The sequence below is a fragment of the Furipterus horrens genome, unplaced genomic scaffold (assembly GCF_987537825.1).
Source record: "Furipterus horrens unplaced genomic scaffold, mFurHor1.1.pri manual_scaffold_2, whole genome shotgun sequence".
Taxonomy (NCBI): domain Eukaryota; kingdom Metazoa; phylum Chordata; class Mammalia; order Chiroptera; family Furipteridae; genus Furipterus; species Furipterus horrens.
This window is the reverse complement of record NW_028327172.1, coordinates 31435649-31720249: the sequence shown is the minus strand read 5'-3', so window position 1 is coordinate 31720249 and position 284601 is coordinate 31435649. Positions and strand designations below refer to the sequence as shown.

At 44.7% G+C, this 284601-nt stretch overlaps 1 protein-coding gene and 1 long non-coding RNA gene across 2 annotated transcripts; one reads left to right on the top strand and one right to left on the bottom strand.

The window, feature by feature from the left end:
* Positions 1–15844: 15844 nt before the first annotated feature.
* E2F8 (E2F transcription factor 8) lies at positions 15845–30700 on the bottom strand. Its single transcript, XM_090263215.1, has 12 exons — positions 30683–30700; positions 28677–28955; positions 28201–28357; positions 26198–26512; positions 25837–25998; positions 23735–23872; positions 22095–22298; positions 21693–21780; positions 20893–21424; positions 17424–17556; positions 16924–17318; positions 15845–16533 (listed from the first exon to the last, which is right to left on the bottom strand). The coding sequence occupies exons 1-12, from the start codon at positions 30695–30697 to the stop codon at positions 16351–16353; spliced, it is 2601 nt and encodes an 866-aa protein (XP_090119341.1). The 5' UTR covers positions 30698–30700; the 3' UTR covers positions 15845–16350.
* Positions 30701–151400: 120700 nt separating this feature from the next.
* On the top strand, positions 151401–279143 carry LOC150018080 (uncharacterized). The gene is made up of 3 exons (XR_016509190.1): positions 151401–151590; positions 275868–276003; positions 278899–279143. It is a non-coding gene; the product is annotated as an uncharacterized LOC150018080 (long non-coding RNA).
* The last annotated feature ends 5458 nt before the right edge of the window (positions 279144–284601 follow it).

Genomic DNA, 284601 nt, shown 5'->3' with positions numbered 1-284601 from the left:
CTCCATGTGTTAACAGAAGATCTCTCCCTGTGTGCGTCTGTGTCCTAATCACCTCTTCTTATAAAGACGCCAGTCATGTTGGATTAGGGCCCACTCCCATGACCTTATCCTACTTTTAAAGGACTATCTTCAAATCCGGTCCCATTCTGAGGTACTAGGGGTTGGGATTTCAACCTATGAATTTAGGGGAGACACAATTCAGCCCACAACAGCCTTAATTTTGCCTACACCTGAATGCTAGTTCTATAGTCTCTAGAGTTGTTTTGTCCAATACGGCAGTCAGTAGTCACATGTAACTATTTACATTGGAATTATTTAAAATGAAATAAAATTTAAAATTCAGTTCCTCAGTCACAGTAGCCATATTCCAAGTTCTTAATATGCACCCTTGGCTGGTGCCTACACCTTGAACAGCAAATATATAACATGTTTCCATTATTGTAGAAGTTCTCCTGAACAGTACTGCTCTATATCCTTATCTGAAAAATGAAGCCAATCCCCTTGGATTCTATGAAGAATAGATAATATTGAACATGTGTTAGATACATGGCAGGGTAATCAATCAATACTCCCTGAATGTTGACTCAGCAGTGAGTGAATGGTAATATTAGAACTAGAACCCTCTCTTCCTGTCCCATTGTCTCCCCAGAATAACCATAAATGAGTAAGCCATGGAGAAACAGAGGGCGCCAAGAAAGTGAGGTGCGGCATTGATGGCAATCTTAACCACATGCCTCAAAACATTACTTTTACTCTCCAGATCAGAATACACATTATTCTATTTAATCTTCGTAAAAACTTTGTAAAGAAAGTATCATTAGAGCCATTGTCTGAATGAGAAATGAAATAAGTCCAGCTCAGGAAGGCTGAGTAACTTCTCCAAGGCCACACAGTGAGTCAACAGTGAGTTAATGACAATGTGACAATGTCAGGCCTCCAATGCACTGCTTTCTCTTCATTCCCCTAAAATAACTAAAAACTGGTAAGTCATTTGGAAACACAGATCACTAAAGTGACAAAAAAATTTAAACACAGATCAAACTCCAAACCCCTTCTACAACAGTGGTTCCCAAAATTGTTTGATCATGGTTCCCTGAGTAAACATTTTTGACCAATACACACACATACACACACACATGTAACATGTGTGTGCACATGATGTATTTATAAATCATAAAATTACTGTAATATTATATACATTATGAAACATACTCAAAACTATATACCAAAAATATAAAAATCAATGTAATAAAAGCTCTAATTCATTTTCTCCCCAGTACTATTCACATGCTCCCTCAGTTGCTAGTCCCCATGAACTCTGGAAACCACTACTGTACACCATACCAGACAAAGAAGGAATAGGCTGTTAAACACAGAGGCCTGGAAATCTCAGCTTCCATCTGCTCATCCAAGCCACTCTGAAAAGAAACATGATTGGATCTTGATGTATTCAGTATCAGTTGCATTCTTAGAGATACCAGGGCTTTTCAGTACTTCTCTGCACCAGTAGTGTGACTTTTGTCATTGGTTCCATTTCAAAGAGAGAATTAACTTAAAACTATTATTCAAAGGTTGCTCCTGGCCATGCGTCCCATCCATGAAAAGCAGAGACATGGGCAAAGCAACACTTAAGTGTAACAACATGGTTCTTTCTCCCGAGAGATAAAAATAAATATTGTCATCTTCACTGAAATGAAGTGAGACTTGAAGAACAAATAGTTGATTTACTCTCATCATCCAGATTTCTTATCGTTCTTGTTTTTATGACTATTCATCACTTGCTGATTATAGTGATAACAGCATTCTTTACATAATGCTTTCAGCTTAAAATTACTAACTACCATGTGGAAAAAAAAAAGTACTACCATGTGTTTCTCTCTCAGGTGCAATCTCTTTCTTCTCTTTCTCTGTCCCTCTATATATGTTTCTTTCTTTCTGTCAGTGGGAGGATATAGGTGTAATCATCTCCTTTTCAAATGAAGAACCTGACTTGAGAGGTTAGGTCATACAGCTAGTAAATGGTGAAGTTAAGCGTTGAACCAGGTCTCTGCTCCATAGCCAATGCTCTATGGGAAATTCTAAGGATCTGGTCAGCATTATGCAGTTGGGAGAGAGGACACTGTAGATCCCACACTGCAGGTCTGAACGCCTCCCCTGCCAAAGTACCAACTCAACTTCATCTTGCACTGAGAGATTAGCAGAGCTCTACACCAGCGGCCCCATGGGTTCAGTAGAGGCTGTTCCTATATTTGTTATTCAGCCAATACGAAGCCTCTAGGAGAAGCCTGAAGCAGTAAAAGCCCCTGATGTGTGCCAGGCCAGCAAATTGACAAATGGAAATCAACTCACAGAGGTTCAGAAGTGGATCAGTGAGATTGTGTTCTTAAAAGGTATTTTCATGGGTTGAAAGAGTCCATGACTGTTCACCTGTGTCAGCAACAGATACTTAAATAATTCTTGAAGTTTGGCCCTTCTCTTTAGCCCTGCTCCTCTTATTGCTCTGGTTCAAATGCGTGCCTAGACGTTTCCTGAAGCCTCCCATGAAGTTCTCCCTACCTCTCCCTATGTCTCACACTGCTACCAGAGTCCTCTTTTGAAACACAGATCTGATAATGGCACCCCTCAGCTTGAAGAGCACCGTTGACACTCCATTACTTTGAGATCATGTTAAAAATCTTTGGCATGACATTCAAGTTTCTTCATCTTGCCCCAAATTAACTTTCCAACTTTTCCTCCCACCGCCCTACCTTCCCTTATCCTATCTTTCAGCCTCTCCAGTTTAATCACTGTTCTCTAAAAATAGCAAGCAACTTCATGCCTCTCCACTTTGCTCATGATCCATCCTCTGCCTGGAATGTCCTTCGCCTCCTTCACCTGCCCCCTCTGGTGGAATCTTCTTCATCTTTCCATGAGCAGCTCAGGTGCTCCCTCTTCAGCACACACTCCACCCCCACTAGGATGTGCCACTCTGCGCCAGGTCCCCAAACGCTCCCCTCAGTCCTGTCATCACAAAGAACTTTGGCTGGTTGTTTACATGTTATGTACATGTCATGTACATGTCGTATTTTATCATGAGATGGTGGACTCCTAGGGAATATTGAGGACCTTGTTTACATTGTGTCCTTGGAGTTGGCACCTCGCAGGCATTTGAAAATTTGAGATTCAGTTTATTGCTATAACTGAGTGGTTTTGAGAGGTCTTGAAAGGACTCAATCCCTACCAGATCTGAAGTAAGCAGCAAGAAAGCACAAATTTAGCAAGAAGAAATTACTTATTTAAGCATATAGTCACTCCATATAAACTGTTAAAGTAAGAATCAGATGCATTTTTAGACTAGTTAGGAGACTTTTATTGGCTTTCCCAAAACCTCTGTGCTGTGTCTGAAGTGGAAAGATCACCGGTTGGAAGGGGCAGATAGAGGTTTTGAGTCTTAGCTCTGTTATTAACTTAGCTGCCTGCCCTTTGACAAGTCAGGTTCCCTTTCTAATTCTTTATTTATAAATGTTCATTCTGGGTAAAATAACTTTTAAGGTGTCTTCTAATTCTAAAATTTGATGATTCTTCTTTTCTAGTTAGAAAAACTAAGTCTTTAATTCCTTTTAGTGTGATGATGCCTTAGTAACAAGAGCAGACATTCTGTCTTGTCATAAAAACACTTTTGTCTTACTGTGGCCCCATTACATAAAATTCGGGTATTAGAAAGAGTACAAAACATTTTATGAAGTGAAAGATCTTGGTACAGGGAAAACAACAAACAAACAAACAAATAAAAAGAACTAACAAACAAAATAAAAACAACTAACAAAAAGCTCCTTACTACCAAAAAATCAGGGCTCTGTCCCTTTAAAGTTGAAAGGCTACATATTAAGCTAAGAAAAAGATCTCAGAAATAATAGTTGATCTGTAGGGTTCATAACAATGAAAGAGAGAATAAAGTGGTCAGGTCATTCATGAAGACAGTTTGGAGAGGAAGGAGAGATGCTCGGATGTTGAGCTTTAAACTCAGATCTTTAGGGGAGGCATTTCTTCAATATGTCACCGATACAAAGATTACTGGCAATCCTCAAGATGGTGAATGGACCTGTGTCACTGGCTCCTCCTGGGTACTGTGACAATTTCCTTCTGTATAGCAAGAAACCTGAAAGCATCCTCCCAATTTTTAAAAATTGGCTTTATTTTTTAGAGCAATTTTAGGTTCACAGCAAAATTGAGTGGAAGGTACAAAGAGGTTTCATAGACCTTCTGTCTCCACACACAAGGCTCCCCAGATATCAGTATCCTATCCCAGTGTGGTATATTCAATCAACGAGCCTACAGTGATAAATCATTATCATCCAAATTCCGTAGTTCACTCTCGGTGTTTTACAGTCTATGAGTTTTGATAAATGTATAATGATATGTCTCCATAATCATAGTATAATACAGAATAGTTTCAATGCCCTAAACATCTGTGCTCTATCTATTCAGCCCTCCTTCCCCCAACCTCTGGAAAACTGATCTTTTTTATTGTAGCCATAGTTTTGCCTTTTCCAGAATGTCATATAGTTGCAATCATACACTATATAGCCTTTTCTGACTGGCTTTTTTCACTTAGTAATATGCATCTGAGGTTCCTCATTTCTTTTCATAACTTGATAGTTTATTTCTTTTTAGTGCTGAATAATATTCCATTGTCTGGTTGTATCACAGTTTAGTTAGCCATCTAACTTAGCCATGAAGGACATCTTGGTTGCCTCTGCACTTAGGCAATTATGAGTTAAACTCTGATAAACAACTGTGTACAAGTTTTTGTGTGAATGTAAGTTTTCAACTTACATTGGGTAAATACCAAGGAGTGTGATTGCTGGGTTGAATGGTAATGGTATGTTTAGTTTTGTAAGAAACCACCAAATTGTCTTTCAAAGTGGCTGTACCATTTTGTATTCCCACCAGCAATGAATGAGAATTCCTGTTGTTCCACATTCTTGACAGCAAAATGTGTGGAATGGTATCTTGTTGTTTTAACTTTCAGTTCTTTAAGGATATATATATTGAATGTATTTTCATATGTTATTTGCTGCCTGTATATCTTCTTAGGTGAGCTGTCTATTCAGGTCCTATGCCCATTTTTAACTGAACTATTTATTTTTTTATTGTTGAGTTTTAAGAGTTCTTTGTGTATTATGGCAACAGTCCTTTATCAGATGTGCCGTTTACAAATAATTTCTCCCAGTCTGTGGTTTGCCTTCTCATTCTTTTGTCAGCATCTTTTGCAGAGCTGTTCTTCTCATTTTTAATAGACCCATTCAAGCAAAATTCTATTTTGGAATTGCTATGGCAGAATTTCACTTATCCAGAAATGTCTTTCTAGCATTTAGAAATAGGCTTTGTTTTGTTTGTATTTCCCTTGACCTAGGAATTAATAGAAATAGAAGTTAGAAAAATCATCTGTGGTCAAATCTGAGTTATAACTTGTAATGTGTGTTTCAAATACCTGTTGAGGTGATGTCTAGGGTTGGCAGACTTCAACCCAATTTCTTAAACCAATTTTTGCTACATCTGAAGTCATAGACCAAGGGATTCCAACTAATGTTCTATAAGCCCACAGGAGAACAAGTCTGTTACTTACTGAGAATACATACTGTGTTGTCAATGTCTGTCCACTGGAATGTGAACTAAGTAGATGGTAAGATGCTTGGTGAATGCAGAACAATTTCCTGAGAGGATTAGCTGGAATCTAAGAAAGGCCTCCTGTTTACTGGAAGATGGGAAGAACTTGCCTCATGAGTGTTTGAGAGAAAGTGGTCACATAATAAGTAGCTCTATTAACAGAATGCCATCATGCTGGAGGATGGCCAAGTGTATGGTATGACAACTATGGGTATTTTTATAAATGTGGATCCTTTTACAGATGCTAAAGATGGTACTGGTGGTTGTGCTATAGTTATTGTTGACTTGTTTGGTGATGTTCTAAGCATCTGAATTTCTTCTCGTGAGTTCTCCCAAAATGCTAGGATTTGAACATGTTGCAAAAACTCTCAGAAGCTGTAGAGCCAGTACAGTAAGACCACAAAACTTGATAATCATGAGAACCTGTAATATGTTTAGTTTACAAAGGAAGATTGTATTATGTATCCTCTCCTATATGTGTGAAGACGGATATCATAGGACTGATTTCAATAAACAAAATATTTTTATAGATTCTATGCTAATTAAAAATTAAATATTATGTTTTATTCTAGAAATTGGGAAGAAATATTGATAATGAAGATCATGTTCTAGGAAATGATGAATCTAAAAGCATGCATGTGAGGAATAGCCTGAGGAATCAGACCCACTTACTCAGAAAAATTGGTGATGGTGGGAATATGAAAGTGTCCAGCAAATCTCCAAATATATGAATTGTCATATATATAAGGAGGAAGAAAATTGGTTCCAAGAAAGGGAAAACCTAGGGCCAATGAGGGTAGGTGCTGTAGATAGGCTGATATTGTTTCAATGTACAAGAAACTCTGAGCTATCTAATAACATAGTGAATTTCTTTTCACTTTGTGGCAATAATATAAAATCACAGAATTTTTAGAACTCACTGTGGAAAAGAGTAGCCCAATGACTTATGGCTGCCTGAGGGCTGAGATGTTTAATATCTTGATAATCTGCAACCCATTCACAGCATTGGGAAGCTCTGTATTAATTAATAGGACCCGTGGTCTCTGAAAAGATTAATTCCTCTTCATAGGAAACCTTTGAGCAGAATTTGTAAACAACCCAGATAGGTTGTTATAATGGTAATAATTTTTTTAATTGATGTACTTTTTGTGTACAGTTTTATGAATGCTGAGAAATGCACGGACTCACATAACTACCACCACAATCAAGATACAGAACAATTCCATCATTTCCTCCAAGTTATTTTGTACTTATCCTTTGTAGTCAAATCCACCCCAAGCCCTAACCACTGTTTGTCACGGATCTGTACTCTAAATCTGTAATTTTGCCTTTTCTAGAATGTTATACAAATGGAATCACACAGTATCCAGGCTTCTGTATGAAGTTTCTTTCATTTAGCACAGTGCATTGAGATTCATCCACATTGCTGACGCATGGTTTGTTCCTAAGTTATGTCCCATTGCATAGATCTACCACAGTGTCCATCCATTCACCACTTGAAGAATATTGGAGGGACTTCTGGTTTCAATTCTGGCATGTGAGGAGCTTGGAGGTCATCACTCCATTTTAACAAGTAAAAAGCTAAACAAACTGAAAACCAAAAACCTTTCTAAGATCCAACAGAAAATTGAGATCACAGGTCAAATTGCTACTCCCCAAATTGGAGAGACAAACAAGTAGATATAGAGAATCAGGATTTAGGAGCAGAAACTGACAAGTATAAAACTCTGTGGGAACTAGTACTGGGCTTCTTTACACTGTACATGTTTAGCTACAGCCAGATGAGATATAACAAGGACATTAGAATAATCAGTCTAGGAGTTTAAAACAACTATGCTCAATATGCTAAAAACTTTAATGGAAAAAGTAGACAATATGCAATCATAGGTAATGTAAGCAGAGAAATGGAAATTCTAAAAGAGAATCAAGAAGAGGTGCTAGAAATAAAAGATACTGTAATAGAAACAAAGACTGACTTTGAGTGGTCCCTTAGTAGACTGGACACAACTGAGGAAAGAATTAGTGAGTATGAGGATGTGTCAATAGAAATTTCGAAAACTGAAAAGCAAAGAGAAATGAGGCTGAAAAAAGTAGAACAATACCAAGAACTGTGGGGCAACTACAAAACGTGACACGTATACATAATGAGAATACTAGAAGGAGAAGATAAAAGGAGGAGAAGAAATATTTGAAGCAATATTGACTGAGAATTTCCCAAAATTCATGTCAGACACCAAACCACAGACTAGGAAGCACTGAGAACACCAAGCAGGTATGTCTGCCCAACACATGTACCACTCAGGTGTTAATTGGTTACTTGGCAGTGATTTACAGTGTAGTTCAGTTCTCTAAGGCTTTGGGTCTGTTTTGTGCATGTGAGACTGTGTTCATACAGAATTAAGGGGTTTCCTTCTGTAGCTTTCTCATCCTTGGAATTACATGGACACTTTCTGGCTCCCAGGGTTTTTTTTTTCCAGCCCAGTGTTTGTTTCAGAATTTTAGCCCATGCGCTTTCCCATAACTCTGAGCACCTGGGGCACAGGGCAACTCAAAAGAAAAAAAGAGAGGGAGAGAGAAAAAAGGAATCCTTCCCACTCATCAAACCATTGAGATCCTGCCACCAAGTCCTGCAAACTGATGGCTTGCCTCAGGGTTTTAGGTGCCCGCTGCTGCTGTCTCTGTGAGACTGAAGCTTCAGGAGTAGGGCTGGCATTAAAGAGAAAAAAAAAAAAAAGAATAAAAACAGAAAACTTCAAGGTATTTCCCTAGGCTCTTCAGCTTCAGGGGTGTATTTTCCTGATCCTCTAGCTAGAGAAGGGGGTTTCTTTTACATACTTTGCTGTCTAAACCTGTAGCACAGTTCCAGGACTTGGCCTACTCTCAGATTAGAGTCAACATCTGAAAAAAAAAAAAAAAAGAAAGAAAGAAAGAAAAGAAAAAAAACAAACAAACAAAAATCAAGTGAGCTCACTGTCATAACAGTTGCTCAGGTTTTGACTTCTCAATCTGTTCGCTCCTGTTTACTTTTCAGTCCTCACCTAGTTGCTTTTGTGTTCTGTGCAGAGATTTGTTATAACTGATGGGAGAGATGGGCTGTGATGGGCTGTCTCTGTCTTGATCAGCACCAGAAGCTTTGTGGTGAGAGTTTAAATACTGGGTGATGTTTCTTTCAGATCATTATTCTCAAACTTAGCAACAAAATTGAATTAATGAGAAACTTAAAAAATACAGATTCCAGGGCCCCACCCTGGGCTCATCTTTGAGAACGGGAACCCAAGAATCTGTAGAAGATCCTTCTGGGTTTCACATATAGCCAACCTGGCCCTGGCTTGGGGGCCCAAAGTTAGGGTCCAAGCTGGAAGTTTGGGAATCCCTGTTTGAGATTATCTCCAAGGTCGTTTCTGACCTTGAGTTCTCCAGGTTCTATATTATTCAGAATATCCCATTCACAAAACTGCTTGTTAAGTGAGGTGCAGTCTATTCACTTCCTTTAAGTTTTTACCTGAAGCTCTAGATTGCATAGGTCTAGAGCAGACCAAAAAAAAATTATATATATATATACACACATATATATTTATATATGTGTGTATATATAGAACTGGTAGGAAAAATAATGTAACAGAGCAGAGCAATATATATGTTTACATATCAATATACATAATAAATTTATGTATTTATATTTAATATATTTATATGTAAAACATAGTTTATTGAATACATTAATATTTAATATAGTAAATTATTGATATATTTATATTAACAACTAATGTTTGTGTTTAACATATAAATTTATTAAATATAAATATATAACCATATAAATATAGTATTTATATATGTGTATATATAAATATATAATATGTATTAAATATATGTGTATATATATATATAACTGGTAGGAAAAGTCAAGATATTAAAACCAACAGGAGAATGAGTGGACTAACAACCTGTAAGATGAATTTTGTGGAAATTACAACTTCTTGCAATAATAACAGCAGTAGACTCTAAATCTGCTTTATGTGATGTTAGCCAGGAGGAATGCCATGTATGCTCAAGTCTGAGGATTAGTGGTTTCATTAAGAGCCTCCTTTCCTCCCCAGGATTAGCCCTTTCCATATATTTGACAAAATTCTTTTGGTTAAGTGCAATTTCTGCTTATGTACTAGGAATGACTAGTGAGTTTAAATTTATTTCCCCCCAAAATTTATTTCTAAGGGAACTCAGAAATTATTTGAGCTCACTTCTATAATGATGGAGGAAGAAGCCAGCCCTGAGAGGTTAAGTGCCTTATTTAGGGGGTTCAGAGGCAGGATGAGCAGCCAGACTTTGACCCACAGGCCATGCATTTTCTATCTGAACTGAGCCAGGGGGGATCTTGGATGCAGGGTCTCCTGGCCTGGTAACTGATCTGGATCAGGTACCTGTATTGGGTAGTGGCTGAGTTCCATACAATGCATTTATAAAGAGCACTTTGACCTAAAGATGTTTTAGCTCCTGGATTTGCAGCTCTAAAAATATTGCCAGCCAAAATGCCCCACAGCTTATAAAGTGCCATCTTGGTGGCACATCCTATTCTCTCGGCACTGGGAAGCAGATAGCTCTTGGTCCCCTCTGGAACTCCTCCCTCCCCAGTTCTTCTCTAAAGTGCCACATGGTATTGTATCGTCGTCGGCAGCCGTCCGTCTCGAGAGACGATGGTGTAGCTTCTTAAGAGTCTATCTGCACCGCCGAGAATGGCTGTGCAGTCCGACTCGGGAGTGACACGGTATCTGTCTCCTCCCATGTTGAATCGACATCTTGCGATGACGCTGAAGCTACAGAGCCTGGGCAGGGTGATATGGAGGGTCTGCTGTTGCCCATGCAGCAGACCCCCCCTCTCTTCGCAGCTGAAGGGTCCAAGGGAAAGATGGAGTCAATACAGCTTGGCTTCAGGTGCGCCGCAGGAGTTGCCGGTGTTGACTACAACGTCAAACCGCCTTAGGGACTCCGGCTCTGGATTTTCTGTCAGGGTTTACTCCCTTAGCCTTTCCCCTGAAGAGGTATGCCGCAAGGCAGCGGAGGTTTTTTGGAGTCAGAGTTTTCCTTCTTTGATGTACCCTGACTGGAAGATCGAACCAGTGACACTTAGCTCGCAGGCCGACGCTCAATCCACTGAGCTAAACCAGCCAGGGCCAATGGTATTGTATAGTCATGGTTTAATCAAGGAATCAGAACCCTGATGCGTTATGAAAGTTTGAAAGGCTGAGTTGGAGAATCAGAGCTGTCACCAACCAGTCTAAAAAGATAAGCCCTCTTCTTTTGGCTAACTCAAAAGCACAACCATACATAGTTTTTTTCTGGTGAAAGGTTGTTCTGGCTTAAACAACTTAACAGTATAAATCACTATAAGTAGCAAGCCTGAAACAGAAATAGCTGCCACACCTTGGGAGCAATGCTCCTGAAGCTCTGTTCTCATTAGTCTTGAACAATCTGGAATTAGCCCATTTCACCCCAGTCTGAAAACATGTGAGAGCTTTAGAGTGATGAAATTCTGGAGTGCGGTGTTCTGGAATCAGCAAAGGCTGGCCTTGCACACATACTGTGTGATAAGGCCATGCTCCTTATGCTTTTGGAAATTAGCATCCTCATTTGTAAAGTGGGGCCAATGGTAACCACCTCATAATATTATTTTGAAGTAGGTATAATGGCAGATATTCAATAAATATTATTCATATATCAAGTCTCACCCTTTACCCTAACATATCTAGGACATGTCATGTTTCTCAGAATGTCTCCATGTAGAAATGCTCTTATTGTCTTAAGTGTTGGATTTTGATAATGAACACAGGTATATAATTTATATTCAGTATTTCTGGCATGTCATGAGGTCCCAGTTCCCAGTATCAACAAGTTTGATTTGGGCAGACAGTGAGAAAGACCACTGACTGGCAAGGGAAACACCTAAGAGGAAGCTCATTGCTTTTACTCCACTGGAGAGAAGCAGAGCACTCCTTCAGTAGTTACACATTTATTGACTTGAAATGGTGTGCAAAAGCAAGGGTGGTGGCATCGGTTCCCGTGGAATCCTGCAGTTTTCCTGGGTCAGAAGACAGATTAACCATGAATGTAGAAGGCAGAGGGAAGTTGAAGCTGATCAAAAGTTGTAGCCAGAGAACCATAAAATCAGAACTTGAAAAGTATAGTATTCTGGAGCCATTCATTTTAGGAGGATATAGACCTACACATGTAATAGTCCCTAAGAGCATTATTGTATCACAGATGGCCTGAATTGTTTATTGAATTTGAATTTAACAAAACAATAGTAGTCATGCGTTTCTTAAGCATGAAGAAAAAGTTAAGTTATATTCAAAGTACTCTGTTTAAGAACCAGGGAGCTATGTTTATCATTTTAGAAAGATTTTAATCAATAGTAACTAAAATAAAAATGTTTTCATTCAGGATAAACTTCCAGAAGATTCATACACAGAGGATCTTTTATTATCCAAAGTAGGATAGATAATAGACATTCTTTCTCATAACACAGTGCTGAGCACATGATAATAATTGAATAAATATCTTAAAAATAGAACCCAGTATATACAGGGAAAATCAGACTCTGAGCCTAACTCATGGAACATAGAAGATTCTCTCGTAGCCTTTCAAAAATGCAATTAATTACGTGACTGTTGGAAGCCACTAATATATTCCCTACCAATATTTTTCTACAAAATGTTGACAATCATGACAAGTCTGCATTTAATTACTTATCTCATTGAGCTAGTACTTGATGTGAATGCACTCAAATAGGAAATGGAGATGTAAAACATCTTTCAAAGTTAAATAAAAGGTTGATACTTTTTTAAATGTACAATAATGACACTTTTCCTTCCAGCTTATCTCTTATTTTAGGACCTCAAGATTTGAAAACTACCAGGTGGTGATAAATACTGTAAAGAATCTCCAGTCAACCCATAGTCTTCCATAGTATTAAAAGGATTGCTCAGACAGATTATCTGCTTAAGTTTTGAAAATCTCTTTATCCTTTATCTGCAGGAATACTAATCACTTGAAAAGGACAAGGCTCAGGAAACTTGTTTTAAAGCTGTTTAATTTTTTTTTTTTTTTTTTTTTTTTGGCATCAAATTCTATTGCTCTAATTTCCTGGGTTCCTTGGGTCTCTTATTTCAACTATTTCCCTTTCACCTATTTTAAATGACTTTGCATTCATTTGAACATGGGTGACTTGCTTGCATTTTCTGGTGTGATAAGCATTTCTTGAGGCTTTTTCTATTCACTCTGGCTGGATTTCACCAAAACCAGGGGACAGAGAACTGACTGGTGTGGGAATTGGGACGCCTTGGCTCTGGGTTTCCCTCTGATTTGTAAGAGTCCTTTGGTTACTAGGCTCAGAAATGATTGTCGACTCCAAGCAAAGGAAACTTATTGGAAGGATAGCAAAGGCCTGCAGAATCGCTGAAGGGCTGAAAATCAGGTTTGAACATGGGCAGGTACAAAGGCCTTTCCAGAGTCTGGGAAGCAGGAACCCAAGCAACAAACTTGCAGCGGGACCAAAATGGTGAGGCCATTGCTAGGATGAAATGAAACATCAGATTCCAGGGAGGCTGGCCTAGCCTTGGTGACAAGGCCACCCTTGCTGTAACCTCCAGTTACAGCCCACTGGGCTCCATCCAGTAATTCCATAAGAGGGAATCAGAAGGCAATTCAAAAACAGAAATTGCATGCTGGGAAGATAACTGTGTCCGTTACTGTGCTATTTGGCATCTTTAAAGTTGCTTCCAGCTCTAAAAATGGGCAGTGCTTATCCCATGAAAGCCTTTGGGGTTACCACATCCCCATGATGTTTGCATCTATGAATGCCTATAAAACCAATGAACATTAATAAGACAGACTGGAAGAAGACAGGTATAAGCACTAGCATATTATTAGTTGTCCCGCTGGTGATAACTGTATCTCTATATAATAGTAGTTGCATCAGTTCTCTATTGCTGCATAACAGTATCACCACAAAATTAGCATCTTAAAACAACACAAATGTATTGTCTCACAGTTCCTAAAGGTCAGGTGTCCGGGGCCAGCTTAGCTGGGTTCTCTGCTTAAGATCTCATCAGGCTGCAATGAAGGTGTCAGGGTCGTGGTCTCATCTGAGGCTGGACTGGAGAAAGGACCACTTGCAGGCTCACTCAGGCTGTTGGCAGAATTCAGTTCCCTGTGGCTCTAGGTAGGACTGAGGATTTTAGTTTCTTGCTGCTTGTTGGCTGCAGGCCACCCTCAGTTCAGAGGCTGCATACAGTTCCTTCCTGTGTTGGGCTCCCCAACATGGCCACTTGGATTCCTCAAAGCTAGCTTCTAGCAAGGAAGAGACTCCAGCAAGACAGGCACTACAATCTTATGTAAGCACATAATTGTGTACATATAATCACACACATCCGATCACCGTTACTGTATCCTGTTGGTTAGAAGGAATTCATAGGCCCCACATATACTCAAGGGGAAGGGTCACACAGGGGCATAAATACCAGGAGGTGGGGGTTAGGAGCAAACCCATGAATCTGTCATGAGCTACAGAACTAAGGGGGACAATCCCCCAAGCTGCCTTGAAGTCTAACATTACCTCTTTCTGTGCATCTGATTTCGCTAAACCTTAGACCTGGGGAGGTATTTGAGGTGGAGACCTGATGAGGGGTCAGAACAAACCCCCACCTCCAATCTCTCTAGCTCAGCTACAGGGAGAGGGAGATGTAGGAGCTTAACCCCCTCTGAGCTACTGTGATTATCTTTCTAGTTGGTGTTTCCCTCGAAGTTGTCTGTGTACAATTGAATCTAGTGGCCTCCACTGAACTCTATCTTTTGTCCTTATTTACCATTTGGTATATTTTTGTCTTTATTGTATGGAAATTCTTTCATTTACTCACATGTCCATGTCTTCCTCAACTATACACAGGTAGAAAAAAGTAGGTTTACATTTGTGAGTACATGAAACAGAGTTTATTCTTGTATTATTATTTATTATTGTATTATTTATTTGTATTACAAGTGTAAACTTACTTTTGCCCAACCCTTGTATTAAAATAAGCACCTAAAGGCAGGACCCATTCACATGTCCTTCAAGTAGTGTAAAAGGCAGAGGTACTTTGGAATAGCTCATTTTGGTTCTCTAGTGCTGTGAAGGAAGAGGGGGGTAGGTCTCTAGGTTAATGTGAAACTCTCCTCTCTTAGTTGTACTTGGTTATGCAAACACAACATGTATATTTATGTATATTTGAAAGGGGTGACCTTACAAATGCCCAGATTACCCTGAAACAATGTGCTTGGTTCTATGAGAGCTGCTAGGCTTGCATCTGGAGGCAGGTGGGTAGTGGATAAAGAAGGCCCATAGACGTGGTTGAGTCCCTGCATATACTAGCAGTGTGACTCTGAACTTATTACTTTAACTTCTGAGAGCTTCAGTGACCTCATAGTCCTAGCTCATAGAGGTAATGCCTTTAAAATGAATATAACAGTGCCTAGCAAACAGTAAACATACAGGAAATAGATATGACGATGATCCTTTAAGACCCTGACCAGGGAGGGCACATGTCAATTCTCAAGGTGCAATTCATCCCGTAACAAAGAGGGGTCAAGGAAATGCACATTTAATACATTGTAGCTCGTGTCTTCTCTTGGAGCTCATGGGGTTTAGTGTAGTTTCTTGGGTGTAGGGGAAATCAGAAATCTTACTGCTCCTTTCCCATTCCTGGAGCTGAGCCATTCACAAAGTGTGGTGAGAGGCCTGTATCTATGGCCCCTCTTCTGTAGACAGCAAGAGGCCTGGGGTAGATGCTGGTGGTGCCAGGGCAGCCACCTAGCTCCTTTCATTTCTAATCTCCCAGAGCATGAAGGAAAGCACATGGAATTTAGCTGAGTGACCTTGGTCAAGCAACAGGGACTTGAAGCCATTTTCACTTCTGTAAAAATGGGCCATATGGAAGATCAAAAGGGAGGCAGAATTTAGGAACATTTTGTAAACTCTGCATATCTAAGGGAACCCAGGGTGTATTCTCCATACCAAGAATTTGCACTGGAGGTTAGTTAGATAAATTTTCATTCGCTCCCAATGATGCCCTAAGAGACCAAATGAAAACGTTAAATACATTTTAGAAATGTTTTAATTTTAACAATTTATGATTAAAAATACATTTTATAAATAATTTTTCCATAGACTTGATTGAGGATTGTTGCAAACTTTACAAAAAGACATTCTGCAACAAAAACAGATTAAAATTACAAAAAATATAGCTATAGCCCTCCTATTTAAAAATACATTATACATCACAGCTTTTTCTTTGTGCAAAGTTTAAGAGAAGGCTGTGTTAGGCACGTCACATATTCGAAGAGAAGTAAACTTTAATACAGTTACTTTGCATAATGGTATAGTATAGGCACAGTGAAATAAGTCATTTTTCCCCCCTAGAAGTTAATATACCTTAGTTCAACATTTTACTTTTATTTTTTAGGACTGACGGATGAATTTAGTTTAAAAAATATATATATGTGTGTGAGTGTGTGTGTATGTGTATATGTATGAAAACAATTGTTTGTTTTGAAATTAAGTAAACCCCCAACATATTTACAGTATTTTCAGAGAATGTATTCTCCAAACCAGCCTGAGTATATCTTCTATAGTAAGCAACTCTTTAGAAAACTAAATGAAGCCAAATTTGTCCATTAATGGACATCCTCTGTTGAGACTTCCAGTTTTCGCTGTGGGACAAAGAGAGCTCCTATTGAAGTTTTATTAGCACCATCAAAATCCACGCAGGATGAGCCCATCGATTTCATTGGTCCACCTGGGGTACGGAAGAAACTTTCGGCCACTAATTGCGACCCTTTGGGTGTTACTGGAACAGGCTGATGGGAAAGAGAGGAATGGAAAAAAAGAAGTCAAACCCACAAACAGGTATGCTCTAGCAGCCTTAGAAGACTGGACTGGAAGAACATGTCACATGGGGGAGCCCAGCACACTTAGAAATCGGCTAGGTAAGCCTGGATGAGTTTTACATTCTCAGCCATTGTTGAGGCAAGAAAAAAAAAGAACAACAAAAAACGCATGGGATCTCAATAATATGGACTCCTTGCACACTCTTCCCAGGTTTGGAAAGCGGGTAGGCCTTCAATCTCCTCACTCTCCCATCCTTTCCCTCTCCAAAGAGGAAAAGCAAAAGCAAGTCTCCCATGACACTGACATTTGGGACTTAATAACCCAAGGGAAAAAAATAAGTTAAATGAAAATACTCTCACCTGTGGAGCCCCCGTCACAGCAAGGGATTGTCCATTCAGTAGGTTCTGGCCCAGGACTGGAGAGTCATACCTGGTGGCCCGTCCTTGCTGACAGCCTGCATTTTCTGGTATGACACTAACAGCCTCTATTCTTGGAGACATGGGAACAGTTCCGGGTCCAGGGCTGGCAGCCACCTGCACACTGGGGGAGAGGAGTCCCAAGTGCTGCAGGGTGAAGTTTACAATGGCTGAGCTTGGGTTCTGGACGGGAATGGGGTGGCCCGAAGTGAGAGCCGGGCTGTTCCCCACAGGTACGGCTGCCACGGAAGTTGGTGAGACCATTAGCTTCAGAGGCGTTACATGAAAAGAGGGAAAATTAACAGCAGTGAGTTCAGATGATGTCACTGGAATAACACCTGGAATGAAAGGGAGGAAAATATCTTAAAAACATAGGCATTTGACTGAGAAGCTTAACTGAACTTCAGATAGACCCATGTTTGGTGTCTTACATCCACACTCACCTGCAATTGGGGAGCTGTAGATCCTGTGGTTTGGGGAATTCGTACCTGAGTTTTCTTTATTATGCAAAATGGACTCTGCCCCCAGGGATGAGCACTGGGTGAGAGGGATTAGGTATCCTGATGGGAACAAGGTCTAGAAAACAAGGAGGAAGGACTAATTTTACAAACAAATACTGGAAAATGGCATGTGCCTTCCAGGACTAATATATCGGTCTCATTAGACTAATGCCTCCAAACTATACAGGCTATAGGCAGGTACCTTCCCTCCCATTCCAACACTTGTCCTGAATAGTACAAACCATGTGTTTCTTAATGCCCTTTGTGGCCTTAAAAAATGTCCAAAACTACTATTGAGTCTGCTTAGAGTAGGAGTCACCCAGCAGACCCCCTTCACACTGACATCCTAAGTCCTGCTATCAGACTGCTTGGTATGAAGTGGTGTTGTCAGAACCAAGTTAATGCAGTTGCATGTCATAATGGCACTGCTGTGTGACTATTGATGGTTCTGGAATTATATAGAATGGTAGTTCCCAAAGAGTATTCGGAGGGACCCTAGTTTCATGGGATGCTAGCAGGCGCTGCTTGAATCATGCTCAAATATGCTTGGGAATTCAACAAAGGAAAATGGTGTTTTAATCAGAGAATTTCTGAGGGTCTTTAATAATGGCATACATTGTAAATCTTCAAGGGGGATATCCAGCATGTAGCACTTCCCAGGCTACCTCGCATCTAGATTTCTGGTAGTATCAGAATTCAAGGAAAACATTTTAAGAAATGTTGATTTAGAGAAGGGGGTTGCCAAACCATGGGCCAAAATGTAGCCTTCTGTCTGTTTTTGTAAATAAAACTGACCTGGAACACAGCCATGCCCATTCATTTATGTATTGTCTATAGCTGCTTTCCCATTTGTTTTTTCAATGGCAGAATTGAATAGGTACAACAAAGACCATATGGTCCACAAAGCCCACAAATTTTACTATCTGATCCTTTACAGAAAGATGTTTACTGACCCGATTTAGAACAAAGAAGTTATACAACCATAGATTTGTTTCTAATACTTCAGGTTCTAATGATACCAAGCAAACATAGTAATACAAACTAAAGGGCATGGCACCAGAATTCAAAAACTACAGATAAAAAAAGAGAACTGATTAATTCATATTAGTAGACCCAACTATCATAGAGCAAAAACTTCAGGCAATAAAGTTATACACCAAATGGAAATGGCCAGGATGTTAGGTCGTGTGTATCTTTCCTCCGCCTGCTAGATCATTGTATTTTACCAAATAGAGAAAGCCATGTGTGGCTGAACTGTCTGAACCGTCTGCTTCATGCCAGCAGGACTGGCAAAGGCTAAAAGCAGCTCTTGTAATCCGGGAGTCCTCCTTTTATCTTCCTCCAGATCTTTCTTGTGGACATTGTTAAAACAACAGTCTACACTTTGATCTAGTTGTTAATAAGGTCCTGTCTGTTCCTTGGTAACCATTAAATTCAGAAATTCAGAATCCACAATGCTGAAAGTGTACCACAAACTTTAAATTTTGTGTCTCAGATGCTTTGCACTGTTCATAATCTTTACTGGTGGGTTCCTTGAAAGCTGCAGGAATAGAAATTTATAACGGGTGAATTTAGGGATTTTGCAAATCCTCCTTGCTATTGTTAATCCTATTTCCTCATGGTACAAGTTACTCTGGTTACTGGTTTAATTCAATTCTTCAGCAAAACCTGTAGTACTCTAATAATAATTATTTTAAAATTTTCTACAAATTACATTCATCACAACATCTTCTAACCTATAATGCCAATTCCCCGCCCCCCTTTTTTTAAAATTGAGAACTGTTAAATTAGCAGGATGAATGAATTTAACGTATTTCAACTTGCATGTTATCTAATCTAGGCTACATTAGCCCTCTTACCCTCTCTTCCACATCTTATTTTGTCTTCACTATAGCTCTTATTATTCACTACCTGATCTGTTTGTCTGATTTGTACACTGTCTTCTCTCCACCCTCATACCTGTGGCTTCGCAGTAAATGTTTGTTGAATGAATTGACATACAAATTTACATATTTCCTTTGTTCTGTTCAGTTCATGCTAAAAAGAAGTGGGCAGACTGAAGTCACAGAGATGAAAAAAGGAGGGGGACATGGAAAATATATTCACTGAAAACCCTAATCCTCAATATGAGCAATAGCAGACCGTTATTAAATTACCTCATTGGCCCAAAGACATTATGAACCTCTCAGAAAATCCAATAATCCAATCAGACTAAAGCCTCATAATTTCCCCCCTAGCATGGGTATTAAATGCAAAATGATACTATACTTAGATATTTTGAATGGTTACCAGGAGGCCATCCTAAGGGAAGACTTGACAAACTCTAAAGCCTCCTTAATAACAACAGTTACAGACAATACCCTTCCTCTTATATGCTACCTTAAAAGAATCACAACCCCTTTGCGTACATCATCATGTAGTAAGTTCACCTAGCCTCATAAAAAACGATGATATGGCCCTGGGGCAAGTACTCAAAGGCAGCCATCACCAAAGGCAGGTGCTGGGTTTGACTTGGTCCAGAGCACAGTGCTTTACACCCAGCAGATGATCAGGAAAAACTGGTGGAACAAATTCTTCACAGAGGTGGGAAAACAAGATGTAGAGAAATAAAATAACTGAGTTAACAGCACGGACAAAATAAGAGATGAACTTCTGCTTCCACATTCAGTGGTGGTCATTTGGTGATCATGTCTTTCATGTATAATTGTCCTAAGCGAGGAAAAGGAGATAATGTAGGTAAAAGTGCCTAATCCTTCTGACATCTGGTGTGTGGGTAGGCAGCCAATAAATGTTAATTCCTTCTTGATAAACGCCACTTAGGAAAAAAAAAAAAAGAGATCTGGAACATCACACTCCCTAGAAACCAAATGTGTCATGTCAAATACACCTACAATTTGCCAGGATAAGGTTTTGCTATTTCACAAAATAGAAATTTTGGGTTACATTTTGGAAAGTAAAAAGAGGAGAAACAAGTTATCTTCTAGGCAACAGATGCCAGTTACATGACATCAAACGAGTATTAGGTAATGACTCAGAAAGCCAGGGTCACCGGAACCCTACGTATCCATGCATTCATTTGGGGTTACATCTACTTGTAAATTATTTAAGACTGTCATGACAGGTGTGTGCATTCCAGTATGTGGTGGAGAAATGGACTTAAGGACAACCACCTGTGGTGCTTTAAAAAGAGAGCAAATAATCCCTTCCTCCAAAGGTTAAATTTGTCCCTGCCGTCATCCCAGGCAGGGGAATTAGCTGTCTGGGGGCCTTGTTTGAATTAAGGATGCTAAAAAACAGTTCCTTGTCTCTGGAGGGACTGCTCTTTGCTGTGGTGAATTTCATAAGCCACCAAATCCTCCTCTAATCAATTGCGGAGTCCCTAAAGTTTTGTCCAGTACAAGGGTATACTTACTGTGGAGACATTTTCATGTCCTTTTAAGTCCTCTTTAAATTTCTTTTTGGAACCACTGTCCTCGGCCACGCTTGCCCTCTTTGAGCCTCTTTCTCCAGCAGGCTCCCTGTCTCGGTGCTGTGCACCCTGTCTCTCCGGCACTGGCAACAGGCTTCCAGGCCCGGCGGAGGCGCTGGGTTTGGCGGCATCGTTGGCTACTTTCTCGGTGCTGGCATCTGGGCAGTCATCTGATCTTGTAGCTTTAGAAGAGGGGGTAGGGCAGACTGTTGGGCTCAGGCCTTGGGGTGGCGCCATGGTTTGGGCTTGGGCAGGCTGCAGGTAGATGGCATAGGATGGGCCTGAAGGAGCTTGAGGTAGGATCACAGGCACTGCCGATGGCAACGGGCTGGGGATCAGAGGGACCACCCCGAGGGGCTGGATGAGGGCTGGTGTGGTCAGCTCCAGCTCAGCAGTCACTGGGGAGTCCAGGGGGGCCACTGGTCTGCAGTGCCCAGATCTTGCCAGCTGTAATTTTGTTTTCTTTCTGGGTTCACTAAAAGATAAGATTTAAAACATCATATTTTCTAAAATGTTCTAAAAGAAACATTTTCTCTAAAATGTTCTACCACTTTATATAATCCAGACTGAAGCTCTGCTTTTATGAAACTAGCAGATAGCCTCTATAATAATTGCATATGAGTTAAAGAAAAGATTGTCTCACCAGTATCCAAGGATAGTGTCTGTTCTTACATAAAATAAGTAATCGTAATGATGCAACTAGAAGTAATTCATCCTGTTACTAAAGAGCATTGCCAACCTACCTTGATTGCTCTTCTAACTGCATTTTGCAAATAGCGGCGAGCTGAGCCATTTTATTTGGGACGGGTGCAGAATTCTGAGAGCTCTCAGCTGGAAAAATAGAAAGAAAGGAGAGGCTGGTCAAAGCAAAAAGAATAAATGCTCATGAAGATGACACATCGCAGAAGCCCAAGGAACAGAAAACAAGCCTCTCCCCCGAAATCACACAGCAATTAAACGAAAAACCACACAAACTACTTTTTATCCTTTAATTCATACCCAACTTAGGCTTAAACTGGGGTTAGGCATATGGATATGGAAACGATTCTCTAACAAGTCCCATGGGAAGCAAGCAAGCTTAAAAAACAAACAAACAAACAAACACAAATAAAAAGGAATTCTTCCGAGCAGAGCCCCGAACACACCTTTGTTGGTCTTGATAGGGCTACTGGGAGCCGAATTTATCTTTCTCCGATCACTTTCTATGCTCTTGACCAGTTTGATAAGAGATGGGTGTCGAGTAAAGTTTGGCTTCCCATGTGTGGAAAAGAGGTTTTTGGCACAGTTCTCTTTTGAAGACTGCCTTATTTCCAGGTCTGAGGGGGAGGAAGGAATGGTGGGGCTGAGCCCTGAATGACAAAAGGGCAGGGTGTTAAAACATGGGAGATTCGTCTTCCTTTTGGGATGGCAAGTCAAAGCATAGTTCTAAAATGATTTTAGGATCTAAGTGGCCACCGTTGCAGAGCACCAATTATGTGCCAGGTACTGTTTTAAGGCTTGTATCTATGCAAAACCTTGTTTATCCTATTAAATGAATTCTGAGACAAAATGTCACATTTAGCATTTCTAAAACCCATTGTAACTTATAACCAGTGGTGTGATACAGTGTAATTGTTAGTGTTTTTTTTTTTTCTTATTGATATATAAAAAAATTGTGCATCTTATGATCAGTGGAGTCTTAATCTGATGAAATATGGTGATCCTCACTGATATGAACTGAATATTGTTTTCTTCTCCAAAATTAATATGTTGAAACCTAATGCCTCAATATAATACCAGGAAGTGGGCCTTTGGGAGGTGACAGATTAGACCCCACAGAGTTCCTCTTCTACCACGTGAGGCTACCACAAAACAAGACTGTCTAGAATGCAGGTGCTCACCAGACACTGAACATACAGGTGCCTTGCTCTTGGAAGTCCCAGACTCCAAAACTGAGAAACAAGTTTCTGTTGTTTATAAGCCGGTCTATGGCATTCTGTTACAGCAGCCTGAACACACTAAGAAACTCTTAACACCTCCACTAGGGAGGTATTTCTCAGGAAATGCATCCCCATTTCAAAGACATTATTAACCAACGGAATGACAGGCTCTCAGCGAGCAGAATGTGAGCCTAGGATAGGAACTCCATCAGTGTGGCCCCAGCGCCTGCACTCCAAATCCCTGCGCCAAAGAACCTCTCTCTGAGATTACATCCCAAACCACAATAACCCCACAAAGGCTGCATGGTTCTTGCTATTTCGCAGGTGAGGAAACCCAGCCTCAGAGAAGTCATGTGCCCAAGGCCACACAGCTCATAAGCGGCAGAGCTAAGACTGGAAGCCAAGTCTCCCTCTCCCTCCATGGCCCATGTTTTTGCCACTTGCCAACAGTTCCGTGTGGGAGCTTTGGTGGAATGCAAAATGTCAGAATCCCAAAGTTGAGACGGGGACTAGAATATTGATACTGGAATGAATTCACTTCATATTCTCAATGTGCATAGGCTCTGTTATGGTCACGAAGAAGCATAATAATGACAGCAATAGTATCTTAATGTTTTGTGATGCTTTCAACTTTTTCAAATCCTTTCACATACAGATTCTACCTCCTGGACACTGTGGGAGGTGGTTATGGACCTTGGTTTGTTGATGGAGCCAGCAGCCAAACTTTCCGTATCGGCACTCATCTTTGTCTTTTCAATCACTGATGTATGTTCACGTGGGAGTGTGGGTAGGAAGGGGGAGGGAGACAATCTCTAAATACACGTTAATTCAAAACAATGAAGCAAAGAACTTAAGAAACCACATACCGCTGGGATTAGGACTGATTTCTGGGCCTGTCCATTTAAAAGCTGGTTTTCGACCTCTTTCTTCAGTCACATGAACTTTCTTGATAAGATCCAGGCTACTCAGGACATTAGCGATATCATATAACCTCCTAATTTTTGCTGGGGGAAGAAAAGCTTAATACCAGTTAATGGAATAATGAAACATCAAAGGGCTCTGTTTCATAAGGATTTCATATATTCAAAGAGCCATCCTAACCATCAATGTCAGAAAGAAAAAATGTGACTCTCAAGAGTTATACTAGTGATACTCCTTTAATTAAAACAAACAAACATAGTTTTAAATGTTGAAAAGACTCAGTTACTGCTGGTGCTACATTGTGAAACAACTAAAGCACACGTTGAAAAAGGAAAAATGACTTAATGAGATAACCCTGTCAGGAACTACATTATAGATTTTTTGACAAGAAGTCACCATTGCTAGGCATCTTCTAATGAGGATTCAGGAGAATTTTATTAACAAAAGAAAGAAAGCATCAATGATAAATGTATTGCTTTCCTGTTTGTGATATTTTATAACAATGAGGTTGATTTACTATCATAAGCATGGGAAGTTCCATAGACCATTGAAATTTGTGAATTATTATATTGTCCTTATGTAATATGCAAAGCACAGATTTATTAATCCTACGGAACTTAGCTATCTTAAGTAGTTTAGTTAGAAAGTCTGCTTTTACTTCCAGCTTGACAGTACGAAATTATAAATTGAGCCCCTTCTTCACAGCCATGCCTGACAGTTCTAAATTCCCTAGGGATTCAGCAAATTACACAAGGGCAATTCCTGGACAGGTTTCCACGGCTGTGTCTAACCAGGGAAATGGAGAGCTGAAAACTGTCTAGTGACTCAGAAAAGCAGGCAGCCCATCAGTGTTATCAGGACGTGTTTTCTGAAATTGTAGATCTCCCAAGCCAATAGCCAGCATTATTGTTTTTCTCTCTACTTAGTTTTGTCTTGATTGAGACACTATCAACTTGGGGATGTCTGAATATATTGTCATAGGACTGGTAAAACTCTTAAGGATGGGAAGAGGTCTGTGTGACAGCACCCAGGTATTCCCACAGCCTCTACTGTTGCTTGGGGTGGCTCTTCCTCACCATACAGCTAGGTCCCCAAAGCATCCCACGTCCAGGCTAGCCTCATTTCCTATTTGGAGGTTTGCTGATGCCTCCAGGAGAGATGCTGTGAGCAGACCCTTCCCCATATACTGAGCACTTCTTCCCACACCCTCTCTCTACCTATGTCTCTCCGTGGAGGCTCCTATAAAATCTGTTTTAGAAGAGAGGGCAGAATTCTGCACCAGGAATCCAATCTATAATCCCATTCCAACTTCGAGCAAATACTCTGGCTAAAACCATTCTTTCAAACTGGCAAACCAACTGTGCTGCAGGTACTTCTGGGGACAATTTTAGAAAAGTTATTTGTACTCTCTCATGTGAGAGAGAGTGGAAAGAGCGGAGACCAGGGTACCAGTCCTATTTTACAATTTACTGCTCATTTAGACTTCAGGCAACTACAGATTGTGTATTAGTGAAATAAGAACAATGTTACGGTATCAAATGAGGTAACTTTTAAGGAACTGTTTGTAGGTCAATGTGTCAGACAAATAAGAGTAGTTACATACATATGTTTGAATCCTACCCATTTGTTAAAGCAGTATGATCATGGCTTCTGGGGAGAAGTGAAGATACAAAAGCATAATTAGAGAAGATTTGTTTATATAGCAAATGTATTTAGAAATCAGTTTGTAATTGAGATTCTGTTGTTTAAGAATAGATCCAGCCCTGGCTGGTGTGGCTTAGTGGATTGAGCTCCAGCCTGTGAACCAAAGGGTCACTGGTTTGATTCCCAGTCAGAGCACATGCCTGGGTTGTGGGCCAGGTCCCTAGTTGGGGGCGTGTAAGAAGCAACTGATCATTGTATCTCGTGCACATTGATGTTTCTTTCCCTCTCTTTCTTTCTCACTCCCCACCCCCTAAAAAAAAAAAATAAAGAAAATAAATAAATAAAAATCTTTAAAAAAAATAAAAAGAATAGGCCCAAAAGTCCATGGAGTCATGACACTTACTTTTAAACTTGCTCTTATCCAAATCTTCCACATGGTCCTCCCCAATTAAAATCTTGGCAGCAATTTCTAGGCTTACTATTTGAGGCGTTGACACCAAAAACAACATCACGAATTTCTGGCTCATCACTCTTAAAGACTTGTCTTTGCGGCTGTTTACAGAAGCTTTGAAGAAGGATGAGGATTAAAGAATTAAAATTCATGAAGGGACAGGTGACTTCTAAAGTAACAAGGCTAAAAATACTACCACCTGATCATACAGTTGACAACTGCAGCATTTGAACGTTAAAGGCAGCAGTAGCTTTAGAGCAGTGTTTCCTAAGGAACCTTTTCTTTAGACCTCAGCTTTCAATACATCTCTCACCTGCCCGAAATTCTACTCCAGGGAGTTCAACAAAACACATGTCTGGGTGTCCATTTTGGTCAGCATTTGCTTTGACGATATGATCATCTATACTGTAGCTCTTACTGAAGTCAAACTCTTGTTCATATTCTCTCTTCTTGATCATCATAATCTGCTCCGCGTATTTGTTTTCCTCCCCGATGCTTTTCAAAGTCCCGAGGGTTTTGTTGAGATTATGTCGCCCGTGCCAAGTATACCTGTTTTTGGCGAGGCGGCTCACCATGTGTAAACTCTCTAGGACGTTCACGATGTCATAAATGCGTCGACGCTCAACATCTACAAAGAATGAGCAACTGTATGTTACTAGATCAGATTTTGTAATGTGTATAGAATTGAATAACTTTTTCCCCTATGGCTTATTTGTCAGTAGGTTCTGGATGATACAACTTTGCTTACATTCAACAAAGGTAAAGGTGAAAAAGACATGCTCCTGTGCTCAAAGGATACAAATTAATTAATATGAATTAGAGGTGCCATTTATTGAGGGCCTACTATGTGCCATACAGCTTTTAAAAATGTCTAGCCTAAACTTGTGAGGTAGGTATTTTCTGCAGACTTTAATGATGAGGACATAGAGGCTCAGGCTGGCTAACTGGCTTGCCCCAGGGCACAGAGCCAGTAAGTGGCAAAATCAAGTCTTTAATACTCTAAATGCCACACTTTACAACCTGTTTCTTATGTTACTCCCCAACACACACACACACACACACACACACACACACACACACACACACACACACACAGCTGTCATATGATGGGTACCGGGTGCTGAGATTTCTTGCTGTTCCTGGAACCTACCAGACATGCCTTTGCCCAAAGGCTTTGTGCTCTGTTAATCCTTCTGCTTGGAATCTCTCTCCCAGATGTCCTCATGGCTCTCCACCTCGATTCTTTCAAGTCCTTGTTCAGATGTCATCTTCTGAAACTGAGGCTTGACCTGACCACTTCATTTAAAATCGCATAGCACACCTCCAGCAGTCCTGATTCATTCTCCTTTACCCTGGTCTACATTTTCTCTTTTTCCATAGTATGTATTATCTTCTCACATACATTATAATTACTTATTACTTATTATGTTCTTTGAATATTATCTAATGTCCCCCTAGAATGTAGATTCTACAGGACAGGCATTTTTCCTTTTTGTTCACTTATGTTATCACAAACTGCTACAACACTGCCTGGCACATAGTAGGTGATCAATAGATACCTGCTGAATTACAAAGTACATCCTGCAATGAAGTGTATGTGAATAGATGAATCTCAATTGCATATTTTTTAAATATGAAGTTAAGCTGACATTTATAAACATGTATTAGAAGGGCAAAACTTTATGGCATAATAGCTATCTATTAAAATATCCTGCATTTCTCTTCAGTTTCAGATGGTGATATTTTCATGACTGCAAAGGTACCCCAAATTTGCCAGAGACCTCTTTTTATTTATAACCAGATTTGACTCTATAAAGAGAGGACTAAAAGGGGGCAGGGGAACACAGTCATTTTGCCAAACACTCAGAAAACGCATTGGTCCTCAGAATAGTGCTGGGTGGCTAGGGAGTGCTCACGCCTTGCTCCCACACAGAAGCTGATGGTCATCATAAACTATGAAGATACCATTCCATACACTGGGTCTTCAACCCCAGAGCCAAGAGCGAAGTTCTAAGCTGTAGCTGTTATGAAACAAGTCATAAAACAACGTTGCCTTCCTTTAAAGCTGCAGAGCTTTGGAAATGCGGTCAGAAGCAATCCCCATTGTGATTTTTTTTTTTTGCTTGTTTAAGAGTCACTGAAATTGGAAACTATACACCTTTATTCTTAAATTAATAGGGCTTCCAAGATTTATAATTCTCTGTGGCCTTCTTTGTGTCATTACGAACACTGGCTAGATGAGTGTGGGTCTGAAGGAGTAGGTCCAGGAAGTCACTTTAACTATAAACCATTTCAGTAAGCTGTTTGCATACTTACTAAGTTCCTCAGCTACTTCATCCAGACAGATGTCATTATTCACGGCAGGGTTGGGATAGTTAGGATAGCGTGCTAAGAATTTATGACACAACAATCCTAAACTTTTCTCTTTCCGACTTGGTTGGGATTTCTCGTATTCGTCTCCTGATAAGTGTTCCTACAAAGGAAGAAGTAAATAATGTCTTATTCTGACATAGTCTGACAGACTTATTAGGGGGCCTCTCCACTATGGCTAACACTGGTATGAGAGCTTCACTTCAACAGCTGCTAAACAGGGGTGGGGGGAAAGCTGGGGAGCCAGTATACACTGCTTGGCAGATCTAAAAGGGAAGCTTGAACTGAAAGGAAGTCAAAGGTTCAGAATTCCATGCTATATTGGATGGGGTCCAAACCTTTCTGTTGCTTTATATTGCTGGCATTTCTGCAATAGCTACTCTTTTCCTGCCCCCAAACCCTCCAGTCCTTTGCAAACCTACGTGTAAACAATCTTTGGGCTCTGGTAATCCATTTCTGTCGTCAAACAGCCCCCTTTTCTGATCTCTGTTGCGGATCTCAGGGCTCACAGCACTGATGAGCATTTTCAGGTTGGCTGTTGGTGTCCAGGGTTCTCCCTGGGAGGTTTCCTTGGGCTTGGTGGGTGTGGTTAAAGGGCCAAAGTCAGGCTGGATCTCTGTCAACACTAGATTTGCTGCAGTGGGTTCATTCAGAGGTGTTTTCATCTGTCCCCTTTTATGTGGCTCAGAAAAGAGATTTTCCTAGTTTAAAATAATAATTAAATTTACTGTAAAACAGGATTTAACAGACAGCTTTGACTCTAGAAATTATACAATAAATTCAATATTGCTAAGGAAAAGAATGCCTAATGAGATTGTAGAGTTGATTATTTTAGTCATTATATCAATACTTGTCCATTCTAAAAATTAAATTTCCCATTTAATTTCTGTAGCAAAGCACGGACTTAATTTTTTCATCTTCTGTTCCAAGGATTAAAAAAAAATTCAAAACATGTATTTTTATGTTGAAATAATTTTAGGTTTAGAGAAAAGTTGCAAAGATAGCATAGAGAGTTTCCATATACCTTTCACTTAGCTTCCCCTAACAGAAGTGATACTTTTAAATGATCCCAAACTTTTAGGAATTACCTTCACTCATGAAACTAGCAAGTAAAGGACTCCATAGCAGAAACCATGTCCCATTCATCTGTGTATACATCTAGCACAATGGCTTGCATGCAGTAGGTGCTCAATAAAACATCATTGATATAGAAGTCAGAGAGCCCTGGAGGTGAGGTTGAGGGCTAGAATGTGGTCAAATTTGTTGGCAAAATCCAGAGTGCCAAAGAGTAGGATTTCTGACCAGAAAGCGCTGCCCTTTGAATACCTACCCCTTCACTTTATAGATGGAGAAGTAAAATTAGTTATTCAAAGTCATAAAGCTACTTCCTGGCAGCAGGACGGATTGCCACTGAGACGTAAGAGGGTAAATTGACAGTAGTTCCTAAATAAGATAATGAAGACCAGTTTTTTTCTACTTTTGGCCACTGGGGACTTCACACATCTTTCCAGTCTATTTTAAAGAAAATGCTTGGAATGACAAGTGAAAGAATACAGAGACATACTAATTCCTCAATGACTTTAGAAACAAAGATGAATGGGACTATTTTGTATGCCTGACTCCTTAGGATTTATCAAGTGCTTTTCCATTTGAATTTTCACCAAATTCTACAGTCCTATTCTGCAGAAGAGGACAGCCAGGCTGAGAGGTGGCACAGGACTTCAACCCTCAATCCAACTACGGTGCTCTTACATGGAAGTCAGTGTGAGTTATCCAGTGGGAAACTCTCCTGAGCATGTGCACCTGAGAGGTGCTGACCCAAGAATGGGGTCTTTCTCAAGGCTGCTGTCCTTTACCTCAGGCTAGCAAAGTAACAGCAATTCTCTTATTTCACTAATATATAAAACTTTTAGGAAATCTGCATATTTTTTGTTAACCTAGCAGTAATTGGAACACCAGTCAAGACGCCCCCCACTGACAATTTTTTTGTGATTTTACAAAAATGTTTTTCTCTCAGTGTTCACAGCCCCCACTGTTAAAGAAGCTGGTGATTTGGTAGAAAATTATCTTAAAAAGAAATCCAATCTCAAATCATGTCGAATGCACTTTCTGAATTCCTTTTGTTCAAGAATTCTCAGAAATACCATAATGATATTAACAAATTTTATTATCCTTAAAAAATAACTTTTCTTTCTGCTTACTTCTTTGAGACTTCCACCAAATCTCTTATTAAAAACTAGAAAGATTAACTCTGGGCAACTCTCTCCCTCTTGAAAAGTTAAATTTCCCTTCCTTCTGGGTGTTTACAGAGGCTAACTAGAAGGGGATGTGGCATTAATAACATATGACATATTGAAAAATTATGAGTTAAATCAGGATGATACTGCATTTAAAACTGCGAGGATGAATACTGAAGTTAAAAAGTTACCTTTTCGTTCTCCATCCTGTGAATTTCTCATACATTTAGAGTTCCTTAAAAAAAAATCTAAAGTTCCTCCCAAGATCCTGATGGTTCAAGTAGTCCAATCAATTCTATTAAAAAGTTTAATATCCTTAAGAAAAAAAGGAAACAGAAAAATTAAAGAAAAATAAAAGCAGGAGATCCGTTGAAAATTCGTTCATGGACACCACAGGCTACGGAAACAAAGACTAACGAAATCGGACAAACTGCATTTACATTTTATTCCGGACCAGAGATATCCCCGATGGGCAGGAAACACATCAAACGCCAGTAAATTCCTTCAGCAAACCGATCCGCTGCTATGAGACGTCAAGCAACCCACAAATTTCCAGTGACAGCCCTTTCTCACCTTGAGAGACGTCAGGCCATTCTCGGGACCCCACCGAACGGACTGCAGTAAGCACAAGCAACCACCTAAGTCACAGATCAGGGCTTGACACTGAGCCCGCGAGCCCAGCTTCCGGCTAAACTGACCCGACCCTAAGTATCTGGATAAAAGTCTGCATTTTGATGCCTGAATTTCTTCCGACACACACCTGCATGGGGCTCAGCAGTAAAGTCTTGGGAAATAGTTTGATAGGAAACTTCCATATTAAGTTCTTAAACTCCAAACGTACTCTGGGAATTTAAAGAACGCGTTATGATTCAGACTTTTAATAAAGACTTCCTAAAGTTGCAAAGCGCTATGTATTCGCTATTCGGTTAGCCAATTCATGCCACAATGTTGGACCCCACCCTGGAAGAATGACTGCCTTTGCCCAGTAAAGCAACCAGGTAAAGTCCGGCAGGCGCCATACGCTCCGCGCGCAGCACATTTTCCCCTCCGCCTGGTCAATTGCCCCTCCCCCCAGGCCCAGTCAGCGCGCCGCGCTCCAGGATGTTTCCGGACAGCGTCCTCGCGGTTTCCAGGGCAACGAATCCCGACCAATCAGAGAGCGTCTTCAGGCCTGCGATTGGTTGGCGGTGCCAGGGCGGGCACGGGCCTTCCGCCTTCGATTTAAAAATTTGGCGCGGAAAGCCTGACCATGGCCGGCACCGCCCCTTAGCTGCGCGGGGCTAGAGCGCGGGCAAACCCGTGCCCGGAACTACTGCATCCTCGCTCCTCCCCCTCGCTTGCCCCCTCCCTTCTGCGCGGGAGCTCAGCTCCTCCCTCCACGGCCCCCGGCGGAGCGAGAGGCGGGAAACGGCCGCGGCTGCCGCAGCCCTCCCGAGCTCTCTCCCAGTGGTGGGTCAGTTGGGCGCCGCTTCCCTCTGCGTCCCGCTGACCTGTCAGTTCACCTCACGGCTGGAGCGGGCGGAATCTGAGCGGGAACTTCTTGGCACCTCTTCCCCGCTCAGGTTCCGGAGCCCGCGAGTCGAGCCTTCAGTCGGTCCTTACGCCGCGCCGAGGTGGGTGCTAGAGGGAAACGCCGGGTCCCGGACTGGCGGGCCGGCGGGAGGGCAAACGGAGCGTGACCGTCCAGGAGCAGTCAAGGCCCCGATTTGAAATTAACCCGCTCCCCGCGCGAGCCGATCCCGCGGCCAGGGCGGGCCGCTCCCCTCCCCCACGCCCACTCTTCCCGGCCCCGGGCATCGCGCGCCAATCCGAGCCTCCAGACCTGAACCCGCCGCGAATCACGGAGTAGGCACCGCCCTCAGGTCCCGCCTCTACGATGGTGTTGGGGGGAAAAGTTCAGCAACTACCCCCCTTTTTAAATTTGCAAGCACCCCCTCCTCTTGCTCAAATTTGGGGAATGAAGTCTGGCCCTCCCGGGGCGCGCGAGCTGGCACGCGGGCGCTCTGCGATCCCCTGCCCAGCCCCAAATCCACTCACCTGCTCTACAGATCCCATGCCAGAATTATTCCCTCTTCTATCTCTGGCATGAATTACTGTGCTGTCCACTATCTACCCCATGGCTTCTAGAAGAAATTGGTGTTTGGAGGGAGAGGCTTGGCCAGCTGGTGTCCAAATTCGATGGGCGCGGGGTCTTGTCCGAGATATGAGAACTCAGGTGTGTGGACAGGATTAAGGTTGAACACCCTCCAAGCTGGGTGTCCACCGTTCTCCTGGTCTCCCACTTGCTCCTCCCGTTTCCCTCCCTGTCGTCTTCCCTCGCTTTCCCTCTTTTTCCTGTTTCCGAGTCTCGGGCAGCTTCAGCATCAAACATAGTTCTAGACTAATACTACGATTGGGAGACGTTGTAGCCCAACGCGCTTCGTTTTTACAGACGGGGAAACCGCTGCCTGGCTGGCAGCGCTACCTTACCTGTACCTGGATGGTTTTCGTCCTCGTTGGCTTGCTCCTCTGTTATCTGCCTTAAAGCGTTTGCTCTTTTCTGAGGATCTGTGTCGGAGTTGCCGGACCGCATATATTGCCCAACTGCACCTAGAACAGGGCGTCCATCTATCGACTGTTTGGTTTGAGCGCTTCCTCCTCTTTTGTAATCTCGCGTCTCTAAACTACACTAAACCCAGGGCTACGGATACCCTAATCCCGTCTCATACTTATGTGTCAATGAATCACCCCGGGCTGACTTGCTGCGCGGGACTTTATATTCCCGGATGCGATATAAGGGCTGGGATGGTGTGATACTGAGGCTGCGGTCGCTGTGCTGCAGCGACCGGCCGTAGGCTCAGGGACCCGGGTGACAAGCAGTGACTCCCGCCGGCGAAACTTAATTTCAGGGAGCGCAGGGTGACCGCAGCTAACGGTGGTGGCTCTGTTCTCCTCGCTGCCAGCCGGTGCGCGCTGTCCCGCCTTCAAGGCAAGTGTTGCTCAAGGAAGTGCTTGGACCTGAAAGCTGGCCCTTGGTGTGATGTCTATAACTCAGATTTAAAATAAAGTGAGCGTCACAGGGCAGGGCCCCACCACCGACAGCACTGAACAGCAGTTCTTACTGAGCCCCCCATACACTTTTTCTGCAGCAAGGTTCAGTTATGACTACATCAACACAAGGTGGGTAGTTGGTGCTTCTGCTTTAGCCACTATATGTTTCACAGATTGTGGTGTCGCCCCTCCTCCCTCCTGCACCTATAGGAGTGCTCCTGTTCAGCTCTGCCCCACCTACTTTAAGTTTTTACAGCCCAGGGGTCCTCTTTAAAGGGACTCTTTTTAGAAGCAGCTGAGCTGTTCAGAGGTGGTGACTAATGGGCTCACATCTGTGATCTATGGGGCCATTCATACCCCAGGTGTCTGAGTGCCAAATGCTTGTAGGGCAGATAATACAAGGAGCAGCCATCTCTGGTGACAGTGCTCAGATGGCATCAGCACAGGTGTTAACCATGGGTTATGATCCAGAAAGAGAAGCAGAGCATTTTAAAGTAACAAACCCAAGGTCTCAGGCAGCACTGGGATTTGAAGATAAGTGTTATTCCTAAGTGGTTTTATTGAAAGCCATGTTTTTCATTGTGCTGATCCTTACTTCCTTTGCAGGATAGTTGTGCCCATTTTATGGAGAAGAAAAAACTGAGGCACAAAAGATTTCAGTGATGGCCAAGTTGGCTATAGAGTATCATAATCCAGGTCTACCTGTCCCCAGTTCATATCCCCTTCCACTGCCTCTGAAAGTTCCTAGAAAAGCAGTGTTGGTGACATCTTAGACCAGCTCTTAATCATCTAAACCCTCTCCCAACATAACAAAATATAGAAAAATTGTGATATGTAATTCTCATTTTAATAACAATTGTCATGTTTTGTTGAAGCATGTGAAATTATAATCCGACTCCCTATTACGAAAAGTGGCTCTACTAAATGAAGTGACATAGTTTTGAAATCTTAACTCTTTCAGGTAAAGAAAATGAAAACAACGAACAAGCTGAACAGTTCCACTCAACGCTTATTTAGTGTGTTGATTTGAAATTCAGCATGAGTATAAGAGAAAGATAGAAATCTATTGAAAACTTTTATGTTTCCTATCCAGCCAAGAAAGAAGCATGAAGGGACGGGTTGAAAATCTTTTTTTCTTACTGTCTCATCAAACATGTTTTTCAGTTATTAGTTATATAATCCAAGGGAATATTCGTGTGTTAGTTTCTGGTCTTTTGTTATCATGCTGTGTAATGTGTGTGTCATCGAAGCTAGATCAGTTTTATAACTCTTTGCTGCCACCCTTATGGCTTGTACACATTGGAGGGCTGAGATGTTACATAACACATTCAGCACTAAACAGTGAAAAAGATATCAGAGGTAAAGGAGAAAATGGGCATCATCTGACGTGTCTAGACTTGAAGGTAACTTTCAGGATTTTAAAATCGGGTCCATTTTCATCATCTCCAGAGCCTCACACGGGGTGTGTGAAAAGACCAGGCCCTTCTCCCAGTGACTGACAGGGTAGCCGAAGGGCTAGGGAAGGAGTTGCTCTAGCTAGTGAGCTCCTAGACCTTTTCTTCTTGCTCTCTTGCCTCCTCCTTTCACCTAAGTGCTTATGTCTATTTCCTGACTCAGTGGGGCAATGTGGGATTGTACTGTTTCTGCAGCACATGTAGGCACAGTCACCACAAAACAGCTGTCTACAGCTTTAAATTGCACAAATCCCCATGTGCTAGGTTAGATCATGGCTGCTCACAACTGTATCTAGGCCCTCCCCAGTCCTTTTACCTAGTCAATTAGTCTGCTCACAAATGAATTGTGCTGGGTCCAATTCAGGTGGTTTAAAGAGGGTGAATGTGACAAGGGATGCAGTAGATGGGAGTGCCTGGGAGCTGGCTCATGTGGACCTTGGAGCTGGGTTGATCAGAGCCTGCTGATGGCTGCAGCTGGACTGTGTGTCAAGTCCCTCCAACTCTCCTGTGACTTCCTGTGGGGACTCCACTCAACTGATGAGCCCTGGATGGGTATTTGCAACCCTGGACTCAGCTGCAGCAGTTACAGTTGCTGCCATTTATTGAATAGTTACTGTATCTAATACCCCTGGCTGGTTTGGCTCAGTGGATTGAGCGTCGGCCTGCGAGCTAAGTGTCGCTGGTTCGATCTTCCAGTCAGGGCACATCAGAGAAGGAAAACTCTGACTCCAAAAAACCTCCGCTGCCTTGCGGCATACCTCTTCAGGGGAAAGGGTAAGGGAGTAAACCCCGACAGAAAATCCGGAGCCGGAGTCCCTAAGGCGGTTTGACGTTGTAGTCAACACCGGCAACTCCTGCGGCGCACCTGAAGCCAAGCTGTATTGACTCCGTCTTTCCCTTGGACCCTTCAGCTGCGAAGAGAGGGGGGGTCTGCTGCATGGGCAACAGCAGACCCTCCATATCACCCTGCCTAGGCTCTGTAGCTTCAGCTTCACTGGAGAGGACACTCCAGCGTCATCGCAAGATGTCGATTCAACACGGGAGGAGACAGATACCGTGTCACTCCCGAGTCGGACTGCACAACCATTTTCGGCGGTGCAGATAGACTCTTAAGAAGCTACACCATCGTCTCTCGAGACGGACGGCTGCCAACGACGATGATGCTCCAACCAATTGAGCCACCTGGTCAGGGCTCTACATGTACTTTTTAAATAGTGCTAAGGTTTGTTACAAATTCAATATTTAAAGTAAAAATCTATAATTGCTTTCAAGTTAGTTTGAATAATATGAAACGACATTACTTTTTTATTAGAAAGGGAAAAATATTTGTTAATCAGATTTTTTAGATGCTGGTTATCTTGGCACCATTGTGAGAATAATGTCATATCTGTGTCACATCAAAGATGGTTGCTTCTTAGAAAAACTTAGGGTCTAGAAACAGAAAGGCATCTTCTCGTCAATTATCTTTCTTCACAGAAGATAAGATGTGGATAAAAGTTAGGATTTTGGAGTGAAATAGACCTTGGGCCAAAGCACACATCATTACAGCTGTGTGACCTTAGGCAAATTATGTAACCTCTCTGAGCTTTACTTTTTCCTCCTCACTAAAATGAGGATCAAAATACCCACCTTGAAAGGTTGTTTTGAGAATTAGGTGAGATAAATGGATGTATAGTACTTAGCATAATGTTAGCATATTATTGTAAGTGCTCAGTAATAGTTATCATTATATATTATTATAATCCAGATGAATCAATATTCATTTTTAAATTTTTTTCTGGTTTTAATCACTGTGGAGAAGGAAATTCTGAGTAGCCAGATTGTTTGGCCAGGACATTGTTCCTCCTGACCCACTGAGTCTTAATCCTCCACCTCTTTCTCCTGCCTCCTGCCACCCCTGCTGCAGGTGTGGCTGTGCTCAATACTCAGCTGTGGGAGAAGATGTCTAGTGTCTTTGGAAGCCTTACAACCAGAGGAAAAATAGTCTAAGATAGCTTACTCTTATCTCTCAGTAGAATTAGTAAGCACATCATAATTTAAGGTTTCTCTGTCTTGTTTATTGGCTCTAGTTTGGCCGACAGTAATTTTTCTGGCAATAAGACCTTAGCAATACACATTGCCTCCCCTGCTCTTTGTTCTTTAGTCTCTGCTCCTAGCACACACGCATCTTAATTGCTTTAAGCACAGGCCTGGACAAAGAATTGGATTCTGTTAATACTTGCCAACTGGCTTAGAATTCAAGGACACCGGCTTTAGCCTTGGCTGTGGCACCTGTTAGATCTGCGATCTAGGGTAAACCACTTACCTCTCTGAGCCTCAGTTTAACCTTCTGTGAAAAGCTGCTAAGGTCTGTGACATAAAGACTTCACTGATGGTGTGGACCAACTGAGGCAACGGATGCCACACCAAAAAAAAAAAAAAAAAAAGTTTGAAAACATTGTTATTCAATTATAAGGAAATATTCTTAATTAATATGATCAAATCTATTCCCAGCTTATTGGTTTCCACAGTAGAAACTGTCATGTGCTGTGTGATCTTAGACAAGTTGTTCAACTCATCTGAGCTGCAGTTGTCTGCCCTGTGATATGGGGGAGCCAATTTGATTACTTGAACTTTCCAACGTTGTTTAATTTTATGCAACACTGAGCTTCCCTTGGAAAATGGGAAATAGCACAAGTTTTGAAGTTTGACAGACTGGAGTCAATCCCCCACTTCCCAGTGTGCTATCTTGTCTTTCTGGACCCATAAAGGTTTGTCTTAGAGGATTTTCGTATTGAAAATTAAAAGCAGTTTGGCGGAAGGGTAACTGTTCCTGCAATAAGACATTAGCTGTGAGCAGAACTCTGCAGTGATGGCAAATGGATCAGGCCAATATTCAGGTCTATAATTTCCAAACTCCAGTGGCCCATTTGATTTGCTTTTACAGGTTGCATTTTTGTAGCCTAAATAACAGTGCTGCAAAAAGCTGGGATGGTTTATCGGTCTCCCTGCCGCTGGTTCTGCTGCTCTCAAGGTGTGGTTTAGGCATTTCAGACAGGCCTGCCCCGCCCCGCCCCCGCCCCCGTCCCCGTCCCGACCCCCGCCCCTGGCTGTGTCAACAAGCCTGTGAAGTTCACACACACTAGCTGACTGGTCAGCAGGCCCTCAGATGATCTCCACCACCTTAGTCGCAGGAAATCCTGAAAGGCCCGTTTAAAGTTGGCAATGCGTAACACGTGAGAAGGAAAATGATGAGGTCCTTGATGAAAATACGGGAGAAATGTACCCAAATCCATGGTCCAGTTCCATCAGTAGGATCTGGGATTGTTTCTCGTGGCTTTCTCCTGGCTCAGATCAATACAGTGAGCTGTTCGGTCTTTAATTGTACTCAACCAGTGCCACCCAGTGCTTTGGTGGGGCTTAACATAGTGGCTATATGTTAGAGATGCTGGTGCTTCTGGAAGATTGGGAAAGAATTTATGAATCATCAAAACATGAATAAACCGTGTTCCGGAGAATGTGAGTGCAGATATTTATTTATTTTTTCAGTACTTTCTATTTGGGGGCATTGGTGTTTTTGTTTTTGTTTTTTCCCCCCAGCATTTACTGAGAGCTTCCTATGAAGCAGGCATTTTGCAAGTGCTTTACATTATTTCCACTGTTCTCGCACTTAATCTCCACCACTTCCCTGAGAAGTATGTTGTTTTTATTCCTGTTATGCAAATGAGGAAAGCTCTGGGAGCTTAAAACTGGCTGAGGGTAACACAGCTGTCAAATCGCATAGCAGGGGCCTCTCGCTGTCAGGTGCTCAAGCTCCTGTTCAGAATTTCTACTCTGTGCTGTGTTCTGGTAGGGCTTTGTTTGGATAATGTGTTGGGTACTGAGGAATCAGAGTCTTCGGTTGACTAGCAAGCCACTGCACATCCTCTTTGTCACTGAGTCCTGTCAGTTTGTCCTTCCAAAGTCCCTTGCATTTCTTTTCATTCCTACCCTTGTACTGCACACTTGGACCATTGCGGTAGCCTCCCTGCTCACAGTCTTTTCCTCTTCCCCCCTTTCCGCTTACCTTGCCAGATTCATCTTCCTTTAAAACTGCTTTGCCCTAAAACGTTTCATTCAGAATGGACTCTCTCTGACTCACAGGATAAAGTCAGTGCTCAGGGCTTGATGTCAAGACCCCCTCCACTCCCCGCCCGTCCCCACACCAACCATGATTGACCTCAGCGCTGCTTTCTGTCCTTACTCGTCACTTCCCACAATCATTTAATGTTGCCTTGGATTTTCTTACTTCAGCATCTTTGCCCATGAGGCATCTCTGCCTAGAATGTTACACATCTTTGCACCCAGCCTCCCCCTCATTAAAATTACATCCTGAAGCGGCCTGTCTTCAATGGAGCCTTCTCTAGTTGCTTTGCACGAATGATGCCCCTTGAGCATTTCGTAACACTTAAACAGTACGTCTCACATGTTGCTTTACTGCAGTTATTTGTGTCAGCATTTCCTCCCTAAAACTAGTGTGAGGATGGAACCTGTGTGTTGTGTGTGTGTGCGCGCAGCCCCCACCATGGTCATTCTCATTAGCTTAGTACTGTGCACATAGTGGACCCTTGCTTGAGCAATGAATAGACTAATAAACATGGAAAACCAAATAGCAATAAATAAGTCTCATTGAGTGTTTTATCATGTGCCAGGGCAGTTCTCTACAATGGCTTTTGTAAGTAATAATTTCTTTAATCCTTGCATCCACTCCAAGAGGTGATATTATTGTCCCCATGACAGAGGTGAGGAAATCAGGGCACAGCGAGCTGAACTAACTTGTCAAAGAATTAGCGATGGACCCAGGATCCAAGCAGCCTGCCTCCAGAACTGAGGTTCTCACTGTGGCTACCTCTCCAGGACTCTTTACCTTTCCATGGAAGGCTAATAGGTGACCTCAAATAAGAGCTATTTCATGGGCTTATAGATTTATCATTTGCAGCGGGTTCAGGAGAGCTCAATATTTCTTCTCTAAGCCAGAACACAAAACCTTGCCCACTTTAGCATGTGCTCTGGGCAAATTGGTGAGCCAATATAACCAGCCCCAGCTGCTAGGGTTTCCCAGGTGATATGTACTGTAAAAATAAAGCATGTTTTCCATGTCCTATGAAATTAATTTCATTACACAGTAGTCAAGACTATGGGCCTGGGATGCCTATAACAGTCCATTTTATACATGAGATGATTACTTAGTTAATAATCTTAATTGGCCTAGTGTATAAACCCTATGTTTATCACTCCCATCTCATAATTAACTTTCATATATTCCTTAACTTTACAACTCAATCTATGTACCAGAGTAACTGAAAACCCATATTTAGCAAACATTCGCATGTGTAGCAATTAGACTCTCATGTTGTGTGATCAACATCCTTTGCTAATTGCATAATTCCTTTTTATTTTTATTTTTTGTCTACATGGTTTGCTGCTGGTTATGAGCAATATCAGGCTGAGGCACCTGAAGTCACAGAACCAAAGACATTCTAGAGCTGGAGGAATTGCCTTCCTTATTTACAGGTCAAGAAATGAAGGCCCAAGAAAGTAAAGGGACTCACCTATCCAAATGGTTCATTATTAAGAGTTTCCTGAAGACATGAAAGGATGAATACATCTGCAAAGAACATCTCCCAAACCATTCCATTGTAAAAATTTCATGAGTAATTCAAACCAATCTTGACAATTAGTATGGAGCTTGAGTCTAGACTCAAGATTAGGCTAGGCCTAAAAGAAATCAGGTTATGGGCAAGGAAGAACCTTAGGGTGTTCCAAAGTTGTAACCCTTAGCAGCTGTTCTCCAGCTTTGGGCTGCTTATTGCCAGCAGATGTTTCATTATAAGGAAGGCTGCCAAAACTTCCCTTCCTTCTGCCTCTTTTTGTAAAATTCTTTATTCTATAAAGCTAGTTAGAAAAGAGTGGAAGCTTCATCCAGGAATTAGGGATTAGCAAAGAGAGAATCAGGATATTAAGAACTGAATAGGAACTCGAAGATCTGTTCTACTCAGCTTGTTTTATAATGAAGCCCAGAGGACACATCTAAAGCCACAAAGTTGGTTGGTCCTGGGACTTGAATCTGTCTTTACTCGCAGTCCTGGTTTTACTCATTATAGCACTCTGCCACTGAAGAGGCCAAGAAGACAAGGTGTATTTTGACTCCTTGCACTTCCTCCCTCGGCACCGTTACATAATGCCTGAAAGTACTAAACCAGGGGTGTAGGGGTACAGAGGCTCAGACCTTGACCTTGGCCGGGATGAAAGAGCTAGGGAAGGGCTAGAGAAGGTACCTGCTCCCCTTTGTGGAGATTTTGAACTCAGAGAGGTCTTAAGAACCTGTCACAGTACTGGGCCATGGTAGGAACACTGCTGATACTTGCCGAATAAATGTGTGCACTGGCTAGGGGATGAGGGTAGACTGGTTAGGTTAGACAGGTAAGAGCAGGCCAGCTGTTGAGAGAGCTGTCACAATGGACTTCATCTGCCCAGGAAAAAAAGACCTGGTCATTCATGTGGAAGCATTAAGAATCATCAGGGCTGGGAGATACAGTCCAGTGGTATGCTCAGAAAGAAGAGGACAATGGCTGTTGGCCTCTGCCACAACTCCTGAACTGGGAAACTTCCCTACAGCTGCTGACAGTGTTAGGAATGCCCTGCTCTCTGAGCCCATAGAAGCCAGGCAGACCTCTACAATGGCACTGGCCACCCTCTGTCAGATATGCCCTCTATCTCCTGGCTCCTGACACAGTGTCTAGGGAACAGGAGATGCTCAGTAAATGTATATCAAATGAATGAACGGGGGGGGGGGGGGGGGGGGGTTGTACGCTGTTGAAATGTGTGGCTGTCATCAAGGCAGTGGGGAGAGAATACATGGAATGGCCAAAGTAGTATTAAAATATTTTAATTGCTTGTATAGATGCATCGGAACAATAAGATTAAATTTATCTAGTGCAAATGTAAACACAAAGCCTACATTTAGTTTCAAAAAATTGATTGCCCAAAGAGTGATCAAGGGTTATACAGTAGTCCCTCTCTAGATCGCGGTTCACTTACCATGGCTTCACTGTATCGCGGGATTTTAAAAACATATTTAATTATTTATTGTGGATTTTTCGCTATATCGTAGGATTTTGCGGTACTGAACACATATGTTGTTAAAGGTTTAAGAGTGTAGAATAAACATAAGTTTCCTTCTTTGCGGGGGGGGGGGGATCTAGAATGGAATACCCATAATAAGTGAGAGAATACTGTAGTCCATATTTTTAAAAAAGCCAGGAGGGGTAGGTGTCTGGGCTCAATGTGAAGTAAGATTGTGATGTAGCTGCTATAACGCATTGGATTCCATAAGTAGAAGCCAGGTCCAGATCAATGCAGGTGACACTCCCTGTCATTTTTGAGCTTACTCAGGTCACAACTGGGACATGATGTTCATTTGGCGTTCTATTAATAGGCACACCTTAACTTGGGCCCAATGCTTTAGTTTACAAAGTGTTTTCCCAGGCATTATCTTGTTACAGTGCCCTGATAAGATGGTTCATATACTGGCAAGGACAAGCTGCCTCACTTAAGGTCACTTAAGCTGGCAAGTGGCAGAGTCCAGCCTTCTGACCCCTAGTCCGTATTCTTTCTGCTGCATCATGTCTTCTTTATGTGGACCAGACCCTCTGCTGTGCAGCAACGGGAAAAAAAAATAGCAAGGCCAGCACGACTCTTGTCAAGTGCTGCCAACAGCAGACACGCTCAGATGGGCACCTCACCATCAGGCAGCCTGACAGTGATGCCTCGGAAACCACTTTTCCTAGCTTGGGGGGGTGGGGCAAAGGGAGGGCTTTGACAGGCCAGCTCACACCTGTAAGCACAGTGACCCTGGTCTGCTTCAAAACTGACAACAGAAAAACATCAAACATCACCTCACCTCCGGTGAGCCCAGGAAAGGACAAATCTCCAAGGTCAGCTCCTCAGATCCCATGGAAAGGACCTGGAAGCTGGGCTGTAAAGGAAGAAGAGGAAAGGGGAAAAGCTAACATCTCTCATCTGGCTCAAGACATTTCACATTTGTTGGAGTTTCCTGTTCTTAACACAGTACTTGTTCCTGCAGCCTCACTGCTCAACCTGGTCACCGCTGGACTCCTCTACTGCCTGGTGTTTGGTTGTCATAATAATCCCTCACATGCATCTGGTCTCCCTCAGTGGTTATTTTATCCACTTTCCTAAAAAAAAGTCTGTGAAGAAAAGAAAAAAAAAACTGTATGTTCACTTACAGATGGAATCTGAAAAAGTCAAATACATAGAAGCAGAGAGTAAAATGGTGGTTACCAGGGGCAGGGAGGTGGGGGAAATGGGGGGATGTCGGTCAAAGGGTACAAAATTGCAATTATGTTAGGATGGATAAGTCTAGAGATCTAATGTACGGCATGGTGGCTATCCTGGATAACGCTTTATTGAATACTGGAAATATGCTAAGAGTAGAATGCAGGTGTTTTTTATCATAGAGGAGAAAATATATAAATTAGCTTGACCAGTAATATCACATACACACAAGTGCAAAGGACTGTCCAGAAAGTATCCAGCCACGTGATATGAAAACTAGAGACATTTATTGAAGAAGATACAGGATACAAGAAACATTGTACATAGGACAATGACACCTCAGTCTCCCTCAATGTAGGCACCTCGGGACTTCACACAGTTCTCCCAATTGCCATCAGCTGTCCTATTGTATTTTTCTGAATCTCATCGATGGTCTGAAATCTCTTCCCTTTCAAAGGTGATTTTAGTTTTGGGAAAAGCCAGAAGTTGCAGGGCACCAAATCGGGGCTGAATCATCTGGGTGATTTGATGTTTCAACGAAAAACTCTGCACTAGACATGATGCATGAGCGGGCACATTGTTGTGATCAAGTTGCCAGTCACCAGTTGCCCATAGCTGTGGCCTTCTCAATCATCCGAATAGTTTCCATGGAGGAATGTTCAAGCTTAAGGCAAAATTTGATGCAGATTCATTGCTGTACTCACCCAGTCATTTTGAATGTGACAGCCACACAGTACACATGCTCACTCAGTGGTGTCTACCATCTGCACTGATGACTACAGTGAAGTTGTCATTGCTCATGCATGTGCATTCCAGTCCACTCTCCTTGGCTACCAGGCTACATCAAAGTCACACAAACTGTTCTTGTTATATTAACAATGGCTGGATTTTCTTCCAGACAGACTATATATATTAAAAACAACAAAGACAAAATAGAGATGGGTAGGGCAGATTATTTCCTCATTTCACAACGACACAAGAATGTCCTTCCATCCTTTTGTCTACTTATCTGTCTATCCTTTATTCATTTAATGACTTTTTATTAACCTACCTATTTTCTAGGATCTGTGTAATTCACTAGGGAAGCAGAAATGTCTGGGAAACTCTTGAAAGAGACACAAACTTGTAAAGGAGGTATCGTATTTGAACCTTACGTAGGAATGCCATGCCCCTATATAGGGTGGTGGGATGTCATTGCAGACCATGACCAGTAGGTGGCGATCTAGACACCCTTCCCCATCCCAGGAGGCTCAGCCCTTTTCAGCCTTCCATGCCAGGCTTTAATTTTATATTCATTACCGTACTTCAAATCAAATTTTAAGTCATATCATTGAAAGGCTGTATTTAATTTGATTTTAATTCCATTTATTTGCCTTTAATTGTACCATGCTCTTCTAAAAGTGGTCAAATTAAATCTAGTTGTATCAGGGCTTTCGGGGTAAGTGAAAGACATGTCTAGGAAATTCAGACTCCTAAATAAATTAGCTTCTCCAGTGGTTGGTACTAGGTCCTGGATTCTTTTCTTAGGAAATTCTCATGAAAAGTTAATGCTATTGGGAAAAGATCTGGAAGGTTACACTTCAAGATGTTAGTAATGATATCTCCCAGGGGTGGGAATACAGATTTTTTTTAAAATCCTTATTTGTACTTTGTTCATTTTTTACAATGAACATGTGTTAATTTTATTGTTTGGTTTTTAGTTTTTCACTCAGGTATAACCTACAAGTGGAAAGTATACAAATCTTAAGTAAACAGCTTGGGTTTATATATATAATTATACACATGTGTTACCCAGATTAAGATATATATTACCAAAACCCAAAACAGTTTCCTCATGTCCCTTTCTAGTAACCCCCCCCCCACTGTCCCCTAGGAACCACTATTCTATCACCATAGATTACTTTTGCCTAGTTTTGAACTTCATATAAATGGAATGAAACAGGAATTGTTTGTACCTGGACTCTTGTTCAATATTATTTTTTAAGTTGATGTGTATAAATACAGAAAAATGACCAATCTGTTCTATTGTTCTGCGTAGCGGAAGTCTGTTCTTTTTCACTGGTGTACAGCATTTCGTTATGAATATATTGCAGGTATATATATTTATAATTGATAAAATTACTAAAAATGATTAAATAGAGACATGGAAACTGCCTCCTTGCCGGAGGCCCAGTAGACGGTTCAACTGCAAGATAAGCCTCAGAGTACATGGCTCTAGACAGCCATGCAGGCACTGGTCGGGGCACAGAAGCACAGGGTCTTGGAGAGAGCACAAGGGGTTAACTACTTGTTGGACATTGGATGAGGCAAGTTCTGGCTCTCCCACTGGTGAGTGCCCTCAGGGTAAGTCCTTAAGTCACTCATCCTCAGTTTCCTTGTCTGTAAAATGTGTAGTGCTACCAGATTGAAAGGGAAAACCCCCAGAACATCCAGTGGAATTTGAATTTCAGGTAACAATGTGACAGAAACAAGTCAGAGATGGGGTGAGGGGCAGGAGACAAGTCTGCGTGCGAGAAGGGGCTTTGACTTCCTGGCCGTCCCCAGAACTATGGGTTCAGCACAAACTAGAGAAGAGCTTAGTCCTTGGTGGGAACTTTCTCCCTGGGGACAGAGTCTTGTAACTGTGAGGGAAGGGAAGCCTATGCCTGGCTTTGTGATCCTGCCTGTCCCCAAATCCAAGTGGAGGAGATGATCTCTCCTTGCTGCTGTTCTCAGCCTGAAACACACAATGGTTCTTACCAGTTAAGCCCCTACTGTGGGGCTCAGATGGATCTTCTTCACCTGAAATAGGACCAATTCAAAAGGCCCCTGTGAAATCAAGGCTAGATTTGTATCACCTGTCCCTTTCAATGTGCGTGAGCATTTTAGCTTCTTAATAGATACAGCTTATCTTCACTGTTTGCGGTTTCTGTATTTGCAGGTTCACCTTCTTGCTAAAATGTATTTGTAGCCCCCAAATCAATACTCACTGGGCTCTCAGGTCATCACTGACATGTGCAGAGTGGAAACTTTGAGTCACCTGTCATGTTGCCTCTACGTGCCTCTCTTCCCTTGTAGAATTAAGTCCTCTCCTTCACCCCCCCCCCTCTGATCCTGTGTCAATCAAGCTGACAGTGGCGAACGCATTCTCATGACATAATCCGTACCCTTTGGCAAGGTCAGACATCACTTTGCTGTTTGACACTTGCAGACTGAATGCCCTGATTACATTTCTGGCTCAGTAATAAGTGATAAGCGTGGTATTAAGGTTTAGACTTCTTGCTTTCCCTCCAAGTCATGGCTGTTCTGTGGTCACAAGACTCCCCGTCGAATATAAAATGAACTTTATTTGCTCATGTCGCTGCCTTCCAAACAGCAGTTCTGGGAGAATGGCCTCCTTAGCTCCATAGCTGTCACCTAGCTTGTCCCAGGGCCTTGGCTTGTCAGAGAAAGCAGGATTTTGTGCAGTATCAACAGTCCTCTTTTGCTCTGTCTTTCTTATTGTCCGGTTAATGCATTTGCCGTGTGGCTGGTGTCAGCTTTCTCTGCCTACCAATTTCTGGGCAAATTTAGTGCAAAAATTGAGTCTTTGTGGGGATGGGTGGAGTGGGTGACCTGAACCATTCTAAAAAACAAGGCCACGTTCAAGCCTCAGCTACATCCATGTGCTCCTTGTCAGGTAACTTTCTCCTTTGCAAACACTCTACCTGCTGGGACCATCTGAGCAGCTGCCCAAGCCAGCCCACAGGATTGATTCCTCTTCCTCCATCAGTGGAAACTGTCTTCTCTCCTTTTTAACATGGTTCTTCTTAATGACCATGTTGAGTATACTTTGGTCTTTGACCGAAATACTTCCTTACTATCATTCATTTAATAGGCAAGTGCCATGTGTTGTTCTCGATGCTGTGGAGGTAGCAGTGAACAAGATCAAGTTCCCACCCTCATGGTGCTGATGTTCTGGGGGATGCGGGGTGCACAAGTGTGCATGCTTGGGTAGTAAGCACGTTTGCTCACTAGTAGACAAATAAGAATCAGAATGTGGTGTCTGTCATGTAGCTGGTGACCTTCTCATCTTTCAAGGTCTAGGCTAGGAGCCAATCCTTGAAGACTTCCCTGGCCTGCACTGCTGCTTCAATCCTTTGTCCTTGTCCTGTATATAGGTCTGACCATAGCTCTTGACATGCTTCATCATAGTGTATTTCTCTACAGGCTTGCTTCTTGCTTCTTATGTGATTGTGAGCTTCTTGAGATCAGAGACCAAGTCATATCTTTATTTTCCCAGCATTAGGAAGAGGGTATGGCACAGTAGGAGTTTAATAAATGTTTGTTGAATGAATGAATGAGTGAATGAGTGAATGAATGGAGCACTGTGTGGATGCTCCCTCTGTGTGTCTGGGTAAACTGTTTGCCAGCTTATTCTCTTAGCACTTTTAGCCCAATCTGAATGTTATCTGTCAAATTAATTCTGACTTGCAAACATACTAGAAAAGCACAGTATGATGAATGTCACTTACTCAGCCAAACCCCATTACAGAAGGTCAGGGAACCCCCAAATGTAGCAAACTCCAAACCCAAATGAGGGCAAGCAAGCCTCCTGCTTGCAACCTAAACAGAACCCGAGTATCTGTCATCTATTGGAATTTCCAATTGAAATAACGTTGTCTCCTCCCTGCCCTCCATGCTAAATTTCACTTGGTAAGCTACTTACAGCAGGAATCAAACCTATATTTAATTCTAGAACAAAATAAGGACATTGAAAATACTTTCCACCCTGCTTAAGCCAAGACTTCATTTCGTTGGCGTCCTGCTCTCCTGAGAGTCTGGTTATCTTGCCAGCTCAATGATGCCTCTTTTGACGAATTACTGTCCCTGCAGAGCTGGGTAAGACTCTCCCTCATTTTCAGAGGGCAAACCTAAAACCAACCGCCCTTGCCCCTGGCACTAGTTTTGGTGTCACCAGGTGAGAGTGGCTAACGCCTCATGTCTCAAACTTGCACAACCATAGGGAGTTGCGTTGCCTCCAAGGCACATTCAGCGCCACCGTCTCAGTCTGTCCCAACAGGGACCCTTTGAGCTGGGGGCCAGGATGTTATCTCCATTTGAAAGATGCAGAAATGGAGGCCGACAGAGAATAAATGACTCCCCCGTTCACACACACACCCTTGCCCGAGAGGTACAGACAGGATTCACACTTTATTTTTTGGAGTGCTCCAAATAAATCTCTCATATATCTGTGACTCCGCTTCACCCCCTGCATGATGGCCACTTGAAACCTCGAGCAGCCAGCCTGCTGCTCACTGGCATTCACAGAATTTGGTTCCCCAAACAATTACATCTTCCCCAAGTGAATTTGTACTTCAAATGAAAGAAAACTTCAGTGGGGGGCTATTTTGTCCATCAATTCCCCACTTTCCCTCCTTTCCACTGGTGCGGGCGCAGGAGCAAGAGCTATGGGAAAGAGGCTGGTCTGCAAAGTGCTGCAGCGGCAGAACTGCGATTCATGCCTGTTACCCTGGGAACCCCTCTCTGGCAGAGGTCCAGCCAGTGAGGCCAGGTCCCACCCTCACCCACCCCTGCACTTGCACTTGCTGCTGGCTTTCCCTGCAGGTGTCCTGTGGACCAGGGACAATGGAGAATTGTCTATTACTCTGGCAGAAGGTTGGACTCACCTTCAGTGGGTTGCTTTTTTGAGAAAGCGGACTGCAAATGAAGCCTTATGCTTGGGTGTCACAAGCCCCTGAGTGGGTGCTTTACCCCCAGGGGAGGAGGCAGATGAGTCACGGAAGCCCCAGGCTGGTGGCAGCTGCATTCACTGGAAGCCCTCACAGTGTGTATGGCTGAGAGGCATTCCTGTGAGCTGAGAGGAGGGCCAGAGACGTGGAAGGCTGTCTACACCCAAGCTCCTCCCTGGAAAACCTGCAGGTACCTGGAAGTGACAGAAAGTCACAGTATGATGGAGCTGGAAAGGCCATTAGCCCATTTCCTCCTGATGTCCCTGAGTATCCACTGGTGGTCTGAGAGATGATATTGGGAGTAACGTGGGAAAATACTGAGTTTTAAATTTAATAGTCATGCTTTGTAACGTATTCTGTTTATGGCAAGTCAATAGGTTTTCAGATGATGGCCATGATACAAAGTTTAAAAAAAATAAATTGACATAAAAAAGTGAATTGGTTTAAGCCTGGCTGCTGTGACTCAGTGGATTGAGTGTCAGCCTGCGAACCAAGTGTTGCTGGTTCGATTCCCAGTCAGGGCACATGACTAGGTTGCACGACAGTCCCCAGTTGGGGGTGCGAGTGAGAAGCAACCACAAAGTGAGGTTTCTCTCCCTCTCTTTCTCCTTTCCCCTCTCTCTAAAAATAAATAAATAAACAAACAAATATATATATATTTTTAAAAAGTGAATTGGTTTAAAGACAGATATTAACACAAGTAGCAAACTCTAATAGTTAAGGGGGTGGCCTCTGAAGCCAGCTTGTCCGAGTGGCATTTCCAGCTGTGGCACGTGGGCAAATACTTCACTGTGCTGCAGGTTCCTCACCTGTAAAATAGGGGCTGCTTTGTAGGGCTGTTAAGAAGGTTAAATGAGTTAATACCTAAAGCACTTGGAATATTTCCCAGCTCATACTAAGCCCAATATAGGAAACTTAAATAAAATTAAGGGAATTGAAGGTGGAAGGGGTGTTTAGGGCCAAAGTCACGGGGATGGTTCCCGTTCAACTAAAGGTTGTAAGAAGTCTTGATTTCTGCAGCCCTTCTGGAGGGAACCAGCGGCCCAGAGTGCAGAAGGGATGTGTCCAAAGTTCTAAGCTGACCTGGCATGGTCGCCTGGCTTGCTGTCTACTGTCAGGCTGCAGGAGTGGCCACTCCCTGGGAGAAAGGCGGTTTGTCCCATGGGCCACTCCGCAAAATGGCAAACAGTCTTCAAGAGAGGCATGGACATGTCCCCAGAGGAGGCCTAGTCAACCTGACCCCTTGGATGGCTGCAGTCCCCCATAGCTCTCTGAGCACTGACCACAGCTTTAAAGCAATTCTATGTGAGTAAGTGCCTATAAGCCAGAGTCAGGTCTGTCTACTTCACTGATGGAGCTTCAGGGCCTGGCCCAGAGCCTGGCCCAGAGAGGCTTCTAAACAAATGTTTGATGACTGACTGAATGAATGTATAAACAGGTAAATTTCCATCATTGCTGTTGCACAGATCAGCTGATCAACTGACCAGAGGATGAAAGTGTGCTCAAGGCCCTCTTGACCATATATGTATGTGTATGTATTTGTGTATCTGTCTGTCCGTGAGGCTGTTGAGGCAGGTGTCTGGAGGTGGTCCCCCAGCACACTTGATCTTAGCCAAAAGGCCAAGAAGTGATGGGAGGTCCCTCTGTACCGTGCTGGGTGTGCCAGACAGTAAGCAATGCCCTACACACGTCATACGTGTTCCCTGTGACCTTTGGGATATCGAAGGTCAGAATTTCCTAGAGTGCTGAGAAACATGTCAGGGAAGTTTGAAGGCAGGAATGAAGGTGAGGGAGCTCTGGAGCTCTGGTTGGCTAGGCCAGGCTTCAGCTAGAGCCTCCCCTTGCTTTTAATTAATTAGAAAATTTCATATTAGAGTCCTTAGTACTCAGAATATATCCAGAGCTCTCACAACTGTCTTCTAGAAGCCACAGGAACTGGCTGCCCCTTATCTTTTCTCTGACACTCTGCATCCCCTCCAGGGCCTACAACATTGGCATTTGTTCCATTTGTTTGGTTTTTTGGCCGTTTTATGACATTCCAGCATGCTTGGGCCTCAGGGCATTTGCACGTACTGTTATCTCTGCCTGGAGGGCCTTTCCCCCAGGCATTGTGCAGTTCATCTCAAAGGTCATCACCTAAGCTGAGGCTCTCTGTGACCTTGCCCCCTTGTCCTGCATTATTTGTCTTCATATCATGTATTTCTATCTGTCTACAGGGCGTTTTGTTCATTGCTGTCTGCTCAGTGCCTTGCACAATGATTGTTGTATATTCGGTACAAACTGAATATTTGTTGAATTAATTAATGCATCTTGAAGATTTTACCTTTCTGTGCCACATTCACAGGAGCAGTGATCCTGGCTTATGCCACTAGTGCCTGCAAGGCCTCAGAACTGGCACCTTTTTATGTTCACTGGGACCTTAGGAGAGAGGAGGCCTGTTTGGCAAGAGGCAGCCTCATCTCCAAAAGCCTCCACCCAAACCAATCTGGGAAGCAGATTCCAGCTGGGCAGGGGCAATGTGGGGAGTACCCTGAGGCTGGACTGTGGACCCCTGGCCCAGGGCAGGTGAGGGTGGGCAGGGCTGTGAAAGGTTGAGACTGAGAAAGGCTGGCATCAGGATCAGAGCTGCAGGGTCAGAGAGAGGGTCTGGGGCTTGTGTGTGGCCAAGAGGGGAAGCAGCTGTGAGGATCCAAATGGAAGGGAATCTGGGTAGTTGGCATGTTTGGAATGATAATGGGGTGATAGTCATATGGCTCCTTATAGGCATTGGTACCTGAGGGCTTTCCAGCTAGCCCTGGCTGGGCCTGAAGGCAGAAACAATGGTAACAACAACATTGAAATATGTCAAGGACCTTCATTTCTATTATTACAACCATGTGCAGTACATTCACTTATTCAGTTAACAAAGACTAAATTAAGAACCGAGAATTGTTGTTGTTGCCTTAATAACATACAGCAAATCTGTACTTTTACAAGGGTAACACGCCTTCAACTAAATAAATTACTTATTTGCTAAAATACATCATTTGCTTTATCATCAGTGCCAAGACTAGTGCTTGTCACATAGTCGACAGATGCTTAATATTTTTGAATTGCTGGAAGAGGTAAATCAGTTTCACCATTTAACAAACAAGGAAGTGGTCTAGAAAAATCAGATTTGGAAGTCTGGCCCCAGGATGCTTCCATTCTTGAGACTCTGGTCTAAAGCAGAGGTTCTGAGACTATGGGGTATCACAGACTGGGAAATTTCTGAACTAAAAATTCCAAAAAATATTAGAGGGAAGTGGTCAAAAGTTGCCAGCTTTTCATTTTTCCAAGTAAGGAGAGGGAGAGTGATGTTGCCAATGACCGTTACGGCGCAAAGGGACATTTAACACTCCAACTGGGGGAAGGATGATCCGAGAATTTTAAACACTTAGGGTACACTTTTGGCTGTGGAAAGCCACTATGTTTTTCTTAGATTTCTCATTTCTGAGGGTTGCTGAAAACGTCATCCATCAACAGTGAAGGTACAAATCGGGGCTCAGGTGGCCATTGGGAGCCTCTGGCCTGAAGGAACCAGTCATTTAAGTTCCTGCCTCTCTCTTTGTCTCGCTCTCTGGTTCTTCTCTAGACGTCACCCTTTCTCATCTGCTTTGTACAGATACACAGAGGTGCATTTCAAAGCTCCAAAGAGAAGCGTGCCATGTATCAGAATTGGATTTCAGATGAAGAAGAAAGGCAACTTCTCCTATTCCAAATACCAAATCCGTAATTCTGAAAAGAAAAGGAAGAGGGGCTTGGGGGGAATGAAGAATCTCTCCCACCTCCCCACCGACCCTCTTTATTATATTCTCAGTATTTGGTTATGATTCCTATTAATCACGTGTAATAAACCTTCCAGTTATTAAATTATACAGACATGCATTCTCTCAGCCAAACAATAATTATTTACTAAAATAAATTAACATATAGAAAAGCCTCAGTTTTATGAAGGCTGAAACTTAGCATAATGAGTTTATCAGGTTTATAAGAAGCCCAGACAGGCTTTTTTGGGGTGAAATAAATACACTAATTACAGCGAAGCTCATCCATGTTGGCATCATGCCATTTACTATTTTTTAATAAACATAGCTCAAGTTATTTATGTTTTTGATATATTTCAGTGAGGCGCCCCTTCACAATTAACAGCTGTGGTAGGGGTGGGGGTGGAATGGGGAGAACATGTTCTTACCAGCCTCCTCTTCCAGGTTCCTAAAGTTGCTCATTTGGGGCCTTCTTTGTGATTTAATAGGCCTGCCAATCAGCAGGCCCAGTGTTGACAATATACTTGTCATTGGATCTCCAGGACACCAGCCTTAGCAGGGAGGGGAGCCAGTCAAGGGGAAACAATTATACAAATATAAACTCTCAGGAGCCCCTGCCAAAACCTGGCGAGAGGATAAAGGTCTGTCTTCCATCCCTTTCTCCACCGGGCAACAGGCCCTCTTGCAACATGTCTTCCAGAGGAATCCCCAGGTTATTAAGCATTTTTCAAGATGGCCCCATGGACACATTTGGGAAATAGGATTTATCGGTCATTATGCCTGAAAACTCATTTTTCATGGTACCCACTGAGCCACTCAGTCTCCTAAATTATTTTAGCTAATGATGTAGGTCCTGTATCATGTTTACCAAGAGATCATTCATACATTCATTCAACAAGCAGATGTTGTATAATCCAGTACTGGGACCTACAGTGTACCTTGTTCATTCATTTAAAAATATATATGAGGCATTGACTGTGTGTCAGGCACCAGGGGAGCGCAGTGAACAAGGAAGAGGTTCCTGCTGTCCTGGCACTTGCCTTCAGAGTGGGTGGGTGGAGGAGTGTGGCAGCCAGGACCCCTGGTAGTCACAACCTTGTATAATTCCCAACTCTGGAGTGTGGGCTGGACCTAGTCACTCACTTCTAAGAAAGCGAATACAGCCAAAGTGATGGGACGTCTCTTCTGATTAGGTTGCAAAAGAGAGCGACTCGAACTTGCTCACCCTCTCTTGCCCTCTTGCTCACTCCAATGAAGCCAGCCGCCCCCTTGTGAGAGGCTCTGTGGAGAGACCTGCGTGGCAAGGAACTGAGGGCGGCCTCTGACTAACAGCTCCTGAGAAACCGAGGCCTCAAGCCAACATGCCAGCAACCACATGAGTGAGCCAGGAAGCTGATTCTCCCTGTCGGGCCGCGAGGTCATGGCAGTCCCCGCCAACACACTGATCGCAGCCCGTGAGACTCCGAGCGGGAGAATCAGCTGGGTGCTCCTGAGTTCCTGACCCACTGAAATCATGAGATAGTCACTGTTTTTAAGCCACTAAGTTTTGTGACAATTTATTAAGGATAATAATATGGGGAGGAGATTGTAACCTAATAAGTGCAGGAGGGAAACAGCTGGGGATGAAGCCGTGCAGAACACTGATGAAGAGTGGCAGGTGACTGAGGAGAATTGGTACCTCAGGGCACAACAGATTCTAAAGGCCCTCTGGTCCGGTTCCCTAGGTGAAGCTTCAGCGTACGCTGCATGTTCCTTCCAAGGGGCATCCAGCTTGGGTCAAATATCTCCACTGATAGGAAAGTCACATCTTTGGGTGTGAGAAATATTCGCTGCTGGGTCAAAATCTGCATCCTTTTGGTTTATCTCCCTGGTCCCGGTTCTTCCCTGTTGGGCTACACATCTGCTCTGGCTATTTGAGCCCCTGTCTCCTAGACAATTGTCCAGACCTTCCCTGTTTGCCTTCTGATTCCTTGATCTGGCTTTTCTTTCCTTCCCGGACTCCTGGCTTCATCTCTTTTCATACTGCTTTTGGCCTTTATGATTTTGACTTCCTTTCAAACTCCCCTTCTTATAGCACTTGTGTCTCTCTCCGCAGTCTGTGCTTGCTCCTGTGGTCTTGCTGTCACTGTTGCTTTAGTTAGAATTGCTGCAACCCTGGAGTTGGTTGACTGACCCCAAGTATGTCACGTAGCAAGTCCTTCTGTTAGCTGAAAGTGGCTTATCTCCTGGCTCAACAAGCCCAGCTCCTTAGCTCTCCAGCTGCTCCCCAGTGACTCCCTCCTCTTCTCCTCCTCCACCAGCCTCAATTATCACCTCTGCAGACAACTCTCTAGAGGATGACTCCTGTCTTGCCAGCTACCTGCTGGACATTTTCCTCTGAGGATTCTTGCAGTCTCTCAAGCTCAGCATGCCTTTCTTTCTTCCTGTCCTACAACAACTATTCCCTGAGCACTCACATTGGGCCTGTGGCCCTTCCAGTCAGCATCTCCTCTCCTCTACTAGCTGCTGGGCCAAAGCCCCCTTTGCCTCTGTTGTCCCCAGCTATAAACGCAGGGACATCCTGGACTCTCTCTTTCATACCACCTTCCATACCAAATCTATCATCTAGTCTGCCAATTTTTAATTCCCAGGCCCCATCTTTTGTGTGACTAGAAAAGCATAGATGTGATTATAAGTGGTTTTTCTTTTTTCCTGGCAGAATTTCTTTTTATGTTTTTTAATAACTTTCAATTACAGTTTATATTCGATATTATTCTGTATTTGTTTCAAATGTACAGCATAGTGATTAGACAATTGTGTACTTTACAGAGTGGTCCTCCGATATTTCAAGCACCCATCACAGGGCCTCTTTCCTGTGCTCCTTCCTTTTGCCACCCTTGAGGCCCAGGTTCTCATCAACTCACCCCTGGCCTCCAGAGATCTTATTACATGGGGCAGTGCTGGGCACTGGGATTGCATTGATAGGCAAAGCAGACCTGGCATCTCCTCATGGAACTTACAGTTTAGTGGACTCATCCATTTACTCAAATATTTATTGAGCACCTACCATGCTGACTCTGTCTAGTTGACCAAGTTCTTCCAGCTTAGTTGTACTGAGGGAGCCAGTTTCCAATCAATGGCTTGACAGTTGCTTTGAGAATTGGTAGCAGTAAGTGAGGAGGATTGTCTAGAAAGTGAGGCACACTTTCATCCTCCACCTCGAGGAACTTGATGCTGAGTGTTTCTGGACTGATCCCTTATCTGGACATCTGATGGACTATCAGAAGCCCTGTAGTGATACCTCAGGAAAGGCCAGGACTGGGAAAGCTGTCCCCAGGGGCTGCCTCTACATTCTTCAGATACTGTGGGTTCCCTTATCCCAGCCCCTCTTCTTCCCATGAACCTGCAGCTAATCCACTTCAAACACCCATGTAGCCTGGTCATTGGGGATGGGCGTGTTCTGGCTGCTGAGTAGGGAGCTGAGATAAGCAGGCAGGTTTGGAGTGGTCTGTGTCCAGACAGCTACCTCCGGGACCCCAGGCAAGGACCCCAGGCAGAAGGAAAAAGGGGGGCAGTGGAGAATGACCTGGTGCTACTGCAGGTTGTGGGATGGGAGTGTACATGCCACATAGGCCAAGTAAGGTAACACAGTATCAGGATTTATTTAGAATAGGCAGATTTTAGGGATCCCAGAGCCTTTACCACTAGCTTGTTGGTGTAATTGGGCTAGTGATTTAATTGTTCCAAGTGGCATGTATTTCCCCATCTTAACTGGCTGGCACTCAGGGGATTATTGGACATTTTTAGGAGTTAATGTGAGGGCATGCCTGGTCATGGGAGGTCAATAAATGGGAGCTTTTTAAAAATTGTTATGCTTAGGCTGGTGTTGAAGTTAGGGTTAGACAGAAAGAAGCAGAACATGGGAAGGAGCCAGCGGGGGTGTCACGCAATGGAAGGAAGGCTTTTCGCTCCTCAGTCTGCTGACTGAGGCTCGAGGCTGGGGCCTCAGTTCCTCTCCATGTGGATCTCACCATGAACTCTCTCTGCATGGACTAGCTTGGGCTTCCCCATAACATGGTGGCACCCCAACTCACAGAGCGAGAGGGTCTAGAAAAGAGAGAGAGAATCAGAAGTCACATTGGCTTTTATGACTTAGCTCAGAAGATGGGCGGGGTCAGTTCTGCTGTGTCACAGAGGCCCATCTGGACCCTAAGGGAGGGGGAACAGACTTGACTTTTTGTGGAGGAGCCACAAGGTTTCGAAAGGAGATGTATGGTCAGGAATATTACTGGGGCTGGCTGATTTTGGAAGATACAGTCTGTCAGATGAAGAAACCTGAAGAAACACATCCTGAAATGGTGAGTCCATGAGGGCTGACCTTGTCCTAGTCGCCGTAGTGCTCCCGACGCACATAGTGTTTGTTGAATCAAATGAATAAATACAGAATGTCCAAGTCAAGCTGTTTGGAGGGTTTTATTATTATTCTTTCACTTTGCTATTTACTACTTTCTCCTTTACCTCTGCAACTGAAATGTTCCATTTCAGGGTTTTTCTGCTTCAAGGTTTATTTCTTCCATTAGCGATTCAACAGGATGATATTTTATTATGGCACTTGCTTCATACCTCGCACAGGTCTCTGGCAGAAAATCCTTGAAAGCTCCGAAAGCATGTCTGCAAACTTCCATCAGAGCCTTCAGCTCTTAGGACAACATCACCCTGTGCTTTGCTCAACCATGCTAAGAGCCTGGGGACTTCCCCCCATTGGGATTTCTATGGACTGCATGGAGGTGACAGGGGATCCTGAAACCATAGTCTTGGGACTTTTCTTGGAAGTAGGGCTTGAATTATATAAGGGTAGTATGCTCAGACTGGGTGGTGAGCTTTTGCCCATATATCTGCTTTTTGCTTGCCCTTCTCTCTCTGTCCTCCCTCCCTCCCTCTCTCTCACTCTCTTCCTCCTTTTTTCCTCCCTCCTTTCCTCCTTCTTCCTTCCTTCCTTCCTTGTTTCCTTGCTTCCTTCCTTCCTTCCTTCCTCCTCCCTCTCTCTCTCTTTTTTTTTTTTTCCCTCTCTTGTTCCCTCCTTTCTTTCTTTGCAGTTCTGGTTTTATTTATAGCTCAGTACTCCCCCAGCTGATCTCGAATTCTGTGAAAAGTCACAAGTCCGTTTCTATCTTGTGGTACAGTGAGCTGCTAATGAGGGTTGCTGCAAAGAACTCTGACCTGGTACCCTAGCCTGATGGTAGAAACCTGCCATGGAGCATGAAGAGGACTGGATTAAGACCTGCGCTTCACCTCTCAGCCTCGCTTCATTCTCCTCATCTGTAAAATGGGGAGAGAGCACCACCTCCTTCCCCAACAAGGCCTGTTGTGAGGGCTGCGGGAGACCCTGGAGAGGAGAGAGTTTTGCAAACTATAAAGGACTGTGTAAAACTCTGAGGTTATTCCTTTGAGTCAGTGCTTCTATCTGCACACTGATGTGGAGGGTGGAGATAATTCATGCAATAGTGGCTGTAAGTGATTGACATCAGGTCTGCCTGTCTGTCCTCCCAGGAGGGAAAGGGTGGGTTTTGGTTGGGGGGTGGGAGGAGAAGAGGGGCAGGAAGAGGGTTGGTTGATTCCAGAGCAGAGCACAAGGCACTGCCTGAGGAGGACTGGAGGCGAGAAGGGAGTGCGGCCCAGCAGCAGCACTGGGTTTTTGTGGGAAGGTGGCAGCTGAGTGCCGGGGCAAAAGGGAGTGGGCGGGCTGTCATCCCAGTCCTGCCTGAGAGCTCTCAGGGAGCTGCCCACCTCCCCAGAGGAGAAAGGGAAGGTAAAGGGCAAGCAAACAGTGTCCCCTGCTCCTCCTCCCCAAAGAAGACAAAAGCAAGCAGATATGGCTCAGCAAACAAACCCTGTGCACAACGCTGGTGACCCCAGTTAACATTTCGGTGGAATTATTTATTTCACTGGAGCGTTTCCCTATTAACCTGGGAGGCACAGCGCTGGTGCCATTTGTAGAATCATCAGGGGACCAAGCTGACAACTGGGGCCCAGATAACTGCATCTTGCGTGTTTACAGAACCCCTGGCTGGCTTTAAATCATCCAAGGGTCACGTCCAGAGAGCAATGCGGTGGAGCTGAGTTAGGAAATCTATGCTTTTCTTTATGAAAAGTGAAGTAAAATTTCAAAAGTTTTAAGTCATACAGTATGTTCAATATAAAGAAATTTTGGAATTCAGATGGTCAGAAAAAATAAAAACACTCAAGAGAATTGAAAAAGCACCTTGATCATACAGAAAATTTTATCTGTACATATATATCCACAAAGGTAGAAAATATTTTGAACCTAGTAAGTATGGCTCATGCTTTATAAAGTGTAACTGGCTTCCAACACCCCCACCCCCATACTCCCATCAATAAACTCTCTTTGACATACACTTTGAAGAGTAATGATTCATTTTTATAGGTGTACCATGATTCATTTTTACCAATTCCTATTTTAGGACATTTAGATCATTTTCCTCTTTCTATTAGAATCAACAACATGATGACCATGCCTATGTCTTCATACATTCCCTATTATTTCTTTAGTATGTATTTCTGAAAATATAACACACTTACTAAAGCTATTTAAAACAGCTTTGAAAAGTCTGCAAAAACTGTCTTATAAAAAGTTTATACTTCATGCAATAGCAGCAGTGTCTGGGGATGTGAATTCATCATCAATGCTTCATGTTTTTAATGTGACAAACACTGTAAAGGTTTTAGAGCTATTATTTCAATTGCTCCTCTTATCTTAAGAGAGAGCATTATTATCCCCATTTTACAGATGGCAAAACTGAAGACCATAGGGACAGAGTGACCTGCTCATGATTGCACCACAGGAAGTGACCGAGCTGGGATTCAAACCCAGCTCAGAATGGCTCCAAAGCCCCTGCTCAGATTCTTATAGTATGACCTTGACTCCCACTGGCACATTCATGGGAACTGCTGTCTAAAGAAGCACTTGATTTTTATTTTATTTTATTTTATTTTTTTGAGTAGCAAGCTAACTGTTCCTGTTCCCTTTGGCTGCTGTTTTCATGGGCTGAAGAGGTTCTGAATGACTAAGAACAGTTTTTGATTAATGAGATTTTTGTTGCCAAGAAATTAATTTTGTCCTCCCGCCCCTCCCTTCTTGCTCAAAAAGCACACAAGAAAATGATTTTAGCAGTGGGGATAATTACAGAAAATGTGGTGTTAGCTCAAACAGAATGCAAATATTTTAGATTTTGTATTGTTCTCCAGGACTGCCAGAGTGGAAAGTCAAGAGGGAAGGAAGCCTCAGCCCACCTTCGGAGACAGCCGGCATCGACGTGGGAACCTCATAGTCGCTTGCTGCACTTGCCCCGGTCAATCTCAAAGAGAAGCAATCTCAAGATTTGAGCCTGGATTTTAGGGGGAGTGTGGGAGCCCATTGGAATCACTGGGAAGACTCACGCAGATAAGAAAGGCCCAGCAAAGGCACAGGTGAAATCAAGGCCCTCCTTTTTCCGGCACTTTCCTTGCCTGGTAGTCATAGATTCTCTCTGACACAGGCACATATACAGCCCGTCACAGATTCAACCTGAATGACTGCAGGGGTTGCTTGCTACAAGGCAGGGAAGAGAGCATCTCTGCAGGGGGGCACCCTCAGACCAGCCGTTCAGACTGGAATGGAGAGACTGGAGGACTCCACTGTTAATTCCCCTCAGTTGGACTTGTCATATGTTTTCTAGATTTATTCCTTCATTTTGCTTTAACACCTCCTAATAGCTTTCTAAGAAAGGATTCATGGAAATTCATGGTCTCCATTTTTGCAAGTCTCAGTATTCCATTATTCTGCTGTCATCACGATGGATAATTTGGTTATAGAATTCTGGGCTGAGAACTAGAATCTCAATGGCATTTCTGCTACCACATTGCTACTCAAAGTGTGGTCCAGGGACCACTGCCATCCATATGTGAGGAGGTTAAGTACAGAAATTGAAAGTAAGTGTATCCAAACTTTTATACTAATTTCATTGTGTCACTTTTATGTCTGTTGAAGCAGATAATAAAATTTGGGCTTTTATATGTCTTTTTTGAACTTTATTTTTCCTAGTAATTCTTTGTACTCTATTTTATGAAAGTTGCAGTCAGTGATAGGCTGAAAACGAAGTACAGCCCTTCACATACTTTGAGAAGCACTGTTCTGGAATACTCTGTTCTTGAGAAGTCCTTTGTCAGTCTGATCTCAGTATTTTGTAAGCAGCCTGTTTTTTCTCTGAAGATTTTAGGGTTTTGTCTTTATTCCTAGGGTTCAGAATTTCACTATGAGAAGTCTGAGTGACAGCACTCACTGTGCTTGGCCCACAAGGGGTCCTTCAACCTGGAGACTCATTCATTCAAGTAACTTTCTTCCTCTTTTGCTCTGTTCTATTTTTCTGGGATTCTTGTTAGATGGATATTGGGCCTCCTACTTCATATATAGAATCTTTTATTTTGTCCCCATATTGTCAGTCTCTTTTTGTTTTACTTTTTCTAAGATTCTTTAACTTTATCTTCTAAGTATTTTATCTGCTTATGTAGGCTATCATTTATCATTCATATATAATCATAATTTTAATTTCAAAAGTCCTTTCTTATTATTCGATGACCTCTTTTTCATAATATTCTTTTTCTTTTTTTTGTAGGTAAGTGTCAGAGTTTTTTTTAAAAAGATTTTATTCATTTTACCTTTTTTTTTAGAGAGAGGGGAAGGGAAGGAGAAAGAGAAGGAGAGAGACATCAATGTATGGTTGCCTCTTGCGCAACTGGGCACCCGGCCCACAACCCACGCATGTGCCCTGAATGGGAATTGAACTGGTGACGCTTTGGTTCACAGGCCAGTGCTCAATCCACTGAGCCACACCAGCCAGGGCAACCTTTTTTTTTTTTTTTTTTTAGGAAACTGATTAGATGTACTTTTCTTTGCTAAGTCCTCTTCCAGCATTACACCGTTATCAAACAGAGTTCCTCCACCTGGCTCTACCAGAGCCAAAGAGTAACCACCAAGAAATACAGGGAGAAATATTGGCTATTTTATTATGAATGGCTCCAGCTAGGAAAACAGAAAGCTAATGCTCAAAAGCCCAAACTCCCTTACGGCATATAGGTTACAGATTATCTAGGGCAAAATCACAAGACACTATGGGTTATGGGCTTGAATTTATGATGGGAGCTGATTGGTTGGAGGTGAGGTAAGGGTATTAAATCATTTCTTTTCTGGCGTCCCTCTGTCTGGTTTCATGGGAAAGTAACCAGGGAGTCGTTCCACCTTAGGGCTCAGGAGCTGAAACATAACTTAGGTCAAGATGTAATCTTCAACCTGCCTGAGGCCTAGACCTTGTGATCATTAGTCAGGTGCAAGCTACTGTCTTTTGCTGCCTCAGGGGCTGCTGATTATCTAGGGGAAGGTTAGGTCTCTGGGGTGAGTGGAGGTGGGGGGCAAGAAAGAAAGAGAGACAGAGAGATGATTTCTAGACCCAGGATTTAAAGCTGAATTTAATTAAAGTCATAAGGACCCTCTGATTCAATGTTTTCTTTATTCTACAGATTGAGTTTAGCCTGTCTTTATATTGACGACTCTTGTCAAAGATCTTGGTTGTCCATTCCTATCCAATAATAAGGCAAAATTAAAGGGCTGATGGGCAGTTCTGTGTATGAATACGGGTATGGGGCCTGTCAATTGGAAGACTTCATTCTTGAGTGCTCGGTTGGGAGGCTAGCACTGGGAGAAACCCAAGTACCAGCACACAACAGTCTTTTCCTTGAGACTGTTCTGATTCTCCAGAGAAGACTTTCCTGACCTCCTCCCTGGGAAGGGTGGTTCAGGGTATGGGGGATGAGTGGGTCCAGCGGCTGGTGCTCTGCATATCTGGTGAAAGGACTAGGGGTCCCAGTGTTCAGATACAGACAGGCTGCAGCTCTGCACTGCCGCTGCCCTTCTCCATGGCAGTTTTGACCAAGTCTTGAGCTCCTCCAAGGTTCCATAGGGCAAACTGGTGATTTTTTTTGCCTTATTCTCTTCTGTAAACATTTAATTTGTGCCTTTCTGTGCCTGCTACATCATCCATCACTCTTCCACTAATTTTTCCTCTTCCAAAATTTGTTAAAATCTCTAGTCCATTCATGTCTCCTTTTCCATTCTCTTTGCCTCTGTTCAGTGGACTATTTTACACTAGAAGACTACATCCTGTAATTTTAAGAATTAACTTGTGCAATCTATTTTGGACTCCATTTTGTGATGCATAGGTTGATAGTCATGCCTTCCATGTCTTCATACAGACTTACCGGTGAGAGTTTTAAACAAGATAAGATCAAGGAGAGAGCCCAGTAGCATATCCCTAAGGCCTCTACTGATGTAGATAGACACTGTGTCTGTCTTGTTCATATGTTGAATCTATCTCTAGCACAAGAGTTGTTTTATGATATAAACATTTGTTGAATGTAACCCATTGTCTAAAAGAAAGAAATGAGGCTGATTCTGTGAAATTTCTTCCTAGCAACCCATGCTGGTCATACAGCTTATCACTTCCCTCTGGCTCATGACATGTTATTATTTAATGGTCTCTTACAAGACTTTTTAGGGAATGATATTCAATTCATGGGTTGTGGCTTTTGAAATATGCCTGGTTACCTTTTCTGGAAAGAACGTTGCCTTGTCTGGCTCCTCTCCTGATCTCACAGACCCAAGTTCATTATAACACTGGTACTGAAGATGCTTCCTACCCTGGATTTATTGGTGAGCGTGGCCCATCTCATTTAAAATAGCTTACTTAATACCTTCACCTTGTTTGCCTGTCTTCTCAACCTCCCTCCCTCCTGGCAACCATCCAAATGTTTTCTGTATCTATGATTCTGTTTCTTTAGTAGCCAAAGAATATGACCCACGGTTATGGACAACAGTGTGAGGATTGACTGAGGTAGTAGGGGGTGCTGGGTGGAGGGGTCAGAGGGGGAAAAATTGGAACAACTGTAATAGAATAACAATAAAATGTAATTTAAATTAAAAAATAAAACAGCTTAAGACTGTCTTACTAGTTCTCCACCTTTTGCTTCAATGTCTTCCTAAACATGTATATGCTATGCTTTCTAGCTTAACTATTATTGTCATTGACAGAGCTAAAGGAGTTAAGTACTCTTTCTTTCTTCCTTTCCTTTCCTTCATTCCTTATTTCCTTTTTCCTTCCTTTCTCTTTTTTCCTTCCTTCCTTCCTTTCTTTCTCTCTTTCTTTCTTTCTCTCTCTCTCTTTCTCTCTCTCTTTCTTTCTCTCTCTCTCTTTCTCTCTCTCTCTCTTTCTCTCTCTCTCTTTCTCTTTCTCTCTCTCTCTTCCTTCCTTCCTTCCTTCCTCCCTTCCTTCCTTCCTCTCTCTCTCTCTTTCTCTCTCTCTCTCTCTTCTCTCTCTCTCTCTCTCTCTCTCTCTCTCTCTCTCTCTCTCTCTCTCTCTCTCTTTCTTTCTTTCTTTCTCTCTTTCTTCATTTGTGAACATGGCCCTGAAGTGCTCAGCTTGTTGCTTGCTTAATCATCTTAGTCTACTCATGGACTTTCAGAAAGGGAGATAGAAAATATTTGACCAGGCACCTAAAATCTTATGACTGCATTAATTTATTTTACTTTCAGCTGCCTTCCAATGTCTCCAATGAAAAAAAAAAAGTATATTTTCCTTGGTAGGGGAAACTGTTTCATCTCAGTGTTTCTAGAACACCTCCAGGATTAGCCACAGTTGATGGAAGCAGGGGAACTGAGGAAGGTCTAGAACCTGAGAATGTCCATGGAGGTTACAGTGGGAGCCAGGACAGCTGAACCATAGCAAAGTAAGGTTAAGCGGAGGCCCTGTGTCCTGGAAGGCCCTGCCTGCTGCAACACTGAATCATCTCTTTATCTGATCTCAAACCATACTCTCCTTGTTTATTATATTCCTCAAACCTGCTAAATCTGACCTGCCACCAGGCTCTCCATGTTTGTGTTTTCTCTACCTCTGCCTGCTCTTTGCTCAGAACTTTGCATTTGAGCTCTTTCTCTTCATTCTGATGTGAGCTCAAAATTATCTCCCCCAGGAGGTCTCCTCTGACCTCCTCATCCAAATTGGGCTTTCCCCTCTCCCACCAAGTAACTCGTTACCTTTATTTGTTATCTTTGTATCACTCATCATTACCAGAATGTTTCTTGTTTGTTTATTTGTTTACTTGCTTAGTATGCCCTCCTCTATCTCCTCCTCTGTCAAATGTAGACTCTGGGGGCTCCATTTGCTTCCCTATTTCTGATTCGCAATGCTTCAGCCAGAGCCTGGCCCACTAAAGGAATGTAACACACATTTATTGAATAAATGAATGAGAACAGCTCTGCCAACTTTATGGTTCTCCGAGGGTAATTCTTGACTATCGTAGACACACCCTGAGGATCCTCAGTATGTATTCTAGAGCAAGGGTTTGAAAACTGTGGTCCATGGATCTAATCCACCCCTCCACTTGTTTTTATAGATAGTATTTTATTGAAACAAGGCCATACTTATTCCTTTCTATTTTATCTATGGCTGCTTTCACCTACAACAGCAGAATTGAGTAGTTGAGACAGAGACTACATGGTCTGCAAAGCTGAACATTTTTACTACCTGGCCCTTTAGAGAAAAGTTTGCTGACTGCTCTTCTACAGGGAAAACTCCCCGCCTTACGTCAGATCTTTTTTCATGTGAGTTGATGTTATGATGGCAAAAGGCTTTGTTTCTTCCCAGATCAGGGGCCTCTTTCATCAGTGTTTTTAGATATAGGACTAAATCTTCCTGTTCATGAAATTGTTGGCCTTGGCAACCCTCTTAATTCAGGTGGAAAACTACTTTGACCTGAATTATCCAGAGAACAGAGATCAGTGTGTTTTCTCTAATTGTTAATTATCCGGATGACACATGGTATGAGCCACTCTGCCTGCCTGTCTTTTCATCTAGACGAAGGGTTTAGCAACCCCTTGATGGCATGAAAGATAGACTTCAGCTGTAAGATTTTATTATTTTTATTATTTCCCTTTGCTTAGATCTCTATAAGAATCATGATGTTTCCAAGGCAACATATGGCTTGGGGAAATTGGAGAGAATAGTCTTGATGCAAAGGGATAACATCACAGCAACCACAACAATGCTATTCAGCACGCAAACGTCGGGTGTTCAGAGGGACCAAGTCATCCTGATTAGAACTGAGGCAGCATGAGTTTCAAAGTGGAATCATCATGCTCACGTTCAATAATTTGCAAACCTTTTTTAGAGTGCAGTGGAAAGGGGAATATGCTTAAAACAATGCTGGAATTTGGCTCCCAGGCTTGTTTGGGTGTGGGGATGATTGTTAGGGAGCGTTTTCTGACCTTGCCAGGATGAAGTAGATGCTTTTGAATCCTTTTCCTATTGTACATGTGTATTGGCAACACGAGGGTCCTTTTCTTATCCATCCAAATACTAGGAACTGTTCAAATTGACAGATCATTTTCCCTGAGATGACACTCATTTCTTTAGAAATAAATCTTAAAAATTTGTATTATTAAAAATTATTTTATTGTAGAAAAACCAGAACATACAAAAAATCAAACCACCCACTCTGAGATACCAATTGTTAATATTTTATTATAAATCCCTCCAGCTCCCTGTCTCTAATAATAATATCTAATATGTTCTAAGAAGTTGCCAAGTAAGTGGCAAGTACCAAACTCTTCACACAGAGAAGGAAAACTCTGACTCCAAAAAACCTCCGCTGCCTTGCGGCATACCTCTTCAGAGGAAAGGCTAAGGGAGTAAACCCCGACAGAAAATCCGGAGCCGGAGTCCCTAAGGCGGTTTGACGTTGTAGTCAACACCGGCAACTCCTGCGGCGCACCTGAAGCCAAGCTGTATTGACTCCGTCTTTCCCTTGGATCCTTCAGCTGCGAAGAGAGGGGGGGTCTGCTGCATGGGCAACAGCAGACCCTCCATATCACCCTGCCCAGGCTCTGTAGCTTCAGCTCCACTGGAGAGGACACTCCAGCATCATCGCAAGATGTCGATTCAACACGGGAGGAGACAGATACCGTGTCACTCCCGAGTTGGACTGCACAGCCATTTTCGGCGGTGCAGATAAGACTCTTAAGAAGCTACACCATCGTCTCTCGAGACGGACGGCTGCCGACGACGACGACGACCAAACTCTTCACAGCAATGATCTAATTCAGCACTCACAGAACCCAAGGAGGAAAATACTAAAATAATTTTAATTTTATAGATGCAAAAATCAAAATGTAGGGAAGTTAAGTAGCTTGCTTCTCTTTATGGACTAAAAAATTATATATATTTATCTCAAACATGGAAAAATACTACACACACTATTCTGTAAACTGATTTCTTTTTAACTGAATAGTATGTCACAAAAATGTTAACACTCTGATGGAGTCAGAATAGTGTGGTGTCAACATCATGTGACCTGAACTCCGACTGTCTCGTTTCAAATACTGATGCTATCAATTACTGCTATATGATCTTGGACAAATTATATAACTTCTCTGGCTCCTCAATTTCTTCCTCTGTATAATGGGCATATTATGATGGAATCTATGACATTGGGTTGAGGATTAAATATGTTAATATAAAAAGCCCATAATACAGCACATGGGAACCTCCCTTCAAATGTTAGTTATTATCTTTCCATGCCAGTACATGTATAATACTTCTACATCATAACTTTATTGCCTGCATATTATACTATTTTACTGGTATGCGACATTCCTGCTTTTCCTTTGGTTTTGTGGTTGTGTCTATGTGCTTCCATGCTGTGTAAGCTCTAATGCGGTGATTTTACATACCCTGGAGTTGGAGCTGGATGCTGCACCAGAGCAGAGAACACTGAGGAATATGTTAGTCATCTTTCTGGAGGAGGTCCTGACAATGTTAGTGGGAAGGGAGCAGGCCAGTGGACATCTTTGTAGCTGTGGTGCCCAGGAGGTAAAGGGTGAGGCAGGGACTATGCGTGAACTTCATGGTGCCAGGTCTTGGGTCTACTGCTTTCTGAGCATGAGAAGCAAGCTACTTAACTTCTCTACATTTTGATTTTTGCATCTATAAAATTAAAATTATTTTAGTATTTACTTCCTTGGGTTCTGTGAGTGCTGAATTAGATCATTGCTGTGAAGAGATTGGTACTTGCCACTTACTTGGCAACCTCTTAGAACATATTAGATACTATTATTAGAAATAGGGAGCTACCATGAAACATGATGCATTACTATTCAGAGGCATGCATTACACAGTCACACATATGTATACTTTCACACACAGTTTGTCTGTGCAATAGTCATTTGATAAACTTAAGTTTATACCTCTTCTTCATTATGTTTCTATTGGCTTCTTGCTGGTTATTACATTGTTGTGTCTCAAATCCAAACCTACTTTTTAACACTCTGCTCTGTGATTCTGGGGCTGAAACTCTGCAAACCCGCTATCTCCTTTGCCAGCTGGATCAAAATTAGGCTCTGCCCAGTTGAGGGTGCTAGATGGAGACTGGAAGGCCGGAGGAAGGAAGAGGTGCCTTCCTCAGAGGTCCCGCTCCACCTCTGTGAGGACCGCTCTCGTGCTTCTAGGTCCTACAGCCTCACACTCTTTCCCTTGTTCCTCCAGCTGTGGCGGCCAGAGCTGCTTCCTGCAGTCAGCTCAGGGAAGCTTCAGTGTTCCCTCGTTGCCTTTTCAAGTCTCTAATCCCTGGTGAACAATCCCCCCGCCCCCAGTTTTATGGAAATATTGACATATACCACTATATGTCAACATTATTGACATAGAACACTTTATTGACATATATATATAATATATATATATTATATATATATAATATATACATTAGTGGTTACCACAATAAATTGTGACCATTTTTTTACACTAGATTATCTCTGTTAAAATAGCTGATTTTTTTTTTTTCTGACTGGACCCTGTCTGACAACACATGCAGAGTTCGCTTTCCCTAAGAAGTTAGTTGAAAGGGACACATTTTATAAGTGAAGGTGTCAACATTGCTCTGAACAAAGGATGCGTGGCTTTGATCCTGATGCCCTGTGCAGACTCTGCAGAAGCACCTGGGCAAGCAGACCCCCTGGCCCCCAGATGCTCAGGGCCATTCAGGTGTGACTGTGTTCTGTGGGCAGGGCTGCTGGGAGGTGACAGGGTGGGGGCCTTGGGGGAGGCAGGGCTAAGGCTTCAATGTGAGTGGCTACATTTGACAAGCAGAATAATCCTTTCAGACAGGTGGAGAGGAGCAGGAAGAGGAAAGGAGGAAAGTCTAGACAAGAAAGCAGGAGAGCTGTGGTGACTACTCACGTCAAAAAAAAAGTGTCTGTGAAGGAGGTACTGATAGTAGAATGCTGGGCCAGCGGGAAACTGGTCACCAAGGCTGAGAGAGGGTGGGGGTGGGGAGAGGCAGGGGACAGTGTCAGTACCTCATTTATTTACACATAGTAAAAGCCTGCATAATAGGTTGGTCAACATCACTTTTCTGCTTCATTGGTTTCCAAAAGGACTCACTGCTCCCTTCCTGAGAGATTATTTCCAGGGGCCTCAGTTTCTTCTCTCTCCCTCCCTCCCTCCCTCCCTCCCTCCCTCCCTCCCTCCCTCTCTCTCTCTCTCTCTCTCTCTCTCTCTCTCTCTCACACACACACACACACACACACACACACACACACACACGTGTGTGCATGCATACACCTTTATTCACAGGGAGCACTGACAATCCCCTGAATCCCCTGGCCTCAGATGGGACACCTCTCCCCTTCCCCCAGCCCCAGCAGTGGTCCTGCCCAGACCAGATCTGACCAGTGGGGCTTCAAGAGAGCAGCACATGAGGCTGCCATTGCCCTCTGACCCTTGGCTCTCCGGGTGACTAGAATGCCTTTATTGAGTTCAAAGAGCCAGGCGGTTCTGCTGATGGGGAAAAGGCAGAGGGGCTTTGGTGGGGGGTGGAGGGGAGTTGGATGAATCCCACCACAAGGCTGCCCTGGTAGGTTTATGTGTCAAAGCAGAGAAGCTGTCCTTGGCTTGCAAATTAACCGTTGGCTAAAAAAATCAAATGTACTCTTTACATCTTGGGAAAAGATTCCATAGGAAGAACAAAAGCATCTAGTGCCTCCGGTGTTTTTTTTTTTGTTGTTTTTTTAATTAAAGTTTTAATTTTGGAAAATTTCAGCTTTACAGAAAAGTTGCAAATATAGTACAAAGAATTTTCATATACTGTCTTAGTTTTCCCAGTTGTTAATATCTTACACCACCATGGTACATTCATCAAAATGAAGGCACCAGCATTAGCACATTACCACTGTTAGCTGAACTCCAATCTGTATTTCAGATTTCATTAGTTTTTCCACTAATGTCCTTTTTCTGTTCCAGAATTCCATCCAGGATACCGTATTAAATTTAATTTCTTACAGTCTATGACAATTTCTCAATCTGTCCCTGTTTTTGATGACCTTGATAGTTCTGAAGAGTACTGATCAGGTATATAATAGAATGTGCCTCAATGATGTCTTTCTCATGCTAAGACTGGAGTTATGAGTTTTTTGGGAGGAAGAACACTGAGTTAATGTGTTCTAGTCACATCTGTTAACGATTTTTTAAAAACTGAGGCATAATTAACATATAACATTATATTCATTTTGGGTGTACAACATAATAATTTGGTGTTTGTAAATATTGTGACATGATCACACAATAAGTCTAGTTAGTATCTGAAACCATACATAGTTACAGAATTTTTTTCTTATGATGAGAACTTTTAAGATCTACTCTCTTAATACAGTATTATTAACTAGTCACCATGATGTACATTAAATCCCTATGACTTAGTTATTTTACAACTGGAATTTTGTACCTTTCGAGCCCCTTCACCCATTTTGCCCACCCCTCCCCCACCCCTGGCAGCTCATCATGCCTTATGTGATGGGCCCCCATGCTATCAGCAGGACAAAGCACTGGTTCTGCCATAGCATCTGGATTTGAATTCCTTCCCTCTGGACACACAAAACCATAGACTGCTGATCAGGAAGGACCCAGCAAAGCTGGGGGCCGGGCAGGTATGGGAAGAGCTCTAGACTAGATGTCATTTCTGAATTGTGTAATGTTGAGTGAGAGTCTTTAAACATCTCTGTCCTCAGTTTCCTCATTCACCAGTCAGTGTGTGATTCCCTCCCTCCCCCTTCCTCCTAGGGTTGGCAACTAGATCAAATGACATATTGGATATGAAAAAAAAGGAAAAAATCCTATAAGGGCAGACATAGGTGGGGAGGCAGCCTGCACTGGATTTTTCAGCATTTCAGGTAAGAGAAGGAAGATTTACCTATTGACCTCTGCTAACAAACAAACAAATGTAGGGGTGTGTGTGTGTGTATGTAATTCTCTTTTTAAGAAGTAAAATCTATTGACATATATTTACATGCTGTAAAATTCACCCTTTTTAGGCATACCATGTCTATGAGTTTTGACAATAGGATATAATCATGTAATGACCACCACAATCAAGATAGAGAACATAAAATATAGAACATTTCCACTACTCTCCCTCTCCCCAATTCCCTCATGCTCCTTGGTCATCAGCCCTTTCTCCCACTCCCAGCCCTTGGCAATTATTGGTATTTTGTTGCCTCTATTTTGCCATTTCCAGACTGTCATATGATTTGAATCATGCAGCATGTACCTTATTTTTTTTTCAGTTTAAAAACAGCACTAGTGAGGTATAATTGACATACAATATACTGTACATACTTAAAGTGTACATATGAATGTCTTAATATATTGTACAATTGCAATATCATCACCACAATCAAGATAGGGCACATTGCCATCACCCTAAAAATGTCCTCACACTCCCTGTGATCCTTCCCTCTGTCATCTGGCCTCCACCTCCTGCCCAAACTCCTCTCCCACTACCCTGGGCACACCCCAGCTTCCTCATTTGCCCTGGTACATGGTGCTCATTTATAGTCTTGACTTCTTTCCCCTCAAAGTGGACTGCCTCATCTTTTTGGTCTGTCCAAATCCTACCCATCGTTCAAGTCTGTCCTTTAACCTGTCAAATGGCTAACAGGGTCTTTAAAGTTATCCTTTAAGAATGACGCAGCCCACACTTGCTACTTCCTTCTCTGATACTAATGTATGAATACCCAGTCTCTCCATGTCTTTATTTACCAGTACAACATTCGTATCTTACTGCCCTAAGGTGAGGTTGCCTGGTGGTTAGCAGCACGGTCTCTGAGTTTGGATACTTGGATTTCTGTATTTAACCTTACCTTCCCACGTAAGCTCTCAATGACTCAGCTTCCTTATCTATAAGATTGGGAAGATAGTATAGTACCAGAACAGGTTGTTGTGAGGATTAATTGGGATTATGCACATAAAGTACCTGGAAAAGAACCTTGTATAGAGTCAGTGCTTAATAAACATCTGCTGTCATCATCAGCACCATTATTATCGAAAGCCCTTTAAAGGCAAAGCCTACAGCCCTTGCTGCACTATGTGACCATGCTTCCCAGCACAGTGGTAGGCACGGGGAAGGGGCTCGGGTATTTGCTGGATTTTTGACCAGGGACCGCTTTGGTGAGTCAAAGGTTCCTGTGACCACTTAACATACATGCTTCTGTTCTGCTGTTAGAAAAAACAAAACCAAGCCAACCAAACTCCCAAATCAAAAAGCTGCGAGTTTTTGTCTGGGTAAATACAGTCATGACATGTCTATTTCCATGGTTTAGAATATCGCCGGTGGGAATCCACAGTGGAAAATCTAGTACAACACTTTGATCACATGCTTTGTTTTGCCCCTGGCTTTGGAGCCGGGCAGCTGAAACCTGCACAGTGAGGAGTGTGCAGTTTGCACAGAAGGCAGGAAGGGATTCAAACATTTTATGACCATCTACTTCAGTGATGTTAAATTTTCAGGAAGTTTGCAAGCTAGTCATTCAATATAACCATTAAAAAAATTAATTTATGTAGACTCACAACTAAATAAATTATATTAAAAACAAAGTTAATAAATATTCAATTATACTCACATTGGGTATTAACACTCAACTAATTATTTCTCTACTATCAATACTTTTCAGGTTATTCACATGCATTGCAGCTGTGTGGTAAAAATACTGTATAAGAGTGTGCTGTTTCCATCTCTTCCCGCCTGTGTTCAGTGATGTCACATTGGCAGCTTGGAATTGACCAGGTAGGAGTATTTACAACACAGATACCAGCAAGCACTTCAAATCAGGGCTTTTCATTCCCAGAGAGTTGGTTGCTAAGCATTTACCAGCACACCCATTGATACTGCATATCAGGCATGATAACTGAAAGTTTTTGATTGCAAAAAGCAGAAGATCACTCAGGTTAGTTCAACTAAAATGAAGAGGGGTTTATGCTAAGGGTATTTATTGCAAGAAAAGGGAGAGAGACTATTATGAGATTCAAGAACAGGTCCTACTCCAGGGCCTAATGGAGCTGGACACTGGAGGGTGATTCTAGAGCCAAGGTCATTTAATTGACCTCAGAACATGGCCTTGGGCTCTAGGCTCTGGTTCACTTCTATTCTCATGGTACCTGCTTCTTTCTTTTCTGGTCTCAGCTGGCTTTCTCTCCCTTTATCCTATGTTGTCTCTTGTTATAGCTTCTGTTTTCTAAATTTCTCATATCTTTGGCTTGTATTGATTAATCATAGCCATTCCAGCTTTTCATTATTTGCTCCTGTTGAAGACTGCGCTGTTCTCTTTGTTTTGTTGCTTTAATTTCTGAGAGAGGGGATCTAATTGGTCCAGCTTATTTTTGTGTGTGTGTGCAAGGTGGTCTTAGTTGGTAGCTGGCCTATGGTTTACCTGGCTTTTGACCAAATGCTTGTGTCTAGCCACTGTTGACCAGGAAGGAAGATAGGCTCACATAGTACAAATTTTGACCTAGTACATCAACAAAATTTAATTCTCTAACAATTTTGGAGGCCAGACATCTGAAATCTGTCAGGTTCTTGAGAAGAACCTATTCCTTGTTTCTTCCACCTTCTGGTGGCTGCCCTGGCATCCCTGGGCTTATGGTTGCATCATTTTAATCTCTGTGTTGTCACATTGCCTTTTCCTCTTTGTAAGGGTAGTTGTGATGGCATTTAGGATCCACTCGGATAACCCAGGGCTATCTCATTTCAAGATCCTTAAGTCAATCACATCTGCAAGGACCTTTTTCCAAATAAGGTCACCTTCAGAGTTTCCAGGGATTTGATGTAGACATTGGCCTACCACAAATGGTTTAGTTGAATTAATAATATATACCAGTTTATTAAAAAAAAATAAATGGGGGGAGGGAAGGCTGGGTATGTAGAATTTCTGGAATATGCTCCATGAGGATTAAACTACATTCACTCTATACTTGCCCTTGACCCCAACCTCTTCGCTGGAGGAGCACATGCATTCATGTACGATGTGTGTGCATGAGTACACATATAGCTTTTGTTTCAGGTGTACTTGGGCCTGAGCTGGGATCTTCTGGAGATCTAGAACTACTTTGCACACCACCATTCACAGACTTCTCCGAAGGGTCTCCAAAGGGAAAACCTTTTCAAACTATCATGTGTATCCTGAACCTTCCTTTAAGTACAATCCCTTTTTTCCACCAAAAGCATGTTGTGTATAATTGATAAAGAGCTAAAGCCTGGAGCTCCATTTCTTTCTTGATGTTCTTGGTCCTTTCTCCAAACAGCCCATTTGAAAATTATTACTGTCTCAGGTCCAGAGTTGGCAAACTTTCCCAGTCACAATCGAGATAGTAAATATTTAAGGATTCTAGTTCTTATGGTCTCTGTTGCAACCACTTAGATATGCAGTTGTCCAGACGTGGTTATAAACAATATGAAAATGACTGGCATAGCTGAGTTCCAATCAAACTTTCTTTATGGACACTGAACTTGGAATTTCTTAGAATTTTTACATTTTGACATATTACTCTTGTTTTGTTTTTTTTTTTCAACTATTTAAGGATGTGAAAACTGTTCTTAGCTTAACTGGTTGTGCAAAAACAGGCAGTGGGCTGGATTTATCCTGCAGAGTGGAGTTTGCCAACCCCTGTGGAAGTTTTCTTAAGATTTAAAGTCCCAGGACCCCAGCATTGGAAAGGGCCACAGAGTCTACTAGTCCTTAATTCCCAACATAATATCCAGTTGTCATCCAGTGCCTTCTTGAACTCCTGTAGCTGTGGGAACCCCACCTCCTGGGCCAGCTCATTCCGCCCCACAGATAGCACTGATTGCTAGAGTTCTTCCCCATGCAGAGCGGCACCTGTCTCCAGTGAGAGCATCTACAGGATACAATTGGAACTATGCAGCACAATATTAACACATCAGGTTAATTTCATGCTCTACTTGTCTTGGGCTGATATTAAAGAAAATTAAATTTTGTGCTAATCAGCCTTAGCATTCAGCACGCACGACGCAAATTTGTGATTTCTGGCAAGGGTGGTTAAATCATATTTATGCTATTTGCGTGGTGTCTGAATAACAGGAAAATACTATTACCAACAATTAAACTCCCAACTTGACAGATGTCACCATGAGCAGACATAGCACAGTGCAATCGGAGATTCTTCTTAGCAAGTTGCAGGCGTCAGGGACGGAAACCAGGGAGCCGTTGTTAATTTTCAATTTTCTCCTTTCCTTTGGGTGGCTATTTTTGAACATTTGACCAAGGCAAATGATTTTATTCTGTACCCTGCTTTCTTTCTCTTTCCTGCCTTTTTGGCTTTGGAAAGTACCTTTTTGGGGGAGGGGGGACAAGCAAGAAAGAGTGTTTTTTCCTGGTTGCCACGGAAAGGGCTCTTTTGAGCACCTGCAAAGAATTTTTGTTAATTGCCGCCAGATTACTGGGTAAGAGCACGTGGATTTTAAGGGGGTGGGGAGTCTCATATTGATCTACAGAGCTGAAGGAAGAAGGAGTGGGTGAGTGAAGCCAGTCTGACTCCAAGAGTGTCTTCCCCCCCCAGGGGAGAGATGCTTGCTCAGACCCACGGCCAGGGCATCTGGAGTCTTATCTGCTTTCTCTGCGATGAGTCCATCTCCAGCACGTGCACTGAGTGGATGCCATCTCATAGGTTTTATGTCCTGCAGAAGGTAAGGGCCACTACGCACACTGGCTTCAGATGGCTGTCTCTGCACAGTTCCCTGTACTTCATCTTCACCCACAAGGAGAGCATCAGGGGAATGCCTGAAGGTCCATGGGGTCTTGGGTAAACATTTTATGTAAGGCCACTGGGTGTGCCCTGAGACAGGCTCTTCAGGGGCATCTGGCACATCTCTCCTAAAAAGGGATGTTCTCTCCTGGGTTCTAGGCTGCAGGATCAGCTCTGGGCTCCTGGTGGGGGGGGAGGCGGGTTGGAGGTAAGTCTTCTATATCTCCCATTGGTAGGGTGACCTGGGACTGAGGAGTTTCCTGGGTGGCGGGATTTTCAGTGCTCAAACCAGAACAGTTCCAGGTCAGCTGGGACGGTTGGTCACCCTACATTTAAGGACTGATGGGGCTAGACAGGCAGTCCTAAACTGTGCCTAGTAAATTGTTAATAATCTCCAAGGAGGCTCCGATGATTGCTTCCAGCTTTTGGTGAATCCACCTCTGCCACAACATGGGCCCCTCAGAGCTTAATTCTGTCCCTTCCTTTTAAATTATCCATGTGTCCAATTCTCTCACAGGGGCTGAAGAACCCTCATTTGGAAAGATGGATCTCAGGCAGAGAGGACCAACATACCACACACACTTACTTCTTCCTCTGTGCCCTGATCGTGGGACAGACAGCACTAAATGATCCTCCCTCCACTCCCTAGTTGGCCACCTTCCAAACACTGAATTCCAGGTAAGCACTGTCAGTCAGTGTAAGTTGACACAAAAGGTAAGACCTATTCACTATTTTGGACTGGGATATTTGTCCAGAAGCCTATATGACTCAAGGGGCAATTGCAAATGGAAACCAAAGTATAGAAGGTAAGGCTCAGTCAGTGAAGCACCCAGGGCATTAGGCCAAGGGAGGGTTTGAGGACTGCAGAATCCAGGAGCCCCAGAAGTGGGCTATGGTCAATTGATTCAAGGTGGGCCTAGGACAAAGCCCCGTTTCCAGGAGCTTATTCAGATTGGGTGCTGGCCCTGCACTAAGGGGATAGGTAAGCTGATTTCAAGGTACTTGGTCAGGCTGATATCTGTACCACCTGGATTCGAACCTGTGCTCTCCGTTTACTTGGTACCCTGGCTGAGCACTTAGCCAAGGGACAGCCCAACAAGCCCCTACACCTGCTACTCTAACCCTGTGGGTCCAGACTCATGACAGTGGTGCTCACCTGCCACCGGACACTCCTGTGGATGTGGCCAGGTTGGGGAACCAGCCAGCTCACACTGGTAAGGCCACACTGGCTCTGAAAAAGAGTAAAAGAATTTTAACATTGGTTGCTTAAAGAGATAGTGTCCTGAGGCCCTGGAGGTCCCCACTTCTCCTCCCCCGCCCAAGGCTTTATCCGCTTGCCCTTTCACCCCTGGACCCCCAGGTCTTCTTCACCATCCAGCAACTGAAGGAGTCATGCCTGGCCTGAGGCAGCCTCCAGCACTGCTCTGTTGGGTCTGATTTTGAATGTCACTGCTTTCTAGTGTTATGTGATGTGCTGCTCCTAAAGCCCTGGGTGTAACCCCACCCTTTCTTTCCCACCCAGGAAGACACACCAGAAAACCTATAGTAAATGTTAAATATTTGGTATTTGTAAACAGAGCCTTTCTGACATTCACCCCTTTATTAGTAGTATGAAATAACACTAATGTACACATTGTTGTGTTCTAGACGTTTAACGTGTGTTAACTCATTGAATTCCTTACAGCAACCCTATGAGGTATATACTATTGTTAGCTCCATTTTATAGATGAGAACACTGAGGCATGGAGAGATTATATAAGTCACATAATTTGCCTAAGGTCACACTGAATGTGAGTAAGCATTAAGTAGTTAGAGGGCCTCCCAGGGTCTTCATATGCCACACCAAATGTCGAAAGCAGTAGACAGTGGTCCTTTACACCAGGACATGGAGTGCCTGCAGGCCTTGGGCCAAGGCCTCTGGAGCAGCCATTTGTGTTCACTGACACCCAGAGACCAGATGGGCCCAGGGACATCTCAGCGGATGAGGGGCACAGGTGATGACCCCGCTTTCTGCCATGCCTGGGTGCCCCCAACAAAATAACGCAGAACAAACAACACAAAGGAGAACAGCTAACAAAACCCCAGACTGAATAAAAGTTCATGGAATTGGCTAAGATTAGATTTCTGCCATTCTGGTGAAAAAACAAAACAAAAATAAAACCAGAGGCGGTTATATTTCTTGTAACCATTTCATTAACCTCCTCTTCTCTGCTAGGTTCTGGGAGGGGGAAACTCAGTCAGACTTGTTACCTGCCCATGCTTCACCCAGAAGTGAACCTTGGGGTGTCTGCTCTCAGATGCTGACCTATCCTACCCTGAGGCCTGGCCTGGTCATGGGTCAAGGGTGGACAGGGCACAGTCCACCTTCTTGGGGTCTCCCTGCATCTGGGCTTTCTGCTCTCTCTCTCCTTCTTCTGTTTACAACAGTATGTAGAATTATTTAGTCTGGGGCGTGTTAAGGAGTGGCTCAGATTGGTCACATTTTCTTCCAGATCTGTCATTTACAGCATAAATTTTGCATCCTGACTCTTGTAGGACTTGGGCACCTGATGCTCAAAAGCCCAGGTCTTGTAATTCAAGAGCCTCAAAGGCTTTCTTGAAACATTGCTTACCAAGGATCTGATTCTATAGTTCTTTGTTCTGCTGTAATCACCCAACCAGGGGGCAACAGGTGTCTTGTGGTCCAGTTTAGCTGCTCCAAGGGAGTAACCAGAAATACTGGGCAACATATGGCAGTTGGTATTATCCATGTGCTCACTAATTTGCCATTCCCAAGCTCAGTAATACTTTTAAGTCAACTTACTGGTATTTTAGTAAATTTCCTCAATAAAATAGCTAATATATTTCAAGAGCAGAAGCCCAGTGCTGCCCTGAGCAATTATGAAGTAGCCAGACTACTTGGAGAAAGGTGACATAGGAACAGGAAGAGAGCAGGAATTTTTTTAAAAAGTATTTATTTTATCCTCACCCGAGGACATGCTTATTGATCTTAGAGAGAAGGGAGGGGAGGGAGAGAAACACTGGCATGATAGAGAAACATTGATTGATTGCTCTTTATATGCCATCCCTGCCCCCCGGATTGAACCCACAACCTAGGTATGTGCCCTGACTGGGAACTGAACACACAGCCTTTCAGTTTGCAGGATGATGCCCAATTAACTGAGCTACACTGGCCAGGGACAGAGCAGGAAGTTTTGATGCACCACTTCTCCCTGGCTGCAGGGCTCAGCTCTTGAGCTCTAATCCCCCAGGTGTAAAACAGGTTTCATCTTGTGCATCACCTCTGATCAATGACGAGAAGTGCAGCTGTGTTAAGAAGGATCCTGAGGCTGGGTCTGTGCTCAGCAGGAAAGAAACAAACTGATTGGTTGGTAACGCCTGACATAGACATGAGAATGGAGGAAAGGGCAACACTCCTGCCAGGTTCTTCCAGAACTTGTTCAAACTCATTCTCTCTGGAAAATGTAGTGAGGATCCCCTGAGTGGTAAAGGAAAAGCCTGGTTTCCCGTTTAGGTCAAAGCCTCAGATCACAGGGCACCTGAGCCGTTAGCACCCCAAAGCCGCCAAGCATGGCAGGGGAAGGGCTGGCTCTGGGATGTGTGTCTACAAACCCCTAGAGTTCTTTTGTTTTGTTAACTTCATTTTGTTTTTTAACTGCTTGGATTTGCCTTTCTATCATCACCATCATCACCATCATCATCATCACCACCATCATCATCATTTTCATAGGTGTAACCTTTAAGTGGGCAACTGGCTCTTCAGGCTATGAACCAACAGGGGGCAGCAGAGAGCAGAGAAGAGCCCATTTGTCTTGGGCAACCCTAGACCCAGGAAAACTCTTCCAATGTTCTTATTCCCCTGGAAAGTGAATCCGTGTAGACTCACGCTGTTGGGACTATTGTCCAGACAAGCACAGCAAGAAAGGCCAGAAGGAGGGAGACTTTCTTTGGGGCTCAAGTAGAGAAAAGCCTTTGTTGGAAATAAGAAAGAAGAGAAAGAATAGGAAGGAATAAGAGTGACAGTTAACACTTAATCCAAACCCTCTAAGGTGCCAGGCCTCTGCAAATGCTCCTTTTTTCCATCCTCTCAAAGACTACTGAAGGGAAGTGAATCCCTACGTTACAGATGAGAAAACAGGGACCCAGAGTGGTTAAGTGACTGGGGGCAGGGAGGCTGAGCTAAAATTTGAACTCTTTTTCTGTCCAGTTCTCCATGTATTGGTGCCCTTCCAGGAAGGAGGCAGGGAGGGGGACAGACTCCCTGGTTAGGATCATGGCCCTTGGTGTCAGACACATATGGGATCAAAATCCAGTTCTTTTACTCACTGGTCAAGTGACCTTGGGCAGGAACTTCCTGTTTTCCAATCCCAGTTTTATCTGAAATGGGTTGATAGATGTTTCATGGGCTTGTAGAGTGGATTAGGAGATGCAAATGTAAACAAAGTCTCAGGGCCCTACCCATTGTAAATGAAAGCCATTGTAATGCCAAGTCTTGTCTTCAGCTCATTGGTACCTCTAAGTGTCCATGTGCCCAGGTCCCCATCTGTGTGTCAGGACTCCCAAGATGCAGGATGTCATTGGCACCCTGGCTTTCCTGGCACCACCTCGTGGAATGCATGTGGGGGTTGTGGTGTGATATCCAGGCGGGAGGCTGCCCTCTGCACCTCCACTTCAGGGAGGCAGGAAGGGAGGCAACGTGGCCTTAGAAGTTGGGCAAACCTAGCTTCCCACCCTGAGCCAGCGTCTAAGCTCTGTCGCCTGTATATGTTGGTTGGACGTTGTGTGAGCCTCAGGCCCCTGATCTCTACAATGGGGGAGTAGAGTGGTACCTGTTAGTGCTTGTGTGTACACTAAATAAATGAACTGATACATACAGTAGTGATCAGGAGCCCAGCTCGATTCTAAATCCAGACTGCCTGTGGCTCAAATCCCTGTTCTGCCACTTTCTAGCCCAGTGGTTTTAAACAAATTACATCACCTCTTGGTTTGATTTACTCTAATGAAAAGTGAGGATAATAATATGCATCTCATCATGCTGTCAAATATGTTTCATATGCAAAATACTCAGAACATTGTTTGACAATAGGTAAACAATACTAGCTCCTCTTTTTTAAACAAATTTAATCTTTATTGTACTTTTTTCCATTACCATTTAGTCCCTGTATTCCCCCTACCCCCCCAGCAATCACCACACTGCTGTCCGTGTCCACGAGTCCTTTTTCCTGTTTGCTCAGTCCCTACACCACTTAACCTCACCCACTGCCACACCAGCTGTCATCCTGCTCTCCGTCTATGAGTCTGTCCCCGTTTTCCTTGCTAGAGCCTCTTTGAGATGATGAGAGCACCAGCTCCAGTGCCTGGCATATACAAATGAATTTCCTTTCATTCTCCTTCCTGACTCCTAGGGAACTTATGGTGCCGAGATTCCACCATTAGGGATTTTTTATCTGGAGTCTGACAGTGATATGGAAATACCCTAATTGGGGATAATAGTACCCTGTATGTTATGCAATTCAGTTACACACTATTTGGCTGTTCTGTACCAGGGGCCACTCCTGCCAGAGAGGTAAACTTGAATGAGATGTGATCCCTGCCTTGGGATCACGGTTTAGTGTGGATTCATTTATTTGTAAACTTGTCCATTTACACCTTAGTTTAGAGCCAATCACAAGCCTGAGATAATTAAGCCATGGAGGTACAAAGGAAGGAACAGAGAAGTTCTCTGAGGTGATATTTGAGCTGAACCTTGAAGTCTGGACCAAAGATGGTTGAGCCTGGACATGAAAATGACGAACAGTGGAGGTGGAAATGATATGTCAAACAACATCAAAATTAGAAAGTACGCTACCCATGTAACCTTAAAAAATAGCTTCTTAAGGAAGGTCTTTGGCCAACTGGAAAAATAATTAGCACAAGACACTCAACGAAGAGGACAAGTGTACATGGAAGAGTGGTGAGCAATGAAACCCACAAAGCATGGCTATGGTCTAATGCAGCGATTAAGAGAGCAGGCTCAGGGTGGAGACAGGCCTGGGTTCAAATCCTGCCTCTTGTCCTGTTGTGGTTAGGGATGTTTGGTCCTTGTGACTGTTGGAGTTTCAGACAGTGGCTGGCTCCTGGTCTCTTCTTTTGCAACTGAGAACATGTGTGCCACCCAGAAACAGAGGAATGAGAAGCAAAGCATAACCTTATTAACATCTGTGCAAGGGCTTGGCACAGACAGGGCCTTCTGGCAAAAGCTGAACTGTAGTCTGGCTTAGATTTGGAAGTGGGATTTTTCCACTTAACTCTCCAGTTCAGATGTAAATCTTGAGAAAAGTAACCTCAAAAGCTCAGTTATGCTGGAGGGTGGAGATCTGTCTGTTCTTCTGTCCATCCATCCATCCATTTATCCACCTGTCCATCCATTGAGATAACTGCAGAATGGACTATATTCTAATTGTTTTTCAAGGGCAGAGAAGACAGAGAATAAAAAAGCTATGGTCAGATTTTCCTGAGGACAGGAAGCCCCAGTTGACGGTGAGAACCAGAAGCGAGCACTCTGTAAATAGCTATTAACCTTTAAAGAAAAGTGACTTTATCAAGCAATTTCCCAGTGAATACTCTGGTCTCTGCCCCATTGAGTCACCAATTCACAGTCCCTGTGGGAGTGGTGATGCTGATGCGGGAGTGCGCAGAGCTTGGATTCATGGACACGGAGGACCAAGGGTCCCCTTGCTTTGTGTAGCCGAGCCCAGGGGCAGCCAAAGCTGTCCTTGTCAGGAGGGCCCTGTCGCACCTTTGCAAGGCTGCTCGCCTGAGATCGACTCCTGCACCTTTGTGTTCTTCTAGCGCCAGGGGGGCAGTACAGTTCTGCTTTGAGCATTTCTTAACTCCAGGTCACTCTTTCTTAGGAAAACTTCATGTATATTACCTGAAAATGTTCACTTATATTCTATCTTTATTTCAAATCGTGCCCAGTGATTTTGTCTACTCCAGTGCAAAAAAATACAGTGACCCAAATTAATATAATGTGAGCATTTCAAATTTGAACATGAACTGTCTTCTGCTATTAAGATCCTACTGAGAAGTTAAATTTCAAGATGCAGTTCTCTTTGCATGTAGAATCCTAAAGGAAAAATGTCCACAATTTCCACTTCTATGATTTCTTTTTCTGCCCATTCTCAGATACTTGGATACCATTTAGGTTTTTCTTTCTTCCTTCCTTCCTTCCTTCCTTCCTTCCTTCCTTCCTTCCTTCCTTCCTTCCTTCCTTCCTTCCTTCCTTCCATCCTTCCTTCCTTCCTTCCTTCCTTCCTTCCTTCCTTCCTTCCTTCCTTTTTTTTTATTGGCCACTTTAGAAATGAATGAACACTACTTCAGCACCTCCAAAGTTAAATTCACCAAATTTCAAATCTCTTGCATGTTCCAGTTTTCTTTTTCCAATCCCAGGACAGGGTAATACCTCTGAAGTGGAGAGTAGACTGTCTTGGCAGGAAGCTTAACCACCGGTCTCAGGTATGCCTGCTAATTATGTTACCTTCTGCCATGTATCCTTTTAATAAACCTCCAAATTCATGAAGATGCACAATTTTCTGTATCATGTCTTTCTAACATTTCAGAGAACTGGACCCAGATGGCTACATATAATTAAGAATGCAGATGCAAATAATCCTATATAAAACGCTAGCAAATCAAATCCAGAAAAGTAGTAAAAGTGCAACATTCCACGACAGAGGAAAGGCAATATGGCTCAACATTAGGAAATCTGTTAATGAATTCATTTTACTAATAGATTAAAGGAGAAAAACCATATGATTTTCTTCATAAGTACTAAAATACATTTCAGAAAATTCAACATCTTTTCCTCATTAAAACTTTTGGTAAGTTCTGAAGAGGAGGAAAGTTTTAAAGCAGAAAGAATGTAAAAAGTGAACAGCAGCATTGGCTGGTGTGGCTCAGATGGTTAGAGTGTCATCCCTTAGACTGAAAGGTTGTAGGTTTGATCCCTGGTCCAGTACATACCTAGGTTGTGGGTTCGATTCCTGGCTGGGGCGTGTATGGGAGGCAACCAATCAATGTTTCTCTCTCGCATCGATGTTTTTCTCTTTCTTCCTCTCCCTTCCTCTCTCTCTAAAATTCGTAAACATATTAAAAATTTTTTTCTTCCTTGTATACCAAATTGTTGATTTGATTCTCTAGTTCATTCCCTCCACTGTTGGTTCCCTGTAGATTTTTCTTTATTTCACTGAATGCAACCTTCATTTCTGCCTGAGTCTTTTTTATGGCATTGAAGTACCCAATGAGTTCCTGCAGCATCCCGATAACCGGTGTTCTGAACTGTGCATCTGATAAGTTGCTTATCTCTATTTCATTCAGTTCTTTTTCTGGAGTTTTGTTCTGTTCTGTCATTTGGGCCATATATCTTTGCCTCCTCATTTTAGCAGCCTCCCTGGGTTTGTTTCTGTGTATTAGGTAGAGCTGCTTTGACTCCCTGTCTTAGCACACCTGTTAAGTTGTATGGGGAGGAGCCTGATGTAATCACCAGGTTGGGGCAACCTGTGTCACCACTCTGTTGCTCTGTGCAGGGGAGGGCTCACAGAGGCGACAATGCTGCTGCCTGGCCTCTGGAGTTTTGCCCAGGAGGAAGCTGTCTCCCCACTTGCACTTCACTTTCTCCACACATGCTGCTGGTGTCCTTCCAGCTGTTGCCCTGGTGCTGAATCCTAGGATCTGTGTGAATCCTAAGTCTCAAAGGGCCCTTTAAGATGGTGCAGTTTCTTCTGCCACCCCAACCCCCACTGGTTTTTACAGCCAGAAATTATGGGGACTTATTTTTCTGGTGCTGGAACCCTGGGCTGGGTGGTCTGAACTGGGATTGGGATCTGTCACTCCTGAGGTATCACTCCCATTTTTTATCCACTACACGTGGATATGGGGCCACCCATTTCTGTCTCCATGCCTCTCTGCATCACTATGGATCTCTTTGAGCCTCTCCCCATCTCTGGCCCTCCTACCTGTCTGGATGAATGTGGATTCTTTAAAACCTTGGTTGTTGGACTTTCACACTGCTCGATTTTCTGATAATTCTGGGTGATATTTGGTTTGTAGTGTAGCTGTATTTTTGGCTATAGTTGTGCACAGAGGCAAGGCATGTTATACCTATACCTCTATCCTGACTGGACAAGAAACTTTTTGTAGTAAATAACGAAGTCTTTAATATGATACAAAAGACTGAGAGATTTGACTAGATAAAATTTTTGAGTGTCTGTACAACAAAAGATACCATAAACAAAGATAAAAGACAAGTGACAGACCATAAGAAAAATATTTGCAACTTGAGAGAGAGAGAGAGAGAGAGAGAGAGAGAGAGAGAGAGAGAAAGGATTTCTAGCCAGGATATAAAAATACCCTCACTATATTGGATTAGTTAAGGAAATGCTTGCTGATCTAGTAGGAAAATTCCTAAATCTCATGTGAAATCCAATGTGATTATTCATGATTATCTGGCAGTTCTCCAGGCAGTGATGTGGGGACCCAGACAGGTTCACACATCACTTCCAAGGGCAGTATGCTCTCCTGGTGGTGAGACATGCTCCTTGCTTTTATTTCAGCAGGGGGAGATAGACTAAAGTAAAAACAAGTAAATACATTTTAAAAGCAAGATAATTTTAAAGAGTGGTAAGTAATCAGTGAAGATCTCTCTGAGGAAGTGGCATTGAGGTGTGATATAAGTGAAGACTAGGAGCCAGCCATGTCAGACCCTGAGGGAAGAGCTCTTCAGGCAGAGGAAAAGCAAGAGAAAGACTCTGAGGTGGGAATAAACTTGGCTTTCTTGAGTTGCACAAAGAAGGGTGGTTTGGAGAAGTGAGTGAGGAGGAAGCAGTAGTATCTCAAATGGGGGATGTCTGAGTGATGTAGGCAGACAAAGTAGAGGGGTTTAGTTTTTAACCCATGTGCAATGAGAGACCAAGATGTCACAGTGCTCGTGGTGTCTGCACAGTGACCCCATTTGTTACACTTTGTAGAAAAAAAGAAAAAACAAGAGGCAATGAAGACAGATACTGAAAATGCTCTCTGAAGCCCCTTTTGAACCAATCTGTTTGTTCTACACCTTTTCTTCAGGCTGAGCTTTGCCGACTAAAGTCATTTAACAAGATTTCAGTGGAGTGGAGGATTTAAATGTTATGCAGAATGAATTACAGGTCTGTAGACATTCATTTCATTGCCCTAGATCCTATTAGCAAAGTTCACTTTATGGAGCCTCCAAAAATGATTTATCCTATGCTAGCTCTTTAAGAAATGTTTCAAATCCTGTGAACTATAAGTGGCTGTTGAAATTGTTAAGAGACATTTATTTTGGTGACTAGGAAGTATAGTTGTGATTTCAGAAGACTTTGATTTGTCAATTAAAATGCAAACCAGACCTTTCAATGTAGCACCTAACACAGTTCCTGGCCTGCAGCCCATGCTTGATGCCAATGAAGAAAAGAAAATGTCAGTGATTGGGGAGTTTTCCCACCTAGGCATCATTGGGATGTGCTCCAGGAGGGTGGGGCTATATCCCCAACACACACAACAATGCCTGGCACGCGTCTTTGAGTGACTGAGTGAATTATCTGGACTTTAATCGCATTTTCACACAATGCACACTCCCCATTCACAAGGGACCCTTGGTTTGACAACCTTTCTTTGAAGAAATGGAAGCACCTGGGATGGAGCAAAGATAAGTCTGTTGACATGGCACACAGGTGCCTGACTGATATGGTGCTGCTCACACATCCAGCCTCATCTGTGGCCTCTAGCTGCACCCTCCCCACTCCCAGGGCTGTGGCCACTGGTGGCTTCTCTTAGGCCTTCTACTCAAGGCTTTCGCAAGTGCTGCTTCTGCTCATGGAAAGGCCTCACCGTACCCCACCCTGGCCTCGTGGGTGGGCCTCTTTAACTCCTACTTACTCTTCAGGCCCCAACTCAGATGTAACTGCTTCTAGAAAGTTCCTCTGACTTTTTCTTCTGTTCCCATAGACCACATCAGTTTCCTTTGCATGCACTCTTGTGTACTATTTTTCACAGTGGTAATCAAAGTTCATAATACTCTTTTGTAATTATTTTAAGATAGTATGGTGTTGTAATTAAGAGCAAGGACAAATTCCTGTTGGGCTCAAGTATCACCTTGGCCATCTACGAGCTGTATGAACCTGGGCAAAGCATTTTGTCTTTCTTTGTCTGCTTCCTTATCTGTCAGAAAGAGGGTTATAACAGTACCCACTTCTATGGTAGTCGTGAGAATTAAACAAACCTCTGTGTGCAAATGCCACTTAAATTTAGACATTATCATTGTCTGATGAATGTGCGTCTTCTTCACTAGACTGTAAACTCCGTAGGATAGGGACAGAGTCTACATTTCACTTGCCACTGTGTCCCCTTGCTTCACGTTGTCTGGTCTCTGGTAGACTTTCAATAAATTTTTGTGGCATGAATGAAAGAAAAAGTGTAGAGCTTCTCTCCAACAAGCAAGTGCAATAACTGGAGGAGAAGGCCTGCTGGGAAGGACACAGGAGGGCCTGCTTGACTAAAATGCCTCCACCCTCCATCTGCAGAAATGCTCGTCATTGCTAATGTCACTAAGCCAAGAGGCTGTTGGGAAAATGAATCACCTCCCATGTTGACAGAGCACCTACTGTGGGGCACTCTGAACACCATCCAGTCCTCGCCTGGCAGGTCCTCACAGCCCAGTAATTTCCTTAAACATATACAAATGGTGCTAATAAAGTATGTTAAAGTGGAGCACTGGTTTTCTAACGTTAGTATATACCAGATTGAGCTGCAGGATTTGTTGAAACGTTGCTTGCTGGCCCCGCCCCCAGAGTTTCTGTTTCAGTAGCTGGCATTTCTAACAAGTCCTAGGTACCCCTGCCCCTGCTGGTCTCAGGGGTACATTTTGAGAACCACTGAAATAGATGCTTGTTGTATGCATGGTGGGCAAGGTAGGGTGATTGAATTTGACTGGGGAAGTGGTCACCGAGGTGGTGACATTGAACTGGGCCTTGGAGGACAGCAGGGTTTTACAGGATGAGGAAGAGGATTCTATGCACGAGCAAAGGTGTGGAGAGTGAGAGTACACTGTTGGCAAACGATCCTGTGTGGACAGGGCTGGAGGCTCCTGCTCATTCATCCCTTACTCTTGACCAGCATGGGGAGAGGCAGCCTGGGGAGAAGATGGACCCAGGAGAGGACAGGATGGGCAGAAAGAACTTAAACTCCCCGGCTTTGGAGTTAGATAGACCTGGACTTAAACCTTGGCCTCCCCACTCACAACCTGCAGGAATTTCAGCAAGTAATTGCCTTTTCTCAGCCTTGGTTTCCTCCTGGGACTGCTGGTAGTAGTAACTGCTTCGTAGAGTTATTGTGGATGAAGTGAGCTGATGGGTGTGGAGCGTGTGGCTTCATGTTTGGCCCGCGGTGGCTCCTGGTCATGGAGCTATTGGTAGGTCAGTCTATTGCAAAAGAGGCGCATCTGGAGCCCACACTACAGTTGCTTATCCAGCTGCCTCCCCCACCAGGCTTGTCCCTCTGGATATAGTCTGTAACACTTCATCTGAGTCCCCCCACCCCCAGCAAAGCCTGAGCCTACATAGAGCCCAGGTGCTCAGGAAATGTGACTTGAGCAGAGGTCTTGGCTTCCATACAGGGCTCTGGTAGTCCAGTGAGAGAGGGCTCCATGTGGCTGAACTTGTACCTCCAGCCCTTGGCTGGACCATCTACCTGAGGACAAGCTGGGGCACAGGCAGAGGCCACCTCCAGCTTATCTGTCTATCCCATCCTGTTCCTTCTCCAAGTGTCTGCTGGCCCTTAGACTTGTCAGACTGATGGCCATGCCCTGCCTGCTTATGACCTAGGATTCTATGAGATCAGGTGTCACAATAAGCCCTCTCCGTGGTGTCAGAGATTTAGGTCCTAGGCTCTTCCACCTTCACTCCCTGTGAACTTGGTGTGTGTCTGGTCTCATATGCTAGGTGAAGATGATAATGTCCTTTCTTTGAATGCAGAGGGCTAGGTCGCCTGTTCACTGCAGGTGAGAGGATCAGCCCTGGGGAAGGGGCCTTAGAAAGAAGAGAAGATCCATTTTTCCATTTTTCCTTCCTTCTTCCCTCCTTCTCTCTTGCTGCCACTATTTCTGTATGAGATACTGTGCTTAGTGCAGAGCACACAGTGGTGAGCAGGACAGACAGGGTTCTGTATTCATGGAGCTTAAACTGGGTGGGATTAGAGGTCAGTAAAGCTGAAGTGGGTGAGAAATCAGATCGATATTCAAGGAGATCATTACATTTGGCTTTAACCAAAGAAGAGCTCTGGCCTCTTCAGCAGCAGCTCTAAGAAAATAGTCCGTGAGTGTATGGGATTCAAGGCAACCCTGGCCCAGACACATTGCAGCCCAAGAATGTAGTGTTTCTTCCTAAGTGCAAGTGAAGACCCCCTTGCTTGTTCCTTTATTCTATGACTATTCACTGAATGCCTGCTGAGTCCCAGGCATAGTCCTGGGTCCTGGGGATTCAGGATGCAGCAGTAAACAAAGCAAGGCAATGCCCCCCCAGAGTTGATATTTAGTGTCAGAAAACAGCAAATCAGCAAACACTGATGTAATTCATCCCATGGGAATAAGAGCTGTGAAGAAAACTAAAGCAGGTGCAGGGATAAGAGCCAAATCTTCTGTTCCTCCTGTTCCTCCCATGTGGGGGGTGGGGGGGAGCACCTGCCCTTGTGAAACACTCCTCTGGGAAGGAGGGGACAGTTCACTGTTGGTGACTTGGGGATGAGGAACAGTGGAACGTTCTGCAGCCCACTCTGCTCCTCCGGCCTTACCCTGTAGGTGCCCCTGCTTCCTGGTCCGAGAGATCCTGGCCCCGTGGGTCCATTTGCTTGGTCTGCAGGTTGATACCCAGAAGCCCACTTTCCCACAGGTATGAACCTCATTTTCTAATGTCTGTACTCTTTAAAATAAAGCGGTCATTTTGTTCTGTCTGCCTTGCCTTTTTTTCTTATTTCACTATTGGATCAGAATTTACATGGGCTAGAAGGGTGCTATTTAGTAGCCTCTTAAACTTCTCAGCAAGGAGGGTTAAAGAGTGATAGGAGGTGCCATTTTATTTAAAAGGGACAAAGGAGACCTCTCTGATGAAGTGACATTTTAGTAGAAAGATCTGAATGAAGTGAGAAAGCCATGAGGGAGAAAGGCATTCCAGGGAGAGGGAACCGCTTGTGCAAAGGCCCTGGGACAGGAATTTGGCATGTAGAAGAGACCTTTTTAAGGATTCCTGGCTTTCTGCCTTGGACAGGTATTTATCTGGATTGGATAAAACCACCAGCTAAAGGGCCTAGTGTAACTCAAATAATGAATAAGCACTTCAGTCTAGAAGCCCACCAGCTATTGTTCTGAGCAATCTTCATGTTTTTCAATCCCTTCTTGGAGCTAGGACTCCTCTTGAGAGCCAAGAGCTGAAAAGATGTGCCAGAGACCCACCTGGAAAATGCGTGAAGTCTCTAGGTAGATTCATAAGACAGAGAAAAGAGGTGACCCTCAAGTTGAAAGCCTTGAACTTAGCTAGGTGATTGATTACTAGGAGACCGCCCTGATTTTGTTCTTTAATTACAGCATTTATTTGATGCATCATATTGAGCCTGGAACCCTTAATACTAGCCTGTGCTGTTCATTGTTACAATGTCCTAATTAAGTTTTGATTTATATGCTAATTTTATTCCAAGTGTGTTCAAAAGGGGGAAAGTTATTAGACTTTATTTTGAGATTACATTTTAATAGTGGGGTCTGCCAGGCCAGCACCATGTTTATTTTGTCAGCTTTTGTTTCCAGGATGTTGGTGGCAATTGTGATTATTTCCTTGGAGGGAAAAGATGATGAAGTGGTGAGGAGCTGTTTAGAGTCGGCGGGGCTCCTGCTAATTAGGATTATGTAACCTCTTGCCTTTGCCCTGACAGCTTTGCAGTGAGGCTTGCTTTGACTGCCCAGCTGGTTAGGAGGGACAACTGGGGTGTGCCTTGGGGATGTCATGGGATGGTAAACATTTGGAAGGAAGGCCTTGGAATGTGAGTGAAAACTGGGCCTTACTATATGAGTGCCTGAAATTTGTAAGGGTCAGGCAGAAACACTGGTAAGGGGAGCAGCTGGTCTTTGCTACAGAAAGAATGTGTGTGTGTGTGTGTGTGTGTGTACGTGCGCACGCACGCGTGTGTTTCAGTGTATATATGTTTACATTATCATTTATCGTAAGGAGATCTCATTTGAATTTTTTGTTCAATGATTAAAGTCTTGCTGTGAACCAATTTATTTCTCAACCTTAGAATGTTCATGCAGCTTCATAAATACTCTGAAATAATGGGTTTAATAATGGATGTATCTGCACGTGTGCATTTTTCTGAGGAAGGGTTCACTGTTTTCATTGGATTTTCAGGAGAAGTGGCACCTCAAATTCTTAAGAATTATGAGAGTGAGAAACCCTAGGCTTAGATCTGGAATTTAATTTCTTGAGCTCGGTTATGTGGCCTGAAGAAACCATTTGCCAGTAGTCTCTTCTTCCCCCAAATCCAAGTCCTAGGTGCACTTGGTCCAGGACAGTGCCCGTGAGAGAGCCACAGCGGCATGTTGAATTGGGAGGGGCATTTACCTGAGGTTGTCCCGCACACAGTGACATGGTCGAAGGACCTAAACTCTTTGCTCTGAGTGACCTGAAAGTCCTTTTTGTCTCAATAATGGAAGAACGGGTTGCTTATGAAATAGATGAAGATCTCTTAGTAAACATACACTCAGAGATACCTGTTATTTAAAACCTTCTGTGGCCTGGAGCCTGTGTGTTTCCTATGCCATTTCAGTAAATGGTCCTCCATGGGGTCTTCCCTTTTTCTGATTGGGTTCTATGGGTTTGTATCCCCCTTCTGCACCCCCCCACCTCGATCCGCCAGTCAACAGTGAATGTAAGAAATGTTTAACAGCAGAATATTCATTTTTCCCTGGGTCTGGGACTCATTAGACACTTTTAGTTTATTTTAAATAATTAAACTTAGGGATTCTGATTCCAAGAATAATTATAGCCCCTAACATTGATCAAGCATTTATGTACTAAGCATTTTATCAGCCTTATCTCATCTACTCCCCCAAGTCCTCTAAGGTAGATCCTATTATTATCCTCATATACAGATGAAGAGACTAGGGCTCAGAGAGGTTAAGGGCTGTTTTAGGGTTGCATACCCAGTACATGGTTAGCTGGGACCCAATCTGGGTCTGCTGGGCTTTAAGATCACTGTTTACTGCCTCCTATTGGGCCATATTCTTAAGTGTCTCCTTTTCACAATATTCTGCAGAGATCATTCATCCATCTGGGTATGAGTGTATGGAGTACAGGATTTTATCTATCAAGGGAGTTCCAAGGACTGGTTATGGGAGAACAGGCTTGTCTCTAACCTCAGCAGGGAGGTGTCCCCCAATTGGACAAAAGGCCCTCATTTTCTCTGGATGCCTTGGATCTGCATCCTTACTCAGACTGTGTAATCAAAGCCTTCCAGCTTCCCTAGTTTAATTACAATGCGGCTTCAGGAAGCTTTTAATACTGGCTTCTGGTGCTTGTACCTTAGCGCCTCTGCTATTCCTTGCTGCTTGCCTGTATTTTTATCTTTACACCTCAGATTCTGTCAGCTTTCCATACAGCGAAAATGTCCTCATTCACTTGGTGCTACTTCAGAGGAAGAATATTAACCATTTTCCTCAGACACTGACCTTGGGGTGGAGGAGATGTCTGCTTTGTTAAGGCTCCCAGGTGACCCTTAAGAGTTTTCTTTGGAAAACGTATTCGTTTAAAATGTATAACGTAGATTTTTGAGGAAATAACTTTCGTCTTCCCATGCTATCATAAAGAATTTATTTTTCCTATTCCTTTCCTTGTCTTTGTCCACATGTACATAAATTTTACTTAGTCGTGGTCATGGTATGTATCCCTTTTATGTTTATACTTTATGTAGTGAGTAGGAATTTCACAGGCTGTTCAAGTGTGCAAAGATGATCATTTTCTTCTTCTGTAACGTAAACTCTATTTTGAGCTCCCTTTTCACCGGATGGCTAAAACAAAACAAAAAATCTCATGTAATTTAATCACTTTCATAGAAACTTAATCACTCAAAGGTTTCTCGGGCCTCTTTTGGGTAAATTCAGTTAATTTAGAATGTTTTACCTCCCTCTATCCCTTCCCTGGGATTGTGTTCAATTCCCAGAGGTTTTACATAGTGTCAAGGCCTTATCTGGGAGTGAGGGAAGCTTCCAATCCTGTCTAGTCAAAGTCCGTTTAGGAAAACAGACACCCAGCATCATGTAATTCAGGCAACTGGACACATCTATTATGGAAGGCCTAAGAAGCCAAACAGGGGACAGATATTAGCTACATGGAAGCTATTATCACCATCAGGGTTGGAGATGGTGGTGTTACAGAGCCCAGAAGCCGAGACCCTCTGGCTAGAACCCTCTGATTAGACCCATGGCAGAGGCTGCCTGGCTGCAGCTATAGGGCTGTAAAAGAGGAGTCATTTGGCATGAGCTAGAGGAACTAGAACTTCACCAGAGGTAGGCAGGCAGAGAGAGGGAGAAATGCCTTGGCTTTTCTCCGGCTCCTGCATGGCAGCCTCCCCCTAGTGACTTTCAGGGACTATACCAGTTGGTAAAGGAGGCTGGGAAATGTAGTTCCCTATGATAAAGAACAGAGATGGGTTACTCTTAGGGTGGGGATTTGATCTGAGAGTAAACAAATGACCAAGCTTGACATCTCCTGGCATGTGTTGGCATCTCCTAGGGAAGAACCAGGCCTTCACTGATCTTTGGTGGCAGGCCCATTCATGCTGGCCTTGACCAAGATGTCCATGGGCCAGCTGGGGCCTCTGGTCATTGCTCTATAGATTCTTCCTGTTCCCTTCCTGAGACTCCTTCAGATCCATTGGGCCTCCTCTCAAGCCTTGTGTAGCCCTCTTAGAGATTGTGGCAAATTTGGGGTAATTGATCATGCTTGGGGGTGGGAGGAGACTCAAGGGGTCACCCCAGGCTTACTCTGTCTAGTGCTGGCCTCCCACCATTCTTATTCCACTGTGTGAAACCATGCTGGGATGAGGGTGGTGGGGACAATCTCCCGGAATGTCCCTAAGAAAGTAAGGTGTGGGTACTCTTTCCTCTCAAATTCCCCCAATATTGTTTTTAAAAATTAATTCTGTTCCTTTCAGTGCTTGGCCTTAGGGGTAGAAGGAGGAGAGGGATGGTATGGGGCACAAGACTTCTTTTTTAGAGTACCCATCACTACCTAATACTTCACTTCATTTCCAAGCCTCTAAAGAATTATAAGGGGGGAGGGACTTTAGTTAATACTTTAAAATTTTACTTGGCCTCATTGATATGGATACATAGTATAAGAACTTTAACTTATTTAACCATTCCCTTATTGAGCATTTGGAGAACTTTTAGTGTTTTACTACCAATCAGATGGTTGGTGAATTTAAGAAGTAGCAGAAGATACCCACCTAACCCTGTGTCTTTATCCCCTGCTGACTCGGTATGCCCCTTAGGGACAACACAAATGGGCTCGGGGTACCTGGGCCCTGGACATGGCAAAAGGTGAGACTTCTGCTCCTTGGCTCCCATTTTGTGCTTACTCTCCCTACCTCCCTTTCTTGGCCTTGTGTCTGCTTCACCCTAGATTTTGGCTAGAGCTATGGCATCTTCTTTTCAACACCAGTTCTTCTCTCACACCATCTCTTTGGTTCTGTCTTCTGGTTGTACCACTCTTGCCCATTCTGGGTTACTTCAGAAGAGGAAGGATTTAAGAGGTGGGCTTTGATTCTGCAGGCCCATGTTCTAACCCCAGGCTATAAGTGATATCTCCAAAGTTTATGTTTTTAAAATTAAGTTTAACTTTAAAGTAATTTGAAAAAGAATATTTAACTAGTTTAGAAAACATGGAACAACAGACAAAACAAATGGAAAAAATTAAAGTTACCCCAGATTCAACCACTCAAAAGATAACCACTTCAAATTTCATAAGGGGAAGGACTTGCCTGATCTTGTTCATCTCTGTAACCCCAGGGCCTAGGCACATAGTAAGTGCTCATTAAATATTGCTATATTAAGTAATAACCTTTTACTTTATTTTTTTTCATCCATTTCATACAAATGGAATCATACACTACCTCCTGTTTGTAACCTGCTTTTTTTGTGTGCAGCAACATGTCATTAACATTTTTCCAAATCCATAAGTGTTCTACATTATTTTAATAGTATAGTACAGTATTCACTTGTGAAAATGGACCATAATTAATTTAAACACGCCATTAATGTCATATATTTAGGTATTTTTCTCAATTTTTTACTCTTCCAAACAACTTTATAGTGTTTTACATATATTGGTGCATGATTGTCCAACCAGAGGGCATTTACACCTATTTTTAAGGCTTTTGATACAGTTTCCCTTCTAGGGGTGCCCATTTCCAGCACAGTAAATGACACTGGAATGTGCATATCACAAAGCGAGGATTCTGTCCATTTATTTACTATTCCACAGTGACTCTTACCTGGAGGAAAGTGGAGCACAGAGTAGGTTCTTAATAAATATTTGTTGCATTTGTTTCTCTATGTCCTCACCAACAGTGTTTACTATTACTTTAAAAAGTTTTTTTTTTTTTTTCAGTCTGTGGACAAACACAACAGTTCTCATATTTAAAAAAAAATATAAACTCATCGTACCTTCTATCTCCCAATGCTTAGTAAGCCTGCTAGAGTTGGACCTAACTAAAGCTAATCAGAAATCAGGTCTTCTAGAGCTGGAGTCTCTGGATTCAGGGATTCTCTGAAACTTGGGGTGCTATTTCCTGAACCAGCTTATGAGTCACATAGAGCCAAGCACTTCTTCCCCATAGGAGATTTCTGCAGGTAGAGGAAGGCAATTCAGGGGGGCAACATTTACATTGATATATTTCTCCATGAAGAACACATCTCTTTCTTTCTTTCTTTCTTTCTTTCTTTCTTTCTTTCTTTCTTTCTTTCTTTCTTTCTTTTTCTTTCTTTCTTTCTTTCTTTCTTTCTTTCTTTCTTTCTTTCTTTCTTTCTTTCTTTCTCTCTTTCTTTCCTTCCTTCCTTCCTTCCTTCCTTCCTTCCTTCCTTCCTTCCTTCCTTCCTTCCTTCCTTCCTTCTCTTTCTTTCTTTCTTTCTTTCTTTCTTTCTTTCTTTCTTTCTTTCTTTCTTTCTTTCTTTCTTTCTTTCTTTCTTTCTTTCTTTCTTTCTTTCTTTCTTTTTTCCTTCCTCTCTCTCTCTCCCTCCCTCCCTCCCTCCCTCCCTCCCTCCCTCCCTCCCTGGCTCCCGCCCTGCCTTCCTTTCTTTCTCCACAAAGCTAATCTACTGATTCAGAAAGAAGAGAGCTTTTTCTATTTTTTAATTTTTTTCTTTGAGGATTTTAAATGTGCAGGCTTTCATCAGGCAAGTCTTCAGGGGAGAAGATAAAAGCATGGAGTGGTGGCAGCACCAGATTTGAAAGGTGTCTTGATGAAGGACTAGTATGAGGGTGGGCCCTGAGGGCTGAGTGGATACAGTGCTGTGTGTGTCTATATGTGCCTGTGTGCATGTGCATGTGTGCATGTGTGTGCGTATGTGCATGTGAGCACCAGTCAGGAGGCAGTCAGGAACTTGTCCTAAAGAATCAAAATGGGGCTTTCTTCTGTGTGTCCTTGCTCAGCCTGCTGGGCTTGGGGACCAGTGGACACACTGTGAGATGAAAGGAATTTGCCTTGATTTCCACTCCACTTTCATCTGATGCCACAGGACAAGAAAAAACATCTAATGGGGCCCCCTTTCAATAGAGAAACAAGACTCTGGAAATGCAAATACTCCAAATGTACTATGCAAAGTGGTAAAGCCAGGGGCCTCACACCTGCCTTCCCAGGAAAGGTCATGATCCACACACTGGAAACTAGGGTGGGCAGGCCTCGTCATCAAAGCAAAGAGCTTTCCCTTTGAAGAATTTAGAGAAAGGAAATATCAATGGAGAGTCACACACCCAGGGAACAAACACTATTCAGATATGAGGAACTGTGAAACTTTTGCTCAAAATATAGGACACACCCATTCCCTTTTAGATGGTAGAGTTGCTCTAGATTTGGATATAGTGGATCCTGACTCCCCATGTTCCTTGGGTGACATGCCTAACTATTTCTGCCATTGCTTGAGTCCATATACATCCTCACCTTCCCTCCCTTGCATTTCTACGGCCACCTCTTCTTTCCCCATCTGCTGTCTTCCCTCCTATAGTCCATTTTTCACACTGGTCACCAGAAACACCTTTCCAAGTAGTTCATTTGAACACGTCACTCCCTTCTCCTGCTTAAAATCCTTTGGCGGCTCCCATAGTCTTTAGGAGGAAGCATGGTGCTGGAGGCTGCCCACTTCCACACCACTGGCTGGTGCCCCAGCTTACATCTCCAGGGCTCTGAACACAGAGTTTTCCATACTAGAGCCCCTAGGCCTCTTCCTCCTAAGTTGTTCTTGTTATTTGCTCCCAAAGAACCAGTTTATCAGCACACCTTTCCCATGGCGTCTTAATGGTTGTTTGACAGACAACACCTATGAGATAACTAGAGTAGATGTTATTAACTCTTTTTTAGATGAGAAATTTGAGGCTCGAAGAAGTTACAGTTTGTTACTCAGATTACATAACCAGTAAGTGGAAGGTCTGGAGCTCACCAGGCAGTGCAAGAAGTCTCCTTCTGGCTTCACTAGAAAAGATATCATCATCATCTTCTTCATCATCATCATCATCATCAGCAGCAGCAGCAGCAGCAGCAGTGGCAGCAGGAACATCTATTCCTATTTTTTTCAACATCTCTGTTTATGATCCCTTCTTAGTAGTGTCTGATCTAGAGCTTAGAAAGCATTTCAACAGTAGGTAAGATTGGGGCCTCTAAGATCAGACTACTTGAGTTTGAATCTTAACCTCTACACTTTACCAGCTGTGAGGCCTTGGAAAAGTTACTTAACATCTCTGTACCTGTTTCCTTTTCTGCAAAATGAGGACAATGATTGTATCTGTTTTATGGGACAGTTGTGAGGATTAAGGGTTGTTACATAAAACTTAGAACGGTGCCTGGACCAATAAGTGATATAGAAGTGCTAGCTAGGATTACCCCCGGGCCTGCTAATTGTTGCCAGCAGTACAGTACAGGAGACTGACCCACCACAGCCCCTGCTGCTTTGGTGGCCCTGTCTTGAGGTTAGCACCTGACCAAGAGAAAGGAGGTAACCCATAGGTGGTCCCTGCATGAGGAGATGAGCCCGGCCAATCAGATCCTCGTCCTGATACCTGAACTGGACTGATCCAGGTAGCAGTGGGAACTGGGGCTGGAGGGAGCCCTGGGTCTGGGCGAGAAGCAGGAGAGCTGAGGTCCAAGGAATCTCAATGTGTAAACAGGGGAATTTCACTGTGGGGAGCAGAGGGCTGAGCAGATGTTCAAAGAGAAGCTTGAATCAGGAGAGAGATTCAGAGAGAGTAGCAGGTTTCTAAAGCTGCCGAGGCTCCTGCTGACTTTCCTGCCCTCTCCCCTACCTGCCTCCGCCACCATGCCTCCTTTCCAAACTATATTCTAAATCTGTTCTCTTATTTCCATCTTCACTCTAAGCCAGCATGCCTTGCCTAGAGACTTCAGTGGCTTTCTAACTGGTCTCTCTGTTTCCTCTTTTAAGTAGTCTCGACAATACAGACAAAACAACCTTCTGGAAACCTTTGCTGTTGAAACCTTCCCACGGTTTTCCATTGCGCTTAGAACAAAATTCTCAGGCCTAATCTCACTACATTCTTTTTGTCATTCACTACTTTCTAGCCACACTGGCTTCTTCAGTACATCAAACTCACAGTGGTCTCAGGGCCTTTGCACTTGCTGTTTACTCGGAATGTGAGGGTCTTTTCCCAGACCTTCACTCGGCTGTTTTTTCAGGTCTAATTTGAATTGTCCCCTCCTCAGGGAAACCATCCTTAGTCATCCTCTGAAATGCTGCTCTCCCCAGCTTCTGTCACTGTTTATCACATTGTCCTGTTTTACTTCCTTTTTGAGAGTCTACCCTTCATAAAATTATCCAAATCATTACCTTCTCTGTTTAATGACTGACTCCACTGCTAGAGTGTAAATTCTCTGAGGGAAGAAACTTATCAGTCATGTTCATTGTGGTATTTCCAGGTGATACTGTGCATGCACAGTACATAGTAGGCACTCAATACATAGTCGTTGGATTTGTTTTAAAATTTTAGTTTCAACTCCATTTCCAGTACATACGTGCCCCATCTTTCTTAAAGATATCTTGAAAACCAAAAAAGCCTACAAAAATAAACTTATAGCTTGAATCTTGTTGTCTATTTTAACCTCTCTGGAATGTTTCACTCCGGGCCCCTTTCTCTAACGTGACTCCTCCACAGCCCCACCGATGTGCTCACGCTGCCCGTGGGCCTTTCTTGGCAGGCCTGTTTTTATAGCAGCCTCCCAAGCTTGCAGAAGTGCCAGCCACTTGGGGCTGGGAAACCAGAGCCAGTCCACCCGCTGCCTCCACCCCTTGCCAGCTGGCAATAAACCCCCTCCTTGCCACTGTCTGTTTCAGACAATGTGGCATTGTCTCAACCTGCTATCAGTTGGGTAAACAGGCTCCTTACATCTACTCTAGCTACTCAAGTGTGGTGGTGCTGAGTGAGGGGTGATGGGGAGAAAGTTTGAGGAAAGCCTACCGAGATGTCACCGCCAATCCATCTCTCTCCTCCCTGTCACCCCCGGCTGCAACCACTCTGCAGATGAGGATGCTGAAGTGACTTCCCTTTTAAGTCCTTCTTTATGAAGTTGCAGAAGGATGGTAGCATGCAAGGAGGACTGCAGGCTCTCCAGGAAAGGGGAACAGGGAACAGTGTGGGTGGGGGGAGGGGCTTTTCTATATGTGCAAACCTTTACCTTTATATTATCTAGCACTTTTTTTTAAAGAGTAAAACTTCATCTGCTTCCAGAAGATACAGAATGAGAGTTGTGATTAATAGGATTATAGTAAATTGATTATTTTTCAAAACTACAGAGTAGATCTATCTGTTCTTCATGCTGTGCCTCTCTGAGGACAGGGTCTGTGTCTGGCTTCCTCTCCAGCACATCTCCAGCACTGGCACAGCTCCCAGGACACATTTCTTGGATGCATGGACCCTGAGCCCCTACTTTGAGAACTTACCATATGCCCAGCTCTATGCTAAATGTTAAGAGGAATGAAAAAGAAGAAATACGTACTGCCTGTTTCTCTCTTTTCCTCTTTTGATCTGGTTGTAAAAGATCTGCCACCAACCAGCTTTATGACCTAAAGCAAGTTACTCAGCCCCTCTGAGGCTGTTCCCTCTTCTTTCCTCCTTCAGCAAACAAAGATCATAACAGTACCAACTTCATAGAATTGTGATGGGGCCTGAATGAAGATCTTAGAGTTGCACATCTTAAAGTTGGTCAATAAGTTGTAATTAATAGTTCTATCAATATAAAATACTGGCTGTCCCTAATTCAAGTCATTTTTGACAATTGAGCTTCCTTAGTAGCCCTGAGTTTTTCCACTAAATTCCATTTAGCCAATTTGCGAAAACGTTTTTTAGCATAGTAAAATCTTCCTTGCCTTGTAAGACCCTTGTTGAATTCAGAGTCAGCATTATGAGGGATCTATGTCATTTAATAAATGTATGAGATGTGTGAGATTGATTGCCCATCCACTAAATGGCACCAGGTTGCCCAGACCCTTTGGTTTGTTTTCCTTAGGTTTACGAGTCTCTGCTCTTGCTGACAGACTGTCCTGTCTTCTTAAAGATGTCAGTTTGATAACAGTAGGAATCAATGCCTTTTTCTGATGTGCTATGGGTTTGGAAACAAACTAACCAGCCCTATTAAAAGTGTGAATAAACCAAGGGTATACAGGGTTTGAAGACAGACTTAAGAGGCTATGTGCTTTATCACAAACCTTTGTGTCATCTCTTTTGACTTCTCGGAGATCTCCTAATTCTTCATGTGTCCTCATCTATGAGATCATGTGGCCTTGACCCAGAAGTTCTTGGCATATCTAGATATTCCATAAAATTTATCAACTAAGTGAATAAAGGAACAAGGAAGCATAGTCATATAGACATAATGTCAACCTAAGGGGTCTGTGTGGAGGGAAAGGATGAGGTGAGGGAGTATGGGATGACGTTAATTTGGTATGTTGGAAGAAACAAATTGAGTCAAGTCTTTTTATTTATTTAGTTTATTTTTATTGTTTTTCTATTATTACAGTTGTCCTACTTTTTCCCCCATTGCCCCCCCCAGCCCACCCTGAGCTAAGTCTTAATAGAAAGGAAATATGGTGAATGGGGATAAAGCTGGTGTCATGCAGGGGTGTGTAGAAGAGAGAAAAAGTGAACATTCCCTGCTTTCTGCAGTCTCCATAGGTTTATTTTCCCGAGACAGATGGGAACACTATGCTCTACTAGCACTGACTTGCCTTTTGCTCCACAAGTACTCCAAGCTTTTTGCTGTGCTGTCTGCCTCATGGCCTTTGCACTAGCAGCTGGGAACAAACTCTGTCCTCTTGGATCCTAGTGTACAGGTGGGGACCAAGGCAGGGGGCATAGAGGCAAGAGAGAAAGGGAGCTATTTTAGAAAAAATGTTCATCAGGATGCCCACCTGTAATAGGTGAAAAATTGTTATGTAGAGTGGTGTATAAGCCAACACCCACTTGGACCAAACTTGGAGAAACACACACACACACACATACACACATATACACCAACAACTTCGAGCTCATAATCAGGCTACAGATCTGGCCACTTGGTTGTTTGCTCTCTTTGGATTTGCCTGGCAAATCCTCATCATTCTTGGAAGAAGCTGTATGGTTCTCCAGAGAAGCAGAACCAACAGGATCTCTCTCTCTCTCCTATTCTCTCTCTCTCTCCCACTCTCTCTCTCTCTCCCTCCCTCCCTCCCTCTCTTTCTCTCTCTGTCACTCACTCTCTCAATGTGGAATTAGTTAAAGAAATTGGCTCATGTGATTGTGGGGTTGGAAAGTCCAAAATTTGCAAGGCAGGCCAGCAGGCTGGAGATACAGGGAAGAATTGATGTTGCAATCTTGAGTTCAGAGTTAGTCTGGAGGCAGAATTCCTTCTTCCTTGGGGGACCTCAGTCTTTTCTCTTGAGGCTTTTGAATAACCGGATGAGGTCCACCCACATTACTCAAAGTCTACTGATTTAAATGTTAATCACATCTTTTATAAAAACTTCCATAGCAACATCTTGACTGGTATTTGACCAAGAACTGGGTACCATAATCTAAACAAGTTGACACATAAATCTAACCATCACAGAGGCTATTGTAAAAAGCCCCTCTCCTCTGCAAGGTACATTATTGCTTACAAAGCATGTGCTTATCCATGATCACATCTGATCCTCAGAACCTCTCTGTCAGAAAGAATACTAGCTACCCTATTTCATAAATGAGGAAATGTAGGTTTAGAGATAAGATTGTAGAGCTGATAAACAGCCAAGGGGGGATTCTGGCCCTAGCAGTCTGACTCAGGTCTGTGTTCTTCTAATCATATCATACTTCTTATAACTTGGTTCATGATATTACTGCTCTACCATTTCCCTTCTGGTCTTTGTCCTTGCATGCCTCAGAGACACTTGCAGAAATTGGCTAAGAAAGTGACATGGTTTTTATTTTTCAGTTCTGTCTTGTGATCAGTCTCAATGAACCCTCTGGGGCAGGACTCAGGCATCTAACATATGTGTACATGTTTGAGTGAACATGAGCATACGTGTCCTTCTACCCCAGCTGCAATTCCCCTTCTGCCACCATCTTGCAGTGGGGCCCTCTGCTCTCAATTACAGGAGGTTCCAGCCACCTTTCTACCACCAGACTGGGGGTGATGGTTGCAACTGGCACAGATCTGGATGGGTACTGTGTGGGTCTCACGAATCTCTCCTGCTCTGATGGCAGATGAGTGCATCCCCTTTTTAAGCCTGGATATCCTCCCGCCCTCAACCAGGGACCTAGCAGCAGGATTGGCCTCTTGCTTTGGCCTGTGTCCTGAGCTCCTATTCTAATGAACTGGCTGAACCCACATTGTTCTCACCAGGTAGTGGTGTGGCAAGACCAGCCTGTGGCTGTGGACAGACCCTGCAGCCTGGGGACATCTATAGGCTTTGGAAAGGCCAGGCCACCCTCCTGTCAGGACCAATAGGACTTTTTGCCTTCTCACCTTGGGCACCCTATGTGACAGAGCAAGTTTTGATTGGAGGAAGCAGTGGGAGTGAAATAAGAGACTTTCAGGGACAGAAGTGTCCACACTAGTACCTCTCAGGACAAACATGTCAGTCTCACCTTTTACTCCATGTTTTGGGACCTGACCTCAGCTTAGGAGACGAGAGAATTTTTGTTGTCACCGGTTCAGGTCTTATTTGCAAATAGCACCAGGATCCTGGGGTTTGTATTGCCTGGGCACTTATTCACTAGACTGCTGTGTGGAAGAGGGGCAGAGGGACATAGCTTAGCCCAAGCCTCTTGGATTTCAAAATGGCTCTGGGGGAGATGGGAGATAAATGAAGAACTTTTTGAAGAAAGACCACCTGCAGGACAGGATGTGCTGTGCTCTAGTTTCTGAAGGTCTGCCTGTTAGGTCGCCATGGTGGTCTTGTTCTGCATGTCCAAGAGAGCAGAAATGGCTCTTGGCCTGGAGGCAGGTTCTGTTCTGTGTTGGAAAGAACTTGCTCCCAGTCAGAGCTCTATAAGAGGCAAGACACTGAGCACTGCCTTGGGAGACTGAGTGCCCCATCCAGAGAGGTGTGTACAGAATGGACAGCTCCCTGATGGGAACCTGTCCAGAGGGTTTTTGGATTTAGTGGAAGGCTCAGCTAGGTGTCCCAAGCCGTTTTCCAGTGATATGGGTCTTTCTTAAAGTGTCAGGTATGTCTGTCATACAGAAGAGCTCCAACAAGAGGGACCAGATGACTCTGCCTCCCTTCCATGGGGGTGGGGAGGGGGGCCACTTTCGAGGAGTAGCAGCGGCTCTGGAGATATTCCTGCTCCCCTCTCTGGTCCCCTAGCCTGGGAAAGGTCTCGGGATCCTGGAAGGGGACCGGGCTGGTGAGTTCGCCCATTGGCTGAGACGCGCTATGTGAACGGTGCTGGTTGGTTGGCAGGAGGAGGAGGAGGCGGTTTCCCGGGTAACGGGAGGGCAAGGAGCGGCTGCTTTGGTGGCCGGGCTGAGAAGCGCGGGCTGGAGCGCTGTGCGAGACCGGCTGGACGCTGTGGCTCTGCAAAGCTGCGTGGGCGCAGGTAGGAGCCCCCAGCGCTATCTACCTGGGGCCTGGCCAGGCCAGGCTGCCCAGCACTGGGATCAGCCAGGGAAAGTTTGTCGCATAATAGGACAAGCAGGGAGGAGAGGACTTGGAGATGCTCTGTGCTGGGCTCCAGGGGCTGGGAAGGGCGGGGATTGCTGGTGGGGAGATGTCCGGCCCCTTGGAGCGGAGCAGGGACCACACTTGCACTTTGGGATCCTGGCGAAAGGTTGGGGCCTCCCTAGCAGCACGGCGGAAGCACAGACACCCAGCAGGCAGCTGCACAGCGACCCGTGCATGCGAGACCGGCGAGGGACGGTTGACTGCCTGCGGGCCCTTGTTTAGAGATGCCCTGAGAAAGTGCGCCCCAGCCAATGTGGGCTGCGGTGCGCGGCGTGGTGCTGCCAGGCGGTTCTGCGAGCTCCGGCGCGCACTTTCCTGTCCTCCGGTCCTCTGGCAACGCTGTACACGCCCCCATCCAGAATGGGTGTGTGTGCCTCTGGTGTGTGTGTGTGAAGCTTGGTGTACCTTCTTGTGCGTGTTGTGTTTCTGGATATCTTCTGTTTGTGTGTGTCTGTGCGTTCCCCTGCTGCGTGAGTACATCTCTGGGTGTATCCTCACGTTGGATCCCTCTGTGTTTGCAGTTAGCGTGGGTGTCTGTGAACGCGCTCTCCAGGTGCTTGTACCTGAGTGTTGCTGTTTGTGGACCTTTCTGTCTGCGTCTCTATGTATTTCTGGTTTTTGTGTACGTCTCTCCTCTCTGTGTGCTTGTCTGTGTGTCCATGAGTATGTGTGTGTGCGTGTGTGTGTGTGTGTGTGTGTGTGTGTGTGTTTTGTCTTGCTTTTCTAGCTGTCTCTGTCTCTGAATTCGGTCTGGTACCTGTCTGTGCTTGTCCCTTGCTGGGTGGATGTGCATCCTGGTGTGTGATCTGAGCTTCTGTAGGGTGTGTGTGTGTGTGTGTGTGTGTGTGTGTGTGTGTGTGTGTGTGTGTGTGTGTGTGTGTGTGTGTGTGTGTGTGTGTGTGTGTGTGTGTGTGTGTGTGTGTGTGTTCGCGCACGAGCACGCGCTTGCTTGTAAGTCTGAGTGTGTGTATGTCTGGATCTCTGTGTCTGTGCCAGTTTGTGTCCGAGTGTCTTCACTGTGTGTGTGTGTCTGTACGTGGATCTGAGCCTAGGATAACTAAGCCCCACTCCTGCCCAAGCCCCCCCCCCCCCATTTCCCTGGCTATCCTTCTCCCACGCTCCGCTTAGCCTCCGGCAGAGGGGCGAGGGCTGCGGGAGGGCGTGGAGAGGCGCCCGAGCGCCAGGAGTCCCGGGTGTGCGCTCCGCTGAGCTGACTCCTTTCTTGCTAGCAGAGGGACCCTGGCGGCACCAACGGCAGCCCGCGCCGCCCAGCTGGGGCCCTAGTGACTTATTTTTGTGTGTGATCCTTTCTTTCCTTCAGGGAAGAGGCGGGTGCACACTGCTGGCTCACCACTCATGGTTTGCAAATAAAGGCGCCGGGGTTGGCGGCTGGTTCAGCTCCTACCGGAGCCTTAGCAGAAGTGACCGGTTAGGTGGGCGCCCTTCGGGAGGAAAAAGGCTCCCAAGTTAAAAACCTCAGCCCGGAAACCACCATGCTTCCTTGGCTATCTTTCTTACATCTTATGTAACTTATTTATTGATTGATTAATGAAAGTCTGGGTTTCCAAGAAGCTCCTCCCTTTCCCCTATTGGCACCAAAGACTAATTAAAAATTCTGTGTTAGTAATGAGTGTTAATTGGACCATTGGAAAAAACGGATGCACCCTGATTTCAGAAGCTTAACTCCAGTTCTAAGATGAAACAGTTCAGGCTTCCTTTCTCACCCCACCCCCATCCTTTCATCCAGGTTTAAAACCAGTTTCCCCCATTTCAGAGCCTTCTGGGGGAGGAAGGCTAGGGGGAATGTGCAGGAGATGCTACAGAGAAGGGAGAGAGGTGAAAAGGCAGAGGGGCTTTGCCCAATTTGGAAAACTTTGGAAAATTTAAGGAGGATGTTTGGCCACACATATGAAATGGACTCACAATTCCAGCACCCAGGCAGAAGGAAGGAGTGAGTACATTGTATCTGGCAGGGCATGGCCTATGACTTGTCTAGTACCTAGGACCCCAAATTGGTATTTACCAGGGAATTGTATTGCAGGATGGGGCCTCAGTGGCCCCTCTCAGAAGGAATGCTTCTACACCTGAGACTAGACCCTTTCCTAGCTCCTCATATCCTGGGCTGTACCTTCAAACCATTCTTGGAAGAAAAAATTTTCCCCTGGTGATTGCCCAGAAAGCAGGAAGGATTTGGGCAGATGTGGAGTGGGAAGTTGAAGCCTTTTGTTGATTGTGTTTGGACCAGGCAGGAGGGAGCCCTGGCAGTATGTGCAGGATGTCTTCAGTACAACTGGACTTGTTTTGTGGACTTAAAGGAGAATCGGGTCTTGCCCCCAATACTCCCTCCACCCATCTTATGGTGCAATCTGGTCAGTCTTCTCCTTTCTCCCCTTTCCCTTGCACCGCTCCTGACTGACTCATGGCACAGAGAGAAGCTGCTGGTACGTTGCTACATTTAGGGATCAAGTCAGCACACATGTTGACTTCTTAACAGCCTGGTTAAATGTTCTCTTATTCCTGCCCTTTAAAAATTGTTTTATTTTTATTCAAGTGTTTAAACTTCCTGAGATTTCTCTGGGCAGTGAGAACTGAGAGCTTTTGCATCAGGACTTGCTCTCATCAAGTCCGCGCTCTCCCATTAGGAAACAATTGGATTTGGCAGCTCGCTGACAGCAGTATCCTTGCTTTTCCTCTCTCTTGGGTAACCTCTCCCCATCCCGGCTCCAGCACCAGGACAGCGACAGCCCCAGAACTGGTGGAGAAAGAGAAGACCCAACAACAAAAGGCTCACAGGAGATGTTGAACATCCTCCCACTCCCCGCTGATAGGGAGGCATTTCTGTGGCGAGAGCGTCTGTCCCCTTGTGCACTTGGGGCGTGTGCACCGGCTGGCATGATGGGATGTGACAGGGTCTCACCCGGGAGAGCTAGGGGCCTGGTGCAGAGTGCAGAGCAGTTCTCAGATATGGAGAGAGCTCAGAGCTGTGAATAAAGCGGCCCCTCTGGAGAAGGCCCTTCTAAGTAGGAGAACCCTTTGGCATGCATTTTTCCCTCTTCTATTATTATTCATGAAAGCCAGGAGCTGTAAAAGGTGTGGGATGCTTGTGGAAAGCCAAATAACAGTGACCCAGCCAGAGAGCCATAAATGTGAGCAAGGACTGGAAGTCAAACCTGGGTTCCAGTTCCAGTCCTACACCTTCCTGTCTGTGTGACTAGGCAAGTTTCTAGACCTTCCTTGTCTTCAGTTGACGCATCTCTAACACGGGGCTAAGAATCCCTAACTGAAACAAAGATAGCTGGTACCTAGCAGGCCCTTGATGGAGATTTGTTGAATGAATGAATATAGCAAGCATTCAATACATGTTAGCAGCTATCTTTTGATCACTTTCTCTGTGTAAGTAGGTGATTTGGATCTTCCCACTTTTATGTGTTGTCATTATCCCCACTTTATAGATGAGAACACAGAGGCTTAGAGAGGTTAACTACTTGTTCAAGGTCATACCATGAGTTAAGTTGCAGAGTTGAGATCAGAATCTAGATCTGAGTCCTCTAGTTTGAGGCTTTAGTTTAGACTCAGGAAAGGACAATATTTGGAGCAAGTTTGCCAGAATTTATTGGAAGTATAATTTGGAAGTAAAAAATGTGGATCTGAAGTTTTGCCTTTGCCAGGGATCCCTTGAAGGGGCTGTGGTGGTGGGTAACAAGAGGGCATCTCTATCTGGAAGCTTATCTATTTCCATGGCTTTGCTCATGCTGCCTCTAGTGACAGCCAGCATCAGGTACCTGTAATGTCCCTCTTCTGGACATTCTGTTCTCATTGATTCTGGCCAAATTCAGAACATTATGACTTTGGAATTCACTGGGAGAACTCTGCTCTGGCTGAGCATTTCATGTGGTGTAGGTACAAGCCTTCAATCTTTCTGCAGCTTCTCTCCCAAAAGAAACTGTTCTCCTTTTCCTCCTCACAAGCCCTTTGTGTCGGAGTCTTTTATCTGCCTTTTAACCTGCTTTGGCATTGAGCTGTGCAGAAACCTTTTGTGATAGGGGATGGCTTCGGCCTCCTTCCAAAGTAGCCACTGGTCAGGACAGCTGCAAGGGAGGGTCTGAGAGCTTCTGTCTAGTGCTCGCTGTGGCCGGATCTGGCCACAGCTCTCCCGGTGGCTGGCATGGCCTGAATCGTAGAATGGCTAGTGTGTTAATTAGAAATGCTGACAAGAGACTAGTGCCTTTCAGTAAAGAGCTTTCCCCCTATGCCCCCCCTTTCCCTGCTTCCTTTCCTGATGGTGCTGGTTCTATGCAATGAGGTATCCATAATTATTTATTGGTACCTCTTCAGGGGAATTCTCGAATATGTCCTCAGCTCACAGACTGTTTGTGGAAGGGTGCACCCCTTGCAAAATGTTTTCCTTGGTGTGGAAGTCCCTCCTCTCTCCTCCCTCCATGTCTCGCTCCCCCCAGCTTCTGTGACGTCAGTCAGGAGGTGACTGGGTGCCTGCATTGCCTGCAGATTCCAAGGCAGGGAATGCAGCTCCTCTGTAGCACGGTCACCTTTCTGCCCTCATTCGATCCAGGCTGCCCTTTTTCACCTCCCCAGTGGACTCCGTGTCTTGCCTGCCACACTCTGCCTCCGCAGCTGTAACTGGGATAACAATGTTGATGCCTTCTTGCTTCTCAAACCAGTGCTTCCCTGTCTCACACCTGGGTGCCTTATTCCTATGATGATGATGATGATAATGACTATGCACCCCACCTAGGGCTGAAAGATAACTCATTTCTGGCTCCAGTGTGCTTATTTCAAGAACAGAGTCCTCTGTGTGTCTCTGGCCAGGAGAAGTGGGAAGTCTATGAAGCTCCCTGGTTGCTTATCCATGGATGCGCCCGGAGTACTGAGGGGCTCAGAGGAAGATCACTGGCTGCTGCTTGGTTTGGGTTCCAGATGGTGGGCAAGGCAGCTCAAACCTGTACTTCTCCACAAAAGACAAATCTGACTGTTATACGTTTTTTTTTTTCCCCTCAGGTATGGGTCCCACGCCATGGAGGAACGTGCCGGCCTGGGAGGGGAGCAACCTCTGTGATGAACGCTGGCAGGAACTGTGAGGGGCGGCTTTGTGAGCAGTGTTTGTGGTGATTTATGGGAGTCAGGGGCTGCTGGAGAGGGATGTGGATGCTATCAGCTCCGTGGATTAAATGCCCATTTACATTGTTATTGACATATAAATTATCGGTGCCAAGGAGACAGTGAAGGAAAGGATTTCTGGAACAGTAATGTGGCATGTGCCCCAGGATATGGACTCATCTTGGCCCAAATCTGTCCTCTGGGCTCTCAGGAATCCGGTCTTGGAAGTGAAGTAAAACCCAATGTCCCAGCTCCCACGATGCCGGCAGCAGCCGCCCTCATTGCTAAGGCAGCGATGGTAAATGAGGTTCCCGTGTGGATTGTAAGAAGTAGGGAAGACCTTTGAGATAGCGTGGATTTCCTCGGCTGGCAGGAGCGGTGCCTGGTGGCGTGCATGCCTCACCTTTGCCTGGGTTATTTTCTTCCTTTGTGGATTTGGAAGCATCGCTGAAGGAGAGAGGGGATTTTATTTCTGGGAAATGGAATCGGTTTCTGAGTCCAGCCAACAGCAGAAGAGAAAGCTGGTTACCCATGGACTGGAAGATCAAAAGAGGGTAAGTGGCAGAACTTTTTTTTGTCCCTTGGCTTATGGTGCTGGAATTGCTATCACAATGCTGGATGTGGTCATCACAACGATGTTGTGGTTGATTGTGCTTGCGTGTCCTTCTCTGGTAAAGGAGGCAGAGTTGTGGCTTATGATTTCCCAGGTTCTAGTGCTGGGCTTGAAGCCTTGACTTGTTAATGGGAAAGGGGAGAGAGAAAGAAAAAGAAAAAAAAATCGATCCTGGGAGCTGGAAAGGCAAAGATTTATAAGCTTTAGCTCAGGGAGTTAACTAGAAGTGTTGGTGTTCTCTTAGTTAAATATGAGCTTATTTGTACTGAAACACCTTTGGGGTTCACACACTCATTGCACCTTTTGGAACTGGCGCTCCTGTCAGTGGTGGTTTTGTTTGAGTTATTCTCTATGTGGTCTGCTGGCTCTTGTGTTCATGGATCAAAAAAATCCTACTCCACTCTTTGGCCCCATCTGTGAGGATGTCACAGCCACTTAAAAAGACCTGTCGAGTGTAGGTCATTTGCTGTCATCGGTCTGAAAGCTGCAGTCACCCAGGACCTGTGTTTACCAGTTAAAGTTCAACTTGTCTTTAAAAGCCAGACACATTCGGGAGTAGCATTGAGTAGTTGGTTGTCTAGGAAGAAAGGTGAAGCTGTGTTTCCTCACTCCCAGGAGAAATGCTAGGAAGGGAATGGGGTGTGGGATGTTGGTGCCAAGGGTTAAACGTGGCTCCGGCTGGACCAGAGTCTGTGTTAATATAAACATAATTTTTGATATTTCCTTTGAAATGTTGTGAATGTTTTCAACTTGTGGTGTTCTCTCAGGGTGGGCTAGAGTATATGCTTTTCTCGTGAGTCTCAAAGATCATTTCTTCCTGGCATGGAATACATTAGGAAGTAAAAACTAGCCTTAAAACTCTTCTAATAATTTTATTTTATTTTATTTTAATTTTGGTTTTTCAATTACAGTTGTCCCCTTTCCCCCTAATTCTTCCTAATAATTTTAGATGGCTGTGTGTATGTGTATGGGTGTGTGTGTGTGTGTGTGTGTGTGTGTGTGTGAAGCAGGGGAAGAGGGATTTGTAAGAGGTTTTGAGCTATCTTTCAAAGGGTAAAATAGTGGAAACAAACTACATTTTAAAAGCACAGATATTGACTCCATTCCTAAAACAATTTGCCAGTCCTGAAGCTGCACTCAGCATATTGAAGGAAGAATGTCCACCATCTTAGGCACCTACCTAGTGAAATTTGTTTTGTGGTATTTGATTTATTCAGGATATAATCTATTGGGTTAGCCAAAAAGTCCATATGGTTCTTTCCATAGAATAAAATATACATTTTTCATTTTCATCAATAACTTTATTGATTTGGATATTTTGAGTATGTCAGCTATCTCCCATGTGGTATAATGTTGATTGTTCTCAATTAATGTCTTGATTTGATCGCTATCGACTTCAACTGGTCTACCTGATTGTGGATCATTGTCCAGTGAGAAATCTCCAGCACAAAACTTTGCAAACTACTTTTGACATGTTCAGTCAGTCACAGCACCTTCTCCATACATTGCACAAATATATATATTTTTGCATTGCAGTTGCATTTTTACCTTTCTTGAACTAAAAAAGCATAATATGCTGAAAATATTGCACATTTTCTTCCATCTTCAGTATTAAAATGGCTTCACAAAAATTCACCAATTTTGACAAGTTTTTTTAAATGTACACTGATATGAGCTGTCACAATACGACCTAACAAAACTGTTTCAAATGAAGTTAAAGACAACTAAGTGCTACTAGAACCACCTTACGGGAAAAAACTGAACAAACTTTTTGGCCAACCCAATACCAAACCTATTTGCTCCTGTTTCTACAGAAGCTTTCTGAGACATAGGAGAAAAATCAGTAATTGCCATGAACAGAACCTGGATTGACTGCATTTTACTAAGTATTAGCCAAGTTTGGTATCCAGACACTTAGTGGAGGAACATTTGGGACCTCTGACACTGTAGAAAATTTTAATTGGGCTGGTATACTGAGATAATATGCAATTATGATGGCCTCTTCTTGGCTAGGTGTTGATGTCTGCATTTCCCATCTGCTCTTGGCTCTGACTGTGTTGGGTCCACATGGACCATGGAGCCTCTGGAAGGAGAATATAACCCCAAGTGAGGCTCTGCAGCAGCTGGGGTAACATCAATTGGTCATGCTCAGCTGACATTCATTTTAACTTGAACTCTAACGGTCATGGTGATTATTAAATTTATAATGATATATGTAAGATCCATTTTAATGACTCTCCATGCTTGAGTGAGCGCTCGCTTGTGTTGGCAAAATAAAGTTTAATAGAGTATTACATCTCCTACCGAATTTTCTGGGCAGTGGTTGAAACTTTGCTTAGGAGGAATTAGATTGTTTTTCCTAATAGGCATTGTAATTAAGTTACATATTGCTCAAGTACAGTTTCTGGCCTTCTAGAAATGCCGCTACTGCAGCAGCTTCTGTTGGCGTCAGCAGCTTCTGTTGGTGTGTGCATGTGTGTGTGTTGTGGCTAAACACACACCCCATTTGCGTCAAGTGTGAAGCTAAACAAGCCTCCCGGCATGCAGCCTGGAATGTCTTGTCCAGGGAGCTGCAAGGCAACTCTACAGTGTTTTGGCTCAGATACCTCTGGTGAGCTGAAAACTCCTCTTCAGGGGGGAGTGGCTGAAAATCTGACAAAGACACAATCAAGGCATCTGCTGGGGAGCCTGGACATCTCCACCAGCATGCTTAAGTTACCAAGTGTTCATTGGCATGAGATCCCTGTGGCATTGCTCTGGGTGTGGGTGTGGGTGTGGGTGTGGGTGTGGGTGTGTGTATGAGAGAGAGAGAGAGAGAGAGATTGAGATTGAGATTAAATTGTTACACAAATGAAGGACAATTGTGGGGTAAACTGGGGAGACAAAGCAGAGAAAGCCTGTCTAACTTCAATTTTGCTTTATTTCCTGCTGTCCTGAGCAGCAAAAGCCACTTTCTCTAGGGCTTTGTAGGTGTCATGCCTCTGGTTATAGCTTGCACTTGTTTGGGGTTTCATATAGATGGAGTGGCTAGTTCAGGGCGCCTCCAGGATCTGGCTCTTTGTGGGTGTTTGCCTGTACTTTTTGCAGAGAAGAGTGCCATGGGCTGCAGGACCAGAGAGCTGGGTTCAAATGACAGTTGTACTATGTGCCAGCTGTGCAGCCCTGGAGGGACCACTTCACCTCTCTGTTCTTTAGAGTCTACATTTTCATCAGAGGACAATAGTATTTAGATACAGGAATACTAACTGGTACAAGGAAATGAAATAAAGTTGGTAAGAAATCTGGTAATTGGTAATTATTTGGTAATTGGTAATCGTTCAAGAAATGTTTTATATACTCTCAGAACAGTTTGCAATGTGGGCCTTTTCCCCCTTTTCTTTTGTTCTTTAGAGGGATGCATGTGATTTTAAGTGTTTTAATAAATACTCAAGTAATACATACTCATTGCACATTCAGACGTTATAGAAAAATACAGAATATAAGTTCCTCTTTTCTCCAATTCCACCTAGCAGTGACTGCTATTAACAATTTGGTATATAACATTTCTAACTATTTTCTTAAGAAAATGGAATCACACTGTACAAGTTTTTAAGAAACTTGCTTTTCACTTAATGTAGTATAGATATCTGTCTAAATCATTGCATACACACCTAACTCATGTCTTTTAATGACTGGATAGAGTTCTACTATAGAATGTGCCAAAATTTATTTCACTAATCCCTATAGACTTAGGAAGTTCCTAAGTTTTTGGTTTGACTCTGTGATTTTTTTTTTTTTTTGATATTATAAAATTTCTTTTTTCATTTATTCAGCAAATACCTAGGAAGAAGCTTCATGTGCCAAACACCATTCTTGGAGCTAGCTATGAACTAGACAGACAAGGTCTCTTCTTTCCTGAGGCTTACATTTTAGATCAGTGCTGAGCATCCAACGTTCTGCAATGAAGGAGATGTCCTACTTGTGCACTGCACACATCGGTAGCCACTAGCCATATCTAGCCACAGAACACTTGAAATGTGGCTGGTGTGGCAGAGGATATTAATTTTAAATCTTATTGTGTTGTAATTAATTTAAACTTAAACTGACATGTGACAAGTGGCTACTGCGTTGGAGAGTGCCTCTCTGAACAGTAAGCAATGGGCAAGTAACTAGATCACGTATTTACAGACAGTGGTCTGTACTCTAATGAAAATAAATAGGGCAGAGTGGTGTAAGGGGCCAGGAAGGGGTGCATTTCATATTTATAATTATTTTAAATTTCCTTTTTAACTGAGGCATTACATCCACTAAAGTACGTGTTCTTAAGTTTACAGCTCAATGAAGTTTTATATCTCTTATACACCTGTGCAGCTACCACACAGATCAAGATACAGACCATTTTTGCCCCCAGGAGGGTTCATTTCAGCTGCCTGTAGGGGGCTGCCTCCCTGAGGAAGCATCTTGAGTGGAGACCTCAGCAATGAGAAGCTGACCATGGGGTGATCAGGTAGCAGACTTCAGATGTGAATGTGCCCACTCACACCCTGCAGCAGGGGTGGGTGCCCTTCAAAACTTCTGCCTTGGAGACTTATCTGGCTGCCATTTATGGGCAGTAACTTCCCATGCGTCCCTAGCACTTGTCAAATTCAAATTCTGTGCTGAAGTCAGGAAAAACCCAGAGAGGCACGGGGCTGCAAATTGCCATGGAGAGAAAGACAGCGAGGTAAAATTGTTCACTTAACTAGAGTAGACGGCAGAAGTAAAATTTCCCTGACAGACACCTATTGATCAGTCAGAGGGATGACTCTTTGATTGATTTTTCTCTCTTCCTCCTTGGAAGTTTGTCCTTCATAGACAGAGCTTTCCCACAGAGGATGAACACTGTAAAAAAAAGAATTGTTCTAGAGTTTTTAACATACTTGATGACTGAGTAGTGACAAAGATGGTTTAGTTTGAATATTCTCCTGGCTGTCAGCTTCTCAGCATGAAAGCCTCCCAGAGACAGTTTCTTTAGAAATTAATTCAGAGAGGGTGAACTTGGGCTTAGTGTCATTAAAATCTCCAAGCTTGCCTGAACTGCTGGGGATTGCCACATCCAACCTTTCAAAGGGGAATGTATGATAATATTTGCCCCATCAGCCTCTCTGCTTCACTTTATTAAGGGCATCCCCAGCTTCCCTGTCACCTGTGGTTACAGCTCAGAATCATTTGACCTCCCCTCCCCCTTACGTCCACTAGTTTTCATCTAGTCACCCACCATAGTGCTCCCGTGTCACAGCGTGTCTGGCAGCTGTCTCTTCTTTCTAGTCTCACTGTCACCACCCTAGTTTCAGGAACTCTTGCCTGGCTGATAGCATGACCTTGTTTCTGTTTCTCCTTGAGTCCATCCTCCACTCCTGGCCAGGTTGCTCTCCCCAGAGTCTAGCTGTCCTCATCCTTTTCAGTGATTTCCCACTGCCTCCTCGGAAGACACCCTCCCCAGCCCCTGGCACTTTATACTGGGCCCAACTTCCAGGGTATAATGGATAGGAGTTCGAATTTCATTGGAGTCTTGTTGACCTCGGTATCAAGCCTGGAAGAGCCCTGCGATCACCCTGAGTTGTTTCCCCAGCGGTACTTACTTGTGGATGGTAAGTTGCTTAGCACTGTGCCTGGCACATAGTAAGTCAGCAGTAAGTGGGAATTGCTCTGACGGTTATGGTCTCCTATTCTCCCTTACCCAAATCTTCTCTTCTTGGCAAACTCTGATTACTGTTCCTTGAACCCCCACATCCCCACCCCCACCTCTGATTCTTAGCTTATGTACTGTGTCTGCCTGGAAGGCCCTCCTGCCCAGACCACTCATCCATCCTCAATGAAGAATGGATTCTCCTCATGTTTCAATACGTTGTTCAAGTCCAGCCAGGGTAGCAGTTCACCACAGTCTCCTTATGGCCTAGATGTTTTCCCACATGTCACACCCCTGAATCAGATTTTTGGCTCACTGAAGAAGGAACTGGTCTTTTCCATCTCTTCATCCCCTGGCACATAGTATGCCCCAATAAATATTGGTTAAATGAATGAATGTTACTTGTTGTTTTGATTCCTGTTTCCCTGTGGTCCTGAAACTGAATCTGATCCTCCAAGATGACTGGTTTAATATGTTGTCCATTCTCATAGAAAGAAGAGGGAGAAATAAGATCTAAGGAGATGGTTAGGAGCTCTCTGCTGTGATTAATATTTGTGATTAAGGGAGACTAGATTGGGTCTATTGAGTGGAATAAAAAAATGGGGTGTACTGAAGCAGTGTTTTGAAGGAAAAGGCAGGAGAATTTATGTCAATGACTAGATCGTCGCTAGACTGATGGAGAGGACTGAATCTATGATGTTGCCATGCTTTGGCATGTGGGTGGCTGGAGGACACTTGTAGCCCTTTGGATGGAGTGACTTGAAGGAATGACACTTTGCAGTGCTTCTCACGGTGGAGGTGATCTTTTTTGGTTTGTACCCATGGAAGCAGAGCAGTGGTTATTTCTTTTCATACAAAGAAGGAAAACAAGACACATATCGGAAGGTAATTTTCCCAAGCACACATGACTAAATTTAGTGAATTCTTCAGAAAGGATTAAGAAATGTGCTAAGGATCAGGCAAGTGACTGTTGTATTGAACAATTGCTATGTGCCAAGGAGTGCACGAGGCGCTCCTTTCATTTTGTCTCATTTAGATCTCCCCCAAGAACTCGATGTAGATAGTAACCCATTTATTGATGCAAAGCTGTCATGAAGGGTCTTCTCCAAGGTTCCATACTTATTTTATCTGCAAGACTCCAGCACTGCAATTTCACCTCGCCGCTAGTATTTTATCTCATTTATTTATTTATTTATTTATTTATTTATTTATTTATAATTTTAGAGAGAGGGGGAAGAAGGGAGAAAGAGAGGAAGAGGAACACTGATGTGAGGGCGGAACATTGATCAGTTGCCTCTGGTACACGCCTTAACTAGGGACCAAACCTGCAACCCAGGCATGTGTCCAGAGCTGGGAATCTAAACAGAGACCTTTTGCTTTATGGATGGTGCCCAACAAACTGACTCATACTGGTCCAGGATATGTCTCTAAATTTTTAAAAGTGGATTTTACTTTGAAAATAGTTTCTTCCAACTTCTTTGCAGTTGTGCACAAATATATACAGGGGCACTCATGTGTGTATGCATGCACATACACACTCCATAGTGGGATTGGCCTGTATGACATCTTACAGGTGTTTGTTTATCTGGGACCTAGAACCATGTCATTCATTAAATCAGAACTACATGCCACCACTCTCCCCAAGGTCAGTCACAGGCTGTGGTGAGGCTGAGCTGCTTTAGAGGAATTATCCTCTGCCCTAGTGATCCGAACTGTGAGGTGCTGATCGGGTGTGGCTCTGGGTGGATGAATGCTCACATATCAGGTGAGGATGCAGCTTCAGCCCCAGCTTCCCTATTGAGCTGAATCACTTATTCTTCAGCCTCGGCCATGTGCTGCCACTGCCCCTTTGGAGCCAGAGGTGGCAGCAGTTACATGTTGATTTGCCTCCTGACAGCTCCCTGCCTGGATGGCCTGCCTGTCTTCTGGTATGAATGGAGGGGGTGTTAACCACTCAGAGGATGGATACTGAGGACCTACCACAGCACGTTTCACATGTCATTGAAGAAGGACACAAAGAGACTGTAGCCAGAGACAACTCAGTCCAGTGGGTCTTGAGGGTCTACTCAGGTATTAAGGGAGAGAGGATAGCTGCCTTCATTTCAATGTAGAGAATGCAAGACAGTACCAGTTCAGCCTCATTCATTCATTCATCATTCACTCATTCATTCATTTATCCCTCATTTATGTATTGGGTACCAGCTGTATGCCAGCCAGCCATAGCATGAGGCACCGGGGCTATAATGATGAGTCAATATATTGTTCCCTATCACTTGGGACTTCCAATGTCTTCGAGGAGTCAGTCAATTCAACCAGCAGTGACAATGATGTTAGGAAAGGTCAGGGGTGGGGTGGGGGCTTCCCAGGAGGAGGAGGAACTTGAGCTCTACCTGTAAGGGGCCCAGTGAGAAGCACACTGGGGATGGGTTGGTGGGAGGTCAGGGGACTAAATATGCAGCTCACAGCATGGACTGAATTGTGTTCCCTGACTCAAATTAATATGTTGAAACCCTAACTCCCAGTGTAACTTTGTGTGGATATAGGACCTTTATGGTGGTAATTAAGGTTAAATGAGGTCATATTTGATAAGACTGGTGTCCTTATAAGTAGAGGAAGAGACATGGTGGGGTGGGGGGGTCTGTGCACAGAGGAAAGGCCCTTTGAGGACATAGCAAGAAGGAAGCCATTTGCAAGCCAAGGAGAGAGACCTTAGGAGAAACCAAACTTGCTGACACCTTGATCTTGGACTTCAAGCCTCCAGGACTGTGAAAAAAAATTAATTTCTGTTGTTTAAGCTCCTCAGCCTGTGGTATTTTGTTATGCAGGCCTAGCAGACCAATACACCTGCATACAGTGAGAGAAAGAGTTGGCTTAAGGTATGTTGTCTGCAACAACCCAGACTGTAAGCTCCTAGAGGGCAGATATTAGGTCTGTTCTCCGGCTTCCAGAATACTTCCTGGTGCCTGGTAGGTGCTTGTAAATATTTGTTGAGTGAGCAAATGCAAGAATGAGAATGAAAATGACGAGGAAAGAGAATGGAGAGACATGTGAACAGCTGGGATTTTATCTTGTAGGCACTGAATAAACTCTACAGACTGCAGAATTAGGGAATGACCTGAAAGTGGTGCTTTTAGATTCTAGAATAAACTGAGGTGGATAAGGAGGGATGAAGATAACACTGTAGGTGAGAGAGTCTGGAACCAGAGAGACCAGTTAGAAGGCCACAGATGTGACATAAACATTTGGTGATAAGCTTCTACTCTGGGCTAAGACAGAAGGAAGGGAAAGATGAGCACAGATACAAGGAAACAGAATCAGAGGAACAGAATTTGGCCAGCAACTCGTTATGGTTGACTCATGTCCTGGGTGGCTTGAATTCCAGGTGTCTCCAAGGGTCAGAGCCTCTCCCTGTGTCTGGTAGAATGGTATCTAAATAGCCCAGTGGCACTTTAAAGATGCTATTATTTATTTATTTACTTATTTATTTCGAGAGAGGGTAAGGGAGGGAGAAAGAGAGAGAGAAACATCGATTGGTATTCGGCCTGCAACCCAGGCATGTGGCCTAATTGGGAATTGAACCAGCAACCTTTTGGTTTGCAGGCCGGTGCTCAATCCACTGAGCCACACCATCCAGGGCCCAGCGGCATTTTAGATCATGACTGTCTAATGCACCCTGGATGCACAGAGATCTGCTATACTGGTTATAACAGAGCAGTTGGTCCTCCCTCCTTTTGGTGAATGAGGTAAGGTAGTCATGGACAGGCATGTGACCAGCCCAAGATCACACGGCACAGGTGAAGATCTCTAGTCCTTTTCTCCTTCAGTTTAGGGTGACTCTCCAGGGAACAAAACTGTCTTCCTCAGTCAACAGAAATGAATGCTGATATTTTGATATTTTAGCTTAATTTTCAACGAGAAAGACTTGGCATTTTTGGATCAGATTTGAAAGATGCTGGGGAAGTTAGATTAATGTTGGTCCTAAAGGTGCCAAAAGTTAAACAGTAATCCAGGCACTTTATAGGTGGCCATCCCATTATTTGAAAGATTTATATAAATTACATGAGGATAGCTCTGAACACAAGTAAAATGAATTTATTTTTGCCTTCCTAATATCCCCTATTAGCTTTCAGGAACCAAATTACAGAGTTCTCAGTACAAAGGCGGGCTGAGAGGCAATAAGAAGTAATAGGCAGTGTTAACTTTCCACATTCGTTAAAGCCCCTCTACTTACCTGCTCCTTTTAGACTTTGTTTTTTCCTGTTGATCTGTACTGTTTCCCCATTTATTCCTTTTTTAAACTATCTAAAGGATGGTCTTTTAACTGGAAGGAAAGAGTGGTGGTGTCATCTAGGCTGTTTGGCATTTGTTAGTAATACAACTTTGGGTCCTTAGTACAATAGAATAATTTATCCTTTCTGGCCTCTTGAAAATTACAATGATAATAATGAAACCTTGGTGAGGATTATGAGATATAATGCACTTGAAGTATTTAACGGGGTACTTAGCACACGATTAAGTATTAAGTGATTTCTATTATAATTCTTATCATATGTTTTCCTTTCTTCATTTAGCAAAATCCAGTAGGTGAAATCTTTGGGGAATAAAACAAAGGGCGGGAGGGATGGGTGACTATTGCTTGTTTGAGTTTGTGTTTCTGGTTAACTGAAGGTCATGTAAAATTCCTTGTAGTTTAAACTTTTATTATTGCATGTCTTCCTAAAAGAAAGTCGGCTTTTCTGCTTTAGAAGTACAATCGATGTAAACAACCAAGTCTTCTCCTGTGTAGCCATCCTGTAGGAACTACCTTGACCTAATCATCTTGCACATTAAATACAATTTATGGGACCATAGCATGGAGGAATTAGGCTAAACTTTTTGTGTGATTTTAAAACACCACTGCCCCGTGAGTTGCATTTTTGCTTGAATATGTTTTATGAATTTTATTTATTACACTTTGTGGCATCCCCAAAAACCTCAGCACCAGGGGGAATAAAAATCTGGTTATCTAGAGGTGAATTCCAATTAATCAGGGTTTTCCAAATCTCATCCTAGGTTACTTTGCTCCTAAGGCTTAGATCAGATTCTTCCATGCCTGCAGTTTGAATCAAAATAATGACATCTCAGACTTCTAGCCTCAGGGCATTAATTTTTAATCTTCCTCCTCTTTGGGATAATTAGAATGAGAATAATGTGGGGGTTGGGAAGAGACATAGGAGGAAATGTGGATGGCAGAGCAAGTGTGGATGTTTTTAAAGTGCAGCCTCTTCTGAGGAGAGAGACCATCTGAAGCCTGGTATCTTCATTCTCAGTTCACCTGGGGGGAGGAAGCAGTGGCAAAGATTGGGATTGGGATTGGGATTGGGATTGAGGTGGAGCAAGGATGGAGGCAGTGGGTCCTGCTGTGGGAACTGGGGTTCGTATGGGGAATGAACTAGAGCTGTGTAACTGTATGTGTTAGAGAGAGAGGTCGAGGAATACGCTTGGATGGACCTGTGGATTTCTTCCTTGGCTCGGCTGAGTAAGTATGGACAAGATTACTCAAAGCCTGGTCCATTTCTTGTATCCATGCTCCCGTGAACCCCTGGGGAACAGTGGGATTTGAGAGACAGGAGTCAACATCTTCATTCCAACTTGTAGGATCCTACGTCTTTCATTCCTTGTAAAGTTGTCACAGAGGTACCAGTCTGAACACCTAGGCACACAGTGCCTTGCTAGCTTCTTTGGTGAGTGAGTGAGGTTCCTTTATACCGTCCCCCACCCCACACCCAAAGGGTGGATTGTAGATGGGTCCCTTGGAGAGTGGGATTCTAAGTTTAAATTCAAATGTTTCCTTTCTGTTTTTTTCACTGATATGATTTAAAAAGGCAATAAGCAAAAATCCTTCATGACATGGGAAAATCTTCCTGAAAGCTAAAAACTAGAACAAAGAATTATAGTTCTTACATCTGAGGCATCTCACTTGTGTAAACCTGCATTTAATCAATTGTTGAAAGTCTCTCTTTCTCACTAGCCATTCAGTTTCATGTTTATGTCTATATTCCTAACACATATTAAATTATTTGGCACATAATGATCATATTTGTTAAATGAATGAATGAGAGTCAACCATCTGAGTGCAGTGGGGGTGAATATGAATGGGAGGGGGTGAGAGGGAGTGCCAGGCCTGGCTTCTGACTCTGAGCTAGACTCTTGGTGACAGAGCAGTAGTATCTGAGAAAGGAGAAGGCTGTAATGGTCTTTGATTTTGTAATGGAGGAAGGGTGTCTGGGAGGACTGCTTAGTGGTGAATTTGTTCTGCATTTGTGTGTCTTTATGTGTGTGTGTTTTATTAACTGTGAAGATCTAGTTTCATTATTGTGAAGCTATTATTTCCCACCCCCTTGGCAGAGATATTCCTTTTTCCTTTGAGTTTCATGGGTCCATGGTGATGGGTGACCTGGAAGGTCACTTTATTGATGTCTGCGTGTGCTGATCATTTAGAGGTGAGATTAGAGGCGAGAACAGTGGCTCAGATGTACTAAAATGGGAATGTAGTGAATAAATCAGTGCAAAATGTGCCCTTACATGTTGCAGTACAATGGGACAAATTATGAGAGCAAGTAATGAGGAGTCAGCGTGGGAGATGATGTCCTATTGAAGCCTAAGGAATGTTCTACAACAGAGACAAATTGACTAGAAATGGCTGGGCTCACCTGGGCCCTTCTTACCTAGAAGAGAAGGTGTATGGTATTGTTTTGCTACGTGATTCTTGCTGAAAATGGGATGGCATTCAAGGGAAACAGATTTCTGCAAAGAGGTGCTATTTGAAGTTGGTCCTTTGAGTGTCAGACAGGGTGGCTTGATTCTAGTACAAACCGACACAATGCCCTCCCTTGATCAAAGATCCCACCATTAAACTGCACGTCCCTGTGTAGTTTAGATTATTATTGTAAATAGTTGTTTCCTCCTTGCCCACACCCCTGTGAAAGGAGGTACTTTCCTGCTCCATTGACTTTGGACATGACCAGTAACCTGCATGACCAGTGGAGTGTGGATGGGAGGAAGTTCAGTGTTCCAGTTCCAAGCCTGGGCATTATTTAAGAAGCATAACTTGTTTCCACTTGCTCTTGTGGGGACTTTGGATTTCCACTGTGAAAGGAACATGTCCCAGGCAGCTTCTGCTATTCCATCCTGGGCCTCAGAAACACATGGAACAGACCCGAAGCAGAGAGGCCCTAGCAAACACGCAGATCTGTGAGGGAGAAATAAATGCTTATTTTTGTATGCCCCTAAGATTTTTTAAATTAATTGCTATGCAGCAAACACTTTAGACCTTTACTGGACAAAGCATGTTTGATGGTTAATATTAACCTAACAATATAATTAACAAAAATTAATTAAACATAGGGTTTTTCAAAGTTCTGTCCTGTTCATCAGAATTACTGAAACAACTCTGATCCAGACCCACCTGATTAGAGTATCTGGGCTTAGGACCCCTGAAGCTGCCTTTTAAATGTGAATTTCGGTGACTCTAATTACACTGAACTTTGAGAATTACTTTCACAATGGATTAAAACCTGTGACCACCCCCATTAACACCAAAATCAGACCTCTGCAGGATAGATTGGAGGAAAGCTCATTTTTTTCATTGTGAAGAGTTTCACCTAAATTTCCTTAGGAAAAAAGAGGTTTGTTTTGTTTGCCAGTAGAAAGGACACATGTGCTTAAGAACCCTGCAGAATTTCCAGCATCAGACTTCACTGGGTCAGAAGGCAATTTCAGGTCCTCGCCATGCATTCTGCCTTAGCTGTCATGTCCTCGCTTAGCGTTTCTCGGTGCATCCGTTCTTTTCTCTCCCGCCTGACACCCTTCCTCCGCTGCTTTCTCTTCACTTTCAACTTCAAGGCTGACCCCTCATCACCCCGCCCTACCATCACCACCTATCTCTTTCAATGTCCCTGTCCATGGAGAACTTCCCTCTGTGTTTCTTAGTTCAGATTCACGACCTAATCCGTTTGACCCAGCTCATCTTGTCCACTTTGAAAGCAAGTCCTTAGAGGAAGACCAATCTCTGGATTGGCCTCTCTAGAGTTATGTGTCTGTTCCTGGGTCAGTCCATTATAGCTAGGGTGGGGGCAGGGTCATATGGTGGTACCGATCCTAGCCTTTGAGGGTAGATTACTTCAGGAGGAGGCATGGGTAGGCAGGCACAGATTGACACCTACTCTGTTGGGGAGAATTTGATGGAAAGAGAAGACTGGAAAGGAGGAGACACTCTCTGGGGTGATGGTTGGGTGGGGGGGTGGAATCATGTGTTGAATGTTTGTCTGTCTCACTGGATTATCCCTCCCTCCACAAAGCCACAACCCAATGGAGCAACTAGGCATTAAATGAATAATGAAACAAATATCGCCTTTGGTTCTTCACATTGACAAAGGGAAAATACTAGGGAAGATGGAACTTTCAACAATGGAAAATGGGAAGATGACTGGTAGGTGGAGGGAACTTTGGTGATTAGAACAACCTGGGTTTCAATCTCTGCCTCAGAACGTACTGGCTTTTTGATCTTAGGAAACTTTCTTAATGTTTTGAAGCCTCATGCCTCTTTTGTGCAGTGTGGATACTAATAGTTTCTACTTCGTAGGATTATATTAAATGAGATAATGTATGGAAAGTACTTTGCACAGCACCTGGTATATTGCATTGGTGCTGATCAAAAGTCAAGTCTTTTTTTTTTTTTTTTTTTTTTTTTTTTAATGTGTCTCTGAGTTCATGCTAAGCCATGAGAAACTGCACTTTGTTATTGTGGTCTTAGTGAGTCTACTTTGGGACTGTTGTCCCCCATGTCTGTAGAAGTATAAGGAAAAGTCACACTTTCCAGTGTGTCACCTAGAGTGACAGCTATGACTGTGGGAGTCCTGTCTTTTCTTGGGCCTCAGTTCCTGATGGACTGGTGTGAGATTCTTGGATTCCTTGGTTTAACCTTTTGCTGGTATTTGGTATGTGGGTCTCTTTAGTGGGCATCCTTCTGCTTAGAAGGCAGGCAAAGTTTCCAGCTTTAAAGTGTCTTTCTCCCTGACCACCTTCCATGATCCTGAGGCTATACACCAAGCCCAGGGAGGGAAGTCACTGCCAACTGAGATCAAGGGCACTTGAAATTGTGAATGCTGGATGTGTGCACTATCTTCCCTTATGGCCATCAATCACTGGCAGGGCCAGGGTAGGACTGCAAAGAGGGAAATGGCAAATAAGCAGTTTGCGTTACTAGAACAACATGAAGCCCTTTGCCTATGGTAATTGAAAAAGAAATCTAATTTCTGCTTGTGTCCCTAGAGGATCTACCCATTTGGATTCCTGTGGAGTCTCCAAATCTTATTATCAACATGACTGAGAAGGCAGAAGGGATTCACCTGCTGGAGTCAGGTGTGACGAGAATCCCTGAGCTCCCAGAATGGTGCTCAGAGAGATCATGGATCTCAGCTAGATTAAGGAGGACGAGGTAGAGGTGACAGGGAAGGACATGCATGGGGCAGTAGAGATGGGAGAGTGGGGGCAGGCTAGAGGCACAGAGATGGACAAGCAATTGCTGAGGCCCTGTGATGCAGGTGGTTTTCATACACTATCACCTTTAGTCCTCACTTTGACAACACACAAAAGGGAGTGCTATTGTTGTTCTCACTTTACAGATAAAGAAATACAGTCTTGGAGAAGCAAGGTAATTTTCCCATGGTCCCAACAGGAGGAAATGGTAGACCTGGCTCTTGAAGCCAGCTCTGCTTGACTCTAAAAGCCGGTGCCCTTTTTCATCATATACCATTATCAGACCTTAATATACCACTGATCTGATTTCTGCCATATTATTATTACTCTATATCTGTCTTTAAATTGACTCACTTAAAAAAATTAGCCTTGTTACAGGGATATCAGTGAGATCCTGAATTTATGTGCTACTTATTTTTCTTTCAAATACTCATTAAAGTAAAATCGTGGGTATGAAATTTTTAAAAAGTTTGTTGGTAAAGCACCTAAAATAATGTTGTCTACCACCAGAGGTACACAGACCTCCATTGCGGAAATACTGCTCTCTGCCAGGAACTGAGGATGAAGACCAAATATGTATTTCTTATTATTTCACACTGTTATAGAAGTCATAGCTGGTTCTCTTATCTATTCTGCCATTACTGCCTCCCCTCAAAAAGAAGCCCAACTTCCTGGCAGAGGGATGCTTACCCACTTATGGCTCAGACAGATGGCCAGACTTTGTCCTCTTGGACCAACTGAACCTCCCTGCCTGTTTTTTTTCTGAATGCAGCCCATGTTACCCTATTTTTCCCTGTCTTCCAGCTTTGATTCTGGTTTAATGTGAGTAGGTCTTCAGCTCCTGTTAGCCTGTTGTGGCATCTCTGTGTCCCTCAAAGTGTCTGCCCAGATCAGATTGGGCAGTCAACATCTGTTAGAATGCAGGACTTCAGAGTGGGTACAGTGACCTGCAACAGACAGATGCCACCATATCAGTAGTAACAGCAGCATTCATGTACAAACATCCTGTTTTACAAGGTACAGTACTTAAGGACATGTTTTCTCTTGTAGAAAATATTGGTTTGCTTAACAGATGTCATCATGGAATTCTTTTACTCAGAGACTTAGAAAAGTGTGATCACTTGTTACTTTTCATGAATTCACTCACTATGCAAAGCTAGATTTACCCACTAACAATATGTTGACTTTTGTTTTTTCTACCTTCCATAGGAAGATCTCTGGGCAAAATTTTTATTATGAATGGTTCCTGAGCTTCCTTTGGAGGGCGAGAAATTCACATCTCTTTTTTTGGAAAGAATGAACTAGAAATGATCCTGTCTGAGGTACTTTTTCAGGTGTGTTTAGAGCCCAAGTTCCATGGATATGGATGACAGAGGATGTGGAGACAATAGCTTGTGTTTGGGCCATCTCATACTGCCCTGGCTTTCCTCGTGGGACCCATCCACCTTCACCTTATTCTCCTCTCCTTACTCCAACCAGACATTTCTAGCCTCTCTTCAAAATTCACTCACATTCCTATCCACTTGAAACCTTCCCTTTTTTCTCTTGTTCTTTTCTTCTTTGACTCTTTTCAACTTCCTCTATTTTTCCTATTGGATACATTACAGGCATACCTTGTTGGATTTCACTTTATTTTATTGTTTTTCTTTTGTTTCATTTTGTTTTTACAAATTGAAGGCCCTCCACCAGCACAAGGATTACAGCTTGCTTTATTGCACTACTTGCTTTATTTCAGTGGTCTGGAACCGAGCCTGCAATATCTCTGAGGTATGCCTGTACTTCATTGAAATCACTTGTGAGTTAAAAGCATGAGCTATGGAATCAAACCATGAAAGCTCCAGCTCCATGACCTTCAAAATGTCACTTCACCTCTCTGTGCCTCAGGTTTCTTCTTTGTTCAATGGGAAAAACAACAGCTGCTATATTTTGGGCTTATTATTAAGATCAAATGGGACATACAAGTACTTAGCAGGTGCCCAGTAGACAGTAACTATTTAGTAAATGTGAGCCAGGAGCAGGGGTGGTAATAATGGTAGTCATGTTCCTCCCAATTAGAGTATCAGGTGCTAGAGGGTAGAGATCGAGTCTCATATTTATTTTTATCCTCCAGAGTTGATCATAGTGCTAAAGTCATACCTGTGCTCCATAAACACCCAATGGATTGAAAGAGGTTTGAAATGTTCTGCTTTTCCTCTGTCTGCTTTATTAGAATTGCATTTAAATAAGTGTAGAGCCCCTGACCCCAGATCCTGAAGGAGAGAGCTGACAGATAAGGAATGGGGAACTATTGGGCTTGATTTTGGTTTATAGCCTTTGGGGGAGCAAGGGCGATGCTGGGTCTCGTGGGAGAACAGACTTTAAGTATGAGTGCTCCCACCCACCCCCAAGGTTGGAATATTGTAAATAAAGACTTGTTTTTCTCAACACTAATTGTTGGGTCATACACCAAGGCACCACATGAACGAACCGTGGTTTGCGACCGACTGGTTTGGCTCCGTGGGTTGGGTGTCCTTCTGCAAAGTAAAAGGTCTCTAGTTGAATTCCCCATCATGGCACATGCTTGGGTTATGGGGCATGGCCAATAGATGTTTCTCTCTCACATTGATGTTTTCTCCCTTCCTTTCTCCTTCCCTTCCCCTCTCTAAAAATAAATAAATAAAATATTAAAAAAATAAATAAACATAGACCTATTTTATGGAGTGCCTATGTCAGTGATTAAATGAAGGGTTTGTTCATAAGTGTTTATCTTCCTAGAGTAAAAACACCCAAACCAAACATGACTCTTGCTCTTGGCCAGCGAATATAGGCATAAGCCCAAAGGGAGTTGGTCTTTTAGCATGAAGTGAAAGCAACTCTGATTCTAGAAGCAGCCGGAGAGGGAGAATCGGGAACAGCTCTGAGAATAGGGAAGTCCTGTGGGAGATGTCAATAACCAAAATTATCTCTCATTTCAGCAGCCGCTAAAAGGAGCTCCACTTGGCCTTCTCCCTTGAGGGCTGACTTCTCCCCTGTGCCTGCAAGATGGGCCTAGCAGAGGAGAGGAGAGAGCAGTCATTATGGGTCAGGTTACCAGTGGGCATGACGTCAGGGTGGCTCCCAGTTCCTAGATTTCAGCGCGCTGGGCCGCTGGGAAAGGCAGCAGTTGCCACAGCTGTGCCTGAAGGCTCCCTCCCCACCCCGCACTCTCTGTGGAGCCCCTGTAGGTCTGCGGCTCTGGGTGGATGGAGGAAGGGCAGTAGATGGGCTGCTGCTTTTCCTGCTCAGTTCTCCTAGCAGGGTGGCCTTTCTGGAGCTTTCCCTGTGAGCCAGTTTTCAGAGGAGCCCATAGGTGGGCAAGAATGTGGGGGTTGGAGGTGAGGAGAGGCTCAGGTCCCTGGGATGGGCCTGCCAGAGTGGCCAGTGGTGGATGAGAGACAGGCAGGGGCTGTCCCGGGGAGAGCTAGATCTGGACTCAAACAGACCCTGGATGAAATCCTAGATCCAGCCCTTAGGATTGGACCATATGCAAATTGCTTCTATAAAATGAGGAAAGTAACACTTTTCAGGGCTTTTTTCTTTTCTTTCTTTTGAGGAGAGCACTGATACTGTCTGGTGCATAGTGAGAGCTTAATACATGGCAGCTCTTTGTTACCTTCCCTTCCTGATCCCATCACTCCCAAATATCAAGCAGGCAACGAGCTAGAGTGTAGTAGCTGCAGTTTGGTAGTTGCTAGACTGCTCCATTGAAGCTGAGCATGGTAAAGAGCAGGCTTCTTAGGACTGGATATATTCACACAACTGTATTGTGGACAATTGCTCCCCTCTCTGTCTCCCCTACTTGACAATGAGTTTTTCAAGGATTTAGATCAAGTTTTACTCATTTTTATATTCTGGTCTCATGTTGGGCATTGAATGAATGAATGAAAGAATGACTGAATGAATGAGCAAACAAATAACTGGGCTATAGGGTGGTGCTTATAGTGGTAGCTTTTTTAGAAAGACTTCCACTGGCTTTGCTAAATGAAATGATGGACTCCCAGCCCATCTATTCTTGGAGACTTGTCTACTTCCCCCCAGAATGGTCTCCCTTCCAATGGCCTAGAGAATAGCTACTCATTCTTGAGCTCTGTGTCCATTCTTTTTGGGTCCTAAGGCCTAGAAATCCTTCCAAAGTGATGTCTGGAGAAGCTAATATTTAGGGTCTTCATTTAAGACACTCCCTGCAGCTTTCTTTTGACTCTGTCCTTGGTTGACATCTTTCCAGGGGCTGAGTTCCCAGAAGACGCATTAATGGAGACATCATGATATTGCACTCCAGAGTTTAGTATCAATAACTCTGGTATGTATTCATTCATTCACTCATGCATTCATTCAATGTATTCCTCTTTCCATTAGGGCACATAATTACAAAGTGACACAGTATATAATGTTATCACTCACATGGCTCTGGTGTCACTCAGAGCAGGCAATTAGACTTTTCCCAAAGGCCAGATTTGGGGGTCAGAAGGGCACGCTGATGGAGCATTGACAAGTATTCTGATGTCACCTTTAAAATATGAAGTAGAATCCTGAAGTAATATGCCCTTTCCCCCATATATACATGTACCTCCAACATCAATATCAGATTTGAAAGTACAGTTACTCCCGTTCCTTCTTCAGGAACAGCGAGCTGGACCCAGAGTCCCTGTGGGATTTGAAGTCTTAAGAATGGGGACCACACTAATTTTGTTCCTGTGTAGACACAAACAAGCACACTTCCTCCTGGTCTTCCTGTTGTCTCTGGGCAAAGTCAAGAAGACTAATGAGACATTGAATGGGGGCTGAGCTCCCCCATCTACTTCAGTAGGGTTGTAAGAAACTGGACCTAAGGTGTGTGTGGCCTTGGAAGAGTCATGTCACTACTGTAGGCCGCAGTTTTCTCATATGTGTGATGAGGCTGGTAGTCACAGCCCTTTCTCCCTCATCAGGTTGTTGTGAGGATTAAATGCGGTCATGTTTGTGAAAATGAAAAGGATACTAGCAGCTACGTTCCTTTGGGACTTAACTACCTCCCAGGTGCTGTTACGGTTTCCATTTTATAAACAAGGACCTGAGGCTCAGGAAGTTAAGGGCTTTGTTCAAAGTCACACAGTAAATAAGTGATAGAGCATGGTGGACTTGTTGTCTGTCTGACTCCATTGTCTAAGATTTTAATCACTGTAGCATACACTGTTTCAGATTTGAGCTGTGGCATTGGACAAGCCACTTCCCTCTCTGGTCTTCAGTGGTACCATCTAAAAATGAGATGCTTAGCCTGGATTTATGCTAAGTTCCCTTTCAGCTCTAAATTCCTGGTTGTATTTTTAACCAAGATCACATACACACACCACCTTACAACTCCTGCTTCCTCCAGGTCTGGTCTTCTTTGAGCATGGGAGGCCTTGACCATTGGCAGACTCTAGCGGAGAAAGTGTGCTGCAAGAGCAAGCAGATTGTAACGTACTTCTAAATAGCAGGGCCTGTCTAAGTGGGAAATGGATGTTGTAATACAAAGGCAGTTAGCAGGGTCCTTGGAGGTTTCAGCAGGATGTAATTATGGTTCCTTAAAAAAAGGTTCGCATATGTTTTTGAGCAAACTTAACAGATGCCCGGATGTCATGTCTGTATTCTTTAGGGAGTCTAGGATGACTAATTTTCTACAGCAAGTTTGCGTAGCACATTGGAACGACCCATTACAAATCAATTCCTAGGGTGCAACTTAATGAAAGCTTTCATTGATGATTCGGATTAATAATCTAAAAACCTTAGTAAAATGGCCACAACTTCATTTCTGCCTTGTACTACTCTGTGTTTGATAAACTAAGTGGAGAGTCCCCTCTATAGTTATAGCTTAATGTGTTTCTTTTTAAAAAGAAATCCATAAAAAAATAAAATAAAAAGAAATCTATAGCCACGCCTGTTTATAGGGATTGGTTTAATGTTGTATGGTTCATATCTGGTGCAACATCCTTTGTGAACTTTTATGACTTCCTTAGAGATTTTCTTTGAACTATGTGCCCGAGGGATATCTTCTAGATGGTTCACTACCATTTTAATGTTGAATTAAATGCACATTGATTCTAAAGAATCAATGCCCAGTTAAGGCAGTTTGGGGGCCATTTCCATACCCCAGCACACTGTCTGGAAAAGGCTTTTGGAAACCCATGTCCTCTGGAGTCTATTGAAAATATTGAGCAGCTGCATCAGGAAATCGAAAGATAACAAGCCTAGTTTCCCTTGGTGGGCACCTTGACATCTCTTTTCTTGCTGGAGCTCTAACTAGTCTGATAAATTTTCAATCAACTCTTCTGCATTGAGTGACTCTTGTTACCAAGAGTGGGTTGCAGGCTTCTGGGTTTATGTCTCTGTATTGGCTGCCTTGGAGCTGAAGTTTTCCTTGTAATAACAGACGGTTGAAGACAGTTGAAGATGGAAGCCTTGCATGTGTCTGGTTTGGACAGAATGTCAGTCTTTCAGTTGCCTCCAACTATTCATAAACTTCCATAATTTCATAACCATCGATTTCCCCTCTTCCTGACGCGCTCTCATTGGCCTGTTGCCCACATCCTGTAATTGTGCCCATCACCCCCGTGACCTTTCCTTTGCTGAGCCTATTTAATAATGCACTCAACACATTCCCCTGTTGCATCAAATACCAATTTGGCCTGAATGGGTGAAAGAATGGCTAATGAGGAAATGGTTAAGTCTCTTTATTCAACAAGCCTTTTCATTGAACTGGTCTTGGGAGGTGAGGAAAGAGAGGAAGCTGCATTGCAACATTTTGCTCAGCAAGTTTTTCACAAACTCCACAGCAGAGTCTGATTCTGTTTACCCAGGGCAGCCAAGAGTGTGTCATCTGATACCAGGGGACTCTGAGCAGTGAAGGCTTTATATGACACAGCTTTGTGGCAGGTGTTTGCCCACTCGTGAAATGTTTCTGCTAAATGTTTTAGACCAAGAGAAGAGTAATTACACAGAGTAGAGTATTTATTTAGAAAGGAAGGAAGGAAGAGAATAGTCCTCTCCTTGTTCTGAAACATTTTGTGTCCTGAAAGTGTCTGGAATGTGCTAAGTCAGAGATGGGGTTGGGTAACCACAGAGGAGAGACATGAGACCCACTCTTGCTGGCTCCCCACCATGCACAGGTTCATCATTTGCAAGTTGCTTCCAAGGCCAGGTTTGCTGACGGTTAACGTTAAGGGGACTGTGCCAGAGATGTGGCTTCTAAGCTGTGTCCCAGAATATGGCCAGGTTCTTCACCTCTGAGCTTTGGGAGGATCCACGACTGGGAAGAGGTGTTTCCTTGAAGTGCCCATGGTTTTAGCAAACATCAGAGGTGGATGATCCTTGAGACTATCCAGTCCAAGACTCCATTTTATAGATGGGGGTCTCAGGTAGCAAGTTGTCCTCTATAATCTTTGCCATCATTGGAAAAGAAGTGCAGAAAAGTAGAAACAATCACATTAACAAAGTTTTATTGAGCACTTATTCTATACTAAGAATTCCACAGATGTCCTTTGTTTAATCTTCAGACAAATTGACAGGTACATACTGTTTATTATCTCCATTTTGCCAATGAGGCAATGCAGTTTTGAGAGGTTAAGTGACTTTCAGAGGAGGTAGACCTCAAATCCCATCCCCTGTCCCCATCTGCATGCTGAGTCATCATGTTTTCCACCTTCTGACTCAGTCTAGTTTAACCTCCCTTTGTTTTCTAGGTGAGGACACCTGTACCTGAAAAAAGGGAAGCAACTGGCCAAAGGCCAATGAACTAACTGGTGGAAAATATTGTTACTGTTACTGAAAGACACTAACATTTCTTGAGCACTTACTGAATCTCTGGTATCTGAAATCGATGGTTATGAAATTATGAAGTTTTACCTTCTTGTATTTAATTTTTACCACAATCCTAGATGAAGATTGGTACCATTAGGTAAGATGAACAAGGGCTGGGGTGGCTAAGAGTAACTTGTTTGGTGATTTACAGTTAGCAAGTCAGAATTTAAGTGGAGGCTCCAAAATTCAACTGTCCTAATTCTGCTTTGTGAGGTCTGGTGTTTCAGAATCCTGTACATGCTTGTTTCCAAATCTTATTTAATCCTTATACTAACTCTATAGGCAAGGAACCAAGAAATTTGGATAGACGCTCCTAATTCTAGCTCTGCTGTTAAATACATCATATACTTATTCTCAAGCAAGTCACTTCTCCCTCTGTGTGCCTCACTTTTCTTATTTGTAAAGGAGAGGTAGCATTGTTATTTAAGTCAAAGTCTCTTGTGAGACAGTAAATGGGCATGCGCTTGGCTTTCCAGCTGAAAAGTGCTGAACAGACGATTATTCTGATTCTTTTCATCAGATCCCTTTCTCCTTTGAGGTTGGGAAGCTGGTTCTGTTGCTCCATCCCTTCAGGTCACCACTGGAGGGTCCATATTTGTTGTGAGTTAGAGGACAGCTGGGTTTGTATTTGATTCGGATGGAGTGTGGCCTGGGTACTAAATGGCTGTCAGCAAGACCTCTTTTCTAGTTGGCTCAGAGGAACAATGGATCCGGGCTGTCACTGCTCCTTCCAGGCGTCTGGGGATGCCTGCGGAGGGGAGCGGCAGGGCCTCCAACACTGAGTCCCCATTCCTTTGTGCTTGAAGGATAGCACACAGACAGGCAGGCTGAATCCTGCTTCAAAAGCCTGCCTCGCTTCCATAAGATAGTGGAGAAGGCCAGGCCCCGGGAGGTTTGGGGAATTAGTAGGAGCAATGGCTGCAGAAACCAGGTTTCAGGACCTCCTGGCCCCGTCAGCAGTGCATTCTAATCATTTCACAGCGTTTGGCCTTTTGGGCTACTGGGGTTTCTAGAAAAGATTCATTTTAACCTTAACCAGTCTTACTGTGTTCATTTTATCAGGATGGGAACTAACGTTTCTTTCTCCAGTCTACACTGATTTGTTCCTTATTTTAAATCCTGCAGTACTTAATTCTCTCTAAACCTGGGGGAGGGGGCAAATAACATTTTTGAGAGCCAACTCTTTGCTGGAACCTATGCTGAAACTTGTATACACATTACCCCACACCATTCCTGCAAACCCAGGCCCTTCTCTCCCCGCCATGTTTATACACTCTTGCTTTTTCTCTCTCTTTTGCCGGCTCCTCCTCTGAATGCCCAGTGCCCCCAGGCTCAGTCCTAAGTCTTTTTCGTTCTTCTCTAGGACTTGGTGGGCGATCTCATCCAGACCTTCGGCTTTCCCTTCCATCTCTACACTCTCAAGTTGTCTCCAGACCCAGCTGTGTGCCTGTGCTCCAGACTCATACCCACCTGAGGTCTAACATGAAGTCTGGCCTCGGGTTGCCTCTTCGACCTCTTCTTTGTCCACATTCCCCTTTAGGTACAAGACTTTCACCTATTCCTTGAAACTTTCATTGTGTTCCCGCCTCACAGTCTTTGCTCCTGTTATCCCTTTTGCCTGGAAAACGGTTCCCCCAGTGCTCACATGGCTACCTCACTCTTCATTCAGGGCCCGCCTCTGGAAGATCTGCGCTGACCACATCCTCTAAGCCAGCGCCTCCTGCAGACCCCACCCCCTGCTCCCTATGCCTGTACCCTGCCTTATTACATTTTTTGGCCATATCACTTATCCTGCTTGAAATGACATCGCATGCTTATTTCCATACTTGTTTCTTGATTTTCCACCCTCCTGAGATGCCAAATCCACAAAGGCAAAAGCATTGCCATGGTCATCACTATGGCACTGGCTCCTAGAATGTGGCTGCACGTGGCCAGACTGATGAATGTTGGTTAGATACTGAATGAACAAAGAATATGAGAGGTAGGTATCATGTCCCCAGTTTTATAGGTGAAGAAAGAGAGGCTGAAAGATGTTATATGCCCCACACTACAGACTTTTATTTTTCCTTCAGAAAAGGTGTAATGGTTTTAATCAAGATCACCTACATGAAAACAACATATTGAGTTATTTCAATAATAACTTGTAACTCATACCAGGAATAGATCTTTCTTGCTGTCCAGATAGCAAAACTTAGTATATACATTTCAGAGCAATTATGATATTGTATCATGATCATAATTTACCGCATGTATGACTGGTCTGCCCCCCCGCCCCAAACTCATGCTTTTCTGACTTCACACATAATCTTGTCTTATTGTTTACTATGTATATTGTAACTTGATATCCATAATTCTTTGTCAGCTTCACTGGATGACTCTTTATCTAGGAATCTGAATATTCAATGCATCCAAAGAGAATTATTCTTAACAGGTTTTAAAAATGATTCTCTATTTAAGAAACTCCTCATCACTGTCCTCACTGAAGGACACCTTGTCATAATACCTGGTACGAGGTGATAGGGTGAGCCACAGTTGACTGGATGGCTGTGGGACACCAAGGCACATTTTCAGGGAACACATAGTTGGAGATCTCAGCCCGTTGTTTTGAACTTCAATTATGCAAGTATATTGTACATATCCATTTCTTAATCGCGCAATAGCAAGAAACACAAAGGGAATCCAACCAGAAGTTGTTGAGCTGGAGCAACTTCTTTTTATTTTTAAAAATTATCTTTCCTCTTGAATTTAAGAAGCCCAATCTCTGGAAATATCATGCCTACAGGAAAGTTCATAATCTGGACATTCAGAATACATAACCTTTCCACCATCTTGTCCCCTAACTGTTTGGTTCACCTGGCAGTTGGGTGCTCATCAAGTCACTCAGTTCCCCTGCATTTGTTGCCTGTTCCTGTCTCTTTATCAGGACCTTGCCCTCCTCCTATTGGCAGTTCCTCAGGCACAGAGACTGACTTTGATTATGTCTGTCCCTCCTGGTTGGATGCTGCCCAACCTTCGGATCAGGACTAGGATGAGGATGTCCTCTCTAGCCACATGGAAAGCTCCTCCTGGAAAATGGCAGTTTCTTATATTTCTATGTTCTTTCCAAATTTCAGCCCAAGACTGACCACCTATAGCCACTCAGTAAAGACTCATTTGCTAAACTTCTTGGTTTGTGGCAGCTGGTTGTTCCATCCATGACTCCCTCAGACTTGATGAGTCATGGTTCCACACATTCGGGTAAAGACTCTTTTGTGACGTTACAGCTGCAGCTCTCCAAAGGATCACTCTTTCCCTTCTGCAGTTGCTCAAAATTAGACACGTCTAAATTCATCCCAGAGGAAGACTGGGCACAGACCGAGAAACAGGAGGCCACCCATTGAGAAAGCAGGGCAACACATGACATTCCCTTCCCCGTCATTCCAGCAAAATTCTTCTGGGGTTGTTCTTTTCCTAGTGCTTGAATTTCAATATCTACCTCTTCCTTCTCAGGCTCAGCTCTTGCTCTACAGCAGTCTAAATTTACTGTTTTCTGAGCCTCTCCTTCCCATTAAATTAGATATTAGAAATATCCATCAGCCAGGCTGTTTGGGGAGTATAATTTGCAGTCTCTGTATAAGAACTGCTGGATACTACAGCTTGGATGGACCTGAATTTATCTACAGAATTACTTGAAACCTTCATGCTTTCACCTGTGCAGGTGTTCAGGTCCTATCATGCTACCTAATAAATCACTAAACTCCCCTGGAAGGTCTCAACAAAGGAATCCCATGTTATTATCTTTTAGCATTCCTATAGCTGTTTATTTTTATCCTCTGGTGGTGATGGTGGTGGTGGGGTGTTTGTGATCATTTTATTAACTTTTCCTCACAAGATTCATTTTTATTAAAAACACAAATATCACCATAAATATCTTGATGGGGAAGTTGAAAGGGATTTTGGGAGAGACTAGGCAAAAGGAGTACAATGTCTGTAGGTTTAACCTATTGCTGAAATGAATGACTACACTGTAGCTGTGGACTTTTTTTTTTTTCCTTACAGGTAGCCTTCTTCAATTCTCTTTTAGATAGAATGTGACAGCTACAAGCTTGCTGGTTTAAAGCCAGACAAGTCTCAGGGGTAATGGCAAATTTATGGAGATTATTTTAAGAAAAATCATGTGTTGAGAAAAATCACATTTTCTACATTCTGTAGTTTTTTTCTGCTCAAAATTTCCCCTGGTTGTGCATTTCTGGTTATGTGAGCCAATGCATCCTAATCAGTGAATAGAGGTAACATGTGCACAACACTTGGTAGTTTACAAAGCACCTTCACATCAATTCCCACGTTCAGATTTCATGACAACCCTGAGCTAGGTACACTTAGGTTCTCCTACCATGGAAGAGAAGACCAAGCCTTCAAGGGGATGGGAGACTCACCCATGTCATACCTCTAGTGAGTGGTGGAATCCAAATCCTTTCATTGCTGTTTTAAGCTTTTTCTACAATTTCAACTGTCTCTCTAAGAAATAGGTTTGTCCATCTCCCCATCTATCCATCCATCCATCCATCGAAACTATCCATTGAGGACCTGCTGCATACCTGATAGTGCCTGGAACTCCCAGGTTGCCTGGGAAGATAGTAAGCGAATGGATGATTACATAAAGTGTGATAAGTGCTCAGGCTTTAGCATTGGAGCTCTGGAAAAACAAATGAGGGACACCTGACCTGGGACAGTCATCAGGGGAAACTCCCTGGAGGAAGTGATGTTAAAGCTGAGTTTTGAGCATGCATGTACATTTAACAAGAAAGTAGTCCAGGAAGGAAGAGCATTCCCAGTGAGGGAACTGAGTGTTGAGGTGGCCTAGGGAAGCCTGTGAACACATGGGGTGGGGAAAGCGACCCAGGCAAGAAACAGAAGACCTGGTTTGAGCCCCAAACAAGCTCTTTTTTTCCAGGCCTTGCTTTCTCATCATGACATGAGGAGGTTGGATCTTTAAAAAGCTTAAAAGTATTGATTGTACTGTCTCAAGTAGGCAACAGGAACAGGGCAAAGAGGAATGGTGTCAGAGGGCTCAGAAGGGTGCTACCCCGTGCCTTCTCCAAGCCTCACGTCTTTGCGCCAGCTCTTTCCTCTATACCTGGAATGCCTTTGCCCATCTTGTCCACCTGCTAACCTCTCTCTCATCCTCTGCTCTGTTCTGCCTCTTCCCAGGCAGGTATAAGGACTCTTCTCAGCTCCCAGAGAACCCTGAGCTATACACACGTTAGTCCCACTCACTGTGTTTGGGTATTTGCATGTCTGACTTTCCACTTGGCCATGGGCTCCTCAGGGAAGAGACTGTAACCTCTTCCCTTCATGTTCCTATATGTGAATGAATGATGGGGACTGTAGACTCAGTTTGATTACAGAAATTTGAGTTGGAAGAAGTTTCCAAAAATGACTTGGGTATTGAGAATAAAGTACTTTCCTACCTATTATATAGACAAGACTCAAGGCTCTGAGAATTTAGAAGACTAACTGGAAAGGACAAGCCAGGTCTGCTTGCCAGGGCATCGGTTCCACCACGACTCCCAGGCCTTCAATTTTATTTCATTCCTTTGGGAAAACAGAAGAGGCATTTTTGCTGGTGTAAGTTGGAGGAGATGGGAGTTGGGGTGTAACAGCTTGAGGAGAGAAGTTGATATGAAGTGTGTAAAGGTTTGTTTGGGTAACAGCCTTTTGAATAGATTACGATGGCGAGGGTGGGAGGCGGCAGGTGGAAGATTAGAGGAGACAGCATTTGACAAGGCGGAGCTGTCTGGGCCTGAACAAACAGCTCTTCTCTGGGGAGAGAGGAGAAGGGCTCCGCAGAACGTACGTCCAAGACGAGCTCCACGGGCAGTGAAGTGATACGTACCACAAACACATTTCTCCCCCTCTGCTTGTGCTGACACAGCCCTGGCCCTCTGCACATGCCATTTATCGTTCATCTTCCAAGCTGTAATGGACTCTTTCAGGCCATCCGAAAACAGAGGCTGCGCTTTCGGGGGGTGCCTGCTTCATTTTCATGTCCAATTTTGTGGCTATGGGACATTGTTTCGGTCTTCTTTGTTCCTCTCCCCCTGAGTTTATTCCTTGGCAACATGCCTCTGGCTCAGTGGGGCCCCTGACGCGTCCTTTCATGTTGCTGCTTGTCAAAACCCGACAAGAGGCACGTTATCAGTTCCCTGGCAGACGCAGGGTGGTGGCGCCGAGCACACGCACTGAATCGCTGATAGACGCCACTTGCGGAAGCAGGCGCACCTTTAATAAGGAGCGCCGCCTCGCTATTTGCTATGATAGGGCTGGTTGTGATAAAGGCATCTAGTTGTGATTGACTCTGGAAATGGCAGATGGAGAGCTGGGTGGAGGTGCGGCAGGGGAGTCACTAGTTGAGGAGAGACTCCCCTTTTAAAATCTGACTTTGTCTCTGCCATAGCCTCTAGGTGTCCAGCCCAGGACAGGTTTGATGCCACCTTTGATTGTGTTTTTCTGCTCCGAAATAATAGATGATAAACACACACACACACATCCCAGAAGCTGTTAAGAGAGTTCTGCCTTCTGAGCACCAGCATCCAGAAGGCAGGATGTTGGTTGGCCCAGCCAGACTCTGAGCTCCTTGAGGGCAAGGATTCTGTTGTATTTTTCTGGTTCCCCAGGCTCAGTGCCAGGCACAGGTGTCTGTGGAGGCCCATGGGCCTGAGTTCCAGCCTTGGCTTCACCCCTTATTAGCTGTGTGATCTTGAGCAAAGTCCTCAACTTCTCTTGCATTCCTTCCCCAGTGTGTGCAGGGTTAGGGGGCAGAGACATTTTCTGGAGATGCTGCTGCCCAAGCTGAGTCTTGAAGTAGCATGGGGCAGGGCTGTCTGGAGAGCTACTGGTGGGCAAGCAAGGTCTGCTCCATAGACCCAAGTAGGTGGTGATGTGGGCATCTGGGCACTGGCAGTGTGGTTCAAGGTCAGACTGGCTAGATGGAGCAGGGAACAAGGACACTGAAGTAAGTCCTGGTAACTGGGTGAAGAAGCCAAGGGGGTAGGAGAGAGGCCTATTTAGAAAGTAAGACCTGACCTGTTACCTGGGAGGAAGAGGGGTAGTTGGGATGGGATGCTAGGAAGCCGTGACAGTGGTTGGGAAAACTCCAGGTGAAATTTGGAAGAAATTCATGCCATACCTCACATTTGATTGACCAGAAAATGTCTATCTTCTCTCTATTTCCCTGTTATGTTCTGAAGCAAACTTCCAAGTGGTTGCTATGGAGGGAAGGGCAGAGATGGGAGGACAAGAGAGTGTCCTGACCACCTTAGACCACCTGAACACCTGTTGTGCGTGGCCACCTCTGCTGCCCTGGCCCTCTCCCCCCGTATCCTGCTGATCCTGCCCTGTCACTGGGGAGCTGACTGGAGCCCTGTATATCTTCTCAGAGGGTTTTTCTATCTCACTTCAGATGGCTTGCTTTGCCCAGCACTCCTCTGAGACCCTCGCATTCTCCTTACTGGCTTGCCACCTGCACACAGAACCCAGTCATGGCCATTCTGTGCTCACCTGCCCTTTCCAGGAAGCACTTCCTACTTCCACCAGCACCAAGAATTTAACAAGCTCTTCCAGATCACCAAGAGATCATTCTGAAAAACAGATCCAACTAATATCTTGGACAGCTGTAGTGTCTATAATTATAGACATACATGAGCAAGTTATATAATTAATACCCTGTATTACAGTGGCAGAAGGGATAAATAGTGCCACAATGGTTTTTACCTTCTAGGTTCTTCCACAAAATATCCCTTTTGTCCAGTCCCCCTCAACCCTGGTGGTTGTCTTAGTTGCAATTAACCATGTAAGTGGGATCCTTTTATGCAAATGAACAAACTAATAAATAATGGAGTACATCATCTCTCTATTCTAGATGCAATCTGCTTGGCCTTAATGAAATTTGAACACAATACAGTGATGTTGACATCTGTCAAGCTTGTTATAGTAGGATTCTCTCCAGACTGGGTTTCCTTAGGCTATTGCTATCCCCTTGCATTAGGTATATCATCCATGTGGCTCTAAAGTCTGGAAGGCACTACCTAGAAATTGTACCTGCCTGGGAAAATCATGGCATGCTTGAACTTTCTCTGGAATTTCCAAGTTCTGTGATCTAATGGGCTGCTCATGAGGTGGAGTACTTCTCAGTATGTTACCATGAGGCATGGGGGTGAGTTCCTGTGTCCAGTTATCCCCCGTGACATCCTCTGTGATAAGAAGCCAACAGAAGAAGGCCTTCAGTTGCAAAGCCTTCATGGCAAAGCGTTGGTAGTCCATGCACTCTGAGCATTATCTGCCCCATGGCCAATGAGCTCGCTGTCTGAAGGGCAGAACCAGTTGGGGTGGGTTTTCTACACAAATTATAAACACAAATCTGATCGTATTACTTGTCAAGGCTCCTTAGCTGGGCAAAAAACTCCTAGACCCAAGTGACCAAGCACCCTGCTTTGCCCAGGATTGAGCGGGTTCTTGAGATATAGGACTTTCAGAGTTAAAACCAGGAAGTTAGGGCAAACTGGGCTCGATTGGCTCCCTATAACCATGAACTAGGGCTGCCTGGTCCTCTTCAGTCCTAGTTCCTCCCTGTCTCTGTCTTGAGCAATAAGCTCTCCCAGTTCTAAATAGGCAGTAATAGTTCCCTGCTATTTCTTGCCTCTGCCTGTACCTTTGCTTTCGCAGCTGCCCAAAAGCACCATTGGCTCCCCTATCTTTGCCTGATTCTCCCCATCCTTAAGGCTTAGTGAGGCATCACCTCATCTGGTTAGTCTCTGCTGACCACCCCCAAGTTTCTCTCCACTGTCACAGTCATTACTCTATCCCTTTATCACCTAGTTCCTTGTTTCTCTCTGTCACTGATGTGGGAGCTTTGTGAAGTCATGAATATGACTTATTAGTTTTTATACTCCTGGCATCTAGCATAATGACTGGACATAGGTAGTCATTAAGTATTTAATTCAAAGATTTATTTAACTACTTAAATATATCATTGAATAAATGAAAGGTAGGTGGTAAAATAGAGTCCAGGTGTTGGTGAACTTTCAGAAGCTGTGTGCCTGTGTTCTATTGACAAGCATGCAGAGCAGTTCATGAAAGAGGGAGGACCCTGGCTCTCTCCAGGGAGGGGGTGGCTCAGGGCAACCGAGATCCCTGCCCTGGGAAAAGGGGGCTGGAGGAGAGAAGGGGAGATGGCATGAGGGTGGTGGCAGGCTGGGGCTCTGAAGCAAGCTGGTGTCCTGGGATCTGGGATGGGACAGGGCAACCTGGGTATAAGTGAACCAAATGCAGGGTCATTGGTAATTTGGGCCTTTGGTGCCCAAAAGTTATTCTTAACCAAGAGGCCTACCCAAATAGGGGTTGGAGGCCAGAAAGAGAGAGAGGTATGTGATCTGGTAGCGGACCAGCCCACAGAACTTATGAGGCTCCTTTTAGAGAGGTTCTGCCTGGGCTTCTGTGGGCAGAGAGGAGCTGTGAGGCACTGAGAAAGACCTGGTAGAATCAAGGCTGGTATGGGCAGGGTGCCCTACACCAGCCTGTTGGGTGTTGGCCAGGACTTGTCCACTGCCTGTCACCACCTGGCCCCTTGGTGGGCATGCTTCAGGAAAGAGACATCCCCTGGGCTTCCAAGGGGGGCTGCCTTGTGCCCTGGAATCTCTGTCTGCAGGATGAATATTTCAGAAAGGCAGCTGGGAAAGGCAGTGTCATTTTCATCTAAGCTGAACACAGCCTGAGGGGGAAGGGCACAGCACCCTCAGGAGTGGAACAATGTGCTCTCGATACCACGTTCCCCATGTACAGTGGGACGGGAGGTGAGCCCAGGAGACGGCTTTGGTTATAGAATTCTTTTCCTCTCCGCCCATGCTGAATGAGAGCCTGGAATTGTTGTCAATGACCTTTGACTGCAGCACTGGGTGAGGCAATTGTGCTGAACTTGATGAATGGAAACACGTCAGGGAGTCTAGCGGGCCTGCCGCCCACTCAGGCCAGATGCTGGGCTGTGCTCAGAACAACAGTCCTGTGGCAAGTGATTTTCTCTCCCATTTTATAGAGGTGGAAATTGACCCAAAGAAGTCTAACCTAATAACCTAATAGCACAACACCTGGCATACCATCCCAACAATAGTAGCTAATGCTTAACTATGGTTTGCTCTGTGCCAGACATTGTTCTAGGTGCTTTTACAGGTATAACGCATTTAATCTTTCTAACCACCTATTATGCGAACTTTATTATTGGCCTCATTTTACAGAGGAAACTGAAGCACAGAAAGGTTAAGGAGCTTGCCCAAGGTCACACAGCTAGTAAGTGACAGAGCCAGAATTTGAATTTAGGTAGTCTGACTCCAAAGTTTGTGTAATCATTTATAATACCACCTCATATACAGCAAGCCCTCAGTTGCTCTTAGCTGTTGTTACTGTTACTACCCTCCCAGGCACAGTTTGTGAGGGCAGACCTGGGACTGAACACACAATGTTGGACCCTAAAATATCTGCACTGAACTTCTATATTAGGCTGCATGAGGGATTTGCAGATTCTTCTCGTTAACTGAGGGTTAGTTGGAAAACCCAGTTGCCTTCAGCCCTGTGACAGACCCTGCCTGAGGTCACTAGTATCTGTACTCTCATCTTCCTGGTCTCACAGCCTCATTACATGTCCCCCCCCCTCTTTTTTTTCAGTGAAGTGTGGCCATGTCAGTGAATTGTAGCCAATAGAATATGAGCAGAAGGGATGTGTACCACTTTTGGGCTTGCCCGCATCTCAAATCCTTCCATCCATGGTTGTAGAGGACTCAGAGGATGGTCACAGATGGAAGGATCCTATGTGCCTAAATGACTACATGGAGCACCCCTCCTTCGCCCCACCTCCCCACCCCCACTGCTCCCATACTGGACTATGATGCAAGCAAGAGACCATCTTCACTGGGTTAAGTCACTGAGATATTAGTATTGATATAATAAACAGCTCCCTCCACCACAGTAATAGAGAGCCTTTAAAAAAAGCCCTGAGAGGTACTTGGTCCATTTCTCTACCATAGTAAACAGAGGCAGAGAGAGGGAATTTTGGAAACAGCACAGACATTAGAGTCAGACACAACGGAGTTCTGGTCCCAGTTTACCACTTAGTAGCCTTATGCCTCAGGCAGAAGCCTCCTCTATGAAATCAAGGCAGTGCTACCCATGCTGGGTTGTTTGGGGGAGTTAGAGGTAAAGCGGCTAAAACCCCTAGCACAGTGCCTGCTGCATACGTGTTCAATAAATGTTCAAGGGTTTATCCTTTTAATGAGAGAGCAGATGTCTAACATGTGTCAAACCTAAAATGTGTGCATGGCTGTTAACCCAGCAATTCCACTTCCAGGAATTTATTCTAAGAACATAATCTTGGGTGAACAGAGATATAGCCACTGAAATATTTATCCTAGTGTTGCATTTAAGTGGAAAATTGGAAACAAGCTAAATTTTCAGTGGTAGGAAACTGGGTAAATAAACTGTGGAGTATTTATTCAATTGAGAGCCATCCAGCCATTACACGTTATGTTATAGAAGGCCATACAATCACACACAAAAAATTCAGAGTAAATAAGTGGAAAAAGCAGATTACACAACAGTATGTATTCCATGAACCCACTTTTAAAAGTAGAAATAAAAGCATACATGTACACAAGAAAAATACTAAAAAAATACATCCTAAGATATTAAAATGTTTATCTCTGGGAAGTGCGGTTTGTGAATTTTTTTCTCTCATGCTTATCTGTACTTTCTAGATTTTCTATAGTAAAGAGGCATCACTTTGGTAAGAGAAAAAATCTGTTATAAAAACTCTGTTTTTTTGGCCTTGTCTGCATTAAGCTGTGACATTGAACATCCCTTATCACCTTGTACGGATATTGACTTGGACAGTGTGGAAGACAAAGACAAATGTGAATTGACACAGGGTATCTGTGGAAATATCTAGTATGGGGTTGTTTTGCTGCCATTTGCGGTTTAGCTGGGTGCTGGTTGTAGATGGTTAATATTATGGGTATCATTTGCATGGACACATGTACACATGGACCTCTGTATGCCTTCCTTCCCCTGAAGAAGTGCTGCTGCTTATGCAAATCCCATCCCTGATGGGCCCATTTGTCCCATGTTACTGTCCAGGTGCTCTGTGAATATGAGCTCCTCTGGACAGATTGAGGACCACTGGGTGAAAACTGATGAACTCCTAGCCTTAATGTAAGGCACCTGGCATGTAAGCACTTAGAGTAGCCTCTCTGGGCTGGTACGCTCTCCATGGCCTTTCTTACCCCCTGAGCCAGGGATGTAATGGATGTGCTTTTGCAGAATAAGTGAACCACACAGACTGGGAGAAAATATTCACAATGCATACCTCTGACAAAGGATTCCCATCCTGAATACATAAAGATTTCCTATAAATAGGCAATAAAAAAAACAACTCAACAGAGAATGGCTAAAAGACTTGAACAAGCACTTCACAAACAAACATAAGAATGGCTAATAAACACATAAAAAGCAGTTCTACATGTTTAGAAATCAGGAAAATTCAATTTAAAGGTACAATGAAATACCACTTCACACCCATTAAAATGGCTGAAATAAAAATAAATCTAATAGTTCCCAGTTAGTAAGGATGTGGAACTACTAGGATCTCAGTTCATTGCCATCATGGGATAAGTTTAAATTTCTGTTCATGTTAAATTCTGTCCAAAATAGTTTTATTTATGGGGTAAAATACTTTCTGGATAAATATGTTTATTCCTTCATGCACTTATTCAACAATTATGTCATTTGGAGTTCATGGTGGCTAAAATGAAGTTCATGCCTTCAAGGAGCACGTGGACAGTTTGCAAAATAAGGCTTTGTTAACAACTCAGCCACCATCTAGCTAGCGTTATTTACCATACTTTCTTGATTCAAAGACACATGTGTTATCTTACAACCAATTTTAAAATAAATCGAAAATGAAAAAAAGTGTTTTTTGCACCAGAAGTAAGAGTCTCAAGGTGCCTTTGTTTACGAGTCATTTTTTCACACTTGGGCCTGGCTTCAACAGGAAAAAGTTATCTTCGCCCTTTTGCCTTTTGCATCTGCATTTAAGTTCTTTGGAAATAAATACATGGGAGTACATGGTATTAATAATGATCTTGTTCCATTTGTAGAAATTTTTTTTCTCAATTTCTTCTTAAATATAGTAGCATTTTGATCTCTCCATATAAGAAAATTATCTTAATTGAATATAATCTTAAGCCATAAATTGGTGTGGTTTTGTTTACTTGCCCAAAGGCGTGAATGGAAGCAAGGCACAGGTTAAATCCATTTAACAAATATTTTTTGTGCCCAGTATTGAATCATGCACTGTGGGATGACACAGAAGAAGCAGCTCTGATATGAGAAACTGCTATCATTTCATAATGGGAAGAGCTCTTAGTTTGAAGGGAGGGGTTTGGGTTAGACTATGGCTCTCTGATGTCTTGTCTATATGATCTTGGGCAAGTCATGTTAACTTTCTGAGCCTCTCTTTTCTCCTGGGTGGAATGGGTATAATAATACCTCTCATATAATTGATTTTATGGATCATATTTTTAAAAAATCTTGGTATGTTATAGGTGCCCAACAAATGCCTGTGGAATCTGAATCTCAATGGAGACACAAGTTGTGCTTGAACAGATTGGCAGAGACAACATGAGACAGTGGGGAATCTGTATTATCAAGTTCAAGGTTGAGATGGCACAGCCTTTAGAATAACCACTATCCAAGGTTTTTTCAATTTTCAGTGAGCCATAGTATAACATTAGGAAATGTGTCCATGACTTTGACCTTGATCTGATAGAGAAAATGTGACTTGGCAAAACTAAAGTGAGTTAGTTTTATAGTTTGGGGCTTATTGGAGATATTATCTCCATGACTCAAAAGGGCAGCAGGTGAAGGGTAAAAAAAAAGCAATAACAGGGGCATAATGTTCAGAAATAATTTCCCAGAAAAGAACCAGGTATCAGAAGGGCTGAGGATAAAAATAGAGAAAGACAAATAGAGACGAAAAGGTGAGTGGATGCCACCCACACCCAATGGGAGGACAATGGGCTTTTCTTTGGGTGAAGTGTTAGCAAAGGTGTACGAGGGGCGGCAGGAGTAGGTTCCTAAGGCCACACAGGTGATCACTGCCTGATCCAGGTCGAGAACCTCACGCTCCATCCTCCATTTTTGTCCCATTGCACATTTTTCAATGATATCACTTTCTCAGTCTCTCATTTACTGAGCACATGCACATAGACACATCAACACACACATACAAGTTGGCAATCACTTTCTGGGGAAAAGTTAATCAGTTAACTTAGAATCCTTATTCCTGTTTGATGTGTTTCAACCAGTTGTGATTCAGGCCAGCCAGGTGCTCTGGGACGTGGTGGCTGACGGAGAAGAGCAATAAGGGAGGTGCTGGCTAAGACCCAGGGTATCTGATTGCTTTTCTGAACCGAGACTTGGGAATGAATAAGAGTGCCAAGACCACATCAAGGAAGGGAGGTGGTCAGGGTGGTGAGGCATTTTAAGGAGAAGGAGCTGCATGTGGAAAGGCCTGGGAACCCAGCATTGTGAGATGTTTAAGAAACTGCCTGTGGCTGAGGCTGGAGCGCGGACTGGGAGGTGGGACGTGGAGGAGAGAAGCTGCTGAGTCTCTCAAATCTTCTCCTTCGGGGGACATTTTCTTTCTCTTCCCAGTTTTGCCAACTAAGTGGAACAGAAAAGAATTTTCTTCCCCTAATGAAGTGACAGGGAAGGATTGGGTAGTTGGTGGGTGTTGAGTGAGGCTGGGAGGTCGCAGGAAGCACCAAGGCTCCAGCAGTCCAGGGACCCGGTAGACGCTGGGGACTTGACCTGGAGTCCGAGTCCCGAAGACCCTGACTAGACAGAAGGAGCCTTTCTAATGTCAGTGATGATGGTTGAAAATGGTTCAGAGTAACAACTGTACAGAAGTCATTTATTTTCTTTAAATCTTGCTTTGCTGTAATGTGATTTAAATAGAGTTCTTTAATATTCAAGCCTAATTCAAGAGTTCCATTCATAGAAAAAAAAGCTCAGTGGAGAGGGAAAATCTGCTAACCTTTGGCTCCCTCCAATGAACCCCAGGCATTAGGCACCCACTGGTTCTCACGCCTCTCACTCCAGGTGTGCGACCAGGAGCAGAATCTCTGAACAGGGATCTGCATTCTAACAAGAGCCCCAGGTGGCTTGAATGCACATGGTAGACATGTAAAAAATAAATGAACGACAATGACAGAAGGCATAGCCAGCTTCCGAGGAGGCAAAACCTTGAAAACTGCAAGGCAGAAACTAGGCTTTGGAAAGGAAGGAAAAGGGGTTATGGGATGTTAGCATCAATGTGTAAATCTTTGCATGTTTTAGAATACTTCATAAAGCAGCAGATTATGAGTTGCACGTTGGAGTTTTCAGGATAATGGGTCATGTGTGACTCTCTTTGCAAGCACATCGCTCATCTCTGACAGACCTTGCAAGAGACTGACTTTCTCCAGCTGTTCCCAATCCAAGAAAAAAAAAAAACCCCAGTTTTACATCACATGTCCTGAGTCTGGCGTCCTTGAGGTCAAGTCTCACGGGAGACATTGAAAGTTTGCTGATTGTCTTTCCCATTCTAGAGATTTTAATTGCTAGGTATTAAAAACACCCATGTAATATATATCCCATCCGAGAATCTGTTTTTATAAACTTCCTGTAATGTAATCTGCACAGGAAGATTGAGCCACAGATGAGTGGGGGCTTTGCCGCCAGAAGGAAGTCTGAGGGGGGTGGGTGATGCTGGTGTTTGGAGAACGACTGTTTTCCTAGTGACTGACTATGAAATAAATAGTAGTGTGGCCCAGTGGGTAGAATAAAACCCGTGAAATTTTATGATTCTGTCATTGGTATCACCCCTTCACACTAGCCATAGTTTGCTGACCACCTACTACATGCCACAGACTACATGTATTATCTATATTCCCTACTACAATCCTATGAGGCAGGTGGCATTATCCCCTTTACAGGTGAGGAAGCTGAGGTTCAGAAATGTTAATACCTCACCTAAGGCCACAGCACTAGCTGTGAAGCTGGAATGTGAATCCAGGTCCTTTGACTTCTAGAACTATTGTCTCTACTCTGCCCTCAGCTGTCCACTGTGAACCAGACTCATTTTTGGCCTGACATTCTGGTTTGCTGCCATAGAACCCACCAGCCTTCTTCCTCAACTGATGGAAGCAAATCACATAAGCTTGTTCATTCACGGTCAAGTAGAAGATGAGCAGTGACATGGCCTGTTGTCTGGTAGCAGTTAATCCACCAGCTAGTCAATTCCACCAACATTGGATGATGGGTAGCTACTGTGCACAAGGCAGGGCTCTAAGCCCCAGAGAAATAAAGGTTATTAAGACAGGACATTTAGTCTTCTGGAGCTGGGGAAATAAACACATTCACCACTGACCTTCACATGTTAAGTTGCATATTGGCATTGTGATGCTAAGCAGATCCTTCTTCCTCTCTGAGTCTCGGTTCCTCATCTGGACCATGAAGATCAAGGACAGCCATCTCATAGAGCTATTGCATGGCTTAAATGGCATGATGACTATGAATAGGCCAGTGCAATGCCTGGCACACAGTTGCTTTAAAGATGTTTACAGAATTCTGAGTCTTTGGCACTGTACTGTTTTCAAAGCCTGCTCTTTCCAAACATCTTATCTGTGTTATTGTAGCATAGACAGGTTGACCTAAGCCTCTTGAACTTCCCCCAAATCCTCCTGCCCAGCCTACAAGCTTAATCTCCAAGCAGTGAGGGACTGGTCATGTCCCAAGATCACCTCTCAACTGTGCGTTGCTCAAACCAGGAAGACTGGCCTAGTCAGAGGTAGAGCTTCTGTCATCTATTCAATGGCACAGGCTGCTCCGTAACCGTGATCCCATGTGAAATTTTTATCCTTTGGCCAGAGTTTCGTAATCTGCACCATTTGTGCAAGCATTCCAGGAAACAATTCCAGGCTCATAAATTTGTGGGACAGTTTTCATATGGAGCCCAATTAAATGATAACCTCCTGGGACTTAGGGCCCATTCCAGGGTCCTTCCTGTGGTCATCCCTTTCTTCTGGGCCTAGTTGAGTAGATGCCAGTGGCTTAAGGCTGTGAAGATCCTGCTTTGGCTCTCTTGACTCTTTCCCCCCACCCCTGTCTCTGACCTTACAGGATGGATGGATGGTCTTTGACCCAAAGTTTTCTGTCTCTCAGGTCTTCCCAGGCAAGAGCTCAGCATCCCCCTGCCTCAGCTTTTGGTCCTCAGTAGATTGCAGTATTCCCTCACTTATCGTGGGCATTACGTTCTAGACCCCCCTGCGATAGGTGAAAATCTGCGAAGTAGGAACCTTACATTTATTTTAGTATTTATATATATTTTAAGGATTTATAAACCCTTCCCAAACACTTATAAACCATTCCCAGTCCCTTATTAACCTTTCCCACTCCCTTATTAACCTTCTCCGCACTTTTATAAACACTACTTATGTTCTTAAACATATTCTACAGTCTTAAACCTACGTAACTTTAACAACATACGTATACAGTACCACAAAATCCTGCGATATAGCAAAAAATCCATGATAAATAATTAAATATATTATTTTTAAAAATCCTGCGATACAGTGAGGCCGCGATAAGTGAACTGTGATATAGAGAGGGACTACTGTACTGTACTTCCAAATTTGCCTCAAATGTCTAATCCTGCTTCCTGCCTGCAAAATACTAGTCCCTGTGAATTCTGTGCTTCTGCAAACATTAACTGAGCTCCTACTGTGTGCTAGCCCTGGGGATTCAGGGTGAACAAGAGAGATAAAGCCATGACAAAAGCAATAAACAAGTAAAACAAAGAAATCATGTCATTTCAGTTAGGGGAGGAATGAAATATCAAACCAAGAGGTCAGGGAGTAGAGAGAATGGGTTGACGGATTGTCTCATAACAGAACTAATGAGCAACACCCCTGCTTAGCCTGCAGGGAGGAAAGTAAAGTAGGGCAAGGGGTCAGTAGGGAGGGCTGGGAAGTGGTGAGGGAGGGCCCCCGGTGCTGAGGGGGAGCTGGAAGAACTGGGGAGGAGGAAGCAGAATGTACAAGAGCTTCGGAGGCGGGAGTGAGCGTGGTGAATTTTAGGAATGGCCACTATTTATTGTGCAGTTAACTACATGCGTAGTTCTTATATGCAGTATTGTAATTGATCCTGTGAGCAGAGTGGGACATTATCCCTTCCAATGGCTCAAGAGGTAGGAGGCACTCTGGTCTCCTTCGCCTTTTAAGAATGAAGAAGCTGAAAGATGAAGAGGCTAAGTCATTAATTTGTCCACAGGCATCCCAGACCAAGTAAGTGCTGGGCTGGGCACTTGTACCCCAAGGCTTTTGTTGTCTAGTGTTCACTGTACCCTCTGCGTCCTTTCTACCCCATGCTCATTCTGATTATACCTCACCTCTTGCCTTCACTAGAATTCACTTCCAGGGAGGCACCTCTTACCCACCAGAGTCTCTTCCAAGCCTCCTCTTCCTTGTCCGCCTGCCTTGTGCTCAGCACCCAGTCAGTTCCTTCTCAGTATTTCACCTGTTCCTTTACAGCCTGCAGTTCCATCTATTCCCAGAGCCTTCAGCTTGGTTTCTATCTGTTCTGACCTCATGCCTTTGGCAGGAGAACTGTCTTCATATATCACATCCTCACCGTCCTCGAGTTAAAACTTGAGTGAGTTTCAATGCTCTACATTTCAAAGGCGATCAGGTATTTTAAGCCTTATTAATGACATTAAGAATGACCCCTTGAATTTGAGGAGGACACAGGAGTGAACAAGACATTCAGTGTTAATATGCGTCCTGAGGAGAATCCCATGTCTTTAAATAGCAGAAACAGTAGGGGATGATTTTGAATTTGGGTTTTGCTAATGGCATGTAGTAAGAAAATAATAGGGATTTTAATGCCTCTTAGTGGGATGCAGGGTTGGAGGGAGGAGCAGGAACTGGTGAGAGAGGTGGATTTATACTGTGCTTTCTAATAAACACTGGAGTTTAATCCCAAATAATGGTAACTTCTCTTCTTTATCTATTCTATGTGACTACAATATCGGATGATCAATACCTAGCATAGTGTTGTGCACATAGAAGATGCTAATAAAATGCCAGTTTTCTCCCCAAGTCCCCCTCCCCAGCATCTCAACCCACAATAGATGAACCACTCTCTTGGATATGCGTTTATTTTAAAGTTGCTCTCCCTGAGAAAAAATTATTTAAATGAAGCTAAAAATAATTAATGTTTACAAATCATAGTAAAGAAGGGAATACATGAAACCCTTGACCAGAATGCCCAGGGAATGGGGAGTCTGACTTAATATTTTCCGGTAACTGATGATGAATCAGACTTTCTTTGTTTAAGCCTCGGGGTTGGTGATGGAGAATCAGTCTGGGAAGGTGGTGTGGCATAGTGGTATGGGCATAAGCTTTAGACATAAGCTTTGTCAGCTGGTTCAAGTCCCAACTATGCCCATTGCTAGCTTTTGGAGGCAGGTGACTTAATCTCTCCGTGCCTCAATTTTCTCATCTGTAAAATGGGTATAATGAGAATTTGTTCCAGCAATCTATTGTTATACCACAAACCACCCCAACACAATGATATAAAGGAATGACAACATTTATCTTGCTCACAAATCTGTAATTTGAGCAGGGTTCAGTGGGAATAATTTTCTTTGCTTCATTCACTGTCAACTAGGGTGGCTTGAAGCTGAAATCAGCTGAAGGTTCACTCACTCACTCACATATCTGGTAGTTGATGCTGGTAGTCAGCTGGGGGTCTCGCTGGGCTACACGGACCCTCTTTATGTGACCTGAGCTTCGTCACCACACGGTAGCTGGATCCAACAAGGATCGTCCTGGCTGGAAGAAGGTAGGGATGTGGGACCTGGTGGAACATGTGTTGCCTGTAATGACCTATCCTCAAAATTTACTCTGTATCCTTCTGCAATATTCTGTTCACTGGAAGTGACTCTGGAAGGCTGGCTTATATAAAAGGGAAGGAAATTAGAAGCCACCTTTTGACAGGAAGAGTAGAAAATTATTTATTGTCCTGCTTCAAACTGCCCTATAGATCCTGCCTCATCAGGGCTACATCAGGGACTGAATGTGATCTGGCAGTAAAGCCAGGCATGGTGCCTGGCACACATGTATAAAGTACACCATATTTCTGGTTTGCATCAAGGAAATGCAGCCTCTGAGAGGTTAAGTATCTTGTTCAGATTCCCTGTGAGTGCCAGAGCAGGGATTCGAGCTGTTGGTTGCAGGACTCTGCATGGCTCCTCCAGAGGCTAGTGCATGGCGCTGACATCCCTTGGCCCCCTTTGCCTGCGGTGCCATGGTGCAATAGGTTATGCCAGTATTTACAGGAAAGCATTTGTAGCCCGAGGTCATCCTTCCCCGTTTCCCAGAACCCCTCCTCCTTTTGAAAATGGCCTTGGGGGTTGATTCGGTGAAGACTATAATATTTTGCTTTTCCCTGTGCACCCTGCTGTTGGCATGACAAAGTAAAACCATCAGTTTCATCTTTCTCATGTGGCCACACAGAAAGCCTTGGATAAAGGTTCCAGACAGCCTTTCTGTCTTGCACCTGGGGAAGCATCTAAAACCTGCTGGCTGGCCCTTGCCAGTGTGGCTCAGCTGGTTGGAGCACCGTTCTATAACTGAAAGGTTGTGGGTTCGATTCCCGGTCAGTCTGCTTGCCTAGGTTGCGGGTTTGGTCCCCAGTCCGGGCACATACAACCCGCATATGATCCCCAGTCTGGCAACCAGTCTATGCTTTTCTCTCACATTTATGTTTCTTTCTTTCCCTTTCTGTCTCTCTCTAAAAAAGCAATGAAAAAATGTCCTCAGGTGAGAATGAAATATACAAACAAACAAACAAATAAATAAATAAACAAACAAAATCTGCTGGCTTGTCCTGAAAGCTTCTGTTCTTCACGTCAGCAGTTAAGTAAATTGGGCTGATCTGCAGCTTTACGACACTTCCATCCCTCTCCACTCGCTCTCCCGGTTGATTTAGGGAGGAAGGTGTGGATCCCTTTGTCTGTTTACGGGGCTTATAAAATATAAGCTTTATCTGTAGCCTGAAGTGTAATGTGTGTCAATAATTTCTTTGAAAAAAACCCTGACAAATATATTTTAATTTTGCAATGGGAATCACATCACCTGTCAAATAAAAATTTATTCCTCCGTCTTGAAACAGGAAGTACCATTTGCAGACAAAAACCCGAGGAAGAAGTTAATGTAATTGAATCACTTCCCCCAGGCTTTTAAACTGGAAGTTTCTTCCTTTTTCTCTCCCCTATGTGCCTGGTTATTTTTTTTTCCTAGTTGCAATTCGTTTGTTTTAAATTTGAAATGTACTGAGTTGAGAGCCTTTTTGCTCCATAACATTACTTCTTTTTTAAAAAAGAATTTATAACCTTAGTGTTTATTTTTAAAGGCAAATCTCACTTGTGAAAGTACAAAAGGAACATAGAGCCTGTTGTATCCAGAGCTTGTTTCCATTTGGACTGTGAACCCTGAGCATTTTCAGAGGAACAATGTTGGAGACCTGCACTATAGGGGTAGGGGTGAGAGGCTGAGGGGTTGGGGGAAGTGAAGTGGAAGGTTAAAGGACACATCCAAGGCCTCTTCTGGAAGCTAAACTGCAAACTGTCCTGCATGGTTCCCTCCCCTTGACCATCTCACAGCCAGCTAAGTAGCTGAGTCCTCTGAGCATCCTGGGTGCTTTGTTCAGTGGCACCTTGTGTTTTACTGTTTGGGGATAAATTTGGGTCCTAGGAAAGAGGGTGTTTTCCATTTTCTTTCTATTTTTCTTTAAGGTGTAGATACTACTTCTATAATGGGAAAGAAAATCCTTGATTTAAAAACAAAACGACAACCCCCTAAGAATTACTGTTTGGAGCGACAGTTGCCGGGGGTGTTGGACACTCATTCATTCATTCCTTTAGCCAATATTTTCGGAGGCACCTACCTGCTCCAGGACCTGTGCTAGGTTTTGGGGATATAATGATAAACATAAGTTGCCATGGCTCCTGTCCTCACATTGTTTCAAGTCTGTGGGAGTGACAACAGTAATCATAGGGGCTCACAGAAACAGAACATCCAGACAGGGAAGTGGTGTGGTTGGAAGGGAGGGAGGGAGAATCATCCCAGGGGGAAGGTAAGATAAGGCTTCCTCCAGCTGAAATCTGCAGGTGGAGTAGGAGATAGTGAGTGAATGGGGAGAGAGGACTGTGCCAGGCTGAGGGAGCAGCATGAGCCAAAGCCCAGGAGCAACACGCAGAAGTGAGGGCATGAGGGCCTGAAAAAGGCTCAGTGTGGCAGGGAATGAGCCCTACAGCTAGGAAGTAGGAGAGGCAGCAGGGAAGCCCCACCCAGGGCTGCACACCATGTGCAGGAAGAGCATCTTTATTTGAGAGCAGTAATGAGGGCCTTGGTATGACCTGCAGTGTGTGGGGGTGAGCAGTACAGAACCCTGGAAAGGCAAAAAGGCAGGAAGCTGCTAAGCCTCACTTGCCAGAGGCAGGCCTTTTTCAGGCTGTGAGATGGGAAAATAAGCCAGTTCCAATGACCTTTGGGTTATGGGAAGCTGCAGTGTCTTTGAGGTCATATAGCATCTAATCCTAGTGCTGCACTTAGGGGTCAGTGAGAAAAAGTGTGAAGTGTCCCCATGCACACACTTGTGAGTGTGTGCCCGTGTGTATGTCTGTGTGCACGTGAGTCCCTGTCTGCACCTGAGTGGGTGCATTCCTGCCCACTGGAGCGCAGACATTCCACGGAAGGGAGAGAAGCCCCCACATAGGCCCACATGCCCACCCTCTGCTACCTTGGACAGCGCCCGCCCTGCTGTGATCCGCTCCCTTAGTGCATTCATCCAGCGAGGGCCTCCTCTGTGCCAGGCGACTGGGAAGGAGAGGATTCTTGCTCCTGACACAACCTCTCCAGGTGGAGTCCAGTCTGTGGAGAACACCCAGAGAGGGTTCAGGCCACCGCTCTGCAGGGGCTCCCGCCTCCACCTCCTCTTTGTTCAGAGGCATGTGTGCTGCCGGTGTTCAGTCCAAGAGGCACTGTATTTGTAGGGGTATGAAGGGGACTGTGACTCACTGGGCAGGTGGCTGAGCCCCAGATAAGTCCCACTGATGGGCCACCCTGTGCTCAGGGCAGGAGGGCACCCTCAGGGAGTGGAGGGGTTGAGCCCACTGCAAATTTCTAGATGTTGTGTGGAGGCAAACCCAGTACACTGATTGCTCTGGTTTTTATTTCAGCCTCTGTCCTTGACATTGTCCCTCTTCCCACCTCTATTCCTTTTGGTCCCCATTAATGTTTCTGCCCCTTCACCCCCGAGTGCTCCTGTGACAGAACTGAGTCTCATTTCCTAGCTGTCCCAGCTCCGGCAGACAGGCCCCAGCCATGCATTCCCCACAAAGTTGTAATTTGGGGGAATTTTGAGTTGGCCTTGGGCAGGAACTGAGATTGTCCTCATTAGCACAATGGATAAAAATACCTACATCCTGGAGTTTTGTGAGGATTAGCTGGGATAATACATGTACAGTGCTCAGAGCCCTTCCTGGTGTGTCCCTAATATATCTCTAATAAGTGGTAATATTGTAGTTATTATGAGTAACCAGTATTAGCAGCTTCGAGGGGGCAGGGGAGAGAGGGTGTCTTCCACTCAGTTGAAAACTAGTGCTTGTTAAGTACCTACTACTACCTCTGGCTAACACTTGAGCATGTTTTATGTGCTGGACACTGGACAGAGCAGCTGTTATTATGACCCAAGATCACACAGCAAGCAAGAGTGGAGGAAATATTCAAACCAAGTGTCCCCACAGCGGGGCAGGACCCAGCCCCAGTGGTGCCTGTATTTGGTCAGTGTGTAAGGTGCTACTAGTAACATACAACCTATGATGGTGTCTACACACTGGATTTTCTGTGAAGAGATAGAACGTTATTCAGAACACTCTACCGCTGTCATTCTGCTGTTATTCGAATCTTACCAAGGGTCACATTGTGAGGCCCACAGAGGCTGTAGGGTCTCTAGAAGGGAACCTGTGATCCTTCCTTCCAGAGAATCTAACCTGGTGGTGGTGGGGGAGGGAGGTCTCTACTTTGTGCCAATTTTTGCACTTTGCTGTCTGCCACACATTGCTTCTCAGAGGCTCATTGATGAGGAGAATGTGGCTAATGTCAGGTTAAGACGTAGCCCATGGGGCCTGCATTTCATGTTTGGAGTGGGAACCAGGCTCTTGTGTAGTGATGGGTGAATGCTTTGTGATGCACAAGGTATTTAAACTCTAGCGGAGCTCTCCATGTAAGCTTTACTTTTTTACATTTAACCTTTACTTCCCAAAAGAATTCAAATCACCCAAGCAAATCATCCTTCGTTAATGGATGGACTGCTACATTTGGACTTAGGGACGCTGGATTCTCCTAACGTGGGCTCACATGGAAGCTGCTTTCTTGTTTTATGGGGAACGTGGAGGGGTGGGGAGTAATGAGTGTGTTTGTCCCCTGCAGGTCCCTGTGGCTCGGGCCTCTGGTGAAGTTTGTGAGGGGCAGGTGATCCTCACTCTATCTTTCAGGTACTGCTGATAGAGCCACGGCGAAAGGAAGACTTGGGGAGCTACAGACACTGCCCTTAGATAATTGAGGAACCCCATAAAAAGAGGAAGCAGGTGTGTTTGGGGTTGTCAGAAGGGTTAAACTACTGCTATGGGTGGACAATTAAAGGAGGACTCTGACCACCAGAGCTGTGGGAAAGGGGACAGGATGCTTCAGAGGTAGTGATCTCTCTTGGCTCTGGAGGTACACAAATCAAAACAGAGTGACCACTGGCAGGACTGGTAGAGAGAGGATTGGATTCCCTGAGAGGGGCGTGTGCGTGTTGGGGGTACTGCCCTCATATTTGCTTCCTAAAGGGAGGCTTTAAACTCCTGACCTCTCACGTGGAATGGGTTATCTCTGGTGTGTGTGTTTGTGGGGGGAGTGCATCATGTCCATATTTAATTATTATTTTTGCATGTATATTTATTTTAGATTCGCTGCAGTAAACAACTTGATTTTATAATTAAAAAATAGATGGAAAATGGACCTTGAATCAAAATTGCCTCTGATTTATATGTTGCTGGACAAAGATCAGTGGACTACAAGTCAGAATGTTTCCAAGCGAAAAGGAGGTTCTTTCACATGGCGCCTTGATGTAGAACCCAACAGCTAGTGTTGAGGAAAACAGGTCTTTATTCACAATATACCAACCTGGGGAGGGCTGTGAGCACTTCAGCTCAGAGCCCTGTTCTCCCACGGGACCCAGCACTTCTCTTGCTCCCCAAAAGGCTAGAAGCCAAAACCATGCCCAGAAGTTCCCCATTCCTTATCTGTCAGCTCTCTCCTCAGGATCCGGGGTACGATGTCATCAGCCTCCATCTAATAGTTCAGGAAAACATGTGCCGTGTTGCACTGGGTCATGGTGAAGTCCAAGTTTTAACAGAGTTCTTTCTGCCTCTCCTGAGTTCCAAAAGTCCAGGCTTTGGAGTCTGCTGAAGTCGGCACAATTAAAGCAGCAGCAGTAGCAGGCCAGCTTATTCACTAGTCTAGGCCGCATGGGCTCCCTTTCCTTCTTTCAGACGGGATGGTTCTGCATCCTTTCAAAGCCACATGGCTCTCCCCTGCCAATGGCTGCCTCCTTATTTTTAAATTCCTGACCTTGGTCTGTGATGCAGTGGGCGTGGTAACCGGTTCTGACCATTCGCAGAACCTTGCACAAGCCCTGTATGCTCTTTCCTCACCATACTGTGATCAAAACCCCTCCCATCTTCTTGGGGCCTCAGAATAACCAAACCATTTGCATAACTAAGACACTCACTACCAGCCATAGATATGCAAAGGCATCTTGAAAGCTGTCCCCTTCCTAGGTTCCCAAACTGCAGGCTCTGGGGAATTTGGGGGCCAAGCTCTGTAACAAGAAGGCCCAGGAACTAGCCTCAGCCTAACTGTTCTCTTTCCATATCACTGGGTAAGGAACATTGGTGCTCTTGGCCTCAGTTTGCTTATCTGTAAAATGGGAGACTGGAGTATATATGCTGAGCTTGGGCCTGTACAGCTCTGATACTCAGCCTGGGCTGCACTGGGGGCTGGGGCAGAGAGAAAAGGAGAAAGGGCCTTTATCAGTGCCTGTATGCGATGGGGGTAGGGCTAAGTGTCCTTGGACAGTGCCCACTTTGTCAGTACAGCTCTATTCCTGACTCTCCTTGGCACCCTCCATCTGGGCGAGGTGTAGGAGGTGTAGGAGGACCTCTTCATTGGTGTCCCAGAAGCTCTGTGATGCCTTTTGAAGAAGCAAGACTGGGAGATGGCACTGCTGGCTTCCCCTTCTGTCAGCCTGTCTCTGCTCCTTTAACCAACCACAGCTGGCTCTTTCATGCGCCACACTTCTTCCACCGTGGTAAACCTGTGATACTAGCCTCACTTATGCTCTGGCTTGTCATTCCTCTGAGTCCCCTCTGTGCTCCACTCACCACTCTGCTTTCCTATCCACGAACTCCCAACCCCAGCCTCCTGGTCACCAACCTTCCAGAGGTCCTTCCCTTGGTACTGAAATCCAGCTTCCCCTTTGACTCCCAGCTCTGCCCAGGCCCTTCATTCTGGATAGACCCACAGTTTGGGATTAAGAGGCGCCCTGCCAGTTTCAGGCACATGGAAACCCCCTCCCGTGCAGCAGCTGGCCTCAGCGCCCCCTGCCGCCCCGCCCCCACCAGGGGAGAAGGATCTGTTCCCTTTCCTTCACCCACACACATGCTCCCAGTTGGTGGGTGAGCGGCGCTTTTGGACACAGCCCCAGCCCCTGGCAAACACCTTCCTGAACCCTGGGTCAGCGTTTCTTCAGTCCCAGCTGGATGCTGGCTTCAGAGCACATTGATTTTTCCCAGGACTTTAATAACCCTGAGCTTCAGTTTGCCTATTGGCTCTTCCGTAATGTATCAGCCCCATAAAAATGGTCACTTTCAGTTAAAAGATCTTATTACTGCAAAAAGAGATGTTGAATCACACTTTCAAGGTCACTGGTGAAATGTGATCTTTGAGTCTCATTGGCCCTGGTCCAGTATATGGGGAAGTGGATATTAAGAAGATAAATTAGAAGTCAAAACACAGCTTTGTTTTCCCCTGTGTCTTAGGCTGAGTGTGATGAATTTTGCTAGGAAAAAAAAAAAAAAATCAGAACTCTCTCTCTGCACTCCAAACTTCCTGCTACCTTCAGAAGTCAGGTCCCAACCTAGAGAGACAGTCAGCAGCACTTAATTTCAGCCCTGACATGACCAGAATGGTAATTTCTGTGGTAGTAATGTGAGAAACGCTCACAATAAAAACTGGGACACAGGACTTGAGCAGTAAAGCGAGGCCTTTATTCACGAGTCTGCAGAGCCGGGCGCACCCTCATAGCCAGGAGAATGTGCGCCCCAAGTAGACAAAGGAACCTGGTTTTATAGTCTTAGCTTCCCCACCCTAACGCAACTAGTTTCCCCTCCCCTCTCCTCCTTCCCCGTTTCTCCATGACTGGATACTCCGGAGGTACAATCTAACGCGTTCATCTAAATGCCCCTATTGTGATTTGTGAATATGCTAATGTTATCCACTCCCTTCTCAGAGATCCTTTAATTACATTTGCCCTTAAGATCCTTCAATTACATTTGCCTTTTGTTACCAATGACTTTGCTACTGGTTTGGGAGTCACTATGACCTTGTTTCTAACAGTAACACAGGTGAGCCCAGGTAGTTTTCAATTCTGTGCAGTTCAACAACTCTTTGCTGATTGGCTCGTTCTATGCCAGGCACAGTGTGTGTGGATGGGGACATAGGAGAATGTGAGAATTCTCCTGCTATTGGAGTCTACTGACCTCTGGGTTGGGGGAGGATGGACAAATGTGGTCAGTGTGCTTCTGGAATAAGATGACAGACCCTGTGCTAAGCACTCTGTGTGTGATTTCTCATTGATCTTAAGCTGCAGGCACTATGACCCACTCCATGAATGGTGAAGAAACAGGTTTAGAGAGGTTCCATGCCCAAGGCCAGTGCTGGAGCTGAGCCTGGAACCAGAACTGACTCCAAAGTCCACTGGCCCTCTACCCATCTATGGTACTGCCCCTCCCAGCACCCAGAAAATCCTGAGGCCCTGTGTCCGGGATAGAGAGGAGCAATCCTAGTTTGTGCAGCTAACCCCCCTTGAATGCCAAGGGAGAAGAGTGGGTGCTTGGGGCCTTGTAGGCAACCATAGAGACATTGGGTTTTACCCTGAGGGAAATAAAAAGACTCAGTAGAAGGTTTTGAGCAGAGGAAAGATCACATCCAGAGTGCATATATAGAGGATTTGCTCTGGTTGTTGTAGGACAATGGCTGGAAGGGGCCTGAGGGCAGAGGAGAGCAGGTAGAAGGTCATAGCATTGGTCCTCATGGGTGAGGAGGGAGACTTAAGCTGTGGCTTAGCCATGGAGGTGGGGAGAAGTGGTTCAATTCCAGATGTATTTTGAATATACAACAAACAATATTTGCTGACAAATTAGTTCTGGATTATGAAAGAGAGGAGTTAAGCAAGACTCCCAAGTGTTTGGCTTGAGCCCATGGAAAAATGGAATTGTTACTTAATGACTCTGGGAAGGCCGTAGAAGAAACAAGAAACAAGTGTGGGGGGGAGAAAATGTGGAGGTTATGTTTTGGGCCTACTAAGGGTAAGGTGCCTACTAGACCCCTTATGTAGGGGCAGTGAGTAGGCAGTTGAGTATGAGTGTGAGGTGCAGAGAAGTCCAGCCCCGCTATATACATTTGGAAATCATTAGAGTATAAATGATATTTAAAACCATGACACTGAGAATAAGTATAGATGGAAAAGAGATCCAAGGTCTGAGCTCTGGGGCGCTTACCCCAACATTGAGATGTCGGGAAAATGAGGGGCACTGGTGAAAGATAAAGAAGGAACAGCCAGTGAGGTAGCAAAAGAATCAAGTGTGTGATTGACTTTAAAAAAAGAAGGATTCTTGCCCTTCTCCGCTTCTTCCATCCCTTTTAAGCCCCTAACTTTGAGCTCCACCTGCAGAGGTGGTGGCACACTGGGACTCACCTTCTGCCCACGTCACATCAGATTCAGAGATGCAGAGCTCTGGTTCCATCAGATGTCCTGGGTGTGTTTCTGGGGCATCATATGGTCTTTTGTTGGCCAGGAGGAATCTGGACTACATTTCAGGGGTCAAGCTGCCTTAGACTCATTTGCTTATAAATAGAAGGAAGGGCTGAGAGTTTTAAAAATTTTGAATTGCAAAGCGAGAACATGTAGACATCTTTCAGGTTTAAATCTGAATTGGAGGTCTGATCTTGGCATAATGAGACAAGCCTGGTGACATGTCTGGGGAGGAATATTGGACTCACCAGCTATTGGTTACTAGGAATTAAATGGCTGCAGCTTCCACAGAAATATCTGAAGGAGGAGACTATTATTTGCTTTAGATGAGGATGCAGCCTGGTGTCTTGGAAAGAACAAGATAACTGATCTGATTCAAATACCAGATCTGTCCTTGGTTAGTTTTCCAATTATAGGCCAGTTGCTTAAGAATTCTGGGTGTCAGTTTTATCATCTGTAAAATGGGCATAATTTCTCACCACCTGCAGAGACATTGTAAGGATTTAATGTACCCACCATACCTTGTTCATTGTAGGGCTTAGTTAGGGTTGGTTGGTTTTATTTGCTTTTCTCTAGTGAGGAGGATAGGACTTAGGAAGGTTAAACAGTATGCAGGGTGGGGCAAAAGTAGGTTTACCATTGTGAGTACGCAAAAACAGAGTTTATTCTTGTATTATTATTTATTTACTATTGTATTATCCTCTGTGCAGACATTTGTAAGCCCACTTTTGCTCCACCCTGTATATTGTGGGCATGTGTGTGTGCCTCAAACTCTCTGAGAATAGTCCTTTCCCACATGGAACTCCTTAGTCTATTTGGAAACACAAGGCTGCTTACATGACACTGTGCTTAAGAGTCTTGTGGTGTGAGGGGAGAGGGAAGGCTTCTAGGTGATCTGTGATCTATGCTGAGCCCAGAAGGATGGGCGGAGTATGGATGGGCGACTTGGAGAAGGGTGGCATCTCTCATGTTTAGTTCTGACTTGTCCAGAGGTGAAAGAGTTGAATAAAAATCCAGTTAACTTTGAACTCATTCATTCATTCATTCATTCATTCACTCATTTAACAGAATATCATCAGCACCTATGCTAGGCAGAGTACAGAAGAAGTTCTGTCTCCAGGCACTCCCAGTCCTGCAGGGTGTTTGAGATGTCATAGACATTCATGATATGGAATGAGGGGTTCTCTGGTGGAGGCAAAAGGGCTATTAGAGCACTGAAGAGAGACCTCTTATAGTAGAAATAAATCTTAAAAACAGTTTCATTGAGCAAGAGTTTTGGAGCATCTGATAGACTGTGAGTTGTAAGGAGGCAAAAGGAAGAGGGGAATGAGTTATTTTCATCAATGGAGTGGAGAGCTCCTTCTCATATTCCGATGGACCTCTGGTAAAGGGTTTTGCTAGCTCCAAAGGTTTGATCTGGGTGATAAGGAAATAATGCGTTGGCTTCCCATGTGTCCCAGCTAGTATCTTTCTTCAATCTTCTGGAGTCATATTGGTTCTTCTTACCTGCCAACATGTATGTCATTGAGGGTAGTGCATGGGAAACAGCACAGGGTTTGAAGCCAGATAGATTGTTTCAAATATCAGCATCAACCCTGGTTAGCCATGTGGTTGTAGAGAAGTCAGTAACCTGCCTAAGTCCCTTTCCTGAAATATAGAATGGGGATAAATGATTCTTAACTCACAGGTCATTGGAGGATAAGGCTGTCTCTAGCTTACATAGTGCCTTTGTGAGAGTTAAATTAGAAATAGGTACCATTTCTCAGGACACTTCACTGTCATCTTCCAGCTTATGACACAAATAGGTACCCCCTAGAGTTGTGCCACATAAACATTCTCCATCGCATAAATGACAGCTGCTACTTTTATAATCATTATTATCACCTTGATAGAAAATAGCTCCAAACTGACCTTTTGGTGTGTTAGTTGGATCAGCCTGAAGCCTGATTAATCAGATTTATCACACAAGAGCAGTTCTCTTCTGACCAGCTAATACATAATCGTGACAACAGGCAGGGCTGTGCCAGGAGCTGTGCTTTCGTATCAGAGCTTCTTTAGCACTCAGTGTCAAAAGCTGAAGGTCGTCGAAATGTTGGACATCTCTAAATTACTGTGCTGCCAAAATAACTCCTACCGCAGAACAGACTGTCTCCAGCCATTGGAGATCAGCACAGAGCCCTAATGGATTTAGGAAGCAATCAATGTGTCTGAAGACATTTGTGGGTTGTAGTCCATTAAATATTAATTCTCTCTGTTTGTCTTTAAGAATATACTTTATATGTTAATGCATTATTGAAAGATGCTTATAATGTTAAGTGACTTAAGACCCAGGCATTGAATATCTGAATTTATTTTTCTTTGGGACATAAATGTAAAATATAAAGACAAAACCAAATCCTATGGACCATGCTGGCAGCCATGAGTCACAGCCACAGAACCAAAGTGCACTGTTGTGAAATGAAGTTGTTTTATTCGTGTTTTGATGGACAAATAAATAACTTATGTATGGCATTTCCCACCTAATAAAGTATTTCACTGTTGGATTTATGGGGCACGTTTATGAAATCACAACTGTGCAGCTCAGCTTTATTTGGCCTTAATGACATTAGGGCCAGGGAGGGTTGTGTCTGGATCTTCAGTGTACAGAACAATGCAGTGGAACGAGGAGTGATCACAAATCAAAGGAAGCGAGGGCAATCTGGGAGATGCAAGGATAAGTGTTTAATTCAAATCAGAGTTCACCTTCTAGACAGTGAGCACTGTAGACTTTGGGGTTCTTCTGAGAGTAGGCATGGTATTCTCTATGCAAAAGTGCATAGGGTGTGTTCTTGGTCTATATCATGGAACACTACAGGCTGAAAGGAATGATTTACTGTACTTTTTGGTGGCCAGAGATCACACAGAAAATTTAAACTATGGTGTCATACTTAAGAAACGCAAAATTCTTCTCATGATTTCTGAGGGTCCTTCAGCCCCTACATTGAGACTGTTGGGCTCTGATCTAGTCCAGCAATCTAACTGAATGCTGAAGCCCAAAGAGGCAGCGGCCCACTTAGAGTCACACAGCTCCTGGTACCTCCTGCCAATACCACCTCTCTAGATGGTTAAATAAGTGTTGACTTGGCATGGAGGAGTGTCCACTTGCAAACAAGACTGCCTTCGTTCATATCCTGGGTTTGCTACTTATTGATGGTTTGACTCGAGCAAGTTCTTTATCTTTCTGTGTCTAAAATTTCCTCACGTGTAAAATGAAGGTAACAATAGCGCCCACTACACAGACTTGTTGTGAATAATAAATGGACTGATATACTTGGAGCTGGGAGCTTGAAACATAGCACTTTGTAAGTATTGGTGTCTATCTTTGTGTGTCTAGCTTAAGGTCCCCAGCAATATGCTTTCCTAGCTCCATCTCAGTTTATTTGTTTGCATGTTTATTTTTGGTCAGTTAGTGTCAATAGATCCTGCTTCATCTTCAACACTTAGAATGGCTCCTTGCACATAGTAAGTCAACAGTAGACACATTGGATAACTGAATGAATGAATGGCCCTTATGAGTTATCCATGTAAACTCATGTGATTAAGTGGTATATGTCTTACTCCTAGACAGAAACTCTGCAAAAGCATCACTCATGTAGCTGTCACCATCCCTCAGTTCTGGGCCTGGCACATTGTAGGTTCTCAGTAAGTACTATATGTTAATTGAATATATAAATGCTTATATGGAGACAGGAGGGAGTAAAAATTGCAGGGGAAACTTAGAAGAGAGAAAAGTAGAGAAAAAGGATGTCATTCAAGGTCCAACATCTATGCCACTCCTGTGTTTCATTTATTAGCACTAGACTCCAGAACTGTCTTCAGCTACTCACAGTGTATGTATTTGGGGCAATTTTTCTAACCTCTCTGTGCCTCTGTTTACGTAACTGAAATATGGGGTTATATCAGCACCTACCTTATAGGGTTGTTAAAAGAATGATGAGTTAATCTCTACGAAGTGCTTAGAATGGTGATAGTAAATGCTCAATAGTTGCCAACTCATAGCATTTATTTGCTAATTCAGCAAACATTTATGAACTATTATTATCTACCAGGCCCTTTCTGGATATATATCTGTATATCTATATCTGTATCTATATCTATGTCTATGTCTATGTCTCTATCTATCTATCTATCTATCTATCTATCTATATCTATCTATCTGTATAGATATATATCCATCCTGTGTAGACCGTAGCATCTCTTAGGGGAGACAGAGAAGCACATCAACGATTATACTCTGCTAAGGTAGAGGAGGTGGCATGGGGCAGAGAGTTGGAACCCTCGCCAGGGCTGGGTCCATGGTGCAGGGACATGGAAGTTCTCAGAGTAGGGATCATTAAGGAAAAGCTGGGATTAGCCTAGTAAGAGAAATGGAAAGAAAGGCATTCAATGTAGAAGAAACATGCTTGAATATAGGGAGGTGTGCAGCAGCATGCTTTGTTTGGAGAAGAACAAACAGAACTAGTTGCCGCTCATCCACTTAATTCATTCTGTCAATATTGAGCACCAACAATGTGTGCAGTAGGCACTTTTCTATGCACAGAGACAGTGCTAGTGCAGAGGACAAAATGAACAAAGTCCCTGGTGTCAGGAGGCTTCTATTCTAGTGTGGGAAGAGAAACAATAAACAGATGTAGAGTAGATATCATGTGTCAGGTGGCATAAACACTGTGAGGGAAAATAGAGCAAAGGAAGGAATATAGAGTGTGTGGTTAGGGTAAGGGTGTTACCTTAGATGGGGTAGTCAGTGAAGGCCTCTCTAAGTGACATTTGTGCAGAGCCTGAAGGAATAGAAGAAGGGAACCATGTACTCCCTAATGGGATCCTGGTCTAGGGAGAGAAATACTCATGTGCAAAGGCCCTGAGGTAGGAGCAGGCTGGGTCTGTTTGAGAAAGAGCAATTGGCCAGTTTAAGGAGTGAGCAAGGGGAGAGTGGGAGGACATAGTAGGCAAAGGGGTGGTCCATTGCTGTTTGACCTTGTGGAGACAAGGTGGAGACCCTGAGCACAGAGTAGGATGAAAGACATCTGCTCGCTGCTTGGAGCCATGGCATAAGCTCTGCTAAGTGACTGGGCTTTCTTCATGAGAGGCAGGGGAACCCTGGAAGGATTTTAATCATGAGCGATGTGACTGTACTGTGTTTGACAACAATAACTGTAGGTTGAGGGTTTATTGGAGAAAATGGGAGTCAGGAGAGGAGTTCGTGGCATCACCTAGGTAAGAGAGGAAAGAGGCCTGAATTTGGTAGGGGGAGCAGAGTTAACTGCATGCACCCCCTTCTGTGTCCTTCACTTTGGCAAGTTCCTCTCCTTCCATGGGCCTTACCAGTGCCTCACTTGGAAGGAGCGTTGCCTCCTGAATTGAATTGTGGTGGGAAAGACCAGAATTCGGTTGCCTGTAGGCCCATGAAGCCAACAGTGAGAAAGCAGCTGCCAGCTTTCTGTGGATGCTTGCATTTATACAACTTCTGCTGCTCTAAGCCTAGGTTCAGAACAGTGAGACATTTTTACATTGTACACTATGTTGCAAATCACATTATTAAAAAAAATTAATGGCATGGTCATTACAAAAATTTTAAATGTGTCTTTGTCTCTGTTCTTGGAAAACACTAACTCTTAATTTTTATGCTAAACTGAGTGATCATAACCCAAGAGAGTGATTTTGCACTTTAAACATTTACTCCGCACTTTATCTCCTTCCAATAAATTCGTGATTAAAATTTAAACCCATACTCCTATTCAGCAGGGAATTAAAGAACAGAGGGTAAAATGCCTTTTTTCCCTTTTTCTGAACTTTTAATTTGGAAGTGCTGTCTGCCTGGTGTCAAAACCCATTGCTGAGCATCTGCTTTCTCTCCCGTCTCTGTACCGTCCACTGGGAGTTCCAGTCATACAAACCAGTGGACAGGGAGAGTGGTGGACCAAGGACAGAGGCAAAAGGCAGCTGACTTGTCCATCCTAGGTATTTTGTCCCTTGTCCCCAGGAGATAGGAGCTGGTATTAACTATCCTAGAAGAGCCCAGAAGGTTGATATCTCTGAGCATCAATGAATACGAAGAGAAATACTCCTTGACATGTATGCTGAAGGCTGCTGGTTTTAGACCGCCAGGTTTCCCCCAACATAAAGGAAAGCAGATGTTTGGGAGGCGCCTGCCAGGATATTGATAGTTTTTCACTCCGGTTCTGACATTGGACTGACTCCTTCCCCCTTCTCCTTTCCCACCTGAGTCTCAGTCCCCGCCTCTGATAAATGATCCCTTCCTCTCTGTACTGAAGGAGTTCTGTCTGCAGTCAGGGCTGCGTTTACCCATACACAGGAGTGATGTGAAGGCTATCAAAAGGTTTGTTTATCCTGAAAGCCCCTCCCTCTGCCCACCAACAGCAATGCCCCCCCACCTCTCCCCTCCGCATACATATAGGTGCTTGAAAACACCACGATATTGAAAGACAGCTAGACACAATGGAATAAGCCAGGCCTCTAGGTTGGAAGCTTTATTCTGCCACTTCCTAACAGTGGCTTTGGATGAGTCGTTAAATCTTTCCGGGTCTCAGTCCCCTCATCGGTAAAATGGGATCAGCAGTACTTGCTTTGTAATATCTGTGCACATACGCAGCACAGAGTAGGGGCAGTGGGGAGCAGTGACTGTTCTCACTTCCTCCATTTTTATTAGGCTTTTGGGTGAAGGTGTTGGGTCTCCAAAAAGAGCCCTGTAAAGACACAAAAGAGCTACCAAGGAGGAATGTCATATGATGTTGTTATCACCCATAGTTACCCTGGTGTGGATTGCTTATTAAAATGGCAAGAGGGCCACTGGGATGGAGTAGGGAAGCACGGAATTGGGGTGGGGTGGGCTCTGCAATTGATGCTGGGTGCAAAGAAGCAAGCATCAGGAGAGAGCTACTGGGACCCTAGGGGTAGGCAGAGTTGGAATACGTTTTGCCAACTTCTGATGGTCTGCCCAGCTGGCTTGATTTCTGTGTTGTCACTTCACAGCTGGGGGAAGTTGGGGCCACCTGGCAGCCTGCTGGGCTTGGGGGAATGTAGGAGTTGGACCCACCAGATCTGAATCTCTCCATGGCCACCCTCTAGCTAAGTGATCTTGGACAGGTGACTATTTTTCTGATCCTCAGTTTCCTCATCTGCTAAATGAGGAGGCTACCTAACAGGATGTGAGGAGATTAAATATAAATATGGGAAAAGCACCCTGAAGAACGACAAGGTGCTAAGCAAACCATGGAGGGGGATGGTGTCCAGAAGAGCACAAGGGAACAGAGAGACAGCCGACCACTTGCCTAAAGTCACAGAGTAGACAGAACCGAGGCCACAGCCCTCTCTTCTCCAGCCTGGCCTGCTCAGATGCTTCCCGGCGCTTCTCCACCTCTCCTCTTGGAACTGCCCCTGCCCCCCTAGAATGGGCTCACGGCACCAGAAGGCTCCTCCTATTTCCCATCACCCAGCCCCTTTTTAGTTATTTATTTTTATAATTATTCAAGCTTACTTTTCTCTTAGAATCTCTGGTGCCACCCCTGCTGTGTCCAGGACCTGGTCTCACTGCCTGACCACTTTGTAGCATGAGGGTCTGATTTGTTCCTGGTCTTTAAAACAGACCCATAAAAGCAGCAGCGTGTACTCACGACTGTCTTAGAAAATTCCCTGGAATCACCTCTTTCCCCACCTGCTCCTGAGTCTTCCTCACCCTGTCTCATCTCTCTGGCCCCAAACTTCTGCTTCACACACCACCTCTGTCCACCTCTGCTCCCCTATTTTGAGGTGACTTCCAAGCACTCTCCTTAGGGATTTTGTTTCTGGTGTCCTATATGGTTTTAAGCTCTGTTAACTCATTTGATCTCCATCTCCCAGTGCCAGATGGAGACTCATTTGGATGGGGGCGGGGGTGGGGGTCCCGATCTTACCTTGGCAGGATGTGCGGCCCACTTAGGACTGCTGCCTTCAGCTGGTATGAAGCTTCTTTCTCTGCATACTTACTCATTCATTTTATAGACAGTTTTGAGCATCTGTTCTGTGCCAGGCATGGTTCAAGTGCTGGAAATAACACAAACAAGGAAGAGCTTTCCTCTGTGGAGCTTATAGTCTAGAGACAAGTAATGAGGCATTATTAACAATACAGCTGAACAGGGCTGTGCTGTAAGAGGCTGACAAGGGGCACTAAATCCCAATTTAATAATGGCCAGGGAAGACTTCCTGGAGGAGGCCAATTTTAGTTGAGACATAAAGGCAACTAGGGGTTAGCCAGATGAAGGAGTAGAGAAAAGATTGTTGCCAAATAGAGGATGGCATGTGCAGAGGCCTGCAGGCATCTGAATGAATGAGTGTGGGGGAAGTGTGGTATAGGACAAAGGATTGTGGGAGAGCAGTTAAGTGGTAAAAACAGGGCCCACAGCATGGGTTTGTACGCATGCTAAGGAGTTTGGGTTTTCTCCCGTGGACAATGGGGAGCCATGGGATGGTCGTACACATCAAATTTGCATTCTGGAGGGATCCCTGTGGCTCTGCGGTGTGGAGGATGGAGCTAGCCACTGAGGCTGTAGAGGTGCTAGATGACTTTAGCCCCTGGAACTTGTGCTCTTCAGAGAACACCACACCTACCCACCACCCCTATGCGCCCCCCCCCCCCCCCCCCTTAAAAGCAAACCGCCAGCCTCCCTTCCCTTCCACACTTGGTATTTAGTGTGTCCTGGGGCTTTGTCCAATGGGCGCTGGCTGGCTTAGTGCCCCTCCCATTCCCCGGCTGGGGCCTGATAATGCGTGTCCTCCTTTGTTTCATTGTTCAAATATGTGTCTGCGATGTGGTTGGGGCTGATAAGTAAAGAAAATTGTGTAGCTTAACAGCAGACATTTCATGACCTCAGGAGTCCCCCAAGATGCATGCGCCCAGCAAATTGTCGGCAAGTTCATTTATCACCGCGCTGACCTGGGACTTGGGGCACATTTCCCTATGAAAACAGCCCCGCGTAGTTAGTTCCCATCTGCCCCAATGCCACCGTAATGAAGCGAGCTTTAACTAACCCTGGTGCCCACCGAGCGGCAGCCCCATCACAAATGGCTTTTGGGATGCAGACATGTGCACATGAAATGCAGCATCTTCCTAATGGTGGGCTCGTGTGGAAATCCAATATGCCCTTGAAGCTTTATTTATTTTTGGCTTAGGTAATTGGCTACATTAATTATTTATATTTCATGTTGCAAGGCAGGCAGGGAAAGGGTAGAAAGTGGGGGGCTTGGGAGAGGGACAGCTGACCAAGAGAGACCATGGCAAGCAGCTACTATATTCTGAACCTTGATTAAGTATGGTTTAAAAAATCATGTGCAGTTACTCCAAATAACTTTTGCTGGAAATATTTATGTGGTTGCCTAGAAACTTGGTGACACCATAAGGCAAAACGACAATTTGTCATTGTCTGGGAAGTCCCTTTGGCAGTCCAGTTTCTGCTACCCCAAAGCTCATCACACTCCATAGTTGGGACCTGAATAGTAAGAGCAAACTGCAAATCTTTATTGGGTGCTGACCACGTGCCAGGTGCTGTGATATGTTCACTACAAATGGTACCCTTCTCTGAACTTCACAACCACCTCAGGAATTATCCGTTTAATTATTATCCCTGTTTTACAGGTGAGAAAACTAGGGCTAGAGAGATTAAGTTTCTTGCCCAAGGTCACAGCTGTGAATGACAGAGCTAGAACTTGAACCTGGGCTTGGCTGACTCAGACTCTGCAGCCTCTTTTTTTCTGAGGATGTTAATACTCTAAACTGAAGACAGACACCCCACAAAACCCATGAGTCCCACTGGGGTTATAAGCTGCCTGCTAGGATCAGGACAGGGGAGTGGCTCAAGCTCCCTCTTTTATACTTGGCTTTCTTTAGGAGTTGTGAAGCTAAAGGTTACCATGTTAATTAAATGGGGGGAAAGGGGGCTGATGGAGGATCAGTGGCAAAGTGACTCCAATTAAACCTTTAATGAGTATATTAAGCCATGTAAATCACATGCCTTTTTATCCCCCTTTGGGAACATCAGCTTCCCTTGGGGAGCAAATGACTGGCCCACCCCGTGTCAGCTGGGGCCTCCAGGAAGCTAGAAAGATGGTGGGTTTAATCGGCAAGTGGAGAAAGTAAGGAAGAATCTCCTCTTCAATCACTAGTGTTTTACTCAATGTGACTTCCAGATTTAACAAAGCGTGGAAACTAATTCAGGCGTTGTCTCTCCAGATTTTTCATAAACAGAACTTGATTTTCTTTGAAACTTTGAATCATTCCCAGTCACCTCCTAAGCGCTCAGCTGTGTTCTTGGCTGGTGGGTGGAATCTTGAAGCTCTCCCATCCTCCCATCACTTAGGTTTAAATAAACCAGGGCTCCTGGAGAGGCCTTGGCCAGTTCCAAGGGGAAGAAGTTATGCAGTGGTAGGGTCTCCTCTCTAAATGGAATGGGGGAGACCATGAGCCATATAAGTCCAAGACTCTGGTCTGTGTGATGATCTATCGATCATTCATTCATTCATTCATTCTCATTCAGCAAATCTTCATGCAGCTCCTATGATGCTCCAGGATTTTTTGCCCCAGGATTTACTGTTGCTAGTCATTTAGTTTCTCAAAAACCCTTGGAAGTGGACTTGATTACTTCACCCCCATTCTAAAGCTGGAGAAACTGTCTCAGAGAGGGTAGTTACTTGCTTAAGGTCACACACATCATCTGTTGCAGAGCTGGAATTGGAACCCATGTCTAATTGACTCCAAAGTTTGGGATCTCATTTGACCTGAGTTGGAGAGTAATGATTGAGGTTCTACGTGGAACAAGGCTCAGGGTTCAGTAGGGAGGGGTGGGAGCCCTGGGGCCAGACTAGGAGCCCGGAGCTTCTCTTGGTGTCTTTTCAGGGCTGCTGGGTATAGGAGACCAGACCCACAGAGACAGCCCAGGATGTCCAGAGCACCTCGGTCCCAGCATCCTCTGTGGGACTGCCTCCCTACCTCCCCATCCATCTCCTGCCTGACTTCAGGGGATTGCAGACGTGGGAGCCTCCTGAGTGCTGGGACCTTCCCAAGAGCTTTGGAACAGTCAGGGGCAGCCTTGGCTACATTCTAAAGGTGGCAAACTTTTTGTTTCAGACAACTTCTCCCCCCCTTCATTTGGATCCTTTCTCCCTTTCATCTATTCATAAGGAACCTCCTGACTCTGCTGGTTTCCATCTAATCGCTGCCTGATTTATATATTCAGTGCACACTTAAATAGTGCGAAGTGTGCCAGGCACTAGTCTGAGCACTTTACAAACACTAATGTGTTTAATCTCCATAACAATTCTTCTCAATAGATATTATTATCCCAATTTTACAAATAAGAAAAACAAGGCATGGAGAGGTTAACTAACTTGTTCAAGGTCACACAGCTAGGACATGGCTAAGCTGGCATTTGAATCAAGAGGATTTGGCTTCAGCAGCTCTACTCCTGACCACTATATTGTGCTCATGTTTCTGGTAACGGTACATCAGAGAAGGAAAACTCTGACTCCAAAAAACCTCCGCTGCCTTGCGGCATACCTCTTCAGGGGAAAGGCTAAGGGAGTAAACCCCGACAGAAAATCCGGAGCCGGAGTCCCTAAGGCGGTTTGACGTTGTAGTCAACACCGGCAACTCCTGCGGCGCACCTGAACCCAAGCTGTATCGACTCCGTCTTTCCCTTGGACCCTTCAGCTGCGAAGAGAGGGGGAGTCTGCTGCATGGGCAACAGCAGACCCTCCATATCACCCTGCCCAGGCTCTGTAGCTTCAGCTTCACTGGAGAGGACACTCCAGCGTCATCGCAAGATGACGATTCAACACGGGAGGAGACAGATACCGTGTCACTCCCGAGTCGGACTGCACAGCCATTCTCGGCGGTGCAGATAGACTCTTAAGAAGCTACACCATCGTCTCTCGAGACGGACGGCTGCCGACGACGACGACGACTTCAGGTGGGGAGACCAGACCTCACTTAGGCTCTTTTCCTTTAATTCATCATCAAATTGACATTTCCTGAGCACCTGGTATATACCAGGCACTTTGCTGGGGTTGGGGGTGAGGACTTAAACAAAGAAACCGCTTTACTTAGGATCGTCATAGCAGTGTAGGAGACCGAAAGCGGGACAGTGTGATGACAGCTGGAGAAGAGGGACAGTAGGGCTTATAGGTAAGAGAACAGATTTTGGTACCCTTTGTACTTGGGCTCAGTCTGGCTCCATCTCACTCCAGGTGAGCCTCTTTCCTCATCTGTGAAGGGGGAATGACTTATTGTTATTTGGCTCTCAGTTGTCTTCTAAACCTGGTCCAGCTCTTAGTAAAGGAGAGGTGGAATGCTGCTGCCACCGCTGCCGATAAAGATGAACACTGATGGAGCATCATGATTTTCCAGTGACACAGAGAGAGGGAGTGGAAGACCAGAATCCTCGACGGGAGTTAGTATTCTCAAGTGGCAGGGCAAAGGGCAAGGAGGAGGCGAACTCCATTTAATAGTTGTTCCAGGCAGCCAGAAATGTTCTGTTGGCTAGTCATAAATTCTATCAATAATTGAGGCGAATGCTACCTATCCAAAGAGGACCTGGCTCTTCTCCTTCTCACTCACACTATTCAGAGTGGTAGCTTATTCCTTTGCTGAGAGATGTTGCTCTTTTGTTGCCAAATTTCTCTTTAAAAATACAGGCCCTTATGTCATTTGACCAAGTGCCCTTCAGGTTACCTGATTGACTTCTCTTCGTCCAGATCCAGTGTTGTTGACTCCTCTATGGAGAAACCTTCCCTGCCTGGCTGGGATGGAGTGATCTGTGCATAGCACATGGTCCCTGCAGCTGTTGTGGAGCTGTGATGGTCAGGGAACACACGTAACCCTAATACAACCCGGGAAGCACGTGATCCAGTTTTGGAACATTGCTGTACCCAAGGATTAACAATCAAAATTAAAATTTTTAAGTAATTAAATTCAAATTAAAAAGTAACTAAAATCCATTACTTACATGTCCTGGGGATACCAAAGATGCTCATTATAACCTACCCCAACGCTTGGCAAGAGTCCCTTTTCCCTCCTCTCCAATTTTCTTACATCCCACAACTCCACTCAACCCCTCTCTCTGCCCCAAACCCCAAATCTCACTACACATAATATGCAAGGGTTTTCTTTCTCTTTCTTCCCTCCATATGTCCTTTCATGCATCTATGGATTAGTCCCTCCCCTCACAAGCGGGACTCTTTTCTCTTTAATGGAGGCAATGGGGAAACCAAAAGGGCAATGCAGGATGTTCCTTAGCAGGTGGAGGGAATTATAAACATTGTAACACTTAAAAGTTAACACATTTTTTCCCCATCACTCATAATCTTCTCTTGTCTCCATTGCGAAACCCTCTAGAGTGAGTAGGGACTGTGAAATTCATCCCTGTAGCCAGTGTTTCCAGAGGTAATGGGGAGGAGGAAGGGCAGGCAGGCATGAAAATTTGTTTGCTTTTAGAGCCCCTATTCTCAAGGCTCTGCCTGAGTTCCAGGACCATTTATTTTATTTTATTTCATTTTATTTTATTTTGTCAATGGAGGGAATCAAGGGCCTGTGCACAGAGCAAGTTGACATCAAATCTTCCTTCAGCTAGTCTGAAATACAGGGGAGCCTGTGCTGGTGGTGCCTGAGGGAACATTCCCTCATTCCCACACCTACAAAAGCCTAGAGCCTCCATCTCTTCTCCCCTTTGCTTTCCTTTCCCTCTGGCCAATTAGCATAGTAGGTCTCAACCTGGGTGTGTAGCAGAATCACCTGGAGGGCTGTTCAAGCCCCACCCTGAGAGTTTCTGACCAGAGAATCTGAATTTTAACAAGTTCCCAGGTGATGCTGCTGCTGATGCTCTGGGATCTGTACTTTGAAAACCGCCACATTAGCAGCAAAAGATGCTTCAGTTCCAACGACCTTGTCAACTCATTTGAATTCCTGAAGCAACTGAAAGCCACCAGGTTATGGCACATCTAAAAGACCTCCTAGCAACAAAAATACATTTTATACCTACGGGCCAACAATAGCATTTCCTTCTCCGTCCCACATGTTTATAGGGTCTTCCTCCTTCATTACAAGACCCCAGAGACACAGGGGACCAGGAGCTATTTTCTTTTGAATGTGGCTATGTGTTTCCCTTATGTCTCCCGTAAATCTTTTTGGGCTCTTCTCTTCTCATTGTGTTCTGTTTATTATTTATCAAGAGGCTCTCAGCTCAATCTTAAGATGCCCTAAAAATGTACTAAGGGATGGGGAATGGGGCAAGGGTATATGGAGACTGTTCTCTCCCATCTGGATGAGAAAAGGACTAGAGATGATACTGACCTCAGAGCACAGCCATGCTGTTGCATCTGCCCTACTGGGCACATTTTCATTTTGTGATGCATGCTCTCAATTGGCATCTCAGTTTTTGGTGCAACATTTATGAGGCAAAAAGGACAGATATTACTATCATGAACATAAAGATGAAGAAATTGAGGCTCAGAGGAGTGAAATCATCTCTCCAAGGTCACATAGCTTGTGGCTATAGACTTGAGCAGCAGTCCCCAACCTTTTTGACACCAGGGGCCAGTTTTGTAGAAGACGGGGGTGGAGGGGACAGGCTGCAGACCAGAGCTTGGGGACCCCTGGATTAGAGTTTGGAAAGGAACCCTGATATCTGTTATAAAATCTTCTGATTCTCTGATACCAAGCTCAGTGCTTTCAATTAATCAACCAGTCTTATCACTTAATTAACCTCTCAATTCATCAATGTTTATGCAGAGCCTCCTATCTGGGAGGCTGCATGTTAGGGGCCACAGATTGGCAGTGGGGAGGATCTACCAGGTGCCTGCTCTGAGGGAGTCTACCATCTAGAAGAGAAGCTAGACACAGAGAGAAGTGCCAGCAGGAAGAGCATTTCCAAAGGGGAACATGTGCTGCTATGAGGCTCATAGCCCAGGAATTGATCACCTCTTATTTGGGGCTCAGATAAAGGTTCCCCGGAAAAGTGTTGTCCAAGCTGAAACTCTTATTCAGGGATGAACAGGGGTGGTGAGGGACAGGGATAAGGCATTCCAAGTAGAGACCAGCATATGGAAAGATCTGATGGTAGGAGAGGGTAGAGCACATTTAGGGAACTGAAAGACTGTGGATCTGGAGCAAAATAAGAGAAGGGACCAAGATGAGGCTGGAACGGGAGGCAGCAGCCAGACCATGAAGGCTCTTGCAGACCTTCAGAAGGGCTCAGAGGGTTTTTTCTAAGCACCATGCAAAACCATTGGAGAATTTGTGACAGAGGGTGGGGTGGGATGGGCGACATGACCAGATTTGCATTTGTTATATGGCTGGAGAGTCAAAGTAGAGTCGGGGAGACTAGTTAGGCAGCTGTTACGGGAGTCCAGGTAGGAGGATGATGGTGGCTTGGCCTCAGCTGATGGCTATAGGGAATGAGAGCAGGGCATGGATTCCAGAGATAGATGCTTTGTAGGACTAGGTGCTTAATGATATTTGGAAGGTAAGGGAGGTGGGGAGGTAAGGCTGACACCCAGTCACTGGGTAAAAATAAGGAGAGAGAGTGATATGAATCTGATAGCAGACACAGGTCTTGAATGGTAGGACCGAGCCCAGGAGGTTTGGGGGTCATTGGTGTTGGGGGGGGCCTGGCATTGTGCTGGAGTTTGTCATTCCTTCTCCCTTCTTTTATGTCCCCTACCGGCAAGCTGCCCAACTTCTCTGAAGTGTTCTGCTCATTTTTTGTTGTTGAAATGCTGTCTGACAAGTATTTACTTTTAAGAAAACATGTAGCTTTCTTACTATCTTTAGAAAAAAAGAAGCACTGCAGGTGAGCCTCATCACAAACATGGCAGAAATCCATCATAAGCCAATTAGAGGACTTGGGAAATGTGTCTGGTATGGAAGGATCTCATGAATATCATTCTCCAGGGAATGTGGGTGAACTTGCTTCCCAGCTGATGGCACCCTTTAGGACTGCTGAGAAAGGAGGCTGGTGCTCCTGCCTTTCCGCACTCTGGTTGGTATGAAGACGTGACCATGCTAGGAAAGCCTCCAAGACCTGCTTCTTAGTCCAATGACAAAATATAGGGAATGATCGAAACGAACGTTTCAGACTGGGGGGGGGGGGGGTTGGTTCTTAGGTATTAATAGCTCATTCAACAAATACATCTTGGCCATAATTTCTACCAGTCTTAGTAACAGATGATTTGGGAGTGACAGGTGAGGTAAGCCCCTTGCTTTCTACTGAGAGTATAGAAAGGTGTGTATAAGATGAGACACTTGACTGAGAGTTTCCTCAGAGCAGGGACTGATTCTGTTCATTTCCACAACCCCAGAACTAGTATGCGGATGAACAGAGTAGGTGTTCAATAAGTGCTTATTGAAAAAAAGGGTGGAAGGATGGTTGAATGGATGGATAGGTCGATGGCTTATTGGTTGGATACATGGAGGAGTGGGTGGTTGGATACCCTTTATTTGCAGGGAATCTTGAATAATAAGATGTGTTTGTAGAGCACATTTTGTCATTTCAATGACCAAGTTGTGACCTCTATTTGCTCTTCGTCTTGCTGCAACTCTGTCACCTCCAGCAGCTGAGTAGTCACAAAGATCTGCTTCACCACATGAGCTGGGCTCCATTTCCTCTTGGAATTGACCAAGGACCTGCCACCTGATTATACACTGAATGAGTAAACCATTCATACATTTAGAAACAAATCAGTCCACCACATGTAAAGTGGAAGGAACATCAGAGATCATGTAGTTCAACAACTTCTTAGAAATGGAGAATAAGTGAATAGTCATTATACAAGGGGAGACCCCCCCAAAACTGGAATTATCTTCTGGAGATCAGGACCCTTGTAGTACAGGCTTCCCTGCTAGGTGAGTGTTCTAGGAACCCATCTGTACCAGTGTGCCAGCTGGTGTTGTTATGAGAGGCTGCATTGGGCTCCAGTGATTTTTTTAAAAGACTTTCAATGTATTTTCCCATTTCTCGATGAGTGATTTGCAAGTGCACCTGCCCCACACCATGCTGAGTGTTCAGCAGTTGTTAACTAAAAAATGGCATGACCTCTGTGCCTGCCCCACCCTCCCTATTCACCTGGTCTCACCTTAAGCAACTAAAACTCTCACACATTGTTGGTGGGAGTGGAAATCAATGTAACCACTTTGGAAAACTGTCAGCATCCATGAACTCTGAACATGTACATGTACTATGACTGAGCTATTCCATTCCCAGGTGTATACCCAAGGGGAATGAATGCAAAAGTCATATGCTCTATATAATGTTCCTAGCAACATTATTCATAACAGCCAAAACAGGGTACAGCCAAAATACTCATTAAGAGTATAATGAATATATTATAGTACATTTACATAATGGACTATTACACACCAATGAGAATAAACAAATGAAAACTACAGGCAATAACGTTGAACAAAAGAAGCCAGACACAAGACTACGTAGATGTGATTCCATTTATATAAAGTTCACAATAGGGAAAAACCAATCTCTGGTGTTAGGAATTAGGATAGTGTTCACCTTGGGGCAAGATGGTGACTAGAAGAGAGAATGAGAGGGCCTCAAGGATGCGGCTGATGTTTTATGTCTTTATCTGGGTGCTGAGTATATACAGTGTGTTTAGTTATTGAAAATTCAGTAATCTGTGCATGGGTGATTTGTGCATTTTTCTGTTATCATGTTTTACTACAGAGAAAAGCTAAGCTACCAAGCAAAACAAAACAGATGATCTCCACACTGTGTTGCAAGGTGCTTGGTGGGGCCTCCACTGCCCTCCCTCCCACCCCCTGTAATTAGACCCCTGAGGATTCTGCTGTCCCTGAAGGCAATGGCCACCTGTCTCCCTAGCCTCACAGCGTGGGAAGCCAGAACTTGGGTTTGATGCTGTGGCCGCTGGTGGAAGGGGTCATCGCCTGGTGGGGACCTGGCCTTTTTGTGCTCTCCAGCTCTTCATGCTCATCAGCCTTCTGCCCCAGGCATTCTGTTCCTCTCTGGCAGCATCCCAGCTGGAAACCAGTTCTGGGTTCTCAGAGAGCAACCTTTGCCTCCTTTGCCCGCCTGCTGCAGTCTAGGTTCCCATCACACAGCTGCCTCCATGCCAGCCTGGCATCCATTACAGGAGATCAGACCACACAGCTGGGAGATGACACAGGACCAAGGCTCACAGGCACATACAGGCAGGGGGACAGGGGCTGAGATCCCAGAGCAAGAGATGAGTGGAAGCTTACAGGTCAGGGAGTTCAGGATGTCCCCAAACAAGGCTCGCTTGCCTTGTTTAACTATTAATGTATTTTGCTATGCATTAGGAAAGAGAATAATGATAATTGGTGCATTAAATCCTTGATTTCATGTGTATTACTGCCTAAGATGATGTTAGATTTTAAAAACTACTTGATTTAAGCTTGAGTTAAAGTCAAATGTTAAATATTAGTATATATGACATAAAATCATGAAGTTGAAGTTTGGGAAACACTAATCTAGCTCCTTTGGTTCACAATGGGGAAACTGAGGCCTGAAATGGGGGAGGAACAATATAATAGTTCTAACTCCTAACATTGATACTACCCTTGAGAGTCCATTAAGTGCCTTAAGAAAGAGGTGCCCTAAGCAACAGATTTGCCCCAACCATGGGAGGTTGAGGTAGATAATAACCATTGTTCCTCACTGCAGGGAGCAGAGTCCCTGACAGAGCAGTGGCGAGAACATAGGTTTCAAAGTTGGATGGACCTGGAGTCACGTCCCAACTTTCCCCCACCCTGTTTTTCTTTTGCTGTGTGACACTGTACAGGTCAGTTAACCTCTCTGAGCTGTAATGAAAAACCATATACCTGCATGACTAAATTTTTAAGATTTAAAAGAGATGATCAAGCCCTAGGCCCAGTTTGTCAGTTTCTGTCCCTACACTGAGAAGGGGACTCACTTAATGGAACATATAGAGGCAGAGCCAGAATTGGAACCCAGGACTCTTTGCTCCCAGACCCATCCTCTTTCCTCTGAGGACCATCCCTTCTCATCCTGATTCTGCAAGTCAGACCCTGCTCCAGTGGCAAGGTGCTGGCCAGGAGAAGCGCAGTGAGTGACCTGGTCTACCTAGATTGCCACTGGCCTGGCCCGACTTCCTATGGCAAGGGCACCAGTGATTTTAAAAGGCCTTTGTGAGTGAACCTGTGAAACAGTGAGCTGTTTGGTCAGCTTCACCAGCTGCCAACCAGAGGGCAAGACTGCTGATGCCCCTGAGAGCAATGGGAAGCAGCTTCCCTGTGATACCAACCCCAGCAGAGTGTGGCCTCCTGCCGGGGGGCCCTGGGATGGGTAGGCGCTGCAGAGCCCTGTTCCCCTCCAGCAGGAAAGCATCCACATGGCCCTTCTGGGGCCAAGCGCAGAGGAGAGGCCTGCCCTTTGGCATTTTATACACTGGTTGGCACCTGCAGGTATGCATGCCAGCTGTGTCCCCACAGCAGCAATTATGCAGGAGATTAGGGAAGATCTGGTCTTGTAGGAATTACCCAGAGAGTTACAGGGTTTGTGAACATCATCCCTTCTCATTCCTCTTCCCTCTCTCTCTTCTCCTGCCTGCTGTTCCTCCTTCCCTCTCCCGTCCTGTCATCACTGACTCACTTACTCAAGGGGCACTGTAGCGCACCAGGGGTTTGGAGAGAGAGAGGCCTGAGTTTGGGTCCTGGCTTTCTTTTTCATATCAGATTGATCCATTTGAAATGGACATTGTCACAAGTCTAAAATAGTTGAGAATCATGGACAAGGGACTTAATCCTTCTGAGCCTCAGTGTCCATATCTGTAATTTCCCTTGTTTCATAAGGTTGTAACACTTACGTTGTGTGTGTAGTGTGTATGTTCCCCCTGGCTGGTTTGGCTCAGTGGATTGAGCGTCGGCCTGCGAGTTAAGTGTCGCTGGTTCGATCTTCCAGTCAGGGCACATCAGAGAAGGAAAACTCTGACTCCAAAAAACCTCCGCTGCCTTGCGGCATACCTCTTCAGGGGAAAGGCTAAGGGAGTAAACCCCGACAGAAAATCCGGAGCCGGAGTCCCTAAGGCGGTTCGACGTTGTAGTCAACACCGGCAACTCCTGCGGCGCACCTGAAACCAAGCTGTATTGACTCCGTCTTTCCCTTGGACCCTTCAGCTGCGAAGAGAGGGGGGGTCTGCTGCATGGGCAACAGCAGACCCTCCATATCACCCTGCCCAGGCTCTGTAGCTTCAGCTTCACTGGAGAGGACACTCCAGCGTCATCGTAAGATGTCGATTCAACACGGGAGGAGACAGATACCGTGTCACTCCCGAGTCGGACTGCACAACCATTCTCGGCGGTGCAGATAGACTCTTAAGAAGCTACACCATCATCTCTCGAGATGGACGGCTGCCGACGATGATGAGTGTGTATGTTCAGCTTAGTGCCTCACACATAGTAAATACTCATTTATATTTTTAAAAAGGTGGAATATAGGTAATTTCATAGGGTTTGTCTATTATTTGTGCAGCCTCCGTGAAGTTGCCATACCAAATCTTTCTGAATTTTTGTATCCTCAATTGTAGAACAGAGATGGTATCTATCTCTGTGGGCTGTGATACAGAAATGAGCTAATATGTATGAAGTGCTAGTGGTAAGCACCTGACAACTGGTGTCTGTTCTTTTCCATTATTTAATGCATTCATTCTACAGACATTTATCAACTAACAACTGTGTGCCAGGTTCTGTGTGCAGGGTGTTGGGAGCACAGCTCTTTCCTTCAAGAATTTACTGTCCCGTAGATGTGACAGGCAAGAGGCTTGTGAATATTTTATGTTGTGGGGAAGTAAATGAAGCTGCTAAACTGCTGGACTGAAACTCTGGGCTCTGTCGTACGTGGGGAGAGCATTTATTGAGCACCTACTCTGTGTCAGGCGCAGCATGCGCGTTAGCTCATTGAGCTCTTGGCACAACCCTATAAGCAGGTATAATGGGAGGGACTGTGGCTCAGAGGCAGAAGTTACTTGCTAATGGCTGTCTAACTCCAGTGTTCGTTATCTTTCTACTTTGCACGGCTACCCCCAGGGAGCTGAGGTGAGGAGCACAAGTGACAGGGAGCTGAGAGGTAGCAGTCAGCTGGACTTGATTTGCAGAGGTTTCCTCCCTCTGAGTTACTCACAAGTCTGCAGGGATATCTGGGGCTGTGGAGACTTCTGGCAGTTTTCTCCATCTTGCCTGAGATGGGCCATTTGTGGTTCAGAAATAACAGGGCACTCCCCTAGGGGCTGAAGCTTGAGCTGAGATTCATAAAATAGTATCAGTCCATTTAGCGCTAACTCCCCTCTCCAAAGATGACATGTTAGTGGAGTGTCCATAAAGCCACAGAGCCCCCCACTTCCCTTGAAAGGGGTGATCCTAAATGCTGTGCCGCGATAAACTAATGCTCTTAGAATTTTAGCTATTCATTGTATGAGCTACATTGGCAGGAAAATTAGACATGCAGAATTTTGAGCTCTGGCCTTATTTAATTTTTAATTAATTTTTGTGTAATAAGCTGTAAGCACATTAATATCAATGAGATACTTTCTGCAGTGTGGCTAATATATAGCTTTAAGGAGCTATGGATATTGTTCTCCTCTTTATTTATGTTGAACAAGGATCTGTTGTTCTCTAAGTATTATATTTTGGGTTTTGGGGGTGGGACTGAAAGAGAGGAATTTAATTGTCCCAGCAGGCTTGGGCTGAGGTGCTGGCAGGGATGTTTGTGTGAGAGCGATGAGAAGAGTGCTGTTGTGGAACTCATGGAAGATCTGGTTGTCAGAAGTTAAAGAAGTGGTCAAATGTGGGACCCATAACTAAATAAGCCATAGAATTTGGGATGGGCTTATTTCAGCGTTTGTATAAGAAGATCTAAGCAGGATTTCAAAATAAAGATATTTAAAGTATTTAGGTTAAGCTAGAATCATTTTTGCTATGTCCAGATAGTATGGGCATTCATTCATTCATTCATTTATTCATTCTACAATAATTTGAGCACTTACTATGCACAAAGTATTCTGTTAGGTATTATCAGGTACACAAATGTGGAATTCAGCCTGTGTCTAGGAGACCACAATTTGGTATATAGAATATTTTAACATAAGGCATAACGATGAGAATCATCATAGAGATACAAATTAGTGCTGGAAGAATTCACTGAAGAACTTATTTGTAGAAAAGAGATGACTTTTTCACTGGACCTTTAAGAATACAGAAAATTTAGACACATAAAGAAGAAAGGAAAATTCACATTTGGAGAAGAGAACAGCCAATCCATATCCAAAAAGAGTGGGGATAGGGTTACTAGATCCAAGGAAAATAACAACATACTTTATTGCTAACATGTCTTTAATCATGCTCTGCCCTTCTTCAAAAATGCCTTTTCCTTCTTCCAATTGCATAACTCCTCAGTGCCCCATGGGTCTCTCTTTCCTCTCATCCAAGGTCAGCCTGTGCTGATTCATTTAGCTTGTCTTACTGATAGCCAGAGGATTTGGACATGTACCCAGTTGGTTATAGTCTTAACCAGGACAACATCACTGTGGCTTGGTATTCTGTGCATTTTATGTAGTCATGATCCTTTATGTCACAGAAGGATGGCCAAGAACCATGCCTTCAGCAATGGAAAGTTATGGTGCCACTTCTGTGAACTGCTAAACTTGGGGACAATGGATGCTTATCCAGAAGACCCTTTTGGTTTCAGCCTTTGTTAGTTCCAAGTTCTTTTTCATACTCTAGTAGAGTATGAGACTCCTTTCAAATTCTTTTTTTTTTTTTTTTTAACTTTTTTGATGATTAAGGATATTAAAGGACCCCAGGTCTGTAACTCTGAATATCAGTTCTTATGACTCCTTATTATTGTCATCAAGCCCGAGATATCTACTAAAAGTTATTGTCCAAAGCCCTGAGGTGAGGTTGTTTTCTTACCTTTTGCCTTTTTGTTTTAATGATAGAGGGAAAGAGGAAGCTAGACAGCTTCTGAGTTATTAAGGGCTCTGATGTAGCAAGGTACAATGAACTGAAGTTGCACTATTTCCGAGACAGGCATTATTTTGACAACTCCAGCTCAGTGATTTTGAGTAATAATGATGAAAGAAAACACAAGTTTCGGTTTGGAGAGACTCTGGGAATGTGGTGTTTTGCAGAATTTTACAGCTTCCTGCCCACCCTCTCCTTTTCTCAGTGGTTTTAGTCAGTGACCAGAGCATCCCACAAAACCAGTTTGCATCACAGTTCTAGATATAAAGAGTTGTTTCTTCCCAAAGAAGTGCTCAGATGGGTCACAAGAGTGGCATCTGGGATGAAGAGATGCTGCTGGCAGTCTCTGAAGAAACTCAGCTTTCCTGGGCCATTGAATGACTTTCTTCCCCATCACCCTTCTCTGGGAATTTTTGCCTTCACAACCCGATACTCCATGAAGAACTCCGTGAAGAAATAAACCAGGGATGCTCCTTGGTTATAAAAAACATATTGGCCTTTCACTCTAATCCCTGGTTTCCAAAGATAATCCCTTGCCAAGGATAGCATCTACCCACAAGTGGTTCCATTAATGAGGAGGGTCACGTCAGCAAGGGTCCTAGTGTCTCTCATGGTGAACTTCCAAGAGCAGAATCTGATTCTGGGTGTGGGAAGAAGGAAACCAAATACCCAGTGAGAAACTCTTCACAGTTCTGAAGCACAGTTTTATCATTCTTTTGTTTTCTAATGAATTGATTGACTCCTTCCCCAACTACTATATTAGCAGGAAATTTGTGTTCCCACTGAGGTCCTCTCTTACCCTCCACCCCCACCACCTTGTCCAGGAACTTGATGATTTATGCAGTGCGACAGGTCAGGCGTGCTTTCTCCTCTAATCAGAGGAAGCGATGGCATGTAAGGGGTTCACCTCTGCTATTTCCTTTACACAGTGCAGCCATTTAAGACAGGTCTTGGCACCTCTCTCCCTGAAGAAGAGGATTAAATAAAAGTACAAGTTAAATTCCTGGCATGGCACCCTGCTACCATGTGATGGAGATGTCTTGGCAGCTGACCAGGACACCCGGAGCTTCCAGAGTTCCTTTCACTCATTCATCCAAAACAACCCACATCAAAATAAGCTTTTCCTCCCACAGCCCCAGGCTGTGGCTCCTTTGTTCATTTCCTCCCTGCGTCTGTCAAAGAAGGCCAATGGCTGTTCTGGGTCTATCTCCTCTCCTACAAAAAGAGGATGGCAAGGAGCTTGGGCTTGTTGCGGGAAAGAAATTAAATAATGCATATGAGACTCTGCTCGGCTCCTAGTGCATTGAGCTTGCAAAGGTGCTAGACTTTCTCCTTCCTCCCGCTGCTTCTTCCCTTCTTCCTTTCTTTGAATAAGAAATAGAAGAGCATGTGCAGCTAGGATTACTGAGGAAAACCTTTTACTTTTAACTGGAATAGGAGAGCAGCAAGTTCAAGTTATATACCAAATTGGATCCAAAGTTTCCATCTTCAGAATCTAGGTATGAAACTCCCCAGGGAACTAGTCACTGGGACATGGGATCAAAAGTCAAGTGGCTTTTGGATTGTGGCCCAAAATAGTTAAGTTCCTGGGGGAGGAGCTGCCACCTCCCCCAGCCCTGCCAACAATGTGTATTATCAAGATTTTGGACATTTGTCATTCCAACAAGTGGAAGTGGCATCTCAATATTTTTTAAAAATCATGACTGGAGCCCTGGCTGGTTGGCTCAGTTGGTTGGAGAGACATCCCATACACCAAAAGGGTTATAGGTTCAATTCCTAGTCAGGGCACATACCTAGGTTATGGTTTGATACCCCATTGGGAAGCATAAGGGAGACAACCAATTGATGTTTCTGTCTCTCTCTCTCTCTCTCTAAAATCAATAAACATATCTTCCATTGAGGATTAAAAAAATATATGAATGGAGCTGAACATTTTTTTTGTATTTAAAGCCGCTTGTATTCATTATTTATGAACTGTCAGTTTATATCATTTGCTTGGTTACTATTGGGTTGATTTTTAAATTATTGATATCCTGAAGTCTTTATATATTAGAGATTATGCCTGTGTAATAGAGTTGCAGTTTTCCCCCTAGTTTGTTTTTTTAATTTTGTTTATGGTGTTTTTGATTTTTATATAAGTCAAATTTTTCAATTATTTCCTTTCTAACATTGGGATTCTGAGGTTATAAAAGAATTCTCCAATGAGTCTTTCTTCTCAAATAATGCTTTCCTTTTTTAATATTTACTTTTGATATAGTACAAGTATTTAATTAAACCCAGAAGTCAGATTTTTTTTGTTAAATATCTCAATTTTTAATATTGGCAACTAATTCAAATTATATACATACACATTATTTTGGCCTAACAAAACACATATATGAATCAGATTTGATCTGTGGACCCCTGATTTACAATCATTGGTTTAAGACCAGACTACCTATTTGACTAGAAAATATCAAATAATTGGGTAAGTGTAGGAATATGGTTTTTAAAATACATTTTCATTTCCACAGTTCCTTTCTCATCATTTCCCAGTGTGCCCTGAAGCCTTTGCCCTCTGTCTCTCAGCACCTCTGGCTTAGCGGGGGTTGGGTAGTGGCAGTGCTTCAGCGCTGAGCTTTGAGAGCCACTGAAAGTTTGCCAGCTGCAGACAGGGGATCTGATTAGCCATCACCAAGAATTACCTCCTTGACACACTCAAGCCACTGTACTGCCTTGGCTGTGTTTAACTGGTTTTGCACCCCAAAGGGTAAGTGCTTATCCTTGGTATTACTTACGTGAGCACTGAATTCAGATTTAAATTACCTGATTTTTAAGAAATGCAGCTCACGTCCATCCTTCCTCCTAAGTGCCTTGAGCTTACTGGGAGAATGGTGTAAGTTGAAGGTGAAGTTTAAGACCCTGACCAGGAAGTAAACCTTGAGCTCTATTGGCTTTGCTCTCTTCAGAGAAACCCTGTGCCTTACAGTCCCCTCTCCTCAGGGCCACCGCAGTCAGCTTCCTGCTGTGAACATTTATAAGCAGAAAATCAGGGTGGGAAGAGAAGGGCTGATCAGGAGAACTGTTAAAATTACAAAAGGAACAGAGATGTGCAAACTAATGATTGCCAAACGCTTTCCCATGTGATCCTTCTTCTTCATCTGTTATCAAAAGCTCTTGCCTAAGAACCTTGACTTGTGTGCAGCGTGAGAAGGAACTTGCAGACAAAAGTCAGGTGAGGGAGGGCTTTCTGCCAGCCTGACTATAGGGCTAGGGAACTCACAACTGGATACCCCTTAAAGAGAGGTCTCCTGGGGAGAAGGGGGCAGGGGAAATTCCTGAATGGACTTCCATCTTTTTCCATTCATTGCACAAGCTTATGAACCCCTCTGTGAAACCTTTTTAGAACCCCCAGGTACACCCAGGGTTCTGCATCCCTCTTTGGGTTGGGAGCTCAATGAGTACGGAGAGGGTGGTTTCCAGGTCTGTATCCAGCTCCACTCACACTTCCTGGCACAGTTTTTCTGGGTGGATGAAAACTTGTGCCAATGCATTCGTCTGTCTGGCAGCGCCTGGCACAGCCAAGGGGGCCAGGCCTCTGTCATGTGTCAATCAGTCAATCAGCAGAGCTTTTCTCACTGAGCTATTACAGGAGGGCCCCAGGGGCTTGGTAGAAAGAAGGCTGGCTCTGGGGTCAGGAGATTTGGGCCCTGATTTTGACTCTGCTGTTAACCCAAGGGGTGACCTCAGGCAGCTGGACCCCAGCCTCTCTGAACCTCAGTTTTGTCCTGTGTCATGTGCGGATGGTGGACCACACCTCTCTACAGCCTCTTCAGCTCTGCTGTTCTAGAAGTCCATTGGTTCAGAGAGTGTAGGGAGGGACCCCTGCTCAGCCAGGCAGACATTGGCTGGGCACCCCCGAGTGCCAGACACTTCATACGTTGGCATAAATGCTTTTATTTTAATCTTCAAAACACCTCTAAGAGGTGGGTATCATTATCTCCGTTTAACAGAGGAGGAATCTAAGGCTTAAGAAGATGACATTCCATTTCCAGACTCCTCCACCAGTGTCTCCAGTGGCCTGGACTCAGCAGGGTTCCATCAGGAAAGCACCTTGCTTCTCTCCACCAGTGCCTTCAGTCTCACTTCTCTGTCACTTGGTGACACTCATAGTTTCCAGTCCCTTTCAGACATTCCAAAGAAGTCACATCTTGAATCATTTGAACATCTAATCCAATTTAAAATTGAAACTTGGATGTGATATCCAATTTAAAGCTTGATCCCTCCCCTCAGCTCCAACCTGGTGTGGAGCTCAGGAAGTGACCCTGGGGAAGTGGCCATCGCTCCCTTACTCCCCTGCTTCTGACTCCTCAGGATTGGGCAGAGGACACAGGACACAAAGCAGAGGCTTCTTCCTGCAGCCCATGCTCAGCTCTCCAGTTAACCCTAGTCAGGACAGTGTCCCAATGTCACCTCTTCCATGGGGCATTTGGTGGGTCCTCAGTTCTCCTCTGGCCTGCCCCACCCCCAGAAGACCTCTTTGGTCCTGGCCCACTTCAGTCCCTTCTCTCGCAGCCTTCTTCAGGTGGGTCCCTTTGAGACAATTCAAGTCCCATGGATTTCACTGGGATTCTCTGTCCCATGAGGACAGTGCACACTCATCCTGCTGAAAGGCGAGTGAGCAGCTAACCCCCGCCGACCCTGGGCAGCAGGGTTTATTCTACTTACACTCCTGGAGGCACATTGGGTTCCCAAGGACCTTCTCACTTCTGCCTGCCCCATTAGCACCAGGGGGTTGTGTTTACAAGTTTCTGGAACTCAGCATGCATCCACTTAAGGAGGTAAGAAGCCAGTTTCCCCTCTTGTATGGATCCTCATTCTCTACACCACCTTTCTCTCTCCCCTTCTATGCAGCCTGAACAGAGAAGGGGGTCTCAGATCCAGCCTCTCCCCCTTTTAGAAATTGATGCTGGAATGTGTCAAGCATCCTCTAGAACATGGGCTATTTGTTAGCCAAGATTCAGACACAGCAGAAAACAACCCGTTCCACAGCCTGTAGAACCTTCCCAGTGTGTGTCTGTCTGCCTTATTTCAGCTTTATTAAAGACAACATAGATGTGTAGGTGGAGGGGCATCTCAGCTCCTGCCTGGAAGCTGCCTACATCCAGTGGCCCCTGTGGTCCCTCTGCTCCCTGTGGTCTGATGGTGCCAAGGATGAACAGCTTGCCCCTCCAAGTCACGCTGGGTTGGTGCTGGTTAAAGCCCGAAGCTGGAAACAGCACCGTGGGCTGTTTCTTCCTGGAGCGAGGAGGTTGGCAGTTGCTTCCCCCGCTCTCTGCTGCATTTAATGACTGCTGGAGCAACGGCAGGGCTGGCAGCAGACTGACTGTCCCTGTGGCTACAGCTTGCCCCAGGAGGGGGTCTGAAAGGTCGTGCACTCCATGCACTTCCATACACCGAAGAATGAGACTCACCACTGAGCACTGAAGCTGGAGAGAGGCCCGGCCTCCCTAGTTTTCAAGTTATATTTTTGTTTCAGAAACCATTGTTCTGACGAACCATTACCTAAAATTCAGTCATGTTTAACAGCTTTTCTGGCCACAGTGGGGCTGGGTGCTAACTCCAACCCTCTCATTCTACTTCCCCTCTTCGTGGTTCTGATGGGGCTGATCAAGATCTTCTGATAGAGAAATTTGGGGCCTGAAATCTGAAGCAGAATCTACCCAGATGAAAAGTGAGAGGCAAAGATTTGCACAGAGAGGTGCAGGGTGGCTTCACAGCAGCTGGTGAAAACACGGCTTTGGGGTTTTTCAGTCACTGGGAAGCTTACCAGTGAGGTGGCTGTCAAATGCATTGATAAGCCTGGATTCGTGAATGTGGTGCAAGACAGGGCAAGCCAGGATAGGCCCATCTTGCTAGAGACCCTTACAGAGTTCCTTCTGTAAAAACTGCTGCCCTCACATCCAGTGGCCCAGCCCTCTGCTCTCTGTTGGTGGGTCAGAGGAGGGTGTGTGAACTGATCGGAAGGCCAGCCAGCAGCTGATAAGACAGCCTGTTGCTAAAACTTTGCATGACTGGGTTGATGGTGATTAAGTTAAAATATCAAGTTTGCTCCCAGTGGAAGTTTTGAATTTATGTCATAGAGAATGCTTTGGAAAAAGACCACAAACCACACTCGCAGAGGAAGCGGGCAGGAGACGCTAAAAGGCACCATGGACAGAAGGACCTGTGAGCCAGGGAGGAGTAAGCAGCTGCTGAAAAGACTCCAGGGCTGGAGGGCTCAGCGGCTGGTGGGCGGGGCCCGGAGCAGCAGGTGCAGACAGGACCGCGGCCCCCGAGGGGCAGCTGAGGTGCCCCAGCAGTTAGAACTGCCTTGGATCTGGAGTCACCCTGCAGTTTCAAAACTCGCTTGGGGGCTAATCCATCCCAGGGTTTCCATAAGGCCCAAACTCTTGCTTCCTTATCTTCATTATTCTCTTCCCAGTAAATTTTAGTGGAGCCCGGGAGAGCCTTGCCATCCTCTGAGGCGATTTGCACTCCATCAAAAGAGCCCAGGTCACCCATCATGTCCTGAGCTCCCTGGATGTAACTCCATTCCTTTCCATATTTATCAGACTTGTGGCTTGTCCCTGGCTCTTCAGGTTTTTTAGGCCATTGATGAGCGAGGCTCTGTTCTGAGGAATTATGCTGAATGGAGGAGAGAGGACGTAGGGACAGAGATAAAAAAAAAAAAAGATAAGAGTTTAGCCTTCACTTCTATCTTCTAATGCCTGAAGGGTCAATATAGAGAGGGACAAAGTAGGTTTGCAGTTGTGAGTGCGGGAAACACAGGGTTTATTCTTGTATTGTTATTTAATAATTACTATATTATTTTCCATGCAAACAACCATAAACCTACTTTGCCCCATCCTGTATGTAGAGATAAGATTGCATTTTGGGGGAGGTGTCTCTACAGGGCAGATATGAGACTAAAGAATGGACTTTCTGTGGAGGCCTTTTCAGCTTTCTAACTGTTCATGCTCCTCAGCACCAGAGGGTGTTACTTTGTCAAGTGGTGAGCTCTCCACCAAAGAGGGTGAGCAAACGCAGGTTGGGTGCTCCATTCTGCAATGCTTTAGAGGGGATCTCTGCATCTAACAGGACAGTAACAAGGCGAAGCCCAAGAGACTCCCACCGCCCAAGCCTGGGTTGCTTGGATCCTTTATTTCTGTACTTTTTAATAGGAAACAGAGGTCTGGCCCTGCTGACCTGCTTTCTAAAGGGAAGGAATGGAACTTGTTGACTGTCGCTTTTTAAAACTGAATTTGGAAGTAGGCAAAAGCAAATCTATTTTCAGAGCAGCAAATGCCAGCACAATTTATATCAAAACCCCCATCTGTTCAAGTGAAAGGCAGTATGGACCAAACATTTTGTGAGCTGGCAACATGCTTGTTTGTTGAAAGAAATTAGCTCCTTGGGGACTGCCCGATTAGGCCCCTGAATCTAATTGGGGCCTTTATATGAACTCCTTGCTGTTGTGACCACTGTTGGCAAATTGCGTTTGCCCCTGATTCAAAGGCAGATCATCGCTTTTCAAAAAATCTCAAACCCAGTTGAAACATTCAAGCTATCTATGCACATATAAAATCTGTATTAGAAAAGAGTTCCCACCCTGCCCTGACCATTGTGGCGCAGCTGGCTGGGCATCATCCTGAGAGTGAAAGGGTGCCGGTTTGATTCCTGGTCAGGGCACATGCCTGGGTTGCTGGTTCGGTTCACTGTTGTGGTGTGTGCGGGAGGCAACCAATCAGTATTTCTCTCTCACATCCATGTTTCTCTTTTTTTCTTATGCCATTCCCCTCTCTCTAAAAATAAATAAATAGAATACTTTAAAAAAAGAAAAAGTAAAAAAAGAGTTCCCAAAATGGAGAACTAGGATAAGTAGTAACAGCTACTGTAACAGATAAATCTTAAAATCTCATTGAATTAACACAATAAAGGTATATTTCTCATCCATGCTATATTTTCAAGTGGATCAGTAGAGGGTTCTCCTCCACATTAACATTCAGGGACCCAGGCTTCTTCCATCTCAGGGCTCTGTCATCACATACATCACCCAGGGCCTGCTCCTGCCTTCTATACTGTGTATGTATTAGTGACATTTTGAACAATGTCCCCATAGTAATTCATTGGATCTTTAGTATCTGGGCAATAGGTAAAAGAGGAGAAAGCACGAAGAATTATGCAGGAGGTTTAGGTGCCAGGCCTAGAAGTGGTATTGGTCACTTTGACCATGCTCCATTGGTGCAAACTAATCCCATGGCCTCCCTTGCATGAAAGGGAACTAGGTCATATGGCAAAGAAGAGAGGAAGACGTGAATATTAGCAAACACCAGTGGTCTCTGTCATAAGAAACAGAAGATAGGACTTCCCACGTATCTCAGCAGATGGATACTATAAGTTTATCAGTGATATTGGAACTAAGCCCCTGATGCTACACATAGTAGGTGATCAGTGGCTGTTGATGATATTGACATCAAAGACAGTAAGGCATCTCGGCCTCTGAAGGGAGGAGGTGGCACTGGGGATCATTTCTGTTCAATTTGGTAATGGAAAAAATAAAGCAATTTTCAGAAAAGAATTGAATGTCAGAATGGCCAATGTTTTATGATTGATAATTAGAAATGGAAGAGTAAGAACTTGGAAAGAAGAAGGGAAGTGAGAAGGTTTACAGTACAGTCTTAGGAAGAGAAAAGGAGCTAAGTTCCCATGGGGAACATGGAATCCAGAGCCCTGGACTCTATAGGAAGCTATTGTGAGTGGATCACAATGGTTTACTGCCATGCTTGGAGTACCTTTCTTCTTTAGCTCCAGAAGGCAAGTACTGTTTTAACAGGTCCTGAGGTGTTTCCCTATCTTGTGCAATCAAATTATTCTAGATTGGAAGGTGGGAGTGAACACCTTGGCTTTGTTATAAATGAGCCATCAAATATCAAAAACATACTCATTGATCTTATATACAAAGATATCCATTGTCATTTGAACCTATCATAATTTTATGGTCAATAGAAACGCAGGAAAGAGGCAAAAGCCTGTGGGGGACTTTTACCAAGGTTCTTTTCAGCAAAGATAAAAAGCTTCATGTTCCCCAAATCTGTCTTGACTTCTCATGTTACTTGCCGGTTCTTCTAAATCTTGATGATACCAGTCTGTTGGTAGTGGAATGAGGTCATTAACAGGGCAAAAGGGACCACAAGGACATTCTAGATCATGTGATCCATCACACAGGAGACAGTGACCATTTATGAGATGAAGCTACTACCATTAACTCTCATTTTACTGGAATGCCCAAGATTTATAAGATTCTCGTTATTTGAGGCCAACCAGAAAAATCTTTTATTTCCAATCATTGCAAATTGGTCAGTTACTCAAAATCTACTTTAAAAAAATGTGGTAAATACAATAGAATTTTTTCTTGATGAATGAAGATTTCACCATGCCTTGGGGTGATCATTCTAATGATTTATTCCTATCAGGATTGGCCCTGTGTAAAAATGATAATCACACAAAATTGGCTCCTAGTTCCACTCCCACACTCATCTCTCTTTTCCTCCTCTTTCCCTTTTCCTTGTATCTTTTTTGCACCCTCATTTTCTAGCAAAATTAGGTCTGGGAAATATTGGAGACATAAATATTAGAGATATAAATAAGAGCAGTCCTTCATACTTGAGGGGGCCTTCCTTCTTTAGGCAGCTGACACTCTCAAATGGGTCATATACCAAATGTCTGTTTGTGAATTATTGCATTTCATCAAATCTCAAATGCCGTTGGTTGTAAAATTCACTGTAATTTTATGTACCACTCAGAAAAAGAACTACTGCCAATAAACTGTGATTTGATGCATTCTCATTACTCAGAATTCTTCCACTTATTGAAAGTTCTCTTACACTTATTGAGACATAGTTTTCTATTGTATCACTCTTGTGCCTGCATGAAAAGGACACAGGCAAAATAAACTGAATAAGGTATTTTTAAAAGGTCTCTAATTAGAGCTTGAGATTTCCGAATCACTTTTTGAGTCATCAGTGTATATGTTTTTCCACATAATATCATTTTCTGTCTCCACACCAACATAAACATTGGTGATTTAGTGTTTCTCAAATGAATTTTTAAAAGAATGAAGCTCCATTAGTGGTAGGCCCTTTAGCAGCCTTACAATTATCTAGTGTGCGCCTACTTTGGACTCCGGCTTCATATTTTTCTGACGTATCACCACCCCAAACCTCTGTCCTATAACCATTTGATTTTGGGGAGCTAAGAGGGTCCTTCACTGTGGCATCATTGGGCTTTCATGTGTCCCATGTGCCCTATATGGATTAGCTCTTTGATCTTTTTAACAACCTTATGAAGTAGGTACAATTACTACTCCATCAGACAGACAAGGTAACTGAAGCTTCCAGAGGTTAAGTAATATGTCTGAAACATAATTAGTGGCAGGGTTGGGGCTTCAACTTCACTTTCTTGCCTGCTTCTCATCTCTGTGCTGTGTTAGTATTCTTGGCTTTATTGATCACTCTCCCCACAGTCATCTTAGCCTTGATATGTAGGAAGTCAGGAAGCTATGAGAAGCCTTGGTCTGGGTTCATACAGACCTGAACTCAAACCCTGTCTCTAGCCCGTATCAGCTGTATGATCCCGGGAGAATTATTCAATTGTTCTGTGTCTCTTTCCCCAGCTATAAAAGTGACAATAATAATACTGACCTCACACAAAGGCTGTGAGGTCTAGATGTGATAATTTTTGTAACAGGCCCAACACGGTGCCATGTTTACTTCCCGCTCCTCACATGTGTTCACTTACATATCTGTCCCTCCATAATTCATACAGTACACTATTTTTTTCTGGATGATTGTTGTGATGGGTGTAATTTTCTAGGTAACTGAGGGTTAATTAGAAATTCTCCTTTGTTCCAACCCTTGTTAAAAGTCCTTACAAGGTGTCAGGATTCATTTTTCTTACATGCGGCAAGCATGATTTAATCTTTGATTCATTCTGAACATCAGTCCTCATTACACAGGCCTGCAGGTATGGCCAAGAATGATGTAGGATTTTGAGAATAACATGAAAATTGATTTTAAAAATTAATTCCAAATGTGAACTTTTAAAAAATGAATACACCTTTTTTTCTCAGACCTTCAGCAAAATACCTATATATTTTAAGTAACGTAATTGAAGGCAAGCTATGAGAATTTTGTATTTATATGCAATTGCCACTTAAATATTTGTCCAACCATTTATTTTTTAAAAATTCATTCAAAGCCTACTATGTGCCAGGCAAGGGGCTGGTATTCAAGACAAACATGGTGGCTGTGTGCATGAAGCTACTGTCTAGAGGCGAAGACAGTCAATGGGTAAGGAAGTCCTGGGAACTGTGGGAAGCCATGGCAGGAATTTATACCTAGTCTGGGTCTAGTGACTGGGGAGGGTGAAAGTGGTGACAATCAGAACAGAGAAGACATTCTGGAGGAAGTGATGCTTAATCCAAAAGCTGTAGGATGAGTTAAAGTTGGGCAAAGGGGAAGGTTTTCTACACAGGAGACAGAGTCTGGGCAAGAGCACATCTAGAGTTGTCCAAGGAGCTGGGGTCAGTATGATTGAAACAGGGTGGGGATCTCAGGGAGTTTGGGGTAGGGTGGAGGGGAAGGGATCAGTCATACCTCTGACTATCTAAAGGAGTCTCCTACAGCTTCATTCATTCTTCCATTTTTTCACTGGTCATTTCTTTGGCACCAGGGGTGCTGGAGGCACCAAGTGTGTTAAGCATAGCACATACACAATAAGCATGTAATGGCCCTGAGCCTCAGGGTCCACTCAGTCAATGGGGAAGATAGGTACATCAGTGAAGTCGAGCATGGTAGAAGGTAAGAGATAGGTACATGTCACAAAGGAAGGAGCAATAACTCGACCCAGAAGATGAAAGAGTCAGGAATGACTTCATAGAGGATGAGACACATGGACTGTGCCTTGTGCATGGTCCGTGACTATCTTGTCAATGACCGGTCCCTCACTGTGCAGCTAACACACATCTCCTGGCATCAAGTAGACATTCTGTGAGTATTTGGTAATTGACTGAACAAAGGAATGAATGCGGAAATGTTTTAGCCTACCCTAATCAACAGCTGTTCAAGTGATCTTCAGTCTGTGCTGCACACACATCTGGAAGCACCTCTGCCTCATTGCAAGTCAAGCCACATCATGTTATGGAAATTAGTATAGAAAAGATGCTTTTGACCTTGCTGCCATGGAACTTACAGTGGAATGAGGAAGACGAACCACACAAATAATTACGTAATTAAAAGGGTGACATGATATGAAGAAGATATACAGGGTGATGTACAGGCACATAAAGGGGCCAAAGAAGGCTTTTTTAGGAATCGATGTTTGCACAGGATTCTGAAGGGAAAAGGGGACAGAGGGAGTAGCAGATGCAAAGGCCCCAAGACAGAGAGGAGCAGAGTATGTTCAAAGACACAAGAGAAGGCCAGTGTGGCTGAACCCTGGGGATGAGCTGGGAGAGGGGCCGGAGATGGGCCCAGGGCCCGTGCAGGGGCTCCCTGGGTGAGGTCTCTCAGCCACGTTAGAGACTTTGATCTTCGGCCTGAGAGCTATGGGAGCCATTGAAAGGTTCTAAACACAGGAGAATTGTGACTACTGCGAAGCAAATGGATTGGAGAGGAGCAGGACAGAACAGTGGGACACACGCGTGCGTGGGCACACAGCCCCCAGCAGGCCGACGACGCCCTCGTGCAGACAGCCTTAGGAGCACGAAGCTGAGATATGATTAAGAGAGGACTGGAGTGTCCACATCATTTCTTTCTCGGTTTTCCAAAATGGCCTGTCCTCTCTTCCTGCATTAAAGCTAACACTGGAAAGAAGATGGTTACTTGCTATTTATTTTTTATCCAATTTTGTGAAACAACAGGCATGGCACTTCTCTTTCATGGTTGTTATTCTCAGGGAGAGGATGTGGGTCACAGCAGATAATGTGGTTTTATCAGAGCCCATTTTCTTTTTTGGTTTCAGAGTGGGGCGGGGGCACTAAAGTTGGCAGGAATGGAATTCACCCTCTGTCAGTCATTGGCTTGAAAGCGAGCATTAGCACATACTATTCAATTTGGTACAGGAGCTCCTCTTGGATTCTGAACCGGGTCCTTATCCCATTTTTCCCATTCATAATGAGCTGTTAAAGCACACTGCTCATGCCATTTGCAGAGATAGCTATGTGCTGGCCTAATTGTGGCTGCCCATGCCCCATCATCTTAATCTTCCTCCTAATGGCCTGGCAGGGGAGCTGGGCAGCTCAGAGCTACCTGCCTGGGCCCGCCTCTCCTCCTTGCAAGAAATCTCATTTCAGAAACAGGGACCTTCCTTGCTGAAACTGAGTGGAGCTCTGAGGGCGGGGAGGGCCCTGGGTGGAGAGACTGTTCCAGTCTGGATTCTTCTTCCTCCCCGTTTCCCCAGAGACCCTCTCAGGAATGCTAATGGGTTGAGGAAGGGAGCTGGTGGGGGAGGCTGGGCCTCCATTCCTGATTGCCTGAGCACTTCTATCTGGCTTTTGCGGGCAGTGCAGACAAGTAGACTGCTGACGTCTTGGGATTAGGCCAGTTGATGAACAAGGATAATTACGTCTGTGGGTTTGGAATTCCTCAAAACCAAAGGTGAAATAATTCACCCCAGACAAGGGCTTCCCCCAAAGAAATGACTCTTGTACCGGTAGTGGGGGTAGCTAGAAAAGAGGTATGTTTCTCAAATGTGGGGAGCTGGCCATTCTCTCTCTTGATGGGGGAGCCCAGACATTGGAGGGCTGGCCCGAACTAGGGTTCTGGGAGGGGTGTTCTGAAGAAGCCTGCAGAGATGTTGGGAGATGGTGGCATCACGGAAAGGGCCTGGAGCCTTGGTCCCACCCTGACACCAGCTGGATGCATGAACTTAGACAAGATACCCTTTTGCTGCCTTGACCCCAGAGTTCCAATCTTTAAAATGGACATGACAATGGCTATATCAAAAATATCATCCTCTCCCTCTCAGCCATCATCTTCAGGTGTGTGGCTCATTTTTCTTGACCAAAGAAGTTGCATAGGTGGACTGCCCTGTGTTCCTGGCATTTTGATTTCAGCTGCTCCTTCCATTGTGGGGAGAAGGTGATCCCTAATGAGGTGAGATTTGAGATGCACTCCTGCCCAAAGAGGTCTCCCTATCTCCCCATCAAAGTGCCTGAAATTTGCATGTTCCCATCTTATTTGAGAGGGAGGTCAGGCCAGTAATGTGGTAGAAAGAACAAAAAGAACATGCGTTTTGGTGCTGAGACATGAGCCTTGGGCATTCATTCCCATATTACTCCTTCTGAAATCACTCTCACCTCCTAGTCCTGCTGCCACCACGGAGGGACCCTTGCTGGACAATCCACACTGAAGTGCTGGGCCAGCATGGCCTCCGTCCCCTATATGCTGCCCCTTAGCTTTGTTGGGTCACTCCTAATTGTGAGACGTGGATGGAATGTGACACTGCAGGATAGAGTTTCTGGCCTCCCCAGTGCCCCCTGGGGGCTGAGTGATGCAATATAGAAATAAAGGGAACCAACTCTCCACAGACTTGAATCAACGGGAAGGAAGAAACTTGGGGGAGATAGGCAAATCCTCTCCACTCTTCCTCCCTGCTGTGGACCAGTTTGTCCTTGAAAATCTTTTAGAGAAAGGTCCCCGTGCTGAGCAACACACCGGCCACCTGACTTGCTGTGTCCTACAGCAGCTGTGGTGAAGGAGTGGCCAGCGCAGTGAGGCAGTGAGGCATCTCACAAGTCCCCGTGCCCCTGACCTTGCCTCTCTTTCCTCTTCCCCTCACTCTCACCGCACCTTCCAAAGCAGGTCTGCACTTGAATTCCTGTCGAAGCTCTGCATTCTAGATGACCCAGACTACGACATCTGGTTTGGCATTTGGATCTGCCACTCATGAGCTGTGTAACCTTGTACAAATTCTTCACATCTCTTACAGTGTTCGATTTCTTTACTATAAAATGGGAATAATACTATCCATCTTTTAGAGTTGTAAGAGGAGATATAATGTACATAAAGGACTCATCACAGAGCCTGGTGTGTATACCTAGTGAGGGCTGAACATTTGTTATCTTTATTATTGCTGCTGTTATTGTTTGTGACAGAAACAGCGAGCTTTCCATCAAGTATTAGTGCACCTCTTCCACAATGAAGAGTGATTGCTGTGCCCAGCCAGGGACTTCATTCTTCAGACCTTCCATGCATCCAGAGAGAGCATTGTGCCTAAGTTCTGGCCAATGGAATGTGGGTAGAAGTGATATAATGCCTCGTCTTGGCCTGGCTCATAAAATGTTCTTGTTGTAGTTTATGCATGTGCTGAGGGCAGTAGAGTATCCATCATCCTGGAGCCCTGAATGGCTGTAGAGCAGAGGCCTCCTTGCTCATCAGCCTCTCCCCTCATACCACCACTGGGCTTTTTATGAACAAGAAATGAATTTCTTTTCTGTTGAGCCACGAAGATTTTGGATTTTATCTGTTATAGCAGCTAGTGTCACCTTAATAATTATACCATTATTGCTATTGTTGCTACAATTTATTGTTATTCAGAGTAAGACCTTTTCTAGGAGGCCCTGTTGGGCTTTTCAATTGGTTAATCGTGTGGACTCTAGAGTCACAATACCTGGATATGAATTCCAGTTTCATCACATTACTAGCTGTGTGACTTCTGGGCTAAATTGCTTTAACTGTAAAATGGATCATATGGGTAAGAAACCCTATGTGAAGAACAGGAGTGTCTGGCATAGAATAAGTTCAGTAAGAGTTAAGTACCACCATCATCTTCAACGTCACTATCATCACTATTTGTCATGGAGAACTGGACACTGAGTGAATGGAAAGTGGAACTGTCATCTGCGTCGGACTGAGGAGGGGCATGAAAAATATTCAGAACATGGTGCCCAGGTTTGAGAAAGGCAATAGAACAGTGGGAAGTGGAGGTGATGTGGTTCTGAAGACAAGGCCAACCTCACTATTTGGTGAAGAGCAGGCTACACTCTGGAAGATGGCCAACATGCTTCTTCTGAGAACCCCGTGTGGGTGGAACACTGCACTGGGCAGGGGGAAGATGCAGCGGAGAAGAGGGGATGAAAAAGAGGACCCTGAGCATCTGGGGTGCACCAGGCCTGGGCCTGGGCCTGGGAGCAAGAACTTGTTTACCCTTACCCACAAACCTCATGAAGGTGTTATGACACCCATTCTACCGATGAAGCTGACACATGGGACTTGATGGAACTTGCCCACTATCACCCAGTAAACTGTGGAGCTGAGATTTGAACCTGGACCAGGTAGAGGCTGTTGTCTCTTGAACCACATGCATTCACCAAGGCTAATTCAGCAGATTTTCAAGATGTAGCTGGGAAAATGCAAGGAGCATCAGTAGAGTGGTATTTTTCCTACCTTTACCATTAGCTGGCATTGTGGCTTTTGGCAAGTTACTTCATTGTCTCTGATCTTTGTTTGTTTGTTTGTTTGTTTATTTATTTATTTATTTATTTCAGTAAGAGGGGAAAGGTATGAAGGGAAGGCATATGTGCCAGGTATTGGATTCTTTCAACAGAACAACTAACTCATAACCTTTCCAACAATGTAGAAGGTAGGTGATGTTACGGAAAACTGAAGCACAAAGAGAGGTGAGGTCACTTGACCCCAATCTCTGTGTCATGCCCAACATCTTGGGTATGTGTGTCAACAATGCGCTTCACTGCACTCGTATCTATAAGACTTCCTCCAGCTCTTAATTTACCCAGTCTCATTTCTGTAGAATGTCTTCAGGAAGCAATGCAAAGAAAATGGTGACTTGAGTACCTAGCTCTATATCCACCTACCCTCTCTCCCAGAATAAGGTAATGAAAATGGAGCCAAGTAGCCCCATTTGAAGGATAATATCAGGAATCTTGGTTCTTCTGGCTGGGAATGAATCTCTTTCTTCCAAGCTCTCCACTCTCCTCCCCTATCATAGCTGTCACTCCTAGCTTTCTCAATTTTTTTAAGGAGGAGGGCAATTTAAATGCTAATTTTGCATACTTTCTTCCATGACTCCTAGTTCTTCTGTGTGTTCTGTGTCATTAACCAAGGCTCACCCGTCACAGAGATCAGGGCCAGGGATTGTTTGGGTCTAAATAGAAGTTGACATAACTCAGGGTTTATCTGCTTCAGTGGGTGGCTCTCCAGGGAATGGAGTTTTTGGACTTGTGGACAGAGTTTTGTGCCTCTTAATGAGCTGCTTGCAGCCTGTGATAGCAGGGGGTTAGCAATTGCTTTAGGGGATTTGATAACAAGAATGAGGATTGCATCTCAGACCAGTGTAGCCCGCTACTGTCATCATTAATGCAAACAGCTGAACTGCTCAGGGCTCTTCAGGGGTGAGGGAGCCAGAGAGAGAACCAGATCATTGTAAGGGCAGGTGCCCCATGGTATATGTCCATCCACATTTACAGACCAGAGGGTCCTCAACTCTCAGACCTGGATCCTGGGCCCAGTGAAGAGAGAGAGCCAGTGTCATCTGGCTCCTCAGGTGTTGTAAGAGTGCTTTAGGCATCTGCGATTCCATTTCTGTCCAAGGAGAAGGAATCAGTGGTAAGGAAAAAGAACACAGCATGAACTAGAGAGGTTATGATGCTTCTAGTTGGGTCAGAAGGGAGTTCTGTGTATTCCTTCCCCAGAATCTAGAAGGTTTGCCTCCACTCTGTGTGACTTGGGATACTGAGACCTACTGTTGCCCAGAAGACCTAAGGTAAAATAGGGTGATTTCCTTCCAATTCTGACCTGAAAGCCTTTTCTAGGTGGACGAACCAATTGGAAACAAGACACTGGTAACCTCCGTCTAGCTTAGTTGTGTCTTCTCTGAGATTGAGTGGGATGGTTCTTTTCAAAGCGTATCTGATAGATTCTCCATCAGACGGTACAGTGCACCCAAATAACTGCAGACATTTGTAGCTTGCTTCATGGTTTTCAAAGCACTTCCATTTATCCTCATTTGAGCAGCTTTGTGGGCTCTGGAATCTGATATAGTAGGTTCAAATCCCAGCTCTACCAATTTGTGACTGAGATACCAAGACAAAAGTGCTTAACCTCAGTTTCCTGATCTGCAAAGTGGAGATGGTAATTCGTACCTCATAGAGGTTTGGGGTAAGACAAAATGAGATGATGCATGTAAAGCCCTAGGCTTAGGATCTGGCATTTAGTTAGCTGCTATTATTATCATTTTTAATACTCCTTATAACATTATGAGCTATGAGGTAATGATCCATGAATTATTCGATGAAATACTAAGCATCCCTGACTTAGAATATAAGCTTGCTTCATGGTCAGACACCATATCTCCTTTGATTTATTAGAGTAAGTTGCAGAAGGTCAACTTAACTCTGGGAACTTGGGTCAATTTGTAGAACTGTCCCAGGAAGAGTGCTCCTTCTGTCTTCTTAATCTATGATGACCTGTGAACTGGTCCTTCTGCTGCATCCTTGCAGTAAGACAAGAAAGGTGAGGCACAATTCGGAACACATGAGTCCAGACCATCCCTCCTCCCTTTTATCTCCTTTGACCAAACACCCTGGCACCCCGGTTTATCCCAAGCTGTTGCCCATCACAAGTGATGACAAATAGTTAAAGGCCATCAATATGGCTCGGATGCTCCTTCAGCACCCCCAGAAGGCCTGGCTTTCTCATTGTATGGATTAGAATACTATAGGCATTACTCTCAGGGATGGCAGACATCTCGCCCTCCTCCCCAAAGAGGGAGATGGCGAAGGAACGCAGAGCCAAGATGCCCTGGAGTTCTAGATACATCCACCTGGTACACGGTGCCCCTAGGGGCAGCCATTTGCTACTTAGTTGGACAATTTGTTTTGTGGGACATTTTGTTGGACATTATGTTTTGTGTTCTGGGCTATGAGTATTACTTGAGTAAGTTGCCTAAACCCTCTGACCTTCAGTTTTTTCACATGTAAAATGAGACAATAATCTTTACTTCATACTATGAGTGTATCAGAGAAGGAAAACTCTGACTCCAAAAAACCTCCGCTGCCTTGCGGCATACCTCTTCAGGGGAAAGGCTAAGGGAGTAAACCCCGACAGAAAATCCGGAGCCGGAGTCCCTAAGGCGGTTTGACGTTGTAGTCAACACCGGCAACTCCTGCGGCGCACCTGAACCCAAGCTGTATCGACTCCGTCTTTCCCTTGGACCCTTCAGCTGCGAAGAGAGGGGGGGTCTGCTGCATGGGCAACAGCAGACCCTCCATATTACCCTGCCCAGGCTCTGTAGCTTCAGCATCATCGCATGATGTCGATTCAACACGGGAGGAGACAGATACCATGTCACTCCCGAGTCGGACTGCACAGCCATTCTTGGCGGTGCAGATAGACTCTTAAGAGGCTACACCATCGTCTCTCGAGACGGACGGCTGCCGACGACGACGACGACGACTATGAGTGTTGAATGCAGTCATGTATGTAGAACATACAGCATATTGCCTAGCATATATTAAAGACTCAGTAGATACCGTATGTTTTCTGTTTTGTTCACATAGTGATTAGTTGTATAAATAAAACCTCTTTGGCAATGAAATTAAGGTCTGTGAAGAAGAGAGAGAGGGGAGCCAGAAAGTCAATCTGCTCTCTAAGAGTGATAGCTGAGGAAATAGAGCTGTTTAGAGTATGGTTATTTATTTGTAAAATAAACCACCCAGGATTGTACACAGTGTGGGGTTATTTTTTTCCAGCTGTGAACTGCAATTTGTAAACCATGATCTATGGATTATTAAACTCACTTAGCCTTTGAGAAAGCCTGAAACCGAACAATTATTTTACTTCTTCCCACCCGCTCCTTCTCTGTCCCAGTTCCTGGGTCTGATAAGCCATCCTGGACTTTGCTCCCAGTTTGGGGGAGCTGGACTCAGCTAGGTGGGCTCTGTGCTGAGGAAAGACATATGTAGGGCTTTGTCCACAGTGGTGTAAGTGGAGTAGGGGGTTCTCGAAACAGTCCCCATGAGAGACTTCTGAGGAATGCAGAGGCCTATTTTGAAATGTGGGAGATGAGAGGTAACAGCCACAGGCAGATATGTTGGTGCCAACTCCACAGGGAGGTCCCTTTGCTGCCTGTCTGCCTCCCTCGTCCCAGGAGGGCACTGCCCGATTACCGGCCCGATGTTCTTCTCTCTTGACTGAGACCAGAGGGAGAGTTGGGGTGGAGTGTGTCAGGGTGGGGACATGAGGTGACTGCTTATTTTATTATTACAGCCTGCTTCCATGTCTGTCTTCCAGTCAGGCCGTGTGACCCTCGAGGGCAGGACTGGGCCATGGCAGTGCCTCCTATGTCCCCAGTGCCTGGCACAGGGGCTGGCCCAGAGCAAGTCAACGGTTGTGCTAAGGAAACAATTGTGGACTCCATTGACTCCTCTCCTTTCTGCAATCTTCTCTCCCACCCTGCCCTCAACCCTGAAGATTTGTGGCTTTGTTCTGTTATGGGGAGAACCAGTCAGATATCCAGAGCAGAGGGCAGCAAGGAGTCTTCTTGCTTTCCTAGGGAAAGGCATGACAGGAAGGGATGCTGACCTAAAATCCTATCATTTTCAGTTCATCACTGGGACTTCACTAAGGAATAATAATAATTTTAAAATAAGAGCTGCCTAAGTGTTTGCAATAGGTTTAAAAAGACATTTTACAACAACAGTGAGGTCTGTGCAGGGAACTTAGAAGTCCACGTACTGCTCTACAGTGGAGCTGCAGGGGTGAGTGGCAGTGTGGTATGTATGGGTTTTTAAAAATCACCTTCTGAGGAACATTGGAAGTCACCCAGCAGCTAATTTTGTTGTGCATCATGTGATGATTTGACTCCTTGATGGCAGAGGGTCACCTGTAATCAGCAGCATTCAGAACTGCAATGTCACCTAATTTCCTTCCCCTTGCATTTCCCTCTTTATCAGTGTTTAAACATCAGCTCCTCTGAGTCGTGCAGCACTGGAGGAAAACCATTTGGTAGCAAGAAAATGGCTTGGCCTGTCATTTTCTGGCCAGAGCCGGCCCAAGCAAATTACTGGTTCTAAACCCTGAAGTCATTTGTTATGTCCTGTAGCATAAATGGCCAAAAAAAAAAAAAAAAAAATTTCCAAATCCATTAATGGCTTATTCAAAGCAGCACATAATTCAGAACCTTTGCTATTTCCAAGCTGAAAAAAAAAAAAAAGCCCTGTTAATAAAAGTATTAGAAACTGGCACATTCATAGTTTCGTTTTGATTTTTGAATTAATGTCTGGTCTCCTGAGTTTCTGAATTAATAAGATTTGTCTGCATACCCTGTGCAACTTTGTCATTCACAATGAAATCACGTGGCTAGATGGCTTAATGGGTTTGATTTAGGGCAGGATCATGGTCACACACAATTTCTGCCAAGTGGCATTGATTCTCTGCTCTCAAGAGCAGAGTCATGTGCGTGATGGGCCTGTGCTTGGTGTATTTGACGCTTCTCACTGTGGATGCGATGCCAACTTGTGGGTGATTGTTTGGGTCTGCTGGGTCAGGTGGAGGTCTGTGGCAATTTCTGAATAAGGTATGGACTTAGGGTCAGAGAAGATGGAACAACCTGGAGGCTTCTGATTTGAGTGGCCACTTAGTATATAACCACACAGTAGGGACTTCTCCATTACCGTCCCAGAATATACAGGGATAAAGAGCTTTAGCTTATTCTGAATAAATACTAACCTGGAGCACAGAAGAAGCTGACAGGACAAAGGGGCCTCGCCGTCTGTCCCTTACTCATATCTGCAGCCCTCCCTGTCTCTCTTGTTTTGGAATTGAGTTCTAAGGCTGCTGTGTATTGTGTCTGCCTCCTCTCGTTTCTCTGTCCCTCCTCCTTCTCTTCTTTTATGACTCACAGATATTTCTGGAGATCTTTTTTCCCCCAAGCAGCACAGAACCCATGACACTAATGAAAGGGAAGCATGTTCCCCTCTGATTGTCCAGCTACACCTCTCCCCAGTGGTGAATATTCTCTCTCCGCCCCCTCCCACTCCCAACCCCAACTGCCATCCCTTCCTTCCTTCCAACAGGTGTCTATTGAGCACCTACTACGAGTCAGCTCTGTGCTGTGCTGGGCTCTAAGCACACAGCAGGGAGCTCAGTCTGGAGATGGAGAGAGAGATACAGCAACCAATTGTGCAAAAGCTAAACTAATTACCGGTGACTGGGGCGCAGCAGAGGAGGCGTGCACGGGGCTTGAAGAGCAAGATACAGTGAGGCGGCCTGGGATCCAAAGGCATCCCCGAGTGCCTGTATGTCTTTGGTTGAGACCCCACTGGGCCACCAGCCCCTCCTAGTTTCTGCTGCTCCTGACCCCACAGGGGCTCAGAAAGCATCTGCCCTGCAGGGCTCTTTGCCCAGTCCTCCTCCAGACACCCTTCCAGCCACGAATCTAAACCCTTTACTTATAAACCTTTTATCCTTTTTAAATGACTCCTTCAAGGTTTTGTCTCCTGCTCAAGGTCAGAGTCAGCCCTTTAGAAAAGGGAGGAGAGGGCCCATCGGGAGCCATCGGTCCTCCTTCCTGCCACTATTGTGCCTTAATTGAACCCCTTTATGTGAGAAGAGGCCATTACGATCATTTTTTTGGTTGTTGTTATTAATTGCCCACCTGTTTATGCCTCTGAATAGCCTTTACGGGCAATTTTGGGAACCACTGTCTGCCACTGCCTGGGACACAGGTTTTTCTCACAGACACACTGGCTCCAGTGAATCAGGGGTACTGATTCCGTGGCTTAACGGTGGCAGTGCCCCTCAGAGCATGAAGGGGGCTTGGCTGGGGTCACAGGCAGGATCCCTCTGGGAGGGGACTGGAGAAGCTGAGGAAGGGCTGTGTCTCCAAAGGTGAAGCTTAACTACTTGGGGATTGACTTGATTACAATGGAGCCAGTGGGTGTCTGCAGAGGGAAAGCAGTCCACCTGCAGCTGCTGCAGTGCTGGCCAAGAAAGGAGGTCTCAGGGAGCTTTGAGGACGTAGCCTCTCTGCAGCTTCTATTTAAGGAGAAGGGGCATCTCCTTTAGGCCTGTGACCCTGAGGGTTGGAGGTTGTTGGTGATAATTGTTGTTTACTGTGTGCTAGGCCCTGGGCTGGGGGCTTTACATGGACTATCGTAGAGAGCAGGGGTCCTGTTCTTTATTCATTCCACATATGCTTATTGACGGCTCACTGTGCTGAGCTGGTAGGCAAAACAGAGCCAGCCACCTACACTCTCTCTCTCTCTCTCTCTTTCTCCCTCCCTCTCTCAGAGCCTACAGAAGAATGGGCATGAAAATTAAGGGAACAGACCAGGAATATGATCATGAATTAACAGTTCAGTGTAAAAGGAAACAATGAAGGAGCTGGACAACCAAGGATAACATTTCTGAGGGAATGGCAATTAACATGAGGAAGAACCAGCCAGGGGAGAGTTGGGACATTCCAGACAGAAGAAACAGCATGTGCAAAGGTCCTGAGATGGGACAAAATCAAGGCCTTGTGGCTAAAGCAGAAGTTCTCAAAGTGGATCTCAAGACTTGTGGCATCAGTAACAGCTGAGAGCAGGTTAGAAATGCAAATGCTCAAAATCACAGACCCTGGGGTAGGGTGACTCTGATGGGTGTTAAGAGTCTGAGGACCACTGAGCACAGTGAGCAAGGGGCCAGGTTGCCTGAGACGCTCTATAGAGCTGAGTAGGGTCAGGGAAGGTGCAGTAGTGAGTTTGAATTTTAAATGCAATTGGAAGGCACCAAGGGATTTTTAGCACTTGGGTGACATGATGTGATTTTCAATTTTAAAATGCTTCTGGCTGCTATGCAGAGCAGCAAAGCACCAGGGGTGGGCCATGAAAGACAGAAGACCAGTTGAAAAGCTGTTTACCCCATCCTTCGCTCCTGGAACCACAAGTGGTGCACAGTAGGTAGTCAGTAAATATTGATTAAAAGAATGATCACACAACATTCTCATGACATCTTCAAATTTCATTCATAGCAGTTGCCACACAAAATTAATAAAGTATGCATAATTATTGGTGTGTCTGTGTCCTCTTCTGTGATTTCTACCAGGCAAGAACGGGTACCAGGCACAGTGCAGGTCACTTATGGCCTCCAGGAATATTTGTCAAATGAATAATTGAATATAATCATAATATCATAGCATTTCTATGAACGGGCTTTTTATTAGTTCCATTTTACAGGGCACAAAACATTATGAGTTAAGTTTTCTTAGGGCCCCAGAGACGGGAAGTGTAGGGGCTACAAACAGAAACCAAGTTTCTCAAGGACTATGTTAACTCCTCCCTCCTTTGTACTGTTACTTTTATCTTATTTAAGAAGAATTACCAGTAGGATTCCTGCGTAATGTCTGTGCTGGTGAAACAGTCCCCAGAGAATGATTCCCAGCTCTGAGCAATGCACCAGAACCCACTGTATCAAAAGGCAGGGATGTTTGGGGGCCTGCCGGGTTGCCATGGTGTTTGACCTATGGAAGACAGAGGCCTCGGCTCCTGGCTGTGGCAGAGGCCTGAGTGTGCATATTCATGGTGGGGCCAGCCTGCTAAGGGGGAAGGGAAGGGGGCCAGGCCAGGCAGCGCCACTGCTCCTGCTGCTCAGGGTTTGAGCACCTTGGAGGTCTGGCGGTGTTATCTAAGTGACTGATGACTGTCATCAGCTCCTCTCAGCCAGATGAGGACCCAACTCTGAAAAACAATCAGAAGGCTCTGCTTTTACAGGTAGAACAAGGAAAATAAAAGGTGTGCCTTTAAAGATGACATTAGGGAATATTGCAGTTGTTCCTGGGATATTCCCTAATGTGATCTGCAAGCCACAATAGCCATTTAAGAGCACCCACAATGTGCCTGGTGCCATGCTACATCTACAGGCACTATTGCATTTAATTTTCAGACACATTTGTGGGATACTAATTTGCTTTATAATAAGTCACATCTATTGTATGGAACAACCCTGTAAAGTAGCTACTATACAGATGAAATAACTTGGGCTTGGAGATCAAATCAATAACTTGCCTGCCTTCCCAAATGAAAGTATCATAGGTGGGACTTGAACCCAGTTTTTTATGACTGCAGAGCTCATGCCCTCTGCCCCACATGATGTTCTCCCTTTGAAGCAGTTGACTGTCCTTTCCCAGGACCAGGCTTTGGATGATGTCTCCTGTTATGCAGGGACATGGACTGGAGTTGGATCAGACAAATTCAAGGCATATTAGACTAGGGGTGCCTGTAGTCCCATCTCTACTGTGCCCTTTCCCTTGTCACCTCTCCAGGACTCAGCTCTTCTGTAAAATTCAGTTGAGTCAGGGGAGGGATCAGGTGACTTATTTGGTCTTTTCCTTTATTAAAAAATATTTATTGAGCTTCTAGTATTCACTAAATCCTCTTCACAGGCACATGAAACATGATATTTCTACACCGATAATTTATACTCTAATAGAAAAAGAAAAACTATAAGCAAATTTAAAGAAGACAGAGGAGAAGGCAAACAACACTACCATCATTATTTTAGGTGAGTATTGATAAACACTATGAAGAAACCAAAATAAAGTAATGTGATAGACGATCAGGGTGGGGTGGGTAGGCTAATTCATCTTGGGTGGTCAGGAAATATGTCTCTAGAAAGGTGACTTGAAGGCAAGGAGGAACCAGTCATGTAATGACCTAGGGATCAGCATGCCAGGCAGAGAAAGGGAAGAGCAAGTGTGGATGCTCCGAGGCAGGACCAGTTTGGTGAGAAGGAGGAAGAGGGAGGGAGCACGTGGACAGAGCTGGTTGGCTGTGGTGAGGAGTTTAGGCTTTATTTTAATTAGGATGGGAGGCTGTTTGAGAGAGTTAAGCAGGAAATGACACCCTCTGATTTGCATTTTTAAAAGGTCACTTGGGCTGCCACATGAAGGATGAATGGCAGGGGGCTGGAGGGAGGAGGAGCAGGAAGGGCAGTCCTCCCTGCAGGAGATGCTGGCGTGGGGTGTAGCAGGGAAAGCTGAGGAAAGCAGACAGGTTTTACAGCAAGCTTCTGGGCAGCATTGTACTGGGCAGTGGGAAGAACAGAGATGCCAGTGATGAAGCCCCTGCCCAAAGGATCTTACAGATCAAACTCACTTCTTACCCCCAAGGAATAATTATAGAGAATGAAATACAGACATGAGTTGTGGGGGCTTGGAATGGTCTGCAGGTGCAGAGGGAGTTAGAGAAGGAAAGGAGGCAGGGGGTTCTTTCCTTCCAGGCCACTTACCCACTCTCTGCCTCTTTTCTGGTCACACATCCTACTGCTCCTTTGGTGGCAGACTTGGCACCTATATGCCAGGCACCTGGCTCTTGCCTACTCTGCAAGCCCAGACAGATAAGAGCATCTGGAGGCGGCAGCCTCATGGGCAGAGGAGGCCCTAAAGTGGCCTCTGGGTCAGATGCCCATAGCTGCCATCTGAGGAGTGGTTCACATGCTACTCCTGGTGCATGTGACAGCCACACTGCAGCTGGGAGCAGGCAGTGCTTATGCTGGGGAACAAGGGGGATGCAAAGGTGCCTAGCCAGCTGTGGCTGCTCCCAGAGCCCCTTCCTGCAGATGCTGGTCTGAAGGGAGAAGAAGCATTAGGTGAGAGGACCCTCACCTGAGGTGCTCAGAATTCACCAGTCTTCCTGTATCAAAGCCACACATTTGTGTGAAATATGATGAGAACTAGCCCCGCACATGTCCTCTGAACACTGCCCAGGAACATTTCATGGTTCCGTGCCTCCCACAGACAAGGCTTAGGTTGCACCTGTTACGAATCTCATACTATTCTAAGTGCTTTATCTTTAATTTATTTCATCTTTACAATGGCCCTTCAAGGTAGAGTCCATTATCACCATTGACTTATAGAGCAGGAAACCACGGCACAGAGAGGTTCAGATGTCCAAGTCTTGCAGCTAAGAGGTAAAGTGAGGATTTGAACCCAAGAAATCTGGCTCCTGGTCCCCCATGTATAACCAGTTCTCTATACACAGTAAATGAAGACTAGAGCCCGTAGTCCTCTCCTGGCACACCATGCTCGTTGGTCCATCACCCCACCTCCAGTCCCACCTCCCACCTCTGAGAGGCAGTCTTCCATAACAGCTGTGCACTCACATGCTGAGCTGGGTGAGTGCGGATTCAAATCCTGATCTAGCATCGACTAGTGTCACTGGAGTTGAGTTAGTTAGGCAGAGAGCAGCTTGAGCAATGACAGGGAGACTTGAGTACACTTAGTATAGGTGATGACACATGGTGCTTGGGCTGGGGTGGGGGAGTGATGGGAGATGAGGCTGGAAAGTAGGCTGGGATGCTTATTGCTCAGGTCTTTGTGGTCCCCTAGAAGACTGAATTTCATTCTAATGGCATGGAAGAGCTACATCAACTATAGCTTCCAGCTGCAAGGATAGCGTCACTTATACATTGTAAGAAAGTCCCACTTAAACTAGCTTAAGCATAAAGGAAATGTATTGGCTCATGTCATCGAATTATCCAGAGATAAAGGAGCTTCAGGTCACGCTAGATTCAGGGGCGACATACCACATCATTAAGAGCTAATCTTTTTTCATCTCTTCTCTGCAAGCTGCTTTCTCATATACAATTTACCCTGGGTGACAAGGTGGTTGTCGACGGCCCTGCATTTACAATCCCCAAGAACAGAGGATGCTTTTGCTTGAGCCAAAGTCCTGGGATTAGCTCAGCCTGCGCTTTGCTTGGCTCTTGTTACTTGCCAGTACCTGAACCAATCCCTGTGGCCCGCGAGTGTGATGTTCTGATTGGCCAGGTATGGTCACAGGCTCATCCCAAGGTAGACTGAGTGGAGGACAGTCACCTCTGTTGCCAGGAGAAGGGTAAGTGATGGCAGCAAACATGACAGATGTTTCCATAGAGCCACGTTCAAGCAAAGGAGTGTGTAATCAGGCAATATTTCAGAAAGAGTGCCTTGGTGGTGGTATGGAAGATGCACTGGGCCAGGGAGCCATGGAGAGCATCTATTAGTGCTTGAAAAGCAGGACTGGGTGCAGATTGTTTGGATATTCTAAAGCGACACTAAGGGATTTAGGCTTTATGCTCTAGGCACCTAGAAATCGTAGAATGTTTTTGAGCAAGAGAGCACTATAGCCTGAGTTGTGTTTTGGCATGATTAATACCGCAGTAACCGATAGGGTGGATTGGGAGTGAGGAGGAGAAACATTTCCAAGATTCTAGTCAGCATGGTGTCATGGAGAAAGCAAGAGGTTTGGTCTCAGAGAGCGTAGGGTTAAAGTCTGGCTCTTTCACTTATAAATTTAGTGATCCTAGGCAAGAGACTAAACCTTCCTTTACTCCAGTTTTCTCATCTGGACAGTGGGATAAAGCTCTTGATCTAAAAGAAATATTGTGATTTAGAAAATTTCTGTCAAGCACCTCATGGTGCATTGCATGGTGTTCCTCAGTATGCAACAAAACTAGTTTCTTTTCTTTTCTGTTCTTTCTTCATTTCTTTTCATTTCTTTTCCTTCTTCTTCCTGTGATCCAGGGACCACAGCTGAAGAGTTTGAGAAAGTAGGTGCTGACTTAGAAAGAATATGGGCTTGGGCTTTGAAACAAGAGACCTACGTCAAATTGGACTTCCCTATTTATTAGCTTTGTGACCTTTGACAAGCTAGTTAACCTCTCTGAGCCTCTTTTCTCCTCTGAAAAATTTCATCTACAATCCTACTTTACCTAACAAGTAAGGATCAGCATGTTGCCTGCCTGGCACATAATGGGTGACCCCGAATATTAGTTATTAGAATCATCATTAAAAAAATTCTGGGCGGGGATTAAAGATGAACTTACCAGAGAAGTGACAATCTCACCTGGCAGCCCTAGAGGACAGATTTCCCCTTACTTGATGAATAGAGTTCTTTACACTTTTCATTTCCTTCCATATGCAATAGAGGGGGATGAGACTTACAGCATACTTCAGATGGGATCCATAATTTCGAGTCCTTAGAATTAAATTCAGGTCTGATTTTCCAGGAGGGGACGATTAGCACGGCAGTGGCTTCCATCTGCAGAGTTCAGGTGCTGCGATTGTAATTTGTAACCAGCACCTTCCCATTTGCCTCTTCTGCGGCCATCTGGTCCCCTTAGTGGAGATCTGTTTTGTTGGCAACTACAGTGCTGAGTAAATGCCACAGGGAGGTCGAAATTTACCCATTAGAGTTCAGTGCACCGTGGAGATTCCCTTCTCAGCCCCCATAGAATGATCATCTCCGACCCTGCCTACCCCCTCATTGGTCCATTGCCAACACTCCTCCGTGGGGATTTTCTAGCACTATGATTATTTTAGTGCCAAGAATCGGAGTAATTATAACTTGCAGAGGGATTTCCTAGGAAAAGATGAACTTGGGTTTATGCATATGCATATGTGAAAGAGGAGGTTTGGGACTTGTGCAATTTTATGTGGTTTTAGACGTGAACATAAGCTTCATTTCACTTAAAAGTACTTAATAAGTTCTACCCATTGCATAATTTGTTTGTGACGATGATGATGATGAAAGCTACCACTAATTGAAAACCTACTATGCAAAAGGTAGCGTACTAGGTACTTTACAAAGATCTCCTCTGATCAGCTCAACTCAGAAGGGTCTGCTTAGATCCCCATTTCTTTTCTAACCATAGCTTGCAATCTATTAATGGGTAATGAAATCAATTTAAAGAATTGGAACCAGCATTTAAGAAATAAAAAAAGATGAAATGATGTGGAACAGAATAGCAAATATCAGAGAGCAATACAGATAGCAAGGGGAAGAATATTTCATAAAACTTGTGTCTTGGTTTATGATTAAATGGTTGAATACTAGATTATGATAAAAAATAAATTTCTTCCTGTAGATTGTGATGAAAAAAATTTGAAAATAGCTAGCCCAATTCAATGGTGCTCAGTCTTGAGTGTGCGAAAGAGTCACCTGAAGGGCCTCTTAAAGCAGAGTGCTAGACCTTTCCACAGAGTTTCTCATTCAGTAGGTCTGGGTAGGGCCTAACATTTTTCTAATGAGCTTGTTCTTAAACCATATTTGAAAAGCACTGGCCTAATTATCCCACACTCATAGATTCAGGAAGCTGAGATTCAGAGAGAGAAAGTTATTCACCCATGGGCCACCGTTGGTACAATTAGGAGCTAAAATTCAGACCCAATATGTCTGACTCCAAAACGGTAATCCATGTTATGCTCACTTTGATTTTGAAAATGATCTGTCTTCAGTGAATGGATCTGGCAAGAATTACTCTCTGTATACTTTGTGTGTGTGTGTGTGTGTGTGTGTGTGTGTGTGTGTTTGTGTTATTTTCCCTGGAAGTCCCATATAAATTGCCTGAAATAGAAGAAAAGGGTGCTTGCAAGCCAGGCCCTATTATTATTTAGATAAGGATCTAACACCTGGAAGGGGGCAGTGATTTGAAGAACACAATACTTTTGAATAGCATGGTCTGGATGAGAAGCCAGGCCACATCCTTAGCCTTCCTCAGTCCTTGCAAGCCCTCCTTTTTTCCCTTTGTCAACTCCTCCATGCCTGGGTGTTAGTTGGAGGCTTGACACATGCATGGCTTGGTTTCATAAAGACCCCAAGGCAAAGAGAAACCCCACTTTTCAGGAATGTTCCCTATAACAACTCTGTTTCCAGAAAAGCTCTAATAGAGGCCAAAATTTGCCACTTTCTAGGCTGGGACATTGAGTATAGTACTCAAAGAATATTGCCCTTCTTCTAAGTGTAGCTGAATAGAAAGATCAATAACTATCGGTTTAGACAGAACTGGGTCTAATCCTGGGTGTCCAATCCTCAGGCATCTACCAAACTTTCTCTAGGTCTTGATTTGTCATCTTTTATATAGGGCTAAAAATCCCCAAACCTCCTAGGAATTTTTGAAGATTAAATAACATATATAAAACACTTAGCATGGCACTTAGTATTTAACAAGCCCTCAGTAAGTAGTAGATAAAATAGTCTTCATTTATCCACTCACAGATGTTTATTGAGCACCTACTTTGTTTCAGGCACTGTGCTATGTAAGGCCACAAAGCTGAATATGGCTTTGTCGCTGCCTTTTGGCAGCTCACAATCCATTGCTAAACTGGCACATCTCCTGCTTTTACTCGCTAATCCCATGCCCCTGGCAGATATGGTTAATTGATTGTTATATCATTTCACAGTGAGATCAATACACAACTTTAGTATCCTTTTCTACATGAAAATTCAGGCAGTGCTTCCCTGCAGATGGAGTAGGCAAAGGCCACTAACTTTGTTGCTTTCCTTCGGTTAGTGTCCCCAGAAGTGGACAATTATTGTGATATATATAAATGCTACAAAGGAGGGAAATAGGGTCCTCAGGAGCTGTATGAGGGTTGCTTAGTCTGCTGGGGAGAGCATGATGTGTAAGACTTCCAGAAAGAACTGAGTCTGGAAAGACAAATCAGAGTTAATTAGGTTTAAAGGTGGAATGGTGATCAAGGAGAAAGGAGAACAGCATGCAGGTAGGTGTATGGACGCACAGTGATCCCTCACTTACCGCAGGTATTACGTTCTAGACCACCACCACCCCTGTAATAGGTAAAAATCCGTGAAGTAGGAACCTTACATTTATTTTAGTATTTACTATACAGTACTGCAAAATCTCACAATATAGCGAAAAATACGCGATAGATAATTAAATATAATATTTTAAAAAATCCTATGATACAGTGAGGCCGTGATAAGTGAACTGCAATATAGAGAGGGACTACTATATTTAGAAGACAGACAGACAGACAGGCCATCAGGCAGTTATCTCTCTATTTCTAATCTCTGTGTAAGAGGGAGCAAGGAGCCTTTGGGAAACAGTAAGGAGGGCAGTGTGTGTGGGGAAGGGATGTGGTTGAGACTGCAATAGTAATGAGAGGACTTGTGGCCATGTGCAAGTCAGGGGACCCTCAGTGTGCCCGGGATCTGGCAGGTGAGTGTCCCCAACTCCTTATGAGGGAGTTGAGGGCCTGCTGCTATGCTGCACCCGGAAAGAAAGCTGAACTGATGTGGATTAACCTGGAGGAAAGAAGTCAACAGGCAAGAAATGTTCCTCTTCTGTGTGAAGACCCCTGAATCCAGTGAAAAGATTTAAGGGATAATGGAGGCATTTCTCTCTTTCATAGGAAGTAATCCGGATCCCTCAGGATCAAGCACAGAACCTAATTAGTGCTGGGCCAAAGCAACCCAAAGCACCCATTTCCATCATGAGCTGACTGCAGGCTACACTCTAAAGGGATTGTTTGTTAGAAAAGAAAAAAAATGCCATCCTTGCTTTAAAAGAATGTCCTTCTCACCAACCCAAGCTCTGTTGCTATTGTGAGGGGATGGGTGTCTGGGAAAAATATTTAAGGGCCCACTCTCAGAGGTGATTGGCTTTGTATTTTGGCTGCAGAACTTTCTGGTGAATAAGCTATAGAATTGAAGGAATAGACAGAAAGTAAAAATGGATATAGGGAGATATCCCACTGGTTAGGGTAGAATGGCGCTAAAAGGCAGCACCCTCTAAGAGAGGGTCTGGTATTCGCACCTGGGTGACCTTGAGCAAGACCCTGCCCCTCTCTGGGTCTCAGTTTGCTCACCTGCAGAATGGAGATGTTGGAATCATACTGCCTAAATTTTCTTCCATCTGTAATATTCTTTGTTTAGACAGCAATTGCCTGGGAAATTTGGTTTGTAGGGGGTTTGATGAGCGAAGTTGCCAGATTCTGTCTGTTCTCATCTGTCAGAGGGGGCATACTGCTAACATGCCTCATCCAAATTTGCTGCTGTGATCGGAAGCAAACTGGTGCAGAAAAAGTTAGGCATTGCTGGCAGGTCCCCACTTAGACATGTACATTTCCACTGTTGCCTTTTAGGTCTCTTGTGTCAGTCAGAGGCACTTCCCAGGGAATTTTTAATTTGGAGGTAACTTTCTCAGCCAACCCACAAAAACCCTGTTTAGTTCTTAATGGAACTAAAGTTATATTCATTTCATGTGACTAAGCTGATAATATAATAGTACTATTTTTATGGAGTAGCCTGGAGCTGGGCTTTTTCATGAGCTAGCCTGGAATAGAAAACTGTTTTCATGGGGTGCCTATGGAATAGCCAGTCATATTTCTTTGGATAGATTTTGGTTACTGTTGATTTTAATGGGCTTACTTGGAATGAAGCTATTTTATGTAGTGACCTTAAACAAATAGCCAGGTATTTCTTCAGCAAAATGGGTTTATTTGGGAATAACAAATAATTGCAATTCTAGACATGTAGTCTAATGGTGAAGCATGTGTAAGTCCACAAAACAAAGGAGAGTATCATTTTTTTTATAGAGGAAAGGAAGAGTTCAGAGGGGCTGTTATAAGCAAAGAGTCCATTGGAGGAACTGGGATTTTCAAATGTAGTGGCTTTTCATTGGCTGAATAGTTGCTGGGTGAGGAGGTCTTCCTTCTTCCTGCTGGAATAGTCAAGTAAAAAACATCTTCCTGTTGGAGATGAAAAGGAGGACTCTTTCTGTTTGGGGTAATTGATGATGAGTGCTAGGACATAAGAGTTCCCCCTATAGGTCCTCCCAACTCCAATTAAAAATTGTTTTTCTTTTATTGATTCTAGAGAGATGTGGAGGGAGGGAGAAAGAGAGGGAGAGAAACATTGATGAGAGAGAAAAACATCGATTGGTTGTCTCTTGCATGTGCTCTGACTGGAGACTAAACCCATAACCCAGGTATGTGCCCTGACCAGGAATTGAACCCACAATCTTTTGGTTTGTGAAACAACTTCCAATCTACTGAGCCACTCTGGTCAGGGCCCAACTCCAGGTGAGCCTGGAAAACCATCAGTAGAAGGACATTTTCCACTTCTTAGGCATTTTAGGCTAAGAGGACACTGGTAGTGTACTTTCTCCTGCAGTTGTGTCAATCATAGGCAGGAAGATTTGAGTGTCTGATTGCCCAAAGAAAAGGAGCCCCCTGCAGGGGGGAGGACTGACCTGCTGTGAAATCCATAAGTAAGTTAGCATTTCTATTTCAAAATTTGTCTGTATCTACAGGTAGAGTAGAATAAAAATATCTTAATTTTTTAAAAATAAAAAGCTTCTTTCTATTAAATAACCATTCCCTCTCCAAAATATTTTAATTGCTATTAAGTAAATTAAATGTAATTAACTAGCTTGTACAAAGCCTCTAAAATTTTAGGTTCGTGATGAAAGACTAAAGAAGAAACTGGACTTTTTGCATGTTGGAAAGTTGTAGGAAGAGCAACTTAAGAGAAAGTTCCCTGATTATGGCTTTTTAGAAAGTGACCATGCTGAGTTTATAGCTGAAGCCTAAGAATGGAAGATAATACTATAGAAAACATTCATTTGAGAGTCCACCATGGGCCAGCCACAGTTTATATTTACCATCACACTTGATTCTGAAAACCACCCTGTGCTGTATTTGACAGTTGGGGAAATTGAGGATCAGAGCACCACTGGTGGAGTTGAAATTCAAACCCAGCTGTTCAACTTCTTTACTCTTTCTGATATCTTAGAATTAGAAATGGTCTTTGTCCTCAAGGATGTACCCAGAAGGTAATCAGTAGAGAGGATATTAAACAGTGAAAGCTCTAGATGGGAGATCACCAAGTAGTCTTTATAATGTATGATGCTTTATGGAGAGATGCAGGGGATCAGAAACACACATGAATGTGAACTTCATTAAAATGCAGTTCACTCTTGAGAGTTCATTTAGTTGAATTTCTTGTTTCCATGAGAGAGTGATGATGATGATAATATCGGTGCTGTGTGTGTTTCGTATTTTATTTAAATTTTTATAGCAACATACAGATGGGAAGACAGGCAGCATTTATAAAAGCCTTGTCGCTGCACTGAGTGATGGGCCAAAGTAGTGGGTTAGACGTTTCATTTTGTTTGTATTGGTGGGATTTCTCCTTCTGTGACCTCACTGTGGAAAATCCTTTTGCACCTGTTCACAATTCCTTGTTTGTTCCATGAAATGCCTATATCATGCCTGTCCCTGAGATGTGGCTGGCGGCGACAAGCTTGGGACATCGTTTCCAGTTTGGGGGTGAATGGGCTTGCCTGCAGTTCCTCCGAGCTTTTGTTTCTGAAAGTCTGGGAACAAGGTAAGAGGTGTGCAGGTGCCAGAGCCAGCTGCTGCTCAGAGCAGATGAGCCTTTCTTGGAAATAGTCCCAGACGATGAATTGCTCATGTGGTGCAGAGAGATGCACCGGAAAATTGTCCATTCACTGTACCCACTCTTTGATTCTTGAATGCACTGATGCTTGCTTATTCTACAGCTCCATGTGGCTCAGGAATGAGCCCACATCTGAAGGCTCTGAATGAGCCCTCGGCAGACACAGTGGAGTCTGTCATTTGGGGCAGAGAGGAGAAAGGGAGGTCTCTGGGGACATTTCGCTGCACAGAGAAGGCCCCCATCCCCTAATTCCCCTTCTGTTATAAAACTGTATCAATGATTATTGTAGAACTTAGAAAATGCAGAAAGTTGCAAAGAAGAAAAGAAATTCACTTCTAGTCTTACTACTCAAAATAAAAGGATTTTTAAAAATGTATCTCCTATAAATCTGAGACTCTCACTCTCACCCTTCCTCTCTCTCAATCTGTCTCCCTCACCTCACCTCTCTCTCTCTTCTTCCCTCATTCCCTTCCTCTCTCTCTTTTCCTTCCCTCCTTCCTTCCTTCGTTCCTTCCTTCCTTCCTTCCTTCCTTCCTTCCTTTCTTTTTCTTTCTTCCTTTCCCTTTCTTTCTTTCTTTCTTTCTTTCTTTCTTTCTTTCTTTCTTTCTTTCTTTCTTTCTTTCTTTCTTTCTTTCTTTCTTTCCTTTCTTTCCTTCCTTCCTTCCTTCCTTCCTTCCTTCCTTCCTTCCTTCCTTCCTTCCTTCCTTCCTTCCTTCAGTCCAAATTGGAATCATATTGCATGTACAACTTATAGCTTGATTTTTTTCACTTAACATTATAGGATCCACATCTACCTTCAGGGATGCAAAGGAAGGGCAGGATATAGCCGCAACTACATTGAGATTCCTGATAATCCTACATATATTTTCCTGGTTTTTGGGAAGAGTGAGCTCTCTTTCAAATTACTCAAACTACTTCTTGGGTTTTTCTTGGGCTTGTTCTGAGCCCTCCCCCTAACCAATCCCTTTCCTAGACCTCCCAGGGTTCTGTGCCTTCATCCAATCCTATTCTTTTCCCAGCCTAGACTTTGCCCCTTTATGTCATCATTTTGGCACCTACCGCACATGCCTCAAAGTAGAAGGACCTCCCCCTATGCCATCCTGGTTTTTACTGTGTATGTGCCCAGCAATGGAATTTCCCAGCTGTTTTATCTCTACCCCTGTAATCCTGGCTAATGACTGGTAACTGATTCTTCCTACCCACTTCAGGGAATAGGTCCTGAGTGCAAAGGATGTGGTGGTCTCCTGGGGAGTCTGTAAATGCTGTAACTTCTCAGTGAGGCAAGCTTAATGTCCAATTCAGCTCCCTTGTAGATAAAGCCTAATATCTGATTCAGCTTCCTAGTTTATTAGGCTTAATGTTTGATTCCCTTTGCTCCCTTCCTTTATTAATAACTAGCTAACTACCTACCCTAACACCTAGCATGTGAAAAGTACTCAAAAACTTGTAGTTATTTTGCCCAAGGGGCAGTGCTGGGAAGAAACTCCAAACAAATGCATCATCAAAGTCCCCACTTTTTTCAGGAAACTCACTGCATCCCAAAAATTGGTGGCTGCTTCCTGGCTCCAGTTCTGGCCTCAAGAATACCCATGTGTGAGTGGAAGTTAAGAATGAGCTGAGGCAAGCCCCTGGGATGAGGCAGAAGTGGCGGAGAGGCTATCTCTTCAGACCATGATCTGCAGCTTTTGTCACCAACTCCCTAGGGTGCAGTGGAGGATAGCATAGGGCTTAACAGATTGACCGATGGCTTCTAGAGGATAGTGTGTTCTTGGCTTCCTTGCTGGACTGGGCAGGAAAGACCCACTGTTCCTACTAGAGCCAGTTTCACTCATCCTGCTAATAAAACCATCTGGTCAAGTGGAGCCATTTCCCCATGCGGTCAGTGGTGTTGCTTCCTGTGTTCTCTCACTCCTAGCGGTCCATTTTGCCCTCCTTTCTCACCTTACCAGGTGCACTTTTACCTTCTTGCAGAATCCTGGCAGGCTTTTCCTTGGCAAATCTGGCAAGAGTAGAAAAGGCAGAAAAGTAGAAAAGGAAGAAAACCATTGAAATCCAAAAGTTATTTTTCTGATCTGGCTATATTTGTTTCTGGCTGTCCTGCATTTTCTACTCACTCCATATTTCCTAACTAGACTCCTTTCAGTTTTATTTTTTTTCTTTGCTGTATTGATTTCTTTCAGCTAGACAACTCTGGCCAGCTGTACTGAAGCCCCAGGAGAGGCTATCACTTTGATTCTCTGCCTTTTTAAAAGGAGGAAAGAATGCAAAATAAGACAGCTCCTATGCCTTGTGTGTCACCTCTGCCTCTTTGTTAACACTAAGGGAGGTGGGTTGCCAGATAACCTGGAGATAGCTTGACATTGAGCTTGACATTGAGCTTGTCCCCAGCCAGAGTCAGCCCAGGCCAGGCCAGGCCAGGCAGCCCTACGGTGCCTCCTGGGAGTTTGTTTCTACAAAGACTCCCAGTCCCCCTGGGGCTGACTGACAGACGTGGAAGGACCAGTGAGTCAGTGCTGGCTGAACCACAGGGCTTTAGAGAGCTGTTGGCTGCCCTGGTAACTCACTGGAGGTATCTGGGCTGTCTCCTAGACAGCCCCCAGGATAGTCTGAATGCCTTTATTAACATTCCTGTACTGTAAACTCCCTGGAACCTTGTAAGCCTAGATGTGGGTGCTGGTAGGAAACAGGTGACACACTGGAAGGGAGTGACTGGAGGGGGCTTAATCAGGGACCATTTATAAAGCATGGGCTGGGCTATGCGCTAAGGGAGCTAAGGGAGCCAAGGGAACAGAGTCAAGGGGAGAGAGCGGTAGCCTTGGCCGAGGGCTTGGCCCACAGCAGCCTTGGCCTTAGGGAGAGGAACGGGGCAGCTTGGTAGGGAGGGAGCTGGGGAATAACCACCCAGTCTCTCCCCTCTCTCTTCTCTTGTCACTCAGTGCCTCTAGCTGACCTAGAGAAAATCAGCCACCCCAAAGTATCTATTTTTAATGATGGTCATTTGCACTTGCACTGTGGTTTGCCTTCTGTGCCTCTCTCTCATCTCCCTTTTCTGGGTGACTTTCCTAGCCCCCATGGCTTCATCCTCATGTGTTCAGTGTCCTTTTGAACATCGCACTGAGGGAGAGATGGGAATCCATGCAAAGCACTCACATCAAGGAGCCATTTGGTTCCCTTGTGCAAGTTACCCAACCTTTCCAGGTCTCCATTTACTCATTGGTAGAGTGGAGGTAGTAATATGCCCCACAGCAGGTGGTTGAGATGAGAAAATGTTTGTAATGTATGATGCTCTTAGCCAGTGGCCTGGCATGTGGTCAGAGCCCAAGCAATGCAGAAATAAGCAAGAGCACTCAATAACCATTTCTTGAGTGCTTACTCTGTGCCAGGCATGTGTTATTCACCGTAGGTGAGCTATGGATTTAGTTCACCCGGGTGGATGAGGCACTCCCCGATTTTGCCAGTGTGAGACCTGAGAGATTAAGGTGTAGAGAGATTAAGCAGCTGTCCCTCGTCATACTGAGAGCGAATGAGAGAGCTGACCAAGGATCCTATTCTTATTACCATTACACTTTGTTACTTCCTAGCGGGAGTCACATCATTGTCTTTCTCCTCCCTAGGTATTCATTCACCTTTGATTTCAAACGAACAAAGTAAGCGTGAAGAGGGCACTGCCTAACCCAATAAATGGATCTGGGAGGATTGCAGCCCTGCAGTGCCTGGCTGGGGCTGCCCTAGCACTGTCTGGCTTCCAGAACCTCTAGAGCCTTCTCTGCCATGGCCAGCTTCCCTTTGCTCTTTTTCTCACAGATGCCATCCTCAGATCCTTCCCCCTGCTGAAACTTCACTGAACACTACAGCTAGACCACCAGATTCCTGAGCTCCCCCAATTGTTGAAATAAAAAATGGAGGTCAAGGAACGAGGGGTGCTTTGCTTTTAAGCTTAATTATAAATTTCTCTTCACTTCCTAGCTCTTGGGTCTGCTCCTGGCATACTTACTTTCATCTGTGTGTCATTGGGCAAGTCCTGTTTCATCTCTGGGTCTCCTTTTGTCCATCACAGGATGAGGAGATTAAACTATGTTCTCTGCAACCTCTTTCAGCTTTAATATTCGCTAGCAAGCTGAGAGTGTAGAGAGAAATATGGGACACAAGGTCAGGTGACACGGAAGGCAAGCACATGAATTCCAAAGCCAGGCTGCTGGTTCAGATCCCAGCTCCAGCTTCGACTCACTTTGTGGTCTTGGTCCATTATTTAACCACCCCCTGCTTCATCTGTTTCCTCATCTGTAAAGTGGGGATAATCTCGAGTTCTTACTGTAGAGAGTTGTCCTGAGAATGCGGTAGTAGCTACATGTAAAGGGCTTAGAGCAATACTTCAACATAGATGTGACATGTAAATGGGAGCTGTTAATACTATTAAAGGTAATGTCGCTGTTGTTATTGTGCCTGGAGCCACTTAGGAGTGGTTTGAGGCCTCACTCTATCAACCCAAGCAAATTCATTGATCGCTTTGGGTCTCAATGTCCTCATCTGGAGTCAGCCTTAGGTCTCACAGGTTGTCAGGAAGATTAAATAGGATGATATCTGCAAGCTCCAGGCCCGTGATAGGCCCTCAGAAAGCGCAGCCACCTTCCTCCCCACGATGCTATTTCCTGGCTGATTTCGGCAGTGCTGTTATAAGCTCGGTGGTGCCCACTGGGAAGATGAAGCTCTGCCTGAAGTTTCAACGGTAAAACCATCATTTACCCAGCAGAGCAAACCAAGCCTGGTGCTGTTCACCCACCCATGCGGGATCTCCCAGAAGCACTGTGATTAACCAGAGGCCTTTCAGGGCTGGGTGAAGAGCCTACCCTTTGTGCTGCAGGCCAGCAGGCTCCATTTTCCAGAAGGGAAGACAGAGGACCCATGGGAACCTTCCTAGAGCCCCCTAGAGAGCAGCCACGCTGGAGTTGGAGCCAAGGTTTCAGAGTTTCGAGTTCTGACTCAGACCCATGCTGCTGCTGCTTTGGTCCTGATTCTCCTAGCTATGTTTTTTGAGGTCAGATCCAGCTAAAACCAGGAGCTAACGTGGCTTAGCGGGATCTATTCGGGTCTAGTTCTGCCAAGTTAGGCTTGCTTTGTTCTATGCAGAATCCTTAACTGCTGCTAGAATCTTTGCAAATAGGTCAGAAATGGGTCCAGGTAGGAGGGTACAGTCATTTCCGTAAAACAGACATGCTTATCTCTGCAGGTGGGGGTATAAATTGGCACAGCCATGAGTGAAGAGGGAGAGGCCTGGTAGTACTCTAGCTATTAAACATATTTAAAAGTATGTACCCAATGAACTGGCGCATTAGTCAGTATCTACTTCCAGCTGTTTTTCAGAGCAACCTCAGATAAAATTGATTTAAATAACACTCAAGTTAACTTTTCTTTCCTACAAAAGCCTGAAAAAAATTCCTTTATGGCTGAACCTGGAAGTTGCTCCTATTTCTGCCAGGTCTGGTTGGTCAGAACCTCATCGTGTGCACACAGCTGTGCAGGAGCCTGGGGAATGGAGTTGCTCTTCCAGGAGTGGGTGCAGCGGGGGCTGGGCTGAATCGCTATGTCTCCTCTTCAAGGCTGATGTCCATGTCCCCAGCTGCTGGGAATATTGACAACTGATAATACACAGGTATATGTCCTCTGTGATCATTGTACAGAGGTGCAGAGACCCATCTCAAGATTAGATCCTCTTTCAGGAGATGATTTTGCAAATAATGGGCTTGTGCAGGTATAAAAAGTCCTGTCCCTCTTGCCTCAAGTTGGGGCAACTCTAAAGGGCCATTCCAGTTCCAGAGGTCCTTGTAGGGGTCCTCTGGGACCTGGCTGAATGGATCATGTCCTCCTCACTTCCTTACAGGAGGCCTTCCATAGAGCACCCGCCAACAAACCTTCTGCCTGCAGCACTCTGTGCCTCAGTGGCTTCCAGGTTTCTCTGAAAGGGAAGCTTTATCCTCTTCATTCTGAGAAAGAAGAGGATAGAAAAATCACCCAAACCCTTTGACCTAATAGAAAACATCCTTGCAGTTACACATGTTGCTGTTCATACACTCTACACCAGAGACGGTTTCAGGCACCCAAACTAAGAAATTTGGGTTCTGTCCTAAAGAAGAGGTAGAAGGATGCCAGGAACAAGCAGTCCCTGTGGCCTGCTACAATCCTATTCTCACACCAGCTCTGAAAAATTACTTGCCAGTGTGGCCCAGGAAGCAGCATGGACCATCCCTGCAGTGTGGTTGGTGAGGGTGGCAAGAGTGAGCAGCTAAGTGGACTGCGGTGTGGCTGGACTATGGGACACGTGAAAAGGACTGAGGCAGCTCTAGATTGTAGAAAGATGTACAGTATGATTACCATTTTATTATAAGTGATGAACACTACAGAAATGTGTAACTATAAAAATAAGTAGCAGATGCATACTTAGAAAACCAGGGGATAGTTATATGGAAACTGATCATAGTGGTGGCCTTGAGGATGGAGGAGAGACTTGGGATGTGTGAGTATCAGATGGAATGAGGAGGTGGAATAAGGTAGTATGAGGAATTTTAAGCATTATCTAATGTTTTTGTATATATATATATATTAGAGCCCTGGCCAGGTAGCTCCATTGATTAGAGCATCATCCCGATACATCAAGGTTGAGAGTTCGATCCCCAGTGAGGGCACATACAAAAATCAACCAATGAATGTATAACTAAGTGGAACAACAAATTAATGTTTCTTTCTCTCCCTCTCCTTTCCTCTCTCCCTGTCTAAAATCAATTTAAAAACAATTTTAAAGAACAAATTAGAATACATTCATGAATTATTTGTTCAGTTAGAAATTGATTTTTTTTTTAAAAAGTAGAAGTCCAGTCTCACAGAAATGAACATCAAAGTCATTTCCTGGGGACAGGTGGAAAAAACCAGCTTTGCTTTCCAAAGAGGCTTTACTCAGGCAAATCACTCCACCTCTCTAAGCCTCAGTTTCCCTGATTATGAAATGACAGTCACAAACCCTATCTCCTGTGTGGCAAGTTGAAAAGACAAGTTTATGAAGCTGTGAGCCCAGCGCAGGCCTGCTGTGCAGAAGTGGTGGATGAACTTGAAGAAAGACTCCTCGGCCTCTAGAGAAAACAGCCTGGCAGTCTCTGACAGGGACGCAAGCTGGTCAGATGAGCAACTGTCTGGCTCAGCCTGACACACCAGCAGCCAGCAGCTCAGACTACATTCAGCTGAGGCCTGGGTCAGCAGCCTCCAGGAAGGGGAGGGCTCCATCCACTCCCTGGTCACAGTATGCCTGTGTGGGGGCCAAGACCGACTGTTCCAGAACATTCCAGGTGTTCTGGGACTGGGTCTCTGTTTCTGGGGTATGTAGCTGCGAGGATGTTTTCTGTTATGTCAAAGGGTTTGGGTGCTTTTTTGTCCTCTTCTTTCTCAGAAGGAAGAGGATAAAGCATCCCTTTCAGTGAAGCCCAGCAGACCAGAAAGGCTTTGAAATCATGAAATGCAAATACAGGCTGCTTTTGAACTGCACTGAAGGCGGAGCTGCTGAATTAAATTAACATAGCCCATAAATACAGAGGTTAAAAAATGGGACACCAAGTGTTCAGAGGCTTTTTGTCCAGAGGAAAAATAATCACAGGACAATGGCCTATTTTGTTCGGATTACAGGCTGGGTTGATACCACATTAGCTCAAACCCGGCAATGTTTGTGTTGAAAATCTGTTTGCCGAGCACTGCTGTCCCACTTTATCTTGGTGGGGACTCCCTTAGAGCAAAACAAGCTGGGCAAGGGACACCTCTGCCTCCTGCCCACCCGCCTGGTTTTGCCCACAATTGCCAGAGAGTGCTAGTGGAGAGGAATGGACAGGAATGGAGGGAGAAGGGTCTGGAACAGATTGAGGACCCATGGACAGAATTCAGCCTGCCAAACAGTTGTTTTACAGAAGCTGTACTGTACGAATCTGCCTATCCTACCTTTCTTTAGAAACCAAAAGAACCAGCATTTGACTAGCACACTCACATGGCAATAATCACAAGAGCCAGAATGTTGCAGCCCCTTTAGCCAGAGAACCTGTTAGCCCCAATCCCCACCATTCCCTTTTGCTCTCCAACCCTGAGACTGAATGTCAGTTGTTGTTAAGAGTGTATCAATCTTTTGTTATTATTTATTTTATAGTCAAAGATATTTCTCTAAACCCATGGCATATTAAAATTTAAGATAATGTAAGTTAGATCATCCAGAAGTTGTTGTTTTTTTTAAATAGCCAGCATGATTGATTCCTATGAGTACTTGCATACCAATCACTGGGCTACTGCTGAAACAACTAGGCCTAGATATTGGTCTCAGTTCTTCAACTGTTTTTATGTAATCCAACCACTAACCTTACTTTGGGTCCCAGTTTCCCCCTATGTAAAAAGAAAGGGCATTATCTCCCAGGCTGTATTCCAAGTAACATTAGCTCTGTGGGACATGAAGAAGTTTCCATAGCCCAAAACAGTGGGAAGCACTGTGTTAGACAACATTGTCATTCCCCACGTAGAGGCCTTTCTAGAGTCCTAATGCACTGACATGTGTCTGTTTCCCAATGAATTTACTAGGGAAGGCTATTTTCATGGAGCATCTGAGGGTACTGGTATTCTGTGGCTTACCAGATAAAGTGAAGGATGATGTCCAAGTTCCTGTCTGGCCTGGAGGATCAGTGCCCGGTTTTAGCTCTGCCAGTCCTCAGCCTGGGCCTGGGCACCTTTCTCAGCACTAGTAGGCCAAGTCACTGCCCCCTTGCTATATAGTTTACTTCTGTCCTCCCCCCACTTACCCCAGTTTGTCTTTCCCCTCCAAGCCAGGCATCAGGGGAGGCCTGAAGCTGAGGAATATTATTCCCAGGGGATCCTTTGCCCCAGACTGGGTTATAGGACGGTAAGTGTGGCCAGTCTTGGGTCAGGCAAAGTGATCTTTTGGATAAGGATATTACAACACTTTTGGGGGTGAATCTGACACTCCGACAGCCCTCCACCAGTGTGGGTGGAGGAATATCAAGGGAGGGTACTGTTAAGTAAAAATTGCCAGCCCTGTAAACCTGTCACATTTACGGCCCTTTAGTGTCAGACTCTGCTGTTCTCTGTCTCCTGCAATGTTTTCCATTTGCACTATACCCAAAACTAGAGGGCAGGGAGCTGCATAGATTTTATTTGCACTATTTATATCTTATGTATTCAAACAGTTAATCAAGAAGGATTTATTGAGCGAGTTGCTACCCCCTGAGGTATAGGTTCCTACCTTAGAGCCATAAATCACAAAATGTCCACTGTGTGGCCACGTGGAAAGCTGCAGACTTTGCAGTCGGACGAAACTGGAACTACCTGATCCACATAGCCCTGGTCACATCGCTAATCTCTGAGCCTCAGTTTTCTCAACTGTCAAGTGGGGACCACATTGGGAAACTCACAGCCGTCATGAGGATTTCCAGCCACAGGGTCTGGCACACAGCAGGCTACAGGAAGTTGCTGTTATTGTGATGCCTGAAGGTCAGCTAGGGGCTTTCTTTCATGTACACCCTGTCTTATTCTCCCAGCCTCTCCCCAAGCTAGGTAAGGCTGGGATAGAGACCATCTGCATTTTATAAATGGGGAAACAGAAGCTCAGAGAGACTGAGGGCCTTGTCTGAGGTTTCTCAGCTAAGGAGGGAGCGGCGATTTGAAGTCTTGGCCTTGAGTTCTACTCTCTGGGCGGCCTCCAGCACAGCACCAGACCCCATGTGACAGTGCTTTGCCAAATGCAAGCGCTATTCAACCCAAAGGCTAATGTGTTGCTATCATGACAAATTCAGCATTTATGGCTATGAATGGCAAGGATCTTCCCTAGAAAGATGCTCTTGAACCCTCAAAGAGCCCTTATAAGGATAATAAGCTCTGTTCATTAAAAAGTTTTATCAAGTAGAAAATAGCCAAGACCAATGAGAGAAAGTGTATGGGTGTCAGGGAAGAGAAGGAAGTGTGTGGGCTTCAGGGAAGGGAGGCAGAGCAGGGGAGCCAGAGCTCCCTCTGGAGGGCAGGATGGAGGTGAGATGCATGTGGGGACAGCAGGAAGGAAGGGTGGAGGAAACTGTCCTACAGGAGCAAAGATCCACATGAGCAAAGCAAAGGGGAGTCCGGGCCATTTGATCTTTTGGGATGACTGGACAGGCAGATCCAGAGTCAGGTGTCTGCAAGAATCACTGATGGAGGGCTTTCAATGTGAGGGATGGGAGAGCAGAAGACAGAGAACTTGCAGGAGACAGTGTCAAAGCAACGGGCAGACCAGGCCACTTTGGAGTTCACTAAGGAGGAAAATAGCAAGCACCCAGCAGACCAAAGCAAAAGAAAAAGGAGGGGGTTTATCAACTAGTCAATTAATTCATTAACTATTTCAGTCAATCAGTCAACAAAAATTTATTGAGCACATACTGTGTATAGAGCTTGGTGTTCGCTTCTGCAAGTACTAGTACAAGAAGATAGGACCCAGTCTAAGCCCTGACCAACCAAGACAAAGCCAGGGTCTTACCTCTGCCATAGTCCCTATGCTATGCATGTGTGCACACACATACCCACATGGGTCTATGCATATACATGTACACACTCATGCGTTCACACACATGTGCACGCACGCACATGCACACCCGCGCACGTGTGTATGTGTACACACATGTGCTTCTCATCCCCATCTCCTGTGCCTGCTGGCTTCCGTAAACATTCCCAGGCAGCCCTCTTCCTGTGTTCCAAGGCGAGACCCCTTTCCTTGTCGGGTCAGAAATTCTGATGCAAATTCAACGTCTACTTTAGAAACAAGGCTTTCCCATAATGAGATAATTATAAAGGAGGCTTTGCCAGGCATCCAAGAAACTATTTTTCATTACAAGACAGGTGCACATTTTTTGCATAGTTCCCAGCTTCCAGAGGTCTCCCATGATGTTGGTGGTCTGAGCTGGGCCTACAGACGTAGGTGAATGTTTTCACCCGGTCGCCCCAACCAGCTGGATGGCGCTGAGTCTGGAGAGCGGCTGTGAGTTGAGCCGTAGTTCATTTGGTGGCCCGGTCACCATGTCGGGTATAATTAACTGAGCTGAAAGGAAGCTAAAGAAACTTCTCTGACAGGGAGGTCAGGGAAAATGAACTCTGATGGGAAATTAATGATGAGAGTCTGGAAACTCCATGAGAGGACTTTGTCACCATTGCCCTGGTGACTAGTAGCTAGTGTTCGCCTCCTAACAGACTGTAAGCACCAGAGGGGTCTTTCTGGTGATTCTTTCTTCTGGGTATTTCAAAGAATACTCCACTGCTGGATAACAATATTAATAATAATAATGGCTAAACTGTCATCAATAATATGAACAATGTTGTGTGATTGTGTCATTTGTGTCATGACAAGTGCTTTATGTACATTCTCTCAATAAACTGTCACATTGGCTCTCACCTATGTGACAGGAGCTGTAATAGAGCCTAAGCCAGTTGCCCAAAGATTCAGAATGACTAACTGGTAGAACAGGGATTTGGACGTAACTTCCTGCCTGCTATATTATTTGACCTGTCAGTAGGTCTTGCATTGAAAGGAAGGCTGTGACTGGGGTAGTTCATGGTCTAGGGCAAAGATCGGTAGACTGTGACCCACCAGCTGTATTTTTAAATAAAGTTTTATCGGAACACAGTCACATCTTTTTGTTTACATATTGTCTATAGTTACTTTTACACTGTAACGGTAGAGTTGAGTAGTTGCCTGTATGGTCTACCATGTCTGAAATATTTACTGTCTGACCCCATACAGAAAATGTTTTCCAACCTTGATCTAAGGAAACCCGGGTTTCTTTGCTGCACAACTTCTCAGAGTCTTTAATCGGCTAAAGTGCATTGTGAAGGTCCAAAAGAAGGATATGATATGTATCATATATCCTCACATATTTGACTAGAGGACACCCCGTTTATGAGGTATCACTGTGGTGAACTTCGGGGGACAGGGCTGGAGTCTAACTCCATTCATTTGGTCAAAGCGAAGGCAAGGTCTGACAGGAAGGTGAATGGCCCAAGCACATGCAGCTTGCATATGGCTGACCCAGGGCTTGATTCCAATTCCAAGAGCTTCCCAAGCCAGCGCTATAGTGACAGTTTGTAGCTTCAGTAAGAGTTCCAGGAGTCCCTGCCTGTGAGGGGGTCATCACTAGGGGCCAGAGCAGCTTTGTCTTCATTCAGTTGCCCGTTTACAATGGTGTTCTACAACCCTGTCTTTATAGGGCCTGTTTGTTCTTCAAGTCCAAAAAGAGAAGGAAAAATCATCATACTAATAACAAATGTCAGTTTTAATCAGCATCATCTGACATTACGAGAATTGAATTTCTACCTTTCACTGCATACATTAAATACAGGACTTTATCTGTTCATGCAGAATTGATTTGCCCATAATTCTCTCCTTTAGCCCTTGTCATGTAAATCGTGGCATTTCTTCCCCATTGACTGCAGGAAGCATAATCTGCAGAAGCAGATTAGAGGTTAGAATCCAGCCTCCCCAACCAGCTGCTGCTGGGTGCTTTGTCTGTCTGTTTGTCTGTCATTACCCATTCATGCTTTTCCTCTCTAAATTCCCTCTTTGGGGCTGCTCACTGGCCAGTCGTGCCTTCTGAAGATGGAACCTGGACAGGAGGGTATGGGGGTTATGGTGTGGGGCTGGGCAGATGGCTTTTGTGCAATCTGGATACCTCAACCATGAGGATCTCCAGGTCCTGTAGTATGGGCAGGTGATGTCTGGGTAGTTTGTAGGGATGGACCTTAGGTTCATTTGAAATTCTTGTTCTACCAGTATTCTGCACAAGAGTTGTACATTTTCAAATACTCCACAAGTCACCGAGGGACCCTGGAGAATATCTAGCGACCAGAACCTGTACTAGGTAAAGACAGAGGTGGCTTCTGGCTGGTGAAAGAGCCAAGTCAGATGGGGAACCTAGCGCTGGGTCTGGGCCTATGAGCTATGGCTTTAAGACCAACCTAAGGGTCTTGGGCAAAGCTGTCTCTGACACATAGGCTGTGTCACTCAGTGAGACTCCCAGAGTGTGGGCATCTATAGCATCACTCTGTAAAGCCCTTATGCTCCACTTTTGTCTTGTAACTATTTTGTGCTAAATACCTGAGCAGTGGTTCATAGATGGGATTCTGGAGACATAAAGACCTGGGTTCAAGTTTTGACTTTTCCACTCATTAATTGGATGACCTTGGGCAAGTTACTTAACCCCTCTAAACCACTTTTTTACCATCTATAAAATGGGAATAATAGCAATTGCCATGCCCATGAGGTTGTTTGGAAGACTGAGTAAAATAATCCATGTGAAACATCTGAGCAGTTCCCAGCATGTAGTAAATAGTCAGTACATAGAGGCTGCTCTTCTGCTTGTTAATTCTCACTAGGCATTAGCTGCGTCTTAAGACATACCTTGTGGTAGACTGTATTGATGAGGCATGCATACCAAGGTGCTCAAAGTCCACTGAATAGCTACAGTGTATCGCAGGTGTGACCCACCCAGGTAGGGAGGGGAGAAGAAGGAATCTATCCCTCACTGAACACTTGATGAAATACCAGGTACTTTAATAGCAAACAGTCAATGACAGGTTGCTTTCATATCAATCAAAGCATGTCCCTTAGTGTTACTATCAAAGACAGAATCCTGGGCAAAAAAAACAGGAGGTCTGGCTCAGATGGGAAATTCTCTCTCTCTCTCTCTTTTTTTTTTTTTTTTTGCTCCCCTTCACCCAGTACCTCCCTTCCCTCTAGCAATCCCACCCCACTTAGTTCATGTTTGTGGGTCGTGCATGTAAGTTGTAAGTTCTTTGACTTCACCCTTTCCTATATTATTCTTAACTTCCTTCTGTCTATTTTGTACCAATCAATTATGCTTCTTAGTCCCTGAACGATTTCCCCATTTCTCCCTCTTCCCCCTCCCAGCTGATAACCCTGCAAATGATCCCCACACCTATGATTCTGTTCCTGTTCTGGTTGTTTGCTTAGTTTGTTTTTGTTTTTATTTTTTAGATTCAGTTGTTGATAGTTGTGAGTTTGTTGTCATTTTAATTTTCATAATGTTGCTCTTCTTTTAACATTTCATATAATAAGGACTTGGTGATGATGATCTCCTTTAGCTTTACCTTGTATGGGAAGCACTTTATCTGCCCTTCCATTCTAAATGATAGCTTTGCTGGATAGAGTAATCTTGGTTGTAGATCCTTGCTTTTCATCACTTTGAATATTTCTTGCCAGGCCCTTCTTGCCTGCACAGTTTCTTTTGAGAAATCAGCCGATTATATTATAGCACCCCTTTATAGGTAACTCTCTTCTTTTCTCTTGCTGCTTTTAAGATTCTCTCTTTATCTTAAAACTTTGGCATTTTAATGATGATGTGTCTTGATGTGGTCCTCTTTGGGTATAGCTTGTTTGGGACTCTGTGCTTCCTGGACTTGTATGTCTATTTCCTTTACCAAATTTGGGAAGTTTTCTTTCATTATCTTTTCACACAAGCTTTTGATTTTTTGCTTTTTCTCTTCTCCTTCTGGCACCCCTATAATTCAGATGTTGGCACGTTTAAAGTTGTCCTAGAGCTTCCTAAGCCTCTCCTCATTTTTTTCTATTTTTGTTTCCTCATTTTGTACTGGTTGACTGCTTTTTTATTCCTTATGTTCCACATCATTGATGTGAATTCCTGTTTCTTTCTCTTCACCATTGTTTTTCTGTGGATTTTCCTTCGTTGCATTTAGCATAACCTTCACTTCTTCTCTTATGCGTTTGCCATACTTAAGCATATCTTTCAAGTCTGTGAGCATCTTTATCACCAGTGTTTTGAACTCTACATCTGTTAGGTTGGCTATCTCCTCATGTGTTAGGTTGGCTCTCTCCTCGTTGCTTTAGTTCTCCCACTGGAACCTTGATCTGTTCCCTCTTTTGGTCCATACTTCCCTGTCTCCTCATCTTGACAGGCTCCTGTGTTTGTTTGTCTCTGTGTCTTAGGTAGAACGGTTGCACCTGTTCTCAGGTGGGAAATTCTTAATGCTTTCCACAATAAAAAATAAAGAATTACAAATTTCATTTATAATTTTAAATTTATTATCCATTTATTGAAAGCCTGCTATGTGGAAGCACTAAGGCCAAAACTTGACTTGTATTGTTATCGAATTACATTTCACAATGACGCAAGAATTCTGGTGCCATTATTATTTCCATTTTAGAGAGAGACAATAAAAGGCCATCTATATAGTCACTGGAAAGAGGAAGCTATCAGCTCTAGAATGAACTCAAACATGAATTTCCTCCAGGGGTCCTCTGCTGCCTCTATGTTTAGCCTCCAGATCCTGTATTGATCCTCCAGTGATAAGAATTTGTTGCTGAATTAGTCCCCTGTTGCCTGAGCTCTCTCCATCTCAACTCAACCACCCTGGACCAAAATGAACATTCCTCAGGACTGCAGGTTATTGTCACCTGTGGAATTAGAAGGCAGTTTTCCATGAGTTGTGCCATAGCCATAGCAAGGCTTGAGCGCTGAGAAACTCACTGTAATGGAAGTAGCATGTTAATGTTGGTGACTGGGGAAGGCCAGGCCTTAGGGGAGTTGCTGTGAGCTTCTCTGACTGCTCAGCACTGCCTTTCCCAGCATTTTTTACAAGTCACAACTCCTGACGTGGGTCAGCCAAGGTCTCAAGAGGCTAATAAGTCCTCCAGGAATAGCCAGGTGGGCAGTGACATGGAGGAGAATTCATGCCAGGACCACCTAAGTAATGCCCAGCACACCTTAATTCTGTTTATCACATGGGCAAATGGGCATTCTCTTAAAGGCAGGTGGGACAAACTTCAGCCATTCCCTAAGTGCCAGAGTGCTGAGGAGTTGCTGCAAAGACTACAGTCACATGTGTTTGTGTGTGTTTGGGCCTTCTTGGTCAGGGTTGGGGTGCAAGGGTGGCAGCTAACATTCCTACCATGCCTCTCACCGTTCCTGTGCACCATTGCCTGGCCCCACACCCCTGTCCTCACACAAACACCAACTTCCATTTAATGAATCCCACTTACTATGTGCCAGGCAGTGTGTAAGCTCTCTAGCCTACTTACTGATTTATTCAGACTCTCAATTACCTGTTGTAGGTAAGTGAGTACTATGATCCTTCTTGGTTTTCAGAAGACAAGACAGAGGCACAGAGAAGCAAAGTAATTTGCCCCAGGAAGTGGCAGGGCCAGGATTCAAACCAAAGTCTTTGGATTCTATACCCCAAAGTTTTTACTTAGTAGGTCTTATCCACAGGGTCCCCCACCTCTGGGGTGTCAAAGACCATCATGGGGTGGGCCTCAAGCACCTTGTTGCTAAATGAAGTACTGCCTCTCTGCCTCTTGAGTTTGGCTATGCTGGCCTCCCTCTCCTCCATGCTCTGCATGACCTTTGATTTGTGACTGCTCATACACATGTGCACACACATGCAACGCACACACACTCAGAAAACAAAACAAGTATATTGATTAAACTTTGGCTTTTTCATTTGTACTGTGTGGCCTCCTGCTTTAGAGGTTGGAGGTACTTTGGGGGCAGCAGAGATCATTTTCTTCTGCAGCATCCTCAGATATTGGTTCAACCACTTCTTGTGTCCCTCTCATGACAGGGAGGTCACTGCTGTTTCCATCACCATAAAGCCCTGGCTGTTAGAAATCATCTCCTCCTAGGGAGTCACAATAATCCCAGAAGAGCAGCTCAGCCAACTGGTGTTTTTCTGCTTCAAACAAGAGACCCCTTAGCTCCTGACCCAGAGGAGCCTTTGTCTGGGCCCTGAGATCTATTTTTCTACACCATAGGCTGTGATTGCTCCCTGTTTCCAGGACTGAATTCCTTCTGGGGAAGTTCCAACCTCTGGTCTTCTTTGTTCACCAGAGGGAGGTGTCTAGGCTTTGTCCACCCTGAACTCACCCCCTCCCTCATCAGTCTGCCAGCCCCTGAGCTGTCAGTCCTCCAGCCCATATCCTTTCCATCCTCATAGCCACCGGCTGCTGGGGTCAGGCAGGGAAAGGACTGATGGATGAGCCAGCAGGTGTGTGGGAAGCCTCCCAGTGTTGAGTCTCTGATATCTGGCTTGGGGCTGGCTTTCATCTGCCTGCTTCCTGCCTACACTCCTGCCCCAGCCAGCACCCATCCATACAGGGCTGGGGGAGGACGTCCATATGGGGTGATGGGACAGATGTGTCCCCAAGGCCAGGAGAAATCCCTGTTTCTTAGGATGCCTTCTGGCTCAGGCTTTGGACTCAGTTGTTAGATTCCCCACCCTGGCCCTTACCTAGAACTTACCACAAGCATCTCCTATGGATGCCTGTCTAAAAATTAGCAAGGCACAACAGGCACAGCACAGGCCTAGGTGTTTAGAAGTCCAGGCTCCTTGTTTCGCTAGAAATGTGCTGTGTGACCTTAGTCAAGTCACTTCCGCATCTGGGTGCTGATTTCTCCATCCACAAGAGACAAGGGTGAGTTTCTGGAGAGGTCTTGAAGCCAGGTGATATCCAAGGTTCTTTCCATCTGGGACTTTGCATCTCCAGGACCCTCTTAACTTGAGATCTCTGTTGGGTTTCAAGTCAAAATGGGAGGTGAGAAAGTGGAAAAAACAAAGGGAAGGGTCACTTTATCAATCTCTGCCCTCCCTTCTGGCCTAAGGCCAGACTACCAGCAACCTACTAGCAAACAGGATTTGTTCTGAGAGACATTGAAAGGCCTATCCATCCCCCAATATCTTTTTGCCTCCTATTAATTCAAGAACTGCAGTCACTCCTTTGGGGACACATGGTCTCCAGAAGCCACCTGTGAATATTTAAATACGGCACCTGGGTAGTGAATTGAACAAACATTCTCACCCATTAGCTCTTATTAAATTGAATTTTCTTTTCATGAAGCAGATCCTTGAAGGAGCATGCAGGTAGAATTTATTAAAAATGAGAGAGAGAGAGAGAGAGAGAGAGAGAGAGAGAGGAAACATTGTGGGCGGGAGAGTGTCCAGGGGTGAGATGCTCTGGTGTAAGAGATGCCCTGGTACACATATAGAGGGTTTCCTGATGGTGCCAGTGACAGGCTCTGTGGTGTGGCACTGTGCAGGGCAGACCTGAGCCAGGCTGCAGGGCTGGGAAAAGGGGGCTGGGCAGAAGTGACTGTATGAGCCCCCTCCCCCACACGCCCTCAACCTGACCCAGCTGGGGAGCTTGGCACTGCCTTTGCAACTCATCTCTCTGAGTGGGTGAGCTTTGCAGCCCTTAAAAAGTGGAGCACAGTAGCCCTGCCCACGAGGCACAACATGCCCTTCCTCTGATATTTGCCCACTGTAGCCTTGGGGGTGCAAAGCCAGCCAAGCAACAGTGGGTGGAATCAGAGTAGCTCCATGTGGCCTTGAGGGTGGCTGCCCAGGGAGCAGGGAGGGTTTAAGTACATCCACTTATAATATCCCGCTGGTCCCCTGGGTGCAGAGGCCACTGGCTTAGCCACCCCGTCCTCAGGCCTTTGGTCTTTCTGGCTCTTCAGTCTCAGTCGTCCTCCCCACCTTTCTTCCTGTAAGACAGCTCAGGCTCTTCCCTCTGCAGCCTGCTATGAGTGAGTGAATAAAGGAATGAATTGCATAGTCCCTCGGACCTAGAACCATGCTCAGTCTATTTAGAACCCTTGAGACAGCACTGTGCAGCCCCAGAGCTGGAGGCCCCATACGATGCCCAGGGAAAGTTGCAACCAATTAGGTAATTATCTCCTGGACTTGAGAGGATGATCGGGATTGGGGTGGATCCACCCTACCCAGGGGACTCTGGGTTTGGAGTCCAAGAGTTAGGGCTCAGGCATGCTGCCCCGGGAGTTGCTTTCCCTTTCTGGGCTTCTTTGGCTGGACAATGCCTAGAAGAAGCAGGGAAAATATCAAGTGGTGTCACTAGGGGATCTCAGACAGGCACAGCCCCTCTCCCTCCTCAGTCTCTCCCTGCATGAAATAGAGGGTTGGGTTAGCACAATGACCTCGGCAAATCACAACTTCCAGGTTTTAGAGACTGCTGCCTTCCTCCACCTTAGTGATTCTGCTCCCTGCATCTACGGATTGAAAGGACACAAGAGAACACAAAGCTATTCTAAATATAGTGATTCTGTAACCAACTTTATTAGTCACAATAGTACTTGCATGCATTTGCGAATTTGCCATCCCTTTTACTGATTCACTCTGCCGCTGTTGCTGGCAGGGAGTGGCTATGGAGAGAGGGTGTTCTTATTAAGAACAACTAAGGCATTTTAGATCCTGCAGATATTCAGATGACAAAGCAAAGGTTTGGGGGGCAGTGCTGGAGTCAGACCGTGTTGGGTTCGTATCCCACGGCTGCTCCCTTCTTCACCTCTGAGGTGGGGATCATAGCCCTTAGCCCACAGTGTTGTTACAAGAATTAAATCAGATCATGTATGGAACCTACTTAGCAGCTGGTCAGTGCCCAGTAGTGACACCTAATAATTCTAATAAACAAACATTCATCTTTGCATTGTTATCGACTTATTAATGTACAAAGAACTGCCATTTATTGAGTGTTTACCATCTTCAAGGCCGGGGGCCAAACTCTTGATGCCATGTTTCAGATCCCAACCAACAAGACTTCCAGTCTGGAAGGTGGCCCTGACTGTCCTCGACTCTGGGTAGAGCAGGCAGTTTTCTCTCCTGGGATATTTTGGGTCACTTGGACAAGATACCCTTGTAGAGGACATTTGGTGGCATCTTCTCTCAGGAATCTGACATGCACTTGGTGCTGTTCTGCTCTCCAAGGTCTTATCGGAGAAACCCTGGTTATTCTCAATGACACAGTAAAGAATTATAGATCAGCAAGCCTATTAGCATGCACACAAAATTTATTAGTGAATGGGAGAGCAAAAGCAAGGATGGCCAGAGGCCTGGGTGGTAAGCTTGCTCTAGTGTGGCCAGAGGCCCCCATGTGGCAAAGAAGGCCAAGAGGGCCAAGAGATTGAGTCCTTTGTTTTGAGGATTTACATAGTTGGCGGGGTGGGGGATGGAGGATGAGGTGAAGAAGTTACATATTGATTTGCAGGTAAAGGTGGTGCTAGCTTCCCAGGACTGGGGTTTGAATACCCAATGTTAATGGGCTTCCTTCTTTAGGCCCTATGGGCCCTTTCCCACCTTTCAGGCCTTGGGATATAAACACAGTTTCAAAGGCTCTCCTTCCCAGATAGTGGAAAGGACACAGAATTCCAAGAACTTCCCTCTTCCCGTGCTAACATAGTGTTTCTTGTGATGTTGGAACACCTGGCAATATTATCGGACCAGGCCCAGGACTGCTGAGTTAGCGGGTGAGACCTGTCTCCCTCGACTTCTAGCCTCCTCTATTAACTTCTTTGTTAGATTGCAATGGTGAGGGTCCTGCCCTCACTTCCCTCTTTGCTACTCATTAGACCGTAAAAAAGGGTCTGCTTTTCCCTGGGCAGGGTGGGTGGTGTCCAGAGGCCTCCCCCGCCCAAACAGGAGGGGTGGTGAGACTGTCTCAGCCGAGGAAGAATTCCTGGGACTGACATCCAAGGCCCCATCCTTGCCCCAGACATCGCCCCTCAGCTGAAGCCTCACCTGCAAATCCTCCAAACCCTGACACCCAACAGCTGTGTCTTAGCCCTTTAGGGATGGGCAGGAAAGGAGGAGGGTATTCTGTAGTCTGAAAACTGTGGCACCTTCCTACCTCTGATGTCACTTCTAATAATATGTTTTTGTTTTTTTTTAAAGAAAGGAACATTCTGCATTATCACATGGAAAAGGCAGAGACTCTGGTTTCAGACAGAGTATGTAGTGCTTAATTCTAGCTCTGCCATTCACACGCTAATTTGAGCAACTTATATCAATCACTTTCCTGCATCTCAGTTCATCATCTATGAAATGGGGGTCACAATCCCTGCGTTGCAAAAGCCTGGATGTCAGGAGTTAAAATGAGATGCACAAAGTAGGTGCTCAGTACATGACAGAGAAGGTTGGGGGCTTGGTTCTCAGCTCTCTCCGTGAGATCAGAGGTGACATGAGAACTACCTGGCAGTGTGTTGGGACTTGCTAGTTACTGGATAAGTGTTCCCATTGCAAGTATAATGTTTCTTAGGAAGATAGTCCCCTGCCCCTTCATGCCTGACTTCCCACAATTTTTCCACTACCTCTTGAGAGGGACATGGCCATAGGGGCCACAGGGAGGCTGGTATAGACATTTTTTTTCTTCCACATTCCCAGCACCCTAATATTTAGCTGGATACTTATTCCCACCCTGCTAAACACTATACTTTCCAGTTTCCCTTGTAGTTAAATGTGGACATGTTACTAAGTTTACTAAGTTATGTACCAGCACATGCTTAAAAAGGGGGCCACACCCTTCTTTGTCACATTCTCCATCTGGCTGCCAGGAATTTGGATGTGATGGCTGTAGCCTTTGCAGCCATATTGGACTGTGAGGATAAAAAGCATACCTTAGGGAAGCTGGACGGAGCCTGGCCCCTCATGTGCCACCATATAAGGTCTGCCTACCTTCAGACTTCTTTATATAAAAATAAACCTTTCTCTCATTTAAATCACTGCTATTTTGACTTTCTGTTTTTTTTTTTAGCAACATTATATCCTAATGGAGACAGATAGAAAGGCTCTCCCTTTCCAAAAAAATTAAAAACCATGTCTTCCAGCAATTTATCTGAAAGGTATATTCAGACAATGCTTAAAAGTCATGTGAACAAAGATATTGAATGTAATTTTTTAGTATTGAAAAAAAAAATGGCTACAGCCTACATTTCCACAAATAGAGGAGAGGTTTGATGTAACCTGGTACATAATAGAACAGTGGTTGGGAGTTCAGGATGCAAGCTGTAGTTAGAGAGACCTGGGTCTATTTCTCACTTTGGCCCGTTACCAGCTGTGACTGGGGCCACTTCTATTTCACCTCTCTGAACTGTAGTTCCTTTATGTATAAAGCAGGCAGATAATAAGAGTACAGGTCTACAATGTTGCTATAAGGATAAAATATGTTAAAATAAGACATGTAAAGCACTTAGCACAGTGCCTAGAAAGCTAGCAATCCCCCCCCCACTGCCACCCCTCCCCCTCCCCCATTCTCCTTGTCCAATGGGACACTATCCTGGAATTAAAGGTATCTTCACCACCATCACTACTAGTAACACAATATAGATGATCATAAGGCATTTTAGTGGAAATAGACAAGCACAGTGCACACACGTTTGCGTAGCAGGACCCCATGAGTGTGTGCATATCGTGCGTGTGTCTCCATAGGAAAGGCAGGAGGGAAACACACCAGCAGTGCTTATTTCGAAGACGTCGATTTAGTGACTCTACTGTCTTCTTTAAGCCTCTCTGTAATGTCTACATTATGGCAATGGACATGCAATACTGTCATAATTTTTAACTAAACATGACTTGTTATTTCCCTATTACAAAAAAGCTAGGCACCCCTGAGCTCTCCCAAGCCTTGGAAGGGTTGGTTCTCTAGGGAGCCTGTGAACAAGAAGCCCCAGCTGGCTGACTCAGCCCTCTCGACCAGACGGAGCCTTCGGGGAGAGGTGGGTGGCAGGGGCATTTGGAGAGAAGGGCCTCCATTTAGAGCTACCTGGGAGATCTGCTACATTTGCTATCATCCCTCCTGAGCATTCCCTTCCAGCATCTTCTCTGACTTGGAGGAAGGGCCCTTGGACTTAGGAATGCCAGCCAGAGAGAGACAGTGGAGTTCAATTCTCTATTCTCTGTGAGGAGAAGAAATTATTTTGCTTTCAAAGAAAGGGGTGGGGGCCAGGAAAGAAAGCAAGCCATCAGCCTAGTTACTGCAGATGCTCAGTTCATGTGCTGTGTGTTTTGCAAATCCTCTTAGCGGGGAATGGTTTTATCTCCCCTCTGGCTGGGTCTGCAGCTGTGGTGCTGACAGACACTGGCCTGGCCCCTGTAGACCAGGCTGAGCTCTGCACAGCAGGGGCCTCAGGGACACAGGCTCCTGGCAGATGAGCAGCTGACCCAGGTGCTGTGTTGTGTAAGTCTTGGCTTTGAGGGTCCTGGAGAAGGAGCAGTCCTCCATGGTACAGAACACAGGCCACTGAGACCAGTGGGATGAGGGCAGCAGAAGGGCCCACGTAGGTTATTGTGGGCAGGAGCGCCCATCAGCTGGGAGCTTCCTGTTACAAATAGTTATTAATTTAATTGCCCGGGGACTCAGCTAGGGACTACTTGGGTTATCTATCGTCTTGGCTCATAAGTGACAATTTGGCCCATGGATTCTTATCCTTCCTAGGTCCTAATGTTTCCCCGTTTAACTACCACTTACTAGCACTTATTATACACTTAATAAATATGTGTTCTTTGCTAAGCAATGTCCATATGTCATTTAACCCTCATACCTCCCTGTAAAGTTGTCCCATTTTACAAATGAGGAAAGTAAGGGTCAGAGAGTTAATACCACATGGATCATTAGTAGCTGAACCAGGGTTTGAACTTAGATGTGACCAGTTCCAAAGCTCAGCTCTAAAGGTAGAAGGACTCAACCCAGGTCACGTATCAGTCACCTGTGGAGCTTGTTAATTGCACAGTTATTGGGACCCGACTCCAAGCTTCCTGAATCACTGTAAAATGTTTTGGAGGTGACTCCAGTGGGCAACCCGGTTGAAACCCATATGATGCCCCAGAATCCTGGCTTGGCTCACCCTTTCCTACTGGAGCAGGGGTGCTGGGCGGAGCATAAGAGCCCACGGTGGCTGGGGGTGGGGGAGGAACATGGCTCAGCTGGTCTTTGAGGCCCTGCCATCCTCTTTCCACTTCTCCTCCCCTGACTCTGGTAAGCATGCTACAGACCCCAGCTGACCCCTGGGCTGTTGTGGTACTGGGGATCCTGACCAGGACTACTGCACCCTATTCTTCCCTCTGGCCCTGCTGGGCTTCGTCTCTGTTCCTCAGAGGACAGTCAGTGGAACAGACCAAGGGCCACCTGACAGGGGCTGTGCCTACGTGGGCCAGGCAGGCCTGCTATGTCCTAGGTCTCCAGAGGACCCCCAGGGAACTCCATAGCTAGACAGTTGGGAGGGGACCACTTGTCAGCCCCCCGGGTCACAACATGAACTCAGCTGTCTGCTCAGCCTGTGACAGCTGAGTTCCCTTGAGAAAGCTGTTCTCTGTGTGTCTGTTCTTTCCTTACCTCATCTTGGCTGTTTCCTTCATTGGTCAAGTGAGCACCAGGCTCTCAGTTGGGAACTGAGCAGCCTGAAGTGAGGCAGCCTCTGGATGCACAGACTCAAATGGGAATGGCAGGCTATAAACAGACCACTACAGCATGCTGTGTTTCCTGCTGTGAGAGCGCAGAGGGGCCCCCAGCTAAGACTGGCAAAGAGAAAGCTGCCTGGAGGAGGTGACACTGGCAGGCAACATAGAGGTTGTTAAATATATTGAATAACACTGCTGGGCTGCAGAACATATAGGAATACTTAACCATGAACAAGCTCTCATTCACTTATTCATTCAGCAAGCAGTTTCTGAGGAAGGAGCCACATTCCAGGAACAGCTGTATCTCTGTCCTCATAGAGCTTAAATGCATGGTTGGGAGAGAAATGATAAACAAATATATATATATATATATATATATATATATATATATATATATATACACATACACACACACACGTGTGTGTACATATAGTGTGTGCATGTTGGTAATAAGACTTACCTAGGAAAAACAAACCCAGGAAGAGGAAGAGTCAGTGCTGGGGGAAGGGAAATGGCAGATGTTTTTCTCAAGGCTTCTCTGATAAGGCGATGTTTAAGCAGAGGTGAGGGAGGGCGAGTGAGACCGAGGGGAGGAGAGAGGAAAATAGAGAGAATGGAAGGGCATGTTTATTGTTGGGTTTAGAAGTTGCATTGTCTCACTCCGTATCTGACACAGTGGGTGCAGCTGAGACCCAAAGCTAGCAGGGCCTTTTAGGAATAGAAAAGCTGAAAAGAAGGAATTTCTCCACACACTGGGGGTAGGGAGAGACTGGGGGCTATGGCAATGGGCGAAAATTGGTGTGATTGTTGTTTTTTTACAAATAAAAAATGGACACATTCTCAGGATTTTTATGATTTTAATAAAAAGCCTTCTAAAGGTTGAAAAAGATCCTATTTAGAAATGTGATGAGTTACCTGTTGCTGTGTAATAAATTACTGCAAAATTTAGTGGCTTAAAACTATAAAGAGCCCGGGTTGGTGTGGCTCAGTGGATTCAGTGCTGGCCTTCGAACCAAAGGGTCACTGGTTCAATTCCCAGTCAGGGCACATGCCTGGGTTGTGGGCCAGGTCCCCAGCTGGGGGCATGCAAGTGGCAACCACACATTGTTGTTTCTCTTCCTCTCTTTCTCCCTCCTTTCCCCTCTCTCTAAAAATAAATAAAATAAAATAAAACTATAAACATTTATTGTTTGAGCTTCTGAGGGTTGGGAATCTAGGAGTTACTTAGCTGTGGTGCTGGCTCAAGGTCTCTCAGGAGGCTATGCTCAAGATGTCGAGGCTGTGTTTATGGGAAGGTGTGACCGGAGCCGGAGGATTCACGGCGAAGATGATTCACTCACATGTGTGGCGTGTCAGTGCTGGTGGTTGGAGGAGGCCACAGCTCCTGGTCAGGTGTCATGACAACATGGCTGTTGACTCCCCAGAGCAAGTGACTCAAGAAAGAGCAAGGCAGTCAGAATGGCCATCATCAACAAATCAACAAGCAACAAGTGCTGGTGAGGATGTGGAGAAACGGGAACCCTACTGCACTGTTGGTGGGAATGCAGACTGGTGCAGCCACTATGGAGAACAGTATGGAATTACCTCAAAAGATTAAAAATGGAACTGCCTTTTGAACCAGCGACTCCACTACTAGGATTATACCCGAAGAATCTTGAAACACCAATTCAAAAGAACTTATGCACTCCTATGTTCATTGCAGCACTGTTTACAATAGCTAAGTGCTGGAAACAACCTAAGTGCCCATCTGTAGATGAGTGGATCAAAAAACTGTGGTACATTTACACAATGGAATACTATGCAGCAGAAAGAAAGAAGGAACTCCTGCCATTTGCAACAACATGGATGGAACTAGAGAGAATTATGCTTAGTGAAATAAGCCAGGCAAAGAAAGAAAAATACCATATGATATCACCTAATACAGGAAACTAAAGAACAACACAAACAAAGGAACTAAATAGAACAAAGAGCAGAATAGCAGTCAATAGGGGGGAGGGGAGAGGGAGAGAAGGGGGATAAGTAAGGGAAGGGATTAGTCAAAGAACCCGTATAAAAGACTCATGGACATGGACAACGGGGAGGGATATGATTGCGGGAGAGGGTGTGGGTTGGGTGGGGGAGAGAAATTAGGGGAAAAGGGGACAACTGTAATTGAAAAACCAAAAAAAAAAAAAAAAAAAAAAGAAAGAGCAAGGCAGAAGCCCCAATGTACCTTAAGATTCAGCCTCCAAAACCACACCATGTCTGCAGCATCCTATTTGTTATATATAGGCAAGGATCACCAGGTGCGTACTCGGAAACTGCCTACCACAATAGACAACTAATGAAAAACCTATTTAAAAATGCCATGAAATGTGCATTATTTTAAAAAAAACAAAACTGTGATCTTCTTAACACTAGGTGAACACCCAATGACAAAGGAGGAGGCCCAGGCTTTGAGTTCATCTAGCCCTGGGGTTAACTCAGAATTTCACTGATCAGGCTTGGACCCATTACTTAATCTCCCTGTGCCTGATATCCTTCACCTGTAAAGTGGAGAGTAATGTAACCACCTTCATTGTTGCTCTTAGGGCTAAAGATGAATACTACCCATCCCAGTGGGTTCCCACTCCGAAGTGTAGAAGTTTAGGGGTTGAATCCTGGTGTTACCAGATATTGGCCATTAGACTTTCAGAAAGTGCCTTCAATTCTCTGTACCTCTCTTTCTGCTTCTTTAAAATGACAATAATAATAGTTTCTCTTTCATGGGGATGTTATGAGGATTGAATGAGTTAGTTTTTGCAAAGTGTTTAGCCCTGAGTCTGGCACATTCTAAGTGCTGTATAAGTATTTGTGAAATAAAACATAGTCTTGGCTTTTGTCCCATGACAGGGATTGAAGGTACTGGAAAAAATGGCTCATTCTTCTGGTGAGTGGGCACCATCAGATTGTGTGGGCTGATGTGGTCTAACGTGTTTACTATTCCTTGGCTTTTCACAGCCTCTGATTACCCAGGCTCCTTCCTGTTTTTAAATTTTGTCCTGACTTTTTCATGGTTGGACAAACAGCTGCAGCACCTGGCCCCAGGGTCCATGTGGCTCTGAGCATTTGGGAATCATTCATCATGAGACAGGAGTGAGTGAATTTTACAACAGAAAGGTGACCTGCCACCTGAACTTGTGGCCTGAAAGCCACAGAGAGAACATGCAGTTTCCTTTTGGAATGTCTCCGTTAGCTCAGCTCTTGCTTCCAAACATCCATTGGCACAAAAGTCCTCCACGAGTCCCCTTCTGCTGAAGTGCCATGTGGAATTGGGGATTGCAGGGTCTGGAGCAGCAAACAAGAAAAAGGAGCTGGGAACAGCCAACTCTAACAATGGTCTTTATATCCATGGCTTGCTTATTCTGAGCCAGGTACTATCAGAGCTTATTTAGTGCTCACAGCCATTTCATCATCGTTGTAACATCACAGATCAGGAAACTTAGGCACCAGGAAGTTAAGTAAATTGTGTAAGAACATGCCCTTGTGAAGCGAGAGAGTCAGGATTCAAACACAGGCAGCCCGTCTGGCTCCAGAGCACAGGCTCTGAGTGCTCTGTGTGCTGCCCTGATGGCTCCAGTCTTCCTGGGTCCCCCCCACTCACCATGTGGCTCCTCTGGGAAAGAAGACAGCAGACCTAGATGGCTCCCTGGTTCTTTTTACACATGGCCCACTGATGGCTCGGGTCACATCGTTGTACTTCCCTCTGCCTCATTTTCCTCATCTACAAAACCAGGTCCCCATTGTCCTCCCAACTCTCAATGGGCAGGGCACAAGCTTTAGGAAGTAGGCAGAAGTAGGCTTCTTTGGCTAGGTCCCCCAGCTAACCTCTTTGAGCCTCAGTATCCCTTTGTTTATAGAAAGGGGTGATGAAACCAATTTTGTAGATGTGCAGTTGGAACAGAGAAAATATATACATAGTGTTGACATGCAGAAGGTACCCAATAAATGTTTTCTCCCTGTTCCCACTCAATCCCATAAATATTAGGGAACTTCTTTAAAAATCACAAATCCATTTATTTATTCCACAAACATTTACTTCTACCTGTTCATCTCCAGGTTATCCTGTTACATTCATTCATCTACCCATCTGTCTGTCTGTCCATCTGTTCCCTCATCCGCACGTTCATTCACTCAAATGTTGATTGAGGTACCGCTGTCTGCTGTGTTCCAAAGATGGGAAGCTAAAATCTTTGCTCTCAAGTGGTCACAGTCTGGGTTTGACATATGCTATGCTATTGACTGTCACATCACAATCAGATGTACAAAGCTTTGCTCAGCCAGGTTTAATTTACTAGGTTGACAGCTCTGTTATTAAAGTAGCTTTCCCCAAGGTTTTTCCTCAGTAGCAAGTACTATGGTTAAACCATTAGTTTAACCTCTCATCATGTTCAAATCTGTTTTGTTGAAACAAATCCATAGTCAATGTCTATATATAGCTCATTCATTTTGTGTGAGTCATACAGCCCAGCCAACCTGCTCAGACCACCCCTGGGTTGTTATATTTCTTAGAGGGCAGAGCTAACACCCAAGGCACACCCAGCTGTCTTTGCCACCTGGGTTCGGGAAAATTTTTTCAGGAGTGCTAACCTCAGCTAATTGGCCTAAATGGTGAGCAATTAATGACATGGAACCTCTTTGAAGGCACTATAAATAAAAGGTTGGGAACCTAAGGTTGAAGTGAACCAGAGGTTACAGTAATGATGATAAATTGTTCCTCCTAGAGGGTTTTGTTGTTGCTGTTTCTTTTTTTAAGGAGCTGGTTAGCATCTTTAAACCATGATAAGCCCACACCGGGGTAGAGGTGGGAGTGGGTAGGGATTCTGGTGATGTCTGATAGGTGCCAGGAGGGAGAGGTGTCAACAGTCATTTCTAAGGAGATATGAACAGTGTCTGGCACTGTAGGTGCTTACATACCAATTGAGTCAATGGAAGAGTGCTCTCCAGAGTGGAGGAGAATGAATCTGGGTTTTTGGAGTGAGAGGTAGCTGGGTGTCTTGAACTTGAGCACGTGGACAGTTTAACGTTGCTCAGCCTTGGTTCCCCTGTCTGTTAAACAGGGATAAACATAGTGCCTGCCTTTCAGGGCTATTGTGTGGCATGAATGAGATACATAACGTTCACAGCTGTATTCCCAGTGACTGGCCTGGGCCTGGCCCTTTGTAGGAGCATATCAAATGCTGTGCTTTTGCCTCATAAGCACTCATTTTAGACATTCTCTTAGACTATAAGTCTCCTGCATAAGATATGTTTATCTCTGTGTCTCCTAGGTGAGTTTTTGGCTTATAGTAGGTGCTTAATAAATCTCAAATAAGGATGTCCCAATTTTCTTTGCCCTTCTTCTCCGTGGTATAATAACTATATCAATGCTCTCAATTTCTCTTTCTCTCTCAGTCTGTCTCTTTTGCTCATATTCTCCACCCCCCCCCCCCCCACACACACACGAGTATTCATGCCCCTTGCCATGCATCTATGCCTTTCACTAGAGACCCACTTGTTTGGGTCTAAGACTGGTCATGTGACTTGTTTTGGCCAGTAGGATATTGCTCCTATTCCACTGCCAAGAGAAGATGCTCAGGCTCACCCAGAGGAGGGTGAGAGGCCTGCAAGGAAGAACTGAGTCACCCAACAGCCGTCTGACCACCAGTCATGAAAGTGAGCTGAGCCCCAGCCAGCACTACCCAGAGGAGCCCAGCCCAGATCACAGGCCCACAGACTCATGAAATAAATGCTTCTTGTTTCCAGCAATAGACTTTGGGGGGGGGGGGCTCGGTTACATAGTATTATTGTGGCAATAAATAGCTGATGTGCCCCTCCTCAATTAATATCTGGAATGGATCTTAAAAAGTGGCCATGAGAAATGATGAAGCACTTCTTGTCTTTAAAAAATTTTTATCACCTCTGGGAAATATTTGGTCAGGAGGAAGCTGTCATTACTTGCTTAAATGATTTTAAGGATTATGAATTGGAAAGTGAGAGTTGTCCCTGTTGGGGTCTCTGTCTTCCACTGAGAGTAGTCAGCTGGAATAATAATATTAATGATATTAAAATCTTAGCTTCAAAGTGTGCTTTAAGACATTCAGAACTTTCAGATGTTCTATCTAAATTACTGATTCCTTCCAGAACACTGTTTCTGATGGGTGAGGTGACTCAGGAAGGTCATGCAGCTGCTGAATGGTAGGGAGAATTCTTGATACAAAGTATATTCATTTCTATGACTGCGGTAACATATCACCACAAACTTGGTGGCATAAAACAACCCAAATTTATTATTTTATAGTTCCGTAGGTTAGAAGTCTGACAGGGTTTCAAAGTCAAGGTGACAGGAGGGCTGTGATTTTTTTCTGGAGGATCTATTTCCTTGACTTTTCCAGCTTTTCTAGGCTTCCCCTGTTCCTTGTTTCACAGCCCCGTCCTCCATTTTTAAAGCCAGCAATGGTGCACCTCTCTGACCATTCATCTGTGGTCATGTCTCCCTCTGACTACAGTCAGGGAAGTTTTCCCATTTTTAAGGATTCACATGGCTAGGTTGGGCTCACCTGGATCACCCAGAATTCTCTCTCCAGGTCAAAGTCCCTCACCTTACTCACGGTCGCAAAGTCCTTGTTGCACATCAAGTAACACACTCACATGTTCTAGCAGCTGTGATGTGGATGTCTTTGCGAAACCATGCAAAGGCTTGTCTACATTTCCAGTAAGTCATATCATCAGGATCGACAACATATCGACCCTCCTCCCTTTCTCCTTCTTCTTCTTTTTTCTCTGGACAATGGTGCAGTAGCTCTATTTCCACAACTCCACAGGTTGTAAAAATATCAGTGTTTGGTCAAGCAGAAAGAAACGATAAATGCACTTTCCAGAACAGGTTTTGAGGCAGAGTTGCATTTGAGTACTTTGAGTCCAAGATATTTTATATTTCTATAAAATCACTTACTCTGAGCTACAGACATGTTTCTGATTAAAATGATCCAAAGGGTGTGTTTCCTCAGCATATACTGCTTACTCATCTCTCTTGGTGTAAAGAGACCAGATTCTGTAGAAGAAATGGATTTATTTTATGTTAGGCTAGCAGTAGCAGAAATTACCTCATGCAAATGAGGCCTGGCAGTGTGACTTCATGAATAAGAAATGAACCGGCGCCTCCTCTCCCCACAGGCGACGTTGCGCGCTGGGAAATTAATTGTGGCATTCGTTGGGTGGCTCCGGCTCCTCTGTCAGGGTTTCAGGCAGGCACAAAGATGCTTCTCTTTACCCAATTGGATATAAACCATTCACATTCTTTATAGCTTTGCACCATGTTGTAAGTGAACAATTGGTAGGTCTCAAGTTCCCTGGAAGCTTCTGGAGACCTTTTCAGGGCTTAAGAACTGTCTTGAAGCCAATATGATGCTGAGCCACACATACCTAGTGGCCATGAGTTCAGATCATCTCTGAATTGACAAGATGCTGTGCCCCACCCCCTCCTGCTGAGGGTTAGTGTTAGTACCCTGGGTCTTTTGAATGACAGTATACTTCAGTGGTTAAGTGTATGATCTCAGGAGCTGACATATCTGGATTCAGATCCCTGATCTGCTCCTCTCTAGCTGCAAGACCTCTGTCAAGTCACCTAATCATTCTGTGCCTCCATTTCCCCATCTATAGATTAGAAATTATAATAGCATTTACCACCTACGCTTGCTGTGAGGATAAAGCAAGCAAATGGCACAAAGCACTTAGAAGAGAGCCGAAGAACTACTGACACTGGGCCGTGGGAGGGCCAGATAATGTTCCGTCAGCTACAGTTAAAGTGAATGGTGAGTGCTCTTCACTGCTCGTTGTTTTAGGTGTTCATAGCGCTACTGTACAAGATATCTCAGCTCCCTCGTCCTGCCAGGCACCTCCCAGGACCTCAGTTCCCACACCAGGCTGCAGGGTGTCTTACCCAAGTCTGGGAGCAGTCAGGAGAGCCAGAAACTGGGCATGTGGCTGGGAAGGGCCTGCACTCCTAGGACTTGTGAGTGGTCTGCCACAGATGGCAGAACCCCCTGGGTCCAAATCGGGCACAGCAGCAGCCTTTGAGAAGCCTTTGAGGAGGGTGGTAAGATTTGTGTCCCAAGTACTGTGTGACATAGGGAAAGTCACTGAACTTCTCTGAACCTCAGTGTCCCTAACTATGAAATAAGGCTGATAGTATATTACCTGCCTTCCAGATCAGAAATAATAACAGTTCTGGTTGAGTTTTATGCCTGACACCTAGCATGCATTATTACATACAGAGCAGCCATTGTTTGTAGGGCTGTGAGTGACTCAGATCTGGTGGCATTGTCATGGCTGTGTTCCCTGGGGAAAGACCACTGATTTTTGATAAAAATTCTAGATTGAAAGGTCTGAGGAGGAGGTAAAAAGAGGAAGAAAATGCCATCCAGGAAGGAAATGCATGAAGTGCCTGTTCACCACTCCCTCCTCACACTGGATCTGCCACATCATTTGTGGGGCTCACTGCAAGATGGACAGGCAGGACCCCTTGTTCAAAGATTATTAACAATTTCAAGATGGAGTCAGCAGTGCTAAGCCAAGTGTGGGCCCTCCTGAGTGCAGGTCCTATGCCACTGTATGGGTCACACGCCCACAACACCAGCCCTGTCCCCACCCACGCATGCTGCCAGTGAAGCATGTGCCTCTGTGGGCCGGAGCTTGGCTGTGTTTCCTCTCCCGAGCAACCTCTCTCCCTGCCTGTGCTGGGCTGGATGTGGTGTGGGAAGCAGCCAAAGAGGGGGAGGTGTTTTGAAGTTGATTGAAAATACCTCTACTTGAGCCCAGACGGTGTCATCAAGTCAAGGTATAACACAGTGATTAAGGGCAAATATAGAATGGATATGTATATATAAATTTTTTCTGTTGACACAATGCTATGTACTTACAGGAGTGTTGCCATGGTGATTGGCAGGGCCAGCTGTTATTTCATTTCCCCCAAAGAATTGTATGGTAATGAAGGTCCCCTGGGGAGTTCCCCTGGGGCAGGGAATGATACTAAAAATCTGCAAATCAATGAACAGGTAGTGTCTAGGACCTCATTCTCATTAGTGGTAATTAAGAGGATTTCACAGTGCCTTGATGAGAAGTAGCTGATTTGGGGTAGAAATGTAGAGAGTGAACTGCTTTTGGAGACTGGGTTTGAATTCTCTGTCACTTTATAGCCATGCCGCTTAATTCCTCTGAGCCTCAGTTTCCTCATTTAGAAAGTGGGAATTATTATAACAAACTCGTGGGAGCATTCAAAATAAAGTATATGAAATACTTAGCTCAGTTTTTGAAGCACTGGTGATGTGTACTATGTGGTTGCTATAATGATGATATTAATGAAATAATAATGATAACAACAATAATAACAAAGGTTCTATTTATTGAGGACTTTCATCTACATGTCCTGATGTTTGCGTGCATGATCTCATTTAATTTTTGTAACAACCCTATCAAGTAAATAAATTGTTATTCTTATTTTATAGATGAGGACACAGAGAAGTTAAGAAACTTTCCTAAAGTCACACAGCTAGTAAATGACAAATGTCAGGATTCAAACCTGGTCAGGCTAACACCAGAGCCCAAATTCTTAACCATTATATACAATGCCCTTGGATAAAGATTAATGATGATGTGAAGCCTGAATAAATTCTGAGAGATATACAGTCTTCCAGATTTCAAGTTGGTTCCGAAAGGTCGGAAATGAGTGCATTTCCTCCTATAAGCATAGGCGGTGGTGGGGTGATGGGGGAAGTGTGGAGGATGTTTTAATAAGCCATCTGCAGGTTGGGGCTGCTCTGTGGACCAGCCTTGTTTAACCCCAGGGTCAAAGCTCTCTTCTTAGGACTATGCCACTGATTCCTCTGGAGCTGCAGCAGCTCCTTCCCTGGTCTGAGCATGGGTCCGGATCAGGATCTGCTTCAAAGGACTGACTCTTGATTCCCCCTCCAATGGTCGTTTCTCCCCAGAGCTTTGGGGCTGCTGAACTTTGTCCTCCCCCAAACTAAACAGAGAAACAAACAAACATACAGACAGAAAAGCAGCCTCTTATATTTCTCCTTGATCCTATCTGGTTCCTCAAATATGACAGGTAACTTTTCTCCCCAGGGCCTTTGCACATGTTGTCTCTCTTCTGGGGCTGCTCTTCCCAGCCCTCACTCCCAGTTATTGTTTATCAGATTCCTACTCATCCTTCTATGTGAGCATAAATGTTCCTCAGGGAAGCCTTTCTTCAGGTCTTCAGGCAAGTCTTCAGGGCAGACTATCCCCCAGCCCCAGGCTTCATTAAGTTTCCCTGAAATACAGTCCTACAGCCACCTGTCTTCCTTTTGTACCACTTATCAGAATTGTAATTAAATAAGTAGGAGTATAATGATTTGTTAAAGAGCTCTCTCTCTCAATACCTGTTTTATTCACTACTGCATTCCCTAACACTTATAACAATGGCTGACACTGAATTTGTTGAATAAATAAAACTTTCAAAGCACCCCCATCTTCGCTGGGGGGCAAGCTTGTGCCTTGAAAGGGGAGAACTTCATGGCTTTACCAGATTCCTCAGTAGTTGGTAGGTTGACTGTGGTCCTGCGAAGGGTTCAGGAGAAAGCAAGCAAAGCAAACTCATCACACAGCAGGACAGTGTGGGAAGAAAGGGGAGCAGGTGAAATCACTAAGCACCGACTACATTTCCAGACCTGTGCTCTCACTTAGCGCTCAAAAGCCCTGCAATGTGGGGGAAATGATTTGCTTCTGATAAATGAGGAAACAAAACAAAGAAAGGACAGAGCATTAATTAAGGCAAGTTAGTTCTTGCTTTAGACCCTGGGTGCTGAGACCCTTTCAACTTGGTTCTTTCCTCGGGTTGCGGTTCAGTCCCCCATTGTTCAGCACCGTGCGTGTATGTGTGTGCAAGGGCACAGAATCAGCTGCGACAGGAATACTGTCATTCCTATGAGTGCCAGGGCTTCCACCTCTCAGAGGAGTACCCAGTCTCGGATGATTACTGCCCAGATTTTGTACAGGATTGTCCGTGTCCTGTGCATCCTGGGAAGGCTGGAGTGTCTTCTTCAGTTTTTACACCATGCCATACGGAGGATTATCAAGGGATTAGATGCAGATGTATTTAAGAGTTTGGCTAAACTGGGTTTATGTTACCAGCACTGACAATTGGGATAGTTCTTCAACCCGGCATCATAAGATGCTTTCCAATCTTTCTTCTGGCTAAGCCATGATAAATGATAATGCAATCAACAGAAGAAGGGGAAAAAAAAAAAAAAGAAAACAAAGGGAAGATAATCAGTTGCTCCACCTTCTCTTTGCTGGTTCTTTTGATTTCATCTGTTTACCCTCCTTAAGCTGCAGATTCTCTGCCCCTAGAACTCAAAGGAAGAAATGAAATTTTATTCTGGAGGTTGGGCAGTTGAGGCCCTGATATTTGCTGGAATTTCTTTAATCATACCCCAAAACATCTAGTCAGAAAGAAATGTTATGAGCTGGACCTTGCAGGCAGGAACCCACCCCCGAAAATGAGTCTGGGGAGCTTTTCTTGTTCCTGGGGGTGTTCTTCCTTGGGCATTAGCATTTTCCAGGAGGAACCATCTAATGATTTTAGTTCTTTGACTTTTGCAGGTGCAAGCAGACTGTTAGGTGGAACTGGAAAACCAGAGGCTATTTTACAAGTTGGAAAACTACCAGTAGGACCTTTTAAATGGAAAACAAGGACCAAGAGAGGGTATACAGGGGAGAAAGTGAGAGGAAGATACCCAGGAGCTGCTGTAGACCGATGAGGGAATGAGGAAAACCTTTTGAGGGAGCACTAGTAACACATCCTTCCAGCTTCATATGCCAGGCCCTGTTCTAAGCACATTCTGTGTAAGAACTCACTGGCCTGCACAGTTATACTGTGAGTTTGGTACTATTTTTGCATCCATTTTCAACACAAGGAAACTGAAGCACAGAGAGGTGGTGGAGCCTCACCTTAAACCGAGGTGGGAGGCCATGCTCTTCACGCACATGCTTTACCTCCTCTCTGAGAACAGCAATAATAATGACAACCATGATGATACTAATTATGGTGGCTATAATTTTTTGCTGACCATTAGCCAGGCTCATCACAGGCTTCACTGAGAAAAGTCTCTTCATTAGATTTTCTTCTTCTTGGTCATTTCTCCATATAGCAGGTCAACTTTCTTGATGATGCCAATCTACTTCTCTTTTTAATTCATGTTTTCTTCTGAAATATACCAATGCCACCAGAGCTACCAGAACAACTGATAAGGCAATGGTTAAGTTGCAGGCACTGTAGCCAGGGGCAGGTCCACACATTGCCTCTTCACAGAAATCAACATGCGTTTTATTTGGGGGAGGGGAAGCTGAAAATTGATTATGGCAATTTTTGCACAACTCTACATATACTAAAAATCATTGAGTTGCATACTTTTAATAGGTGAATTGTATGAGAATGATGTATCAGCAGAACTGCTATTATTGAAATAAATCAAGGTTAGAAAGGCATTTGGCAGCGTGAAGTAGGGAGGACAAATTCGTGAGACACACCAGGCTGGGAGTGGGAGCTTTTTCATACAGCCTCCGGGTGTGAAAAGCCTCTGGAAGCAGACACTGTTGACTTCTCACCGAACAGCAACTGATGTTTCTCTGCCTGTCCTCATCACCTTTCTGATCAGCCTTGCATGCAAAGTGATGCTGGAGGGAAGGGCCAGAATGAGGGTCTAAGTGCCCCGGTGACGATTCTGCTGGGCCTGTGCCACTGCTGGGGCACTGCAGAGCTCTGCAGCCTCTCCCCAGCCTCAGGCCCTGCCATCTGGCGTGGACACCGGCCTTTCCCTTTTGATCCAGGGCACTTTACAAATCCAGCCCTGACTGAAAAACAAAGTCCTATCCAAATCCTGCATTTGCCAAATAGGAATGGGCATAGCCAGTAAACACGTTCTGGGGTCTGATGGCTAGAATTCTGCACCCTGTCCTCTGGGGTCCCTGCCTAATGCCTTTTGTACCCCAGCCCAGTCTTTGACATTGCTCTTCCTGGGCAGATTCCAAGAAAAATAGACAAATGCTGTTTCCTTTCCCATCGGGAACTGTCCTATTCCCTAGGGAGCTCTCTACTCAGTAGGTCCTTTTGGGACCCTTTGGTGTCCTTTGCAAGGGGTGGGAAGGAGGTGGGGTGTCTGGACAACACTGAGAGCTGGGGCTACAGTGGAGGGATGGGGGTGGCACTTTGAAGACTCCTCTGACTTTGTCTCCAGAGAAAACAGCCTCTTTCAATTTCTCAGGCAGCCTCTGAGCACCGAGGCAAGAGGGAAGTCTGAGAGCAGGAAGCTGCAAGATGTGGTACAGAGGTGCTGACTGCCAGGTGGGCCTAGTGCCGGGGGTGCCAGGGAGAGAGGCTGTGTGGAGGGAGGGGAGAGAGGGACAAAGAAGGAGCCCCATCCCCTGATGCTGGGCTGAAGTCCCGAGGTAGCTGTAGCATATTCACATTGCCTTTTAGGTTCTCAGAGTGAAAGCTCAGTTCACTAGAATGGAGCAAAGTGGCTAATGTGAAATTCCAGATAATTCAGAGTGAGGCAGAAATCATTTCTTCTGCTTCAAGTTCTGCAGAAAAGAAGTTCAGAGCTACCTTGGTCTTCTTCTCTAGCCCTGGAGATGGTGTGCCTGAGCGCGAAGGCCACACCCCTCCCTTCACCGGCGTGCCACCGAGGGTTGATCAGCTCCCCAGGGGAAGCTCATGTTTGCAGTAACAGAATACAGGTGCTGTTCCTGCTGGTTTGAGTGCTGCTACAAAGAGGGGATACCATTTGCAGTGGATGCAAAGGAATGGGTTCATTCTTACAGTTGACCAGGGCGAGGTGAGAACTTTGCTTGAAAAATACATAGGAGAGCGCAGAAAGGGCAATGAGTAACTCACATGGCGACCCAGGCTAGAGTGGGGCCAGTGTGGATGGACAACCAGCACCGTGTGATTTCCGCAGGTGCTTTTATAGATTCTGTGTGATGGGTGCGATAACCAGGCACTTTTATAGAAGGAGTGAGACTGGCTTCTGCTGCAGCAGCAACTGTGTGATTATCACTGACTCATTTCATGGTGTTTCACGATTTTTAAATCCCTTCGAGGGTGTCCTGTTTTTGTATTTGAAGGGGTGTTATTCTCAATCCCCCAAAAAGGTGAGACCCACTGGTGTTGAAGAACAAGCGGAATATGTAATGACCCTAATTGTTGCAGTGGCTGTTCGCATGAAAAACTATGCAGGAAAGGCCAATGTCCCCTAGGGAAGGCCTACTGGTGGTCCAGTTATACTTGGAAGTGGTGGTGCCTGGTGTGGGTGGCATGCTCCTGTCACCAAGCAACAGCAACAGAACATCTCCCTGGAGGGGGTGGATGGGTCACAGGCCACTGCCCAGGGGTACTAGACGTATCGCATACATCCCCTCTCAGATGCTCCCAATCATTTTGTTTCTTTTGCAGTCAACCATCATGGGTTGAATTGCATTCCCCACCCGCCCCCCAAAAGGCATATTGAAGTCCTAACTCCCAGTGTCTTACAATGCAATCTTATTTAGAAATAGAGCCATTGCAGATATAATTAATTAAGATGAGGTCATGTTAAAGTAGGATGTGCCCTTAATCCAGTATGACTTGTGTCCTTATAAAAGATGAGAGAAAGGCAAGTAGAGGAGAATGCCCTGTGATGATGGAGACAGAGACTGGAGGGATGTGGCTGCACGCCAAGGAATGCCAAGGACTGATGGCCACTACGAGAAGCCGGGAAGGAAGGGTTCCAACCAGAGAACCAGTTCTCGCCTCCAGAACTGGAAGGAAATGAATGTCAGTTGTTTTAAGCCGCCCAGTGTGTGGCACTTTGTTACCGCAGCCCTAGATTACGAATAAACCAACTTCTACTGTGCCCCACCATTTCTGCCTGACCTATATTTGTTCTTCAAAAATGCTAATACTTGACCCTGGCCAGTACAGCTCAGGTGGTTGGGGTGTCATTCCATAGCCTAAAAGTTGAGGGTTCAATTACTGGTCAGGGTACATACCTGGGTTGCAGGTCAGTCCCTAGTCTGGGTGCATACAAGTGGCAACCAACTGATGTTTCCCTCTTTCTCCCTTCTTCTCTCTAAAAACAAAGAAGAAATATCCTCGGGTGAGGATAAAAACAAAATGCTAATACCTGGGCCAAGGGTAGCATCCAGGCCCACAGCCTGAACCATTCTGTCTACTCCAGATGCTCTGGCTCCCTCCGCTCCAGACCGTAGAGTGTGTGTCTGCAAAGAAATCTTAATTGGCCCATTTTCAAGCTCAGGAGTGTGACAGTTGTTCTCAGAACTAGAATAACTGGCACTTTCTCCTCAGATCCTCTCACAGCGCTTTACCATTGAAACTCTGTCAGCTCTCCAGCCCCGTTCTCCCGTCAGGCCACAGGGAGCCCTCGGGTATGGCTCCCTCCCAGCAGCTGCAGATGGGACCATAGTCCACTCTATCCTCCTCTCAGAGGCCAGCCCACGAGTCTTTTTATCCCTGATACTTGATTTGAAGGCGTGTTTGACAGTTAACTGTAGGTGATGTTCCCTCAATCAATTTTTCATTAACAGCCAGGGGGGAATCAGAACAGAAGATGCTGGGTAGGAGGTCAGCCTGCCCTGGCAGACGCCCACCTTCCAGGCCAGTGAGTCATCCCCAGCGGCCGCTCCAGGCTCTCTGAAAGCCTGCCCGCAGCAGCTGTGCCATTTACGAGGTGAAGTTTTGGACTCAGGAGTTCGGCCAGAGGAGGAGGTGGCTGGGGCCCAGGCAGGTCCAGGCTGGGCTGGGATGAGAGACAAGGCCCAGGGGAGAAGTGTTGGGAAGAATTGGGCTGTTTAATTTTGCTCATTCACCTTCTGTTTTAAAATGGGGCAAACTGACTGGGGAGTTAGGAAATCTTGTTCTCCACTCCCAACTAAACTTATGACATTGTAAAGTAAAACAAAACAATAATAGTTAAGAGCATGGACTTGGAGGTTTTACTACAGCTCTGGACATGACCTGCCATGTGATTTTGGACAAGTTATATAACTTCCATAAGGTCCAGTTGTCTCAGCTGTGGAATGGGGTAGAGAGCTGGGGAGGGGGCAAATGCCTAGCCTGAGACAGCTAATGTGAAGAACAAATATGATCATATTTATCAAGCGCGCAACACAGTGTCTGGCACTACAGGAGAAAGTGAAAGCAGGTATTATTATCCTCAGCAACTCAGCATGCATCTCTGGGCCTGTCTTCACCTGTGAAATGGGAGCTCGCAGGACTGAAAGCTCGTTCATTTCATACAAAAGAGGGAAGCAGCAGCGTCTCCCTCCTCTTCATCAACCTACATCACCTCTGCTTCTGTCTTTTTTCTGTCTCCCCCACATCATTTTATTTTTTGAAGTAGCAATTTTTCCTAATAATGAAAACTCATTTTTTTTAATTTTAGAAAATATAAACAAACATAGAAAAAAGAAACATAAAACTCCTGTAATTTTGGAACCCAGAGAACATTTTTGAATATAGCTTTCTGATACACATGTATCCTCCCTTTTTTTCAGTCTTACAATTTCATGTGCAGCTTTCCCAGGCAATTATTGATTGCTCTTTAGCATCATCTTGAATAGCTGTTTGACAGTCCGGAGTGTGGAAATCTTGAAAATTATTCTATAACATTTATATTGTTGGGCACTAAATTAATTTTCAGTTTTCTCTTGCCACTATTAGGAGGCTGGAGGCTTGGGCTAGGTGGAAACAAGGGAGTGGTGAGAAGTGGTGGGGCTGGGATATGTTTGGAAGGAACAGGAGCAGGATTTGCTGATTGGCCGGCTGAGGCATGTGAGGAGGAGGGGGTGATCAACCATGGATTTCAGCTTAAGCAGCTAGAAGGACTGACTTATCATTGACTGAGATGCGGAAGTGTGCACTTTGAGAAAGGAAAGAGTAGAAGTGTGGTTTTAAAATACGAAGTTGAAGATTTCTTTTAGACACTCAACTGGAGTTGTCACTAGGCAGTTGGATATATGAGTATAGAATTCAAAGAAGATGTCGTGGCTAGAGATACCAAGTATTGGGTTTGCCAAAAATATTGTTTGTTTTTGTTCTGTAAGATGGCTCTAGTAACACTTAGTTGTCTTTAACTTCATTCAAAACAATTTTGTTAGATTGTATTGTGACAGCTGTCATATCAGTGTGCATTTTAAAAAAATATCAAAATTGGTGACTTTTTGTGTAGCCATTCTAATATTGAAGATGGAAGAAAATATGTGACAGTTTTGACATATTATGCTTTATTATTTCAAGAAAGGTAAAAATGCAGCTGAAATGCAAAAAAAATATCTGTGCAGTTTATGGAGAAGGCACTGTGACTGATTGAACATGTCAAAAGTGGTTTGCAAAGTTTTGTGCTGGAGATTTCTTGCTGGATGATGCTCAATGGTCGGGTAGACGAGTTGAAATTGATAGTGATCAAACTGAGACATTAATTAAGAACAGTCAATGTTATGCCACACAGGAGATAGCTAACACACTCAAAATATCCAAATCAATAAAGTTTTTGGTGAAAATGAAAAATGTGTCTTTATTTTACGAATAAAACAAAACTGACTTTTTGGCCAACCCAATAGGATGTTATTAGTGCGTGCATAGATCTAAAGACTTGAGATCATACAAAATTGCTAAGGGACCCCGGATCCTTAAGGGAGCTGCAGGACTCAGGCTTGCTGACACCACACCAATGGGGACCTTTTGTCTTTTTGCTGCAGGGAAAATGTGACATGTGCCCCTCTTTCTCCTAAGCCAGTGGTATACAGCCCTGCAATACCAATTAAACATGTCTACCTTCATTAACAACTCCTCCCAAAGCCCAGAATTGCTCCTCTTGCTAACGGCGCCTTGGGCAGAAAGCCACCAAACCTTCCTCAGCTGTGGATAGAAGAGGCCACATTGGGGACTCTTTCCAGGCTGCTTTCTTTCAGCCTATAGCTTCCCTGGGTTAATCTTTCCCCAATACAGCTCATGCCCATGTTGAAAGCAAAACAAGCCAGTCTACTTTCACTGTTGTGTTTTTCTTTAGCTGATGTCATGGGGTGGGGGTAGAGAGGGCAGGAAAAGATGACAGAATCCACTTGCAGTTTGGGTTGGCTCCATTTTTGTCCCAGTGGCCATTGGTCAATGGCATCCGCAGATAGAGAGAGTGGGAGAGATGGGGGTGGAAATAAAGTTGAGATGCTCCCTGCTGGCCTGGTGTTTTCACTCAGATGTAGACCTGAGGCTCAGAGAGGGTGGGCAATAGACCAAGGTCACCACCCACAATGCCCCGGGTATCCCTGTTTACTGGGGTGTTTAGTGGGTAAGTGCTGGAAATTCCAGTGGACAAAGAAGCAAGATAAGCAAAAGTATCAGCAAAGTTGAAAAGGTGAAATTTCAAGTGAGTATTTGCAGAAGAGAGTGTGTTTGGGTTGGTGAGACAATGATAGAAGGGATCAGTGCTCATTCCCCTCCTCTGCCCCGCACTGTCCACATTCTCTGTTGCCCGTGGTGTTATATGGTCATCTCAGGGCCACAGCTTGCAGGGACTCACAGCCCCCTGGCCCAGCCTGGAGTGTGCCCTGGCCTGGGGGCTCCTCTGTTAAATTTCTTCCCTGATTCAAGACTGTTGGGTTCTGATCCTGACCTCTCCCCTGTCCTTGGGAAGATCACCAAATCTCTTCAGGTTTCGTGGTCTTCATCTTTTCAGTAGGGATAATGACACCTCCACCAATTGCCCATCAGTGCCTGGCACTCAGTTCAGTATTATTCACTCCAAACGCCTATCTGTCTTGTCTGCCAATAATTGGCTGAGTTATTTGTAGCCCTGTAAGGAGCAGGGAGTTGAGCACTAAAGGCCAGGGAATCATTCCAAAATTCTAGATCCGGCCCACAGAGCAGGGTGAGGCTCCTGACCAGGCTTATGCAGATGTTGCACCAGAAACCAGGGAGACACTGAACAGCTGGAGTAGGTGGCTGAAGGAGTGGTTCTCAACTGGGGTTCGATGGCCCCCACTCTCGTGTGCCCAGTACCCTTCACAAATGAGAAAACCAGTTGGGATCACTTTACAAAAGTAGTTTTGTTTGGAAGGTAGAGCCAGGATTTGAATCCTGACTGCTGGAAACCCCACCAATAACTGCCACACTCCACCGCCCTCCACCACCTCACAGAGAGTGGGCACTCTATAAATATTGGATGAATGAGTGGAGGAATGCAAGAATGACCCACTTCCAGTTCTGGCATTCAGGAAGGCTTTCCTGGCAGCACCCGCCTTAGCTTGTGATTGAGCCCAGCACGTCCAGAGCATCTTACTATCCCTCCCATCTGATTTAATCAGACCTACCAGGGCATGGGAGTTCACTGAGGATCAGACCTAGAGGAGAATGTCCTTCAGCAAATAGCTCCTCGGAGTAAATGAGGCAAAACTGTGTGAACACCCGAGGAGTGATAATTCCACAAACGCCAACCAGGTCTCTCGGGGAGACGCCGTGCCTTCTCTGGGGATGCTGAGGCTCGCTGCACTTTTGATTCAGCTGCAGCACAGACCTGCTAATTAGGTTTGTGTTTATTCAATGCTGCATAAAGCAGATTTGATGAACTGAGCAGCACAGAAGCATTTTGAGGGAATAGCTCTTCCTTTCAGGCTAAGACTTTCTTCACCTCTTCTCTTTGGGTCCAGAAGCCCAGAGGTCCAGTCCTGGCAGGACGAAGGAGGCAGAGGTTTCTGGCAGCGTGCCCGGAGCTGGGCTCTCGTCCACACTCAGGCAGCCCCTGGCCTCAGGGACTACTGGAAGGATGTGCCTGCCTCTCACCCTCTATGTGTGATGTGCCTGTAAACAAACACATGGGCATTTTACCAGACGATGGCCCTGAGCCAACACTAACCCATTTTCAGGCCAGTGTGTTTATCTACAGATGAACCCCAAAATGCTTCTGAAATCTAGGGAAACATAAAGGACTTGCCAGTGCAGAAGGAAAGAGGCCATGGGATGTCTACCCCATGACACAATCTTCGCTAGAGCCCATGCACCCCCCACCCACCTTGTCTGTCCCAACTGTCCAGCCTTTTCCCACTCCTTGCACCTCACCGTGCTCCAGCCACGCAGCCTGCTTTCTGTTCTCAGGATAGTTCCTTTCTGCCTCAAGGCCCTTGCAAATGCTATTCCCTCATCTTCTCTTCTTCCTCCTTCCTTCTCCTTTGGGGCCCTCTTCCCCTACTTCACCCTGTCTTTGGAGACTCTAAAGGGCAGGCTTCTTGCAGAGAACATGAAAGACAGTCTGGATTTCAGGGAAGAAGAGCAGGAGAAATCTTTGGTGTGTCTCCAGGTGTCTCTGGGTACCAGGTGCTTGGCTGATTTCAGTCCTGGTCTGACGCTCACAAGAGGCAGGGCTTGGGCCTTGGGAGAGCAGAGGCCACTGCCAGCTGCCACTGCCATTTCATTACTCATTGCTAATTGCAGCAAATGGGGCTTTTACAGCTCCCCCGGCCCTCATTGTGAGCTGTGGCAGTGCCGTGATGGAGGGGCGAGGAAGGCCAGCCTAGGAATCCCTCCTAGGAGCCTATATGCCTGCCCGGCTGGCTCATTTGGACCCTGCAAGGCTGAGTCTGGGTCTTACAACCATTTTGTGATGAGGCATGGAAGTTGCATGGACCCCACAGACTCCAGTCTGCACCTCACGTCTCCCATGTGCTAGTGAAATCCTCAGCTGGGTTGGGGGGCAGTGTCAGAGGTTACCACTGGGCTCAGAAGAGTGGCAGAGTCACATGTGGCTTCTGGCTGACAGGAGGATGTGAGGGCAGAGGGTAGACACAAGACTTCCTTCTGGAGGCCATGGACCCAGAGGCCAGCCCCTAGGTCCTGGGTGGCCATCGGGAGGGGCAATTAGCCAGAGCAGCAGGGAGAAGGGCTCTGGAGCTTGACAGGCAGGACTGGCTGACCTATGACAGGTCATTTAGTCTGAGTCTCAGTTTCCTCACCTGTAACATGGGAGAGTCCCACCTGCCTCCTAGGGTTGTGGGAGACATGAAATTAGATAATGTACCTACGTGCTTAGCAATAAAGGATGGCTCCCAAGAACTAGTTGTCAGGGAGGGAGAAGATTCTCACACCCTGCCCAGCACACAGTTCTATTCTTGGCTCATCTTGTATGTTAGTGGGGCTGAGGAGCCTCCAGACCTATCTGCAGCTCTGCATTAATAATTATTCATCAGAGCTGCCATCAGTGAGCACTTATTGAAGACCAGGGCTTAAATATCATCGTTCTGATCTTTACAACCACCTCACAAGTAGGTCCTCCAAGATCCACCTCCCAGATGAGGATGCAGGAGTCAGGGAGCAACCTACCCCCAGTCACACAGGGAGCTGCAAACCCAGGACTATTCCTCTGCCTGGCGTGGGACCAGAGGTCAGCTGCCTCTTTCCTTCTTCTCTGACTGCTATCATTTGGTCCCTTTTCCAAAGAGCTTTAGCCAACTATGATCTCCCCTGCCCCCTCCTCTGAGAGGCAGAATGTGATTGGGGTTTTGGAGTTCAGACAGTTAGGTGTTTGGGTCCAGCCCAGCCTCCCACTAGCTGTGTGGCTTGGACAAGTCACTTACCCTCTTTGGGCCACACTTTCCAGTTTATAAAGTGGCAATCGGTCTGCTTCTCAGGGAGGTCATGAGGGCATGCTAATACCAGGGAGATGCCAGCTTGGAAGCCTCCCGAGAGCCCCCTTCTGCAGACCAGCAAGTGGGTGGGGGCAGGCTGAACAGGAAGCCACTGTGGACCATCAGCCATCTCCAAGCCCATTACTGGAGGATGGAACCTACCCCTGCAACCCCCTTAATAGAGTGCCTGTTTCTATGGTTACGGGAGTGTGGCCTCCAGAGGCTTCTGATTTGGTGATAAATAGCTGAGAGCATATTGCCTCACACCTTCAAGAGGCTCACAGAGTCTGCAATAAGGGGTCAGCAGCAGGGACTCCTCCTTGTTCCTTTTCTCACCCCTCACCCACCGTCCCAGCAGGAGCCCATTAGGCCCTTCTCAGGGTCCCTGTGGTGTGTGACCAGCCTTCAGACAGTGACTCTGACCTGCACTGTCAGCACATGGCCAGCATTTGCAGGTCTTGCAAGGGCCTTTCTTCACCATGGTGAATTTTTTTACTGGGCAGGAGAAAAACCATGGAGCTTCTGAAGAAAAGTGTAGCTGTGTTATTCTGCAGAAGGAAAGAAACTGCTCTAAGCTATCATTTCATGTCTGCACTTAAAACCTTTCCCTATAGTTCCCAACATTGACAAGATCAAGCCCGCGTGCCTAAGCTGGCACTCTAAGTTCTCCATGAACTGGCCCCCACTTACCTCTGAGGTTTTACTAAGCGTTATTATTATTATTGGGAATAATGATGACCATTGATTAAAACAATCAGTCATTGTATTTGAGGACTCACAAGTAAAGAGGCAATGTCCTAAGGCCTTTCCTTGTATTAACTCACTGAATTCTATTGACAACTGCAGGAAGGAGGTGTTAAGTCCCATTTTTCAGTGAGGAAACTGAGGCCAAGAGAGTAAGTCACCTGTCCATGGACTGTTGGGCTCTGAAGCTCAAGCCTAGGTCACTCTGTGAGACCATCACCCACACACCCATGGCCTCAGTCTCCTTCTCCACTTGGGCTCTCGTGTCCTGATTGGTCTCCTCTGTGTCTGGCACACGTCTGCCCACCATCCTTGCTCATGCTGTTCCCCCAGAAAGGCTTTGGGAAGCAGCATCAGTAATGGAGAGGGCACAGGCTCTGAAGTCAGGCACACCAGGGGTCAGAATCCTGGCTGTGCCTATTCCCAGATGCCTAACGAGGCTCCCTGGGCCTTACTTTCCTTACCTGGAAAATGGGAGGATGGCACAGCCTCATTGGTTTCATGAGTCAACATACACAAAGCATCTGGCTGGTGACACTGGCTCATCTGTCTAAGTTCTGCCTGAAGTTGGAGGGCCAGCTCTGGCTCTTCATCAAGACCTTCTCTGACTAACCCAGTCTGTTGACATTTCTTCTTCTAAACCACTGTGTGGCATCACTTGTGCCCCGTGCTCATCATATCCCCTGAAGGCAGGGCCCACGGTGACCTAGTCCCATCCTTGGCACACACAAGAACTTCATCAAGGTTTGCAGAGTAATTGCTCTTCAGGGCTCCTTACTGTCTGTCCCTGTCTGCCTCTCCAGCATCCTCACTCTGTACCCACAGTGTCTTCACCTTCACCCCCCACCACAAACGTGTGCCTTCCCATACCCCAGCTTTCTGTGCTCCCTCTGACATCGCTGATCTCTCTTATCTCCTAGTCCCTCTGTCTGCAATGCCCTCCTCCATTCTTTCCCTAGGTAATCTCTGCTTCTTTTTAAAGATTTGGCTCAGCCATTCTCTCTGCTTCCAGGAGGTCTTTCCTGATGCTCCAGGTTGGTTAGATAACCTCTTCTCTATGTTTCCCCAACCCCTAGGCTGACCTTTCTCCTAGCACTTGTCACAGTGTATGTCCTGTATTTGTCCAGCTGTCTATCTTCTCTGCTAGGCTGTGATCCCCTGGGAGCAGGGACTATGTCACTGTCATCTCTAGAGCCCTGGCATCTGACACAGTGTCCATCATAAAGCCAGTGGTTGTTCAGGGGATAGACAGATAAAAGAAAGAGTGAGCACTGGCTGAAAAATTCCTGACACTTGCTATTTGAAGCATCTGCCCACAGGGTTATGGACTGTCTGTGCCTGCAAGTGTGACTCAGCCACCTTCACCTTTGCATCTCGGAGACTATGGCAGGCTGTTAGGGGACAGCATCTGGGACTGAAGAGCTATGTCTAAATCTGCATGTACATTCTGTGCCTCCATTTCAAACCTTGTTCATTAGCACAGCAATTAACTGCAGCAGTGCCTAATGACAGATGGTTCGGCTGCGTGCCTGAACCCCTGGCTCCACAGTGGGCCTGGAGTGGGGTAGACACGTCTGGAAAGGTTGATGTTTTTATTGATCTAGCCAGTCCAAGCTCCCAGGGCCGTGGAGACAGTGAGCAGAAATCAACGCAGGCACTGGTGGGGGCTGGGCTTGAAAGAGCCAGGCCTTGGAACCAGCACTTGGAAAGGTTAGGAAAGGTGTCCTGCTTCCATTCTCATTCTGAGATTTTCTTTCTCAGCCTTCACCCCAGGATATGTTTATTGATTTTAGAGAGAAAGGAAGGGGAGAGAGGAGGGGGAACATCAATGTGAGAGAGAAACATCAATCGGTTGCCTCCCACATGTGCCCCAACGAGGGATAGAACCCTCTGTGGATGTGCCCTAACCAGGGATTGAACCTATAGCCTTTCTGGTTCAAGGAATGATGCTCCAGCCAACTGAGCCACCTGCCCAGGGTAAGATTTTTTTAAATCTGAATTTCATGTAGGAAAGCCCCAGCACACCACTCGCAAATTCTCTTAAGCCACATAAGCTCTAGGGAATTATCCAGAGATGTTCTCGTTTTCCTGTTACTTCCTTAGAGGTTTCAGAGCTTTCTATAATTATTTAGAATTGGAATGACCAAGCCCATCAGCCTTAGCTAACAGACACTTAGAGTTTAGTATTTAGAATTGTGTAAGACCAGTATTTGTATAGCTACAAATATATTTAAGCGAATTTGGAGGGAGATTTTTTTTCTCCCCGCTAATCCCTGGTTCGAATTGGCCCATGGGTTATTACCTTGTGAATGATATGATATTCAATTCTCCGTAAAAGAAATATCAAATTGGCATTCAAATGGCTGCCTGTGTCACAAATTCAAGCCAGAATGAAGCACTTTAAACCACAGCGGATTCCACAGGAGCTAGAGTCCATCAGAGCTAGAAAGGATCTTCCTGTCCAATCCCACCATTGACAGATGGCAAAGCTGGGGCCCCGAGAAGTTCATTGATTTACTGGAGAACACGCAGCAAGCTGGTGGCCAAACAGGAACCTCTCCTAACATCATATAGAAAGAGTCAGGCTTTGCCATGTGCCAATCCCAAACCACTCTAGCAGAAATCCTTTAAGTGGTGTGGGATACGCTTCCTTCATGGCCTGTCAACAAACTCAGTCTGAGTGAAACAGAAGAGAGGGTGCAGCTGAGGAAGCGAGGCCTGTGGTCTGCTGTTAGTCATGCAGAAAACCGCGCATCTTGTTTTGAGAGGCGTTGACAAGGAACCATGCTGGAGAAGAATGTTAGCTGAAGTTGAGAAGTCCCCATGGCAGGAGACCTTTGCGATGTGGGAACTTCTTTTGGATGGGGGCGCTATGGGAAGAACTGGGAGGACAGCCTTGTTCCCCGTGAAGTGCTGGCCAGAGAAAGACACATGGCACTCTGTAGTGGCCCTACCCCAACCCTGTCCAGTTTAGCAGAGAACAGGCCTCCTGAACATAATCTTCCTGCCCTCTCTCTCCTTTAGGAGGCCTCGCCTTTCTCCCTCATTGACATGTAACCCCAGGTATTTATTGGATGACCTGCTGAAACTGCCATGAGGAGGAGCCTTGGCCAAGAAAAAACAAGTCTTCAGGTTGATGGGCAGCTGGGTAACCAGAGAGATGAGGGAGGATCTCCTGGGATGAATGTCTTAGAGTTTAGACCCGGGTCTTGGTGACTCATGGACTGGGCCCACCGCTCCTGGAAATGCTCCCCATGTCCCTGGCAGGGGATGCCAAGGTTTAGGGGGCCTTGTAAAATGTTGCCCTGGAATACGGGTTCATTCTCTCTCAGCATCATGCCAAGGGTGTCCAGGGCCTTGTTCTCATGCTGTCACTGGAGTAGACCTGACCTTTCTGTCTTGTCTTTTTGTTGGTTTTATTAAATTGTTCCAGGGCCCTACAGCTAAAGGATGATTCAGGCATATCTTCTCCTCTTATGATACAAAAACATGATCAAAATTTGTCAAGTCTCAGGGACTTTTTTTTTCCTTTTCCTCTTGCAAGAGAGTTTATAAAAATATAAAGATAACAGAGGACATTTCAATGAGAAAAATACTTCTATAACCCTGTCACCTTATCATTATAATTTCTCCTTCCAGTCTTTGCATGAGCATGTATTTTATGCATAATTCAAACCTTAGTATAAATGTAACTTTTTATTTTTATTCTTTAAATTCAGAATGTCAATTTAACATGCTCTATTAGGGCTCAGAATAGGCTGTTGTTATTTTGTGTAACAAAGAGACGTGAAGGTCAATGGTTTAAACAAAACAGAAGTGTATTCGTCTTTTACACAAGCGTCCAGAGAAATTTCTGCATGTACAGCCACTGCTATTACTACTGCTGCACCATGCAGAGCACTACCACCATTACTGCTGTTACTGGCTAACATTCATTAAGTATTACAATGTACCAGGGAATGAGCTCTGTTTTTCAAATGCAACAATCCCTTCTAATTCTGGCATTATCTCTAGGAGGATTATTGTACCCATTTTACAGATGAGGAAAAGTCATTCTCCAAGGTCCTTTAGCCAGCACATGGCAGAGCCAGGGTCTGACTTCAGATGCCCTCTATCAAACCATTGTGCAACATGGTCACCAATATGGGAACGGCCAGGGATGGGATCCAGGCCAGAATCATCTGGCCAAGTGCTCCCACTGGGTCAAGAGGGGATTCAGCACTTATAGCTGGAAACAGCAAAGAGAAGCCTGGAATCCTGGGAGAGGATAGGGGGCTGGCTCTGCTGACTGGTTTAAAGGACCAGGGGAAGAAGGGCATATTCATGAGGGTTCCAGATTATAAGAAACAGAAAGCACCCCTACTGCAGAAAGGAAACAACTTTATTGACAGGATTTGAGGTAGCGTGTGGCTGGAGGCCAGGGCTTAGGAACGGGCAGGCAGGAGGGAAGTCATGAGGTGGCGAGGAACCTGGCCAGGTGCCTACCGAAGCTGAGCTGCAGAGCCGGTCTGCTGAGGATGCCACAGCCGCTCCAGCCTCATCAGCTTGCATGGCTGCCTCCACGGCAGCCTGGCCACAGCCACCCGTGAACACTGCCATGCTAGTGGGATGCTCCTCCTGCTTCCTACTTCCTGCTTCCTGGGCACTTGAATCAAGCACAGCTCTTGAAATGAACAGAACTTCATTCTTACCTCTCAGTGAAACTTTTCTCCTGCCTCCGAGTAAAAACTCAAAGAGGTCCCATGACGTTTCTGTTTACTCTTGGTAATATCTTGTATCACTTGAAGTCACAAAACAGTCTCAGTTCTATAATTAGACAATCCAGTCCTGTGGATTAACTCAAAGTCTGCATTTGATCTAGAGATACATCTTCTCACTTCTCCTTCCAAGGCCAACTTCAAGGCTAGCCTTGTCTTAGGGAGTGGGTAGGATCAGTTTCTTCTGTCTTCCTCTGTTCTCCCCTCACCATCTGTTTACTGACTGCAAGCTCCAGGATTGGGCAAGGAGAAGGGACAGTAGAAAGGAAAGTTCTTACTAATGTGGCATGTTGTAACAGCCAGCCCCGTACTCCAAGGATGGGGCAGACATTTAAGTTGACTCTGAGCAGCTCTTTCACACCTTCTCAGACACCCCCATTCCTTGACCTGGCTGACTGCACTTGTTCCTGAGGTCACCTTGGCTTGGCAGTCCTTTAGAAAGCCTGAGGTCCCATCACTTCCCTGGGCCAGCTGTCCCTTCAGAGGGAGCCCATACCTGAAAAAGGCCATTGTTGTATCCACAAACCCTGCGAATAAGGCAGCAGAATACGGTGGCCAATATTCCTATGAAAGTCCCATGTGCCTAAGCTTCATGCTTGCTTACCCACTGCTGGGAGGGAGAGTTGCTTTTCTCTCCATGCAACAGCCTCTCTCCCTGCCCCACCCTGCAGCTCCCCTCTCTTCTCAAGGCGGTAACCTCACCATGCTCCAGCTCTCTGCACACCCAGCACTCCCCTGACTTTATCAGATAGTGACCATGAACTTCTGCATTTTGATCTCTCACTACACTTTGCAATGTATAAGGTATCTTTCTGTCTAAGGCTCTTGGCTGAATGTGCTCTTACTCTGGTTCCTGGTTCTCAGTCTGGGGTAGTCCCTCTGAGCGGTGGAGCTATCTCCCACCAGAACTCCCATGCTGGAGAATTCTACTGGCTCCCCCTCAGGGGTTGAGGATGCTGAGCAGTCAAGTCACAAGGAGGTAACCTCCATCCTTCCCTCCAGTCCAAGGCATCAAGCTGCAGAAGTTTCCCTTAACAAATGATGGGGACACGGGAGGGGGCAGTTCTCCAGGGGCTTTGTTAAAGCAACCCCCATCCACTAGCTGCTCTGTGCTATGGCAGCAGGCAAGCAAGATTAATAATTTTGCATCCACGAAACACAGCACACTCTTAGTGCCTCTTACCCCCAACACCAACTGTGCCATTCTAATCTTGGAGGATGCCAGGGAGGGGCAAAGGGAATGAAAAAACCACCACAGGGGAAAAATAATAATAATAAGTGGTTCTGAGGAGGACCTTTTGAGTAAGTTTCCCCAATGAATTGGGGTGGCTTGTCTTTTCATGACCACCCTAGTCTTTGTGTTCCCGCTCCTTGGCAGTTTGCAACAATAATGAGTATTTTACAGTTTGGGGTTCCTGCTGAGTAAGCAGTACCCAGCACCACATTTTTTCTTTCTTTCTCCTTTTCTGAGACTGCAGATGATTGTAGTTCTCATAGGTACTGACTTCCAGACACCTGAAACCTCATCATCCCACTCCAGACTAGGGGTGAATCTGGCAGGTGTGCAGGGGCGCTAGGGAGGAATTTACAGTCTCCCTATGGAATGGAGACTGTTTCCTTTAATTCTGAGGCTGTCAAGTACAAAGACTAAAAATAGTGGTGCCCAGGTCTTTGGAATTCACAGACCAATAATATTTTTTGGAGAATGGGAAGAATCTTACTTTGCCAAGTAAGGACACTGAAGAAAACAGAAACCTAAAAAAATAAACATCTCCCAGCACCATCATTTCATAAAATAAAGACCATTTTAGCATGTGTGTGTGTGCGCGCGCATCAAGGAAGAAGGAATCTAATCTCAGAATAAACGACAGCCCTTTAAACTAAGTGCATTTGTATTTTTGTACAAAAACTCCCAACATCATCCTTACATTTCTCATTTTGTTGGTGACCCACTGACACTTCACTGTAGTCTGTTTGTTGGATTAGAGCTTGGAAAGTGGGAGCTAAATTTACTGAATTAGTCCCAAGGTTAAGAAGTGTTTGTGCACACAAAAAGCTATACCTCCCCACATTTACTGATGTCAACATCTCACACACTTACATGGATGACTAGCTCCACTGGCCACTAGGTTTGGGTCAAGTACACAAGGGAGAATGAAGGATATAAAAATGTCACCTCCTCAGAGAGGCCCTCCCAGACCACCCCATCTAAAAGGAGCTGCTGACACTCCATACCTCCCACCTGTCCACAGTAATTCTCTAACCCTCATCTTTGTTTTTTTCTTCAAACACTTACCTTAACAGAAATTAGCCTGTTCGTGTCTTTGCATACCTGTGTGGCCCATCTCCCCGCTCTGAGAACGTAAACCCTAGTGTTTAGGAGCGTTGTCTGTCTGTCTCATTCACCACGGGCGCTCCCACACAGAGGTGCAGGGTTGCCCAGGGCAGTGAGATGGGGTGGGATCTGAGGTGGGGGAAGGGAGTAGGACACAGCGCCCCATTGTCCTGGGCTTCTCACATTGCATAGTCTCTTTATATCAGTCCATGATCAGATGAGGACCTCGAGGCCCCCTGCTATGAATGAGTGTCTGACTTCTGAATTAATGCAGTTCCAGTCAGGAAAACAACCTAGAGTGGAACAACAGTGTTTCTTTAGAGCAGGAAAAACAATCTGCTTTCTACCATTTACCTCCTTCACCCAGAGTGCAGAGGTTGCTGGAAGGTCAGGAAGAATATTTAGAATAAAAAACCAGAAGGCTCCTCATAGCTCTTCCCTAACGAAATCAGTGGGCCCAGCAAAGCATAGTGGTGGTGGCAGGGAGGTCACAGGTTCCCTCACTGGGTCACCACTGAAAGTGGCCGGGGCGGTGGCAGACAGGGAGGGAGCCCAGCCTTAGCATTCCAGTCACCCCGCAGGGAGGCAGGTGCAGGGACTGCCTCTGAGCAGTGTAGTTGTTTCTCAGGTCGTTGCAGCTACAGAAAAGCAGCTGCAGGCTCCTCCCACTGTGCGCAGCTGCAGGGAAGCAGGCAGGTAAAAGCCACAGCGGTGCCCTGGGTGTCGGGAGGTGGCGAGTGAGCTCTGCATTCAGGTCAGGTGGTAATAACGTGAGTTCATATTTGCTTAGAATTCACTGTGTGCTGTGTGTGTGTGTGTGTGCGCGCGCACGTGTGCACCAGAAATGCTCGTAACAATCGTGTGAAATAGATGTGGTCATTATCTCTCTTCACGCCTGAGAACATGGAAGCTCAGAGGGGTCAGATGGTTGCCCAGGGTCACACTGCTGATGTATGACCTGGCAAGGACTCCAATCTGAGTCTGCCTGTCCCCCGCCCACACCCAGAGGTTGGAACAACAACAGTAACAAATGACAGTGGGGCACCTGCTGAGTGTTAGACACTGTGCAGGTACTTGATGCACATCACCTCATTTAATCCTCACAACAACCCAGAGAAGTGGGTGTTTTTATTCCCATTATGCAGTGAGACAGAGACTCAGAGTTGAAATGAATCTCCCAAGTCACAGCCATGAAGAGGTAGATTCAGAATTTGAACCCAGGTTTACCTGACTTCAGTGCTCCCTCGAACACATCATCCTGTGGGAAATGACTCACTCAGCAAATCTTTCTGCAGGACCTACCACGTGCCAGGCACTGTTCTAGAAATGACGCACTACACAGAAGTGACAAAAGTTTTGCCTTCGTGGGACTGGGATTCTGGTGAAGGAAACAGCAAACGTGGCACAGATCTTGGCACTGCAGGAGCACAGGTGCAGTCTCAGAAGCAGCTGGCAACGGGGGTGGTGGGCTGGATGAGGCCAACTCAGAGGGAGTCCTGGAGTCCCATGGGGGGAAACTTCGACCTTATTCTGCAGCAAAAACGAGCCATGGAGGTAGCACAGGATAATGGCTTTGAAAGTTGTTTCAGATCTTGGTTCAAATTCTTACCCTGACAGTTCTGAACTATGTGACTGGCCCAGCAATTTCATGTCTTGTAACCTCAGTTTCCTCATTTTGGAAACAGGGCTGACATTTATTTTATAGAGTTGTTATGAGTATAAATGAGCGTGCAGCTCAGTGCCTGGCACAAGGCAAGTCCTCAATACATCATCGCTGTTCCTATTGATGTGGTTAACAAGAAACCATTGGGAGTTTTCCAGACAAACAAGGGATGTGCTAGATTAGCATTTTAGCAAGATCTCCCCAGCAGGAGAGTAGAGGGGAGCTTGGCAGCAGCCCTGGGGAAACCAGGAGAGGTGGGAAGCAGGGAGCCATTAGGGGGCTGCTTGCTGGAAGGGGAAGGGAGGCGGAGAAGGGAGCACAGGTCCCAGAGCATTGGCACGGTGGGGAACAGCAGTGGCAGGACACACGACCACACTTTGCCCCTCAGAGTAAGGTCGCAGGGGTGGGAGGAGGGCCCTCAAGCCTGACGGGTAACAGAGACCTAGACCAGGACCGGGCGGAGAGGACCCTCAGCCTGCCCTGGGCTCACGCAGCAGCTCACTGCCTGGGCAGGCAGCTGGCTGTGCGTTCAGACAGCCCCACCGTGAGAAGGGGCGGCTTGCATTTGTATCGGGTGATATACTTTTAATTAAAATGGAAATCATTTGAGCATTCCTTAAAGTTTTACTTTGGGAATTGCCTTCTTGCAAGATCTGCCCTAATTAGCATTCTCTTTATCCCTTATTAATAAATTATACTGGAGTAGTTTCATCCGCCTTCTTTGATCATGGAGTCTCATCATTCCTGAGCTAAACTTCATTCCCTGTTGACATTTAGGGTGCAATGGGGCCCAAGCTGACCTGATTTGGGGGTTAGAAAATTAGTTCTTAATTAAATCCCAACAATGTGGGGGTCCATCTTCTTGCGGACCTACTGAGCCCAGGCGAGCACACAATACAGGTGCTTCCTGAGGTCAATGAGTGTGGGACCCCTTGGGGCAGACCTTTTTGAGGAAGCACCTAGAATTAGGCAGACAGGCCCCATTTCTGAGGCAGTGAACACAGATACATGAGGACCCAGCACCATAACTAGGAAAACAGAAGCAGAAAAGCCAATGGTCTGGCTCTTGGGCTTCAACCCCAGGCTCAGAAAAGTTAAGTCACCTGAAATATTATTCTGCCATAAAAAAAGAAGAAAATCCTGCTATTTGCGACACCAGGAATGGACCTTGAGGGCACTGTGTAAATTGAAGTAAGTCAGAGGAAGACAAATACCATATGATACCACTTATATGTGGAATCTAAACATAGCTAACTCATAGAAATAGAGGCCAGATTGGCAGTTGCCAGGGCCGGGGTGAGGCACGTGGATGAAGGTGGTTGAAGGGCACAAACTTCTAGTTATAAGATGAATAAGTTCTGGAAATGTCATGTACAGCATGGTGATTATAGTTAACAATACTCTTAAGTAGTTGGAAGTTGCTGAAAGAGTAGATTTTTCAAGTTCTCACCACACACACACACACACACACACACACACAAATCGTAACTCTGAGGTGATGAATATGTTAACTAACTTTATTGTGATAATCATTTTGCAATATATAGGCATGTCAAATCATTACATGAACACTTTAAAATTACACAATACTATATGCCAAATATATCAATAAATTTGGAAACAAAGCAAAACAAACAAAATATCCGGGTACAAAAAAAATAAAATTTTTCCAAGTTAAAAAGAAAGCCAATGGCCCTGCAGGTGAATGCTGATGTAGGCACTGCATCATTATATACAATAATATAATAGCAATAACGATAATAGCAACAATAAAATAATAACAACAACAAATAATAATAGCAGCCAACATGAACAAACTGCCCGCTCTGTGCCAGGTGGTGTTCTAAGCCAACATCCCAATAACCTTATGAGGAAGGGCTATTATTATCACCCGCATTTTTCAGCTGAGGACAGTGGGACTCAGGGAGATTAAGTAACTTGCCCAAGGCACCCACCTAAAAATGGCAGAGTCGCCCAAGTCCGCTTTCTTTTCACAGCTCCTTGTTCCTCCTGCTTTTTAGAGTCTATCTGCTGTTCCTTTGAGGCTGACAGTTGTGGTTTCTCTTTCATATTTCAGTGATGGGGCCATCTGTCAGCAACCACCAAGTGGACTTTGTCTTTCACCCCTGCTCATGAATTCTGCACATGGTCACCTTTACTATCCATTTCTAGACTAACTTCTCCTCATTCTGGACACAAGCACACAGGAATGTCAGATCTAGTCCGAGTGCTTTTATAAAGTCAAACAGACCTGGATTCAAGTTCTGACTCTGCCACTTTCTGTGTGACCTTGGCAAGTTATTTTAATTTCCCTGAGCTACAGTTTCTATACCCATAAGATGGAAATAATGATAGCACCTACCTCCTAGGGTGTAGTGAGGATTGACAGGTGAAATGTGTGTGAAGGAATGGGCCTGGAGGTAGTGTGTTCCAGAGAAAGCAGCCAAGTCCTAGAGGAAAGAGCAACTTGACAAGAATACAAGGGTGCACTGAGAGGGGCCAGAACCCAGACTTGGGTCCCTTACCTTACTTCACTTTCTGCAACACTTGTGCTCTGCAGTATATTTGATGAGAAAAAAAAAAAAGAATGCTACACAAAAAGCAATTCATACAAGTAGAGTAAATGCTTTACTTTGCTTTTTTGTTCCCATATCTTTAAATAGTATTGACATTGGAAGGGCTGTGGTGAGGTAGAGTAGTGACCCAGCCAAACCGTGACATCTCTGGAGTGGTCTGGCCCAGATGGCTCTCGTCCATCATTCAGCTTAACCACGACATCTTCTGAGAGGCCTTTCCTAACCAACCAATCTTTGGAAGCTCACCCATCATATACTAGAACATTCCTCTGTTTTATTTTCAAATTCTAACTGTTTCTTTACCTTTGTGTGCTTTCATATCATAGTTTATGTAAGTCTATGTTTTATTTTTGTATCTTGTTTTAATTAAACATTTTATTTTGGAATAATTGTAGATGCACATGCTGCTGTGTGAAATAATGCACAGAAATCCTATGTACCTTTTATACAGTTTTCCCCCAATGTTAACATCTTGCCAAACCGTAGTGCAATATCACAGCCAAGATACTGACATAGTCTGTCTTTTTTAAAAAGATATTTCTCTCAACTAGAAAGTAAGAGCCACCAAGTCAGTGACTTTGTCTGGTTCAACAAAATATTCCCAACACCTAGAACAGTGCCTGACATGTAGTAGATGCTTAATAATTGTTTGCTAAATATATGAATATATATATGAATAAATATATGAATATATATTTATATGTGTCATTTTTTATCCCTTCCCCTCTCCTAATCTTGAAGCATTTCTGTGATGCCCAGGCAGCCTTTACTCTGCTAAGGCACCAGTTTTCCAAGTTCTGTGCACTGAATTTCATTAAGATCAGTTAGAGTAATGGCCTCCAATCTGGACGTCCATGAAGATTTTTCCCAGGAGTATGTATATATATGAATAATTTGGAGGAAATCAATTTTCAGCTACTCAATTTATTTTTCTAAAATTTCCAGAATTGATCTGCCCAAGTAGGAGTTCTCCCCAGGAAGAGTTCAGAGGCTCTTCTCCCACTTGACAAAAAGTTGGCCCTTTCCTTATCCCAAATCTTACTAAGATGCTTTGCCCTGGGGCTCTCAAACCATCTGAGGGGTAAGTTGAAATATTAGTTTGGAGTAAGCCTCCCTGTTCATCCCTGAATTGTGCATATTCCTGTCATAAGTGACTCTTGGCACTGGAAATATGGTCTTGGGCTGTGTCTGTGCTGAATCAGGAGCAAAGCAATATAGGTTGGTGATGCTGACCGCTGCCTGGAATGTTTTTCAACACTACCATTTTTTTCAAGCTGTGTTGGTAAAAACGAAGGAGGAAATTTTTATGTAATCTCTTTCCTATTTGATGTGCTTCATCCCATTAAGGTATTTCAAATATTTTTTAATCCCATCATGAAATATTTATTCCAATTATACCTAATTTTAATTAAACCTACATGATGTATACTATTATGCTGGCCAAAAAGTCCATTTAGTTTATTTGCATAAAATAAAAGACATATTTTTCATTTTCATCAATAACTTTATTGATTTGGATATTTTGAGCATGTCGGCTATCTCCCGAAGGGTATAATGTTGATTGTTCTTAATTAATGTCTCGATTTGATCGCTATCAACTTTAACTGGTGTACCTGACCATGGAGCATCATCCAGTGAGAACTCTCCAGTACGCAGCTTCGCAAACCACTTTTGACATGTTCAATCAGTCACAGCACCTTCTCCATACACTGCACAAGTCTCTTGTTGTGTTTCAGATGTGTTTTTACCTTTCTTGAAATAATAAAGCATAATATACCAAAAATGTTACATATTTTCTTCCATCTTCAGTATTAAAATAGCTACATAAAAATTTACCAATTTTAATAAGTGTGTTTTTTAAATACATGCTGACATGACAGCTGTCACAATACAATCTAACAAAATTGTTTCAAATGAAGTTAAAGACAACTAAGCACTATTAGAGCCATCGTACAGAAAAAAACAAATGAACTTTTTGGCCATTCCAATATTTTCTACTTCCTATTAACACAGTAAACTTATGTATATGCATGATGACAACTTTTAGATAATCTGTTCAACAGCATGCAAACGTTTTTCAACATCCTTTTAGGGGGATGGGAGCAAAAAGATTGAAAACTACTGGGACAATACAGCCACTTGGAAAGCCATCGTCAGTGCCATTTTGATTCCAGATCTAATGTCATGGGCATTTCGAAGCCTTTTCACTGCATCCTGCATCCGATGAAATCAGTCTACTCCCTGAAAAGTTATCAAGAAGCAGCCAGGCCGCAAATGCTCAGGGTTGAATAGTTCTCTTGAAAGAGGCCCCACTGTCTTCTGCTGATAATCAGACAAATGGCTGCCCTGAGATAGGTCAGCAAGGGGACCCACTGTTCCCCATCCCTTATCCGGGCCTGGGCTCTGTTTCTCTCCCGATAGGAGCACATAATCCCATCAGTGCCAATGGGAGTTGTGTTCCTGCTTCACTGGCGACAATAGGCTGTCTGAGAAGGACAATTGTTCCCAGCAACTGAGGGGGTAAACACGATTGCCTATTCCCAGCCGCCATCCATGAAGGGTCCTGCTGAGCCCTCAGAGCTCTCTCTTTGTGAGGCTGCATAGAGGGAGGACTGGGCCTGCCTTCTTCCCTGTTAGTGGCAGCCATCCCCACCTTAGTGGCAACCTGTGTCCTGGGGCTCCTCCCAATGTCCTCCCCAAGACTGGCTGCAGGAAGTCATCCCATCTTCTCTCCTCACTCCTTTTAAAAACAAGCCCCTTCTCTATTTCATTCTTCATAATGAAATCAACAATAACACTATACCATTTATTGAGCTCTTATTATTTCCCTGGGCACTAAGCCTTTTACATACAGTTGTGCCTTTAGCTACAAATCCTCACAGTAACTCTGTAGGATAAATATCATTCCCATTAAGTAAAGCAAAAACAGAGCCTCAAGTAAGTCACACATCTGGTTAAGTTGTGGGCCCTGGAGGCAGACCCCCAGGGCTGTCCCAAAATCCCATGCTCCAAGTTACACTAGTGTTCCGCAAACTGTGTTTCCTTCACGACACTCTGAGACAAAGCTTGGGAAGTGCTGTACAATATACCTGCCTCTGACCCCCCGCCATCCCTCATGCCCCAAAACCTTTCTTGGAGATTCCCAATGTATTTTCATTTATTAAAGGTTCTGGGAAGTCCTGCAGGGAGGGAATTTGTTAACTCACTAAACTCACTATTTCCCAGGTATTTGTCCTTTTTTGCATGAAGCAGATTACACTTTGTTAAATGGTAAGTATTAGAATGATGGGGTGAGGGGAGGCTAGCCAGAGGAAATTAGAGACGTGACTGGCCCTTGTCCTCACAGCCCCTGAAGCCAGCTGTGAAGGCAGAGCTGTTGACCGTGGCTCTTTGGGTTTGGGAATGGCTGACAAGGAATCGCAGCCAAGCTCTCTCACAGAGCCCTGCACGAAGCCCCATCCTCCAGCATCTGCGGTCCCGCCTTTTATACCAAAAATGTCACCTACTTTCCCATGGCCAAGGAAAGACAAATAGTTCCAGAATATGGGGAAGGAGAGAGAATGGCTGTGACAAGACTACTGCCCTGGGATGGAGCTGAAGTTCAGTGGGCAAGGGTTTCAGTAGAGAGGAAAGCTTTGGGTCAGGTGGTGCTTCTTTGAGGACTGGCAGGCCATGGCAGAGTTCCCACGTGAACGTGGCTGTCCCTGGGGCTCTCCACAGCAGCAGGCTGAGGCCAGGGCTCCTCCCCTTCCCCACCCCGGGATGTACTCACAGCTGAGGCCTCTCATCTCTTTGTCCCACTGGAAGGAAAGGACAGAGCCTCAGGCATCAGGCAGAGCATGAGGCCCAGGCTGACATGGGACATGCCAAAATGACATGTCATGGGGATTTGTGGGCCTCACTGGAGCCATTTCCTCCAGGGGGTCATTTTATTTAGTTCCAATTGGACCCTGTGATTGGTCTCAGTCCTGGGCCACCTGGTGTCCTGGCTCCATATGGCAATGGCTAGGAAGATGTCATTTTTCCATTGAAATATGCTTCTGCTTTACTATAGTTGAGTCCATAATTGCCTTTGGCTGGAAAGAGATTTTGATTTTTAAAACTAAGCCTGGATATAAGTTCTCCACTTCTGATTTGTTGAACCGATGGGCAGTGTCTGCTCTATTAATTCAAACTGAGAATCACAGCATGGGAATGACAGGTGGGGTCTCAGAGGTCAGTCAAGCCCACCATTGACCTCGTATGGGAATCCCTTTCACTCACTCTTGACAGATGGTCTTTTAGCCTCTGGCTGAGCACCTCTACAGACAGGGAGCTCACTCTCTCATTGTGCAGAATTGTCTGCTGTTGGCCACCTCTCAGTAACTTTGACCCCATATGGAGCTAATAATAGGGGCCCTTTAAGAAACACTCACCACCTGCCAGACCCTAAAAATAGGCATTTTATATGCATGCTAATAACCCTCTAAGGCGGATACTTTTATTATCCCCATTTTGCAGAATGAGTAAAACAAGTTAAAGGGGTTAAGGAATTTGTATAAGTCTCAAAGGCAGAAAGTGATGGCGCTAATTTAAAAATGATCACTCAGAGCATAAGGTCTTTAACACTGCGCTCTCTCACGTTGGGTAAGAATAACTAACGTTCATTGAGTGTTTACCAGGAGCCAGGCTCTGTGCTGAGGTTTATATATACCATCTCCTTTCATTGGAACGAGCTGCAAAAGTACTCCAGGTTTACAAATGATGTCATTTCATTCAATGTTAGGGGTTGATGAGATGTCTTAGGAATTTAACTCTTTATTTCTATCAATTAGCCTACGGTAAAACTGGTTTTGTTATACTTCATTTTGCTTAAAGTTGCAGAACCTATCAATGACCTCATGTAAACTTACTATATTGCTTAATATGCCCGTTTTCAAGCTAAGGACCGAAGTGCCCAGAGGCTGTGTGGTTCAGTAACTGTCACCAGCAGAGCTGCGACTCTAATCAAGGTCTTTTTGACTCAAAGCACACACTCTCCATCACAGCTATAGTGCTGCCATTCTAGAGGGGGAGAAATTGAGATGCAGGAAATTCAGGAGTTTGTCCAAGGTCTCAAACCAGAAATGGCAGAGCCTGGGGTTTGGCCTGATGGAGATCTCAAGTCTCCCTCTGTCTCATGCTCACCTCTAACTCTGCACCTTTCCAGTGCTTTTCCTGCCACCTAGGTCCTAGAGGACTAGGTAGTTCCCCTCCGTAGCTTTAATTGCTTTCCACGTAGCTCCACAGCCTACATCTTATCACCTAAGTTTGACAACCACCCAACTAGAAAGCATATGGTCTCTCCCAAATTCTAAAGCTCAAAAATTCCTTCATCCATCCTTAGTCACCTCTCGAAGAGGTCTTGGAAAGTAATGTAAATATGAAAGCCAGAAAGACCTGGGTTCAAATCCCTGCTCTACCACTCCCCCACTGTGTGACTTAAAGCAGATTGACTGACCTCCCAGAGGCTCAGTGTCCTTGTCTACAGGATGGAGATAAAAGTGACTACCTTGTATGGTTGTCAACCTGCTTCTTTAAGAAGGATGGGCTTCCTCCTGGGAGTGCTTTCTAAATGTATTTCTGAAGTTCCAGAAACAATGACTTGAGCTGTTAATGTGTTGCCAACCAATATAATAGCAATCACTGCTATTGTCAATGAAATGTCATTGGGCTTGTCATGTTTATTTTCACACTCCCACATATCCTACTTTTCCTTTACTCTCAAAACAAATCTCCTAATTCCACTGATGCAGTTTCTCCAACTTGTCC

Coding starts and splice junctions, on each gene's coding strand:
- E2F8 (XM_090263215.1), bottom strand. Junction 21,425..21,692: donor CAGTTAGAAGAGCAATCAAG/GTAGGTTGGCAA, acceptor CTTATCTTTTAG/TGAACCCAGAAAGAAAACAA. Junction 17,557..20,892: donor GACATGAAAATGTCTCCACA/GTAAGTATACCC, acceptor CTTGTTTTCTAG/ACCTTGTTCCCATCAGGATA.